This window comes from Apteryx mantelli, chromosome 27 (assembly GCF_036417845.1).
Source record: "Apteryx mantelli isolate bAptMan1 chromosome 27, bAptMan1.hap1, whole genome shotgun sequence".
NCBI classification, from domain to species: domain Eukaryota; kingdom Metazoa; phylum Chordata; class Aves; order Apterygiformes; family Apterygidae; genus Apteryx; species Apteryx mantelli.
Window position 1 is genome coordinate 2,345,479 of NC_090004.1, and position 279,533 is coordinate 2,625,011.

The 279,533-nt window shown below is 51.4% G+C and overlaps 7 protein-coding genes, 1 long non-coding RNA gene and 4 other non-coding genes across 24 annotated transcripts; 11 read left to right on the plus strand and 1 right to left on the minus strand.

Moving 5' to 3' along the window:
- The first annotated feature begins 18,269 nt into the window (after positions 1–18,269).
- LOC106484210 (cAMP-dependent protein kinase inhibitor beta-like) lies at positions 18,270–19,100 on the plus strand. Its single transcript, XM_013942360.2, has 2 exons — positions 18,270–18,429; positions 18,648–19,100. Exons 1-2 carry the CDS (start codon positions 18,285–18,287, stop codon positions 18,728–18,730), a joined length of 228 nt encoding a protein of 75 aa, XP_013797814.1. The 5' UTR covers positions 18,270–18,284; the 3' UTR covers positions 18,731–19,100.
- A 4,789-nt stretch (positions 19,101–23,889) lies between these two features.
- On the plus strand, positions 23,890–28,830 carry FABP3 (fatty acid binding protein 3). Its single transcript, XM_067311368.1, has 4 exons — positions 23,890–24,051; positions 25,035–25,207; positions 28,347–28,448; positions 28,542–28,830. The coding sequence occupies exons 1-4, from the start codon at positions 23,979–23,981 to the stop codon at positions 28,593–28,595; spliced, it is 402 nt and encodes a 133-aa protein (XP_067167469.1). The 5' UTR covers positions 23,890–23,978; the 3' UTR covers positions 28,596–28,830.
- Positions 28,831–30,290: 1,460 nt separating this feature from the next.
- On the minus strand, positions 30,291–47,513 carry ZCCHC17 (zinc finger CCHC-type containing 17). Of its 4 annotated transcripts, none has more exons than XM_013942361.2 (7): positions 47,327–47,513; positions 46,903–46,960; positions 45,169–45,269; positions 43,460–43,551; positions 42,581–42,681; positions 41,121–41,269; positions 30,291–31,378 (listed from the first exon to the last, which is right to left on the minus strand). In XM_013942361.2, the coding sequence occupies exons 1-7, from the start codon at positions 47,366–47,368 to the stop codon at positions 31,199–31,201; spliced, it is 723 nt and encodes a 240-aa protein (XP_013797815.2). In that variant the 5' UTR covers positions 47,369–47,513; the 3' UTR covers positions 30,291–31,198. The 4 variants fall into 4 exon arrangements, with proteins under 4 accessions (XP_013797815.2, XP_067167811.1, XP_067167809.1 ...); XM_067311709.1 differs by having other exon boundaries at positions 31,202–34,480; XM_067311710.1 differs by lacking the exons at positions 46,903–46,960; positions 47,327–47,513 and adding an exon at positions 46,230–46,338.
- Positions 47,514–48,171: 658 nt separating this feature from the next.
- Positions 48,172–59,744, plus strand: SNRNP40 (small nuclear ribonucleoprotein U5 subunit 40). Its single transcript, XM_067311462.1, has 10 exons — positions 48,172–48,410; positions 48,551–48,680; positions 49,300–49,393; positions 50,188–50,353; positions 50,997–51,119; positions 52,183–52,303; positions 53,086–53,168; positions 53,595–53,656; positions 57,032–57,135; positions 59,122–59,744. The coding sequence occupies exons 1-10, from the start codon at positions 48,195–48,197 to the stop codon at positions 59,169–59,171; spliced, it is 1,149 nt and encodes a 382-aa protein (XP_067167563.1). The 5' UTR covers positions 48,172–48,194; the 3' UTR covers positions 59,172–59,744.
- Positions 59,745–60,675: 931 nt separating this feature from the next.
- LOC136994308 (uncharacterized) lies at positions 60,676–68,540 on the plus strand. Its single transcript, XR_010886459.1, has 3 exons — positions 60,676–60,862; positions 60,963–61,057; positions 68,418–68,540. It is a non-coding gene; the product is annotated as an uncharacterized lncRNA (long non-coding RNA).
- Positions 68,541–70,276: 1,736 nt separating this feature from the next.
- NKAIN1 (sodium/potassium transporting ATPase interacting 1) lies at positions 70,277–93,518 on the plus strand. The gene is made up of 8 exons (XM_067311416.1): positions 70,277–70,372; positions 70,507–70,739; positions 86,844–86,981; positions 87,554–87,634; positions 88,349–88,549; positions 89,522–89,582; positions 91,972–92,053; positions 92,608–93,518. The coding sequence occupies exons 2-8, from the start codon at positions 70,686–70,688 to the stop codon at positions 92,615–92,617; spliced, it is 627 nt and encodes a 208-aa protein (XP_067167517.1). The 5' UTR covers positions 70,277–70,372; positions 70,507–70,685; the 3' UTR covers positions 92,618–93,518.
- A 19,741-nt stretch (positions 93,519–113,259) lies between these two features.
- Positions 113,260–190,240, plus strand: PUM1 (pumilio RNA binding family member 1). 10 transcript variants are annotated; one of them, XM_067311597.1, is made up of 22 exons: positions 113,260–113,344; positions 117,952–118,325; positions 133,859–133,927; positions 143,930–144,038; positions 146,785–146,963; positions 148,887–149,053; positions 149,992–150,262; positions 156,044–156,137; positions 157,548–157,664; positions 163,323–163,474; positions 167,349–167,487; positions 169,056–169,199; positions 169,914–170,210; positions 172,383–172,619; positions 177,569–177,836; positions 178,413–178,542; positions 179,481–179,615; positions 181,066–181,203; positions 182,904–183,029; positions 184,023–184,144; positions 185,604–185,796; positions 188,398–190,240. In XM_067311597.1, the coding sequence occupies exons 2-22, from the start codon at positions 117,963–117,965 to the stop codon at positions 188,527–188,529; spliced, it is 3,582 nt and encodes a 1,193-aa protein (XP_067167698.1). In that variant the 5' UTR covers positions 113,260–113,344; positions 117,952–117,962; the 3' UTR covers positions 188,530–190,240. The 10 variants fall into 10 exon arrangements, with proteins under 10 accessions (XP_067167698.1, XP_067167700.1, XP_067167704.1 ...); XM_067311599.1 differs by having other exon boundaries at positions 179,481–179,609; XM_067311603.1 differs by having other exon boundaries at positions 169,995–170,210.
- Positions 156,370–156,455, plus strand: LOC136994332 (small nucleolar RNA SNORD103/SNORD85). The gene has a single exon (XR_010886476.1). It is a non-coding gene; the product is annotated as a small nucleolar RNA SNORD103/SNORD85 (small nucleolar RNA).
- LOC136994331 (small nucleolar RNA SNORD103/SNORD85) lies at positions 160,977–161,062 on the plus strand. The gene has a single exon (XR_010886475.1). It is a non-coding gene; the product is annotated as a small nucleolar RNA SNORD103/SNORD85 (small nucleolar RNA).
- LOC136994333 (small nucleolar RNA SNORD103/SNORD85) lies at positions 169,299–169,385 on the plus strand. The gene has a single exon (XR_010886477.1). It is a non-coding gene; the product is annotated as a small nucleolar RNA SNORD103/SNORD85 (small nucleolar RNA).
- On the plus strand, positions 186,141–186,226 carry LOC136994330 (small nucleolar RNA SNORD103/SNORD85). Its single transcript, XR_010886474.1, has one exon. It is a non-coding gene; the product is annotated as a small nucleolar RNA SNORD103/SNORD85 (small nucleolar RNA).
- Positions 190,241–196,039: 5,799 nt separating the features above from the next.
- Positions 196,040–230,000, plus strand: SDC3 (syndecan 3). Its single transcript, XM_067311428.1, has 5 exons — positions 196,040–196,332; positions 225,261–225,378; positions 225,671–226,248; positions 228,094–228,364; positions 229,149–230,000. Exons 1-5 carry the CDS (start codon positions 196,237–196,239, stop codon positions 229,313–229,315), a joined length of 1,230 nt encoding a protein of 409 aa, XP_067167529.1. The 5' UTR covers positions 196,040–196,236; the 3' UTR covers positions 229,316–230,000.
- Positions 230,001–279,533: the final 49,533 nt, after the last annotated feature.

Below are 279,533 nucleotides of genomic sequence, written 5' to 3' on the forward strand. Positions count from 1 at the left end.
GGAGGCCCTGGGCCACCGCGGTGGATCCCGTGTGCTCGCGGGCACGGAGGGGCTGGTGGCCACCCAGGGCACCGCTGCTGCCAGCAGAGCCCGAGCAAAATGGGGCTGGAGAGGTGGGAAACTCAGGACATGGTTGTCTCCTGAGGGAGCTTGGGGGCAGCCTGGGTTTATTGGGGGGGGGGGGAGGAAACTTTGCGGCAGGCTACGGCTCTGGTGGTGAGCGGGGCGGTTGCGGTGCTCCGGCCCCAGGTACGGGCAGCAGTGGGGCTGCGCAGGGCTCGAGGGCAGGGGCAGGTGCTGGCTGAGCCCCCCGAGGCTGGGCCAGCGCAGGGTGGTGGCCCTGGGTGTCCCTCAAGGGCTGGGCAGGGTTTGTGCCTGTCCCACCTGGGTGGCAGGTGGCCGCGGGCGGGCGTCTCGGGGGCGAGCCGTGGTCAGGGAGCTGAGCGAGGTTCTTCCAACCTGGCCCTCGCTGCTCCCGGGAATGGTTGTAAATGCTTCAGGCGCGGAGCGGCTGCTTTGGATCAACCCCCCCCCCCAGCAGCACCTCGGGGGCCTCAGACTCTGTCCCATCCTGGCACCCGTTCCCCCTGCCCCATCACCTCCTAGCCATCCTTGTCCCTGGCAGGTCCTGGGGACACTCTGCCCCTTCCACCCTTGACCCAAGCCCTCTCCTCATCTCAGCTACCCCCAAACCCCTCCGATCCCCCCTGACTCCAGCCCAGCCCTCCACTTCCCAGGTGGGAGCAGATCCCCTCAGCTCAGCAGCTCGGGGCCGGGGTATTTCGGGATGGGCAAGCCGGGGGATCCCAGACACCCTGTGCAGCTATAGCCGAGGGAGAGCCAGCTCGGGGCTGAGCGCTGCTCCCCGTGCAGGATGCGGACTCTCCTCACGTCTTGCCCCTCGGGAACTGAGGCACCCTCTCAGGAAGGTCTCGAAGATCTCCCCAAGGATAAGCACCTCCTTGCTGCCTTCAGGGCATTATTTTGGCAAGTTGTCTGCCAGATGCTTTGGATCAGATATCTTTGGTCCCCAGAGCTAGCTCCTGTCCCCTGGCTCTGTGGCAGTGCCGCCGAGGGGGTAGCAAAGGCAGGAGAGATGTGCAGGATGACGGCTTTGGCTGTCCCGTGCTCACACGGAGCAGCAACAGCTTGGTGACCTTGGCACCGTCTGCCAAGAGACACCTAGAGCCCTTGCTCGCGTTTGGGGCCAAGCTTGCCCCTTGCTCCCGGGATGTGCCCCTTGCAGGGCTGGCCAGGAGGGATGGGAGTTCAAACAGATGGGAAATGTCCCTCCCGCTGGCTCCACCCTTTATCTGCCCAGCCACATCTTGCCCCTACAAGCGGGACTTTTTGGAAGGGAAAGGTTGTGGCAGAGTCAGGCTCTGCTCCCCTTTTTGAATGTGAGGAGCAGCAATTTTTCTCCTTCTTTTGGGTTGCTCGGAGGCCGTGCTCCAGCCCTCAGCCGGGGGCTGCGCAGCATCAGGACTATCTGCAAACCGTTTCCCCTGTGCACCGAAATGCAGCTGCCTCTGGGGGTAGAGTGGTGGCTGTTTAACAGCCCTTCTGCCCAGGAGGGGACCATAGGGCCCACGGGTGCCGTTGTGTGAGAAGGGGATGATGCAGAGCTGGGAAGAGGCTTGGTAATGCCTGCTGGAACAGGAGCCCTCCGAAGGGTCTAAGCTAGACAAGGGGATTTCTGCAGCTCTAAAAGCGCTGCCTTTCCATGCTCCTCCTCTGCTCCTGCCAGATGTGCTGGGGGCCACTGAGATGTAGACGCGAGCGGCTTGTGCAGATTCTTGCTAACCCCATCGCAGGGCCTGGTGGTTACCAATGGGGCTGTGCCGGTGTCCCTGAAGGCAGATGGTGAATGGTGCGCTGGCGGGAAGAGGGGGAGGCGGAGGAGGTGTCTGGGACTTTCTGGGAGAGCACTGGGCTGAGAGGGATGCTCGGTGGAGGGGTGGGAGGCAGCAGCAGTCACAGCTTTCCTCTCGAAGGCTTTACCTTGCATATCTCCAGCTCTGTGAGCCGGGCTCCTCGGGCCAGAAGAAGGCAAAAAGGGGCCTGATGGGCTGGGTGCTGCAAAATCACTCCCCATGGCGGTAAGCCGGATGGGGGAAACCCATCTGCCCAGATGCACATCCCCGACTTTGGGAGCCAAAGCACCCCGGTGGCTCTGAGTCTGAGGTCGCATCCATCCTCCAAGTGAGCCCAGCTCCACGCCGGTGACAGAGCACAGAGTCTGGCCCTTGAATTTGGCTCCAGGTTAAGCCAGCAAAGCTCTGGCACCCACCCCTGAACTGGCCTTGCATCCCCCTGTGGAAGATGTGATGGGTTTGGCCCAGCAAGCTGCTAGTGGTGCAGGCAGGGCTGCAGGATGGAGAGGTCTGGAGCTGCCCAAGGGAAAGTGCTCGTGGGTTGTCCAGGGAGAAGAGCCTCAGTGGAGACCTCACGTCTGCAAGCAGCAACAGGGCCACAGCTCTGGGGGAGCACCAGTGGCACCACAGGCAGAAGGACTGAATGGACAGGGTTTGCTTGTAGGGTCTTGCCAACAAATCCATGGTGGAAAGAGCAAAGAAATAGCCAGGGGTAGCATCAAAACCCATCCAGGATTTCCCCCGAGCCCCTGACCCTGCTCCGCAATGCTCTGCTGCCAGGAGGGAATGGCAGCAGAGCCTCGGGCTCCCATGGCGCCTTGGCACCCGAGGGTCCCTGCGTGCTGCAGGGACGTGGACACCGAGAAGGATGTTCTCTGGTGCAGTCAGGAGAAGGACGGGTGTTTCACAGTCCTGCTCTAACCTTGGCGCCTTGATCTGTGTGTCCCTCTGACAGGTGGTTTGAGCTCCTTGCTCAGCCAAGGCACGACGGATGCGGCTCTGCTCTGTCCCTGCCGTCAGCTCAGGGCCGTGGATTTCAAATCATGCGAGAGCTGCCTTTGATCCCGGTGCGGCTGCACAGGTTTCCTCCCTCCTCGGCTTTCTTTCCCGTCCCTGCCAGCTCTTTGGGGGCCAGGCGAGCATTGCTGGGTGGCGGGGAAGGCTGTGTGACGGCTGCCTGCAGACCTGTCTCATGTGTCGGGGAATCCCAGAGATGCTCACAGCATCCGTGCGGGAGGAAACATCTGGAGGCTTAGACCGCCTCCATGCAATGCCTCACTCTCTCTTCCTTGCTCATGGCTGCCCGGGAATGCAGATCAGTCCCTCCCGTGGGGCACGCTGCCTGGGGAGCTTGGCATACACAGGAGACCCTGGAAAATTTCCACTTCCCTGCCTAGATGAGGAACAGTTGCATTGGGAAGGAGGAAATCTGCTGGCTGCCAAGGGCCTGGGTGGGAAGCGCAATCCACGGTGTCGGCACGCCGTGCTCGTGAGGGGCTCCCTGGGGAGCCAGAGATACCAGCTGCAGGCACGTGGCCCGGGAAGCCGTCAGCTGCCTCTGCTTCCCCAAATGAATTAGCCGGGCATCTGCACATGCTCTGCTACTTGGGCACAGCAAAGGTGCCTTCCTCCAAACGGGGTGTCACCGGGGCTGGTGGGGCAGGGAATTGCCCCTGCGGTGGGGTCCCGGGGTGCGAGAGGAGGTGTTGGAGGTGGGGTCTTGCTGGGCGCAGGGAGGGGTGTAGCCAGGGCAAGGAGATGAGGCCAGTTCGGGGATCAGTGGTGCTGGAGAGGGGTGAGGTTGCTGGAACGTGGGGTCAGAAGCGGAGGGACTTGCCCCAGGTCCCACAGAGATTATAGGCGCCGGGTAGGACTGAGCCTCCCTCCCCCGCGAGGCTGACGGCTGCTCCGAACCCCTGCCGCTGCCCCAGGCAACCCCACCGCCCTCTCCAACACACCGGCTGGACAGAGCATCTCATTGCTCCCATCACCCTGCAGGCTGAGCTCGCCTCCTGGGCACAGCCAGTCCCACGCAGGGTCCCACGCAGGGAGAAAGGGTCTGGCCAGGAGCCCAAGTGTCTTTGAGGGGAAGAGCAGTGTCCCCCTGGATTTGTGCTGGCCACAGCCATCTGCAAGAGTCCCTGGCCAGGTAGGGCAAAAAAAGCAAGAGCAGGCTGGCCCAGGTGCTGGAGCAGAAGATGGAGAAAGAGGTCTTTGCGCTGGGAGAAGCTGAGTGAGAGGCTCCCGTTGTGCACGGCAGAGTCCGGGGGCATCTGGAAGCGTTTCAAAAATGCCTGGAGCCTCGGTGTCACCCAGCCCACGGTGCTCCCAGCACTGCATGGCCTGGCATTTGCTTCGTGGCATCCAGCTGGCACCCTGCGCCCCCGCAGATCTCCAGGAGCTGCATCTCGAGCCTCTGCGCTGAACCAACCCATGGCTCGTGTTGTAGCATCCTCACCAGCTCTCGGGTTTCCCCTGCCATAAATCCCTGCACCACTGTGCTCGCCCAAGGGCTTTGAGCCTCCGGTTCGGCAGGAAGGTACGAGGCCATCTCCATCGCGAATCGGGGCCCTTGGCTCTAGCCCAGGAGCGCTCAGCCCAGAGCAGCTGCTGAAGAGCCATTTGGCAAGGAGAGAGCCTGAAACTGCTAAAGAATGGAACCGATTTAGATGTGGGTGACACGTTTATTATGTAAAATTATAGTTTGTGCAGTCATCAGAGCAGCTAACTAAAGGTTACAGTGGGAGCTGTATTACTGAGGGCTCAATCATCGTAATTACCTCCCATTAGATCACCTTCTTTGCAACTGAGACACGTCGTAAGGGAAGCTACTATTTACCTCCAGTTGCTACCGGAGCAAACACAGATTTACCCAGTGTGCGGGATCCCTCTTTCTGTGTGACTGTGGGGGCTGGGAGAGGGTGTCTGTCTGTGGCTGATGCGTCCCCATGGGAAAGGGGATGGTGTGTTCGTGCACATCTGTGTCACCGTGTGTTTGTCCCACCTTTGTCAAGGCAGAGGACCCGAATGCAGGCGTGAAAGTTGATCCCAATGGTCTAAGGTATTGGATGAAACAGAGCCGTGGCTATAGGAAGAATACGCTTGGCTAGAGGTAGAGCAGGGCCAAAGTCACCCGTGCCAGGGCTGGAGGGAGTGGGAAGAGCAGCAGGTAGAGCTGTGTTTGGTCCTGGGTCCCGGCTGCTGTGTCTGGACTGTCCACCAGGACCGAGCAGAGGTCAGTGAGAGGAAGGAAGAGCTGGCGAGAGCCTGCAGGTTATGTCTGTGCAGGGACAGAGCCCAGCACCGCATCCAGCATCTCCTCCGCGATGGAGGGATGAACAGTGAGAGGATGCTGGTGCTGGTGAGAGCTGCATGACCCACGCCAGGGCTGGCTGCACAGCAGAGCCTGGAGATGTGATGGGTGGTGGTTCCATGCATCACTTGGGAAGAGCTGGCAGTCCTCTGGGCCAGGACTGAGTCGTTCTCCTTGTCTGCCCAAGAGAAGGTCTCCAGAGAGGCTGTCTGAGGGACGAGGGGCTCTGGGTGCTGCAGGGCTCCCCGGCCCAGCCAGCGTAAGGGGTGAGGGCTGCCGGGCTGCTGGGCTTGGCCCTCGCACGGGGTGTGTGCTCCAGGAGCTGGGAACATCACCCAGAGTCCCTACTCCCTGGGACAAACCAGACTGCTGCCAGCAGTTAGAGGGAATTAGCTGATGGGTTTAGAGGCAGGGCTGCTTTCAAGCTCTGAAAGAGGTCACAGCCCACAGACTGGGAAATGCCAGGCTGTCCCATGAAGGGCTGGAGCAGCCTCTAGCTCTTCCTAAGGTGCTATGAGGACATACCCAGCTCTTGCTTTTGCATGGGCTGTTTTCAGAGTCAAGTCCTCGGGAGTTGTGGGCATAGGGACACCTCTCCCCAGGTCCAAGGTGATCTTCCACCCCAGCGAGTTGAGGGTTTTCTCAGCCCTGCCCCGGTGGGAGCATGAAGGTCTGCGCCAAAAGCTGGGGCACCGTTCACATCATGCTCATGCCTGAGCCACGGGGAAAGGCTAAACTCCCCTGAGCATCGCTCACATAGCACCTAGTCTGGCTGTTTCTTTGCACCATTTCTTTGTACACGGGGACACGGGTGCCGGCTTTGCACGAGGGTGCACAGTGCTGCGCCTTGCACCGTTTCCTTTAGGCATTTCTGTGCTTAAACTGACGTGCAGATGGCTGTAAATGCATTAGTGGGGTCTCCCACTCCTGATCTGGTGCTGAACGTGTGCTCCTGCACGGTGGGGTGTGCGCGTGTCATTTGAGCGATCGTATTCCTTGCTCTCGCTCGCGGTGCCTTCGTTCATTTAGAGCTGCTGAGAGCGGCGAGGTTGGCAGCAGGCCTTGGCGCACGCAGACGTAGCTGCGACCTCTCCCTTCCCAGCCCCGCAAAGTGTGAGCTCTGCGCAGGAGCTGGCAACGCTGCTTCACTTTGCCAGGCCTAATGATCTGTCATTTTCCCACAATAAATAGCAATTACCAGAATATTGCTGGTGACTTTTTGGGTGCTTTCAGTTTGTGTAATGCCTTCTAGCTCTAATTAGCAGACAGGCTGGCAGGCTGCTCTCTGGCCGCAGCGGAAGGAGAGGAGCAGTTTGCTGTCAGAGGGCTGTTCCTGCTTTGTCCAACCTGTATTTTAAGATCCCAAGAGGTGGAGCTGCTGGCTGTTTTCTCGGGGATGCCATGTTGCAAACCCAGCTCCCTCCCTGCTAGGACTGGCTCTCCTGAAGTCCTGCCTGTGTCGGTAGAGGGACCGCAGACCTCCTGGCAATCATGTTGGCTGCAAACATGGGCCCTGCTCTAGATAACAGTAGAAGCCAGAGGTGTTTGAGCTGAGAGTTATTAGCAGAAAGGGAAGCAAATTTTCCTCTCTCTATTTCCTGGAGGGTAATTGGGAATATAGTGGAGATAAGCAAGGTCTGAAAGCAATGACGCATGCTGAGCTGGGAGCTCCCAGCTTCAGGAATACTGAGGAAAGAGCCCGGGATATGGTTATTCCCAAGAGGAGGCTCTGCACAGACTTTCTCTCCAGGCATGCTGCGAGCCTAATGCATGCCGGGATTCCCGTCCCACCACGCGGTGGCCCTGCTATGCCAACGCGATCAATACAGCCCAAGGTTATGAAACTCCTTCGTTCATGTGCTTGGATTTTGGGAGCTTTCTGCAGCAGGAGAGGCTGTGCAGAGGATGCTGGCTGACTGCAGTCCTGTGGAGGGAGCATGGGACATGCCGGCGTGCTGCGGGATGCGGGAGCTGTTGAAGGGAAGACGTGCCTACGGTTCCCCATCAGACCCCCGGCATGGAGCTTTGCTGCTTAGCTCACGTCCTTGTGCCGGTGCCTGCCTCAGCCCGCTGAGCTTTTAGTGCTTTTCAAAGTCTTAGTAAGAGCAATTCAGGCATTTCTGAGAGTGAAATTAGGACAATCTACATGGCTTCGCTCATTCGTTTTTTCCCAATTCTTTCTGGACAGTGCTCGCACCCTCATTCTCTCAGACAATGATTGACAGCTTCCATGGGAGATGGGAAAAGATGCCTCCATTTTATCAATTTATGAACTTCTAGGAAATCTTGGCTTGCAGATGCTCAGCAGGGATGTGGTAGGATTAGGCTGATTAGGGTCCTCCAGAGCATCTGTCTGCACCAGTGTGGTCCAGCCTCAGTCTGCCGGGCCCAAAAAGGACTTTCTCTGCAGTCGATGCCCTTTGGGGAGACCACACCAAGAACAGTGAGACCATTTCCCCTCCACTCTACATGATCCCTTCTGGTACCCAGGCAGCACCAGCAAGGAGAGCCCAACCATTTCAGAGGAAGAAGAGCTGGAGAGGATGGACAACCTGGGGTGAGAACGGGGGGAAGAGTTGAGGTTAGGAGCTCAGAGGTGCCTAGCATGGAGAAGGGAAGATGCTCTCAGGTGTTCAGGCTGGGGCAGAAGATGATGCCTTTGGTGGCCATTGGAGCGTGACCCTCAAAGGGGGCCAGTGCATGGGGGTGATGCACCTCCTCCCAGCACCCCAGGTGCAACTGATGTGGGCACCATAGCTATCCACACTCTGGTGCAGTCAGAAATCGCTGATGAGCACCTCACAGCATGGGACATCTCTACAACCCCATGTCTCAGCTCTCTGATAAGTGGGGTGATATGTGGTTGTGGAGCGGGACAGCAGCTGCCCCTCAGACAAGACACGATCCCACAGGATGTGCTCCATGGCTGTGCTAACGTGTTGGTACAGCACGGCTAAATCCACGTTGCCCTGACAACCTTGCTCTCATTTCCAAACTTTTCAGGGCTTGCCTTGGCAGCACTGAGGGTTTTTATTAACGAGCTTTTGGGCCTGCAGTTACTTCGCCATTCCTGTAGTATCAGACGACTGTGCCAGCGTCCCTACGCTGCCCCCGGTAATTTGGGGCAGGATGGTGAGTGTGGTCGAGGTCTGGAGGTAGGTGGAACATCTCTGTCTCACAAAGGCATCTGAATTCATATGGGCAGCGTTTAGGTTTGCCCTTCAGACGCTTGGAGAAACTTTGAGTTTGGATGTCGGTGAGTGCGTGAGCAGATCTCACTGTTACCCTACAACAGAACTTGCTCTGATTTGTGTTTTTAGCATTATAAGCAAAAGTGACAGTTTATACAAATAGCTTGAAATCCTGTCTGGAGAGACTCAGATTGGATTTTTCCTGGCTTTAATGAGGGTATTAAACATAGCTGAACTTTGCTGTCATCTCTGATAGCAAAGATCCCGCGACCGGGATTCATGGAGCAATAGCACATTGTTCATTTATCCGAGTAACTTTATCATGCGGCCTACAGATTTCAGCAAAAAGTCGCCTCTTGTACTTGTCTCCTTGTTGGGATCCAAGACTCATGATGATTAACATAATTAGTCTCCCACTTCAGAGTCCTTCATTTACACTGTTTGCCTTGAACTGGTACTTGGACACAAATATTTAACAACCCTTCAGCTGGAAGCTGGGTTATGTCCCTCCCTGAAATAAGATGCATTGCCTGTTGCAGTCCCAATGAAGGGAATCTTTTTACATTTGCTCCAGGGTGGCATTGACTAGGAGACGTCTCAGGTTATTGTGTGAAAAATAAATTTGTAATTCTCGCAGTTGGGGAGAAAATTGTAAAAATGTAACCTCCTAAACCATTCAAAAAGGAAGCAGTTGACAAATAAAGGAAGGCAACAGGGATCTAGAGAAGATGGAAATGAAGAAGAGACTTCAGTGAATTGGTGGAGGAGACCTCTTGGGAAATAAGCCTAAGGAGGGGTGAAAAAGTTGTTTCAGTGCATGGTGCCCTGACCAGGCACAAGGCCTCCAACCTGCAGGAGGAACAAGCGGTATTGGGAGTGACCAGCTTGGCTGAGTCACGAGTTCTCCCCAGCTTCAAGCACAGGAAGGAAACGCAGAGAAAGCAGGTCACACTACTAGGATGAATATGAGATCGCAGGGGCATGATGAAAGGCTAAAGCGCAAAGCAGGACACAACTGGAAGGGGCTTAGAGAGTAACAAGAATTACTGATGTAAATGTCTTAGCATGAAGAAGGAAGATCCACTGCTCAGCAATGAGAGGAAGCCGGGACAGATGATGGAGGTCCATGTGTTTGGTGCCTTTTGTGCAATGGTATTTGCTGAAAAGTGTATTGCATTCAGGTGGCGAACGTCATGGATAAGATCATGGGCTAGAAACTGGGGAGAAGGCCAGTTACGGGCACTTGGACAAGATGGACCTTCTCAAACTGGGCCAACATTGTCAGGGCAGTAGTGATTAGAGCAGAATATCTGTAGCAAGCAGATGAGATACCTGGCACAGCTGGGCCTCGTCTTTAAAAAGAGGGGGGAAGTCATGCCAGTGATTTGGGGACCTATCAGTGTAACCTCAATTTCCAAAAACCTGCTAGAACAATTACTCAAGCCTTTGGCGAGGAACTGAGAAGAACATGTGGCGATGAGGAACAGCAATGAGAACAGAAGAAAATGGGGGGGAAAGGGATTTTGAAACTTTGATAAGAGCGGGTTCCCATCAAGTGTCTGCAGCAGGGCTGGAGGAATCGGGGCCGATGGGCAGAGGAGACTCCCCTGCCAGGCTAGCCTATCCCATAAAAATCCCATATCCTGCCTGAGAGCAGCAGTGTCAAAACTGAGTGTTTTTAACAGGGAAAAGTCTGGAAACACGGTATTGTAGGGAAAAAAGTGCTGGTTCACAGGCTGGAAAGCTTTCGTTTAAACATCTTGCACTGAGCAAACCGCTGTGAGTCCGAGGTGGGGCTGTGCCAGGCTCTGCCCCTCCAGCTGCTCTGGCCCGAGCCCTGGGCACTGCAGGGCTCCTGCGCTGGGGACCCCCTGCCCACAGTCCTCTCTTCAACCGGAGCTGCCGAAGACATCCTCAGCCTGATGCCCCATCTCCAGTGAACACCACCGACCCTCCCCAGCCCCTCGAGAAACCCCCGTGAGCAGATGAACTCCCTTGTGTGCCTGCTCCTTGCTGGCCGCGGCGGTGCTGTCCACGATGCTGTCCATCTCTCCTGCTCTGGCACTGGATCTCAGGGTCTCCCTTTGGTCAGCAGCTGATTTCCAGCCCAGCATTGCTTCCAAGAGGGATTTTCATCCTGAGGTGACTGAGATGGGATTTTTCTGTGCTCTGGACTTGAAGCACAAACATTTCAGTACCCTCCCACGAGTTCGTGGATCTGTTTTGTTTTGCTTTTCCATGTTAGATATTTATGTACCAAAAAATAGCCCTGGGGCCTTTTTGCTTCTTGTTTTCTTCTCCTGGGAGCTGGAGAACGCCAAGCTGTGACACTGTTTATTCACATCCTTTTTCCCTGCCTTGCTTCTGGGAGCCGTTTATGGGTTGATGACAGTGGGAGCTGATAAATCCCACTTTTCTGCGACAGCGGTGCCTGGGTTAATGTCTCTGGAGCTGCTCCTGGGCACAGATTTGCTCAGTCATTGGTAGCGCTGTTTCTGCAATGGGCTGGGAGCACTGCCTGCATCACGGGCTCGCTGGAGAAAGCGGCATTTTGTAGATCCTCGAAACATCCCTGTGGGTATGCAGCCCAGTCAGGGAGAGAGCAGAGGGATAGGTCCAGAGCTGGGATTCAGACCGTGGCTCTTCGCTTTGGAGCCGTTCTAGAGAGCCATGGGAAAACATGCCAGAATACCTCCGCAAAAAGCCAGGACCAAATCTGCTGTCTCCATGGGAAATCTCTCAGCTCTCCAGATTTTATCCTGTGTTTAATTATTGCCATCTGCTATTCCAGTCTCCAGGGGCTGTTTGGTCTGTTTGGTGACTGTTGGTCTCCGGTTAAATCAGCCCCACTGTTTTTTCCTTGAGTGTGGACTCCCTGCCTATCTTCCTGGCTTCCTTGATGCTCTCATCCCCGTCTGGTATGGGGCGGCTGTTCTCTTCCTTGCTTGCAACGCTTATTTGCATTCAACTTCACGGTTATGCCTTGCTAAATCCCTTCCATTTTTAATCGTGTTCATTGTCTCATAATAACATCAACATTTTTCCAGACTGGTGTTGTCAGTGGAGTTTTGGAGGGCTCACGATGGGCTGCAGCATTTCCCAGCCTTTCTTCAGAGGGACATGGCACAGGTTTTTTAGCAGAGAAAGTCCTTTTCCAAGGTGTTTCTCTGTCATTTGACTTAAATGAGCATGAAGAATCATCCTAACAAAGAAATCCAAGAACGTTCAACAACCCAGACCCAGACTTCCAGATTAGTTAATGACACACTATCCACTTAGAAATTAAAAAAGAAAATCCACGGGCCTATGATTAAATGAATCCCTCTTAAGGGCAAAAACATGTTAAGCATGTACAGCTATCTCTGCTATGTCTCCACTGTCATAAATACACTGGAGCATTTAAGTTTTATTTGCCCCGCAGGGGGAATCCTGTCAAACAGCAGTGGGAGGTGCACGTGCAGCAGCCGGGCTCGGGTTTGCCAGTTCTCATTATTTTACCGTGAGTTTTATGATCCTTGGTGCAACTCGTAAAACGCCAGCTCCTGGACTGAAGCGATTACAAGAGAATCTCTGCGTTCATCTAAAAAATAATAGCACTTCCTCCTTGGTGGCTTCAGAGCAAAGCTGGAAAATGTGACATCTGTGGGTTAAGAATGCAAGAAATGTCCTGCTGGGTCAGCACGAAGCTCCGTCCAGTCCAGGTGCTGTCTCTGGCCACAGCGGTGGGAGATGCTATTTTGGGAGAGCGCGTGAGTGTGGCTGCTTTCTGCTCCTCTTGCCTCCCCCAGCAAGCCCAGCTGCGTTAGAGATACGGGGGACATCCCTGCCTTAGGATGTGTTTGAGGACCTGCTGTCCATGAGCGCGTCTAATCCCTTCCCGAACCTGCCAACGCCGTCTGTCTCCGCGGCCTCACGTGATAGCCAGCCCCTGCGCTCCGGTCCCCGCTGGGTCGAGAAGTGCTTTCTGCTGTCTTACCCTGATCTGCCAGCTCCAGCAGGCCCCTCCTGCCCTGGTGCTGTGGGATTTGGTGACTAACAAACAGCTCTGCCGTCGTGATTTTGTAAACCTCAGACGTGTCCCCTTCAGCCGTCACCTCTCTGAGCTGAAATCTCAGCCTTTTTACTCTCTTTTGGGGAGGCAGCTGCTCCATCCCCTGGATGGTTGCTGTTACCTCTCTTCATAGCTGTGTCCTTCAAACCACAGTGCAGATGACTAATCATTATCAACCCAGCAGGCAAAGAGACAGAGCTCCAAACTCCTGGTTTTTAGACGCTGTGATTTGTTCACAGTCAGCTTTTGAGGGTGCGGGGATGATTGTTTCCAAGATGAGAAAAACAAAGCGGAATAGGGACATCTTGAATGTGCAAAGTAAAATTCGAACAGCAAAATACCATTTTGTTGTACAGATGGCGTGGGGGCTTCAGCAGAGAAGCAGGCTGGGTCCCAGAGCCAGGAGCACCTCGCGGTCTGGCCAGTCCCACCTTGCTCCTGGCAGCCAGGTCTCGCCCACGCAGTCACCATCCCTTGGCCGGGACTGTGCCTGGGGCTGTACGGCCAGTTCAGCACCTTCCTTCTTTCCTCCAGGACTTTTAGAGCTGAGAGATCAGATCAAAGCAATGCTAAACCTTGGTAGCCCCATGCCAGAGAAAAGACTGAAAGCACCAAACGGTGCACATGCCCTCCATCCTCCCCAACGCCCCATCCCCACAAGAAGGGATGGCTGTCCCCAGCCCAAAGCCCTCCCAAAACCTTTGGACGTTCGCCTCCCGTTAATGGCAGAGTGGTGATTACGGTGGAGCTGGGAACGGGCTCATCATTGCAAAGCGCCTGCGCGTTCGCTACGAAGCATTTGCGCAAAGGTTGTTTTGACGTCTCCTCTCTTGAACCCCGGCAGCCTGTATTAAACTGGACCCAGATGTGACCGGTGAGCGTTGCCTCTCCCTGGCCCTGGTGATGTCTAATCCCAGACCGAGTGCCCAGGCAGCCCAGGAATCAGGGCACGCCGGGTTTGGGGTTGTGATGGGCACCGGCATATTTGACATCATCCTCTCTGGCAAACCCTCTCGGTCCTGGGGCTGGGAGGAGAAAGTCTCTTTTTTTAGTTTCGTCTAGTGATCACTTTGCATCTTGTTTGCCGTCCTTCAGCTAGACATTCACCTTCATCTCTTATGCAGAGAAGGCTTTAATTGCCAGTCGCCGCTGCCAGATTGTCTCCTGGCATTGCTGAGCAGATAAAGCGAGGAGAAATTAGACATTCAGATCCATCATCGTGCGTGTCATGCGGGGAAGTGTCGGAGGAGCCGTGCCCAGTCCTCCTCGAGAGGCTCCCTGCTCTCAGCCAGATTCAGCAGGAAAATGGGACAGATCGCAGCCAGCTCTGGGCATCGGGTTCCCCCAGGGAGCCTGGAAGCGCCGACTCAAAGCGTCTTGGCGTGAAACTCGGAGCTTTCCCTGCGCTTGCACCACACTGGCCATCTCCCAGCCCAGAGCAAAGCAGCCTCAGCACGCGCCCGCGATTCTCGTCTCCATGGCGTGAGAGCCCTGGAGCTCAGCGGCACGACGGGGCTGCCCCCGTTGCCTCCAGCCCACAGACCTGCAGCACGTTTGTGCTCTGTGCTTGGCTGCTGTGCCATGCCGGTGGCTCCGGCATCTCCCTGCAGAGCTGCTTGGAGCCATGCAGGAGCATGCAGTCCTCCTGCAAAAAGAAGAAGCTGGGGTCCAGCAGCGGGAACCTGCATTGGGATCCTGCAGGCATTTCCTGACATCCATGCAAGCCCTATCCCTGCACGGGAGCCGGCTGCACCCCGGGCAGCCTGGGAGCACCCCAGGGTGGCAGCACGGCCACCCGGAGCCTTACGCCCACTCGGAAAGACAGAGCGATGCTGCGCGGTCGCTGGGTGCTGGAGAATGGGAATCGAACCCTGGAGGGACCGTCCAGGCAGAGGCCGCATCGGCGCTGGGCTTGGGTGACCGTCCCTCCCAAGCACGTTCCCCATGAGGCCGGTGGGAATTGCTCAGCAGAGAGCTTCCAGCCCCGAGCGTACGCCTGCAATGAGTCGTTTACTTGCAAATACTCCTTCCCTAAGCCAAGTCGGAGGAAGCCAGGCCCGGAGGTGCAAAGGTTGCCGTAGGGAGTGTTGCTACAAGATCATTACTAGATTTAACGGTGGCTGCCCGTGGTGGCAAGGACGGCTGATAGCTATTTACGGTGCTGGGCGGGCTGGGGTGGCCGTTGTGCGCTGATAAAAACCAGCGCGACCTAGTCTGGGATGACGGCACCAGGCTAGGGCGAGCCAGGCTGGCTCCTCTCCAGGGGCACCTGCCCAGCCCCAGCCCCGCGGGAGGTCCGCAGTGGGGACACGAGGGTTTGCAAACCAGGTCTGAGCCGGGGATGTCGTCAAGGGGTTTTGGGAGAGACGAGGTGCTGCCCCAAACCCTGCCCTTTGCAACAGGGGCTGCGGCAATTGCCGTGGCTGGTGATGATTCGTTTTTCGAGGAGAAACGCCTTGCAGACAGAGGCGGCGTTGGCCACCAGGTCCCCGGTGGCCAGTCCCATGTCCTGGCCCGATCTCCTCCACCACCTGCTGAGCATCTTCCACTGCAGCCCACCTCACAGTGGGATTAAAGCCTATTTCTGCCCTACCCTCCTATATCCCCGTTAGAGGTATTGAAGTGTGAGCCAAGGGCCCCAGGACCTTCCGCGTGACTCCCGAAGCCTGGTTAGATAGAGACTTACCGGAAAGTGTCCCTGCTTAGAGAGCCTGGAAATCCCCGCTCGCTCGCTCGGTGGAGGCAGCAGCCTTTGCTCCAGGCCACCTCTCTCGGGGTTTAGGCAATGTTATTTGCTCAGGGATTGGTTCAACTTGCTGCCTGCAGGGCCAAGAGGAAGCCGAGCCGCCCTGCAGGTGCAGGGGATTGGCACCTTGGACCTCCCTCCCCAGAGAAAATGCAGCCTGGGGACATGGGCGCCTCTCCCAGCCGTGGGAGGACGTGGGGCGAGGTGGGCGTTTCATCTGCACCACGTCCCACGCAAACAGGCTCCTGCTCCCAGCGGTGCTGTGGCCCCAAGCATAGGGAGATGCCTTGGTCGCAGTGAACCAGCTGCTGTCCTAGGGACCCAGGAGCGCCCAGGGACCTGCTGTTGTGGCACCCCGGCGGCTATTGGGACGGCGCTGGAGGCAGGAGCTGGCCCAAAGGCAGGAGGAGAGGTCGCATCCCTTCCGCAGCCCGGGTCCGTGCCCTGCACGGCTTTGCAGCGCCTGCGGGTGCTGCAGCCGGCGCTGCAAGGCACCCGCATGGGGTGTCACCTCTGCCCGCACCCTGACCACCCCGTCCCCAACATCCCTGGGTGCCTTTAGAGATGAAGGACACGGGCAGGGTCCAGCCTGCTCTTGAAGGGATTTTATTGCGTGTTTCTCCAGCGCCTGAGCCAGCGGGAGCTGCCAGCGCTGCCGGCGGAGGCAGGCTTTGATCCAGCCCTGCAGGGCTCCTGTCTCACAGTCTTCGGGCTGTGCAGAGAGAGAGAGAGGGAATGTTTTCGTGTGTGTGTGTGTGTGTGTGTGTGTACGCTCACATCACCCTGTGGGTCCTAGCACGTGAGCACCGGCTCCATCCCAGGCCGGAGCAGCAGGGCTGCCATGCCCGGATGGTTCCCACCAGCAGAGCACGCCGAGCCACGGGGGTGTTTAATGCAAGGTAAAAGGCACGAACTCGGTGGGCAGCGGCTCCCCAGCGTCTTCGCAGCTTGCGCCGCCGCCGCTCGCAGCGCCTTGACCTTGCACGCCCAAGCCGCCCTTTCGTGCCTCAGTTTCCCCGCACCAAAAGAGCCCTGGGGATTTTTCCAGCCACCCGCCGGGCGGCTCAGCGCTCTCCTCCGCGTCAGAGCGCCCCGCGAGGCCCCGGCGGGTCCTGCCGTACGCGGGGCGGTCACCCCGTGACTCACGTCCCGGGTTAATCATTCATTTCTCCTCCTCACGCACCTGCCTGAGCCGGGGTCACTTTTCCTCCCGCCAGGCCCGAGGTTCGGCGGCTCCCGACGGCCCAACGCCGCCGCCCGCCAAGGACTCGGGGACCTTGGCTCGCCCCGTCCCTGGGAAAACGAGGCACCGGGGCGGCCCCGAGGGAAACGCCGGTGAGTTTATCCCCCTCCGCGGTGGAGAAGGCTCCGTGGGCTCCCTTAGAGCCGCCCGGGCACACACGGGATGTCCTTTCCGAGCATCGCCGCTGGCGTCCCGCCCGGAGGGGCTCTGGGATTGCAGCTTTGCAGGAGGCCAAGCGTGCAGCGCCACTTTCCATCCTGTGCCCGGATCCGTCCCGGCGAGGTGCAATCCTGCTCCGACCCCGCGGCTCCCAACCCAGGCGTCTCCCCCGCTTCCTCGCCGGGAAAGCTCGCTGCTGTTCCGTGCCGCGTTACGATGCGTTTGTTAGTGATTGGCTTTGATTAATTTAATCAGGTTTAGGGAGCAACAAAAGTCTTTCTAATTAATGCGGGCCAGCGGTATATCGGGTGAGCCAGCTGGGGACGTCACCTCCCCGCTCGGTGTCCCCACGCCGGCCAGCTCGGCGAGGCAAGGAGGGAGGCAAGGGGGGGGGTTATCCGGCGGGATGGGCTCAGCCGCACCGTGCCCCGCATCCCTGGACTGACACGTCCCCGCTCCAGCTCCAGCTCCAGGGAAACTCATAGGAAAAGCCGAAATATTTTATCAGGCGCTGAGCAAATACGTCCCCGAAGGCACATCCGGGGAGAGTCCGTGCAGCGACGTGCACCGGGGCCGGCCCCAAGGGGTGAGACTCCCAGGAGCCGTTCTCGCCCCGGCGAGGAGCAAATGCGTCATTCGCCCCAGTTCCCATCCGGCAGCGACGGGGAACGGACCCGGAGACGCGCAGGTCCTGCCGGCTGCAGGCAGGTCCACGCCCTTGCGGTGTCCTGACGGATCCGAGCATCCTCGCCGGCTCCCCGGCTCCTTCCCCGGGGCTCTGCTGGGGCAGTGGGGATGGAGCCAGTCCTGCCGCTCCGGAGGAAGCGTGGTGGCACCGCAGTGCTCGGAGCTGTACGTCCGCAGCGGCAATCTGGAGGCGGCGTGGGGCTGGTCGAGGGTCGGGCTCGCACCGGCAGCTGGGTCCACAGGGCTGCCGTGGGCACGAGCTGGTCTCCAAGACCCATCTCCATCCCCGTCCTCCATCCACCCCTTCGTGCCGGCGGGGAGCTCCCCGTTCCCTTCCATGACATCCCATTGGCACCAGACCTAGGAGCCGTCACCGCTGCACCCGGGCAGCCCCGGCGCGGGACTGACCCTCCGCTCTGCCCTCCCCCAGGCCGTGGCTGAAGGGTGACCCGAAGGGGACGCAGCCCAGCGCCCCGGCTCTCCCGCAATCCCTCGCCGGCCGGGAGACACCCAGAGCAGGGAACGCGACGCCAGGCAGCGGCGCCAGGCTCCAAGCAGCGTGGAGACACAGCACCCGGCCAGGCTGGAGGGCACCCGGTAAGGCTGCTCCTCGCCCCACGCTCGGCATGGGGGGGATCCCTAGGAGCGGGACCCTCTGTCCTCCGGGATGCTGCACCCCTGGTGCCCTTCCTGATGCCTCTGGAGCCACCAGCCACGCTCGGGGCAGCCTGGTGCAGCCAGGTGCCGGTGCCAGCAGAGGTGGCCTCCACCTCCGACACCGCGTTTGCAACCGGGACCAGCTGGAGATCCTGCACTCCTGGGGTGGCCAAAGGGCTTTTCCACCTCTCTTGGCTTTGGGATCCTCTGTCCCTTGTCCCAGGCTGGCTTTGCCCCATTCCCAGGGCATCCGGAGGCAGGGCTGGCTGCCTGCCCCTAAGCAGAGCCTGCCCCCCCCCCCCGTTGGGGCGCCGGGGGCGGCAGGGGCTGACGGGGAGGTGGCCCTGTCGCTCCAGGGTTAGCATGACGGAGGTGGAGCCCGTGCTGGACTTCGCGTCCTCCGGGAGGACCGGCCGCCGCAACGCCCTGCCCGACATCCTGGGCTCGCCGGCCGGCGTCAGCCCCTCCGACCTGCCCCTCAAGCTCGCCGAGATGTCCCTCAACGCAGGTAGGCGATGGGCAGCGGGGCCGGCACTGCTCCAGGGCACCGCGCGATGGGAACGGGGAGCTCTGCCCGTCACCCCGTGGGGACCGACGCTATGGGCTGGGTCCTCATAGCAGCGGGGGTCCCGGGGACGAGGATGACTACGGTGTTTGGGGAGGTGGGTGGCCAGCCAACGGAAAGGTCTCGGCGTCACCTCACCCCCCCTCCTCGTCTCTCCGCAGACAGGTCCCAGGACATGCAGTCGCCGTCCGCAGAGGTGCCCCCTCCGCAGCCCCAAAGCCCAGAGCTGAAGGACACGTCCTAACCCCCCGCCACCGTCGCGATGCACTTCTGGCCAGCAGGGCAAGGGGACACTGTGGAGCATCAGGCGAGCTTTACCGGCGTGGCCTGGAGTTGGCTGGGTTTTCCTTGGTGCTGTGCAGCACGGACATCTCCTGTCCCCTGGAGGAGCGGAGCGAGGAGGGACCTGCGGTGACGAAGCGGGACTTCCCCAAAGACGGGGAGCTTTGCCCTGCGGGAGGAACCATTTCTTCCGCGGCGTCGCCAGAACCCAACGGCAGGATTTTGCTCCGGGGGGGTGGAATTTTCTTGGCTTCGTAGCAGCGGCGCCAAGCAGAGCTGAGGCGCCCGGTGCTACCACGAGGAGCGTGAAGAGCAGCCCATGGGTATTTTTATCTCAGCGTGTTGGTCACTGTGATGTTTCGGGTACCGTGTCCGTGTCCTGTCCTTTCTCCAGTGGATGATCCCGTATCCTTTTCAGGCCTTGGGGGCAGCACGAACGTCCCCCGTGCTGGGTCTGAACCATCCCACCGAGCCGTTGACGCACAAAACAAGTCCATGTCCTGCCCCGCAGTCGTGGGACTGCGCGATCCTTGGGGTCCGAGAGGGAAACCAGCCTCCGCCGAGCCCCATCCCCGCTTTGCCAGAGGGACGAGGGAAGGGGCCGAGTCCCGCAGCAGCCAGCTCTTGGCCGAGGGTTCAGGCCACGGCCGCGAGTGGAGCACCCCAGGGTGGCACCTGCCCCTTTCACCGGGGCTGGGGTGCTGGGCAGCGGGACCCCCCCCAAAGCCACCTCGCCAGCCCGGGCACCCCTCCATAAGGAGCTGTTTCTGCCGCGGAGGCGATGCTGGCGATTTTGGAGGACGCAACCAGGGTGATGCTGCTTTGGACACCCCGGTGTGTCTCCCTCTGCCAGGGCCACCCACAGCACCCATGCTGGCCCCAGTGCAGGAGCCTTGGGTCCCCCCCGCACCCGCCTCCCCAGGGAAAATCCGGAGAGAGGAAACCAGCAGCAAATGAAGCAGCTGGACCCTCCAACGCGTTGCCTGGATCCTGCCCGGGCCACGGCTTGGGGTCCCAGGTCGGATTTTGCCGGCGAGGTGTCTGCAGATCCAACTGTTCCTGCTTCGGGAGCCTGGAGCTGGGCAGAGCGGAAGCACGCTGTGCCGGCCCCGGGACTGTGACAGGACGGTCAACCTATAGCTGTCGCTGTGGGACCAGCAAATAAATCCCAAATCCGGTCCCGCTGGTCTCCAGCAGCATCTCCGGGACAGTCCCATGCCGCTCCGGCCTCGGTTCCTCCGGGGTAGTGCCTGGATCTGAGCGAGCCGTGAGGGGCCGCGCTTGGACCCATCATGCCAGCATCAGCACCTGCACCCAGGGTGTCTCGGGACCCTGCACCTCCCTGGGAGCCTAAATCTGCATTAAATTCCCACGGGGAACGGCTTTGCTTTCCCAGCCCTCCGGAAGCCTCCACCAAGGATCCCGGCTTGCCCATCCCTTAATGTGGAAACCAGCCCCGTCCGGGGTGTAGGGTTGTGCAGTGTGTCCGTGTGGGTGTGCACGGCTGTGCATCCATGCATGGGCACCTGTGTGCATGGGCACCCATGGATGAGGGTGTCTGTGTCCATGGGTGTTCATGAGCATGGGCACCCGTGTGCATGGACACCCACGTGCATGGGCACCCATATATGCGGGTGTTGGTGCCCATGGGTGTTAGTGTGCCTGGGTGACCACGTGCATGGATGACCACATGCATGGATGACCACATGCATGGATGACCACGTGCCCCATCCCCGTCCCGTGACACCGAGAGGGTCGGAGCGCGCAGTGTTACGAGAGCCCTAAGCATCTTGGGGCGTGGGGGGGTGTCCGGTCCAGCACCTTGGGGACATTTTTGGGTAATAAATTGTGAGTATTTTCCTGTGCACCCTGCTCTGCGCGAAGTGTCACCTGGGGTCGGGGAAGGTCCCAGCTCCTCGAGGGCAGCGCTCGCAGGGTGGCCCGGTCCCACCAGCACCATCTCAGCCACCTCGGCCCCCTGGGCCCCAGGGTGCCAGGACCGAGCCGGAGCAGGGCCAGCTCCGGGCACGGAGGGAGCGGAGCGTGGCCCAGCAGGAAGGTCACGGCCCTGCTTTGGGACTGGGGAAACCAGCTCGGCACCTCGCTCAGCACCACGGCTGTGCCTTCCGGAGGAGCCTGAACTTGAGCTCCCGGCTATTTTTGGGCGTCTGCAATGACACCTCGGGGCCAGGGAGAGGGTGTCGCTGGGTCTCTCCTGGACCTGTTTCACCTTGACCCTGGAGGCCCACAGGAGAAAGGTCCCGTGGTCCAGGGCAAGTGCTCCCGCGTGTGACAACCTTCTCCAAGGAGGCGAGGAGAACCGATGCCTCCACCCCGGCTGCTGAAGAGCCAAGGACTGAAACGGGGCACCCGACCCCTCCACCCAAGGGTGGCAGCAACCCACCACGGGCCCGGCCACCCCCCCCCCCGTTAGCGCGGCTCCGCAAACGAGGGGCGACCACACGTCCTTTCCACCCCCACGGGCGAGGGCAACCCCGGGGTGTGCCGGTGGCGGTGGTGGGCGCGACGCGGGGACCGTGCCGGAGGATCCAGGTGCCCAGTGGGTCAGGGGCCACCGTATGGCGATGCCTCAGCTGTTTCCCGCGGGCGCCGGGCCCACCGGGAGCGGCGCCGCTGCAACAAGAGCCCGAAGCGGAGGAAAGGTTAGGAGCGGGCGGACGCGCAGCTGACGGCACCCACCAGCTGCTCTTTCACCCAGGCTCCCCCGGCGCCGGGGCACCCTGCCCGTGGGCGCCCGGCGGGTGCTGCCGCGGGGCTAAGTCCGGACGGAGCGGCTTCGGCTGCCGGCCGTTCTGCCGAATCAGCGTCTCCTCGTCGTTCCCCCCCCCAACGCGTTAAAGAGTAACAGCAGGGAAGGGGCATCGCCGTCCTCACCCCCACCAGGGCATCTCCTCCCCAAACCCCAAGCGCGGGGAGGGGTGAGGAGGTCCCCCAAAAGCTCTTGCCCCCCCCAAAAACCCCAGGGTCCCCATGAGCCAAGCTTGCAGGAAGATGCATGCGGGGGTCTCCTGGGCTGAAGGACCTTCTGGCCCAACATCTTCCATCGCTGGCGCTGCCACCCCTCTGCTCTGCCACTTCCCCGGTCCGTACCAGAGATTTTGTTGTCCAAATCGGTGCTGGTGAGAGGTGCTGAGGGGCTGCGCAGGATCTGGGAGAGCCCCGGGAAGCCCCCAGGGGCACCAGGGGCAGAAGGAGGCAGCACACGTTGAGCATGTTTGGGTGAGCAGCGGCCAGGGCTGGCCTGGGCCACCCTGTGGGTGCAAAGACAAGCAGGGGAGAGGCGCCGGGGAAGGGGGACGGGAGGAAGGGGTTACATGTGCTGTCACACACGCATCTCCCAGGGTCACGCAGCCCGCGTGACAGCAGCCCCTCGTGCCCCGAATGTCGCCCCGAGCAGCCGCTGCCCTGCATGCCCCACTGCCACCGCAGCGACATGGACCGTGCTGCACATGGCCAGGACCATGCGTGTCCCTGCACATGTGGCCAGGATCACATGTGTCCCTGCACACACATGCTGCACACAGCCAGGATCATGTGTGTCCCTGCACACGTGACCAGGATCACGTGTGTCCCTGCACACACATGTGCTGCACACAGCTAGGTCCATGCGTGTCCCTGCACACGTGGCCAGGATCACGTGTGTCCCTGCACACACATGCCACACACGGCCAGGATCATGCATGTCCCTGCACACATGGCCGAGATCACGTGTGTCCCTGCACACACATGCTGCACACAGCCAGGTCCATGCGTGTCCCTGCACACGTGGCCAGGATCACGTGTGTCCCTGCACAGACACACTGCACACAGCCAGGACCATGCATGTCCCTGCACACATGGCCAGGATCACGTGTGTCCCTGCACACACATGCTGCACATGGCCAGGACCATGAATGTCCCTGCACACATGGCCAGGATCACGTGTGTCCCTGCACACACATGCTGCACACAGCCAGGATCATGCATGTCCCTGCACACATGGCCAGGATCACGTGTGTCCCTGCACACACATGCTGCACATGGCCAGGACCATGAATGTCCCTGCACACATGGCCAGGATCACGTGTGTCCCTGCACACACATGCTGCACACAGCCAGGATCATGCGTGTCCCTGCACACGTGGCCAGGATCACGTGTGTCCCTGCACACACATGCTGCACACGGCCAGGATCATGCGTGTCCCTGCACACGTGGCCAGGATCACATGTGTCCCTGCACACACATGCTGCACACAGCCAGGATCATGTGTGTCCCTGCACACACATGCTGCCCATGGCCAGGACCACGTGTGTCCCTGCACACATGGCTGAGATCACGTGTGTCCCTGCACACATGTGCTGCACACAGCCAGGATCATGTGTGTCCCTGCACACGTGGCCAGGATCACGTGTGTCCCTGCACACACATGCTGCACATGGCCAGGACCATGCATGTCCCTGCACACGTGGCCAGGATCACGTGTGTCCCTGCACACACACATGCTGCACACGGCCAGGATCATGCGTGTCCCTGCACACATGGCCAGGATCACGCGTGTCCCTGCACACACACATGCTGCACACAGCCAGGACCATGCATGTCCCTGCACACGTGGCCAGGATCATGTGTGTCCCTGCACACGTGGCCAGGATCACGTGTGTCCCTGCACACACATGCTGCACATGGCCAGGACCATGCATGTCCCTGCACACGTGGCCAGGATCACGTGTGTCCCTGCACACACACATGCTGCACACGGCCAGGATCATGCGTGTCCCTGCACACATGGCCAGGATCACGCGTGTCCCTGCACACAGCCAGGATCATGCATGTCCCTGCACATGTGGCCAGGATCACACGTGTCCCTGCACACACACGCTGCACATGGCCGCGATCACGTGTGTCCCCGCACACACACACACACACCCCCCGAGCAGAGGGGCGACTGCACGCGCCCCCCCAACACAAAGCGGGGCCGGGATCACACGCGTCGCCCCGCGCCCACGCCGTGCCTCAGTTTCCCCCCGCGGGCGGCGCCGCGCTGCGCCCAGCCGAGCCGCCCGCGCAGCGTTGCGCGGCGCAGCGCGGGGCTCCGCCGCCGCTGTCATGTGACGGCGCCGGTATTTAAGGAGGCGGCGGGGCCCGGCGCAGCCCCGTGGCTCGGCGGCGCGGTGCCCGGTTCGCTCCCGTTCCTGCTTCCCCGCTCACCATGGTCGAAGCCTTCGTCGGCACCTGGAAGCTGGTGGATTCGGCCAATTTCGATGAATACATGAAGGCGCTGGGTGAGCGCGGCGCTGCGCGGGGGGGGAACCGGCGGCCGCGGCCCCCGCAACGTGCTCGGCGCCGCCGGGAGCGCGCCCCGGGCGCTGTTAAGCTCCTTTTTTTTTATTATATATATTTTTTCCCCTTTTTTCCCCTTTATATTTCACCTCCCGAGCAGCCAGGCTCGCACAAAGGGCTTTTAGCGCTGCGGCGCCTGCACGCTGGGAGGAGGAGGAGGAGGGGGAGGAAGGGGGGGGGGGGCTGCCTCCCTTTTTAATGGGTTTAAAGAAAAAGGGGAGGGGGAAAAAAACAAAATAGGCTTTGCACGGCCTGGGCTTGCGGCGGGCAGGGGCGATGCGGGGGCACCGCGGGGCGCGGAGCGGCGCGCTGCGGCTCCGCATCGCTGCGCGGCGGCACCCGCATCGCCACGGCCGCGGTGGGTTGGGGAAGGGGTCTGTCCACGGCCCCGGCTCCCTGTCCCGCTGCTCCCCCCGGGAGGGATGTGCGTCTCCCGGCGTTCCCAGGAGCTGGTGGGTGGGAACAGCTTTTTTTCCCCCATTTTGGACCAAGGATGGTAGGGTGGAGGCAGAGGACTGCGGCGCTGGAAGGAGTGAGTGGATGCAGTGCTGCTGCTCTTCTCCATCCTTCATCCCTCCTCCTTGCCCCACATCATCCAGCCTGGTCCTTGGCACCGGCTGCGGCTCCCCTGAGCGGCCCCGGGGTGGTACGGAGGGCAGGGGACACCCCCTTGGCTCCCACTCTGCCCCAAAAGCTGATTCATGGCTGGAGGATGGTGTTTCTGGATGCAGGATCAGGCCCTGAGCGATCCCCCAGAGCTGCGCACCCAACCGCCCTCCAGCCCCCACGGAGACCGGCGGGACACAGGGCAGCTGCAGGGAGGGAGGAAGGGCTGGGGGCTGCCCATGGGCAGGGGTGATGATGGGGACGGGCGCTCTCCGGCCCCTCGGCACAACCTCACTACCCCCCCCTTGCCCCCCTACAGGTGTGGGCTTTGCCACGAGGCAGGTGGCAGGCCTCACCAAACCCACCACCATCATCGAGGTGGACGGCGACAAGGTCACCGTGAAGACCCAGAGCACCTTCAAGAACACAGAGATCAGCTTCAAGCTGGGCGAGGAGTTTGACGAGACCACCGCCGACGACAGGCACGTCAAGGTGAGCCAAGCCAGCGGGCCGGGAGCCCCCTGGGGACCAGGGGCGGTCAAGGTGCCAAGCATCAGCATTTGGAGAAGCTCTCCAGGGTCCCTCGGAGAGCACCTGCCCTCCACCAAACACCCTTTTATCAGGGCATGGCCACGTCCTTGCAGTAGTTCAAGGCTTGAATCCTCCAGCTCTGGGTCTGTCTCCTTCTCTCCATCCCCTTTTCTTTGAAACTGAAAAAAACTCCTTGCCCTCAGGGCCTGGTGCTCTGCCCTCGCCTCTCTCTGCAAACCATCCCTTCCCCCCCGATTTGCAGCCAGGCTTTGCAGAAAAGCTGTCACAAGGTGTTGGAGTTGCTGTAACAGCCCCAGGGGATGTACAAGCCAGGGAAGTTGGGCTGTCCGGGGCCCAGAGCTGCTGGGAAGGTTGTGCAAGAGCAAAAACACACAACCACCCACTGCCCGGCCCAGAATAGACACTTGCTCAAGAGAAACAGGGGATGGGGCCGCGTGAAGGCAGATCTTGCCCGGCTTCATGGTTTGCGAGGCATCCCAGCAGGGAAAGGGTCACAAGAACTGGGTTTTGAGCCCGTTTGCTCAAGGAACACATTTCGGGCAGCTTTGGCTGGGCAGATCTGTCCCCTTTGTACAGGGTGAGCAAAGAGGGATGGAGCAGCTCAGACACCCCGCTGGGCCGATTCCGATTTAATTCAGGGCAGAGGTAGGAGAAAAAACACCCTCTTCAGGAAAGACTCGAGTTTCTGCTCGGTTACTTTCCAGAGCCGCCCTCTTCCTTGGCCGTTTGCTGGGGGCGAAGAGCCAAGTTGGACTATTCCTCCCATGCAAGCGAGGGAAGGAGGGGAGATGTGTTGGCAGGGTGAAAGAGGTCAAGAATGGAGTTAAACCTCCTTTTTTTTGGCCTCTTTCCCCCCTGCAGAGACACTTCCCCTCGCAGGAACGATCCTCCCCCCCCCCCCGGGCTTTTTCCTAGCAAAGATGTTTTTGCAGAGAACTTTCCCCTCCTGGCCCTGCGCGGCCGCAGGGTCCCACGCTCCGTTAAACACGCTCGGCACGTGGGAGCCGGCGTCCCCGTCCCCCCAGCCTGGTGCGGATGGGGTGGTTGTGTTGCAAAATGAACCTGGGGCTTGTTGGACCTGTGGTGGAGCAGGTCTCCCCACAACCTCGTTGTCCATGGAAGGGTTGTTGAGTGCAGGGAAAGGTCCAGGATCTGCTGGGATGGAGGCAGGAGGGGGTGGCTGTCCCCACCCGGCACAGGGAGCCACAGCCCAAGGGCTGGGTGCTTTCGCCGGGTGAGGGCACCCAGCCTTCGGCAGAGCCAGGATCGGAGCTGCCGCGGTGGCCAAAGAGCGGCCGGGCTGAAGCAAGGGACGAGCGCGAGCGAGGTGGCAGTGCCAAGCAGACCTGTGGCAGCGTGTCCCTGTCCTCCATCCCGCTGCGGCTGGAGCAGCCCCCACTGCTTCTCCTCTCGCTCGGGGAGCTATTTCCATGTGCGACTCCGGCTGGTTATAGGCTCCGGCCACGGCTGGTGCTGGGCTCGTGCTGGGTGCTGCCCGCCCCATCTCGTGACAGCGCTTGAGCGTGGCTGGACGGCTCAGGCTGGTGGAAACTATGTTAAAACCACCTTGGCATCGCGTGTGCAGCGGGGACGGGTGAAGGGCGCCGAGCGGCTCCTCGCGGGCCAGGGACGTGCCCTTCAAGTGCCCCTTGGCAGGCAGCCAGGGAGGGCAAAGGAGAGGAAGGAGAGCGGGTGCAGGCTGGGGTGGAGGGAGAGGCTGTGGAGCCAAGGCAGATGGGGCAGCGGGGTCTGATGTGCTGTGGGGGGCACCTGGGCCGTGGGGAGACCTGAGCTATGGGGCATCAAGGCTGCATGGGCACCTGAGCTGTGCAGGGACCTGAGCCAGGAGGCACCCAAGCCATGGGGCAGCCCAAATTAGGGGGAGACCTGTGCTGTGGGGGCATCTGAGCAGGCGTGGGGATGAGCCTTAGGAAGACCCAAGCTGAAGGGGTCTATGAGCTGTGGGAGACCTGAGCTGGAGGGACACCTGAGCAACATGGGGTTCCCAGCCGTGGAGGTACCTGGGCCATAGGTAAACCCAAGTTATGGGGAGACCTGCACTGTGGAGGCATCTGAGCCAGGGTAGGAAATGAGCCTTAGGAAGACCCAAACCGTGGGGGTGTCTGAGCCATAGGAGACCCAGGCTGGGGGGACACCCCAGCCACGTGGGCACCTGAACCATGCAGGGACCTGAGCTGAGGGAGCACCAAGCCATAGGGAGACCTAAGCCATGGGGAAACCCAAGTTATGGGGAGTCCTGTGCCATGGAGGCATCTGAGATGGGGGGGAAATGAGCCTTAGGAAGACCCAGACCATGGGGGGGCTACCCGAGCCCTGGAGGCTCCAGGAGACTCTGCTTCCCGCACCGACCTGGGCACGTGGAGGGCGAGCTTTGCTCCAGCCTTGGGTGCTGGGGAGAGTTTGGGACAGGGAGAGACGCCGCAGGGGCTGGGGGCAGCTGGGGACCGAAATCCTTTGGGGGAACAACGGGGGGGAAATAGCATCCTGGGGGCCAGGAACCTGGTTTGGCGGGACGGGGGGGGGGGCCGGGGCAGCCGCGCCGCCTGTCCTCGCGCGACCCCGGGCTCCGCCGCTGGGCCGAAGCCAGTTGTCACGCTAACCTTGGGCCTGAGTCAACAGCGGGGCCGCGCAAACAGCAGGCCGGGCCGGGCCGGGCGCGCGGCGGCCCCTTTCCCCGCTCGGCCCCCTCCAAAAGCCCCCCGCGGGGCCGTGATTCGGGGCGCTCCGATACCTTGCACTGCCTATTCGGTCCCTGCCGGCAGCAGGCAGCGCAGGCAGCAGGCAGCCCCGGAGCGGGATGAGGCCCCGGGAAGGGCTGGTGGCACCGGTCCAGGGCCAGCGGAGGGCAAGGTCACCGTGGCCGTGCCCACGGCCGGGTTATTGGGACCCGCGGCTCCCCGGCCAAGGCGGTTTTGGCCGCGGTTTTGGTTTTGGGCGGGAAGGATTCCCGGGAAGCGCTGGCACTTTCCGAGGCGATGCCGCTCAGTGGGCAGAGCCGGAAACGGAGGCCGGAGCCTCTTCGCCCTCGTGACGGCAAGTTCCGATCTCTTCCCCGCAGTCCGTGGTCAAGCTGGAGGGAGGCAAACTCGTCCACACGCAGCAGTGGGAAGGGAAGGAGACATCGCTAGCGCGGGAGCTGAAGGATGGGAAGTTAATCCTGGTAAGCGGATGGAAAGGCGTTTTCGAGCCGCGGCGAGGGGCCGTCACCCCCTAACCACCCGGCTTCGGTTTATTTATTTTTTTTTGCCCCCAGACGCTCACCATGGGCAGCGTGGTCTCCACCCGGACCTACGAGAGGGCGACATAGAGGTCCCCCCCCGGCTCCTCCCTCCGTCTTCCTCCTCCGGCGGCAGCTTGTAGGCGACTCACATTGACGTCGGAGCCCTCCGAACCCCGCCGCCGCCCTGATCGCCGCTGTCTCGCGGGGGCGGTTGGGGTTCGGGTTGTCGTTTCGGTTGTGTTGGTTTTGGTTTTTTGGTTTTTTGTTTTTTTAAATAACGGAAGAACCCGTGTGGGAAAATAATAAAGCCACTGTTGTTACAGCTCTGCGAGTGGTTTGCTTGGAAAAAGGCTCTTTGACACATGCGTGGTGGTGGTGGTGGGGATCCTGTCCCAGCCTGGGCTTTAGGAGCCTGGAAAATGCTGTGGGATTTGGGCTAGTTCATTACATCGCTCCCGTGTCCCTCCCGACCGCATCGGAGATGCTCTCTGCTCTTCTGGCTTGGTGCTAGATGGGATCCGTCTGCTGAGGAGGGGGGCTCCGGGGAGGGGAGAGCTGAGAAAGGGGTGTCCATAGGCTGCCCGTGGGCTCGGCATGCCAAACGCTCCGGCCTCATGGGGACGTCACTCACGGGAGAGAGCGAAACCACACACGTGCTGATTCCGGGATGGCAGCACAGCTCCCTATGGGTTTTCTAGCCCCAAATGGATTTTTCTGGCCCAGTTTGGCCACTATCGCTCCGTGGATTCAGAGTCTCTGCTAGTCCACCTATCAACCTCAGCAGGATGCAGCCACAGCAGGGGCAGATGGACACTCAGCTTGTTTGGGGTTTTTTCAGGGGGGGGATATTAGTTTACTACAGTGGCAGCTCGGCTATAAATCATTCAGCGTACAAGCACACACCATTCCAGCAACAGTAATTTTTCCACCGCAAATCCAGACCGGCGCTCTCTGCCAAAGCATCATCTGATGTTACGCCTGATGGCAAAGAAGCCAAGAAACCAAGGTCAAGTGCACGTCGCATCCAGGTTTGGGAAAGGGGCCTGCCTGAAGGGAGACTCTGCCCTGGGGAGGTGGTGGAGTTCAATCTGGGGCTCGAATCTGCCCCGCTCAGCCTGGGAGAGGCCCAATCCTGCCACGATGGGCTCATACTGGGGTGAGGAGCACTGGAAGTTGCCCACTTTCACTGAAGGACGGGGCCATGGGCCAGCCTGCTTCTAGAGGGTGGTTGAAGCCTCCTACCCCCTTAGCAGTGAGAAAAGCCACAGCTGTGATGAGCATGCAAACAGTCACTCTCGCTTCCCTTTAGAGGCAGTGGCCATACAAGTGACTCAGCCAGCCCGTTTTTAAACATCTCCTCGAAGAGGGGATGAATTGCTCCCCCCAGATTTCCTCTGTGGTCACCAGGGTCTACAGTGACTAGCCTAGATATGAACTGCAGCACAGGACTGCTTGAGCCTCTGTGCTTCCTTCCTCAGAGACCTTTGAGTCTAATTAAAAGATTTATACTTCAGTCGTTATTTCACCTTGTTACCAAAACACACCGTAAGCTTTGCCTTCTGCTCCAGCAGGCTTCTTTTAGGGGTCACCTCAGCAGCTCCACACCCCAGGAACCCTCTAGAAAGCAACCAGGGCTCCTACACAAGCGTCTTCTCCTCCCTGTCCTAAGCAGACTTTCAAAAAGCCCCCATGCAAGCCGCGTCCCCTCTCATGCAGGTACGCCTTGGTTTTACTGCCTGAGATGAAGTGCAGAGCGCACAGAAGGGAAAATGCAGTACAAAGTTCAATGGAGATTTGATAAATTTATTTTCCATCATTTACAAAGCCAGCAAACACACCACGCAATGTTTACTTAAAGTATGTCCGCTCACTGAGTCGCTTCTGGGTCTCCCGCTCCAAATGCTTGCAGACAAAATGAATGAAATGGAGGGAGGGTTTCTAGACCACAGCCAAATGGCTCCACGCTGTCACCATGAATGAAGCCCCTCCAGCATGGAGGCAGTTATAATACTGCCTTATGCTGGGAAAGGAAACAGGCAACGGCACAGATATCGGCTGTCCTTTCTCGGAGCTGTTCCGAGATGACAGTATTGGGCTGCGATTCAGTTACCGCATAGTTACGCTGATCCGACAAACCACGTGCGGAGCAAAAGCCTGAGCTGCAGAGCGGTGACCGGCGAGCGCAGAGCTGCAAGGAAGGCAGAGCCTCGCTGCAGGGTCCGGCGACAACTCCCCCCACCCCGAGCTCTCGGCAGGGATTGGTAGGAGGAAGCACGGCCAGGCAGCAGAGCTCCACCTTTTACAGGCAACGGGATCCAGGGGCGGATGTCATGCATGCTCCTTACAGCGGGGCCACCACTGTCCAAAGGAGCCGCCGCGCAGCGCCGGCAGCTTACCCAGCGAAACACGAGGCTACAGGATGGGAGAGGTGCTGATGAACGGGTGGAATTAGCCTGTTTTTTTTTTTCCCAGGCACACCCACTGGCCTTGGTGGGAGAAAATGGCAGCCCATGGCTAAGGTGATAGTGGACAACTAGTATCAAAGTCAAAATCTCAAACACCACAGGCTGAGCATTAGTTTTTAAGAAGGAAATGCCTTGTCCTTGAAGGAATGCACTGATTCAGTTCTGCTCTCCCAAGCAGTATTTTCCAGGGATTCGCAACGTCGGTACCCCTTCGCGTCTGCTCCCTCACTCCTTGTGCTTTTTCTTATGCTTCTTTTTCTTCTTCTTCTTCTGAGCCTTGCTGGCTTTCCCTGAATGTTTGGCCTTCTTGCTGGCTGGCTGAGCCCCATCGCTGTCGGAGTCAGAGCTGTCAGAATCAGACTCGGAGGACTGCTTACTCTTGTGTTTCTTTTTCTTCTTCTTCTCCTATCGAATGAAAAGAAATAAAGCCCTGCACATTGGAAAACTGTCACTTCCGCTCACCCGGGCAGCGAGCCGCTCTCCGTAACAGGTGCCTTTAAAGCTGCGACACAGAGCTGAGCCTGTTCTCCGACGTGGACCATACACACAGCTCCTGCCCCAGCTACTCGGGGCTTAACTAGCTGCGTTAGACCCCAACCGCACGAGGCCCAGTGTAACAGAGTGGAGGTGGTGAGGATCCAAGCCTCAAAACTGCTACTCACCATCACCATAAGAGAGTCCTTGCAATCCCTCCAGAGTCAGGGCTTTCTCAGTTAGTTAACGTTATTACCTTTAATAGATGTTGGCAGGATGAGGCCTTTTGCCAACAAAACGGGTTTCTAAAATAGCCGGTTGGAAGTCAGTATCGCCTCCCCTGGCTCCCCCAGAACATCAGCACACAGAGCCTCAGGAAATTAATGCTAATGCAATGGAGCACTACTGACAGTGCACCCTTCTCCTTGCAGGAAAGCCCAAGCCCAGCCAAAATCCCAGAAATTGCCGGCCAGGGAAACGCTCTAGGAGTCTAAAACGTCACCGTTACGTACCTTAGGTCTACTGAGAGAGGCGAGTTGACTCTGCTCTGCTAGGCCCCGCTCACCTCCCAGCACGGAAAGGCAACGGGTTCTTACCACACCACGGCCCCCAGCGCAGCCGTGATGGGCTGCATCTGACACCAGCGCTCCCACCACAAAGGCCTAAACCTACTTCTTCAAATTCGAAGCTTCTCTCGACCTTCTCTGGAGGGGAGCTGGCACGGGGAACGTGCCCTTTAGCGAGCAATAACCGTGCTCTCTTTGCACGGCCTCCAAACAAACCATATATCCTCCTGCTCTTGCGGCTTCCCACCATTTCTGCACCACACACAGGCAGAAGCCACGGGAATTAAGGAGCTCTCCGTACGTTATTTCTGCGAAGCCCTGAGGCAAAAGCTACAGGGTTCAAGAGGGACCTGACATTTACATGTAGAATAAAAATAGCTGGTGTTGGAATAAATATTGTAAGAACTCCGAAAGGGATCTAAACCCTCAATTCTGCGGCATCATACAATAACTACAAAGCACAGGTTACCCTAAAATCAGTACTGCAGCGCGCCTTCCCCCGAAATCGTGTCAGGCGGACAATCCCAAAGCAGACAGGCTATCTGATGACACAGCATAGCAATTTGTCTATATTTAAATAGACTGCGGTATTGAGGGAGAGGATCCGATTTGCCTGTGCAGGCAGCATGCTCGCTTCCACTCGCAAAAGCAGTGGAATGCTCCAACTCTAGGATTTTAAATTAAACAGGAGAACAAGTGGATCGAAGGCACCAGCTGGCTTGGCTTGCTTTTGCAGAGAATAAGCAAACGTGAGCCTGATGCCAGTTCAACTCGCCTTTCTAGTTCCCCGACTACCCACAAAATTATTATGCTAACCAACTCTTGGAACAAGACATAAGGTTTGGGGGGGTATATTTTAGGAAGAGACTTTGAAAAAAAGAAAGATCTTCCCGAAAAAAAAAATGAGATGCTGTTCTCCAACACCCACAAGATCCCAGAAAGGAAGTGAAAACAGCATTCAGATGAGTAGGCCCATAAACACTAAGTGATTTTAATATTTTATAAAGCACATCAAGACTGTTAAGAGCAGTAAGGGTCCCGGCTTTCCGTTCAAGCCCAGCAACACTAACCTCTAAGAAGACACCACTGATTTCTTCCACAGTCACATCAACATTAAAACCAGACCTTCCTGTGCAAGCAGGTATCGTGAGTTTTCATTATAGTTCAAGGACATAAAAAGGACATAGGAAAGAAGCAAAACAGGGTTTCCGGAAGCGGAGATGGGCCAGTAAGACAAACCAAACCAGCGCAGTTGCCCACGACAGGCTTAGACCCCACCAGCAAGGAATGTAACCCAGCAAGCCAATCTTGCCGCTTTGACTAAACCATATGCTGGCATTTTTACTTAAAGTGAGCTACACATTCCTGAAGGATATATATGTGTTAACTGCTCTGGAATTGGTACACTTGTAAGACTGGGCACAACCCTTCTGCAACTTGCTGCAAAACAGCGTCCTATTCTCCTCCGTAATTTAACTACGCAGCCAGGTCCTAATAATACGTGTACTAATATTAAGTGTACTACATTAGGATTTTTCCCAGTTGTAGCTGAGCTCTTTTCCCCCCTCCTCACACTCTATCTTTTACTGGATGCATTTCATTTAGTCTGATGTCACCCTGCTACAGTAACAGATGCCGCATTCCTCGTGCGCTGCCTAAGCCCAGGAATCCCCCTCCCGCTACGTGTGAAACTAAAGCTTGGGTTTGTAAAACCACTCCCCGCAGTTCAGCGGTGGAGACGGCACCGCTAGGACCATAACTGGGAATGAAGGCAAACTCGTGAATACGGGTTCAAAGCGGAGTGCAAACAAGGAGCCGTGACCGCTGGCCTAGCTGGGCACTGCCTCCCATGTTCACCACCTCCAGAGGGGTAAGCTCTCCGTTCGGCAACTGTAATGAGTTTGCTGAGCCTGTGCCAGCGGGTGGGAGAAGCCCAGGGTGTTCATTCAGCGTGGCACCGGCCCGGGCGAAGGAGTCTCGGTGAGCCAGACAAACAGCCATGTTCCCCCTCCGCCCCCAATTTAAACAGGCTGAAAGATGGCTTGCTCAGAGCACAGGTGTGCAGAGGCTTTAGGGAGCACCACAGTCGGAGATGGACAACAGTCTAACGGCTAACACCTTCAGTGTTTGTCATCTAAAACATCATTTACGTTCTTCCGCGTAATGGGAGAAGTCTTGGAGTCCCCGAGCCAACAGCTCAGCTTATTATCTTTGCCGAGAGGGTCCCCAGTGACCTCAAGGCCACCCTTGGGCTCGCAGAGTTTTACCGGAACAGCCTTGCCGTAAATCACCCCTGCCTTGGCAGGGCTGCTAGCGCCGTGCCCTCATTTTGCGAAGAGCCAGAAAGGAGCAGCAAGCCCAAAGGCTCAGCTGCGCAAGCCGCAGGACTTCAGACAAAACGAGTCCTCAGGGAGGCCTCTCTCCTTGATTGGCTGCCGTACGTCCACAGCCCAACCTAGAAGAACAACTAAGCCAGGGAGAGAAAACAAATGCATGATTACACAAGGGGAACAATAGCGAGCGGCAGTAGACGTGCAAGAAATACCTGTACAAAAATGAGAACGACCCATTTGGGAAAGTATTTCCACCTGTTGCAACACAGCCAGACGCACAGCACAGGGCTGTGCATGGGAGCCAGTCAGGTGTGAATCCGGCACTGACAATTTTGAGGGCCACGCTGAGTCACCTCACCTCCCTCGGATGCCTGCGGGTGCTGCCCGAGGCTTGCTCCACACCCACCCTACCCAGGGTAAAAAGAAAAAAAAGCAACCACCACCCTGGCTGATAATTGCTTGGAAAGCGTCCACAGAAAGAAAACTCACTTTGCACAAGGAAGCGCAAAAAAACGCAGCGTGTGCAGATTCACCCACCGCGCTGCAAGCTAAGACACTAGCACTTATCTGTAAGCAAGGGAAGCCAGAAGCAGCTGCTGAACACAGTATGAAAAAGGAGGCAAAGAGGGAAAAAATCCCCTGCAATAACCCACTTTACACCCTGACTCGGCTTTGTCTGCTGTAGGCTTCAAGGTGCTTTTAGCCCAAGCAGCTCACCAAGGCAGGTGAGAACATTAAGTCCATGCTCTAATTTAGGCAGGCATCGATAGGGAGGGCACAGGGTATTTCACCGAGTTGCTGACAGCGCTCCAACACCTCCCTTAAGCTTCCGCCGAAAGGCAAATTCTCACAAAATTGCTCTGGAAAAAGCAGTGCTTCAATGGCGAGAGCACAGAACAACCTCTGCGTACGCCTGGGTAAGAACAGAGCACGAGGGCACAGGAATTCAGATACGTCTTTGCGAGACGCTCGAGCTAAGCGAGGATTAGCTGAACGTGAACAAAGCTACAGCAAGGATACGGACATGCACAAAGAGAAGGCTGGATTCTCCTAGCTCTTCCCCCAGGAGACAGTTCTTCCATTAGCTTCAGCCGCTTTCAGGACAAGTTCCGTTTCTATATGAAGATTAATATACGGGCTTACGGGAAGCCAAGCTGAGTCGGGAGAGTTTCATTTAAAAAGACACGTTCTCCCGCAGCAGTAGGGCCATAAGAGGTTCAGCTAAAGGCATCAATTTAGCATGGACTGTGTGTCATCGCACCAGATACGGGCTATCAATTAAGGGCACAGAAGAAAGGCAACTAGTAGCTTGTTTAATGTGAAACAGAGCAACTCTTTTAGGGAGATGGAATAGCAAAGATAAAACGCAAGGCTTGGAGCTGCGCATCTAGCAAAGAATCCTCCCGGACTTCAGGGGAGAGGGTGGAGGATTTAGTTTACTCTACACCCAGCAGATCTTCGGCAGGTATCAGTTTTTGTAGCTCCATAATAGCGCTATGATAATCTATGTCTTTCAAGATTTGCCAAAGTCTAGGTTTTTCTGCGAGACGACACTAAAGTCATCACAAAATCCCTTATCCACAGATTAAGGGTAGAACCAAGTCACAACAGTCTTTGGAAAACGATGATGGTAAAGAGTTAAATCTTTTAGAGAAAAGGATGCAGCAAGGAGAATTTTCTCAAGCTTTTCCAGTCTGTGCACATGGTGAGAAAGTTTGACGAGACCTTGTAACAGAGTTTCATTCCAGAGCTTGGGAAACTTCTCAGTGTGTGAAGGCTAAAGACAAGACAGGATGTCACATCAGTGCCTTCAGGACGACAGGGGAAATAAAAGTGCACATGTGGACTTTGCGCTGGCTAAAAAAAAAATCACAGTCTCCTTTTTCAGACCGTCCTATTTTAACAGCCAAAGCATTCAAACCAGCACAGAACAAGTACTTCCAGCCTGTTAACGCAAATACCGCGGCAAAAGCACACGACTGGGCAGCGCTGGACGTTGGCAAACAGTCTAGACTGCAAACACTGCAGGGAGCAAAGCAGTTACAGGAGAGTTCAACATTTTCTACAGCACGAGACAGCGGGGCTCCGAAACCATTCCGTACAAGCAATATCTTTCTGTTAGGCTGCCAATTCCTTTAAAAACCCAACATCCTGATACCGAATGATAAGCACTAAACTGCCTTCCTGTGCCCTGCTGGTTACTAACCACACGGAACTGATTCCAGAGCTTGCCGCTATTGCACAAGAGGGGAGCGTTTCTCCGGTTTACGCATCAGAGACGACAGTGCCAAAAGTAAAGGCCCAATTTTCGCCCTCAGCTACAGCAGCAAAGCCTTGCCGCGCCCTAGCTGCAAATTGGCCTCCAGAATTGATCCCCAATGACAGATGAAGCTCAGGCTAAGCTCAGCTCTGTTCTAAAGCCACACCCAGGCGTTTGCCCAGTGTTGCAAACACTGTGCTTGTATAAACATTACGATTTTGTCCAGACTCCAAATGTAAAGATGCTCAGAGAAAGCCAAGAATTATGGAGATTTGGATGTTACGGTTCTTTATACATCTTGTCCAACTCACGCAGAAATTATAATTCTAGAAAATGGAACCAACTTATACATTAGAGACTTCAAGACAAGACTTGTGTTGGGAAGCTAGAGCCGGCTAAAAGAGCTGACTTTCACATTATCGTAGCTTTTCTGAAAAGGCTGGTGCTAGGAGTCGACCATACTAGCACACCAGGTTCTGTTTCCTCTTCTTCGTAAAGAAGAGCTGCTTGGGGCTGTGTTTTGAGAATGTTGCAACAGTTCATTCCCTCTAAAGGTATTTGATTTTGAGATAAGAGGGGAGTGTCCAGAAGTCACCAAGAAGTTTAAATATTCTTTCACCAAACCCTCTGTGGAGTTATGGTCTCGTTCTGAGAATTTGTGTCTGCCCTTGTGAAAAATCAGAATGGATTTCCAGGATTTCTGCATCTCCAAAAAAGGTGTCAGTATACCTGCTAGGTTTTTATTCTTAAAATAAAGGGAACTTTTACCATGCCAGCCTAATTCCAAACAAGATTTATCATGTAAATCCCAGGATATCATTCTATCCCTTGTTTAAGAACTAGTTAGAATTAATCTGATGAGAAGAATCCAGCATATGGCCATTTATGTAAATATAGCAAAGTTTAGAAAAGCAGAGAAGAGGACAAAAAGAGAACAGCATACGTGTGAAGAGAGTGAACATGGCTGCGCTATGCCTTAAGCTAATGCTATTTAGGAACTAGTAAAACAAGTAGCAGGCTAGGAATTAGGATGGACTAAGGCTTGATGAACTACAGGTCACTGAACAAACAACGATTTAAGGTGTGGTTTTAAGCGAGGAGACAACATATGCAGTAAGACTTCAAGGAAGTCTTTCACACGACAAGAGAAACAGCTGCAAACCGCAGAAAAGCGATCGCAGGTCACATTTATCAGGCAACTCCAATGACCTTCACAAAACTACACCAGGGATAAATTAATCAATGTATCTGAGCAGAAGATGGCACAGCCACGCAGGATGCAAACGCAAGGGGGTTGAGAACAGAAGACCTTTTCCTGAAAGACAGACGAGGAGAAGAATCAGGAGGGTTTATTTTTTCTCAGCACGCCTCCCTCCTACACAAGCTCAGTACAGGCTCACTGCAGTGTTCCCATAGGAGTTCCTTCACCCTGTGACCCAAGGAGAATAAAAGCGAAAGGGATGCAGTGACACGCTTGAGCAGCTGTCAGAGACTCTTCAGATGCTCTCTGGTACTTCCGTATAGCGCTGTGACAGCTTCTCCAAGTTATTTATGTTCTCAGGGTCGACAGGAGACAGGACAATGCCCTCACGTTACTAAGATGGTGATCTGTAACCAGGAAAACTTGTGCCCAAAGTCACACCAGAAGACTAAGCCAGTACAGAGAGCTGAAGTCTTCAGCTGTCTTTTCTCCAGTAGATGCTGCAGGGCTCAGGCAGGAGAAAAGTGAAAACACCGAGTTCCTCAGTTCCATCTTGGTCATGATTCAGGTGGTCTAAAAACCATCTGTGGGTCTGAAGTTAATAACAGAAGGACCACTTTTTCTGGAGAGTCTTACAAGTTGTGATAAGAGCAGCAAACCAGTTAAACCAGGAAGGATCTAATGCTAGCTCTGGGAACCATATTGCCAGCTATATAGCGACTCTGGGCATAAACTACTGATGATGGCGACCATGGGAAAGGCGAGCAGAGAATATAGGGGGTGAGGACCCCAGAGTATCTCTGTAAGGAGAGGAGTCTCTGGGGAGAGCACCAGGAGGACTGCAACGAAGCATCAGATCAGGGAAAGAAAATACTGATGTGCGAACCTTCCTGGCTGTTCATTTACTGCTCTGTCATTAAATGGATGTTTGGTAGATAGGGAACTGCTACGTATTCGTTTAAAAATTGCAAGCTCTACTTTTACGCTACAAACACTGGATAGGACCCAGTCAGCAAAGCAATTGTTACTAGGTTGATTGAGCTATTTCGATTTTGTGTAAATCCCCCTGGGGCTCCAGGCAAGCAGGGAAGCACATGGTGGCTCCCAGACAAGATCACAGCAGGCACCCGAGACAACAAGGAAGCTATTCATTTTGAGGATCCCACATCCTGTCTCCAAAAAGCTCAAAGTTTTATTTTCCAGCACTGGAAAACATCTGAAAACCTTTGATCTCCTCCTTGAGGAGGGAGGAGATCAAAGGAACAAGCAACATTTAAAGGAAGGCTGTTAATCCACAGACAAAAAAAATAGTAACAAATTCAGGAAGGTGACCCACATATCCTGTAGTCTCAGCAGGGCAAGACTCCACAGGGAATCCGTACCCTCAGTGGACAGGCATTGACAAGATAAAGGAATATTTGTGCACCTCTTTAGTATAATTCTTCCCAGCACCATTTAAGTAACAGTTACTTCCACCGTAAAGCAAAGCGAATCTTTACCAGATAAGCCACCCTCACTCCTAGAGGGAAGAGAACCAAAGGCAAGAGAAGTCAGGCCTGCTGAGGTATTGCCAACAGCCTGGTCTCACACCTCTCCACAGTAAGACACAAGGCCGATGTTTTAAGTCGGGAAAGGCGAGAATCGCAGTTAGCCTGGGATCCAAGAGATCACTCGGTTCAGTTGCCTGCTTCCAGGACCAGAACAAAAAGACGAGTGTGTGTATTTTGTCTGCAGAGTGCTGCTCTTACGCTGCCATACAAGTCCAAGATATTCCTTGGACAAGAGCCTGTTTTGGGGGGAAGCAGAGCACACCTCTCGGGACGGAACCAGGTACCAGGATCTACAGTCAGAGAGATCAAGTTCCCACTACTGGATGAGCTATTCTGAGCTTTACTGGGCAAACAAGAACTGCAGATTAGGAATCAAATTAAAGTCAACATAATTTTGTACTGACTCTTGGGCAGAAATGGGTAAGCCACAGGGCAGAGGCAAACACAAGGAAAGTCACTATACACTTGACTTTTCTGCTCTGGTGCAGCCACCATCTACAATCCCCCAAACAGCACCTCTCCTCCCAGATAAGAACATACCCAAGCTCCAAAAAAACACCTTACCAATGAAAAACACAACTGGAGGTGAGACTTTGGTTCCCAGTATCGCTCTGGGTTGATTTAAATGCGGGCTGCCATCAAAACAGAGGGACTTGTCCTTTCCCCGTACCCGCTGTTTGCGCTCTCCTGTACTAGCGCTAGCGCTCACGCAGCCCCCCAGCAATCCAGCGGGGACTAAGCCCTCAGAAGTCAGTTCCCACCACGCAAATGCTAACGCTGTTGCTGGGCCTCTCTCGCAACAAGGAAACAAAACTACGGCCAGACCATCCCTCGCTACCTCTGCCAAAGTTTTCCCTCTCTTCAGCCTGTCCTGCTTCTAGACGTTAGAAACCCCACCACCCTCCCTGCCTGTTGCCACTCTCCAGGGATACAGTTAGACCAAAGGGCCGGTGGCAGGGGAGAAGGCTTTGGAAGCATAATGGCAAGCTGGACTCAGGCTGTGAAAGGGTTGATGGAACAGTTTATTTACTTAAGTCTAGAACTGGAAGACGCATTTCTGCGTAAGCAGCCCGACCACCAGACACTTCTGCTTTGGATTCAAGTCCCACCTGCTTTCTATACCCGTTGTGCTGTTCCAGCACACTCTTGAAGCCAGAGTTCAAACACTGGACAAAAAAGGTCTCTTATCTCTCGAAAAGTTCATGTGGACAGAGACTACTTTAGAGCCTAGAAATGCAATAAGCTCCTTGTGCAAACACAACCTATGATTTTACCCTGGCATGTGCAGATAAGCCTAGTTCACATCACACAGGCTGGGTCAGGACACCTGCCGCGTCAAGGCAGCAGTGGGCATTTAGTTCAGATTAAAGACAGGTGAATGGAAAACAGCTGTGAAAGAAGAGGGGAGACAAAGTTATCAGCATGAGTCACAGAAATTCAGAAAACTTAAGTAGGGCCTCACAAAGGCCAAGAAAAAAAATCCCTTTTCCTCACTGCAGGGCCTGACAGGGCTGTGCATTATGGTACAAAACCGCCCCAGAGATAGTTTAAAAAAAAAGAATAAAAGCAGAAAGTAAGAACTACTAAACCATCTGCAGAAGAGATTCCTGTTTTGCCTCAGAACCTGCACAAACAGAGCCACTTTCTTTCTCAGCCCCAAAAGGGCTACTTGTACCCACCTTGCTGTACTAAATCACAGACGTAACTCTACCGAACAGCACGTGTGGCCCACTTTTCTAGGCTAGCAAAAGTGCACCTTGTACCTTTTTTCTTTTTTTTGAAGAATCATCAGCCAGACTGGTCTTTTTATCTTTTTCATATTCTGCTGTCGCTGCCTCTTCTTCCTCCTCTTCCGGAATCAGGCTATATTTGGTACCTCCAGGCTGCATGAAGCACTCCTTGGCAAAATGACCTGCAAAACAGCGTTCAAAGTAGCGACCCAGACCTTTTTTAAAACTGCATTTCAGATAAAGTGCTGACGACAACCTTTTTATTATTAGTCACACTATGAGACTCTACACTGCACTTTTTCCCCCCCCCCCCTAGCATTCCAACTAGTTTTACAGGACCAGATTATACAAGCCAGCGGAGCAAGTGCAACACAAGTCATTCCGGAAAGATTAATCAGGCAAAACTAAGCCACTCTTGTCTCAACAGGGAAATTAGTAGAGACATGTCTGGGCAATGGCTTAAGCAGCACAAAACAGTGGATGGGAAAGGGAGTCAATTGGTGCGATAGACATCTGTAAATGAGACCAAAGCCACAAACACATGGGAAATCAGCTCAATCAGGTTCTACTCTGCAAACATCAAAGCCGATCTATTAACAGTTGTAGTGGAAACTGCACTTAGATAGCATCTGCCTGGCTTTTATGAGTAGACATCATCATTAAGAAGTAGACTGCAAATACCTAGAATTTAGTTTAAAGTTTTGGGGGTTCTTCAAAATAGTATTTTAAGATAGTTATCTACCACTGCAGAGAACCATGTTAGCATTTAGAACAGCTGCTTTTAAAACAGTCTTCATTAACCTTCTCTAGATTAGTATTAACTCCAGCAAAACCACTACTCCGGGGCCAAATAATATAAGACAATAAGCAAGGTGCAGTAAAAATTCCACATACAAAAAAACTTTACTAACTTACACTAGAGCAACTTGCAGCTGGTCAGCAAAACTTACTAGAAAAGGCATCAGTTAAGCCAACTCTCCATTTCTATACTAGGCAAAACAAAAGTCTCACCAGGTAAAAAAGCTTGTTTTCAGCTCTAAGAGAGCTGCTCGCAAGCTAACAGTGTTCCTAACAACTAACCAGCAAAGTAATTCCCATTGACCTTTCTTGCCATAATTAAGCGATTTAGCTGAAGCTGATGTTTATGTCTTAAAATGGAAAACTGGATTAAGAGCTCAGCTGTAAGACGCATCGAAACAGACACAGGAAGAAAAGAACTGTGCTCAGTAGAATGGTTCCTTAGAGAAAGTTCAAACGGATGTGATTTTAAGAAACAAATCTTAATAGAAGGAGCTCATTTAAGTCTTTCCTTGACAAAAGAAAAGCGATGGAAAATGCAGTTGTCCTTTAAAAGACATTTGGAAGTAAAATTCAATCCCTGTACAGGGAGACACAATCACAAGGCAGGCATCACCACAGTCATATCTACAGGCCACAATCTAGCTCGAACAAAGGTTAGATCAAAAGATCAAAAGAAGCCTACGTGACTATACCTTTGCAACCGCATTTCTTGCACACAGTGTTCAAGACAGCTTCAAGAGTGATCTTCTGACTAGTGTAGTCTCTGAATGTACGTTTCTTCCTCTCATCCTGACTGGAAAGAGAAGAAGAGTTCAATCATCAATCCATCTTCACCATTAAATCCATATACTTACATGGAACACAGTCTAAATACAAGGGGTTTTTTAAGTATTGCTCTAAAAGCATCCCTTAGTCAGCTAAACCAAGGAATGGAGCTGACCAACTACTCATTAGAATAATGTTAACGTTGTTAACACACATTATATGGCTTCTTCTATCTCTGAGCTCCACTGAACGCTCTCCAAACAAAGCAGGCAAAGATAAGAAGCTGCAGTTTCTTCCTTTATACTAACATCTGCATTATGTAGGTAAATAAATACACACTCCTACTTGCCCAGGATAAACACAAACAAATTTTACTTGACCTGCAAGAGATATCCCAAGAAAAGACACATAAGGAAGTTCTGACAGGTCTGAGCATGTTAAGGAGAATATTTGATTTCACTGTACGTGAAAACGAGATGAATCCACAGCTAGAATGAACAGTCCTTCCACCACAAAGCACGAGGCCATCAAAAAATGCAAGAACTAAGATCCTGCCAGGCTGCAAAGGGCTGGAATTTCCTGCAGCTCTCCCTCCACCAGCTCCTGCCAGCCTTTAATCAGCATAACCAAGAGAGTACCTTGTCACGCCTTCAGTCACCAGTCCGTCTCCAAGGGGTTCAGCAAGGAGCACCCCTCATCCTCCAAAAGAGGGAGGACCTGAAGAATTATTACGGTAGAAAGGCCAGGAATGAAAGGCAGTAACAACCTGTCTGATCTGTTATACTCTGCTCAGTAGATTTACCTACTCAAGGGAAACATTGTTCGGATCCAGGTCTTTTCCCGTTCCTTGGTTAACGACCTTCATGGAGAGGGAAAGTTTCAGTTTGTCGTCCTTCATCTGAAAGAGAAAGGTATGGAGCAAGAAGAGGAAGTGACAGTGACTTTAACTAATACAATCTGCCAGGTCGCCCATAGAGAAGGAAAACAATTGTCAGCACTGAAAGGAACTACTAAAGCCAGGATACTATGTGAAAATGATTTTGTTCTATTATATTTTATCTATATTTACATTTCAGAGTATTCTAGTTAATAAAATAGAGTATGTTAAGCAGCTACCTCAGAAATAAGACAACAAGATCAAACTATAGGTCCATTCAGATTAACATTCTGCATTTAATATAAGCAAACCAAAATGCTGTACAAGAAAGGGTACGTTTAGGAACTTTGCTATAATTCTCAAGTAATCCACCCATAAGGGAGTTTCCCCTGGGCCTTTAGCAGATTTGCATCCTGAAAAATAAGACTTTATATCCCCTTTCGCATTTCTAACCTCTTAAAAGGTTAGAAGCTTTCTAAGTATCTGTATCAGGGGCTTACTCTTTTCTGAATCCCAATAAGCTCGATTGCCACATTTTGACTTTAGAAGCAAGAGCAAAGGTTACGACTTTAAGTCTTTCTTACAACCTTCCGTATTCTCCCTAATGCTACTATCTGTTCTGTTTTGCCTTCTTGTGAAATCCATGCACTTGCTTGCAAGCAGACTAACAATGAACGCTTCTACTGTCCACCTCTCCAGCATGCTTCTGCCCTTCGCCTCTGAAGCGGAGAAGCCAGGAACCCAAAAAACTACGTTTCAGATAAAGAAAACAGTAGCTTAATAAAGACATTTTTACAAAGTTAAAAAAAAAGAAAAGGCCACACCACAGATCACCACAAAGGATCTTTTTTTATGTCAACCCTACTATTATCGATCAATAAAACCTGAAACATGTAAAGCAATTATGACAAAATCCTCTCATCTCTAGAAGGCAGCAGGTTTCAAACTACATGCATTTGAAAAAGAATTAAAAAAAAAAAAACACACAAAAAACACCTTCCCACCCTTCTTCCCTAAAAACATAGTCTATTTTCGTTGTTTCAATGGCTCAAAGCAAGAGACTTTGTTCCAAGGAATCTTTAAATACAGAAGATAGACCTAGCATCACATCTTTTGTGCACCAAAAAGCAATATAATGAAGGGTAGAAAATAAAATATGCCCCTCTCGAGAGAAAAAAAAAAACAGAGTATTTTCTCTTGGGCAAAATTCACTGCCAAAGATCTTTCCTTGAAAATAAAAGACTCGGCTCCTAAGAATGGACCTGTCTCTCAACTGTCAACAGACTCTGCTTATATTGGCTCTCATCTTGGGATCTTCTCAAATCGCTCATCTGGCCACCAATCACACAGTTACGGGGGTGTGAGCTGCAAACAGGTATATAGGAAAAGAAAGGAAAGTGTTTCGTTGCTTTTAAGCCCAAAGCTTTTATGAATTGCATTGTGGCAAGTCACAGAAGGTCACTTTCCAAAGTCTCACGCGAAGGTGAGCAGAATTCATCTGTTTGTAAAATAGAACATATAATACACTTGATAAAGCAACCAGAACACACTGCTCCTGCATACCTAATAGTTCTTAGTTTACCGGTTTTGCAGTATACTTTATTTACACAGTGTTAAAGAAACAAGAATTAACGTTACCTCTTTTCCAATGAGTTTCACCCATACTTTGTCTCCAACATCTACTATTTCCGAGGGCTTATCCACACGGCAGGATGACATGTGAGTCTTATGAACAAGGCCTGGTCATATTTTTGGCAGAGAAGAAAGGGAAGAAAAAAAGAAGTCTCTACTGAATGTCAGTTTTGTCCTCTAGGAGTCAGAGGGCACATGCTAAGAGGCTTCCCGAAGCAAAACTAAGCATCTAGTTTCCCAAACATTAGGCAGATGAGAATCAGTTGGTTTAATCAATCAGGTTTGTTTCCAAACATCTAAAAGCTCATCAACATTTGCTCCAAATTTACTCTATGCTGTTAGGAAGTATGGGCGACGCACAGCAGAACAACAGATGTCAGAAGAGACAGAGGAAGCTACGAGAAAAGCACAGTTCTCCCCAAATATATATAGTTGCGTATTCCCCCTTCCCACCACCGTCACTACAGAAACGATCCTGAAGTTTTCTGTGTGAATCAAATGCAAGCAAAACTGTGGGATCCGATCAAGCCGCAGGCAACAGGGAGATAGCATTCTCACAGCCTCCAGACTGGATTCATCGGTCCAAATTTTCATTTGTACCCGGATACCCCCGGGGCTGGATGATTCAGCACCATGTGCAATGAGCTGGTGCCCATTACTGCCCATTGAGGCAGCTCCGGAAATGGAAACTGGACTTTCCATATTTAAGATCTTAAGTCACAGCTTGTCAGAGAAGCAGGCCCTGACGCAGCGTCTTTGTACTCAAAATAGCAGGTGCCCGCATGGAAGAAACTTTCATTTTAGCAGGCATTAACACCTCTCTATTCCTGTCAGTCCTCCAAAACCAACACAAGCACCGGAGAATAAGAAGTACATTTCACGCATCAGCAGCGCAATACTTTGCCGCCAATGTCAAAACCATTAAAAAACCAGGCTGACCTGATCTTCTGTCGTGTTTGCAAGGTCATACAGCCAGAAAAAAATATATATATATTTTTTTCAAACTTACACAAATGACATACGCAGGCTACAGGATTATACAAGGAAGGTTAAATACGGAAACACACCTTGATGTCTAGGCTCATATTTCAGGGCATGTTTGCATCTCAAAGAGACACCCTTCCAGCAGTCACACTTCCATCCAAAAACTTGTATTAGAACTGGCACTAAAGTAAGTGTGCACTTCAAGATGAGAGTGGAGAGGTGGTTATTTGTATGCATATAAGCACTTAACAGAACATCCAGCTTTAATTGCCTCTTTTGTAAGACTAGTTTTGTTTTACTGTGCAGGTTTCCCACAACTATAAACAAAACTAAATCAGTTCTTCTGCTTTATTTTTATTTGAAGCCCACTTCAGTCATCTTTATTCAATTTGCAAACTAGTCAGAAATAAGTTGGTCAAATTACATATCTTTAGGAATTTTCCGTAGTTTGTCTATACCTTAAAATGATTCTCTAAGATGTCCTAAAGTTACCAAAAATTCACACTTGTAATCTTCTGAGTCTTTTTTGTATTAATGCAAATGTAGCGCTATGCTTTAAGTCATTTGTGAGAACCTGTATTTCTTTTTCTAATTTAACAACACTTTTTCTGAGCTAGCTGATAAATCAGATAGGGAAAGAGAAGGAGAAGTTCTAGTATTTTTCTAAAAGTTGCCAAATCTTTTGTTCTGGGGATGGATGCAGGGCCTAAACAAGTTAGCATGAAACTAAGCGTGAACAAACTAAGAGAAACAAACCTTGTTTCCTGCAGCCTGGGATTTTTATAAATGCCCCATATTCTGTTACGGTAGCAACCTGTGAAGAAAATGGATACAATATCTGAAAAGAGCCTTGGTAAAAGTCCTGTTTTCAAACCACCAGTTAAAATATGCACACACAAAAAGAGAAAGCTAAATGGTTCTCATATTTTCCTTCAGTTTTAGATTTCAGGGCTGGTGAGAAACAACACTCCTTGATAACTCTAGAGCAAGAGTGGCCAGCCAACCACACACACACACATATATGTGCACACACATACACATGTATCTACATAAATGAGCAATGTAGCTGACAGTTTCCCAAACCACCACTGAACTAACCAATCGTTTAAACGAAATGAAACAAGCCACGTTTCAAACGCTCCCCAGCATTTTGGCTGTGAGCCGCAGCCCCATGGCACACCTCTCCTTGGAAGACAGCGTAGAGCTCAGGCAGCGGCTCCATCACCTCAGACCTCACAGGACGCACTCGAGAAAGTCTCTGGGAGCAACCCACAACGCTCCTCTGTCACCTCCTGGCCGACTCTGGTTGAACTCATTGCCCGTCACTGCGCTATGGAGTAACCCGCTTTGTAACCCGAGTTCAGAGTGATACCTTAAAGAGATACATTTAATTAGCACTTTAAACTACCTCCTGCGACCGGGCCGATTAATAAAACACAATCTTTAATACATTTTGAATTAGGCTACAACGCGACACTGACTCCTCGCGCAGGGTCGCACCGGCTGCCGGAGGCTCCGGGCCGCGGGGCGGCTCGGCGGCGGCCCGCACCGCTGCGGCAGGCGCCGGCCGCGGTCCCAAACGGCACCGGCCCAGCCGGGCCTGACCCGGACGGAGAAGTCCAGCCTCGCCGCGATGCCCCGGCCAAACTGGCACCCAAGCGAGCGAACGACCTGCCGTCGCCACCACCGCTACTCACCCACACAGGGCGCCGCCGCCATTTTGCTCCCTCCCGCTTCCCCCTCTCCCCGAGGCAACGCGCCGCTCCACCAACCGCCGCGCGCGGTGGTCGCAGGCGACACCGCACTAACCAATCATATTTACCTATATTGGCCCTCTCTCTCCTTCCCGCCTCCTCCGGCGCCATCGACCAATCAGCGCGCAAAACGCACTGCCGCGCTGCCTCTGCTCTCCTTTCGTCACCCGTGCGCCGGAAGTAGATCACAGAGTGCGCCGATCCGGGAACTCTCCGCCAATCAGCGCGGGAGGACTCGGCGGGGCCGCCCAATGGGGGCGCGGGGGCGGGACAGGCGGGCGCGCGGCGGCGGCGATGATCGAGCAGCACAAGCGGAAGGTCCCGGGCGGCGGCCCCGGCCCGGGTCCCGCTCCGGGTCCCGGCCCCGCTCCGGGCGCCGCCCCGGGCCCCGACCTCCCGCTCGTGCCCACGGCGGCCAAGCGGCCCCGCCACGACGTCCCAGGGGCGCCGGGCGGCGGTGGCAGTGGCGGCGGCGGGGGGCAGCCGCCGCCGGGGGCCCTGCTGCAGGCGGTACGGGCGGGCTGAGTGGAAATGGCGGAGGGGCCGGGGGCCGGAGGGGGAAATGGCGGAGCGGGGAGGTGCCGGGGGTGCCCTGTCCCGCTGCCGCGGTGCTGCTCCCCTCACGCACCTCTCTCGTTGCCTCCCCGCAGGGCCCGCCGCGATGCTCTTCCCTGCAGGCCCCCATCATGCTGCTGTCGGGGCACGAAGGCGAAGTGTACTGCTGCAAGTTCCACCCCAACGGCAACACCCTCGCCTCTGCCGGCTTCGACAGGCTCATCCGTGAGTACCGGCGGTGCCCGGCGCCAGGCTCCGCTTCCCCAACAAGCGCGGAGCTGGACCGAGGCTCGTGGGGCTGCGGGCAGCCGCCCCGCGCCCCTTCGCTTAGGCCGCCCTTGGTTCCGTTTCAAAAATCTGCTTGCTGAGTCCCGAGCGTAAAGCGCGTAGGTGCTTCGCCGGGTGGCGAACAGGAAACGTCTTCAGGCTCCTCGGGCAGGTTGCTGTCCAGCTAGCGTAGGTCCTTCCTTGGATGGGGTCGGTAACGTGCCTTACTTGTCACAGTTCTGTGTTCCCACATCCCTTGTGCAGGTTGTTACAGATCGGTGTTTGCACCAGTCTTTGGAAATACGTTTTTTTAAGGTTTTCAGCTTGCTGTGGTGGGTTGGTCTGACCACCTGTTTTTCATAATAAATTCAGCTGGATCTGAAACCCTAAATCACTTCAAAACACCCATCTCTGATTTCTGGGGCTCGCCTGGCTCACTTGCTGTGTGACCTGGATTTGAGGAGATGGTGGCTACTGTAAATAGCTCATTTTGAAGAATTCCTGGAGAATCAAGCTATCCGCAGCAAGTGCATGTTTACGTCATTCATTTATTTATTCCTCTGTTTCTTTTCTCTAGTGCTGTGGAATGTCTATGGGGACTGTGATAATTATGCCACCCTGAAGGGACACAGTGGAGCAGTTATGGAGTTGCACTATAACACAGATGGCAGGTAAATGTCATGAAGTCGTTTTTCTGCCTCGCTCCTTGCTGTTTCTGAACAAGGTCTACAGATGGTTTTGGGAGAGGGGCAGCATCTGTTGCGCACTTCAGCCGTGCTGCGTTATCACATGGATCATGGGCAGCATTTTGCAGTTTTCAGGGGAAAGTGTTTGCTGCTGGCCAGCTGGAGCCCTTCAGAGCTCCTCCTATTTGTTGTCCCTGCTCCGTTAACCCCTGCTTCGTTAATGGTACTTAAGAGGAGCGCTTGTACTTTGGTTTTCCCAGGAAAGGAGTGGGCCTGCTTGAGACTAAGGAAGAGATATGGAGCCACTTGTGACCCACGAGTTCCCTTGATTTCAATCTTGAGGAACATGGGAAAGTCTGAATTGGCCGTGTGGGAGATGCTGGTTGGTTGGGGAGTGAAAGACAACAAGTGAGATATTTCTTAATTTGGAAAGCTGTTCCACTACTACATCTTAACCAGGATTGCTACAGAGGGTTCTTTATCCTGTGTTTTCATCCCAAATACTGTTCGAGGGGGTGGAAAACTAATATATACTGATCAAGAAATGGGTTTTAATAGGAGTAGCTCCACTGTGATTGCTCCGCTGTGAGTCAGCCTGTGCTGAAACACCAGAATTGTCTTTGCTCCAGCCTTTGCATACTGGGCATAGTTCTTCTCAATGGCATATTCCTGTTTTAAATTTCAAGCTTTGATCTCGGTACTTGGGAGTAAAAAAAAAAAAAATAGAATGGGAGAAATGTCTCTGAAATGGAGAACTTCACGGCTGTTCTTCTCCACAGCATGCTCTTCTCGGCATCCACAGATAAAACAGTGGCTGTGTGGGATAGTGAGACGGGAGAGAGAGTGAAGAGGCTGAAGGGCCATACGTCATTCGTTAACTCCTGTTACCCAGCAAGGCGAGGACCTCAGCTTGTCTGTACGGGCAGCGATGATGGGACGGTGAAGGTCAGTATATTGTATAAGGAGATAGTCTAGAACGAAAATAAGATGGGATCTTTGAAAGAATTTTTTGTTCTTCCCAATTAAGTGTCTTATAGTTTCATTATCTGACAACTTTAATTCTAGAAATACCATTTGATACCTCTTTTCCTTTTGTGATTCTTTGCGTATGCGTTAAGTAGATTCAGTGGGAATACCGTATTGGAGCAGCCCAAACAAGCCATTGACTCTTTAAAGAAGGGCTGTCTTCTTTCTACGTAACAGTGTGCTTGTCTGTGGTGCGTTGTAATCAATATAGATCTAACGCAAAATAAATCAAGTTCTACTGAAGTTTGCTTTTTCCCCTGGAAAGCATAAACAAAACACGAGGAAGGCAAAAGGTACTGAAATCTTTTACTCTGGCTCCTTCTTGCCCCATCCCCCATTCTTTTCAAATTAAAAAAGTCCGGTGTTCCAGGTCAGGAATATATATAAATATATATATTATACATATAGCATATTTCTACTATTATTTTTGTAGACAGCTCTTGAGATCTAAAAGAGTGAATTTCAGTAGAGCAGTCTGAGATCCTGCAAAGTGTTTGCAACTTTCTCTAATTTTATTGTTAAATGTCTGTTTGTAACTTTTAAAATTGCCGTGTCTTTTCAGCTGTGGGATATCAGGAAAAAAGCTGCTGTCCAAACCTTTCAGAACACTTACCAGGTCTTGGCTGTGACTTTCAATGACACCAGTGATCAGATCATATCGGGGGGCATTGACAATGACATTAAGGTAGGACGATTGTTTCCTCATGCCTCTGTTCTGGCTTGACACACCTTTTCCATCCCATCAGATTTTGATTGTAGCAGTGTGCAAGGTACAGCAAGGGTCTGGGAAAAACATGGAAGTCTGTGGGTTAACTTTACGGTCGCAATAGCTGTGCAGACCCACTGTGTCCAACCTCCCTGTTGGCACAGGCCTCGTAAACTATTAGGGAGTTGTTCTGAGGCTGTTTGCCGTGTGACTGGCTGACCTTCCTGGGCGTGCGTGCCAGCGCTTCCGTCACACGGTGCAGGCGAAGGCCGTCCTCTGAGAAGTGATGTGGTATTCCAGCTCTTCTGGCAGACTCTCCGTCCCAGAGGCAGATAGGGCCGTGTATGAAGCAGCATAAAAAAGATCGGTGACACGTTCACGCTCATTGGCCTTTACTGCAGTCTGCTCTTATAATTTATTTTGTCTCTTGGTACCGTGGGAAGCCTTTGTTTAAGAGCAAGCTCAGTGTTTCCTTCGGTTCCCGAATGAGATTCTCCGGATAGCTATATGGCTCAGTAGGTCCTGTTGTCTTTTTAGGCTCAGGCTCCAGGCTTACCTAGGCGTGGGGAACGTGTACTTGTCAGAGAGCCCTCACTAGGCGTTGCACTGAAACGGCATCTTTTCTGATTGCCCCTCGAAAGTCAGTAACTGTCTGGGAAAGGACAGCATGAAATTTGGGGGATTTGACTACCGCTTGTCTGTGCCGTTGCGTTAGGCAGTGGAATTGGAGAACTGGGGGAGCTATAGCGGGATAGAAAGCGGCTCCTGCGCACATGGGGCTGCTGGCATTTAACTCCTTGCTGCTACTGTGGTTTGACATGCTAGGTAAGAAGTCTTTTAAAGGGTAAATCCTGTTTTTCGTATCACGCATCTAAAACTCTAGCCTTACAGTTTAGCTGTTCAAATCCCACCCCACTGAAATAGAAAGCTGATTCCATCAAATGAGTGGTCGGTGCCTGCATGAAATAATTTGAAATCAGCAGTTCCAATGGTCTTCATTGTCTTTCTGTTAAGCCACAATTTTGTGTCTGCTGTCTAAAAGGTGTGGGACCTTCGCCAGAACAAGCTCACTTACACCATGAGAGGACACGCGGACTCCGTGACAGGCCTCAGTCTGAGTTCGGAAGGCTCTTACCTGCTCTCTAATGCAATGGACAACACAGGTACATCCTGCATAAAGTAAAAGTGCAGCCGTACAGGCAGCTTTCCGGCACTGCTTTCTCAGGCTAGCCATCGGATAGCTTTGTGTGGCATTTTGGAAAGAACAGCTCAAATCGTTCTACACAGAAGACCAAAAAAGTCAGACATGGGACAGGCTGAAGGGAGTTTGGCTCCGGAGATAAAGCTGGGATTGTTGTCGTCATGACGGTGACAGTTGCGTTCTTTGCAGAGAGGGAGCAGCTATATCAGGAGGGCTTGTCACGTCTCCCAAAGGGCAGCGAGGACACGTGCCACAGCCCAAGTTATTTGTGCAGACAGTTGAGTGTGATCTTGGTTTGGCTTTTGTCAGGGTGCTTCGGCTGTTTCCCCTCAGCAGGGAATGACAGCGCTGTTTCCAAACTGCTCGTCTTCTGTGTGTGGGTGCTCAGTGAAGCTGATCTAATTAGAAGTGTGATCATGAAGTGTCTTAGAATAACGCAGATGCTCACATAAGGGGATGGTGGCTTATTTGTGCAATAGTTATATTTTGTTTTCCCCTTCCTGTTGGCGGGAACAGTGTCTTGGTGTAACTCTAAATTCTTGCATTTGACCTTTCACATCAAAGCTTTTTGCAAAGGGAACGTGAGCTGCTGGTTTCCTTTCGCTTCTGGGGAAACCTAGTCATGAAAAGAACAAAGAACGTGATCAAGTCTGATCGTGGCAAAAATAATGTTTCCAGAAACTGACCTTGCACCCACGACTCAGTGATCTTCAGCTAATTACTGTTAGTTCTGCTCTGTTGCAGTTCGTATCTGGGATGTGCGTCCGTTTGCCCCTAAAGAGAGATGTGTGAAGATATTCCAGGGGAATGTGCATAATTTTGAAAAGGTGAGTGTACTACAGGATAAAAACATTATTGTTTCTTTAAATGCTGCCGTCTATTGACTTGCCTGTGAATAGTTTTTTAAATTCAAGTATAAACCAGAAAAGCTTTAATAAGGACTCAAAGAAAGATTAATGCACAAAGTGGGATTCCAATTAAAGCTGCAGTAACAAGATTTCTTTGCTCGGTTCAGCTATAATTAGCTGTAAATTAAGTATTTTCTACATTTACTATCTACTTTGTGTAAAATAACAAGGCACTGGATGTTTCCAGTGATAAAATAAAATCTACAATTACCATCTCATCTTCCAAAGGGAGATCATTAAAGTGGTGCTCATGATATTTGAGGTCTCATGGTGATTTTATTTTGAGTAGAAGGGAAAACTCAATCTTATTTTGGAAATAGAACTGTGCACATTCTTTTATTTTAGAATCTCCTGAGATGTTCTTGGTCCCCAGATGGGAGTAAAATAGCAGGGGGATCAGCAGACAGGTGAGTTATCACTGTTACCTTCAATCCCAAACCATTTTGCAGGTGTTCCTTAGTCCACACCTATGAAACCAATGGAGTTGGAGTATCTCAGAAATTAATGTGAAGAGAGTTGTGCTTAGAGGTGTGAAGACCTGAACAACCCCCGCGGTTTGCTGTGACCGTTGTCTGCACTTGATTATAACAGTGACGTGTTCATATTGACTTTGTGTCCAAGGGAGAGCACCACACAGTTACAAAACCTTCTCGTTACTATCAAAGGCTGGCTAAAGTTCCACGTTACTGCTTGTGTTCAATCACTGGATCCAGTAGTAGGAGAAGCAGATGATGGGAGCATACTTGGGAGTTGACTAGGTCTCTTAAAATATTACCAGCAGGCTCTTGTGAAACTCTTCTGGAAGCAGCGAGTCTGCTGAACTGGTGCATAGTGTTGTGATTATACTGATAAGGACCACAAATATCAGTTAAATTGCTGTGTGGTGGCTAGCAGGAAGAGCCAGTGGTGTTCCAAGGATCATTCTTGATCCTTATTTTCATTAATGAGTGTGAAGAAATAAAGATCTGGCTAAATTAGCATTTATGGGGCTTTTAAATGAGAAATTCTATAAACTAAGGCAACCAAGGAGTAAAGCGGGTAGCAGGAGGAAGCCTGCGGAGGGTCCATGCCAGGCACTGAAGGTCACTGTGAAGGATACCAACCCCACTGGGACGAATTCCAATGTGCTCTCAGTGACATCGAGACAGGAATTCCTGCAGGCCAGAGTCCAAGGCATGGAGCAGTAGTAATCAGCAAATTAATGAGTTTCTGATAGCGGATAGGGAGAACGTTAACTCCTATGTCCTCCTATATAGTGGGCCAGCTGTCACATCGAGTGCCTGAGCCGTGACTCCTTTTTCCAGTCCTGCTGGCTAATAACAGCATTGCACGCGGGTGACGGAATAGCTGTTCTTTGTTAATGTACCGATGCCGTGGCAGATCCCAGAGCAAGCAACCTGATATAGCGAAGTGTGGCGTGAAATATTAGGCCATTAGGTTAGTTCTGCAGGTGCTGGGGTAGCTCTGCAGTCTGACGGCGGCTTTGTTGTGAAATGCGTTGGTGAAGCGCGTGCAGCCGGGTCCCAGGGTGGGTTAGATAAAGCCACGCAGAAATATTTCTACTGCTATCTCAGAGCTTTTAAGAATTTTTTTGAGAAGGACTCTCTGATGGGAAAGCAAAGCAAGATTAAATGTTCCCCTTCTCTGAGTAAAAAATAGCTCCCCAGTGAGAATTCACTTCTGCATTATGTGGAACATTTTGTGTGTGTGTCTGTGTCTGTGTTGGAGGGACAATTATGTGAGTAATTGTTTTGCTTTTGATCCCTTCAGAGGTGGTTATAGTTAAAAGAAGTACTTAAAGTGCTCTCCTGCTTTGCAGTGCCAAAAGAAAAAAACAACAGCAGAGTCCTTTGAGAAAGGATTTGCTACAGTTCTTGCTTACTAAGGTGAAATAGCTGTACTTGAAAAAATGCTGCTCTAAAGAACATTCACAACTTAGGCTGCGCGCTTTATATGTTTCAAGAAAATAATTCGAAGAATACCGCTAGCCTGAAAAGGAATGCGCCTAACGAAGCAGATCTGCCCCGTATTCGTATCCGGAGTCTTTCCTAACTAGCCAAGAAACGTTAGCAGTGAATCTTCAGTGCTGTTTGGGGGAAAAGCAGCTCAATTCCAGTCCAGCTAAGCGAAAAGCGTAATTGCAGAAGCAGATCTTGTTCTCTGTCAGCTCTGCAAAGCCCTGTCAAATGGAAACGGACAGGTGAAACCGAGGAACTTTTTGGTAGCATTGCATAAGCCCGAAACGCCTTGGTATTCAGAGCTTGGGGTGTTTGCAGGACTGATGAAAGGTGTGTTTATCTCGAGCACGTTTGAGTTTGTGAGGATTAGACGTGGCACTGCGTAGTGGCGTTTATAGAGTCCTTGCTTTGGAGGACTGTGATGTTGTACGTGGCTTTTGCGTGTGTTTTACGTGTTGCCTGGTTGTCCCTTCCGCCCTCACCCTTTTGCAGTGTCCCCTTTAAATAGCTTTAGTGACGCCTCTCGAGCTTGAGGGCCGTGCAGCTGCTTTTCGCGCTGAACCTGGCCAATTATTGCACTGCCGCTTTCTTTTTTCTGCCCACTGACAGATTCGGTTCTAGATGCCAGTCACCTACCTAAAGAGCAAAGCAAGAAGGCAGTATGAGTGTAACCCAAAATTGGCAGCTTTCCCGAGCCACTGATTTTTTTTTTTTTTTTTTTGGAAGAGATGTGAACCTTGTAACAAGTGACATTTTATGCGGCGAAGCCGTTATGTTTGGAAGGGAAGTCGTGCGGGTGGGATACAGCGTTGAATTCCCCGATTTGTAACAAGTTGCTCAGAGCTCTTCTCGTTCTGATTTACGAAGAACCACTCCTACGAAAGCTCCTTATAGCTGAGGTCAAAGCACCACGTCGTTTTCTCGTGGGACTTGTGCGGTAACTGAGCAGGTGGCTGCTGCGCCATACGGACAGCAGTCGATGCCCGCAGCGGACAGTGTTTATGCGGGGAGACGGTCTGCGTTCTTGGGCACTGCGTGAGTTGCAGAAAGGTGGTTTTTCCCCCCTCTCTGAGACTGTTCGTAAAAAAAAAGCTGCACTGTGCATGATGCCAGCAGTTTATTTCTGACCTATTACCTGAAAAATTCCGGTGTCTTTTGCGCTATCCTTCAGCCAAGGTGAAGCACTCTGGCAGGACCCAGGAGCGGTGTGAGCCCACGGTGAGGAGAGAGACCTGGAAGAGATTAATCGAAGGGCTTGATGCAAATTGATCAGCCCCTAATAAATGCCGAGATGTGAATCATGACTTTAATGGCATAGCAGGAAGAAATCCATATATAACTGTTTTGGGCTGTGAGGAATTACACTATAGCAGGTAGCAGCATACAGTCTCCTCCTCACCGCTTGCCTGCCAGCCTGAACTGAGAGCAACCTCTGGGCTCGCAGGCAGGTATTTGTGAGGACGAGGACAGTCCTTTCCGTTCCTGATGCTACTTTTGTCCCTTACCCACTTTACTGCTGCTACGTTGAGGGTCCTTGTGGCCTCATGTTTTCAAATCTGTCTTCGTGCAATGATGGATGAAATGGGGCTGTCCTGCCGTGACGGTGGCAAGGCTTTAAACACGGAGTTGGCACGTCAGCCCCTACCTGCTCAGACCTTTGGTCTTTTGAATTCAGCAGTGCTGCATTTTACTCCTTGTTTACCCGTGCTCACAGCTGCAGTTACTACAGTGTGGGTGGTGAACCGTTGCAGAAAGAAGCCGTCGGTTTGGGAGGCAGCTGCTTTCCCTTTTGAAGTGCTTGCTCTCATACCAACTGTCTTATAGGTTTGTCTACGTGTGGGACACCACATCCAGGAGGATCTTGTACAAGCTGCCAGGCCACGCCGGCTCCGTCAATGAACTGGCTTTCCACCCGGAGGAACCCATTAGTAAGTCCTACCCAGCTCAAGTCAGCTGGGGAAATAGTTTCGGGGCTGGCGTGACTGCTCCTTCCTCCAGACAGCAGCCCAAAATCTGCCTGTGGCCCAGAGCCCTGGGTATCAGAAGGAGATTTGTGGGGAAGGGAATCCGTTGCTCCACTGCGCACTGGGATTGGGCCCTGGGCCCCTGGGCTGAGTGAGGGAGCTCTGCTTCGGCCCGGATGGAGACCTGGGTGACACCAGCTGTACATCAGCAGCGCGGCTGCTGGTCCTGTGGTGATCTGGACTGTTTGTGAGCTACAGGTGACCACGAGCTATTGCTTGGCTGCTGTTGTCAGGACTTGAGGAGAGACTTCCCAAAAGCTGTGGAAAAAGGGTTTGGGGTACCTGGGTTGGACAGGAGCAGTATAACTGTACATTCAGTGATCACGTGAGGACAGTTATAGTAGCCTAGGAGTGTGTCTCCAACCCAGGGTATCTAACTTACCCTAGAAGCTCTAGGTAGCAAACGTGGCTGTTTGAATACAGTCTTTCTCAGAATGGTTGAGGTTGGAAGGGACCTCTGGAGATCATCTAGTCCAACCCCCCTGCTCAAGCAGGGTCACCTAGAGCACGTTGCACAGGATTGCATCCAGGTGGGTTTTGAATATCTCCAGAGAAGGAGACTCGACATCCTCTCTGGGAAACCTGTTCCAGTGCTTTTAGTCCCCATTCTAGAGATGTCCTACTCCAGGGTGGAATCCGTGGCACCAGGTATCGGTGGGTGAGAAGCCACTCTTGGTGGCTTTTTCAGAACCATTTTAAGCGCAGTGCGTCAGCGGAGACCAGGCTTCAGATTGGTTTTCTTGACATGGTCTGTAGCACAGGCAGGTCGGTAGGATACTGTTTGTTTCTATGGAAACACTCGCACCATCGGCCAGGTCACCCCACTGCTTTGGCCAAAAAATTGACACAAGTCAACCCTGAAGTGAAGCCAAGAGCTCAGCGGTGCTGAGGATGACAGTCTCTGCAGCAGTCAGGGGGTGGGAATTCAGGGCAGTGAATTATGGGTTTGTTCCTTGGTTATTCATTGCTCTGTCTTAGGATCGGAGGCTGCACCGAAGGAGCAGAGCAATCTTTCGTCTTTGGTTCGGGGCGGATTGTTCGTAATTGTGTTCTGCTGAGCTCCTCTTTGTGAATCAATCACTCCTCTTAAAATAAGAATTAAAAAGCCTACCCACTCGTTGCGTGTGAGTTATGCAGTTGATTTCTATTAACATCGACGGATGCTAATCTCGCAAATTGCTCCACCCCCTCCAAAACACTCATCTGCATGGAACGGTGCACGGAAAGCTAAAATGTGGCAAGGTTACACACATCAGTCTGTAAGCTTTATGCAAAAATGCCCCCAAATCTCTCATGGACTTGAATGAAATAGTTGTCAGCGTGAAGAACAACGCTTCTGTGTTGGGACTGTCGTTCTTTTGACGCTTGTGCGTTGAATCCGCTGAACAGCCTTCTCTGAATTAAGGTGGTTCGGTGCCTTGTTACGTTTGACTGCCGGCTGCGTTTTGCCTCTGTTATGGTAAAGAGCGACAGCCCGGAGAGGCTTTCTTGGAGAGCCTGTGCCCTCTAGCGGCCTGCAGTCCCGCTGGCGGTGCCCAATTTGCAATCCGAACGCTCCTTGCAAAGCAAATAACGCTTCGGGATGTTTGAGTGCGCTAACGGCATGTTTATATGCCTCTCTTTACCATTTTAACGCTTAGGTATTACAGTAGGTACGCTTTTATGCCCGTCTTGGGATAGGGGAATGGCAGCCAGGACGTGCAGCGTGTGATTAGGTGTCAAACTAGTAATTCCGTGCAGTGTTTTGTGGGGAGCAAATCAAATTTAGCTCTATAGATAACGTACAACAAGTGAAAAGAGTAGTTAAATCCAAATGGGGTATCGTTACTGGTGATCTCCAACTGTTCCGTTTAATTTTCTTATTTCTCCCTTCCTCTTTCTTTCCCGCAGTACTCTCTGCATCCAGTGACAAAAGACTGTATATGGGGGAGATCCAGTGAAGCCGAAAAGAAGATGGCTTGATTTACGCCCTCAAAACCTTTGGTTTACAGAAATAGGATTAACTGGCTTCTAACTGATGCCAGCCCCTTCTCGCTCTTGTGGTAATGGGAAAACGTTGCGGCAGCTTGATTAAACAAGGAGCGTTCTCTGCAGGCTGTAACGTCTGCGTGGTCTTGCCGTGCAGCTTGCTTTTTTGTTGTTTTTTTGTCTCCTTTGGGGAAGAAAGAAGAAAAATTTGGATTCGGAGAGATTTTGGTTTCGGCTGTACAAGAGCCTACGGAACCCTTATGCCGCTAACTTGAAATTTGTAAAATTCGTTTAAATTCGATATGTGGCTTGTACATTCCCTGCCCGGTTTCTCTTGATTGTTTTTATACGGTCGAAAATGAAATAGACAGTTTTTTACAAGAACTGTGTGGACGGGATTTATTGTTCTGTTTGACTTTTCTATTGTGCGATATTAAATCAAGGCCCTCACTCATCCATAATCCAAGGGAAACCATACACTTTAACTTCAGAAGAGCAGCTTTATTTTTTATTCATGGCAATAAAAATGACCACCCTGGAAATAATTATTTGGCTACTGCTGAATCTTATTTTCTTGTTTGGAGTAAAATCCAGACTTCTGTTATAAATAAATGTAAAGGGAGCGAGTTTTCTGTGATAAGCGCAGTATATATAATGCTCAGCAGTGGAGGAACCAAACTGGTTGCACCTCCCCTTCCTCAAATCAGGCTGTCTTGGCAGGGGTAGTGGCTGGGTCGTAGGCGATGGTGCTAGATGGTAGCAGGCCTTCAAGCAGATTAGATACATATCAGCGTGGTGGGCATCAACACTTGCTATTGTGGGAAGTAATTTCCTTTCCAGCCATCCAAGTTCCTTCCCAACTGGCTTGTCCCCACCCTTCCCAAGCCAGATCCGTGTCCCACGTAGTTCTGTACATATCCAAATCCATGCTTGGCCTTCCGTCCTGAACCTCCGTGGCCTGTGGCAGCACGAGTCTCGCCGACTTCAATACCCCGGGGGTGAGCGTGCTGGGAGGACGCAAGGTTACAGGACGCTCGTGCCCTGCCTCGGCCTCTGTCGGAGGGGTTTCTGGGGGACGCGTCTGCCAGACCTTGCCCTACAGTCGCTGACTCCCTGCCTGGTTGACTTGGTTTGCTGCGTCCCGGTACCCGAAACCGCAGCAACGCATTGTGCTTGTAATATATTCAAGGGGTTTAAGCCAGAAGGGAGCTGTTTGCGCCGACCTGTACGGCCAAGGCCGAAACCGGCACCAAGCCCTTAACTTCTGGCCGAGCCACGGCTGGTCTTTGCGAGAACATGCAGCGGAGGGAGGTGCCCCCGTGCTGCAGGTAATTGTGTGTGTTGTTAATTAACTTGCTGTGAAGAGTACGTGCTGTATTTCTACTCTGAATGTGTCTGGCCTCAGCTTCCAGCCGTTAGATTTTTTTCATCCTTTTTCCCTCTGTTTTTCTGTTTGCTGCCTCCGCTCAGGTTGTACCAGCTTTTTCTCACCTCTTGCGGCTTCCTGCCCTGCTCCGGAGGAGGTTGTCTGAGGGCTGCGATTCAGGTGGGATGATGAGGTGTGGACACACCATGCTCCCAGCCCAGCAGTACCATGCTGTAGGGCTGTCCTGGACAGTTCTTGGCAAGCATTTGACCAGGAGGAATCTGCTCCAGCCACCAGGTATTTAAGAGCTGGAAAATCAGCGCTGTTTGTGCAGCGGAAAGGGAAGAAACACAAAGCCTCTTTCTTTTTGTGTTTCTTCTCCCCACTTTCCTTGCAGCGGGAGGAGATGAGCCAGCACTCTTGGGGACACAACATACTGATCAGCTTTTAAGGAGGAAGGGAAATGTGGCCGCATGTTCCCCAGGAGGAGAGGTGAGCATCTCCCCAGGCCGAGGGCAACACGTGGACTGGGGTGTGTGACATTTGCCCCCTGTCATTGGAACCATTGCTGTTCCAGTGCTGCGTCCTTAGGTCAGCAGATGGCTTCAGCCGGGGCTGCAGAGCCTCGCTTGCTCTTGTGTTGCTCTTAAAGCCTTCGGGGTTGGAGCAGAGCTGGTCTCAGCTCCTGGATCCTAGATCATTGCCAGGTGACTTTGGGGCAAGGCAGAGGTGCGCTGGAGAGTGTGGCTGGGTTTAATTCTCTGAAAACTCAACTCGAACAGTGCCTCGTTTGCTGACTCTCCTAATTAGCTGGGTTAAAGTGTTCAAGCATCAGGTTTGTAGGTCTGGACTGTGCAGAGCTCCAGGTTCAAACCCAGAAAGGATCAGCTTCACGCCTGCTCTTGAGATACCCAACTGGGTCCCGTTTTGCTCCGTTGCCATCGTTCTCCCTGACTCCCAGCAGTTGACCTTGAAAACCCAGATCCGTTCTGGCCTGGACCCCGAGCGCTGCTGCAACCTGGGGCTCTGCACTAGTCCCTCTAATCTCTGCAAAGCTGCTGCTGCCCTTCCTCATCCTCCACTGTCCTCGACGGCAGCGGTCCCTCCCCACGGGGGACACCACGTTGTGTCTGAAGTCAGCGGTGCTAGCAAGGGATGGGCAGGATGGCGATGAAGACAAGGGAGGACGCGTCACCGGATCCTTCACAGCGAGCGGACGTATCCAAACGCAAACGAGCCACCCTTCAGCAGGAGAGGCAGGCAGAGAGAGCTGGAGGCAGCGGGAAGATTTATTTTTAACTCTGCAGCGTATTAAATAACAGGCCCTGAAACGCATGTAAATTAGAGCTGGGACTCCAGCCGGCAGCGCCGCGATTTGGGCCAGACCTCCCCGGAGCCGCGGCTGCTCCCCTTCGCTCGGGGAGCGCTGCTGCGCCTGGGTCCTCTCTCGGCAGAGCTGCCCGGCAAGAAGGATGGTTTAGCGTTTAATAACCCCTATTACAAGCTTCAAGGGATTATCGTTTGCTTTAAATATATGCCCAAGTGCCGAAGGGGAAGAGAGACTCGGAGCTAAGAGCTGCGTCGTCTCCAGGCCTAGCCGGCAGTTACAAGAAAATAAACCTGCCGTTTTCTGAATCAGGTTTGTTTAAAACAAAAAAAGAAGCCAGGATGATGAAAGGGAGGAACAAGATGGGAATCGAAGGGCGTTTCGGAGCTGGAGGTTGGCGAGCGGCGCGGGGTGCCAGGTGGGAACAGCCCGGAGAGCTGCCAGCGTCTGCTGCGATGCTCTCAAAAGCCGGGCTCACCCCGTCGTTCGGGATGCGACCTCGTACCGGAGCGCTCGGATGCGGCCGGCTGCCTACATCCGCCTCCGGGATGAAGCATCCTGCCGAAGCACCGGCAGCAAAAAGGAAGAGGGAATAGGAAAATAGAGGCTGTTCCTAAAGTTACCGGGCGGCAGTCCCGCGGCTCGCCTCCGGCCGACGTGCCCGTGGGTGCAGCTCGGCGGGTGTCGCGGCACCCCTGGGCCCGAAGCCCCCCCTCGCCGGGTGCCCTTGCAAGCGGGCTGCCTCGGCGCTCGTTCCCGATGAAGAGACCGTAACAGGCGAACGACGGACGCGAGCCGAATGCGCCTTATTAAAGGCTTATTAAAGTCTCTCCGACGAGGGCTGCAGGATAATTAACTCAGTGGCAGCGGCGGCTGTGGTTCCCGCGCCAGGAGCTCGGCGCCCTGGGGTCCGGCATCCCGGCCGGGAGCACGGCGAGCATGGGAGCGGGACCCAAATTCCCCCATGTGCTCCGGGCTGGACACGGGGTCCGGTGTCCCTTCCGAGGGATCTGCGAAGCCAGCGGGGACCTGGGCGTCACCCCTCCGGCCCCAGGACGCCCGCTCCGTGACATCGGCGCAGATCTTGGCCGAACAGCGACCCAGATGGGGGGAAGCGATCCAGGTTAAGACCGAATCCCCAAGGCCGCCCGGGGAGCGGGCGATGTGCAAGTGCAAGAGCAGGGTGAGCGCCGGGGCAGGACAGCAGCGAACTGTCCTGACGCCTAATCCGGGCGCTGAGCAAACTGTTTCCTTAAACAGGTTCCTTCCTCCAAGGGAGGTAGTTGCTCGAGAGAGAAATCCAGCCTGGGATCTAGAGAAACAGCTTTGTGCCCAGCCTGTCCCCAGCAGATGCTCCTGTCCCGGCGGGATGCTCCCGGACAGCTCGGCCCCCGCATGGAGCTGTCCCGGGTTTCAGGTCCCCCAAATCTGTGCTGGAGCTGTGCCGTGCTGGAAGTGCACGTGAGGCAGGACGAGTCGGGATTAATGATTCTCTGACACATGCTTTCTCCTTGGCCTTGGTTGCATCACTTAACCACGCGGCGTTTCCCCCGCCACAAAGGTTTCTCCTGCTATGGGGCAGCTGCAGCCCCGTGATTCACCAGGCAGCGAAACGACACCTAAATCCCTCGTGTTGGTGGGGACGGTTTTGTCCTCGGCATCACGCAGCCCTTAAATCCCAGTGGCACCCCGAAGCCCACCCATGTCCCATCCCCCAGGTTGCCACCAGCCCACGGCAGCATCCGCAGGAGGACGGGTGGCTTTGGGCCCATCATCACCTGGGCAGGTATTGGGAGGCCCCGAGGCCACCCCACGGGGCTGGGGACGGGGACGGAGGGTCGGCGCCTCTTGGGACGGAGCAGCAGCACGTGCACAGGAGGAAAAAAGCCGGCGAACGTGTTTTGCGCCCCGCTGCCGCCTCTCCCGTCCCCCCCAGCTTCCTCTCCGATTCCTGCCCCATCCTTCCACGAGAGCTTTTCACACCTTTTCCGACAACTGCTCGGCAGCTAATAATGAATTTTGATAGTTAACAATAAGCGGGTGATAATTTCTAAAAGAATGGAAAACAATTATTTGCTCTGTTGGGGGATTAGACGACATTTAGGCTCTATTTAATGGCAAACTAATTAAATTACATGAGAAAGCGAATGGAATCTTTTCTCGTTAATTATGAATTTGCGAGCTACAAAGGCTAAACGATGATGGATTCCGTAATCTGCGGTGCTTTCAGCCATCCACCGCGATAAGATGACAACTGAGCAAGAACGGAGCAAGTGCATTTTAATTTCTGTATCGATTCAATAACAGCCGGCTGCACAGCGATCCATTAACGGTGATCCGCAGGAACTGACGTTGACTGACAGGCCGGCGGCTAATTATATTAAAAAGCGGGGAAGCATTGTTCGAGCGGATGCGTGTTATTCCTGGAGGAGGTGAGGGCAACCGTGCGCTGCGCCTGAACATCCGTTAGCTTTCCCAGACTCGCGCAAAAAAGGGTTGAGGTTGGAAGGCACCTCTGGAGATCATCTAGTCTTGCTCAAGCAGGGTCACCTACAGCACGTTGTCCAGGATCGTGTCCAGGCGGCTTTGGAACATCTCCAAGGATGGAGACTCCACGACCTCCCTTGGCAACCTCTTCCAGTGCTCAGTCACCCTCACAGTGAAGGAGTCTTTCCTTCCATTCGGAGGCAACTCCCTGCATTTCCGTTTGTGCCCCTTGACTCTCCTGTCACTGGGCACCACTGAGAAGAGTCTGGCCCCATCCTCTTGACACCCTCTCTCCACAGACTTAGAGACATCGATAAGATGCCCCCTCCACCTTCTCTTCTCCAGGCTGAGCAGTCCCAGCTCTCTCAGCCTCTCCTCGTACAAGAGAGGCTCCAGGCCCTTCCTCATCTTGGTAGGCCTCCGCTGGACTCCCTCCAGTAGCTCCATGTCTCTCTTGCACTGGGGAGCCCAGAACTGCGCACAGGACTCCAGATGTGGCCTCAGCAGCGCCGAGGAGAGGGCAAGGCTCAGCTGCCTCCGCCTGCTGGCACTGCTCTTCCTTGGATAGCCTTGGCCGCCTTGGCCACGAGGGCACCTTGCTGGCTCATGGTCAACTTGTTGTGCAGCGGGACTCCCAGGTGCTTGTGCGCAGAGCTGCTTTCCAGCAGGTCAGCTGCCAGCGTGTCCTGCTGCGTGGGCTTATTCCTTCCTAGGCGCAGGCCTCTGCACTTGCCTTTCTTGAACTTCATGAGAGCTTCCTCTCTGCCCGTGTCTCCAGCCTGTCGAGGTCCCTCCGAATGGCAGCGCAGCCCTCCGGTGCATCAGCCACCCTGCCACTTTGCTGTCATCCGCAGGAAACCTGCTGGGGAGACGCTCTGCCTCCTCCTGCAGGTCACGGAGGAATAAGTTGAACAGGATTGGACCCAGTCTTGACCCCTGAGGGACACTGCTAGCTACAGGTCTCCAGCTAGACTTTGCACCACTGATCGCATTTTGACCCGGCTCGTCCCTCCTGCCTGGCCAGGCTGGATGCTCTGCTCGAGCCGATGCAACGCCCGCGTCCCCCGGGTGCCCGACCCGTGGGATTTGGGGCTGCTCCCAGGCGTCACGAGGACAGATTGCCCTGGGGTCCGGGCTGGCATCCGCCACCCCCAGCCTGAGCTTTGGGCTCGCCGTCACCGAGCGCGTGCCGAAATCCCGGAGGACGGACTGCACCCGTGACCCGTTCCCCCGCCTTGACCTTGCAGGGCTGCTCCGCTGCTCTGACCTCCAACTAATTAGCAGCTCGTTAACATGGATCTTGGAGAGCTGCGTCCCTTGGGAAAGCAGAGCTGTGCAGAACATGGCACGAACTCGAGCTGCCCATCAGATTTTATCCGGACTAAATAGCCTCAAACTATCCAGGGGAAAAAATATATCTATATTGACAGCTGCAAACCCAGGGATTGGGTTCAAGCAGGACACGGATCTCCTCGCCGCAGCGGAGATGCCCTCGGCTCAGCGCGGTTCCCAACGGAGAAGAACGGGGCGATGCCCCAGGCTCTGCTGTCGTTGCACGTGGGACAAGTCCTGCTTTTCGGGGAGCTCGGCCATCGACGGCCATCCCGGCCCCCGGCCCCGAAAGGGTCACCCAATTACCCGGCCGGTTTAATTGCTTTGATATCTTCTCGCCGTCGCCCTAGCCCAGATAGGTGGTTGCCCTTCCAAGATTTGCTTGCCGATAGAGATGCCAAAACCATCGGCAGGAAGGAAAGGAGGAAGGAAAAAAGGGAAAAAAAAGAAAATCAAAGCAAAGTCTCGAGGAAAGGGCAGCCTGCAGCTGTGCAATGTGATGCTCCTTCCCCAAAAGGCTCATTTCAAAGGCAACGTGATGGATCTCCAGGAAAACCCCACACTGGTCTTATCCCTTGGGTGTATTATATATATATATTTTTTTTTTTTTTTTGGTTAGCCTAAACCTACTTTTTTCCTCCTTTTGGCTTTCTCAAGGCAGCCAACAGCGATGCCGAACCGGCTTGCCCCCAGGCAGGCATTTTCTCCCCCGCAAAACAGCAAACGTTTGCTCTGATTTAGGGCCATCTGGGTTGTGGGTGATGCTGTGGCTCTTCCCGGATGGGATCTTCTGACCCAGTTTGGAAATGCCAAACAACTTGCATGCCGGCCGCAAAGCACCTGGGGCCCAGGGGGGAAGGGTCTTTCCTGAAAAAAAAAAAAAAAGAAAAAACGGATAAAGCAAAACCTGCCGGTGTTTTCCTTCGATTTCTCTTTGCTCCAGATTTTTGGGGCGGGGAAAAAAAAAAAGTTAAAAAACAAACCCTATGTTGGTTGTCTTGAACTAAGAATAGACATTCTTGGGTAAAAATATCCATTTAGTAAAAAATTCAACATTTTTTTGCGTTCTGTTTAGCTCTCTAGCAGATAAAATTTCCCTCTAGCATAAGGGCCGGGGAGGATGAGTCAAACTGTGGCTGAAAACATCCACGGCTGGTTGAAGAGGACAACTTTGGGCCTGGGCAATCCCCAAAGCAACCTGCCCCCGGCTCCTTGCGCCCCACCAGCGTCCCGGGGAGCCGAGGATGCGGCCGGGTCGGCTCCAGCCTCGCCGCCGGCACCTGCAGTGACCGGGGTGCCAAGACGGAGAGCGCCAATGCCGTGGGAACCTCCGGCCGGTGGCACCAGCAGGTCGTGGTGGGATCTCAGGGACATCCCAGCTGCTGGTCCCAAAGCCCTTGGGAGTAATACGCTGGGAAACGGCCCGGGAAAGGGACCCGGCAGGGCTGCCGGCAGGAGCAGGGAGCCGGTGGGATGGCCGGGAGCACCAGCAGCTCCGGTCCCGTGGTGCTCGTGGGTGGTTTGCAAAGCCGGCCCGTTCCCAGCTCCTAAAAATACCGCGCAGTGCATCCTCCGCATCCCGCCTTCGTGCCGGCGGCTCCCTGTGGCTGCACACCTCCCTGGGCCCGAAAAGCCGCTTCCAGAGAGACCCCCTCCGGCGCTGGCAATTCCCTCCTCGGCCCGGAGCCGCCGTCGGACCTTTCCTCGTGCGCCTGACGCATCCGAGCATCAGCAAAACGGAGGCGGCTCAACCCCGTGGGGAAACTTCTCCTTTTCAATCACCAGAGGTCACTAACCGAGCTGCGCAGCATCGCGCCTGCCCGCAGGATCTGGCCCATCCTGGGCCCTGCCTCCATCTCCTGGCCGAGCCGAGGCACCCCGAAGCCACCGGCCGGCCGAGCATCCCACACCCGGCACCGTGGTACCCACGGGAACGGGATGCCTCCCACCGCCTCCGCGGCAAGCCGGCTCCGTCGGGCGATGGAGCAGAGCAGCCGGCCTGTTCCCGAGCCAAGGGCTTTGCGACATGGCCACGGAGCTGCTCCTGTCTCCTTCCCGCTCACTATCCTTTAAGAAATCCGGAGAAATAAATTAAAAAAGGGGGAATATCAATCAGTATGCAGTCTCGGGCGGAAAGGCAAAGGTCGCCCAGGCTCATAAGCGGTTCTTTCCCTGCCGGTTGCTATTTTCCCAGTCCTCAGCCGTGCTCCCTGCGTGATCTTTCGGGAACCACCGTGCCGTGACACCCGGATTTGCCTGCGAAGGGGCAGCTCGCACCCCGGGCGCCTGCTGCCCCGGGAAACTCAGCTGCTCACAGCGAGCGCTGCAAACGCTCCCGTAAAAGTTTATCGCAGAGCTTCCAAATAAATATATATATATTTTTTTTCGATGTCGGCCTGACGGAGCAGGCGCTGCAAACAAAGCAGCCCCGTGCGCCAGCGGGGTGGGCTGCGGCCGCCGGGCTCGGCGGGCACGGGGACCAGCCCACATCCCTGGTGAGCGGCGTCGTTACCACCTGGAAAAAAAAAAACCAAAAACGGAGGCCGATATGAAAAGCGAACGGCTTCTCCGCGAAACGACGCGGCTCGGGCGCATCGAAGCGCTCATCTCCACAGCTTCCTCCCCTCCCCGCGAATGCATAATGCATTAATTTCCTCCCGATATCCCCTCCGTAATTTGCGCATCGTCCGTTTGCTTCCTCCTCAGACGAAACGCCGAGGGCCGCGGGATCCGGAAGGGTCGGGAACGGAGCAAGCGGCAAAGCGCCCGGCCCTTTCCCACCCGCTCACGAATAAAGTTGTCCGCTCGCCTCCTAGCGAAGCGGCTCGACACGGTGTATTGACCTTTTTAATCGAAAAATTGATTCCTTGCAAAACTGTGCCTGGTCGAGAGCCGGGCAGAGCCTCGGCGCCATCGTACCGGTTTTATCGCCTTCGTTATTTGGCATCGGCGTGCTTTGCCGGGCTTTGTTTTATACTGGGACCTCCCGCGCCCTTACGCTGACGGCTCGGGCTGCACGGACTTCTCCGGCGATTGCCAAAGACACGTGGAGGGGAGGTGGGGGCCTGATCCTTTTCGACCCGCAGGAGGGGTTTAAAACATCCCCTAGCTCCGTTTGCATCCAGCCCCCCTGGCTCCCTTGCTTGAGAGCTCTCTGCTCTGCGATGCCCTTGAATTTTTGCGGCGTGGTTCTCGCATTCGCGGCAGGCGAGCGTTTTCTGCCAACCCTGTCCTTTGGCCATGCACAGGCCTTCCAAAACACGCCTGGGGGTAAGCAACAGCTCCCTGCGTGGGCTGGGGGAGAAATTGCTACCGCGGGAAAGGAAGGAAAAGCTCCCGGGGTGGTAGGTGCCGTAGGCTGGTCCCGGCAGCGCACGAGGATGCGTGATCTGGCTGTGCCCTTGCGAACTTGGAGGGCCAGGTTAGGCTACGGCCAGACCAACCCACGCGCAAATGCCTCTGTAAGGCTCTGGCCCGGCGCAGGGTTGCTCCGGTGCCGACGTGCCTGCAGGGCTGGTTTAGTAGGTGCTTTGTTGAAAAAAATCAGGGCTGAGGTTTAAGAAAATACAGAACTGAGAAGCGGCGAACTGTTCCCAAGTCTTGCCGCTTCTGGGTGACATATAAAGAGGAGGTTTCTAAAGCACTGGATGGATGGAAAAGCTCCATCCCAGCTATTCCTCGGCGGATTTGCGCTCTCCAATCCCCCAGAAGCTGTGCTCTGAACAGAGGACAAAGGCGAGCAGCAGGGGCGGTGGGTAGGGCCTGTACCCTGCCAGCCCCGTCTGCACCTGTCTCTTGCCCAGATCTGCTGGATTTGGGCTGCCTGAGCCCTGTGGGAGGAGACACGCAAAGCCAGACAGCTGGCCGCTGTCTTGGCTCTTTGGCCAGCAGTCGCCCCCAGCCCTGGGGAGCCACGTGTACCGTGGCTGAAGACCAGAGCGCTGCAGGGGGATCGCCTGGGCTTTCCTCCCAACGCTAAGCCGGTGTGTCCTTCCTGCCTGCCCAGGCGCCTGGCTCCCTGCCCTGGCACTGCCACCCCAGGCTGCTCCTGGGGGCAGGTGGCTATGAGGTCCCTGTGCCTTGGGTCCAGCCAGCATCCACAGTCTGCAAAGGCTGCAGGGCCGGAGGCGGGGGGAGGAGGCAGCAGCTCACCAGCCCTTTGTACTTGAAAATCGCTGGGATTTAACCCTGCAGGTCCCCTCCCCATCCTCCCCAGCCCAACCTGGCTTCGGGGGACAAAAAAGAAAAAAAATGAAAAAATAAAAAAAAAAAAGAAAGAGAAAAAACACGCTGCAAATAGAAAAAAAAAAAGATAATACTAGAAAGCAGCGCGCCGAGGAGCCGCGTCTGCAGCGGGTCCCCCCCCCCCCCGCGGGCGGCTGCGGCGCGGGGGCCCCGGCGCCCGGAAGCCGCGAAGGGCCTGAGAGCGGCGCGCCGCGCCCGGCCGCGCCGCCCCCCGCCCGGCTGCGGGGCTCGGCGGGGCCGCGGCGAGAGCGCGGCGCGCCTTGTTCCGGCGGCGGCGGCCAGACCCCACCCGCCGCCGCCGCCGCCGCCGCCGCCCCGCCCGCCCCCGGGGCGCGGAGCGCGGCTGTGCGGGAGAGACAATAGAGGCGCCGGGCGGGCGGCGCGCAAAACTGCGCGCCCCGGGCATGGGCGGCGAGGTGCGAGCGGCCGCGGGGGGCCGGCGCCGGCCGATGGGGCCGTAACGGGCTCGGGGGAGGGAGGCGGGCTCGGGGGGGGGGAGGGGGCGATGCCCCCGCCTGAGCGCAGCCTTGCTTGTGTGCTAACCCGGCAGGATGCGGGAGACGGCAGCGCTGCCGGGGAGAAAGTAGCCGCGCTGGCCGGCGCCTGGAGAACGGGACATGTTGCCGGTGGCCTCCTGATGCTCCGCGAGCGGTGTTTCGGCTGGTGAAAGCTGGAGGAAGGCGCCGCGCCGCCACGGTGGGGGAAATCCGCGGCTCCGGCTGCGAAACCATGGGGAGATGCAATGGGAGATGTACGCTGGTTGGATTCTGCTGCCTGCAGCTGGTAAGGCGAGGGGCCGTGCGCTCATCAGCATGCCGGGCTGTGCTTTGTGCGAAACCTTCCCTGCCGCTATTCCCCACTCCGTCTCGGCGGTGACCTTGCTGGCGGACCGGCCTGGGGATGCTTGAATGCGACCCCCCTTCCCCCCCCCAAAAAAAAAAAGGAGCAAAGAGAAAAGAAATGTGACCCTCCTCCCCTGCCTCCATCCAGTGCTCGCTGGAGTTGCAGAAGGAGAGATGGATTTGAAACAGTTCCCCGTGTTGTCGGTGCCGGGGGATCTTTCTCGAGCAGGTGTGAGCTTTGTTTCCAACTGCAATCTCTGCCCTCGAAGTTAGCTCTTGGCGGGGGAGCTGCAGATCCTGCAGCGGGTGGCTCGAAAGGTGTTTCTCGGGGTGCGGGTACCTCTAAGACGGGCTGCCCGAGACACGGCAATAGCGAAACTTAAAACCGCAGCCAGCACTTTGCAAACTCTCCTGCCTTCTAAAGGGGCCGGTGTGCCTGCGGGTTGGGGAAGCTCGCGTGCTTGGGGGAAGCGAAAATGGGCAGGGAAGCGAAAATCGGCAGGTTTCGTTTTAATCGGGTTGTTGATATTTGCGATAATTACGTGTCACGCTTTTCACCGCGCGCGAATCAATCTTCATCAGGCCGGCGACAGAGGGCCCGGTGAAGGGAGCAGGTGGGGTGCTCGGGGGGGTCTCTGATAAAACCAGAGCCAAGGAGGTTGTAATTAATTATCAAGGCGCTTCCCCGGACGGGTGGTTTGTTAACAGAGGAACCCAACGGCGAAGAGGCGCCTTCCAAGCTGGCTTGCCACCAGGGCTCTTCGCTGACTACCGGGGACTCGTGGTGGCAAGGAAAACGGGGGGGAATTGCCGAAATGCTGGCTGCTCAGCCTGCGATGTCCCTGTGGATCGCAAGGAGAAGGGAGGTTGACAGGGTTCCCGCAATCGCGGTGGCGGCAGCCGCTCCACTCGGAGCTGTGTTGATAAAGGCGGTGATGTATGTGATTGATACTGGCTCGGTATCTGCTCTTGCAGAGAGGTTTGGAGACGATGGTGGCGTCCTGCTGTCAAGCAGTTGCTTCCCAGGTTTAATATCGTCGATCTTCTTATCCTTCCAGACGGCAGTGGCTGTAGAGTCCTTCGTATCTTTTTAAAACATGGGGGAACGTCTTTCCCGAGGGTTGTGGGAAGCTTTGAAGCAAATCGTCTAGCAGGGGAAGGGAGAAGCGGTGCCAGCGCGGGGCTGCCCCGCGGGCTGCACGCTTTTGCCTCGCGCCGTCGCCTGGAGCCGCTCGTCGGAGCCGACCTTGCTCGTGGTGGCCCCGGCTGAAGCCCTGCCACGTCCAGCAGGAATCGCCTTTGCTGGCTCGTGCCTGGAAACTTCCCCTCCTTGCTCCGGTTCGCTCTGTAAAGGTTCGCTTTGCAATTATTCCAAAATGATGGGTATTTTCCTTGCGTAGCGGGAGTTTCCTGGCTTTCGGTCACTTTTTTTTCACCGCTCAGCTCCCAAGCAGCCTTGCTGGCGTCCGTTCTGGAGGGAAACGTTCCAGGTCTGTAGAGGGAGAAGGTTTCAGCCTGTTTGTTTCATTATTGGGGCGAACTCCTAGGGTTGGTAGAGCAGCTCCTGGGGCTACACGGAGAAACTTTGCCATACAGGCTCAGGCCAGGCTTTCTCCTGGAAGCTCTTGCTACGTGCGTCCTACTGCTGCTGCGGTGAAGATGGACGTCTCTGGAGGCTCGGCTCAGAAATTGTCCCTTAGCGGCTTTTCCACGAGACCCCCCCTGGGCAACGCCTGGGAGGCCCATCCTGTAACGCCGGCTTGGCAAAGCGTCCGCCGCGGTCTACGGGCGCAACCGGCTCCCCGCGGCAGGGCTCAGGACGCGATGAGAGATGAGTCAAGGGCAGCAGGTCTCCGTGGTCCCTGCTGCGATGGGGAAACAGAGGGCTGAGCTCCATCAGGGTCTCCCAGCCCGCTCCCGCCGTCCTCCCCTCACCCTTCTCTTCCAAATCCGCCCTCTGAGGTCAGTTGGGCAGGCTCCGGAGCACGTGTGTGTGCTGGCTGGAGTTTCCGGAGGCAACGTTGGCTGGCAGCCTCCATGCCACCTGGCGAGACTCATTACCGGCTCCGCGCTGCCAGAAGGTAGCAGCTTGCATCCTGATGAACTTATGGAGGTGCCCTGGGAGCTGGAGCGGGGCCGCGGCCGTGGGGCCGGGCAGGGGCAAGGTCTCGCAGCAGAGCCAAGAGCTGGTCCCCTCATGGGAGAAGGGGCGCCGCGAGTCATCACGAACGCTCCCCGGCATGGAAATGGGCACAGCGATGGAGGAACCCAAGGGTCCCACCTGGTTGCCCATGCGTGGATGGAGCGACCTTGCTGTGGCACATCCAGCTGCCGGCCAGCGGGCTCGGAGGAGGAGAAAGGTGCCGTCCTGGGGGTCCGGGAGCACCTAGGTATCACCCTGCCCATCCGGGCACCGGCAGCTCGACCTCGAGGTGCCGGGACAGCGAGGACTACGAGTCCCATCAGCATGTCCTGCTGCAAACACGTGGCCATGGAAGTGACTCCGCCGGACGGGTGGCGGCAAGTCCGCGAAACCCCTTGGCTTTTCCACCGGCGCCGACCCAGCTGCCGGGGCAAGCGGGTGCCTGCGGGAACGTCGGGGCTGGCTGGGCACCGCTCGCTCCCCCTGGATGCCGTCGGGAGCCGGAGCGGGAGGTTGCTGGGTGCCCGTGGATGGTCACCCGGCCGCCGGGTTGCAACACTCAGCGTGCCGGGAATAAGAACGGGAGACGGGAGAGGACTGACTTCTCGAGGCCGCCGGACTCCGGCGTTGGCTCCGGGGACGGCAGGGAAAAGGTGGATTTTGCTGCTTCATGATTGCTTATTAAACTGGCCTTTCTCTGGGAAGCCTGTTGTTGTCAGGAGAATTTATGTTTTCTTTGTGGGAAGGTGAAAGCCGCTAAGCCGGAGGGGGATGAAAAACGAACCTGCTGCCGGTGCCAGCAGGCGCCCGGAGGCGTGGAGTTGAGGAGCGCTTGTTCACTCTGAAGGCTAGTGGTGTCGGTTGCAGAGCACCTCGCTGCGGGGGGGCAGGCGCAGTGCTGCTGGATACCCGAATCCCGTCAGAGGCAGCGAAATGGGACGTCAGGATGTGACCTGCCAGGCGCAGAGGCCCTGCAGGATCCAGCCGGGTGCGGGATGTTGTCCAGGATACGACCTGATGCCGCTCATTCCCGCAGTGGGAACTAGAGGACGGGGGAACTTTTGGCTGCTCCGACAGCAGCTCCGGCCCCGAGTCGAGCACCTCCAACACCCGCGGGAATTTTTCATCCCGGCGCAATTCCCATCGGCTCAAGGCCAGCCGGGGCCGGTGCTGAGCCCCCGGCCACCTTCCCGCCGGCACGGGACCGGGAGCCCGGCTCGAACTCTCCATGTGGCTTTTCAATTACACAATTAAATGCCCAATTAGGTATAATTACCCGCGCTCCGAAGCCGCGACTGCCGGTAATGGGCATGTAATCTGCTGCAGTCACTGCTCGCCGCCGCTCCCTAATGATTACGGAAAGCCGTCGCATTTGCATGGTTGCCATGGAAATCGGATTTCGGGGATCCGCCGAGGGGTCCGCCAGCACCCCGCAGCCGGCACGCCGGGATGCTCCGGAGCCCGGCACGCGGCTTTTGAGCACGGCGGGTGTTACGGGAGCCCCAGGGCGGGTGCCGAAAGTCCCGACCCGAGCAACCGCCCGGACAGACGGACACGCGCATGCATCCTCCCATATATACATCTATAAGCATCCTCTGGCGTATATATCCATATGCATATGCGCGTTTGAATTATTCATGTGAAGAGCGTCGGCTGCCGGCGCTCCAGGCTCGGCGGGGTAGGAGGAGCGTTACGGGGCTCAATTAAAGCCGCTCTTGGCGCTCGGGGATTTTTTTAATATTCGCATCGCTCGTCGGCAGCGTTAAAGCGACCGGCTGCGACTCTCCCTAAATCCTTCATAACGAAGCCGGGAGCGATTCGGAGGGCTGGAAAAAATGTCCTCGAGGGCCAAGCGCGGGGCAAAACGCCTGGAGCGAGGTAGAAAGCCGGGGGCAGCTGGGCTCGATGCCAGCACCGCTCCGGCCGGGCACGAGGGGCTCGGCAAAGGCGGAAAGACGGGAAAAGAGTCTCATCCAGCGGAGCTCGGGCTGGTTTCTCCATGAGCTCACAAATCCGGCCGGGAAAAGTGACGGAGCTGACCGAATCGGTGCCGATAAGCAATTTGCTTTAGTCCCGCGCGGCTTTGGCTTAGGGGAAAATATTAATAATAATAATATTAATGAGCGCAGCGAAAAATCCACGCGGCCCCGAGGAGGCGGCTGTAGCTCGGCTCAGCGTTAGCGCCGGCGGAGATTTAGCCGGCCGGCGGCTTGCGAGGAGGGCTGGCTCCTCGCGGCGGCATGGGAAAAGGAAGGAAGATCGCCGCCGGGAAGCGGGGCCATCGGCCGGCCAAGGGGGGGAAAAAGCCCTGATGCCTCCCTCCTTCCCAGCCCGAAGCGCTTCACGGAAAGATTGGAAAGACGGCGCCGGGTTATTTATCGGCCCGGCCCGGCGGCGTTCGCACGCGCTTGCATCGCCGCGGAGCGAAGCGGCGGCTCCGAGCCAGTGGATCGATAAACGTCTTGGCCTGGATCCTCTATGTTTTATTTATTCGCAAACTCCGGACTCGGCCTCTTGACGAGCTCCTGGGAGGCAGATAATTACTGCCGAAGGCGAGCGCCCGAGGGGCGACTCCAGAGGCCGAGCCTAATTGGCGTAATTTGGGCTGAGAAACCTTTTTGCCAGCCGAGAGCGGAGGTGCCGAAGAGGAGCTTCGCTGCCCGGGCGAGATGTTTCGCGAGTGCAAACGTCTCGAAGAGCCGGGAGCCGGCGGGAAGGGGGGGATTTGGGGGCTGGCGACGGAGGGGGCGGCAGGGCCTGGGGCTGATCCCGGCTCTGGGAGGGCAGCGGGATGTAGGAGGCAGCACACGGAGGTGTCCGCCTGCGTTCGGCTGGGCCAGAGGGGCTCCTCGGCCGGCTCCGTGCTCCGTGCCTCAGTTTTCCCATCTGGGAAATGGGGAGAGCTGCTCTCCTCCAGCTCAGCTCTGCCTGCTTGGACACCAATATATTCATTTTTCCCCCCAACAATTTACGTGGAGGTGTCAGCTCTTCTTTCCCACGTTTCTCTGGGGAGTGGGAGGATCGCAGTGATTGAGAAGGGAGAAGGATTTGGGCTGAGACAGCTCAAACTCCACCGTGCCGAAATTCAAGCGTTCGGCATCTGCGGAGCGGCCGACAGCGAACCCGCGTCCCGTCCATCGGGGCCACCCCGAGCCTCCACAGCCAGGTCCATGCTGGGAATCAAAGCAAGCCCAGGAGATGCTGTCAGGAAGGATTAGGTCAACTCATACGTTGCCTCCAACCATGGAGAAATCAAGCCAATGTCGCCCTGAGCTGGGATGGGCGAGATGGAGACGGAAAATGGTGCGGAGGCTGCAGCAAGCCCTGGGTGATGCCCGTGGGATGATGCCGAGCACGGCCAGCGCTGGGTACCGGGAGGATGCTGGGCACCAGGAGGATGCTGGGCACGGCATCTCCCGGGGGAGATGTATTTGGGGAGGAAAAACCCAGCCTGAGCGCCGCGGGGAGCTCGGAGCAGGCAGGACGGCTCAGGATGGGGCCACTGGAAGGGTTTCTCCCCCCCCGCCCCGCACACACACACTTCGGAGCGACTCTTCATTTCAATTTTCAAAATACATGTGTAACAGCCTGGAAAAATTGGAAAGGCAAAGTTGGCGCCGAGCAGCCTGATCGTATTTAAGCAGGACGTTAAAGCCCCGACTGGTTTATTAATAATATTAATAACTGCCCACGTGCCATTGGCCGGGAAATTCCACATGTTTTGGCTTCTCCACGCTGGGGCAGGCGATGATCCGGCGGGAACCGCCAAAGTGGGCAGCTCTCGGCACGGCCGGTCACCACGCCAGGTGACCCTGGTCCCCGCCGGGGACAAGCCGGCAGCTGCCGGAGGGGCTGCGTTGGGCTGCTCTCCCTCGCCGGCGGGCAGCTCAGGCTCGCAGGGGCTAAGTGACATGACCAAGGCCACGTGGCGATGCTCCCAGCCGTCCCCAGCAAGGAGACGCCGGAACACGGCAGAAAGCCGTACGGAGAGGCAGGACTATCCGCCGTGCCTGCACGTATCGCCCGCGGCGGAGCCAGGCGCTGAGCTCCCGACCCGGCGATCCCTTGCCCAGGGATGCTGGAAGCGGCCAGGGATGACCCGCCCGTGGCACGCGCATTGCCTGCTGATCCCGCGAGCGATACGGAGCGCTGGACACAGGACAACATACCGGGAGCCCAGGAAAGGGAGTAAAATACAACAGGAGACGTGCCGGGTGTGAGGATCTCTCTGCCGGAGCCGGGAGCAGCGGCGCTGAGCTCAGGCATCAGCCCACGCAGCACCCCGGGGCCACCCCAATATGCTCCGCACCAGCGTACAGCACCCTAATCCCGGCACGGAGGATCAGCCGGTCCCGTTTTACAGAGCCCCGCTTAGCCGGGGCAGCACCCTGGCTCAGCGCCCCGACTCCCACGCTCCAGGACACCCCGCTTTGGAAAGGCTCCGGGGGGTTTGGAGGCGGACAACCCTGTGGACCAGCTCTTCCCCCAAAACCTTGGTGCCTTCTTCGGCTCCCAAATTAGCAGCGGGGCGTTTGGGGGAGCTACGCGTTTGGGGACCGGCTGCGGGCGCCTGCTGCTCGGCTCTGCAACCGGCCTGCTCCGAGGAGCGGGATCCTACGGGAAACAGCCGGATGCTGGCATCAGGCCAAGGCCTGGCCGGGTGTCCCAGCACCCTCATCACCCCCATTGCCCAAAGCGGGGCCTCATCCGGAGCAAACCGCGCAGGGGGACACGACCAACCTGCCCGGGTCCGAGCCGTGCCGCCGTGCGCAGGGGACACAAACCGAGGCAGGACGGGGACGCTCACATCCGCGCCAAGCTCGGATGCCATAATTGCCTTAATTAGGGCTAATTAACACTCTCAGCCACTCCGGGCTCTTCCCACCGTCAGATCGACGCGACAACCTTCTCCTTTCGCTCCTGCACCTGGCCGGACCCTCCCTGCCGGCAGCATCGCAGCAAACAGGGCTGCCCGGGGAGCGGGGACGCGGGGGAAACCAGTATAAATCAGTGCAGCCCAGTCGCCTGGGGCTGATGCTCTTCCAGGCTGCTGGTGTTGCAGGACGTGGAGGTGGTTGCAGGACGTGGAGGTATCTCACTGCTTCTGGAGTTTAGCTGCTGGGGGACAGCGTGCGATGAAGCCTTGTACACGCGCTGCTCCTCGCAGGCTGGGCATCGCTCGCTCCTCGTGGCAGCGGTGGGGAAAGGAGCTGTTGGCTGCAGGTATTTCTCCTCCTGGAGGGTTTCTCCTGGTGTTTAGCCAGGCATGCGTGTTGGGAAGGGTTCCTCCATGTCCAGGGCTTGGGTGGCCGAAGTGTCTTGTTGTTTGCTCTGTTATTTTTTCTATTTTTTTCCCTCTTCTTTCTTTTTTTTCCTTTTCTTTTGTTGTTTTTTTGCTGGGAGATCTAAGCAGGAAAGACCTTGGTGGAAGGGGATGTGGGAAACCCCTTGGCTCTGCCCCAGGGTTGTTCCAGCACATGAGAAATGCAGGTGTCTTGTGGCTGATGGCTGTGGGGATGCAACTCCCACCCCGGAGGGTCCTGGGGTGCTGAGGGTGGGAGCAGAGGACGCTTTCAGCTGCGTCCCTATGTGCTTGCAGGGCAGGGGCTGCCTCCGGCCGAGCATTTGGCCATGGTCCTGCTCTTGGCTTTGGTCTCCGGAGGTGCTGAGATCCCACAACACCTGTGGATAATGGGTGCTTGGTGTCACGGAGGTGCTGGGCATCACCAGGCACCTCTTCTCCCCGGGGGCTGGAGACGGGGGGGCTTCCAGCCTGTTCCTGGAGCGTCTCCGATCCGCGTCCTTGTTAATCTCTTGTGTCTCACCCCCACACGCGTCCTCCCCTCCTCGTTCACGGGAATAAATAGCCAGGGAGCGGAGGCGTGGGGAGAGCTGGGTCTCGGTGCCTTGAACCGCATCCACTGGCGGGGGACCCAGCACCCCATCCCGTGGGACCACCGGGTGCAGCGCTGGGTTGGGCAGGCGGCTTTGCCGCAAATCCTTTCCGGCGGGCGGGTGCCTGCGTGATTGGGAGAGGAGAGCTGGATGCGCAAGCTGGTGCTCGCCGGACCCTGGCGGAAGCGTTTCGGTGACCCCGTGGCCATATCCCCGTCTCGCTTGGGGGGACCTGACACCCAAGGGAGCAGGCTCCGGCGTCCCATCCCCAGGACGGCAGCGGGATGCACCATCCCGAGCTGTCCCCGGAGCTGCTCTTGCCCCTGCGCTTTGCCCTGCTGCAAGGCCAAAGGGATGGGTGGCCGGATGCCCCCGGTGGGCTGAAATTTGGGGAAACTCCTGGGAAATCCTTGCTGGCCCAGGAGAGCTGGCTGCCAACCCAAGCTTGCAGTGGCAGCCGAGCCTTCCTCTTCCTCGGGTCCCCACTCCTGGGCAGCGGCGGGATGGGAGGCTGCCGTGACTTGGTGGCTTCCTGGCAGCAGCTCGTGGCCACCTCGGAGCCCGGCTCGCAGCAAAGCTCCCCTGGTCGCCGATCACGGGGTGAAATCGGGTTCCTTCTCCTTAAGCCTTTCTCCGGGGGGACCTCGTGGGACCTTATTCCTGTTTCACCCGGAGGTGTAGGGATGAAGCCGCCCGGGGCTGTCCAAGGAGGACAGGGTGGCATCCAAGGGATGGTTAATCACGTGCAGGACCAGCACCATCCCCTGGGAAGCTCCATCGTGTCTCTGACTTGGTGACTCCGAGCAAGGATTTAATTTGGTTGCAGCGGCTCGTTACTGTTACGAGCTGCTCGATAAATCCCGATTGATTAGAAAAGGCCGATTTTGGGGGTGCATGGTGCAAGACTCGGGCGGATTCGGGATGCCCCAACACGGGCTGGTGCTGGAGCAGCCTCCAGAAAGGCACCCGTGCCGCAAGCACCCGCGGCGCCGGAGGGGGAAAGAGGGGATCGCATTTCGGGAAACCCCCTTGCCTTCTCGCCCCGGCTGCGTTGTTGGCACCAAACGAGCCCTAACGAGGGGCATCGCCGCTGCTCGGAGCCCTCATCTGTCCCTGTGTCCGTCCTGATGGGACCTGTGGGCTCGGGGAGGGTCCCACGCTGTCCCCCTGTAGCGATGCATCTCCCGTTCGGGGCCGGCCGGTGTTGGGACAGCTCCCGGCCTCCGAGCTCCCCATCCACCACCCCACGGATCCACAGAGCCGAGGGATTCATCAAAAGCGAACGGGAAAAAATCCCGATCCGGTCACCCGCACAGCCGGGAGGGATCGGAGCCTCCGTCGGGGTCGTTTCCCGCTCGCGGAGCGGCGGCGTATCGCACCGGCCTAATGCGGTGGGTGCGGAAGGAGAAATAACCGATTAATAAAAGCAATTTTTATGGCTGTTTAAGGAGGCTCTAACGAGCTCCCGCCCGCCGCCGCCGCTAATCGCGGCGTTTAATAACGTGCCGGCGGTCACGGCGAGCTCCCATAGAGGGAAGACGGGATGCCGGCCGCTCGGATCGCCACTGAGCGATGGCACCTAGAGGGAAATAACCGAGGAAGAGCGGGAATCGCCTCTTCTCGTCCATCCCTGCAGGAGCAGCATCCTTCCTTCCAGCCCGAGGAGCCCGCGGGTGCTGGGGGCGGCGCGGGAAATGGCCAGATCCCGCGGGCAGGATGGGACCGTGCCTTTCGGTTCCTGGGGGAAAAGCCCCCAAAAGGGGATCCCTAAATTCAGGCTTTGCCGGTAAAATGTGGCCAGCGCCGGGGAGGAATCCAGTGCTGCCGGGGCCAGGAGGCTCCCTGGCAATGTGCGGTGTTGGACAAGCACGATCTCCTGCCCGGAGCTTAAAAAAGGGGGGGAAAAAGGAGGAAAAAAAAAGTAGGGTGCCTACCCTAGGTGATCCATGGAAAGAGGTGATTTATGGAGCCAAAAAGCAATTACCTGGGCTGGAGTTTGGCCAGAAACCCAGGGCTGATTTAAGGCAAAGTCCCTGCTGGGCTCGTTACCGAGTTGCTAAATAATCGTAATTAACGCTAACGCCGTCCTTTCTCCTTAAAAACACCCCCGGAAAGCGTCGCGTGCGGCCCCGCAGCTCTCGCCGGCTGACGGTGGCTTGGGTTTAACACGCGCCCGGAGCCCATAACGACCGTCGCGCCGTGTCTTAAGCGGGTCGGGATAGAGGTTTGGAAAAACGAGGGAAAGCAGCCAGGGAATTGCTGCTGGAGGGATGCGGGGGGTCATTAGAGGGAATTGGCTGGTGGGGCCGGATCCCAAAGGTGCCTGGCTCCTTGTTGCCTTCCTGGCACCCGCGGGTGTCCCGAGCGTCTTCTCCATGAGAACGGACCCTGCAGGGCCTGGGATGAGGGATGCATCCAATGCACGTCTGTGCTGGGGTCCGTGTTGGCTTCTTCCATGATGACTTCCCGAAGGCGGCTGCAGGTCCCTCCGTGGGCATTTCGGGAATGGGCTGTGACTCGGAGGAGCTGCTCGACCTGCTCCCAAAGCAGCTGGGACCGGGGCCGGAGCAGATGGGAATTGCGAACCTGGAAGCAACATGGAAAGACTGGGATTGTCCCTTGGGATCTGCCTGAACAGGAGGAGATGTGACCGTGGCCCTGGGTGAGGAGGGGGGATGCCGAGGACAAGAAATAGGAAAAAGAAGGCTGTTTTCCCATGGGAAAAGGGGGAGGCGTGCGCCTTGGAGATGGATAACTGCTGTCGGATGGTGCCGACAGATCCGAACTTGCTCTTTTGGCTTCCCTTGGCAATGCGGGAGGGCAGGACGCACGCTCTGTGTCTCCCAAGGAAGCTGAAATTACAGGGAAAAGAGAAGCCGAGGGGAGCAGCAGGGCAGAGAGCAGAAAACATCCCGGGTTAAAACCTCCCGGTGCTGGGATGCAGTGAGCTCCAGGGGCTGCCGTCACTGCTGCCCGGTGTCATCGAGGCCGACGGCTCGGTGGCCAAGGACGGGTTGGGACACCTGGGTTCCCTCCCTTGCCGGGGACGGGAGGAAGAGGAGGGAGCAGCATCGGCGTCCTGGGTTTTTTCCAGGTCGAGAGGTGGGATCGACCCTTCCCCGCAGGGATCCCCATGTGGAGTGGCTGCTCCTAGAGCCTGCGGCTCTTTGCAAGAGATTTTTTGCAGGTTTTCTAGGAAAAAGCAAGAGACGATTTGGGGAAGGGATGGACCGCGTGGATCCTGCCCATTGCAAAGGACGGGATGCAACGGGATGGAGCAGGTGGCAATATTGGCCGAATTGGCAACGAATCCGGAATGCTTAGGTGGGGAAAGGTAGCGGTGCCCCGCGTGGGGTCCGCTCGCCCCGGAGGGGCAGGACGGGGGGGGAAAAACCCTTTGGAGTGGATGGATGGATGGACGGAGCTGCTCAGCAGGGAGGGTTTTGCAGCTGGGTAGCGCTTTTCCCTTTTCCGACATCGCCGCTCCTGGGGAATCACCTTGATTCAACGGAAACCTGCCGGGGGTTTATCGCACAAATTCCCTTTTTCCCCCACCACGGGGATGCGGGAGCATCGCCTCCCCCTCGGATGCAGCTCAGCCCCGTCGCTAAAACCCACATTTGGGAGCCGGCCGGGCTCGGGCTCGACTCCGGCGGTGCCGGCGGATTAATTCTTTGCGCCCCCGTCTCGTTAGCGCGACTGTTACCAGGCAGATTCCTCCTCGCCCGGTTTTCTTTGCAGCCGTGGGAGGAGGGACTGCCGGTTGCCATAGGGATACGGTTGGCTTTAATCAGTATTTCTTTCCTGGGAGAATTGATTAGGAAAGGTGTCACTAAAGAAGCCGGTAAATTGGATTTTTTTTCCTCCTTTCTTTCTTTTTCTCCCCCCCTTCCCTCTATCGGATTACATGAACGGCGGCTTTGAGTCGCTCGCCAGGATCCGGGGGAAATTACCTCTCGCTCCGCGCCGATGTCGGACCGAAGAACTTAACCGGGAGCATTAGCATGGAAATTGCCTTTCGGCTTAATCCTCCTCCAAACGGCTCCTTTTAACGGGAAGCCCGAAGCGCCGCCGGGGGCTTCACAAGCCGCTTCCTTCGCCGAGGGCGGGATTCGAACCCGCGGCCCGGGCGACACCCGCCGCCTGCTCCCCCGTCCCCGCCGCTGCAGGGGTTTTGCCCAAATGCCACGAAACCGAGCGGTTTTTGAGCAAAACCGAGGTTGTTTTCCCCCTTGCAAGGATGCTCAGGGGTGGCTAAGGCGCCTGGAAGGGTTTCCAGGCCGGTGCCGGAGGGTTTGCAGCTGGGACTGAGTCCCAATTTCCCTGTTTTTGGGGGGGATTCGCTAGGTCTGGATTAATTTTCAGCCTCCGAGTGTCTATGCTGCTAATGGGCTTTCTGCTGCGAGGCTTCAGCTTAATCCCGTGGCTAATTGAGGCGCTTGATTAATCACGATTTCGGTTGCCCGCGAGCCCTGGCCGGGTTTCTCGGTGCAGCCGGGCCCCCCCCCCTCCCCGTGCCTCAGTTTCCCCAGTGGAGGCAAGGATGGGTGCGCGCCCCCGTGTGCCTCGGTTTCCCCATCCGCAGGGCGAGTCCATACCGGGTGCCTGGCTGGGAGATCCCTGTTCATTAGGGACCCCCCTGCTGGCTCCGTGTGCCTTCGAGTGGGGAAACTGAGGCACGTTTTTTAGCCCCGTGCCTCAGTTTCCCCTCTGCATCCGTGGGCGCTCGGTCCTGTTCCCACGGAGCTGCTGTGTGATTAAATCCTTTAAAAAAAGCCCGTGATACCACTGGCACGGAGACCCCAAACAGAGCCATCGCTGCCGTTGCACCAAACCGATGTGGTTTTTTTCCGGGTGCGTTGCCCGCTGCGATGAAATGGCCGGAGGTTTCCAAGTTTAAACAACTCACTCACGGACGGGGGGGGAATTTGAAATGCTGACGGTCGCTGAAGAGAAATAATTTAAAATTCACCCCAGGGCAGAGATTCCCTTGCTGTGGGAGCCCTTCGAGGCGCCGCGGGACCTGGTGGCCGGAACATCCTTTCCGGGGACTGGCTGGCGTTTCGAAGCTGCCCTGCTTGGGAATCGGTGCTGAGCGGGACGCGAGCCAAATCCGGATGGGTTTTGGGCCGCGGGCGGCTCGGGCAGTGGGCAAAGCGGCGCTCGGCCCGCTGGCGGTCTTGCACCGTGCTTGTGTAAGGTTGGGGTCTCGCTTTCCGTTTAAAGCATTTCCCGTGTATTTTGGGATCCCGGAGGGCCCAGCCAGTTCTTTGGGAGGCCGTTTAATGGAAAAGTGGGTGCTGGAGGGAAGGCAGCTTTGCCAGGGCTGCTCCGCCGCTGCTTTCCCTGGATAAATTCCCGTTGTGGATTTTCTTTTTTTTTTTTGCTGTTGCTTCCCATGGGAAAATTGCTTTTAATGCCTGTCCCGGCAGGGGGGAGCAGCACTGGGTTTGCATCCTGGCGGTTGCTCCGTTGTAGCAAGGCGTAAATCAGGATTAAGCCTGTCGTTCCCAGCGGGGTGGCGGGAGCATCCGTCTCGCCGTTGGCGGCGCCCGCAGGTTTTGGCATCTCCTGCCTGCGCGATCCCGGATGGATGCAGCCTGGCTGGGGACACAGGGGACCTGGGGCAGCGAGTTGGGGTCCCGGCCGTGGGGTGCTTGAGCAGTGCTGGGAGCCCGGGTCCGCTCCGACTGCCTGCCCGTCCTCCCGCTGGTGCCATCCCTCGCTGTGCCTCAGTTTCCCTTCTCCAAGGGGGGGCAATAGCCACCTCGGAGGAGGTTTCATCTTCCTCCCGTGGCGCTTTCTCCCCCCCGGGGCTGATCGGGGACCCCTGGGTGGCAGCGGGAGCAGGCACCCGGGTGCAGGTGGAGCGAGGGAGCCCGGCTGGGCCCGTGTCCGGCCTCGCACCCCTGGGTGCTCCCGGGGCGCAGCGTCTAGACGGCTGCCGCTCGCCATTCCCATGGTGATGCAGGCGGATGTGGCAGCTGGGGGAAATTAAATAAATAACGGGGGGAAAAGGGGAAGGGGAAGGCAGCGAGCCCCATCCTGAAGGAGCTGGGCTGCAGGGCAAGGCGCAGCCGGGCTCCCGCGGCTCCTTGGCTGGGGCCTCATCCTGCGCGGCCCGTGATGCTTTCTTGCCTCCTGGGACCGGGGTGCTGGTTCCCTTCGTTTCTTTTCGCCCTCCACTTCGAGTCGGCAGCAGGGGGGGAAGCTCGTTTCCGAGCCGCTGAAACGCAGCCCCGGGGCGCTGCAAAATCGCAGCCCCGTTTGCACCTCGCTAATGGGCAATTCGCTCGCTGGCGCTTCATTTAAGCGGCAGCCGATTTCCCCGAGCGGCAAATTTCCCCCCCCCCCGATGCTGCCGGGTACGGATAAAACGCCTCCGAAGGCTCCTCTTCACATCGATCGCCCTCCGTCCCGACAGCGTGAAGGCGATCGCGGTGCAAAAACCCACCAAAGTGGCGTTAAATTGCCTTAAAAAGCAGCGCCGGAGCGATGGCCGAGCCGGGATTCGAACCTGCGACCCGGCGCCGCGGCGGAGACGGGCCGCTGCCGTCGCTGCCGTTCCCTGGGGGCTGCCCCCTCCCCGCCCGCCGCGGTTGGGACCCCCGCGGGATGGTGACTTGGGCCGTGGGCCTCATCCAGCCCTTGACCTTCCCGGAGGGTCTTGCAGCCGCCTGCCAGACGCTTGAGCTTTATCCGCTTTAATCCCCCCCCCTTTGCAAAACGGGGCGATTCCCGGGATTTTGGGGGGGGGGGAGGCAGCGGGGATATTTGGGGAGCGGTGGGGAGATGCCGCCGGGCTCCGAACGGCGCCGCACCCGCGGGGTCTTGCTGCACCTTTGGGGGTTTGAGCCAGTTTGGGCACCCGGAGGGTCCGTCGCTGCTGGCAGAGGTCGAGGATGGGGGGGGGAAAAAGGGGGATTTTTGCCCACCCCCGTTGCCAAAATCACCCTTTTTCTGCCGGTTTTTCCCCCCTTCCCGGAGGACGTTTTGCGGCTCGGCTCGAAAGCGCCGTTTCGAGGCGGGTGGAATCTGCCGTCGCGCTCGGCGGCGTTTTAACAAAGCCGCGTGGGCAGCGAGGGGCAGATTTTCCTTCCGCTATTTCCCAGAGGAGTGGGGAGAAGGGGGAAAAAAAAAAAAGCAACCGTTTCCATTGGAGAAAAGGCGATGTTTTCCACCCAAAGAGCCCGTGCTGCCCAAACGATGGAAAAAAAAAAAGTCCTGCCGACCCCCCCCCCCCAGCCCGGCACCGCCTCCGGGAGGGCCTGAGGAGATATATATATATATATATATATATATAAAAAAGATATATATAGATATATATAAGATATATATAGATATAAAATATATATATTTTTCCCCCCTAAAATTTGATTTTTTGGCACATTGAACACGCAGTTCCTGCTCTGGCATCCCGGCGTGCGGCGCCCCCCCCCCCCCCCAAAAAAAATCCATTTTTAGGGGGCAGGTTTTTTTCTTTCCCCAAAACCTCGGGCAGCCCCGGCGCCGCTTCCATGGGGGGGGGGGGATTAAAACAAACCCGGTGGCGGCTAATTAGCGGGGCTCGGCTAATTGCTGCCGGAGGGGGAAACTCGGGGGCAGGTCGGTGAAACCCGGGCGTGTTTAATTAGGAGGCAGCGCGCCGCCTCGCCGAGCTGCGGGTTTGTCCGGATCAGCGGCGCCTCGGATGCAGCAGGGGGTGGAAAAGCCGGGCTTTAACTGGGGCCGGGAAATTTGGGGAATGGGGGGTTTTTGCGAGCCGAGTTTTGGCGGTGGGAGGTGGTGGATGCGCTGTCGCTCTTTAGTTCCCACGCGCGGCCGTTTGGGGACGAAAGGGGGAAACTGAGGCAGCGAAGCGGCTGCTCGCAGGCGCAAAACCCACCTTAAGCTCCAGCCCGGAATTAAGAATAAGAAGGCGGGAGCCGAAAGCGAGGGGCTGGGGTTTTTTTTTCTCGTTTTGGGGGGGTGGCTGAGGCTCCGCTCCATGTCCCCGTGTCCCCGCAGGTCGCGGCGCTGCAGCGGCAGGTCTTTGATTTCCTGGGCTACCAGTGGGCTCCCATCCTGGCCAATTTTTTACACATCCTGGCCGTCATCCTGGGCATCTTCGGCACCGTGCAGTACAGATCCAAATACCTCATCGTGGTAGGTAGCCGGGGCCTTCTGTCTGTCTGTCTGTCTGTCTGTCCATCTGTCCCCGCGGGGGGTGCCTGAGCGGCCGGCCAGCCTGTCTTCATGTCAGTCGGTCCATCTGTCCATCTCCACGGGGGGGGGGTCCCTGGGTGGCCGGCTGGCAGTCCGTCTGTCCGTCTGTCCATCCCTGCGGGGGGTGCCTGAGTGGCTGGCTGGCGGGCTGTCTGTCTGTCCCCGTGGGGGGGGTGCCTGGGTGGCCGGTGGGTGGTCTGTCTGTCCATCCCTGTTGGGGTGTCCCTGGGTGGCCAGCCAGCAGTCTATCTTCCCGGCCGGCCGTCTCCGCAGGGGTTGCCCAAGCAGCCAGCTGGCAGTCCGTCTGTCCGTCCATCCATCCCCCGGGGGGGGGGTCCCTGGGCGGCCAGCCAGCGGTGCATCTGTCTGTCCCTCTGGGGGGGGGGGTCCCTGGGCGGCTGGCTGGCGGTCGGTCCATCCATCCCCACGGGAGGGGGTCCCTGGGTGGCTGTGGCTGTCCGTCCGTCCCTGCGGGGGGCCTGAGTGGGGCTCGCTCTCCCCCCCCCCGGCAGTACGCGGTGTGGCTGGTGCTGTGGGTCGGCTGGAACGCCTTCATCATCTGCTTCTACCTGGAGGTCGGGCGCCTGTCGCAGGTGAGGCCGCGTCCGGGCACCGTCCTCTTCTCCTGCCTCTTCTCCTGCCTCTTCTCCTGCCTCTTCTCCTGCCTCCCCTGCCCTCTGCCTCCCTCACTTGCTCTCTTCCTTCCCTCTTGCCTTCTTCCTCCTCCTCCTCGCCTTCCTTTGCTCTCTTCCTTCCTTGTTACCTTTTCCTCTCCCTCTCCCTGCTTTCATCCTTCTTCCCTTCCTCCCTTTTTTGCTTCCTTTCTCCCTGCTTTCTCCCTCCCTTCTTCCCTTCCTCCCTTTTTTGCTTCCTTTCTCCCTGCTTTCTCCCTCCCTTCTTCCCTTCCTCCCTTTTTTGCTTCCTTTCTCCCTGCTTTCTCCCTCCCTTCTTCCCTTCCTCCCTTTTTTGCTTCCTTTCTCCCTGCTTTCTCCCTCCCTTCTTCTCTTCTTCTCGTCTGCCTTCCTCCCTCCTTCTTCTTCCTCACCGCTCCGGGGGGTGCTGGGGCGCCCCATGGCACCCACGGGCCCCTTCGCACAGGCGGCTGCACTAGACCATTGGGGTGACGCTTGGGAAGCCCCTCTAATTCCCGCTGGGATGAGCAGGAGGGGTCGGAGCCCCCCGGATGCCACCGGGGGAGGGGGGGGGAGGTTCCCAGCTCCATCCCCGGTATCTCACGGGGCTTCGTGGGCCGGGAGGCGTCGGGGGACGCCGCTGCCGCCGCCACCGGCCCCTGGCCCGCGCCGCAGGAGCGCGACTTCGTCATGACCTTCAACACGTCGCTGCACCGCTCGTGGTGGATGGAGAACGGGCCGGGCTGCCTGGTGACGCCGGTGCTGAGCGCCCGGCCGCCGCCGCCGCACGACCACCACGTCGTCGCCGTCACCGGCTGCCTGCTCGACTACCAGTACATCGAGGTGGTGAGCAGCGCCGCGCAGATATTCCTGGCGGTAAGGAGGCGCCGGGGACGGGGACGGGACGGGTGCGCTGGGTGCGGGGTGCCGTCGGGGACCCCCCCGTCCCCGTCCCCAGCGCTCGGCGTCGGCCCCTGCGGCGCCGGTGGCTCGGTGGGGACGTCGGCGTCCTCCCCTCCGCCGCCCCGCCAGGGCCCGGCGTGGCCGAAAGAATCGTTTTCCGAGATTTATTGTTATTATTTATTGTTATTTACTGTTTTATTGTTATTTACTATTTTATTATTTGAATTATCGTTTATTTATTATTAATTATTATCTATTATCATTACTTACTATTTTGTTACTTACTATTTTGTTACTTACTATTTTGTTACTTACTATTTTGTTACTTACTATTTTGTTACTTACTATTTTGTTACTTACTATTTTATTGTTGTTATTATCATGTATTTATTAATAATTATTTATTATCTATTATTATTTACTATTTTATTACTATTATTTATCTATTATTTTTATTATCATTTATTTATTATTAATCACTTATTAGCCACTATCATTATCTATTTTTTTATTATTATTATTTATCATTATCTATTATAAGTAATAATAATAAACAAATAAAATATAATAGTAGTAAGAATAATTCTTATTACTATTTATTTTTATTTTATTATTTTGATATTTATTACTTTTTATTACTGTTATTATTATTTTTATTATTTTTATTACCATTATTACTATTAGTGTTATTACTATTTCTATTATTTTTATTACCATCATTACTATTATTTCCCCCAACTGCAGTGTTCCCCTTTACCCAGCACCCGGCGGAGGCGCGTTGGGCCCCGGGGGGGGTCTCGGAGAGGGTGGGAAAACCAGCGCTAGGAAGCGATGCTTCGCCCCGTGCCGCGGGCCGGCAGCTCCGAGGCGGGAAAGCTCCGGGGCCGCGCGGTGCCGGTGCCGCCGGCGCTGAGCCCTCGGCTCCGGGACGCTTGTGTCTTGCAGCTCTTCGGCTTCGTCTACGCCTGCTACGTCAGCAAGGTGTTCCTGGAGGAGGAGGACAGCTGTAAGTGCCGCCTTCCCGAAAAAACCCGGCACAAGGCGCTTCCTGCCCCGCGTCCCCCGGTGTCGGGGCCTGGGAGGGACGGGGTGGCCGCGGGGGCGCCCGCAAAAGGCGCCGGGACGCTGCGTCCGCAGCGGGCGCCGGGATGCTGCAGTGGTGCCGGGATGCTGCAGCTGCTGGGATGCTGCAGCGGCACCGGGATGCCGCGTTGGCGGCGGGCGCTGGGATGCTGGGATGCTGCATCCACAGCGGGCGCTGGGATGCTGTGGGCGCTGGGATGCTGCGGCTGCTGGGATGCTGCAGCGGCACCGGGATGCTGCATCCATGGAGGGCACCAGGATGCTGCGGGTGCCGGGATGCTGCAGCGGCGCTGGGATGCTGTGTTGGCAGCGGGCACCGGGATGCCGGGATGCTGCGGGTGCTGGGATGCACCATGCTGCTCGACCGGGACAACAGGGACCCACCAGGCTGAATCCGGCCCCCGGGAAAAGGGGGGAGGGTGGAAACGTCACCTTCTCCTGCCGCCCATCCCTACGGACTAAGCCGTGTCGGGGCGCTCGTCCCCATCCGGGCAGCGCCGCATTTCCTCCCCGGCGGTGGCGGAGGAGGGGGGATTTCAGCGCTGCGGGTTAATTTTTAGGCGATGGATATTTACGCCCGAATGGGAGTGCACATCGCTGCGAACGGCCGCGCAAAAACCCGCGGAGCCCCTTGACCAGGCGCGTGCGGCTCCAGCCAGCCGCGGCGGCGCTCCTCTGCCGATAATTAATCGGAGCCAGCTGGCAGCCTCCGCCGGCCAAAGGGAGGGAGCGATGCTGCTACAGCCGGCCAATATATCAGGCAGCGAGGGATGCTCGGCAGCAGGCTCCAGCTGCCCGCGTGGCCTGGCGGGAGCTCTTGGGCGGCGGGCACCGGGATGCAGCGGCAGGCGCCGGGATGCTGCAGCGGCTGCGGGCGCTGGGATGCAGCAGGCCCTGGGATGCTGCAGCAGCTGTGGGTACCCAGATGCTGTGGGTGTCCAGATGCTGCGGGCGCCAGGATGCTGTATCCACGGCGGATGCCAGGATGTGGCAGGCGCCGGGATGCTGCAGTGGTGGCGGGTGCTGGGATGTCGTGTCTGCAGCAGGCTCCGGGATGCAGCGGGCGCCAGGATGCTGCAGGTGCCGGGATGCTGCAGTGGATGTGGGCACCGGGATGCTGCAGCGGCTGTGGGCACTGGGATGCGGTGGGTGCCGGGATGCTGCTGCGGGTGCCGGGATGCCGCAGGTGCTGGGATGCCGCATCAGCAGTGGGTGCTGGTGACCTGCTCCATCTCCCATCCCCAACGGTCTTCAAGGCTTAAGAGCACGGATAATCTTTGGGCCGGCGCACGCTCCCACATCCCTGCTTCCCTGCCCGGCAGCAGGGATGGAGGGCATTTGACCTGCTCGGATGCCGCAGGGGCAAAGCTTGGCACGAGCCTCCCATCGCGCCGCCGGGGCCCAAAGGCACGAAGTGCTGCGGAAAACGGGATGCTGCCGCTCGCGACAACCCGCTTGCGTATACGGGGAGCGGGCACGGGGGCTTCTCCGCCGCCGCTGCCGCCTTGGAAGCGCATTTGCATTCCAGGCGGTGCCGGGCGCTCAAACAAAACTCAGGCATTCGATACACTTTTAATATTAATGCGGCCGCAGCCGGGCTTCGAATGCATCTTTTTAATGGAATATCTTATTAGAGTTGGAAACGGATGGATGCCGTCAAAACCGGGAGCGGGCGGCGCGTTGAGTCGGGAAGACAAATAGGCTCGGAGAGCAGGTTCTCCCACCTCCCCTCCTCGTGTTCGCCCCGATTTCCCAGGCAATTGTGCGCTAATCCACGTGAATCGCTGCTTCTTGGCGATTAATATATTTATTTCCGGGAGCTCGGTCGCGCTGCGGCTCCCGTAGCGCCTCGAAACGCCGGTTTGGCCGCATGGGGCACCGTCCCCCCCGTTGCGCCGGCCGCGGGGTCGTGGCGAGAGCCCGGAGGCCTTCGGAGCCGATTCCTGCCCCCTATTCCAGCAGGAAAAAATGAAGCGGCAAAGCCGAAAGCAGTTACGGGCCTGAAAAAATGGAGATGATCCTTCCTCCGTGCTCCCAGACGGAGCGACAGCCCCGCTGCTGAGCGGGGAATTCCCGCGGCGGCTCCTGCCCCGCTGTGCAGCCTCCTGCCGCCGTCATTCCCGCCCGGCATCGTGCAGTCCCGACCCCCCTTTCCCAGCGCCGCGGATCGAAGGATCGGCTTCAACCCGGTCGAAAAAGTCGCCATCCCCGGGCGCCTTGCTCGGACGGGGGCTGCGGGGCGGCCGCGTTCCCGGCTCCGGTGTGCTGGTGACTCACTTCCCTGCTCCCCCTCTCCCAAAATCTCTCCGCAGTCGACTTCATCGGCGGCTTTGACTCCTACGGCTACCAGGCGCCGCAGAAGACGTCGCACTTGCAGCTGCAGCCCTTGTACACGTGAGTGCGGCCGGGGGGGGGGGGCAGAGAAGCCCCAACTCGTTACAGGAATGACCGGCGGCAGCACCGCCCGCGCGCGTCCCCGTCTCCCGAGGTTTTCCAATCCCTCGCAGGCGGGTTTAAACCCCTCGCGGCCCGGTGTGGGGCGGGATGCTCCGGGTTTGCGGATGGATGAATCCGGGGGGGAAACCCCCCGGCAAAGCGAGCGGGCGCCTCTATAGGTGCACGCCGATGCACGCCCGCGGATGTGCACGTATATGCAGGAGCAGCGCGCGGGCGACGGAGCAAAAGCAGCTGTTCCAAGCATTTTTATTACTATTATTAGTATTATTAATTATTATTAATTTGAAGAAAGGAGCGGCTCTTGCTGGCTTGCGTTGCCTGTCGGGGTTTCGGGCTTGGCGCCTGCTGCTTCCTTACGTTTTGGGTGGCACAACGTGGTCGGAGGGATCGGGATTCCCGGCAGCGGTCGCCCATGGGTGCTCGTCCCCCCCCCCCCGGCGGGCTGGGTGCTGCCGGGTGCCAACGCCGCGTCTCCGCTTTGCTTCCCCCAGGTCCGGGTAACCTCCCCGCGGGAGCCTCCTCCGCCCTCGCCGGAGCCAAGCGATCCCGCGGAGACGGACACGGCCCGAGGACCGCCCGGAGCCGGCGCCCGGGGTCGTCCTCGCTTCCTCGCCTGCTTTTCCCGGACCGTCCAGGCACAGCGGCGAAAGACCCCGCGTTCCCCCCGCCGGAGCCCCCCGAAAGCCGAGCGGAGCGAGTCCGAGGGCTCCCGGATGTCACCGGCACCTCCCGGATGTCACCGGCACCTCCAGGACTGCTGAGCCATCTCCGAGCATCCTTCCCGGACAAGCTGGGCGCGAAGGGAGGAAAAACCTCCGGAGCGCCGAGGTTCCCGCGCTCGGGGGACGCTGGTTCCCGTGCCGGGGCGACACCGGTTCCCGTGGGATTTTGGCGCGGGACGAGCGCCCGTCTCGCCCCCGGGAGGGGGGTAGGATGGCGAGCGCCCCGTTTTCTTCCATTTGTCCTGTCCCCCCCCCATCGTGTTTTTAATTTGAGCAGCGCCTCCCTCTCCGGGCGGATAGTCGGAGAGCGTCGGCACTCGGGACGGTCGGAAACCGGGGGGGGCTCTCGCTCCTCGACAGCAGCTCCACCATCTCCCGCAGGACGAAACGCTGCCGAGGACCCGGCTCCGGCTGCCGGCGGCCGCTCCGCAGGCGATTCGCCATCCCGGGAAACGCCGCCGCCGTCACCTCCTTCGGGCTCAAATCCCACCGGCGCAGGGAGCCCGAGGAGCCGTCTTTTCCCCGCGGGCAGCTCTTGCCGTTTCCGCCGCCCTCCCGGTTTCGGGAAGGGGGGGTGGGAGCCGCCGGCTGCCGTGTGGATGCTTGGATTTGGCAATAGTGACGCTGCTTTCTACGCCGCCCCTTTGCGGCCCTTTTAATTAATATAACGAATGTTTTTATCGGAAGTGCCTGAGCCAGAGGTTTGTCCGGCACCGGGGTTGCTTCCCGGCTCGGCTGCTCCGAGCCCCATTCCCGCGGGTTCCCATCCGGCTCCTCCCGGCCTCCTGCTCCGCTTCGGCTGCCGCGAGCCGTCAGCCCACCCGAGCGCTCGTTTCTCTCCCTAAAAGCTGCCGGATGGATGGACGGATGGATGGGCCGGGAGCTTTTCCAGCGTTGCCATTCCCGCGCTGTCCGCAGGGTCTTTCCGAAGCCCAAAGCAACCGCGGGTGGGGGGATCTGACGGGGTGGGGGGGGGGTTGCGAAGCCCTGGCTTCCCAGCTAAAATCCCCGGCTTTCCGGTGAAAATTCCCACTTTTCCAGTTAAAATCGCCAGCTTTCCAGCTACCGGCCCCAGCGGCTCCCTGCCTCGTGGCTGCTTCCCTGTGCTCCACGACCGTAGCGTTGAGCCGCCCTTTCCCGGAGCCGGTGGCGTTGGTTTGTGGCAGTGAATCCATCCTGTCTGAAACCACCCCCGCATTTGGCCATCCCAGGAAAAAAAATGGGAAGAGATGATTTCTGACGGTAGGAAAGGCTCGGAGGGGGGACGCAGGACGCTCCGCAAGGTGTCAGGTCTCGTTCCCGCGGCCGGGTTTCCGTCGCAAGCCATCTCCACTCGGGAAGGCACGGGAATCAGGAGCCTTGGGAATAACGTGGAGACAAAATTTAACAAAATGCTCCAGGTCGCTCTCCTACGCTTTTTCTTTCTCCTTTTTTTTTTTTTCCCCCTTTCCCACCCTCCTGATCCCGTGGATCTGGCGCCGGCTGCTCCCGGCCGCTGCTGCCAGCCTGGGGGCAGCGCAGGGTCGCAGCCAGTTTGCACCGAGCGGCTCTTCGGGCCTGGGGTCCTTTTGCACCCAGCCGTGACTTTTTTTTTCCTTCTTCTTTTTTTTTTCCTTCTTTTTTTTCCATTTTTTTGCTTTTTTCTCTTTTTTTTTCCCTAAAGTGCCCAAGGGCAAAATTTAGAAAGGAAAAGCTGCCCCAGCCCCTGGCCCACCCCGCCGGCGCTGCTCGACAGCAGCGCAAATGCTGCGACATCCTGAGCATAAAAATCGTCGTCTTCTCCGAGTCAATGCAGATCCGGACACAGGACGGAAAACCGGAGCGGATGCCTGGGCGCGAAGGCGGCTGGGATTCACGGCTCAGGCAGGGATGGAGGGGTCGGCGGGAGCAAGCCGGACCGGGGCAGCCCCATCCCCGCTGCTGCCTCCCCGTCCCGGGGACACCTCGAGGTGGAAACGTGCCAGGCAATAATTTTGAGCCCTTTTTCCCCCTTTTTCCCAAGGAAAAAGAATTAAAAATAAAACTTTGCGGGATGCAGGAGCCCCCTCCATCCCAGGGAGTGACACTGCCATCCCCGTGTCCCCTCCCTGCGTGAGGCCGCCAAGCCGAGGGGACGGCACCAGCCCCGGTGGCCTTTTGGCTGCGCTTCTGCCGGATTTATTATTATTGGGATTATTATTATGATTTTCCTTTTCCTCCTCCCGGTTCCCAAGGCGGCTGCCGTTTGGGATCCAGCGCGGCGGTGTTTTCCTGCGCTCAAAGCCCGGCTCAAGCTTAGAGTCCCGCGGCGGCGCCGAGCCTCCGAAGAGCAGCGGGGCCGCGCTGCCGCCCTCCCACTCGGCTCGGCCTCGGCTCCGCGACCTTCTCCTTATTTTTTCCGTTTCGGCTTGGGGTTTTTTTTGCCTTTTTTCCCCCCCTCTGCCGCTTAGGAAAACGCCACCAGCGCTCATTCCTGAATGGAAGGGCTCTTCGACGCGGCGCCGCCGCCTTTTCCTACCTTATAAGCGCTTCTTTGCCGGCAGATCCGCTGCCTCCAGCCTCCCCTGCGGCCGGAGGGACCCTAAGGAGCCGCTCGCCGGCCGTAAAGACGGAGACGCCTCCGCTTCGTCGCGAGCATCCTGGATTAATCCTATAAATAATCTTAGCAAAGCCGGTGGGAAAAGGAGCCCCCCGGGGCCGAAACCCGGCTCGGCGGCGTCGGAGGGTTCAGTAAAGCCGGGAGGAGGGTGTCCCTGGCACCCCCGCCTCCGCTTTCCCGTCCCTCCGAAGGAAATCCGAGCGCGCTGGCCGGCTCCGGCTGCAGGTTTAAGGCCGGAGGCGAGGGAATTCGGCTAAACCCCGGGATGGCGGAGCACCGCTCGGCTCGCGCTGGCCGTCTCCTTTCGGCGGGCTGCCGCTTCCGCAGGTGTTTTCGTTTGAATCCATCTGGATTAAAATTAGCTGCTCTGATTTATTTTATTTTATTTTATTTTATTTTATTTTTATCTATTTATCTATTTATTTTGGAAGAAAGGCGGTGCTTTCTGCTCCCAAAAGCGACCTCGGCTTTCATTTTTTCCTCCCCTTCGCTGCCTTTTCCCGAGGAGGGAGGAATGGAAGAAGGAAGGGGGAGATGCCCTCTGCTTACCACGTTATTTTTTCCCCCCTCTTTTTTTTTGTTTTTTATCCCAAAAAAAAAAATCACACGAAGCCTTACCGGCGACTCCAGCTCTGCCTTTCGTTTACAAGTTTTCCATTAAAAAGACGCCGGGGATTCGAGGAGCTCCGCAAGGCAAAAGGTGGGAGGGGGATTCTCCAGCAGCTAAGCAGGGTTGGGAGCGCTGGGTACGGCGGAAAACTGCCAGGAAAACACTTCCCCCCCCACCAACGGCAGGTAAATTCGGGGAATTAGGGATGGTTTGGCAAAGCCTGATTGAACAAGAGCTATCCAACACCTTCTCCGGTGTGGAAAACGGAGGGAAGGGGGGATATTTGGCGGGGGGAGGAGGGATGCAGGGATGGATGCGCGTCGCTACGGCGACGGCGAGGCCAATCGGGCCCCGGGGAGCGGGCGAGAAGCGGGTCAGCATCCGCGGCGCCGGCATCACCTCCGCGCCAACGCGGAGGGGAAGAACCCCGTCAGCAAGGACGTGCCCTTCCCGGGAGCACCCCCGGATCAGCCCCGGCCCGGCGGATCGGAAGCGACGGCTACGGGCAGAGCCCTAATACGGAGCAACGCTTGAGTTATTAAAGCATTTTTTTAATTATAGGCATCAGGGCTGGCGGAGGGGATGGGGTTATTATCCCGTATTCCGGGTTATTATCCCGTATTTGCAGTCATAAAAATTCCCTGTCCGTTAGCCGTTATATATTCGACGGCTCTCAGAGAACGCTGCCGGCTGCAAGACGTGATTATAAGGAGCCGGGAGACGTTATCGCTCTCTGCAGAATTACCCGGTCAGGAGAAATAAAAACACACCGCGGACATGGATTTGCCGGGTAATTATCGTGGCGGGAATTAATCGGAAAGTGGCTTGGGACGATGCATCCCAGGGAGCTCTCGCCGTGCCGCCAGAGCCGGCTGGGGCTGCTGCTCTGCCGGGTTTCCCGGGGCTGCACGGAGCTTGGTCTTTTAAAGGGTTTGGGGGTTTCTTTTCCCTCCCTTGCCGGAAAACACGGAGAGGACCGTCATGTCGGTTGGGTGGTGGGCAGAAAACTTGCAGGTTGGCGCCTGGATATTTTTTATTTCGCTCTTGGCATCGTTTTGGCACAAAGCTGGAAAAATCTGGGTTCCCTCCGCCGAGCGGCGGTTCAAAAAACGAGCAGGAATGGAGAGAAGCGGGGATGGAGAGAAGAGCGGGGATGGAGAGAAGAAGGAGACCACCAAGAAGAGGCCGGGGTGGGTTTTTCGGCCTTTCTGCTCCGCTATGGACATTTCAAGGGATTTTAGGCAATCGCATCCCGGGTGTCCTCGCTCCCATGCCCTTCCCAGGGCTGGAGGTCTGGATGCGGCTCAGGATCCCCAGGAAAGGGGCAGCATCAGCGTTTTGCCCCCGTCCTCTCCCGGCTTTCAGCCCGTTGCAGCTCGCCACCTTCCTGAGCCGGTTTCTTTGCATCTAACGGCCTCGGGTGGATTTTTTCCTGCAGAAGCTGCTCCGGTTTCCCCACGGACCTGCGCATCCATGCATCTCTTCCCGGCCACGTTTGGTTGCACCGGTTCACGCCGTGCCGAGCATCCGCAGAAAGCTGCCACGGTTGGTGGCCCCGGAGATGCTTTTCGGCTATTGCAGCCTGCCCGGGCGAGCTCCAAAATATCCCAGCGTGTCGCCGGGGAAAAAAATAAATCAAATGGTCCCAAATGCTGGATCCTGCCGGTTTGGCTCTGGACAGCGCAGCCCGGCGGCACCGAGGCGCTGGGCGTCCTGGCGGCTTCGGCAGCTCTTGGCATCACCGCTGTCCCCTGGGCAGGGTTTTATTGGTCTCCTGCCTCGAGTCCGGCTTTGTTTCCAGGGGTTTTTCCTTTGTTCCCGAAAGGCAAAAAAAAAAATAAGGTAGTAAAAAAAAGAAAGCGTGAAACCGTACGGGGGGGGGGGGTTTAAGGTATTATAACAAGTCAGATTTTTATGCATTTTGACGAAGAAGCCAAAAAAAAGAAAGCAAAAAGCTTCCGTGAAAACCTTCCTGCAACCCGAGCGCTAGGGAAAAGGCGCCGGGCGAGCGGCTTTGCGCCCCACGCTCCGCGTCTGCTCTCGGCGGAGCCTCCGAGGAGGCGGAAAGGGCAGAAACGGGCTTTGCGGGTGCTAAAACCGCGTTTTGTCGGGGCTGCAGGTTGGGGGGGAGGTGGGTGCATCAGCCCCCCCCCCCCCCGACGCCGTCCCAGCCTCGGCCCGCGGCGGTTCGGCGGCCGGCACGAAACCCGGATTGAAGCTGCTATCGATCGAGAAACCGCACCAATAGGGAAAACTGCCCAAATCCATAGCTCTAATATTCGGGCTGTTCAATTCAAGCTTTGCTTTCTGGAAGCTCAAAGGATCCCGGAGAGCAGGACGGGTCTCCCGCTCCGAGCTGGGAAGCGGTGGCCGGCGGCATGGGAATGGGGCCGCTCTTGCAGCGGCACCCCGGCAAATTCCCCATCCCGCAGCCCGCAAAGGTGGTAAAACACAATACTGGGAAAAACCAATGTTATTGGATGCGCTCACAGGTTTGTATTTTTTTTTTCCCAGTGGCTAAAAGCGCATTTTCCCGACGTGCCGTTTTCAGACGCGGCACGTATCGACTTGCTGTCATCCGTCAGGTAACGAGGCGCGTTCGAATCCGGATAAATGTGTCCATTACGTCGGAACACGCGCTGAGCAGCAGCGACGGCAAAGTCACGATCGATCCCGGCGGCGTTTGGGAAATGTCTTCCCGCAGTCCGCAAAGAGACGGGCTGGTCCCAAACCCGGAGCTGGACCTTGCCGGCTGCAAGGGGGTCGGGGACCTCGGGCGTTTCGGGCAGCGGCTCCACGATTGCCAACGATGCAAACGGAGGCAAACGGGGAAAAACACGCGGCTGCCCTGAAAGCGGGGGGAAAACACGTTCCCGGCGGAGAAGCGAGCGCCTGCCTTTCACTGGGCTAAGCCGCTCCGTCCTTCCCAACAGCTGCAAATAGGAGACTAATATAAAAGGTCTTTAAAACTCACCCATTTTCACGGGAAAGGGCAACAGGAGGAGCGCAGGAAAACGGGAGGCGCAGAGGGCTTTGCGCACCTCTGGATGCAGGTGGAGACCGGCTCGGTAGCAACGGAGACCTGCAGGTGTTCAAAGCAGGAGAACATCAAGGCCGAGCCACCTCCCTTCTCGCAGGCCCGGGTTTTGGGGATGCTCCACCTCGGCAGCTGATTTTGGGCAGCCAGACCGAGGCAGGCAGCAAGGTGACGCTGCCCCGAGGATGCGGTCCCCGCTTTTCCCGCCGGGCAGCGGCTCTTCCAGGCCACAAAGTCACCCAGACGCCCCGTGATTTCCAGGGAGCAATGCTGGAAATCTCCGTTTGCCCCGCGTAGGCATCGCAGATGCTCTGAACGTCTCGTGTCCGGGTGGAAACCTCGCTCAGCACGTGATGTTAAGTGCCATAAGGCCAGTGATGCTCCCGAGCTGATTAGCCAAGCCCGTAATTGCATTTGGGATGCGGAAGTGGGCGACGACGGTGCCCGAGCGGCAGGAGAAGGGCTTTCGGGCTGCAGAAGCACTTCAGTATTGCCTGAAATTCTGGTTATTTAGTAAAAATAAAAATTAAAAAAAACCTCGTCCCAGCACTTCTATCGGCTCCCTTTTTTCCGTCCCCGCAGCAATATCCTTTCCATCCATTCTTCCAGGTGCATTTCAGCACTGGTGGGGTGTTTCCCGTCAAAATGGCTTTTGCAAATATAGGAATCCAGGGCCCTGCTGACCAAACAGGGTGATTTTAAAAGGGAAGCGACGGCTCAAAAAAAAGGCCATCAGAGCTGGGCATCCGGGTTTCCTGCTGGGACCGAAAACCCGTAAGGTGAACGATTTTGCAGGGGGATTTCACGGCAAGGTGGGAAAAGCCGTTGCGGCTGAGGACCGTGTGAGCAGGAAGGAAGAAGGAAGCATCCGCTCGCGGCAGCAGATGGGAAACGCGGGGCAAGACCGAAGCCGGCCGCCTTTCCCGAGGTGCCCTGGTTCTGCTGGACGCTGTCACACGGAAACGGAAGGAGGAGCAGGAGCGAGGCCGGTGGGACGAGGTGATCGAATGGCGACAACGATGCTTTTATGCCTGGAGGGAAGCGTTTCTCCGAGGTTGGTTTTTTTTTTTTGAGGGGGTGGTAAATTGATAAAGAAACACAACCCAGTTGCTCTTTTTTCCCTGCTTTGAGTCACTCTCCACCATGGAGCTGGACGGTTCTTGGATGGCCCTGCCATAGGGTCCCCGAGGGATGCCCCCAAGCGCGGCCGAGCGGCACGGCTCCGGCAAGCCTGCCAGCCCGGATCGGCTCGAATGTGCTGCCTGCCTCGTTGGGGCTTTCTCCTCTTGCGTCGGGCACGGGTGCAATTTTTGGCTCTGGATATGCAACATCCTGCGCAGGGACTAAGCCGCCGTGACAGTATCCCTGCAGCTTGCAGCAGGAGCCGGCTTCTCCTGAAAGCCGCTGGATGTGTCTATACGGACCCACAGCACCGTTGCCAGCTCCGAACCGGCTGGCTCGTAGCTCCGGAGCCGGCACCTGCAAGGGGCCAAGGCCGGGATGGAGCGTGCCAGGCATCAGCTCCGTAGCTGAAACGGCACGGGGAAAGCCAAGGCGAGGTGGGAGAAGGGAGGGCTGAGCTGGCAAAGGATTCGGCAGCCTGACTCCTGGCAGCAGCAGCAGCTGGTGCAGGACGTCGGCAATCCTCTTCCTCACCCCGTGACTCCGTTCCCGCGTCTCTAGGCCGAGACCCATTTCCCGCCCGTCCCTGCGGACAGCGGGATGCTCCCGGGGCTCTCTCGCCGCCCCGCAGCAGCACCGTGGTGGGCAGAGGGTGCTGCCCCGGCCAGCAGGCAGGAGACGGGGCATCCGAGCCGGGCGGAGGGCGAAGGCGGCTGGCGGGGCAGGAAAGGCTCCATTTCGTTCCCGAAAGCAGAGCCCATGCCAGCCATGTTACGCCGTTCCCCGTAACTTGTCTCCCTGCCCTGTTGCCATGGGATTTCCAGGGTTGTTCCTGGCACCGGCGCCTCTCGTTCCGTGCGCTGGGAGCAGAAGGCAAGAGACTGTGCCCAACACATGGCGCTCGCGCTCTTGCTGCGGTTTAGCTACGTCTCCGGAGGTCTTCTCCATCCCCGCGGCGGAGCCGCTTCCCTGAACAACCCTTGTGGGCTCCTACCTGCTCCCGCCACGCAGCCGGCAGGGCAGAGTTTGCAGGCCAGCTCATGAGAAGGTTGCCCAGACCGCTGTCCTCCTTGCTCCAGCTGTCCCCACCACGCGTGACATCTGGGGAGACCTCCGTCGCGCTGGCAAGGAAAGCGCATGAGAAACGTTTCCGAGATGGTAGCTCCAGCCGCTCGCACGGATGCACGTGCCCTCATCGCCGCAGCCCCGGCACCCCGACGTGAATCCAGAGCGAGTCCAAGGAGTCACAGGCAAGGGCGGTGCAGAAACGGGGAATATTGGGCGAACGATCGGCTGGGGATGGCCGAACGGTTTTCCTGCCTCCTCCGACTTTTCGGAGCCGTATCCAGCTCGCCTCTTGCTGGGCTCTCAATCTCTGGGCTTCACCTTACAGCTGCCTCGTCTGCCTCGTCCTGGCGAGATAATACCGCGATCTCCTCCAAGAAATGTGACTCAGCGGTAGATGGCCAATTCCAGACCTTGGGAAACGACAGGTTTTCTGGCACGTCAGCTGGCAGGACAGACAGGCCACATTCTCCTTCAGTCTCACACGTCCAACCAATGAAAGAAAATGCTTTAATTTGCACTAGCTCGCAGCTGCCCTTACGGCTCACAGGGGAACGGCCTCGGAAGCGGAGATACCAGGAGCTAGGAGCGAGGGTAGATCTGGGCCTGCATCTGGGAAACGAAGATGAAACCACGAGCGCTTGGTCAGGAGCTGGCAGCTTTCCGGCAAACCCCAGGCCTGCCTCCGTGCGGAACGCGCTGAGTCTTGCCACCCTCGGCTCCAGCGGCGCTCGGAGGCTTCGCTGGCACAGCCGCCGGTGGCAAAATCACCCCTCGGCCCGCTCCCGACCGGCCGGCGGAGCGGGGTCGACGCGGTCTGCACGGCCACCTCCGGGAAGAGCCCAATTCGCCGGGTGCTCCGGAGCCGCGGCCAGCAGGCGGGGGGAGCAGCTGCCCCGCGTTACAGGCAGAGCCGCAAGAGCCGCTCGGCTCCCTTCGGCAACTGGGAAGTCGAAATAAAAAGCAGCCTCCACCCAGCGCCTGGGTGCGTATCAGTGTCCAAATCAAAGGTGCGTGTGGGCGGAGGGATGATGTGGAGCCCGGCTTTGCAAAAGGTCTCTGTCTGGGCAAGAGGAGCAAAGGGAGGAGGCAGCGAGGGAGCCCCAGGCAGTCTCATGCATCGGAAACGGGGCTGCAGGGAGTTTGGAGGGGTCGGAGCATGGTTCGGATCTGCAAGCAGAGATGTTCTGGCTACCCGAGCCCTCGTGTGTTTGGGCTCCCTGTAAGTAAACAGGGTTGGGCCAAGCACCCCTGGTTTATCTTCACCCCTTCTGCTAACCAAACCTTTCCGTAGCACCTTGAATTTTAGCTAAATTGCTCAGCTTATGAGATTAAAAAAAATAATCTTGCATTTCAAGCATCAGACCTTCCTTTCTGTCTTTCCTTCATGCCAAACCCTCCTTCCAGCTCCCACAAGAAGGGACACGGGGGTCCCACAGGCTCATCCCCCCCCCCGTCGCACAGCCCCGAGCGGTTGCTGGGGCAGAGCCAGACGGGACACTAACTGGGCCACGGGTGCCGTGGGAAAAGCTAGTCTGCGAACCTGTAATTAAAGACTGGATCACAAAGCGTGTGCCTAAGGGGGCTGGATGAAGGTTGCACAGGCAAATTGAAAGCTGGTCTTTCCTAAATTTGAGTGTGTGAGGTTTGCAGCTGTGATGATGTTCTTCTAATTGTATCAATCTTTTTTTTTTCTTTCTTAACTGGGAAAATACTGGAAATGCACCTGGAAAATGCAAAATGTAGCATGCTGTGCCGTGGGAGGAGACCCCAGCAGGTCCTCTCTGAGGACCAGTGCAGAGGTAAGACTGAACAGGATAATTCAAGCCCCAAGAAACAAAGTCTGGAAAAGCTATGAGCAAATGAAAAACGGGGCTTCACCAGGACTGGCAAAGATTTCCGGGCGACCAAGTCTAGCTCCAGCTACCGCCACACGATCACAGCTCACCCCCTGGCTCCCAGCTGAGCATTGGTGCCCTGCAACTTCAACCCTGCCTCTAAGTGCACAGCCCACACGTTTCCATGCTGGGTGGTTTATATCTACTACCCTTGTGCCAGCAGTGGCCTTCATGATAAATCGATCTTCTCCCTGTGGTGAAAGGATCAGGCGGCCTCAATACGAGGCCGTGCTCCAGCCCGGTTCAGCTCAGGAAACGTACCAAAGAGAGTAAGTCGGAGCGTCCCTTCTCCGCGTCTTCCAGCGCCGGGGAGCAGTTGATGAAATGCAAATGGCAAATGCTGAGCTGATGGAAGGAAATTGCTCACCACAAAACGTAATCAGTCTACGGGACTTCTTGCAATAAGAAGTCATTCAGGCTGAGAATGTAGCAAGCTTCCAAAGGGCTTAGTCATGTAATTGCCTGTCGAGAATATCCAGAGTTGATATATTTAATGATAACAAACAATCTGGAAAGCTTAATCAGCCTCCTGCTTCAGAGCTCAAATGATTAGAAACGGGGATGAGACATTGTGTGGGGGAAGATTTCCCCGTCTTCCAAGAAGGGGCTTCTCACGAGCGTTCACCAAGCAGCTGGTGCTGGTTCCTACCAGCGAAAGGAGACAGGGGACCGTCAGGCAGATCCTGGCTGCCTAACACTCACGAGATGCCACCCGGGGGCAAGAAATGTCCCTAAGCAGCATTTCCCCACCTCAGTGACAGGGGAGCAATCGCAGAGGGATCCCATGTCTGGTTCTGCTCCTGGTGGCCGTGAGGCAGGGAGGTGAGGTAAGAGCAAGGTGATCTGGTTGGACCATCCATACGTATAATCTATAATTCTTCCCCCGTGGATTCCCCAGCAAGGCCCTGGCTTTGGCTGGCCTAGGACACGTTTGGAGAGACAGCTACTTTGGATGTGATGCCCTGAGCAGTGGCAAGTCTCCACTGCGACTTGGCAAGCGCAGGCTGAGTACGGCACTGAAATCTGCCTTTCCAGACAGTTATCAACCAAGCCTCGGACAGGAACCCAAGCTCAGCAGGGACGCTGCTGCCAACTGCATTTCCCACCTGCCGTTGGGACTGCGGTCAACAAAACTGCTCCAGTATCCCCACAAGGTGCAGTTCTGCCTGCAAGCAAAGGTCTTGGCAAGGAACGGCTGTTTATATCTCAAGCATTCTTTTTTTTATCCATCAGCATCTATTTGGGCTCCTGTTTTCTCCACAGCTCTGGTGTCTGGGCTCTACATGGTTCAGTAGCTCGTTAAACAGGCTAATGAAAATGTAGGAGCATGGAGCATGGCTTCGTCCCTCAGGCTCTGGCTTGGCAGTGACCAGCAGATGTTTTGGAGCAGCAGCAGGGATCCCCCACTGTGCTCAACCCCCCGACTCCCACCCAGTCCTTGCTGCAGTGACACCTCTCAGCAGTGAGGTCCAGCGGGGAAAATCCATGTGGCACAAAACCCAAGGATTTCCTTTATTTTCTGGTTTATAGTAGTTATAGGTTGTTTCTGTTGCCACTTTTTTCATTTTGTTTTAGTTTTCTCAGTTACTTTCTCATGCATAGACTATAATAACATGGTTATAGGGGGATCAGATTCACAGTGTGGTGCCCCAGGGATCCTTTTTCCAACAACACTTGGCCCCACATGCCTCGGAGAAAGGTGCTAGTGACCTTGCAATAAGCGTTCCTAGATATCTGTTCCCTGGGAAAATTTCTTCCTAACCATGTAAGAATGGGAGGAAGCCCTGCTGACCCATATGTGTCTTTCCATCCCTCTCTTCCCTGGATTTAACACGTGGGACATCTCTGCTTCTCCAGGCAATGAACACTTTTGTTGCCTGCCTCTGGCTGTCTTTTCTTCTGCTGTACCTTTGTGAGAGGTGGCAAGCTGGACTGAGGACAACAGTTCAGGCGGAGACATTAGAGGGACGTGGATGAAGGCATCGGCACACTTTAGATGTTATTTTCTAACCATGGTCCACGTGTCAAGGCTTTGTGAGCTTCCTTGCTGCCAGCACAGAGAAAATAGCTGTGATTTGTCGGCAGTGACCCTCAAGAGTTTTTCCCGAGTAGCTCGGTTGTTGTGTCTAGACCCACAATCAGGGACTCTGCACAGCCCTGAGCGCAGCGCGAGTCCTTCCTGCAGACTGGCAGGAGTTGCTTGAAAATTTAACTTTTAGGTGCGTATTTTTTTGCAAGAAAAAGTGATTTTTCAGCCAGAATGCAACTTCCAGACTTGACTGCTGTCAGGTAGTTCTCACTGAAATAAAGGAAGCCAGAATTTCTTTCAGCTTTCAGTAAGCGCAAAATTTCACCAGCCACTTTTAGACATTTGGTTGCTGACTCCTGAAAACGTCTGCGCTCAGTTTCTCAGCAAGAGCGTGGAAACCTGTAGGCGAAAAGTGTTGGTGAAAAACGGCATTTCATCTGATCGCTGAAAGTTGTTGCAGAAACTAAATGACATTTCCCGTATTGGTCTGCTTATGACAGGTCCAGTCGCGAAAGCGTTCGTGTATACACCCTGCATCCGAGCGTGTGTGGGAATGGGCCCTTACGGCGGCATTTCCAGGAATGGGGAGGGCCGTTTCTCGAAGCCGAGAGGCGGTTATTGCTGTCTTAGAAGCCGGCGTGCTGCAAACACGACAAGATCCCTCTGCTGCTGGATGCCTGCGGCTTCCTGCGGGGAAACAGGTCTTTCCTGCTGACCACAATTTAGGTCTCCGGCTGTCTTCGCAAAGTAGCTGATGGAGCGATCAACGTGTCAGCATGCAGCCTGCCTTCATGAACGAGTAGTAGAGCTGCCCAACTGCAGGGCTGATTATTACTTTTTGTCTCAAGGCAACCGAGTTGGATGAAGCGCTGTCGCCGTAATGTAGCTGAAGGATGTAGCTGGCTCTTAAAGCCTTCTGGTCAAGCTTGCACGTTTTGAAAGCATCCCGTATGAAGTTCTCAGCAGCTTTTGGCTTGGTTTAGAGAGAAAAAAAAAAAAAAAAAAGTAATTCAAGGGAATATTTTTCTGCGGCCAATAAAATATTGCTGCTCCACAGAAGAATTTTGCAGTTGGGAGTAAAACACTCTTTTTCTCTAATCTGGCTTTTAATTTTGGAAACCATAAAGTTGCACTTTAGTCTTTGAAATAAAAGCACCCAGTGGACCTGCTCCTGTTTCCCCGAGGTTGAGTAAGGCGAGGTCTGTCTGGGCAAGGGAAAGCAGCTGGGCTGCTAGGCCAGGCCCCAGGGCCGCTCGTCTGTGATTTATGGGGTCACCGAGTCTTTTATTTTCTTTTCCAGCTAGATTGTGTCCTCTGCGTGTGTTTGGTATATCGAGCTGTGGGAGGCTCTGCTCCTAGGAGCATGAATCACAGGAGTGCTGGGTTTATTTTCTCTTAGACTGTGATGTTGCCTCACAGATGAGACACCTGTTGTGCTGGGCATTGTACCACAAGGAATAGAGAGTCCAGATGCATATGGAGGACCTGGATTTGGACATGTAACTTTGATGTTTAATGAAGAGTGCAGTTGACTGAGGTCCCTTCTGTAGTCAATGGTGGGAGAAAGACACTTCTGGCAAATAATTTGGAAGTTAGGGTGGCGTGAACCACCATCTGGAGGTGCCTTTTTCTCTTCTTGGACTGAAGATGAAGCCCAGGATAACTGTGATGCCAGGACCGTGCCCCCATCACGTGGCAAGCCAGGGCCAGGGAAGCTATTCTGCATGGCCAGATGGAGAGCGAATGGCAAAACACAGAACGGAAAGAAATTTCCACCTCCCAGGCCCAAGACCCTGGGCAGTGCTGGTAAGAAACCGGATTTTGTTTCCTAGTTGTATTCACCTGTGTCTGACACGTGCAGCAACGCGCCGCTGATGAGCAAGGACCCCCGTGGGCGTCCCAGCTCTGGGCGAGGCACACTGAGTCTGAAGATTCCTGAGGGTTTTTCCCGAGGAGATGGAAGTTGTTTCCTCCGCTCGGCCGATGTAGAAACTGAGGCACCGAGCCGGGAAGCGACGCGCCACGGGCGCAAGATCAGCAGGCAAATTAGAGGCAGGGTCAGAAAGAGAAGGCAGGGCTCTGCGCGGGGCTGCAAATGAGGAACAGCCCGGCTGAAGACAGCGATGTCGCAGCGTTACAGAAGACATTCGGCAACTCAGGGCTGCACAGATCAGGTTTCCAAAGCCGGCCCTCAACCCCGGGCACACGCTGTTATAGTCTTAGGTCAAAGCTGAGCCCACACCCTTCAGCCCGGGTAGTCTGGGCCTTCTTCTAAAGGACACTGTTGCTCCTCACGCTCTCAGCATTGAAAGAGTGTAGGCCGACAAGCTGGCTGAGAAAATCAGGTCAAACATAAATGCCTGGCAACCTTATCCCAAACCGCAAGCCTGCCAGCCCCTCCAGTCAGCTACTATTAAAGAGCCCGAGTGTTAAGTTCAGCGGTTCTCACTCTTTCTCTCCAGAAAAATGCTACTACAGCCTTTGATCGCGTCCCAGAATTGTTTCTCTGCTCGGAAGGCTGGAGGTTAGTCTAAACAAGCCGGCTGCAACCAAGGCCTTTAGATCTGAGAAGCTGTCCTGCTCCAGGAGACAGAACCGTCTGGGAGGGAAAAAAAAGAAGGAATAACCGTGTTGCAGGCAGGCAGCTCTGTTCCCACGTGGGAACTGGCAGGGTGCCCACGTGCCCTCCCTGGGGTCCGGGCAGGGCCTGCCCGGGGTCCACGCTTACCTCTGCTGTCTCCCCCAGACCCTGCCTTTTTGCACATCCCGTGGTGAGGTGACCCCATCGGCACGGTGTTAAGGTCACGTTGCCCGCACTCGCTTTTCCTCTCATTCCGTCCATCCTTCTGGACTCTAAAGTCTCCGGAGCAGCACGTTTTCCCCAGGGCTTGAACGGCGTCTATCACATTAGGGTTGCTGGGGGAGACGAGGTGCGTTTCCATAAGCCTTGTAATGCAATAAGTCTCTTTATTCCCCTTTCTACTTGTACTATGGCCCCCGGTGCATAAGTTTGAGCCATTCCCGTGTGTACAGCAGCAGGGAAGCGTTCGGTAAGTTAATAAAAAAGGTTGTTGTAAGGGAGGGTCGCGTTTCCCCCCCCCCCGTCCTTCTGCCCAAGGCACCCCCAGACTGTGCTCCCTATACTCCCGCCCGCTGCTCCCCTGGGAAGGGCGAGCATCAGCGGGGAGGAGCGGCCGACTTCCCGCACGGGTCTGACGGCTCGATGCCTCATGCAGCTGGCAGGGTTTCGTGGCCCGTGGGTGGCTGCAGGAACCCTGGCCTTTCCCTTGGCCCCGCTTTATTCCTGGAAGCCTTTGCTGCCGTGCTGCCATTCGTGCACTCCAGCAAACCACAAACAATAAAAAGAATCGCTGCGCTCTCCTGCAGCGCAAGCGAGTACAGGGGCAGGACGGGGCGACGCTCTTCCAGACGATTCGGTCCCTGCTGCAGGAGCTCGAGGGCCTGGGCGAATCTCCACTGAAGTCAGTGGGGAACTTTCCGTTGATTGCAACAAGCTTTGGATCGGGCCTGGAGCTCAGGCACGGTCCGAAGGGCAGGAGAAAGGATGGGAGTGGTGGGAAGGGAGAAGAACAGGCTGCTAGAAGGATTGAGATGCTGGAAGTTCAACTCGAACTCAGGCCCCCAGTCCTCTAGCCAAGGGGCCGTGAGCCCCCATGTGTCATTTCCCCACACTTTCTTCCTAAACCAAATAAACTCGTTCCTGGCATAAGCGGGTTTTAACCACTAATACTTCATCCACCGAAAGACTCCTTCCCTCCCCCTCTCATTATACCGGTATAAATGTAATTATCCTAGGTATAATTAACACGAAGCACGTTTCTAGTGTCAGCAAGCCATTAGCTGTGGGCTGGGTGTGCACTGCAGCCTCCCGTGATAGAGCTGTTATCTCTGCCTTGCGCTGGACGGTCAGCGCTTCTCGAGGATCTCTGCGCTCCCAGCAGCACGATAGCCTCAGGCCACAAAGCCACATCAGCGAGGCGTTGCCCCGAGGTTGCCCAACTTTGCTCACGCAGCGCCCCGGAGACGGCCAGCAGAAGCGGGTACGGTCCCCAAAGCCCTCCTTCCCCCCAGACTGTGCAGTGAGGACAGCTAAACCGCGTGTGACGCAGGTCCCCTGACCTGTCGCACTTAACAGCCCAAAACATTAATGATGCAAAAATCGCTGCTGCTGTGTTGTAGCGTATCAGCCCGTGACGTGCCGGTTCAGGAGCTGCTACAGAAGCTCGGCCGTCCTTTGCAGGGACGCTCGGATTTATTAGCTCCAGTGCCAAAATGACACAGTTTTACTATTCGTGTCTCCCTTTGCCATGAGGTTGGGCTCGCTCGCGCTGGCGTCGTTTTGGGGGCATTGCACCATGGCGCGGCAGAAGTGAATTTAGACCTTTTACCAGCAGGAAGCTTAAGTACTGATAGGGGTTCGCTGCCCAGCTGTTTCTGATGGGCTGACTCATGTCACTGAGGAGGTTTTTGTGTAACAGGAGAGCGCAGCTCGGCAGAATTAGCTGCATCCTCGTTAGGAACGCTTGCCAGAGTAACATGCTGATGTTCCTATTCTGGCGAAGGGCTCGGAGAGCCCTGGGGCAGCCAGGTCTCGCTAACAGGAGCTACTTGTTCCACAGGCTCCATGTTGGCAGCACTTCTTAGGATGCTGAGGAACTATCAGGGGTTCGTATCGGCAGGGCGCACAGAGCTCTGTTAAAAGCATTACGCATCTATATGGGAGAAGTGCTCGTGCAGCGGACGTGGCTTAACCCAGCAGAGCTGTGCCAAGTTTAATACAGCCCTCCTCTTCGGTTTTGTCCTGCGCCAGGTCAAATAAGCCACATCGGCACCGGCAGAGCAACGCTTTGGAGGATATTTAAGGCTCTGCTTTAAATCCAGCATCTTAGCAAAAGCCTTTGCTAACAGCTGTTAATCCCAAAGGTCCCTCGTCGTGCCCAGCCTGGGGTACCTAGCAGCTCCCGGGCTGCAGCTGCAAGCTGGATTTCCCACGGGCTTTGGAAGGTGGATTGGGCCAGGCCTAGATTCTCCCAGGAGCACTCACCCAGTGCTCAGCTGCTGTAAGCTCTGTAACAGCACGCAAGGTGCACGCCGCAGAGCCAAAACGGCTTGGAAGAGGGAGCACGGCGGCAGCGCGCTTAGATATCCATCACTCCCTGCAGTCATCTGATGAGGAGATGGATACAAGCTACCCAGCTGGATCCAGTCCTGCTAATGGTTAATTATTACGATAAACTGGGCTTGAGCTAACTTCTTGCACCTAAAACCACACCTGCTCGATCGGACCACAAAAAACTCAGGCTTTTGGGACCCAAATCTCTCGCTCGGATCTCTCTGCAGCTGGAGGGACACGGTCACGTTGCAAAGCCTTTCCAAACCCCGTAATCTTTACGACGCGCTGTTTGTTTGCTTACTTCGCGCATGTGAGGGCATGCCCTGCGCCGTTTCCCTGCGCGGGCAGTTTCCTCTTGTTTGTGTGGTTCGCTAGCCCGGCGACCAGGGAGAGAAAACATCATTTGAAAGTGTCGGGTGCCTTTGTAAAACCTCTCCAGAAATATAAGAGGAATATCGAGGCTTGGGAGGGCGTGTGAAATTCGTGCTGGGAGGTTTCAGACGAGCTGTGCCTTTAACATGGACGTGTTATCGCAAAAACTACTGATCCCAGAGTACAGTGCTTTGTTTTAATGTCCAGAGTGCAAACCCGGCTGGAGAGGGAGCGATGCACACTGGGTTGTGTAGTTTAAGCTCTCCTGGTTTTGCAGACACAGGGGAGACGGGGGGCACAGGGGGAAAAAAATCCAGGAGGTGTGTGTGGCCGCTATTGCCGGGCTTATAAATACACAGATTGCGAATGTTTGGCTCTATGCATTATAGAGGATACACTTACGTCTATACGCTTGCTTCTCTGTACTTCCAGTTCGGATTTTTGTCTCCTTTGAGTTTATATGAGAAGACCCTTCACAAACTAAGTATTTGCCGTTTCCTACTGGCAGGGTTGAAAAATGGGGTGCTTGCGGCGATGGGGCTGGCAGCTTCCAGCTTGGCACTGAGCACAACGGAGCCGTGATCCCACGTGGGGGGTCTGGAGGTGTTGGAAGGGCAAAAAACATAGCCCTGGAGCCCTGGGAATAAACAGAATGTTTATGTCCACAGTTCAGAGCGTGGTTACACCGGTGCCAGGGAAAGGGAACGGAGTACGGTTTGTGCTTTAGCCTATCTCACCTGTCCAAGTTTGGGGAAAGATGATGTTTAATGATTAAAGCACCTGACTAGGAGCTGGAGCGATCTGGATTCTCTGATCGTCCTCGCTGCTGATCCCAAACCAAACTCGGCGTGTACATAACTTTCCCCTTGGGAAAAACTAAAAGTGTTGGACCCAATTAATATTATTGCATTAGTAATTGTTTTCATGACTGTAGTTATTTTGTAATAGAAATAATGAATGGCTACAACTGGCAAGGAATTGCATTAACAGTGATAATGACTGTGATAACCCTAATAAAATGTTATATTATCATGAAGCACGGGAGCCTCAGTCAAGGCGGGGGCCTTGTTTGCTTGCTATCGGAAAGTTAGTACTTGAACTAAGCTTACGATCTAGGTGTTCGCGGTAGTGAAACGAAGCAAACACAAACGTCTCCGCAGAACCGGGGCCTGGCTGAGAAACGCCGTCGGCAAAGAGACTCGGAGATCGCTGAAAAGAGGAAATCACAGGTTTTGTAACGCGAGGACACCACTGCAACGCGGTTCGCGAGGAAGCAACCCGACAGCCCGGGGCGAAGCTCGCGGTGCCCCGCTGCCAACGCTGGCCCCCGTTTTCAGGCCGTGGCTGGACCCCGATCGCCCGCCCGCCACGGCACCAGGCGGGTCGTGGGGCGCTGCCCTGGGGCGAGGGGGGGGTCCCCACGGGGCCTCGGGGCGCTCTGGTCCCCGAGCGCCATCCAAAACTGCCCGGGGTGGGAAAAGTAATTACGGAAAAGGGGATGTGGCCTGGGGGGCTGGCAGGCGTGGGGGGTGGCTGCCAGCAGCATGTGGGGCGCGGAGGGGGCAACGAGGGCGGCATGTGGGGCACGAGGGGGTGACGGGGGGCGACGAGGTGGCGTGTGGGGCGCGAGGGGGGCGATGAGGCGGCACGTGGGGCACGAGGGGGTGACGGGGGGCGACGAGGCGGCGTGTGGGGCGCGAGGGGGGCGATGAGGCGGCACGTGGGGCACGAGGGGGTGACGGGGAGCGACGAGGCGGCGTGTGGGGCGCGAGGGGGGCGATGAGGCGGCACGTGGGGCACGAAGGGGTGACGGGGGGTGACAAGGTGGCGTGTGGGGCACGAGGGGGCGCGTGGGACTGGGGGGGGCGACGGGGGGCGATGAGGGCGGCGTGTGGGGCACGAGGCGGCAACGGGGGGCGACGAGGTGGCGTGTGGGGCATGGAGGGGCGACAGGGGGCAACAAGGGCAGCGTGTGGGGCACAAGGGGGTGACGGGGGGCAACGAGGCAGCGTGTGGGGCTGGGGGGGGCGACGGGGTGATGAGGCGGCGTGTGGGGCGCGGGGGGGTGACGGGGCAACAAGGGCGGCATGTGGGGCACGAGGGGGTGAGGGGGGCGACGAGGCGGCATGTGGGGCATGGGGGGGTGACGGGGGGCGACGAGGCAGCACGTGGGGCGCGGGGGGGTTACAGGGGGCAACAAGGGCAGCGTGTGGGGCACGAGGGGGCGAGGATGGCGACGAGGCGTCGTGGGGGGCAACAGGGGACACCGAGGGTGGATGTGGCGCTGGCCGTGTGCAGATTTGGGGGGAAAGGGGGGAAAGCGGAGGGGGGCGGGAAGGGGTGCGAGGGCCTGGCGGGGGGGGGGGGCCTCCGCCCAGGCCGCCGCGGGCCCCCGGCCTGCCTCTGCCCCGCCGCGTGCCGGTGGGGGCCGCCGCCGCCGCCGCCGCCCCCGAGGCCGGGAGAGGCCGGGAGGATCCGGGCGCCGCGGCCGGGCCGCCCCTCCGCCGCCGCGGGCCGGGCCGGCCTCGCCTTCCCGGCATGCAGCGCGCCGCCCCAGTCCCCAGTGGGCCGCCATGTTGTCGGAGTGAAAGGCCGGGGGAGAGGCAGGCGGCGAGCGGCCTGGGGGGGGCTGAGATCCATCTTCATCCTACCGCTCCGCCCGTGAGTATCGGCACCGGAGCGGGCCCGCGGCGCGCCGCGCACCTCAGCGGAGCCGCCGGTGGGGCCATATTGGTGGCGGGGGGCGGCGGAGCGGCGCCAGGCCGCCCCGAAGGCGAGCGGCGGCGGGGCGCTGCGCCGGGCTCTCTCTCGCTCGCCGCCTTGTCCGTGTTTGGGAGCCGCGGCCGGGCCCCTTTGTTAGCGGGGGCGGCGCGGCCCCCCCCCCCCCGCTCCCCTCCGTGGGCAGCCGCCCCCCACGGGCGCGGCGCGATGCCCGGTCGCGGCGGGGGGAGGTGGTTGTTGTGGGGCCGGCGGAGGGGAGGGGGGGGCGGCCATCCCGGCCGGGCGGGCCCACGGGGGCGGTGGCACCCCGGCCCCTTCCCCCCCCCCCCCCAAACCTTCGCTGCCCGGGCCCGGTTCCAACGGGGGGGCGGCGGCGCAGGCCCCGGCTCCGGCCCCTCCCCGGGGGGCCCCGGCCGCGGGGCAGGGCAGGGCCGCGGCCCCTCTTTGTTGCCCGGGGGGGGGGGGGCCGGGCCGCGGCGCTGCGGGCGAGCGGGGCAGGCGGGTTTCCTCCGCCGAGCTTGGGGGGGCCGGAGGGGGGGTCCCCTTCTGTGGCGGCCGGGGGAGGCTCGGTGGCCCCAGCCGAGGAGAAGGACGGCACCTTTCAAACGAAGCGAAAACGCAGACAATACTTTCGGATGTGCTGTGTGATCCTGGGGTTTATTTTATCTTTTATTTTATTTTCCCTCTCCCGTTTTGTTTTCGCCTAATACCCATGTTTGGCCATTTTTAATTAAACGCTTAAGGCAGCAGCCCGTCTTTTGCCCCAGACTGAGAAACACTTGGTGGGTTTTTTTTTTGTTTGTTTTTTGTCAATGTTTAATAACTTTGTTCTGAGCAGAGATTTTTATTAGATAGATCATGAGTAAGGAATTTCCTTTATGAAGAGTGAGGGAGGTGGGGTAAGGGGGGGGTGTCGAATTTATCTTACGGGGTTTTAATGCTGGTTTAAGCGTTTCAGTCGGTTATCAATTTACCCACTTCCTGCTGCGTCTCCCTAGGTCTTAAGGAAAACACAAGCTTTAACGCTAAAAGTTCTCGTAGGCCACACACCTCTTGAACAATGGGGAGGCAGCTTTAATTTCCACGCGAACTTTCCAAAAAAACAGCCCTGTCCTAGCTCATGATGTAACTTTCTTAACTCAGCATCTTGCGCCGGCTTAATTTTTTAATCGCCTGTAATTTTTTAGAGGAGCCTTCTTGAATCAGAGCGATGAACTTGGAAACACATAGCTGCGCTCTATGCAGATTATAGCCCTCTTATTAAGCGACGTTGCTGCTTGTGCTTAAAACGCCCGTAGTGGTAGCTCCAAAGTTTTGCTGGTTGTGGAGAGTCCCATAATCTAAACTATTTAGCTTGTAACGATAACACAGAACGGCTTATTTACGCGTTATATTTTTGTCGAGGGGAAAGGAAAACTCTCGGTTTCAAATGGCTTGCAGCAGCATTCTCTGAGAATGTCTAAATAGAAGCCTTTGTTTGTAAATGTGTAGCTCTTCACGGGGAAACTGTTTACATCAGAAAGGTTTATTACATGTTTTTACTAAGAGTTTGGGAATAAAGAGTCCTAGTAGCCATTAGATGTTTGCAGCAGTACGACTTGCAGCTGCTGGTTAGTTAATGAATGTGTGTTGTGTAGGTGACTTAACATATTTCTGATGCTCTGTGCGCTTTGAATGACAGTATTCAGCTGTCTGCTACATTTAACATGGCATTTCTATAAAAACACGGCTTGGCACTAAACTTGAACTACCCATAATTCTCTTTTCCCCTTTGCTCCCTTTCAAAATGTCTCCTTTGCCAAGTTTTCTCGTCTTGTTTAGGGCTGCCTCGTCTGCATTAGGCGAAAGAGGAAGCTTCTCGGAGCGTGAGGCAGTTGTGCAGAACTTAAGAGTATCTTTACTGGATCTTGACTGAGATTTTCTAGGGTCTCAGAAAAAAACAGTTTCCTCTCTTGCTTTGCTGAGACCTGAGGGTTGAAAACTTCAGTTATTTCTTTCTTTCTTTGAAGGTATGTGTGTTTTATCCACGTGCATATGTGGACTAGGCCGAAATGCATTCTTCCTAAAGGCTCAATTGTAAATGAGTAGGTTCCTCCCACGTTTCACATTCTTGTTTTCAAAGCCTTAATTTCTCCATGTTTGGAAAAAAACACTTTTACTACTCTTCTGCTGTGCTGTTTGTTCTAGGTATTAAAATACTTCCATTAGAGCACTAAAGCTCTACGTACAGTTTAAAAAAGAAATGAATTTGCCCTGGTGGGTGCAGGGGCATGGCAGACCACTGCGTTTTGAGGAAGGAAAATAATGTAGGGGTTATTGCTGCGAAGACTTGCACGTGTAACTTTGTACGTTGTGATGTTTTCATTGAAGTCTCTAGGGCTATTCATTATATATAAAGTTAAATATTTGAAAGGTTTTGCAGAATCAGAATCATAGTATCTTTTTTTATATATATATATATATATATATATTTTTTTTTAAAGATTGCCCCGAAATATTTTGTCACCTCTGTTGATAGAGACCATTCAGATTTAACTGTCTGTAACTAATAATTACACCTCTTGCACCTGAATTTCTTACCAGTAATTACTTTATTTTCTGATTTTGTTTGTTTGTTTTCTTGTGGTGTAGGGGAGCTTTATTTGCTCATTTCACTGTAGTGAAAGACTTTGTTTATAATGTTTATTACTGAGAAACTAAAGGAAAAATGCCAGTAAATCAGTGCATTGTGTTGTTAAAAAAAAAAAAAGAAAAATAGCGATGGCTTAGTGATACCAGGCATTGTTATACTGTTTTAATAAGTATTTGAGAAGTGTGGTAGTGATTTCCAGGCTTTCTTAAAGACAGTAGGGTTTGAATGAGCAGAGTTGTCTTAAATGGTGTATGTATTTAAGCTGTGGAGTTCTCTGAGCGTATAAAATGCCTTGCAGAGTTACTTGTTTACGTGGCCATGGAGGTGAGGAGGGAGGTGACAAATGCATGTTGTAGATGTAATAAAAAAAAAATCATTGCACTTTTTTTTATCCATTTTCTGAAATAGGAATACTATTCTCGATTAGTGGGACTAGCTTGAATAATTTTGATCAAAGATAAGACTTGCATTATTTTTTTTTTTGTCATCTTTCTCTCCGCTGTCACAAAATTGTTCTTGGAAGTTGCTTGTAGTATTTGACTGTTGTTCAAAATTGCTATGATGAACAGAGAGGAAACAGAGCCTCCTTTCAGGCCCTTCAGAGCTACTTTCAGGAGCAGGGCCAAGGTTTACAGCAGTCAAGGTACAATAGTAAAAGCGCTCTCCTGCTTGTATGCAGAGGTGGTAGCAGTCTCTAAGGGCCCAACTCTGCCCCTAATTTCATCCTTGAAACTAGCTGTGATTTTGTGGGCTTGCACTTAGGTAACTGAAGCTGGCAATGTTTGTTTTTTTCAAAGAAAAAAAACAAAAGAAAAAAATTCTGGCTATAACATGCCTTGAAATACCAATTCAGTTTTGATGTGCTCTCTGCGTTGTGTGAGCATTACATAACCGGGGAGAACACTCTTCTGTTCACATGTGCAATGTTTTCATTGCTTTCAGGAGCAGAAGATAAGTCGTCCTGTACAAAATGAAAACAAACTTGTATGCTTCTGTGCTGCTGGGATGCTATCAAAATATCCTGGGGGATAATAAATTAATATGTCACTGTCAGCTCAATCTGCCTGTTGTCCTGTGTGCAGATAATTTGGGGTATGTGCAAATAATTTAGGATATTTGTCAGTATTGGACAATTTCTACAGCTAGTTCAGCTTTTCCCTTGTACCGTCGACAGCTGAACTGACCCTGCTGGCTGCTCCGGCTCTGGAAGGTTCTGCCGCTATGCTGGGCACTAGGAGGTTAGCTGGTCTTTCTCTGGGGAGTCTCGTATCAAACATGTAGGTATATCTCACCATCTCACAACCAAAGGCAGCTCCTGAGTTTGCAGGGCAGAGCAGATTATATTCGGGACCTGATGAACCATCTCTGTTAGAAATCCAGGGTTTCACGTTTGCATTTGAAAAAGTAGTTGGCTTCATATTTTGCCTTACTGAATGAACACATCCTACTACAGTGGGACCTGGGGACTGATTGAAGATCCGCACCGTAATTTGTCAGTTGTAAACTGATGTGGTAATTTCAGTCGCGCCGTGTCCTGCGGAGTTTCTTTTCTAGCAATTTTTTGTGGCAGCGCTCTAGTTTTGTCCAGCATAGAGCATTTTCGTTGCACAAGTTGGTGGTCTGATTCCAGCATGATAGGCACCTTATGTGAATCTTGCGTATGCTGATAGCACTGGGTAGCACAAAATGTGGAGTTTTGGCTAATGTGCATTTGTATACTTTAGTTGATAGCTAGCAAAGCAAACAGCTATGCTATAAGGAGTCAGATTTGGCATCTCGATGTTTCCCTGTTAGTTCTATGGTGGGTGTCTTATTTAATTCTTAAAATTGAAGCTCTGTGGATTTAATGCTTTCTTTTCCTTTTCTCTCTCTCTCTCTTTCTCTCTGTCTCTTCCCTCTCCCCATCCCCCTGTAGGTGTTGGTGGAATGAGCGTTGCGTGTGTTTTGAAGAGAAAAGCAGTGCTCTGGCAGGACTCGTTCAGCCCCCACCTGAAACAGCACACTCAAGATACAGCTAATCCCAACATGCCTGTTGTACTGACATCTGGAACAGGGTCCCAGGCTCAGCAACAGCCAGCTGCAAATCAAGCGCTTGCAGCAGGGACGCACTCCAGTCCTGTTCCTGGATCCATAGGAGTTGCAGGCCGCTCCCAGGACGACGCTATGGTGGATTACTTCTTTCAGAGGCAGCATGGTGAGCAGCTTGGGGGAGGAGGAAGTGGTGGAGGCGGCTATAATAACAGCAAACATCGCTGGCCTACTGGGGATAACATTCATGCAGAACATCAGGTAAAAAAAAGTTAAATGTTTCCAAACCGAACACGTGAACAAATCGAGCTTACCATAGATGCTTTTAGTGAAACTTTTTTTAAAGCTTAAGCTGGTTATTGTACCATTAGAATGGCAACAGTCATACTTCTCTTCTCTGTTTTTTTCCTTTTCAGGATTGCTGTGCCTTGCTAGCTATAAACTGAAATGTTTTTGCTCTTGAGGGTGTTGAAATCCCAATCCGCTCTCTGTGACAGTAGAACGCATCTGTTTGCAAAATTTATCATTGCCCTTATTGATTTTTGTATGTGTGAACCAGCTCAGCAGTGACTGCTGCAGCTTTTTTCAAATCTGTTGCTGTAGTTAAATAATTCTTATGTAATGTTATTACAAAACTGCTTTAAAAGCCAATGCATGTAGGTTGAGCTTTCAGCATTCCCAATACTGAAAAACACAGTTCTGGAAGTTGCTTGCAATGTGTGTTACTCTGCTTTTTGTTTTGTTTTGTGTTTTTTGTTATAGTTGGGGGTGGCAGTACTATTAATGTGTTTAGCTGGATGGAGAAGACAGTGTTAAGAACATCATGAAACAGTACTAGAAGCAGAAGTAACTTTTTTCAGTCACTTAATATTTCACTTAATATTACTAAAAGAGCAGTGGGCCAAAACATGCCTTACTAGTAGTGTTTACTAGCTAGATATCTCTCCAGTAGTTTCATTGTTGGATGTACTGCGAATTAAATGAGTACGTGACTCACTCTAGCTTTCTGAGTGTGACCTGTAAGTAACTCTTCAAATATAGTAATGAGCTAAGGAAACTTGCTTCTTCTATTAAGAGAGGCTTGGGAACAAAATTTAGTTGTAAGCACATTTTAAAGACGAATGATTCCCACAAATCTTTTCAGAGCAGCAGACACAAAGCTTTTGTAACCCTTAGGCCTCCAGTTTTTAAAAGAAAAATGAGCAAGTCCTTGTTTCCCCCCCTGCGCCTCTCCAGGGGGTGTGTTGTCATCTGGACCATTTAAAAGCAAACATTGCAGGGAATTTTGCAACCTCACTGAAATCGGTATGTACATCAACAAGGAAGTAAACCCAAGTGCCCTGTTAATTTCTGTTCCACGTGAAAAACAGTATAAAATACTGTACTATGAAGTAAGCAGCCCAAAGAATACTGTAGTATTTTTCCCTTCTGTGGAAACAAAATATTTAGTTAAATTATGATTTTTAAAGGAAATAATGCATTGAAGTAAGATACAGTTTTTTTTTAACTGCTTAAGCTTTCAGTCATTAAATGTAAAGCTTGTTTTAAGAACTGTAGATGGGAGGGGTTTTAATATGCTTTAAGTCATGTAAGAAACAGTAAGCAAAAATTTCTTACTGAATGGCTTCATTTTTTAGATTTTTGAAAATTCTCATGCAGTCGAACATGGAAACGTTTAGACAAGGACAGCTGTTGTTTGGATATTTTGTGTAAAGATGACTTCATAAATTGAACTCCATGTCATAAAATTCTTAATCCTCTTTTCCTCCAACTCATGCTTTTCACTTCCTTTCTCTGAAAATCCCTAAAAGCAAAGACAACAAAATATATTGGTGGTGGTGGGGGGGAAAAATCCTGCAGTCATTAAAAATTGCACTAGTATTTTATTTTTATTTTCTTTTATTTTTTTACTGCATTTTTTTTAATAACCTGTAAGCTTAGAAAGCGTCACTTGAAAGAAATGATCCTACCTATTTCAAAGACTTGGCTTGATGTCAGATATGTTGCTTTACCTCCTCTTAATTTTTGTTAGAAAGTTGTTCAACGATATAACAGTAGTAATTGTACCACTTGTTTGAAAAACTGGTTAGCTTATACCATTTTGAATGAATTTAAAGTAATGTAGGTGCTCTTTCGAGGCAGAACACTTCTAAGATGATTGTGTGAACAAAATATACCTACAAGATGAGGCTCATAATGTTGCGTATGATGCTTTCTGGGTTTTCCTGTTATGTGACCTGAAGCTTACGAAAAACCCACCGTAATATAATTAAAGTTAGAACCTTATCTGTTCTATTTCCTAATGGTTTTTATGTCCCTGAAATGTATTTGTCATACACATCTGGTGTTTTACGTTCGGTATCCATCTTGAAACCAGTCTTCATATCTAATTTCATCAAATTCAACACTGTGGGATGGGACGGTGACCCTTTTCTCTGTCTTATTTTGGGCTGTATAGCACAGTGATTGCTAGGCAGTTACAATTATGTATTTATTGTTTCAGCCTTTCTCTTCAGCCTTTTTTCTCTGTGATGCTCTGTGAGTGCCTCAGAGTTTTACTCATGGGAAACAGAACATGGGATTTTCATAATAGTCAATCCTTTTGACTTTTTGGCCACCTTTGCATCTGCTTGTTAAATTACGAATTCCTGGGAGCGAGCAATAGTCTTCTGCATACAGAAATCATTGAGTTCAGTTTGGGCTTAACTGGAGTAGAACTGAATTTGTCCTGCAAGAGTAGAAGAAATGCAAGGAAGCGCTGGGACTTGCAGAAAGTTGGGGCATGATGATGGATGACTTAAGTGTCAATTTGTTGTGCATAGTGGTACACTTGTGCTGCTGAACTTTTTCATTTAAACTGTCAAAGGTAAGGCAGTGAGGGCCCCTCTTCTTGCCTAAAAACTGTCTAGGAAAATCAGTAGCTAAAAGATAATGGAAAGTCAGAAAAATTAATTATAGGGTATTGTAGGTTAATGTCTGCCTAGAGCTTAGAAGGTCATAATTAAAGGTAGAGGGTGTGGGGGTTTTGTTTTGTTTTGTTTTTTAATTGTTGAATCCTAGTTTCTTCTGTGTTGTGTATGTGGACAGCCATCTATCTCTGTCTGTGTTGCTGATAATACTCCTGTGATTTTTCCAAATGATAGCGTCTCATCATGTGTTATTGAAGGCTTACGAGTGTTATGAGTCAGAATTTATTTACAGTGTATCCTTGCTTTTCATTTTTTGATTGCACTTGCTGTTTCTCCTTGTCATTTGTTCCTCCTCTGACTAGCAGCTTTAAGAATTGAGCTGTGAATAGCTTTAATAGGGGCGACTTAAAAAAAAAAGCGTTTCTGGCCCCAAGGAAGTAGATGGTGTCCTCTTGTTGTAAGCAGGAGGTTTCAGGATGAGAGGAAAAATGCCTGCTCTTTTTATATTTTACTTAAAAAATTTTCCCCTTACTTTATCCCCTACTCCAAAAGGGGGGGGGGAAATATACACACACACACACACACACACACACACACACACACACACACACAAAAGAATTAAAGATGCTGCAGCCTTTTTTTCATATGTAGGTATCAAAGATGCACGGCCCATCAAAATGGCCTATATTCAGAATTCCTCTTTGGTCTCTTGCAGACACCGCAGTCATGATGAAAACAGACTCTCCCTTCTAGATTAAAATCTCTGAACTTCTAAACAAACTTCAAGAATGTCTGCAGCTGCAAACATTTTATCATCAAACTTTAAATGGAGGACACTTCTATCAGCCAGGTCTTTGCTTGCAAAACGTAGTAGTCTCTTGTTATCCGCAAAAGGCAGCAGCAGCATTAGGTGGAGCGCCAGCGTTCACCAGTAATTTCACGGTTCAAACTGAAGAGGTTTGGACTGTGGTTCTTTTGTGATGCCCCAGTTACTCTTCAGGCTATTAGGATAGACTGTTATGCCAGCTGCATTAGGGTGTGTTAATGCATGTTATCCTGTAGAAAATGGGTTGAGATCAGCAACTCACTTCACAAAGGTTAGTAAAGAGTTTTAAGATGACTTCTGATGACTAATGGCCTAGGTTGGATTTGACTTGGTGATGAAAGATGGCGTATCTCATTACAAATCCAAACAGCCACCTACTACTAGTGAGGGGAATGAAAAGACGGTTGAGATAGACAGCTGGAAGAACTTATCAATGCTTAACAGGTTTTTAGGAAAACTGTTTGGGTTTTCTTGGATGAGGGACTCATGGGATTGTGTGGCTTTCACATGCACGTGTGTTCTTGAACTTCAGTCAAGAGAGTTTCTCTAGTGGTGGTCCATTCTGAATTACATTACATGGATATACTTCAGACTCCATCTGAATTGCAGTTAGAGTGATATGGGAGTTGCTCGGTAGAGGCAAATGATTTTAGGAATTTATTTTCTTTGAGAGCATGTTTAATTAATTTGAGACAATGGAGTTCTGCGGGGATTGTCTTTTTGAATGTGGGGAATTTTTCACATACAGTTGGTGAAGAATAGTGAAAGCAACAGGGCTGGAATTGTGTTGTATACTCGGTTTTGCCCTTTGGTGATGTGACCAGACAAAATATTAAATGAGAACTTATATATAAGGGGGCATAGAAGATTACTCTCCTGGCAGCTGCCCTTCTAAAGCACCGCTGCTCAAACCATACTACTTGATGCTGTGTAAATGTCTGGGTTTGATTCTTCTGTTGGCAGGCACCATGACCGAGGTTTGCCTTAAAGTCGTGTTAAGGTTCTCCAAAATGATCCTGGAAGCTAAGCAAGCAGAAGCCCTCATGTTTTTCTGAAGTTGAAATCCTGTTAGAGAGACATTTAATGCTTTAGGAGAGATTTATGTGCCTGTCTATGGCAGGTATGTGGTGTGTGAGGGCTACAGTGGTCCAAATAATCTGGTTGTCTGTGCTACAGCTGAAGGCACGGGGAGAGTCCTTGAAGGACATGTCCCATGCAATATAATGTATGCCTCTGTTCTCGAAGGACATTCTGATGCATGTTTCATTAAATCTGTTGAATTTTCATGGGTACTTCAGTGTGTCGCAGCGTACTAGCTGGGGCTTTCCTTACGTTAGCAGTGCAATGGCTGTACAAACTTGATATCCAGATAATTAGGAATGTAATTACTTGCCAGAATGAAATGTCTAGCTTGGCTAATTTGTTTTGTAGGGTTTTCTCTGTAGTAAATGGGAGAAGGGATATCTTGGAGGAGGGGATTCAGAACACTTAATTAACGTTTCTGGTGTGCATTGCCCTTTGAAAATTCCTCTTGGGATGGAGGGAGCATGGATAGATTGGTTAAGTTAGATGTTGAAAGTTGAGTGTTGGAAAATCCTTGTCTTGTATAGAAAACCCCTGAAATCTTCTGGAAGTCAATGTAAGGATTTGCTGACTCTCAGTCTGTAGGTCTTGCTATCCCTGACAGTCAACTGCCAGATACTTAACTCTAGTTCAGATTGCACAAATAATCTGGTGTGCTAGCTTTGGGATTTCTTCATGGTTTACTGTATTTTTGTAGTCTTCTTCCTTTTGTGATGTTTGCTCAGGAAGTGAAAAACATTTTCACATCATTGAATTTGAAAATTTCAATGCTTAAATAATATTTTAAGTATTCCAGTTAGTGTATTGGGCTCATGTGTGTGTTTTGAACAGAACTTTAGAGCATAGCTTCCCTATATGTTTATCTTTGAGAAGACCACAGTGTTTAAAACTGTTGCTTTCAAATTGACATGCTTGTTTTGATTTCTTTGGACCTTGTCTCTCACTGAGTGTGGATGGGGCTAGCAACCTAAGGAAAAAGGGGTTTGTAAAAAATAAATAAATAAAAATAAAAATAAAAAAACAAAAAACCTCAGTCCTCTTATGGAAAAGTTGCATTTCTCAAAACTGGGTGCACCTACTTGCTTTCTTCCTCCCCTTCTCTCCAACTTTGGTTTCCCCTTATTGGCTCTTCTGTGGTTTCCTGAATATCTCTGAGCTGGTGTGACGTATCTGTGTTTCTCTAAAACAGGTTATGACGCTCTTTCTTTTGTAAATGGGTGCCTTCTCTTGAAGAGAAACTCTACATCAGGTGCAGGCCGTATAATCCAGCCACAGCCAGGTTGTAGACTTGCACAATGAATTTCCATTGCCCCTACTCCAAGCCGCTATTAATTCTTACAGAAACATCCTTTCCGTTGAAAAACAGAAAAAACTTGCTGAACAGAAGTCGCCTGAACAAAGCGCTGTTCCAGGGTGTTGAATTTGGCGATGTCTGTGGCTCTGAAAATTGGCACGGACCGAGTACAGGTATACGCTGAGGCGATTTTAAAGCTGTCGTCTTTGAACGAGGATCCTGCGGGTGGGTCGTGAACAAACTTGCCTTTGTTTGCGGGTGCCATGTGATGCCGTGCTCCCTCTGGTCAAGTGATCTGCTCCAAGATATTGTGTTACTCCTCTTCCTTTGTTAAGGGTAACTTCTGTTCTAGCGCAGTTGTTTTGAACAGGAGCTACCTGGCTGCTTTGCTGATCCTGTACGGAAGCTGTGCAGACCCAGATCCTGTGCTGGGGTGACACGCTGGTGAGGACTCAGCTGTTATTAAACCCCCCAAATTAGTCTTTCACCCTGCTGCCAACAGTCCCTGTGGCAAGGAGCCGCTTGCATCCGTTTCTGACAAAAGTACTGAGATGAGGCATTGCTGTGTTGCTTGTTTACACCGTTTTCCTGTGAATTTAAACCTTAGAAGGTCAATGTAGGGGTGGAAGGGAAAGGAAAAGCCTCAGACCTTCCAGAGGTCCATCGAGCCCCGTTGCCGATTCTTTATCATAGTGGAGCCCTGACTGCTTGCGCAAAAGCAGTGACCCAAACACGCCTCTGGAAAGCAGAAGATGGTTTTCACCATTATTACCAGCTCCAGTGGGGCAAAGTTAAGGTTACTTTTTCTGTAATCTAGTATTCTGGAGATTTGTGCCCCAACAGTATGTGCCTGAGACACCACAGGGTAACCTAAATTCCACATTAATGAAGCGCTTTCCTCAGTGAATAAAATCTGAGGAAAAACATAATTAGCTAACTAAGCCGAGCCATTCTGAAAGGCTGCCTTTCTTGCATTTATTTCTGTACCCTGAATCATTAATCATCTTGGCTAAATGCCATGTAAAGCATTAGCCAATCTGCAATTTCAATAGCTTTTTGCCTCGAATGCTAATGGTAGTAGCAATTCTAATGATGAATCCTTTACTACAAAAATAGTAGTTAAACCACCTAATCCTGTCTAATACTTGTGACTTCACATTCTTTCTTTACTGACTATTGTTATAGGAGAGGACTAAAAATAGTGCCGCAATCAGTTGATGGAACGACGTATTTTAACCCTAGATGTAGTTGTCGGTGGCAAGCCTGTTGTTGATAGCATGTGGTGCTTTTCTTATAGTCAGCTGGTAAATACATATTTTTTTTTCCCCCGGATGCTATATATATATGCGTGTGCGTGCACGCACGCAGAGTAGATCTCTTAAATAATGTGCGATGTGAGCTGTTCAGACAAGACAAACAGTCAATCTCCCACAGCCTAGTGAGAGGCATTTGTTTCCATCTGAAATTTGTAAACCTTTGGCGGTAGTTAATTTAAAAGGCTTTAACAGCTTGTAAGTATATAAATCATGTGCCACAAAGTATTTAAGCTGTTCAGCCATTTGAAGCTCTCTCTCCTCTGCCCCCCTTGTAAAGAATGCCTTATTCAGGCAGCAGTCTGACTGAATTTTTTTGATGTTTTTTGTCCTTGCTGTCTCAATACTGTTGTTTTTGTAGTAATGTTGACCTTTTTTGAGGAATGTTTTACTAGAAAATAAAGATTTTTTTTTTCTCCCCCTGTTACAAATTGAGCAAGACCTAAAATGTGCAAGCCTAACGGATAGAAACGTTACAGCAAGACACTTGCACTCTGCAGCGATTGCTGTGGAAAAAGCATCTGAGGTTTTAAAAAAAAAAAAAAAAAAATTCCAAGAAATAATCACATTCTTAAATAAACAAATGCTGTTAATCTTAGGAGCTGAGCAATTTGAATACTTTATCTATCTTGACAAGTGTAACAGTAACACTATTTTCTACATTACTCTGTAGGAGTAGAAAAGCGGAATAAATGGTAAGTCTCATCAGAAGAAGATGTTATTTCTGCAGCTTCAAAACGTGTGCTGAAGCGACTGTAAGGTTAAACAGGACTTCACCGCGATTGATGCGTTGCTGCCATTTGACTCTAGTGAGGCCAGAGGTTCACCGGGGGTTGCAGCCCTGATGAGCCATCCACCTTTTTGGCTCAGATCTTGTAAGCTGTCTACGTGTGTTAACCCATCAAGCTTGTGCAAGAGCTTACGGTTGTTGGAGGGCTCCCTCCAGGCTCCCCGAGAGTATAACCAGCTCAGCGGAGCGAAGAACGAACGTTTCCCTTGGATTTGCGATCCCAGAGCCCTGCTCTTGTCTTCTGATGGAAGATGATTCTGGGTGAAGCACTCAGAAGTTCCTTCCATAGAATCTGTGGGATACAGTGGAGTTTGCTTGCTTGGCCAGCAGGTCTGAAGACTACAGTCGACCCTGTAATTTACTGTAGATCAAAGAAATTTTGAAAGCAGCCATTTACGTGTTCCAGCTGAACTGAATCCTGTCTTTGCAGTGCCCATCCTACCTCAGTTTTTTAGATAATGGTGTCCTGGGGATTTTGCCTCCTAGTCAGAAATAGTGGGGAAGAGGGGTATTGGGAAAGTAAACACTGTAATTTAAGGGAGGGGAGTATAGGGGAATAGATAGATCCTGGCAGAAGAAAGTGGTAGGGAAGGAGAAAGGGAGCCTTTGAAATAGGTCCAGAGGGGTTACATGGGAAGCAACTTTTGGGAAAGGGGAATGGAGAAACTGAAGTGTTGAGGCCTGCAGAAGCAGCCTTCTGGTTAACTGTGGTTACCCTGTTTAACATAACCGCCTTAATAGCAAAAGATAGGTTAAACACTCCGCAGTCGTTATTAATAAGTGCAGATATTTGATCTGTTTAACGTTGTCCTGCATCAAGAAAACCTCATGCAAAGCCTCAAGCTTCATGGCATGCTTGTAGAGACAATTCTGTTAGATGATCAGCTCGAATAGTCTGGGTATTTTTCAGGGAGAAAGCTTCCATCTCCCCAACGGAATTTCTGGGGGGTTTTTTTGCCTATAGTTTTGTTATTGTTTAATTCAACCTCGCCTCCCTCTTATTAGGAAGCATCACTTGCATGAGGAGGGGAAGAAAAATTCCATAGAGTTTGCTGTGACTCTCCATTGTGATTAAGGGTGAAATTTAGACTTTGATGGTTTTGCTGCTTGTCCGTCTAGATGAATCGTAAGTTCTAGGTAAATGAGGTTTCTTTAATATATAAGGCCAGCGTACAATCCCCTGAGTTACCTGAGGATCATGAAATGAGATACAGTATTACACTTTGAATTTATAAGTAAAGGTCATATTAAGATTCTGTAGCACCCATATTTGCTTAATATAAGCTGCAGTGTTAACACTGACTGGTTATTGACATTAATATTTACTTAAAATTACAATTCGGGTACTTAGCTAGCAGTTACCAGTTTTGAAAAAAAAAACCTTGAATTATTCCGAGATACAAAATCTGGTATTGGGAATACAAAAAGTAAATATCCTGTTGCTTTCGTGTTAATTTGGTATGTCCTTCAACCTCTTGTTTAGTAATCATAAAAGCAGTTCAGCGCCCCATATCCTGGTCATTTGAGTGTAGAAATGCTCTTGACAAGTGCCGTTTAGCCCCGTGGGCTTCGTTTTTTGCTAGGTTAAAATTTAACCGCAGTTTTTAAGCACCCAGCAGTGCAGTGTGTCCGTATCGGTTGCTTCGTTTTGGGGTGCATTTATATTGCCTTTTTTTTCTGTGGGCATGCTGGTATTCAGATTGTTTTTGCAGGTTTACTTGCTGTGCCTTTCCTGGGTTTCTAGCATTGTGGACTTCTGACGTGTTTTGGGATCGCTTGTTTGAATCATAACGAGAGAGGTTTCATCCTGCTCTCTTGAACCTTCTGTAAGTTGTACCCTCCGTGCTCCTCCTCCGTCACTTGTGTTTTTTCTCCCAATGAAGTTTGGGGTAATTGCCTGAATTAGCTTTGCTGTTCCATCAGATACATCTTCCAGAATTTTAAATACTAGCTCTAAGACAGCTGTGACAGAGTGTGTTTCTGGGAGCCCTCGGAGACGGGGAAGAGTCATTTGTCTGTGTTTGTGGTGCTGTGGTTAAGCAGAAGGTCAGCACCAATTGGCGGAGCGTAGGTGATCTTTAGCTGGGATTGCTGCTTTCTTGTTTTTTACCCCCAAAACCCCACCATGCGTGATTGACCTGTGTAAGATGTCTACCTGACACAAATGAGCTGCATGGGGGTCGGAAAATCCACAGCGAATACAATTAATGTCGAAGGTTGCCGAGCAGCTCTTTTGCCACACAGGAGGGTGAGTTTTGAAAGCGGCCGTTGACCTAGAGATAAATTGGCTGGCGTCGTCCAAATCTGCGGTAGGTAATAGTCAAAAGTGTTCTGTGTTGTGTCTCGTCCTCTCTGAAGTAGGATGTAGCTATATACTCTGTTGAACCTTGGAAAGGCCTGGATTTCTCTGCAGCATGGATGAGGCCAAGGGTTTTTATTCAGGAGACTGAATCAAAGTTCCTTGCTTTATGGTGTGTTCTTAAAGCAAAGGTGGGAATTGGTTAACAGGGCTTCTGAGAGACTGAACCGACTTGAGCCTGTGCAAGGCGAAGCAACCCGGTGGTGGTTCTGTTTCAGTTTCTTAGCGTTGCTTGGGGTCAGCGTGCTGGGCAAGTAGGTTTTGGGGTATGTGCTTTCACTGTGGAGGCAGGAAGCTGCTTATGAGTCAGTGAAGTGGCTTTAAGCTGAAGTGTGTTACAGTGACATATATTTGTACATTCTGGCATGTAGACATTACTCTTTTTGAATGTAATACTCATTAAGTTTGAGATTTGCCTAATTCCTGAGTGCATATACGGAGTCATGGGAAGGCGAGGAACGTTCTTGTGCAATGAAATTGCCTTGTAATTCTCTTTTGGTAGCAGTATTATTGATGTACAGAGCTGATGGGCCTTTATTTTGGGGAGTGGGCTTCAAAGAGGAGCTTGCTGGGTTTTCTACATTATCCAAAAGGAAGAGTATTTTGTAGAAGAAGGTAGGAAGAGCTGTTCTGTGTAACGTGTAAGGATATGCACTTTGCTTTGCATTTAATTCTGCAGAGTTGGAGGATCTGGACAAGGCTGAAATGGAGGTGCAGCTGAGGAGTGCTGCTGGCTCAGAGCAGAAGTCAGTTTTTGTCAAATCACTTATTAAGCAATTTGACTACAGCTGCCCTGTCTTCGTATGATTCCTAGTGTTTCTCAAGATCACCCCTTCCTCCGAGGAACCAGGTTATCATGTGCTATCCAGATGTCAGGGCATCGCTTCCTTGTGTAGCCAGTTTGTCTTGGCATTGCCTTCTGGATTTCTTTCAGAATTCTGGTTCAGCGGTGAACCAGATTTTATGGTAATCAAACCTCATCCACATTAGTGCTCATCCGTGGATAAGTTCTTTTTCCTTTGTGGAGCTCCTTGTTTGTAGTGTTGACCATGGTGGATCTGCTTCATGAATCCTTATTTGTTCCAGGGCAATGACAGTTAACAGGAATAGATTCCAATGAAGTGGAAGGCTATTGATACATTTGTTTAATCACCACGTCAGAATATTATCTGCCTTTTGGAACACTAAGGTGTGTAAAAAGATAGGCCTTTGGTTTTAAATTCTGCTGTCCCTTTGAAAGGGAAATGAAGGAACCCTGTGATATTTGTGCACATCATCACCTAAGAAGATGAAGGTGAAGAGGTATTGCTATTTAGTATTGTGAAAGGGGGGAACTGAGAAGAAACCCTTTTGAGTACAGTCTTTTGAAAAGGGAATAATAAACTAGTCTGTACTGCAAACATAGATAAAATGGTGAGTGGAGATAAAGGAGCTATGTGACTGAGAGGAAAGGCCTCAAAATTGGTGATATCTAGAGTCTGAGCATACAGTGCCCAAAAGTCAGGCGCAAAGACTTGATTCAGAAAATATTCTTGTCTGTATTTTTGTCTGGATTTATGAAAGGGGATGAGTGGGAGTAAGACTTGGATATCTCTAATGAATTATTTGTTTTGTTACCTGACCTGTGATAGCAGGTAGAGGAGTAGGTGCATTGTTTTTTGCTTTTGACAGTGACTGGGGCAAAGCATATTTGGGAAGGAGATGTAGGCAGCCCGTTTCCACTGTGTATCATTTAACAAGGGAAGCTAGGGTGGTCATTTGCAATCTAAAAATGTTTGAAGAAATGCTTCCTTCAGGTCCTTTAAGAGGAGAGAAAATAAGTGCTCAATTAGGTATACAACTAAGCCAGGTATAAAACAGCTGGAGTGCACTTAGCTGTTATATTTATGCTGCTTTTTGGCCTTTACCACTCTTCTTATCTAGGTCTCTGCGCCGACTCTGGAGTAATAAACTATCGGGGCGTTATTTGCTTGAAGACAAATGTGCTTCTTGACTTTGCAAATGGATAAATGTCCAACACCGAAGGGAGCCACATACGCTTACTGGACAGTAGCACTTAAATGGAACCCGAATTGCTAAATCGTTGTGGTTTCTGGTGGAAGTTCACAAGCTTGCGCTGAAGGCTTTGGCAGTATTGGAGATAATGGCGTTGTTAATAGTTACACCAGTTCTCCTCTCTCCACTAATAAGTCGGGCCAGCATGGGAGCTTGGCTTCACACCTGGATGTAAATCAGATATTTGCACTGCTGTAAGTGGTTTAAGTAAATGATAACATGTTTTTCTACTCCAGACAAACCCTTGAACAAGATATCTGGGCAAATGTGCTTGCATCTCATGTCAACAAATAAAATACGTGTTTTCTAGCATTTAAAAAAAGAATTATGTTCGTAGAGTAAGGATGACCTTGAAATGTACCTAAGTATCAAAAAAGGGGGTGGGTGAGATTGAGGAGAGGAATGGCGTTCTTATTTAGAAACTGTCTACGTGTTCTGAACTGTATTTTCCTCAAGGATGTTTGTGCAACTGAAGATAGAAGGGGGGTTTGGATTGGCAACATGTAATTGCTAGGGTTAGGATCTGACCAAAACAAAACAAAGACTTTTAATAGTCTCATGATTTATGCTAGAAATGTAATGATTGTCTCTTTCTTACAGCTTTGTTTTGAGGCTCCCACAGCACAACATCCCCCTTTGGGAGTAGATTTGTTTGGATCAAGTTGGGGGGAAAAAGGAACTAAGTCGCCTCTGCTTCTCCACTACAACATTGTACACCCTGGATCAAGGCCCTTGTGGCTGCATCTCTGGGTTGCTGGGACATTGCTTTGGTAGTAATGGGAATGAACATCACCTGCTGAACCTCTTTGTTCAGCCTCTCTGTTCCTCAGATGTTTCATTTAAATAATAATTTGCTACTGTTCGGCTTGCGTGGCTTAGAACGGCTGGGTGTCGTAGCGCCTTCCACGAGCTCGGCTTAAAATGCTTCACAGAAGCGCTCGGTCTTGTTAACCTCTAACTCAGCTGGGAGGACTGGGACCCATGGGCTATGTTAGCTGGCAGATCAGCGAAGAAGTTGACAGCAGAGCAGAGTCTTTGTCGTTGTCCTGTGCTGTAGCTGCTGCGAAGTGCTCTTCTGGCTTTGCTGTGCGTCATCTTCACCGCTGTGATATGGGCCACAGCAGAAGGCGACAGGAGGGAGGGCAAAACTGTCAATAATTTTGAGCTGAGGTTTGGTAATAAGAGGATGCCTTCCTTAAACTGTGGTGCCCTGTGACTAACTGTTTGACCATTGAGGATTTGCATATTCCATAAATACACGATATTATTAAATTATATAGTATGTATCATTAATGCACCTTTGCACAGTTGTGTTGTCGCAGAACAGTAGAAGCATTTAGGTTGGAGGGGACTTCTGGAGGTCATCTATGGTGCTTTCTTTATATTCTTGGATGAGGTGCATTGAATCTTGTCTTTAAATAGAAATAAAGCATAATCATAAAGTCTTGGCTCAGTTCTGCTGGAAATAGTGGCAGGAGTATCACAAGCTGGGGTGAGGTTTAAGGTCAGCGAACATGCTATAACTGCTCGGAGCACTGGTCATTCGCAAGAGGGTGCACAAGCATCCAAACCATCAGCATCGTTATTGCCTTTTTGTGATAGAAAGCATCCAGATCATCTGCTGTAGTCTTCCGTGGTGACGTGACTAAACATTGTGTTTATTAGTCTTCAGCATCCTAAAAACAGCCCGTGTGAGGGAATGCAGTGAATAGGATGAGTGGATTACTCATAAATGTCATGTAAACTATTACGGCTGGTCTAGAAGAGACGGGTTTCAGATCTGGCGGGTTGCTCAGGGTTTACTAAACCTGGGGTGGGAGGCTGTAGTATTGCTTATGTGCCGTCCTAAGTGTTTGTGGCTGTTGTCATAAGCACCACTTAAATACAGGTGTATTATCTGAAGAGGGCAATAATTTAGTTTGAATCATAGCGTTATGGTGGTACTTCGTGCTTTGTCTTCAAGTCTGTAGGTTTTTTTTCTCTGCTCCTACACGTGTGCTTAGGGTCTATAGGGAATTGCCTGGGTAAGATTTGGGAATGAAAATCAGAAAGCCTGTTCTTTTGCATTTTCGACATGATTTCTTTAGCTAACAATTTTAAATTGCTGCTTTTTTTTTTTAATTTTAATTGAATCTGCTTTCATCAAATCATGATCCAAAGCAGAAGCAGAAAATTACATAATTGCTCGAGTAAACATATAGCTGCAGAAATGACCTCGGTAACATGTTAATGGAAAGATTGGTTGTTCCATGGCAAAGAAGTGCATTCGTGTAAGTGCTTAACCGGTAAAACTCCTCTTAGGGAAAATAAGTATGGATCCATTTTTGCAATTGTATCATTACAGGTTTCTCACTTGAAGTGGTTCCCCAACTTTTTGTTGGCATTTTGTCTTTTTTTCCTTCCCCCTGCCTTTACTTTGATAGCTTTCTGCACGTATGGCTTCTCTGGCATGCCGTGTCCTCTCATCTTCCCCCAAATCCATGTACTGCAACCCCCAGCAAACCTGGACCTGAAGCCCCGGTAGCTGTACTGTTTTGCACCCTGATGATACCTTTTGTGCCTTTGAGTTGCCAGCTTGAGACTCCGGGTATAGCAGCTAAAATTGGCAACTGAATTTAAGACGTTGTTTGCTCTCTTTCTCTTTGTCCCTTGCCCCTGGCTTCAAATGACTTTTTTTTTTTTTTTCCTTTTCATTTAATTTGCTTTTTGTTCCCACCATTGTCTCTCTTCCAGTTTCTCTTTCATGTCAGTGTAAGCTAAATATAAATCTGTTTTATACAAGAGTTATTTGACTTGGCCTGAAAGGAAATGATCCTGACTTATTGCTTATGTATTGACTCCTTCATCACCTGAAATTAATACAGCTCAACGTGAAATATGAATCTTTGCAATAAACTTAGCGAAGGAAGTTGCATCAGACTGTGTGGCTTAAATAACTGCTTATTTTGCCTTTTTTTGCGCATGTATAAAAATTAACACGGCGTAAGTTTTAGCTTCTGGGAGTCTTAAAGGTAAGTCGCGTCGTGGAGCCCCATTGCCTTGTTGTATGCTGTGATTTAGAATATAGCTCTCTGTTTGTATCAGAAAAATTGGTATAAACTGTGATTATCTTAAAAAGAAATGCAAGCCACTGATGATGTATTTTTCTCACCCATTTATAAATAGGTGCGTTCTATGGATGAACTGAATCATGATTTTCAAGCGCTTGCTCTGGAAGGAAGGGCTATGGGCGAGGTAAGAGAATGACCTATGGGGGGGGAAAAAAATGTGTGTTTTGGGGGGAGGAGGGAAGAGGGTTTTCTTTTTTTTTTTAGCCTGGTAGAGTGGTTTTGACCTCGAACATTCTCCATTATGACTGTGAGGTGTGTGTGTGTGCGTGTGTGTGTGTGTGAACAAAATAAAAACCTGTCAGGCTGGAATCCGTCTTAGTGGGAGGAACAGCTAAGCCCTCCACCTGTTCTATCAGCAAACAGTAAAATGGTGGCTGTAAAAGAACAGTTAGAAATACATCCTGTGACAAGTGTTACCATACTTGTAGCCTGTTTATTTTGGGATACGGTGACCTGAGACTCCGTAATACTGTGGGTTTAGTTGTGTGCCATTTTCTGCTGCCCGGTTTTGACTCCTGGCCGCCACTGGGCTGTTGTCATAAAGCGCAGAACTATGTTTAATGTTTAAATTAGCTCAGCACCCTCACCTAGGGCTGCAGAAGCCTTAAGTGTGTCTGGACAGGTCAAAGACTGAGCGGAAGGAGTTGTGCAGTAACAAGTTCTCTAGTTCTTACTGGTTTTCTATAATGTTGGAGTTATTTTAATCACCCAGTGAAGTAAGAAAGCAGCAGATTAGGGGAAGATGACTGTTGCTTTAAATTGCAAAGAGGAAGTTATCTAGATAACTTGACTATTTAGGGCATCTTGGAAGAACAGCAAGTCAATTTGTTTGACTGCAGAAGGTACCTGAAAGCTGGGTGTAAATGCTTCTTTTCTTTGCCTCGTTTCCTTTTCATTTAGCCAGTCCCATATTCTATTTAGCCTGAATATAGAAGAATAGAGATGAGAAAAACTTGTGTTGTAGAAGGATATTAAAGTGCGGCAGGTCAGCCGCTAGTTCGATGCACGTCTGTTGTTTTGGAGAGGCTTCCTGTCTGTGTTGCTGTCTGTCAAGTTCAGAGCAGTTTATATTCTCCATCTTTAGTCTGTCTTATCTTTGTTGTGGAGCTTATGAATCAGGTTTAAAAAAAAAAAAAAATCTCTAGAACACTTCAGAAATGATCAGTTTGGAGAAAATGTAAAACCAGGATTAATGTGTGGGGTGATTCGCATGTGGGTGCCCTCTTTCAGGTGAAAATCTCATGGAGTTCATTGAGCCTTGCAGTGTCTCTCTCCCCTCCCTCCCTCCTTCCTTCTCTGCAAGGCCGTAATACCAAGTTGCAGTTTAATTTGATGGTAGTTGATAGGAAAATCTCTACTTTTCTAGGTTACATTAACGTACATTGAGAGTATTGACTTAAGAGTAAAAGAAAATGATTTTCAAAGGAGAAAGCATGACATTAAAAATCTGTCTGAAGCTGCTAAAAACCGGCTGATGTGCCTCCATGTGATATGAAACATGTCAGAGGACTGATGGGGGTGTGAATGTTCTTTGAATATATATATATATATATATATATATATATATATATATATGTATGTATATGTATATATATGTATGTATGTATTCTTCAACGTATCACTTGGGTAAGATGTTTGTTTTCAGGCATAAAGTATACAGGCTCCCTGAGACAGTTAAGAGTAAGTACAGCACTCTATTTAATGTGACATTAGCTTATGTTAATTTAAATGCCTAAAGGCATCCCTAAATATATTGATATTTACCAGCTCTTTGTTTACTTAGTGATTTACTTATTTATTTTTGGAGGATGTGAGGTTTACTTCGCTGAAATTTCCAAATGACGACCTATCTTTTATTTACTTATTTTAATCTTGCAACCGTGATGTAGGAATCTTGGAGATGCATCCTTTTGTCATTGTGCTCGTCCGCATATTGGAGCAAGCATGTTTTTCCAGGAGAGATGATGCTCCATCCTTTTCTTTGTCTAAGCTAAGACAATATTTGTTGTTTCTCTTGCCTTTTTTTTTTCTTTTCCTCAGTCACCATGGAATTTCCTTTTATTATCCACTGAGTTTTCTGTGCTAGATATCTCTGCATTTCCTGAGATGCTTCAATATCCTTGGTAAAACGTGCATCTGGCTGGGCCAACTAAAAGAGCTGTGTAAACGGAGATCAATGCAGGATACGTGTATTGGCTTTCAAGACTATGCTTTTTTTAACCAAAGACTCCGGCGTTGTGCAGCATGTCCTATCTCTTTGTTGCTTAGACATTATTGTAGTAAAGCATTGATGTGTTTTAGATTTTTTTTCTGTTGGATATGAAGGAGAACTCATCCTGAAAAGAATTTTAAGTCTGACGTAGGAGAAGAGGAAATTTGGTTTGAGTTTCTTGGGTTTTTTTTGTTTTGTTTTGTTTTGTTTTAAACTCTTGAGCCTTACCTGCAGGAAGTGTTAATAATCTCAAACATTGAGTTGTTATGAAAAACCCTGGAGGAGAAGGATGAGAAGTGTGTTTATTTCTTACGTTTGGGAAAGCAAAGAATTTAGCGTATCTTTTTATCTTGCATTTTTTTGTAGGGTCTTTTCCTCGGTGAGCAATATTACAGAATCACACAGAATGGTTGAGGTTGGAAGGGACCTCTGGAGATCATCTAGTCCAACCCCCCTGCTCAAGCAGGGTCACCTACAGCACGTTGCACAGGATTGCGTCCAGGCGGGTTTTGAGTATCTCCAGAGAAGGAGACTCCACAACCTCTCTGGGCAACCTCTTCCAGTGCTCTGTCACCCTCACAGTGAAGAAGTTTTTCCTCATGTTCAGATGGAATTGTCTGTGTTTCAGTTTGTGCCCATTGCCTCGTGTCCTCTCGCTCGGCACCGCTGAAAAGAGTCTGGTCCCATCCTCTTGACACCCTCCCTTCAGATACTTGTACACATTGATAAGATCTCCTCTCAGCCTTCTCTTCTCCAGGCTAAACAGGCCCAGCTCTCTCAGCCTTTCCTCATAAGAGAGATGTTCCAGTCCCCTAATCATCTTTGTAGCCCTTCGCTGGACTTGCTCCAGTAGTGCCACATCCGTCTTGTCCTGGGGAGCCCAGAACTGGATGCAGTACTCCAGATGTGACCTCACCAGGGCTGAGGAGAGGGGCAGGATCACCTCCCTCAACCTGCTGGCAACACTCTTCCTGATGCACCCCAGGATACCATTGGCCTTCTTGGCCACAAGGGCACATTGCTGCCTCATGCTTAACTTGGTGTCCACCAGCACTCCCAGGTCCTTCTCCACAGAGCTGCTTTCCAGCAGGTCAACCCCCAACCTGTACTGCTGCATGGGGTTATTCCTCCCCAGGTGCAGGACCCTGCACTTGCCTTTGTTGAACTTCATGACGTTCCTCTCCGCCCACCTCTCCAGCCTGTCCAGGTCTCTCTGAATGGCAGCACAGCCCTCCGGTGTATCGGCCACTCCTCCCAGTTTTGTATCGTCAGCAAACTTGCTGAGGGTGCACTCTGTGCCTTCATCCAGGTCATTGATGAAGAAGTTGAACAAGACTGGACCCAGTCCTGACCCCTGGGGGACACCGCTAGCTACAGGCCTCCAACTAGACTCTGTGCCACTGATCACAACTCTCTGAGCTCTGCCATTCAGCCAGTTCTCAATCCACCTCACTGTCCACTCATCTAACCCACACTTCCTGAGCTTGTCTGTGAGGATTGTGGGAGACAGTGTCATCCTAATTGTGGCAGTTTAAGGAGTTTGTGCATCTGAAGACATCAGAGCTTACTTTTAAAGGGGGCTTGTCAAGCAATTTAATGTCTTATCTGAATTTTGACAGCAGGATAGATAATAACTTTTGATTCATGTTGAGCAGGTAGCCTAATCTGAGGAAATGAAGAATAGTTTCAAAACCCACCGCTTTCATCTGCATTATGGTCCTTTCAGTCTTTAAAATCCCATCCTCCCCCCTACTGCAGCCAACCTTGTGCCCCCCTAAATTTCTCTATGAATCCAAGTGCAAGACTTTCATAAGTATGAGACAGAAAAGAAAAGCAGCAGAGTAGCCTTTTGCCCTGTTCTAAAATGGAGAAGATTTGGAACATCGTAGTGGACGTGGTCATTAGCACTGAAAGTAGCCTTCTAAAAGGCTCATCTGTTCTTCCCCCTTTTCAGCGCTTTGTCCAGTTTATTTTAGTTGCAATAAAGGAAAAACATCGTGAAGCCTTACTTAAAAACCGCCTAAGTGTAACGAAATCTTCACTACTTCTGTATCAAACTTCCCTTCTCACCAGATGTTGAACTGGAAAGTCACGAAGAAAGATGATGAGTAGCAGCTAGTAAAGGAAGAAGAAAAACTGCAGAGAATGACCATAGATCAGAGTATGCGCCCATGCTTGTTGTGTTGTGGTCTGAGGTCTTTGATCACACAACAGTGATACTTATCTGAGACTTAACATGAGCTATGTAAGTTATTTTTCATCTCAGTTCTTCAAGACAGTGGAGGTAGATACCTGCTTTTCTTCACTTGGATCCCTCTTATCTGGAGCTTTGAAGTGTTAAGTGTTCATGCAGCATCTTTTTGGTCTACTGGCCAGTGCAGAGAGACCGTAAGGTATTACTTGTCTTTGTCATCAGTGTCCTACAGGCACTTTGAACTGCTGCGACGTTCGTGATTTGGTAGTAGGTTACGCTATGAGATAAACCTGTATCTAGAATAAAAGAGCAGCTGGGTGAGTCGCTAGCTGCAGCTTAATCCAAGGAGGGTGGGGGGAGCATGGGATCAGAAGAACATTAGGTGACTGGTGGGTTCATAACTTCAAAAAAGCTGGACCGAAAACTTTGAAGTATGAATATCTAGGATAACAGTGACTCTCCTCCTACTCTTGAGAAGACAGGCTAGTAATAAATATTTTCCATTTTCATCTGACAGGCGTTTAATTATTGTGCTCTGCGCCGCCGTCCGCCAGGTTTGAGTGCTGGCGTTTAGTGTATCTCGCTTCAGGCAAACGAAGTAATTGCTACAACTGCCGCGGTTCGTTGTAGCAGATCTCTTAAACAGCAGTGGCCAAAGTGATATAACGGTCCACCGTGTCCCTGCGTATGTCCTCCTGATGCGATTGGTTGGGTCCTAGATAAGATCCTGCTTCTCCAGCAACCAGCGTGTTTTTGTGTGTTTTATTTCTTTCCCCTTAAGCAGAGTGGTTGTCAAAGTGTGCCTGGGCATTCTTTTATCTGGTTTAAAAATCAAAAATAAGACAAAAACAACCCAAAAAGCATGACTTTCCTTTCCCCGCTAACGATGACTTTAGCGCATTCGCACAGACGAATGATTCATCGGCAGCTGGGCTGGGGAGCATTGAAAGATTTGAATGATGTCCCTGTCTAGTTTCCTTTCTTTAGGTAGCTAGCGCTAGCGGCCGCGGGAGCGCTGGGGTAGTGTTTGTGAAGGACGACGGCCATCTGTGCCTGGGGGCAAGCGACTGAGCGAGAATCCAAGGAGGAACATGCAGGCCGGCGCCGGCTGCTGCGGAAAGGCAGCTCGAGTCTATGGGTTCAATGAAACGCTCTTAAACTACCTAACGGCTTGCCGTCTCGCTAAGGGGGGGTGTCTTCTGCCTTCCCCGTCGTACCATCCTGCCCTTTTCTCAATGCTATATCTTGTGTTCATCAAACCCTCCTGTGTGCCGGTTTAACTCCGCGATCCGGCAGAAAGCTGCCGGGTTTGGCGACGGGAGAGCAAAGCCCTTCCTTTCGGCTTTCCCGTTGGCGCAGCTGCCTGGGGAGTCCCAGCTCGAACTGCCCGCTCTGTACCGTGTCCTGCTATCTTGTTTTTTTACGGCAATGTTTTTTCGAGGAGATGACATCTCCGTGTTTGCAAACCTGCGGAGCTTGCCTGAATATAACCTGCGAATGCAGGCTCTGCTTTCTTACCTACGTTGCCACGGTTAAACCTGGTTCTCCCACGGCTGTGCTGCGGCACAGATGGCTGCTTTTGTCTTAATATTTGCCTTGTCTAAAGGCAACTGGTTTACTTAATTTGTCTAATTTGTAATCCCGTCTCAGCGGGATCTGTGCGCGCTGCCTCTTTACTTGTTGATTGGAGAATTGCTTTTGGGGAGATGTAAAGTCCCCCTTACCCCACCCCCCACCCCACTAAATTGATTATTGGCCTAACTCTGTTAAGCCCTCAGAAAAAGAGGGCTTAGAAGGATTATTTTCAAACTAGATGGGGTCAATTTTTAATAAAGACAAAGAACAAATAAACTAGTAACCTACTGCGTTTTCTTTCCTAATTTCCGACCTGAAGAACTGGGTGCTTTTTCACTTAAAATAAGTGTGTGGGTGGGTTTTTCTCTTCCCCCTTCCCCTCCATTGCAATGACAGCCCTTACCGAGGAAAAATTCTTTATCTTGGAGGCATCTCTATAACTTAGTACAAGATGTTTACTGCTTCCTTTGCTAAACCTCTAGCTTTGGTCAGAGCAGTACTAGTCGGACAGAACAAGGACCTCCGTTGCCCAACTGCTAAAATTGTCTTGGTTTTTTTTCCCCCCTCCCTTGTAAATACATCTAGAATCAGTATGGAAATTCAGCTTCATTATTCTGATATTCTGTGTTTTTGTTTATTTTTTCCCCCAACAGTCCAGTGTGAAATCTTAATTTTTATCTTCAGGGGAAAAAAAGCTAAAACTACAGGGGGCAACATTGAAGTTGTGTGTTTGGTAGAAGCATCTGCTGGTGGAAGAGAGAAAGAAAGAGTTTTTTTTTTTTTTCCTTTTTTTCCAGTGCTTGTCTGCAAATTCACTGCAAATTTATAAGCAGGTGGCCAGGTGCAGTTCTTCAGGATCAAGTGGCTAAGCGCATGCGTTTTGACCCTTAAAAAAAGGGGTTGGCGGTTGGTGAGACAGTAAGACGTTGCTCTTCCTAAAGAGGGACTTTAAGGGGGGAACCGCGCTCTGACGCTGGGATATAGCAAGTGCAAATGCCTTCACCTGGTATTGCCACCGAAGGCCACGAATGGGTAAACCATGGCCGTACTAAAAATGCAAAGTTCTGCTGGAGCTACTGGATTGGAAATCTGTTGCAAGTTTTAAAAAAACCCTTAGAAACAACAACAAAAAAATCTCGTTCTGTTGTCATTGTTTATATTGCCTGAGAAACCAGATATTTTAAAGTACCGAAGCCAAGAAAGGAGACTGAACTTTGTTACTTGCAGCAGACTTTCTTCGGAAAAATAACTACTGAGACTTTGGCTGTGTTTGGTCCAGATTTTTGGATTGCTTTAAAAAATGTCGCGAACGGATATTGCTCTGGGCGCCCTCGCCAGACGGTTGTTGGGCTGCCCGCCCGCAGATGCCGTTTCCTCTTCCATTTGTATTACATGCGATTTCTTGACCAAGTTTAAAACTGCCTTTTACGTTACATTAGAAATAAATTTCTTAGAGCTGTACAGCTCTGGATTGCTTTCATGTGTATATGGGGAAAACTTATTAACATTTTGGAAACTCGAGAGCTTGTGGAAGGAGCTCAGTTTCCTTGTAAACTAAAGGATGATCTTTCTTTGCGTAGAGAATATTCTGCACGTTTTTTTTTTTTTTCCCTGACTCCTTTCTGCAAGCCCGTGGTCTCATCTTTTATTTCTGAGATGTGACTAGTAACAGATTGCAGCCTTTCACACTTTTAGGTATTGCTATAGGAAATAAGAAGCGTTTAGCTGCAGCTAAAGTCTGGGTCAACTGGTTCCTATCGCTTTCTTCTTAAAAATTCCCTGATACTGAATGAGGAAGACAGTAGTTGTGGTTGGTGGGATGATGAAAAGACATTTATGAAATACGGCCATGGCAGAAGCTTAAAGAAAACTTTAAACACCCCTGATGTGTGTTAGTGTTTTCTAATATGCATACGTACAGCCTTGGCTGTTCCAATTCCTTAATGTGATCCCGTGGTGCAGGCGGAGGAATCGGTTGATCTGTGCAAGTTTCACTGCTTTTGCCGTTCGACTATTAAGAAAACCATGGGCTTCCACTGGGTTTCCGATGCAACACCAAATCCTAAAGTCCTCAGCAAATCTGTAGAAGAGTGAGTGATTTGCTGGTGCCTTGTGATGTTTCTTCTGCTTGCTGCAAACAGGGAGCAGAAAGAGAAAACTTTCCGTTTTCCGCTTTGGGCTGAGCATTAAAACAGCAATATCTCTTATACGTTATGATTTGATCGTACGGGAATGTTAGTTCGGCCTCTGTAGATTGCGATTGCTTCTTTTTTATCCTCGGATGTGTACGTATAGACAATATACAGGTGTGCAGGTAAACGCTCCCTGTGACAGCTCTTGCTCGAGGCGAGCGGTAAGCAGAAGCAACGCTGTCAGGAGCTGGGAGCAGGTCTCTGCTGCCTTAAAATTTTCACATGTATATATCATATAGCTTGACTGAGAGCAACATGAGCAACAATGCTTCTCTGCTCAGTTCTGTTCATTAGTTCATTTGTTTGCTCTCCATTCTGCGTCTGTGCAAGCTTTTCCAAAGGGATCACGTTAGGCTTTTTTTCCCCCCCCTTTTTCTTTAATCAGCTCCTCTGTTTAAGTCCTGAATTGATCTTATTCTCAACTAATTTGACTGCAAAAAGCAAGATTGCTTTTAAATGTTAGGCAACAGCATCATTGCCTGATTGTTAGTTAAATAACTGCACGTAATTGCTCTCTTCTCTGTAGCAGTTCTGCAGGATTTAGAAGGAATTTTGCTTTTCGTGGGCTGGGTAAAATCGGTGTCGCTTTCGTTACAATATCTGTCTTCTGCGTAATCCGTTGTCCCTGGTTAGCCAAACCTGCGAACCTTGGATTTATCGGCAGACGTGCAGACCTGCTTTAGGGTGAGTTTCTAAATAAACAGATCTTCCTCAAGTTAAAAAAAACCAAACAGATAGCGAGTGCCCCTTCTTGGATTGTCTTTCCTCAAACCGTAATGCGGTGAAAGCTGTGAGCTCTTATAAATCGTTTATGCTTGCTTCCCCTTCATCCGGCTGTCTTAAGTGTTTACCCTGTTATGCTGTAGCCTTAAATTTGCACCTCTGCTGAGGGCTTATACAGTTACCAACACGTATAATATATAGGAGGCATTGACCGATCTGAGGATTCCTGTTGGGCTATGGCAATTTCATATAGACTTACATGAGTGCTTGTTAATCTCCCGCTTCCTTTAGTTTTATTCCAAAGTCATCCGGCAAGGCTCATTTCTTTCGCTACCTGCTATGAATGCCCTGTTGTCTCTTGCCTGAATTACGCTGCATCTCATTCAGCCTGAAGATAAATTTGAAGACTCTACGCTTCACATGTAAGGCACTTGAGCGGGGCTCGCAATTCCCCTCGCCGTACGTATAGATGCTACGCATTTTCAAAACACACCCGCTAAATAGGGCGCGTTGTTCTTCTTGCCGTCTTCTGAACCTTCGGCGCGATCTTCCTTGAATTCGTTCAAGCCAAGGGGGGCTTTCGGTCTCCTTCCCAGCAAGTGCGTAACCTTCTCCTCCTGGTCTAGGAGGACCAACGCATGCATGGCAGGTGCAGTGGCCCAGAACTGCTCGCTCTTGTTAGTGTTTACAAATAACCTCCAAAGCCTTGAGAGCACTCGGCAGTCGTTAAATAAGCGAGAAGTAAGAGCTCTTGGCACCTCTGAGGTCTCCCGTCCCTACCAGGATCGGAGCTTCAGGACTCGTACGTGAGAATTTGTTGGAATCGCTGGGCGGTTTATGGGCGTCTTCCCAACCCAGGTGCAAATCGGCATCATGACGATACAATATTTTGATCGGAACGGTTTTTTTTCTGCTGAATCCTTTCCTTGCGAGCAGCTCTCGTGTTTAGAGGCTGGCGAATGTGGAGTGCGTGTGTGCGCTTGCGTGTGTGCGTTGGTAAAGCGTTTGAGACCGGAAGAGGATTGCTGAGACTGAATTACTGTCACAGTTGCTTTATGGCTGTCATCCTAAGAGTATATAAATATTTTGATTAAAAGCATGTATCAGCTTGTGTTTAATGATTGCTTCATGTACGGAAGGGAGATGCTTATGGTTTATGTTTGCATTTTATACTTATTTTAATCATGCTTTGTTTTTTTGTGTTTTGTTGTGTTTTTGTTTTAATTGCAGCAGCTGTTGCCGGGTAAAAAGTTTTGGGAATCTGACGATTCCAGCAAAGATGGACCAAAAGGGATATTTCTGGGAGATCAGTGGAGAGACAGTGCTTGGGGAACATCAGGTAGCTCAATTATTTACTTAATTTGGGTGGGATTGAACATGGAAATATGCAACTCATCTGCTCAAAAATGCTGACCAGTTTGTATGACACAGTTTTTAAAAGATTTTAAAACCATCTGTTTTACATAATAGAAAACTTTAAAAGCCCACTTTGCTCTGTCATAGTGTTAAGATATCCATAATTATGAAAAGACTGTCTGATGTGAACTTGTGTTTATCTGCTTAAAATTTTTAGATTGCCATTAAAATTTAAATTTAAACTTTCTGATGTGTTTTCTGCCTTTGGTTGATTTTTTTTTTTTTTTTTTAAGTTAGAAAAAAGCTGTTAAACGAGGTTAGTGAAAAAGAAGCAATTTTTGTGAATACTTAACTGACCAAAGCCTAACAACATCCAGTTAAAAAAAAAAAAAAAGTGGCTTGAATGCCATGGTGTTTCAGATTAGTAGTGCTAAAGTTGTCTGCCAAGAATTTAATTCTTGGATCAGAAAACTTCCCTTATTTTGAACTTAAAGGGAGAGTATTCAGGTTTGTTTTAGTTAAATGGCAAAAAAATCATGTGCCTGTGCCGGGTGTGAAATGCTAACCCTTTACTCTTGATTTCCTCTGTTGTTTTTTTTATATGCACCGAATATACTCCCTAGATGCTGCTGAGTGTCTTGTGCAGTTTCCAAACAACTTCACAGAGCTATAGCTCCAGGGAAGATGTGATTTAGAGCAACTTTGCTGTTTTTCTGCCGGAAAAAACCACTTCCTTGGGATGAAAGTATTTGGGGCAGAAAGACTGGATTCTAGAGGAAATTATGTGATGAGAGTACTTTTTTACTCTTGTTTAAGTTTCAAAATGGCTATTTTTGTTGTTGTTATTGCTTTTATTTTCTTTTATTTTTTGAAAATGGGAGATAGCTGCTCCAGATCCGATTAGCAGAATCTTGGCTGTGATCCCCAGTCTCTGAAGACTCGGTTCTGGGGACGTTTAGGGGAGTTACTGCCTCCGGCTGTCTGACTTGCCTGTCCGCAGTGGATCTCCGTAGCAGCACGTGCATCCAGTCCTCAACCACAACAGTTCGTGCCTGATTGTACTAATATCAACTGAAGTTGAGGGTGGATTAAAGGGCCGTGCCGGACTCTAAGCAGCAATAGTTGAGTGAGACTTTCCCCTTTGCTGCCTCTGTTGTCAGGCTGGTTACATCCACTAGACGAGCAGGGTAGACGTCCGGGGGAGGTAACCTCCTACGCCGACTGATCACAGACCTCCATGAGTCAAAGCCCTCGGTCTCATCTCTTCCTTTGTTTATTTTTCAATTAATCCGTGCACCTTGCAGCCTTTATTCCTGGGCCGTGCCCTGCACTGCTGCCTGTGAGTCAGGGAAGTAATAGTTTCCCCTTTTGCTCATCTCAAAGGAAGAGAAGAGTCATGGTCTGAGCAGTTGTTCATGGTCACTTCCACAGAGAAGGGGACCTTGGAGGAGGTGGGGTGCAGAGGTGTCCTTGGCCGGAAGACTCTTTTGTTCCATGAACAGCAGAACTAAGGAAGCTTGGTTTTCTGTAAGATACCTTTCACTCCGTCCGTTTTCCCACTTGTCCATGTCCACCAACGTATGCGCTACAGTCCTCCGTAGCTTTGTTTCTTCATTGCTATAGCTTGAAGCTGTAGTTTGGAAGTATTTAAAGCCAGCGCTGCTAAAAGCAGCAGTCCTGTCTCATGCAAGCCACTCATTTCTTCCTCTGCTAATGGTACAAGTAGTTATGCAGCGGTGCAATGAAATCTTCTGGGGAATTGATTTGGATTAAAACAAGCTTTTTTCTGGGATGAAGCTAACCAAGGAGAGTTTCCCCCATCCACTTCACTTTGCGGCCACACAGATGTTTGTGCTGGCTTGAGGGAGAAGGCAGGAAAATGTGGCTAGGAGCAATGACAGAACGGAACTAATTCTCTTGATGGGTTATGCCTGCTTTAAAATATTTGGAAACTATAGGATCAGTATCATTCCATGTCCCTTCCCCCATCCCCTGGCAAATACTATATCTTCTGCCTATTATTTTTGACTTGCTGGCTAGTTTGAATGGGCAGAGGCTGAGTGCTTCCTCCCTTTCCTAAGTGGGGACACAAGGTCACCTTCTCCCACACAGCCAGTAGTTTTTGCAGAGCTTACAAGGCCTCGGAGGGACCCATCCTTGGTCAGTTTGGGTTGAATTTGCAAACAAATTCATGCTTTAGAGGGGATAAAGGGATGGAACTGGTGCAAGGGGTGAGGAAGACAGAATGAAGTTCTCATAAACTTCTTTTTCTTGAGGAAATAGCAGCAAAGAGAAACTGTGATTGTGACATATGAATGTGTTAATTCATATGACCAAGGAAATGAGTGTAGGGTGGCGTAACCTTATGGCGATGTTTTAAATGACAGTTGCAGTTGAAATTGAGACTGCCTGTTTTTCACCGTACTAAAAACAAATTCTAGTTTTTCCCTTTTAATAAAGCTCTTCTATTAATTGCAGCATTTATTTAGAGACTTAAATTTCTGAAATCTAATTTCTGTATTTTTCAGTGTTTGAATGTAGTTATCACTTCCAGCTTTACAGGTTCTAGTATTTCACAAGCGAGAGAGTCAGCCTTCTTCTAATGGACATCATCAGTCAAAAAGCTGGTGCTCATTAGTACAATTAAGACAATAGAGTATGTATGTAATGACTCGCCTCCCTTTAATAGTTGGATCTACTTATAAGAATTAAACATGTTTTTGTTCCAGATCACTCTGTTTCCCAGCCTATTATGGTTCAGAGAAGACCTGGTCAGGGCTTTCATGTGAATAGTGAAGTCAACTCGGTGCTTTCACCACGGTCAGAGAGTGGAGGACTCGGAGTTAGCATGGTGGAGTATGTGTTGAGCTCATCTCCTGGAGATTCCTGCCTAAGGAAAGGAGGATTTGTAAGTGTGCCTGATTGTGAAATTTGAGTTCCCGTTATGTTGTTTTCTCCATTTACTGCTTGTTGTTGTTTGTTTGTTCTAATCCCTTCCTAAAGACATATTTCCTGTTCATTTTGTTTGCTCTTAGTTTAGTTCTCTTTGCTTAAACGGGTAGGTTAGTGGTTTTAGCGGTTGTTTTTGAGCAGGGGATGCAGTATGGGCGATGGGTATCGATATGAAGGTAGCCGACGTTCCCTGATGCTGAGGACGAGCATACGTGCGGTAATACCATCTTAAACTTGTGGTTGGAAATGTATGCAAATATACGTGTAGCTGATGCTGTGGTTTTCGAATGAGCACGTGGATGCTCTGTTGCTAGCCAAGAACAAAAAGCTCCATACAGCGATGCTAGAAACGTAGTGTAGTTGCAAGTGCCACTCCAGTATGGGAATGCTTTCAAGGGCATGTTGTTTCCCGTGGAGAAAGGGCATCGTGAGTCACCGTGCTTCATGGGGTGGGGAAAGGAGCACAGTAACTGCTGCCTCAGATCTAAGGATGTGGCAAGAAAGCGGCATAACCCAAGTCCTGCCCCCGTAGCGGCAAGAAAGCCTACATCTCAGCTCTGCCCGATAGCCGAGTGGTGTCTAGTAAGCGTTGCAAAGCGTAGAAGTGAAGAAGGTTTGTTACTGTTAACCTGCTGCACTCATCTCTTTGGGGAGCCCATTTGTGGTTTCCCTCATCCATCCTCTTGGTTTTGTCCATCATTAGTGGGTACCTAATAATTTTGCTGAACCCTTGAGCCCAAGGATGATGATTTTTGGAAGCTGAACAGTCAGAGTAAGGAGACAATTTGTCACCCAGTTTTGGGGCTAGAGACATGTCTCCTTTATAGCGTTAATGGTCAGGAGGTCACTTCTGAAACTGAGGGTCTCGTTTGCGAATACTGCGTTGTGTGGATGAGAATCGGACTCAGAACTTGTATTTATAGCTGGCATTTCCAACTCTGCTCTCTGATATTAATCAACTACTTTATTTAAGAAGAAACATCAGATGATGATTGTTTAAAAACAATCTTCTGTTCTAAATATGAAAAGAAAATTACCCCGAATGAGAAGAATAGAGAAATGTTATAGTTGATACAGGGTTCAAATGCCCTGTCATGTGCGAAGTACTTCTCTCTCAGTTACAGTGGAAGATGGCGTTTGAACGTCTGTCTTCGTGACGGCACCAAAGCTATCTATGATAGATAGGTTTACATTTTCCTTGCCGTTTCGTATCATGCATTACGTTGGTTTTCTCTCCCTTTTGTTGTTCAGAACCCTGCCCCTGGCATCAACAGCCTTTGTTCTCCTCCCAAGTGAAATAAAATGCAAACATTTAAGGGTAGACATGCTTCAGATGTAATACCAGTGATGGCATGAACCTGCGATTAAGTTAGCGATTGACTCGAGTGCTCGTAAATATGCTGTACCTTGGAGTTCGCTGTGCGAGTCACAGTAACGTCCAACTGCAGCGAGGTTGCTGACGCGCTAGTTGAGTTGCATAGCCCTTCTGTCCATAATGTTGTATTTAGAAGCTGCTGAAATAATTCTGAAGTGCTGAAGTCCCATTTAGAAAGAGGACTTGGATAGCGGTTTTTTGGTTTTAATTGTCTCAGGCTTTGGGTGGGGGTTTAGAGCTGACAGAGTCAGACCTTGATTTACTAAAAGTAAGAAACGGAATAGATGATAAAACCTCTTTTGGAAGAAAACGAAAACTAAATTCCTTTCTTTGTTCGACTGTGGTTGACTATTTGGCTTTTTTATATTATTATTTGTTATAACTAATGTTTGGAAGTGACTTATTTCATTACGACATGTTTCTTTGATTTGCTACCAGCTCTGGGAAAGAAAGTAAAATCGATCTGAAAGCTAAGCTTATTAAAATAATGTCTTTTTTGCCTAGGGGCCAAGGGATGCGGAGAATGATGAGAATGACAAAGGGGATAAGAAAAATAAGGGCACGTTTGATGGCGATAAATTAGGAGATCTGAAGGAGGAGGGGGATGTGATGGATAAAACAAATGGTTTGCCTGTGCAGAATGGGATCGACGCGGATGTCAAAGATTTCAGGTATGTGCATCGTTAGGTATTAATTAATTAGCGTCGCACTTAAGATTTTCTGTGCTGTGATAAACAGTAGTGGAAGAGCCTTTATTGGCCCATTGAAACAGTGTTGCAGGGACACCACATTATACCCAGGGAAACGCTGTAGGAAGGCGGAGGAAAGCTGATAGCTCTAGCCTCTCTGTGCAGACCTAGTTTTGGGTGATGTATTTTTGTTTTATTTACATGCCTATTTTTAATCACCTTGCGTGGGATCCCTGTGGAAATACCTACTGAAGACGTTGATCTGGCTTACGTACTAGTCTAAATTATAGTTGGGTTTTTGGACTTTTTTTTTTTTCCATGTAGTTCTCAAGAAATTACAGCCTGCTGAAATTTTTGCTAGCCTACCTACTTGTTGTGCCTTGTTGTGTTGACGTATAGCAAAACCGTAAAAGCAAAACGAATGTGCTGTGAGACACATACTGATGGCCCTCAAATTGAGATGAGCCATTCCTCACTTCAGTGCTTATGTTAGGTAATTAGGAAACCGTGACAGCTACTTTAGCAAAGTTTCAAGTGAGATGCGGTGCCGGAGGACTAAATTGTTAATAGTTACTGTATAGGTTTATGGAAAATAATTCTGGCAGTTTTGAAATCCTGTCCTGTCATGGCTGACTCTTTCCTCACTTGAGAAGAGAGAAGTTGAATTTGATTTTATGTTATACCATAACGAGTTGGGGGGGTGTTGGTTGGTTTTGTGTGCTTTTTAAATTATTATTCATACGTTGTTTTGAAGAATTCATTTAGGGAAGTAGGTCAGACCCTCCATTTTTGTTTTTTCTGTATAACAGCTTCTACAAGCAACTCCAGCCAGTATGGGTACCTGTTGCTATTAGTTGATGCTGTCTGCCGTTGCGTTAAATAAATATGCTTACTGATCAGTCTCCCTTATTTCTGTGCAGCCGTACACCTGGCAATTGCCAGAACTCTGCTAGTGAAGTGGATCTTCTGGGTCCCAACCAGAACGGATCGGAGGGCTTAGCCCAGCTGGCGAGTACTAATGGTGCCAAGCCCGTGGAGGATTTCTCCAACATGGAGTCCCAGAGTGTCCCTCTGGATCCCATGGAGCACGTTGGCATGGAGCCTCTTCAGTTTGATTATTCGGGCACTCAAGTACCTGTGGACTCGGCTGCAGCGACCGTGGGGCTCTTTGACTACAATTCCCAGCAGCAGGTAGAGTATTTGTGCTCGCTCCTGCCCGCCTCGCTGCGGTTCCTCTAGCAGGGTCGACGTGGGGTTAGCATGAGATCAGGCTCCCGTCTCGGTGGCCGATTGGGGCAGGTGTCCTGCTAGTGAGCTTGACGCGGAAGATCTGCTTAATGTGGCAATCTGAAGAGCAGCCTGAAGGACCTGTAATGACAGCAGTGCTGCACAGAAAAGTGCAGTTGATTAATCAGGGTTAACTTTCAGGTAAGTTTGCATTGGAAAAGCGCTTTTAATTAGTAAAAAAAAACAACTAAGCAAAAAACCCTCAAGCCCTAAAAGTGGCTTAAAGGTTGGAGTACTGTTAGGCGTAGGTGTTGCAGGCCTGGTTGGGGATCTCTGCAGTGCTGAATCGGAGTAAACCTGACGGAGTATGAATGAAAAATGAGTCTCAGCTGGCTTACTCTTACTTGTGTGGTTTAAAACCTATTGAGGTCAGAGTCCGACACTCTGAAACTTTATCTCACCCCAGCGGGGTTGTTTGACCTTTTCTCCCACACAAGCAGCCCAAACTACTCGTCCCAGACAAGTAAAGCAAGTCTTTGCTTTATTCTTTGGCCTCCCTTGAATGCTGGGCCAAGAGCCAAGGATCAACTCTTAATCTACTCCTGTTCCTTCTAGTTTGGGTGACAATCATAAACTTTTATTGCTTTCCTTTTGTTAGTGTTCTATCCGTCAGAGAAGAATAAAGTCTTTTGTTTTGGCTGATTGGGGGAGTATATAATTATTCCTGGGTTTCCTGAAATGTCCAATCTTTTTAGCAAAATAGCCTGACTGGGAAAGACTATTGCCATGTTTATACTAAAGGCCTTCTTTTGGATAGCGCTCAGAGTCTTAAAAGCAATGTAAATATCTGTGCTGTAGCTTCGTTGGTTGTTTTATTATGTAGCATGTTTGGGAGGTTAACGATGGAAAATAATTTTAACGGTTAAGCTAAATAGCTGCTGCGTAGTTCAAAAAGGAAAAAAAAACCCAGCTATTTTCAAGTCTTTGTCTTACTGTGTGGTGGTGTAAAACCTTGAATGCAAGAATTACTTCAGGTTTTTTAAACAATGAAATTTGTGTATGTTTAAAAACCGATATGTTAGAGCTAACTAAGTTAATTGCTTTTTAAAGAACCCTTGGGTTTAGGAAAGTAACTGCGGAAATGTGGAGTCTCCTTTGCATTTTGTCTGTCAATGTTTTCTATTTAAATTAAGGCTCGCTTACGAGTCAGAGTAGCTCTTATTTTTTTTTTCCTGCCACTTACAAATTGGCAGAAGATTAGACTTACAGATTGGGCACCTCCTGTACCTACCTCGTGGCAATAAAAATTCTGGAAGCGAGGCCTACCTGGAAAGTTCGCTTTCAGAAGCGGATTGTCGTACGGCTTTCTAATTCCTGGCTCCGTGCGGCTCTGCAGGCGTGCTTAATTTTCCTTTGTAGGAGGTGGCGGGTAATATTCCTGCAGAGCTGATGTAATCTGCACGTAATCGTGCTTCAAACTTTCTTCTGGGTTATCTGTGAAGCTGCAGTTCTCTCCCGTTCCTTTAAACTGCGAGTTGCGGTGGGATTGCAGGAGTCCTGGCACGCTTCATGCGGCTCCACGTCCCCTGACTGCGGCTGGTACGCTCGGCCCCCGATTGAGGTAATGCTGAGAATAAGCAGACCAGGATCTGTTGCGTAGGGATTTATTTTATTTAATTCCTTTTATTTCATTTATTTTAAAGTTTCGGCTTTGTTGCAATAGCTACTTACGCCGACAGTAAACTCAAATGAGGGGTTTTGGTGAACCTAAGCGCTGTGTTTGAGATTAGGGATTCACTCTCTCTGCTGCCAAATGTAATTTCGCGACGTGTGTTTGTATAAATGCAGTGCACCTCGGCTCAAAGGAAAGACCCGTTTCCTTAATACGTTATATCCAGCCAGGGTTTTCTCGGTGTTCACTGCCTGCCAGTTATAGCTTATATGAAAGAAATCTGACTTTTGAAAGTACAGTTTTCCCAATCAGTTACTTTGAGAAGGAAATATATCTTGAACAAAACTAAGGGGTTTTTTTTGTTTTATTTTTGTAAAAGTGTCTTTCTCGGACCGCTGGAAGGCATCATATACTTTGAAGGGATTACAGGCAAGTACAGCTGAAAGCAATATTAAGAAGGGAAGGTCTTAGCCACCTGTAATCTGATTAGAGATGTCAGATGTTTATGCTGCAGAAGAAACTGGATTGCAGAAACCTAATTTTACAGTGTTTCCATAACTGCATAATAGATGTTATGGTTTCTTGGAATTCCCTCTACGGCTCCACTATAGGTTGTAAATGATACTTTGCGCATATACCTGTGTGTGAGAGAAAGAAAAACTCCTTTTTGAAATGTAGGACAATACTACTGAATTTCTCCTAAACTACGTTACTTGGTTGCATCTTTTTCACCATTCGTGGGTGTGATCCTGTATAAATGTGATTGAACTTCAGCCTCACCCTGTAAATTCAAGTTAATGCTCCTTCTGAAGAGATTTCTTTTCATTCTTCCACTTACAAGAGAGCGCAATTTAACACTGGTATGAAGTTTAACCTTTATTTAATGCGCGATAGGCTTCCAAATAAGTTGACAAAACGCTTTTAATGGGGTTTTTACTTTCTGCTTGTCTGTATTTCTTGGAATATAGGTCGCTGCTGTCAGCAGATGGAGACAGTGCACTGAGGCCTTAATAACGCTCCTTAAATATGTAGGGTTGACGATTCCCAGAGCCTGCCTGGCATACGAGCTTATCTGGCGAAGTAAAGCCTGAAATTCGGCTCGGTGTTAGTTGGCTCCCCCTCCTTTTGTACGCTCCAAAAAATCTACAGTTGCAAAACGTTTTAGCCACTTGCACTGAGTATCTTCTGGGCAAACTCATTCTGGAGTCTCGGTTTATTGGCTTGTGGAAAGTGTCTTTTAGGGCAGCCGGAGGGAGAGGTCGCTCATTGAGTCGGTGCCTAAAATATCAACATTTATCTGCCCTTCCTTTGGAAGGGAAAACCCCTGCTTAGAGACTTGAGAGGAGGTCGCCTGCAGACGGAAGGAATCTGGCCCTTCCTCGGTGTAAACGGCTGCGTGTTTTATCCTTGCAGGCGGTTTTAATGAAATTCGAGAATATTGACTGTGGAAGTAATCGTAATGCAGTTGGAGCGAAGTCTTTAGGTTTCTTTCCATTTGCAGGGGAGGACTTCAGGGTGCAGATGTAGATGCTTGTGCTGATTTTTCTTTAGCAGATGAAAGGGCTCTGGCCAACCGCTGTGCTCCTTCTTGCTCTTCTTTCTTCTCTTCTGCCTCCCTAAGATCATAAAACGCGAGCCTTTAACCTCAAACTAATGGGTGTTAGACTCTGTGACACGGATAATGTCGGGTTTCAAGATGATTATGGCTGTTTTTCTATCAAAACTCTCCTGGCCCATAGCAGATTTGGAGAATCTTTGGGAAGTCCCTCTTGAAGAGCAGACACGGAAATGTCACCTCTCGAGATTCCCGCTGTGTTGACGTGCTGATCGCACCGTTACCCACGCTCGCTGTGCTTCATACCTGCTGCAACGGCGTTTTCAGACTTCTTTACAAGCCAAACGGGTCACCTTGAGCCTGTTCCATTACAACTTGTTATATCAGCTGTGATTTTAAGAAAGGAGCATCCTTTCCATCTCCTGCCTCGAGTCTTTGGGTAAACTCCGGTGGCTGTTGACAGAAGCTATTTGCAGAGCTTCTTGGGCACTGTGGCTCGATTTCAGCAAAAGAAAAATGCAAAGCTTGGGTTTTTTGGGGGGGGTTTGTTTTGTTTTTTTGGTTTTTTTTGCTAGTACCTCTATTTTAAAAAAGGATCACTGAGATGCAGTTGGGAAGCACGGAAGTCGTCACGCACGTGAACTGAGCAGAAGAAAAGGTATCTGCAGGGGAGTTTGGTGCTTTTTCTGCCCTTAAGACAGACAACGAATCTAGCAGTTTCCTCTGCTACTTACCTTAGCAGACCACAATTTAGCAGACTGGAAAAACCGATCCCGCAGTGCAAAAGAATATGAAAACTAAAGGTTTGGGGGAAGTGTTTGCAGCTGAAAAAAGCACAAATATTTGATCACTGCATTCAATAGAAAAATAGACAGCAAGAACGAGGGTGGCTGTTCTAGAGGTGTCTACACCCAGCAATGGAGCAGGGGGTTGTTTTTGTTGTGTTACTGTCATTCATGCTTGTTGGATAAGCAGAGGGCCCCCAGCATCTTAAAGGGTTAACTATCTTTGGGGAAAACAGATAGTTATGACTGTATTTTTAGCACTTGCAAGATCAGCAATTCGTCTTCTAACTATTGAGTTTCTGGATCTCAGATCTGATGCTGAACTCCTACGTGTTGTTTCTCCTCTCAAACCTCTAAAAAGAGAAGAAAATAGATGATGTGGGCTGTCTCCTCTCTTTTTTTCATGTTCGCTATTTAAACAGCGCCGTTGCTCATCCTGCTCTTAGGAGAACCAAGTCCAATTTTTACCTATAAGAAAACACATTTTCGAAATGTGCTTCTTATTGACGGTTGTAAGCTTCTGCCCCAAACATGGGCAGAGTTAATATTGCTTCTTCTGACACCTGAAGTAGCTCGGTTGTCCTCTCCTTGACCTGAAAGAGGACGGTGCTAATGGATGTGGAAATTGTGGAGCATTCAAGCCCTTGCTTTTCAAGTGAATAAAGAGAGAAAACATTTATCGCAGCAGTTCACGTGGTGGTTCACACTTTGAAAATAATCACTTTTAAAAGTAAGCAGGGTTGCTTGGGGAGATTTTTGAAGCAGCTACTCAGCATCTATATTCTTAAATGTTTTAATGGAGCTGAATGAAGATCCGCTAAGGTTTTGATTCAGAGAGCAAGTTTCGTCTGCTTACAAGCATCTCGTCTAGGTCAGGAAGGTAGGAAATAAGCTTAGTAGGGATCTAGCTGAATGGAAAAAAATCTAAGTAAAAATACTCCTTCTTTAAAGACTAATGTAATTTTCTTTTCCTTGTTGAAAGTGACTGTTCTCAATAATATTGCACATGACTCCCAAAGATTATAGTGAGCCGTAAGCTGGGCAAACGTATCTATGCTTTGGATGACTTAACCAAAAAGTCCCAGGGTCTGGTTTTTGTCTGCGGTCAAAGAAGAATTTACGCTCCTTCCCCGGATTTGCAGAGATGATATTGGAGACGAAAGGCAACCGGGTAAAGAAAGCGTTGTCTTGGGCTTCATAACCTCCTGAGGCTGGAGGATTTCTGAAGCTCTCTCAAGAGTATCGTCTCTCCCGTTCCTAGTTTTACAGTCTGCCTGCGGTCTCGCTTGCCGTTTCAGAGCATCTGTGAAAATAGCACTGGTCGCCTGGGGACTTAACTGCGTTTTAATGTCCCTAGTGTTGTTCAAGACCTGCAAGTGGTTGCGTGAGCTACCGGTGATCCACAGGCTGCAGTTAAAGGATGTATTTGAGGAGGAATTGGGAAAAAGGGTTTTCGGGCTTTGCGTAATGGCAGAAGAGTGCTTTGGGGTTTGGAAGGAAAACCCTGGCTGTGGTTTAGCTCTACTTTAAAGATCATTTTTCAGGTGGATTAACACGAGCAATTGATTTCAAAAGGGCTCTTTCTGATGTCCTTTTGAGATTTTTCCCTTTAAAGGGGAGTGTCTGTAGTTGCGAAAATACGTCTAGGGTAAAGGAATTGCTTTAAAAGGGAGTAGGAGAATGCTTTTCTGATGCACGAGTAAAAAACCATATTTGTTCTTTTGTCCCTTTAGTTGTTCCAAAGACCGAACGCCCTCGCTGTTCAGCAGCTAACAGCAGCGCAGCAGCAGCAGTATGCGTTGGCAGCTGCCCATCAGCCTCACATAGGTAAGTCTTGCGCTTAATGAATTACATTTTATTAGCCTTCTTCATTTAGTCCTCAGAATATCTTGGGAAACGGCAGGGGAAAAAAAGGATTGCTAGACTTCAGAGAATCCTAACTGTGTTTTTGCAACCGGTGAGTAATCGACACGCAAGTGGAAGTATACTGTTTGAAGATTTGCTTGAAAAATCCTGGAGATATCTTGTTGCACGCTTTAAAAGCTGTAGAGCATTCGTGTCTGGCAGGAATGACACTCTTGCCCTGGCTGAGAATGCTGTTCAGTAATGAGAACGTTTAGAAGTACTTGCTTGCTCTGAGTCAGACGTGAATTAGGGTAAGTAGCACAGTGAAGTGAGGGGAAAATGCCCAGTTCGGTGTACGCCTGAGTATATTTCCTGTGGTTCGGCTTTAAAATTCATTTTTTAAATCATAACTATAGAATTTTAGGCTTCCTTGGGTCTGACTCTAACTTAAAGGTATAATTTGTGCTAACACATGGTTCATATTATTGAAACAGTATGGATTAACTGGGAAGAATGCCCTTAATCTCATGCAGAGAAAAACAGGAGAACTGTAGAAAGGCTACTTGTGGGTGATGAGAGTAAAAATAATGTATTGTCTCGGGGTTAAAAGTCTTTAGAAAAATCAGCAAATTAAACAGTAGTTCTTCCTACCTAGAAATCCGGTATAAACTTATTGGAGCTTTTTCAGCTCTGTGCAGTGGACTTACATGTTTATTGGAGTTCAGGGATAGACCCAGATTAAAATTCCAAAGCTTTTTAACTTACCTTTTCTCTCCTCCTCTTTCCTTCCCCTCTCCCTCCCCCTCGGCCCCGGTAATTTCTCTGATTAAAATGCTTCTTTGCAGAGGAAGATAATGCCTACGCGGCGGTGATAGTAGTCGCTCTAAGTGACTGCAGTGTTATCCAGACATACCCGAGCTGCTTTCAAACTAATTAATTGGAGTATACGGGAACTCAGAGTGTAGGGTAAATTGGTTCTTGATTAACTTGCTATAGGAAAAAAAAAATACAGAAGAATAATAAGCAATTAGCTAAGATTAATACCAAGCTGGTGTTAATAGCCCCCTAAACTGTAAGGGTGTATCTGCACTGCAGAGATACCCGAGCAGGTCTAGTCTGTTTTGCCACTTCCGCCTTCCGTATGGGACACTGCGTCTTTGGAATTGGATTTCATTTCTCCAAATCACATCCTCCATAGGCTGTTGTAATAAGACTCTGGGAAACATAATGACTGCTCGCTACCTATAGAAAACAACCTGTAAAAACCTTGGCAACACTAAAGCAACCCGAGCGTTTGCGTGCCAATCTGTTCAGTCGGTGGGTTTTCCAGCCAGATTATTGCAGATGTTTTGGTAGGGCTGCAGTTCTAGTCAAGTTTGTTTTTACTGACAGGTATGTTTTCAGCAGGTTTAGCTCCTGCTGCCTTTGTACCCAATCCGTATATCATCAGCGCCGCTCCACCAGGAACGGATCCGTATGCAGCCGGACTTGCAGCAGCTGCAACCTTAGGTGAGACGCTTTCAGTTGTCTGTGCATTCGGTGCCATTTCTGTACCTAAACTGTTCTTAAGTCTGCGCTGATCGGGGCTATGAAATATTAGTACATTATAAGTTTTATGGAGAGATAATAGTATATCAGTGTAGTGCTGAAGCAGAATTTGTCTTGAAAACCCTGTTTTCTCTGGATTAAATATGATAATTATTGTGTAACCCTTGTTAAGGGTCCTTTTTCTGTTGAGGACAAAAACTAAAGCAAATGTGAAAAGCAAAACTTCTACAAACAAATGTTGTTACATGTTTTGTTTTTTTTCTTGTGGCTGACGATAGTAAAAAAATACCTTTGAAAATACACTACTTAGAATGGTGTCGGATGTGTTTTCCTGCCAGGAAAGTTATGTCTTGTTGCTGTTTAGCTTGATTTACTGCAGTGTATCCAGCAAATGATACCTTTCCCATTTGCTAGGTGTCTCTTAAGAATTTATGCTCTTTAGGCTCTCTGGGTAAAAACATCCAGTATCTGCTGTGAAGCTTATACTGTGAATATGTCGTTTTCCAGATGGCAGAGCCAAGATGGTGGTTCTTGTCTTCATGTAAGAACCTTCTCCCAAACGTTCTTGTCTTAGTTTCCAAATTCTTTCCGACTGTCACAGCCAAAATTATTGTATCTTGAGATGACAGCTCAGTGAAACAGCTTATCAGACAGTGTGAAGAACACACTGCGTGCTGAACTTTTGCTGCATATGTCATAAAGTTCTGGCCTAAGCAGCGAAAACAAAAGAAAAATGTACTTGGGGAAGTTTATACCCATGCTTCGCTTCACTTGAGCCACCTGGAGGTGTCTTCTCCATTTTAAATAGCATCTGTTTCGTTCGGAGTAGTGGTGGGTTTTGGTGGAGGCTCTGCTGTGCTGCCACGTTCCGCTTACATGCCTAGCTTGTCTACTTAACGCAAACCTTTTCAGCTATGGTGTAGCTTGAACCAAATCTAAACCATAAAGCTTGGGCAGAGTACTATGTTCAGCACACCCGCTCAAACAGTGTTGTAGGTTTGGTACGTGACTTTTTGTCGCGTTTAACAGCTGTTACATAACCATTGCTTAGCCTTTAAGCTTTGAGGCCAGTCCGAGGTCAAGCTCTGAAATGGGATTGCAGCAACTGTTATCAGGTTGTATGAGATATTTCTAATGGACCATATAAAAGTACGTTAAGAATCGAGATAATTGTAAGATGTGGGCTTTGGAATTTTTTGGCTGTCACGAGTTTGTATGCTGATTGCCTTATAAAAATGAAAGGTAAGCGTAGGTAACAACATGTTGTTGGCAAGCAAATGGGGCAGTGATTAAATGGAAGAAAGCCAAGAGCTCGACTGCAAGGATGTTTCCAATAGTCCCTGAGTCAATAAACGATCATGTGATGATGAGTGTGAAGCGGTGAATGATCACCTTGATACTTCTGAAGTTGGCGCTCATTCTGTAAGTATTACACTGAAGTGTAGTGGAGCAGGAGGTTGGTGTCTTGATTTTGTAGAAAGACCACGTGTAACTGCTGCCAGATTTCTGAGAAGCAGTGAACATCATCTGGACCACTCTTTTTTCCTTTTCCGTTTCCTTTTCCTTAGCGGTGTTGAAGCTGCAATTGCCTGAGTCTCTGATTGAGGCCTTATAAATTCAAACTAGGTAATACACACCCCAGAATACCTAAAGCCGCTCAAAACTCATGCATCGGAATCCGTGCTTGCATAATTTTTAATCCTTATAACTCTTAAAAAGAAATGGTGTGTAATCCACTGCAGTGTAGTTATAGTGTTACAGCTCTGGGCAACGTGAGCTACTTCATCAGTCTTGTTGGGTTTTGGACTGTAAAAGCTAAAAACGGCAATATAACAACTTTCACTTCTAGTTGGTGTTTCTTTTAGCAAAGAAATTTTTTCTGTCTAGGCTCAAACGATTTGGAAAGTCTTTTCTGGGTAATAAGAATGAGTGATACGCTGGAGGGGTGTGGAACTACTTTAGCTATTTAGAGTTATGCACGAACTCCATCAACAGAGGGCCTCCCTGGTTTGTACGGGAGTGTTACGCTGGGAGGACTTGCAGGAGAAGTTAATGGGATGGAAGAAATGAAGTTAGAGTTCTTGCTGGTTTATTGTTCGCTGTCCCTCTTAGAAAGCATGGGAATGTGCATATTTGATGGCTAAGATAATTCTGCCAGTTAAGATTGGGCCGCTTTTTTGTGATTATGAGACCATCAGCCTCCTGATAATACTTTTGGAAAGAAAAGAGTATTAGTGTTTTAAAGAATAGCAAATTTGAATACAGAGGGAAGGGCTTCATAGACTTAGGAAGAATACGCATGTGTGTTTGAACTGTGGGGAAGCTACTGCTGTCTCTAAGGAGATGTTGCCTTTTGTAAGACAAGTTGGGCAATGCCGATTCCCTCTGAGATGATATGCTGTAGGCAGAGGAGTTTCTGTCCTTCGTAGGAAAGTGGATGCTGGAATAATCTGGACAGAGGAGAAACGCAGTGCTCCTAAATTAAAGGTAGAATCTGTTTGGTTATGTTTGCATTACGCTTCTCAAAGCTTGGGTTGCTTTGAAGCCTTATGCACTCTGTGCTGATCCGTGTCCCGTGCAGAGCCAGCTCGGAGCTGGAAGCGGGCATGGTTGCATGCACATCCCGCCTCGGACTGGGGTGTCGGGGAGCACGTGCAGCTGCCTCTTGCCCAGCTGGCTTGGGCGCAGTGTCGCGCAAACCTGCCTTCTCCTCTCCTGATCTGTGCTGGCCCCAGAAACACGTGGGGCTGCTCCGGAGCCACAGAGTTCAGCTGTTTCCCACCGACTCCTGCAAAAGACCCCAGTTCGTGGATGTCTGTGGTTGCAATACAGTTAGTTCTGAAACGATCAGCTCACAAATCGAGAGTATTCCGTTAAATCTGCTGTTTGCAACCTTGCGTTTTTCTGACACGGGACTCCCATGTTGGGACGCTGTTTACCCTGGTGGTGACCGAGTCCTAGTCCTTGGCAAGAAGCCTGGCGCCTTTGGTGCCATTTCTGCAGAGAACAGATACGGCTTCTGGTTAAAGAGGGTTGAGTGTGAAGGCTGAGATTAAAAGGGAGGATTTTGCTATGAACACACTTGCAGATGGGTTTGCTAATGGTTCTTGACTGCTTGTTGTGGGTGTCTGTGGCCAGCGTGCGATGGAGTAGTGGGAATATTTGATTCCAGAATGGCTTTTACTTCTCCTGTGAGTGCGTGTAGCTTTAATAAGCCTAAAAGCAAGGGTAGTATCTCTGGAAATAAAGAAACATTCGGTCTGTTTGTGTAGGTCTGGCAATGATGACCTGCTTGCCCTCGCTGAGAACACCGTTCGATAATGAGAGCCTCAGCGTGTGCTCAGATGAGCTGAGCCAGGCTTGAAAAGAAGGATGTGGAGCTCTTTTAAGCGCAGCTGCCTGCAAACTTCAAAGACTTTCATCTCATCTTTTTTTTTTTTTTTTTATTTAAAAACACTTAAGGCTTTTGCACATCTGATGAGCAGTCTCTAGCTAGGAACAAGCCATCTAGATATGCTTGCTTGATAATTAGAACAGCGATTAAAAGCAGCTCGGAGGGATACCCAAATTTGGCCCAGATAAAGGATATTGTGGCAATTTCCCCAGTAGCCTAAGGGCAAATGCCGACCGGTTATTTGCCTGAAACGGAGCAGCTGACTGCTTTTCTACTGAGTGCAGAAGCCTCCTAGCAGTTGGTGTCTGATCTCCGTGGACTGAGTATAAGCAGGTAACGATCCACTTGATTAGCTGCGTGTCCGTAACTATTTAAGTCGAGAAGGGCAGGATCATTGTGGGACTGATTCATCTTCTGCAGGTTGGGCTGGGTGGGGTTTTTTTTTAACTGTAGTTACCACTGCTCATAAAATCCCAGGTAGTAAGGTGTAAAACAAGTGGATGCTACTCGAAGACGTGTCTGAATGAGAAAGACGAGTTGCTTTTTTCTGGTAGGCTGTACACAGTACACAGTAAATCTGGCAGGGACGGATTTCGTAGCCGAGCTTCGGTGCGAGATACAAATCTGTCCGTTCGTTAAACCCTAAATTGAGGGAAATTGCAATGATTAAAACAACCCACAGAACGAGAATAACCGTGTCACATTCGCAATGAACTGTGAATGTAAAATTTGAAATGAAATATGAAATGAATGTTTCAAAATGTTGCTGGATTTCACCAGCTTGCAGTCTCGATCGTAGGAGCAGTCGTTCCTACAGGAGAGATCCAGACTGTTGTGCAGCGCGTTGCTTCTGCGTTGCTTTTGCATTATGTAGCAGTTCTATTTGAGACAAGTATATGTTATTTTAAAATAAGTACTTATGGGATTTTTTTTCCCCCTTTGTTATACCCAAGCTACAGTCAGCAGTGTCTTTTTGTGTCTCCCTTTTTACTGTCACCCCCCCATTTTTCTTGGAGTAGTTTAAGCCTCTTGAGGCAAACGTTCATATTCTTCATGTGTCTTAAGCTTGTTCTCCTTGCAGTGTCTTCCTGAATCGAAGGACATAATTAATAGAAATTCTTAACTGATTTGGTTAGAACTCAAATGCTGTTTCTCTTAAAATAGAAGCTATTTTTACTCTGTAAGAGAACGTGTGGTTCAAATTTGCTAAATACTTGTTTGTTCTACAGTCTCAAATGCGAATGTGGGACTCTACCTTAAGCAGACTCTCAAGCTATCAGTTACTCGTTCTGTGGGGAAGGAGGCTGTACAACCCTTGGGATAGGGGATGTATTTCAAAAGCTAAGGAAATAGGACTTCTTTGGAAAGGTCAGCAGAAAAGTAAGATACGGAGCAGACATATTAAAAATACTACTGGTTTTGCATACATTATTTGTTGGGAAGAACTGCACCATTCAGTGCAGAGCACTCGGTGGTTCTTCTGTTTACGCCGATCTTCCCTGGCGAGAATTATTTAAGGATATAGGCTGCTTTCGGCTATCGCCAAACAAGTGTGCAAGTGTCCTGAGACTTGATATAACGCACAATGAAGCTGCAAAAGTTATACTTGCCCTGTTGCTCTCCATTTCCCCCCCCCCCCCTTAAATATAACCAGCAATTTGGGGAGGAGGGAATATGAGAAGATGCATGATTGCATGGGCTCTTTTCTGGGGGGTCGCAAATGCAAAGCAGGACCGAGTGGCTAGCAAAATACATCTTACACGTTCGAGAATTGGTGCTGTCCATCCACAAAGAGTTTTCTTTGTTGCCTGGAGAGCTAAATGGTAGATGTTATGGAGCCGTGAGTGTCAGCTGAGAGTAGAAGCAGCTTGTATCTCTGCTGTGCTTAAATGAGTTTCTTTCTCCAAACTTTTACTTAGAGATAATATATAAAAATAAGGGCTCAACAATAGAAACATGAAATTTCAGCAGGATCAAGAGTAGCAGAATTTGACCTCATCTGATAAGGTAATAACAAGGAAAAGATGAAACTTCAGGTCTGATTTGTAAGCTGTTTTCACACGCGTAACACAAATGGCACGATCCTGTTGTGATTTGCAAAGGATTTAAAGCAGGTCGCCTTAAAACAGGATTTGTTAAACACGGTGCACGAGTATATTTGGTGACCGTTTGCTGTGTAACGGTTGTCACTGCGGAAGTTTACTGAATCCCCTTTGGCATTTTAGGCCCGGCAGTTGTCCCGCACCAGTACTATGGAGTTACTCCGTGGGGAGTTTATCCGGCCAGTCTTTTCCAACAGCAAGCTGCAGCCGCCGCTGCCGCCACTAACTCGGCAAATCAGCAGACCACTCAGCAGACCCAGCAGGGACAGCAGCAGGTAAGTGGCAAAATGCTTTGCACGTAAAGCCATTTACGGAGGAGATGGTTTTGAAGAGTGGCGGTTTCGAACGGCCGCTTCTGACGCTCGGTTGCAAGCGACACAAAGGTCCTTTGGCCTTTTGCGGAAAAGGGAGAAGAGCTGGTTTTTGTGCGCTCCGTCTACGTGTCGTCGCGTAGTTGGAGCGTGTTGCATGATACGCTTGGGACGGTGAGCTCTTCGCTCCGGTATTGACCTTAATTTGGCAGCAAGGATGCAGCGGATGGGAGGCAGCTCCTGTGTTCTTGCTGCTCCTGACTCGGATAACCCATTTTGGAAGCTACCACCAGAACAGTTGAATAGGAAGATCTCTTTTGATAGGCACAAAAACGTGTGGAAAGCTGTCGCTGATAAATCAAAGGCAGCTTTAGGACAGGTTTGCTTGTTTCCTGCTGAAAATAAGGATAGAAATAATGCAGAATGAGCTTGTTAAAGAGGAGAAACTGTGTGAAAAGTAGAATTAGAAACAATTCACGTTAACTTTTTAAAACCTGCAAGCTTGTGGATCTGTATTGCAATCTTGTTTAAATGTGCCTAACTAAAAAGACAGACACAGAATTTGCTGCATTTGGGATAGTTAAGACCAAAGAGGTATATATGTCAGTCAAAAAAAAAAGCAAAAAGCACAGTAAGTAAAGCGGCATGCGGAGTTTATAGACAAGCGTGTGATCATACTTCATATAAAATGAATGACCTAAACGGTTTATAAAAATGATGAGCTATGAAGTTGTCATGTTGGCAAAAACCTCCTCTTGGTGCAGTAGTGGAAATCACCATCTTATTACCTGGTTTCGTTATCTGTCACTGTATTTTGAAGGCTATGGAGACTATGAAAATGCGTATAAAATCCTAATTGTCAGTAAATAGCATGTTCTCATCTTTAGGGTGCTATTCAATATACGACACTCTTTAACACCAGTCTTCACCCACTCACCCGCCCACCCAAAAAAGGGGAGTCAAAACAACAGCTACAAGAATTAGCTTGGCATCCATGCGAGGACTTTGGGACAAAAGATGGGTGCAAAAAGAAGACAAAATAAATCTGCTGTTTCTAGAAGATCAACTGTGCAGCTGCTTTGCTTTAACCTACCCCAGAAAGAAGAGAATTTGACACCTAAAAGAAAATTGATGCAGCTTTTCATCTGAGCCACTGCTTCCCCTTTAAGTGTGTTAGAGATGAAGGCTCAGACTAAGCATTTACTTACATGGTATCTGCTTTTTTACAAAAAAAAAAAACAAACCAAAACAAACCAAAGCAATGAAGGGATCACTGGGAGGTGACTGAGGGGAAATTTCTCCTTACGTACTCCTGGAAATCCTGTGCTCGGTGGGGTTTGCCCCCTCTTAGTCCATTGGCAGTGACAAAATATTGGATTACGTAGCTCGTTCTTTTACTCTTTCGTGGGAAGTTGTGCATCTTCTGATGAATCACAGGGCAGTTTCTTGTTCAGCGTGTCTATACTTGGAAAATTCTGAAAGCATTTAACCTAGTTAAATTACTGACTTTGGTTAAAATAAGCATTTTGAGAGTCTGGTATTTAGTCATAGTTGCGCCTCTTCGACGCAAATGACACAAATGCGAATTTAGTAACTTACTGCAGGAGAAAGCGGAATTGAGAGACAAGAATTAACACGGAACAATAAGCGTTTTCCTTTGCCATAATGAAAAGCTGTCTTAAACCTTTTATAAGGTTGTGTGGCAGCGTGAATTGCTAGCTTGTTATTTAAATCAGCATTAAAAAAAAAAAAATCCAGATTTTCAGACTGCATTGATATTGAGAGTGAATTATTGGTGCTAAACACATAATGAAGTTAAATGCTAAAAGGGTTAGAGGTACCTAGGCAGCCTTGTTTTGCTTCTCGTTCCCATTGCAGCCGTGGTGAGATCTACGCCGCCTTTCTTCTTCCAGAGCTCAGGAAGGCCTGGAAGCCAAGAACTGGACACGGGTTTCCATTAGCGGCTCTCCTGAACAGCCCCAGTTAGGTTGTTTAGGAGAGGACTGGTGCTTGGGGGAAAAAAAAAAAGAAGGAAAATGCCTTAATGATACTGCTGAGCAGCCAGAAGCACCTTCTTCACCTTAACACGAAGCGTTCCTTTCTGGTCCTTGTGCTTCTGAGACATCAGGCCTTGTGGCAGGTAGTAATTGGCAGGTGAATTTATTACCTGCTGCCCGGAGAACCGCTAAAGCCAAAAAAAAAAGAGAGCAAAAACCCAATGTTTTGTATTGTTGTAAGGCCTTTTCAGATAATGAAAGCAATGATGTTTGACACCGGTGATTCTGGAGCGCTGATCAGAAGGAGAACGCTTTGCTCCCTGGCAGAGTTAATGGTCAGACCACCCCACCTGGCAGGTCACTGGCAGGAGCGTGGTGAACGGCCCTTCTGCGCGTGCACCCAGGTAAAGCGGGCTTAAGCGTGTGACACGCGTTTGCTCTGGGCTTTGCCGTTCCTCCTGGGAGCCTCTCCCCTGCGAGTCAGGTATGTGCTAAAAGAGCTTCCGCCCAGGCTCTTAAAATAAAAAAAAATACCAATCATCTGTAGGCTTTATAGCGTTTTTTCATTACTTTCATAGCCATAAAGCAGGCACGAGAGAGGTGCCCCCCCGTGCGTGCTTAATGCAAACCTTTCTCCTGTAAGATGATAAAGGATACATTTTTTGGATTAAATTTTTCTAAGAAGTGCTGAGGCAAATGTTTTGGAAATCGAGAGCGATGATTCTGGACAGTTGATTTGTGACGCTTCAGACATCTTAAGAGGGGTGGTAGATTCATTTAAAAAAAAAAAAAAAAAGCCACCGGTTCCCTTCTTGCAGCCTGTCGTCCGTCACGGATGTTCTCTGCAGCACCCTCGCGCCGTGCACGCTTGCCGGCAGCTGCGGCTTGCGACCCTGCCTAGGCTGCCAATAAGTTAAGAGTTCGCGTTCCAGCTGTGGCAGAGAGAGCTAACTCTGCGATATATATTTAAATCTGCTAATATCTTCAATATCCTCTCCCAGTCCGTCAGCGCGCGGTCATTTTCTTTTCCCTTTTATTCGCTTTATTGGGTGACGCATACGATTCTACTGACTCGTTGCGATAATACGCGCTGAGCGCCGAAAGCCGGCGTTCGTTTTTGTAATAAGCCGACCTCGCAAGCGAGCGCCGACTCTTCCATCGCTGCTTGGAGTTAAAGGCTTTTGCAGACAAAGCCCGGCTCAGGCAATTACAGGAAAGGTCAGTTTGCCGTCTTCCCTCTTGCGAGCAAATGTGCTTAACCTGCGAGAGCTGCGTATAAAAGACGTCACCTCATGTGACCTTTTGTCATTATTTCCAGTGAGTCAGTGTCATGTCACTGGGCCACCGCTTCATATGTGGGCTGGCAGGTTGGAAAAACCCATGCTACTCTGTGTCACCAGCCCGCAGAGCCCAAGTCAAGCGTTTTCATACTTCTGCTCGAGTGGGCTTTCAATGACGCTTTGGCAGCAGAGACCAAACGTTACCTGTAATGGGACAGATGACTTGCAAACCCTTCTAACAAAGGACGATTCTTGAAAGCATGTCAAGATGTGAAGAAGGCCAGAAGATGAAACTCTTCCAGAGTATGCTCGGTGAACTTGAGTGGGGAGGTGTTATTTGTATTGGGTCTTCTGCTTTTATCCACACTAGCAGTGTCAAGGCTTGTGGCCGAGAAAGCCGTTCCGAGTAAAAGGGAGAGATCGTCACTTACTAGTTGTGACGTAGCTGCAGTTGCGTACCAAAAACTGCTCAACTAGCCTGCTGCTGAGGTTCCTGGAAGTGTCTGGTTATTGTGGTTTACACCTAGGTCTCAAACACATTGATGTTCTTGTCTTCTTCAGGTCCTACGCGGAGGAGCCAGTCAGCGTCCGTTGACCCCAAATCAGAACCAGCAGGGACAGCAGACTGATCCTCTGGTGGCCGCTGCCGCCGTCAACTCTGCCCTCGCCTTTGGGCAAGGGCTGGCAGCGGGGATGCCAGGTAGGGACCCTGAACGAGCAGTGACTTCTCCGGAGCCCGGGGAACGTCAAGAAAACCTTATCACGAGTCTCCGCTTGCTGTCGCATTTGCCTGCCGTTCAGCAGCGTTTGGTTTTTATGACTGTATTTCTCGTTTTTAACCTGCGTACACACAAGGAATTTTGAAGGGGCTGTTGGGTGTGCACATACCTGTCTGCGCAGCGTTTAAATTAAACAGGGTTCGGATCCCTGTGTTATCACCCATATATCACTATACTGGGGCGTTAGTCTTTATCTTACTCCAAAGAATTGATGGCTTCCCTTGAAATGTGCTTTCAGGTGTTTCTGTGGATCATGATGGCTTATGTGATCTTTATTTTAAGACCTCTGGGATGCCTTAGTCCCATTGATTAACCGTCTCTCCATCCCTACGAGGTGCTTGACTTTAACAGAGTAAGAATTTCCCCTCCACAGCTTCCTCCAAGCAGGTGGTTTTAAAAAAAAAAAGAAAAGAAAAACAAAAAAAAAACCCCACAGGGTTTAGTATAATTTCGAATTCGTCAAGAGAGGAGCTGCTGTATCAATCCTAGCTGTAGTCCCCGAGGCTGTGTGGTACCGATGCTTTTGACACACGATGCACAGAATATTATTGTAATTGCAAAGCGCAAAGAAGAGTATTTTATTTTTTGGATAATGGGCAGGAATGTCCCGTTGGTCCCAGGGAAGAGTGCCTGATTATTTCGGCCTCAGGTCTCCTCGCTGGCAGTGTCACGTGTCCCTTAAAGGTTTTGTTATGGCTTAAAAAGAATGTTACTGCATTTAGCTACCAAGTGAATGGTAACATGCGTGTTATTAAGTAATTTGTAGTTTTACTTAATCCCGCATGATTGAGGTTTTGGGGGGTTATATTTCCATAGCAAGTATTCATGGAGAACAGTCTCCTCTGCGTGACCCCACTGTGGAAAACATCTTTTCTTTTTGCTGCCAGTTGTTTTTAGCTGTCAAGTTGCATCGTTAGGTGCCTAAACGATAGCTCTATATTACTGAAATTCTGATGCTCTGTGCATCACCAGCATAAAAAAAAAATTGAGAATATTTTAATAGAAATGCATACCTTTAAAAATACGTACCTTTAAGTTCTCTATCTTGTTTCTTTGTGTGTGCACACTGCACCGCTTCAACGTACAGCGGCAGAGTTAGAAGTGCAGCGTGTTTCACGCACGTGTGAAAGGCACCAGTGCACCCTATACCTCTAGGGGAAAGGAAATAGTATTACAGCATTTTAAGATGTTTTATATGTGTATAACTGTATTCACGCTAAGGACAATGCCAGTATAATCGGTTCAGGGGAAAAGCATCACTTCTCTTACTGAAAGCTTTATTAGTGTAAAAATGTAGGTATGAAGGTCATGAACTGTTAATACAGAAGGGTTTTTTTGCTTCATGAGAAGCAGAACTCTTGTCGTCTTTTCTTTTTTTCCTTTTCTGGTTTTCCTTTAAAAATCATATTCCTTTTGAGATGATTGATCTGCATGTGTGTTGTGTGCCGCCTTATAACCTCAGCCGTGCACCTCTGATTTCCCTCTTCAGGTTATCCAGTGCTGGCTCCTGCCGCTTACTACGACCAAACGGGTGCTCTCGTTGTGAACGCCGGGGCGAGGAACGGCCTGGGGGCCCCCGTGCGTCTGGTGGCCCCCGCTCCCGTCATCATCAGCTCCTCCGCGGCACAGGCAGGTGAGTCCTCCTCCTCCAGCCGGGAGACCCGGCTCCGTCCGTGGCGTGGCAGATGCCGCTGGCCTGCGGATCATGGAGCCGTGGTCCTCCGCGCTCGGCTGGCGATGATGACACACTTGCCCTCACTGAGATCCCAAGCAGGGGTCGTTGCTGAGAACTTTCTCTGTACTCGTGGGCTGAGCCTCAAGAAAAGCCTGAGAAGTGGTGTGGAATAGACTAGGTTACTTTGCAAAGTTTTTGCCTTTTTTTTTTACTTTAGAGCTGACCGAAAAGCAAAAGTGCTCGATTTTGATGTTCTGATGAAACCCACACCTGCGGGGTGGCTTTCATGTGTTAATGGGTAATTTTGATTATTTCAAAACTTGTCTTAATTGGATATTGTTACGTCTGTAGTCGTATTGATTTGAATCTTAGCTCTTAGGAGGAATGGAACTTATTTTTTTCCCCCTCTTGGAGCTGCCACGCTCCAGCAATACAAACAGCAGCAGTAATAACTTGGCGTTGCTGGTGTTCAGTGGGTCTGCCCAAGCCTTGCGGCGCGTAGGTAACAAGCCAAGAGACTTTGCTGATTTTATGAGTAGGGGAATTTTTCATCCCGAGAGCCAAAAAGAAAATCTATAGTGTATATAAAAGGAACCCGCTAGGTTTCAACCTCCAAAATGGATACGAAAATGGATTTTTTCAGCCTCTGCTTCCGATTACTTCTTCCTACAGCGGTTGCGGCGGCTGCGGCTTCGGCCAACGGTGCAGCCGGCGGCCTGGCGGGAACAACAAACGGACCATTTCGCCCTCTAGGAACTCAGCAGCCTCAGCCCCAGCCCCAGCAGCAGCCCACCAACAACCTGGCATCCAGCTCCTTCTACGGCAACAACTCGCTCAGCAGCAATTCCCAGAGCAGCTCGCTCTTTTCTCAGGGCTCTGCCCAGCCTGCCAACACTTCCCTGGGATTCGGAAGCAGCAGCTCGCTCGGTGCCACGCTGGGCTCGGCGCTGGGAGGTTTTGGAACGGCAGGTACGAGTTGGTGGCTTCTGCCCGGGGGAGAGGGAGAGGTGGTGATAGCCGTCTGAGGCGAGATGGAAGTCTTCCTTGAGGGGCCGTTTTGGCTTTAAAAACCTGCAGTGCTTTCTGATGAAACGTCTTTTAGTGGATGATATATTAAAGGTAACAAAGTAACCAACTTGGTTTTAGACACTTTAGGTGTGTTATCAGACAGCCCCTTGTTGCCGCAAATTCATCTGTGTGAGTTGATGGCGCTGAGGGATAATGGAGAACACAAACGTTCTAAAAAATCAGGTTCTCGAAATGGGCAATTGAATTCGCCTCTTCTAAAAAGTCTTTTGAGAACATAAAATCGACAGAATTGTACCACAAGCCGAACTTCATTTCAACTCTAAATTTACAGATCCGTAGATCTATTTTTTTTTTAATGGCTGCTTCAGTTTTATAGATGGTCCAACCACTTAACGGGTAGAAGGAGCTGGCTGCCCTACCAAGTTCCCATGCCGCATCAGCTGCTCCTTACCAACCAGCCACGTCAGGCACTTGCCCAGAATAGGTGGAAGCTTATACCTTTTTCACGAGGTGCTAAACTTTGGATTTCCTCCCCTTTACTTGCATACGCTTGATGGAGACGCTGAACTATCAAGGCTTCGGTTCCCGAGCGGTAACCGCCTGCGTGCTAACTCTAACCTCAGAGTAATGCCTAAGCGACTTTATCATCCAAAGTGGTTTTCATGCATTACTCTGAGAATTGTTTATGTCATAAGCAAAACAAGTCACTTTGTTTGCAAGAAAAATTATATACATGGTTTATTTTGATTTATTTGTTAGGCTGTTGGAGACAAAGATTTTTCAGAATAAAATTAAACCAGAAAGATGTGGGTTGGGTTTTTTTTTTCCTCTTTTTTTTTTTTTTTGTTTGAAGTAGAGCAATTGTTTTAATTACTGTTTAGTCTTAGAGGTAGTAATTATATCCTGAACTTCCCTGCTTTCATCAGTCTGAAGGGCAAGTTAAAACATGCCTTTTGAACCTGGTCTGTCAGAAAAGACTGATAGATTTACTATCACTGGATCAAATCACAAGTTTTTCAATAAGTTATTCTAAATATTTTTCTGAAACCCAGCCTGAGAATTCGAACCATCTTGGACTCTGGTAAATGCAGCGTTTGCTTCTTTCTTTTCAGTTTATTCAACTCATTGGATTCAATGACTAGTTTGCTCAAAGCTGAGATGCACAAACTTGTTTTCCCCCAATCCGTGAATAAAAATGTGAGGCTGTTGCTTCTAGAGCTTGGTGTGCAGATATGAAAAATGCCTAGTTCATTACAGGCAACAATTCCACTATTTATCAAATAAGATTTAATGCAAAATTGATTTTTTTTCCCCCCCTTAAGTACACAGTGCATTTAAGGAGGTTTTATTTGCCTTGCAAGAAAACTCTTAGGAAAAAAAAAAAAGATGGTTTTGTGTGTGTTAAATTGAATTCTGATTCTCATCTCAGTAATGCTTGATGCAAATAGGAGTAAAGAAGAAATGACTCCTCAGCTGTTTTCTAACATAATGAAAGGTGAGAACAAGATTCTAAGTAAATGTGCACTAAGCTATACATCCTCTTAAGTAAACATGAGCAGATAAAAATCTCGCGTTGGGTTTGTTTTATCTCTGGTCAAAGAATAAAAGTGAGGCACAGCTTGAAAGGAGATCTAATATCTTCTGTTAAACTAAGTGAGGTGCTTAGGGGAAAAAGAGCTTTGAAGTGTACAACCCCTCTTCTGAAGATTCAAAAGCAAAAAGCGGATGTGCCCCAAAGCCAAAATGTTCACTGTCATTTCTCATTCTACCGCTTCCCTCACATACATTGTATCTTCTTGATCTTTCTGCTTTTAGCTATTTTGGGGCTGTATTTATTGATGTGTTCTACTGGTGTGAAAACTGCCAAAGTACAAGTGCAAAGTCAGGATTAAAGCCGATTATTTAAATTGAGGATTTCTGCTTGATCATTAATAACATGATTTTAATGATTGCATCGCACTTGGGCACATGCGTTACTTTTAGGATAGCAACAGCCTGGCGCAGTACGGTTGTACGTAGGTGCTGACGCGCTGCTGTCCGTTTTGAACGTATCTTCGGTTGTCCCAGGCGGCTTGTTCACATCGCTCCGTTTTCTTCTCTTCCCCTTTTCAGTTGCTAACTCCAACACTGGCAGCGGCTCTCGCCGGGACTCCCTTACAGGGAGCAGTGACCTGTACAAGAGGACATCCAGCAGTTTGACACCTATAGGACACAGTTTTTATAATGGCCTCGGGTTTTCCTCCTCTCCTGGACCTGTTGGAATGCCTCTGCCCAGTCAAGGACCCGGCCACTCTCAGACTCCACCACCTTCCTTATCTTCACATGGCTCGTCTTCGAGTTTAAACCTGGGTAAGAGCCTCTGCTCTTGGGTAGGTGAGATATGTGCAGGCTGGTTGCTGTTCAGAGCTCTTATTCCTGGGCAGTTTTCAAAATTACATTTTTTAAAAGTAAACCCACAAATCTTTGCCTTATCAAAAGCACATGAGTGCCTGGGAGTAAAAGCTACATCTTCCATAAGAAATTATAATTGGGACAGAGCTTCTACGTAGCATAAAATACATTTTAAAAATAAATAAAGCATATATTAAATAATAAAGCAGTGCTCTTCTGAAATACCTGAAGTATTCATTTTCAGGCCAAATGAACAAACAAAATGGGTTATTCCTTACATTTGCACAAAATAATTCAGTATTTGCTCTAAACATTACTTGATCTTGGTTCTGTCAAGTATCTGTGTGCATATAACAAAACGTTTGGTTATCAGAGCACTTCTCTTGCATAGCATTTGATGCATAAGACCACGTCTGCATATTTGTCATGTTTATTAAACACATGTAAATTTGATGCTGGCTAAAGGTTAAGATAGAATGGTGATAAATACAAATTTTCAGCTCAAGTTTAGATTTAACATCTTTCCTTGTTCTGAGGTTGAATAGAATTGGAAGGGTTTTTAGCTTTATTTATGCAGTTGTACAGTCCTTATGCTGACAGTTAAATAGCTACGATAAATTAACGCTGACGACTAACCAGATTCAAAATCTGGCACTAGAAGAAGTCTGTTGCCCCTGCAGGCAAACGAAAGAGGATGAATCTTAAAAACTGGATCAGAGAAAGGTTAATCTGTTGGAGAACAAACACTGGTAAGAAAGCAGAGATACCATTTACATAAATGGACTGTGCCCCAAAGCAGTTAGCATGGGCCTTCCCATTTTGACAAACTATTCCTCTCCCCGTAGCCAGCTTCTCGCAGTGGCTGACCTTGTGCTCAGCAGTTTGGTGAGAGAAATCTCTTAGAAATATCTCTGTGTTTGTGTGGTTTTCATCTTAGGGCGTGTACAAGGTCATTTAATTTTTTTCCCCTAGTTTATTTTTCATCTGTAATGTAAGACAAGTTACAGTGTTAAATGAAGTCAGTGTTTCCTTTGGTTAGAAGATAAATTTTAGGACTCCAAAAAGAGCCGAGGCATCGTTTTTTCTGCATATGAAGCATGAGGCTGCCTCCTTTCTCTGTTTCTGAGCTCGATATCAAAAGTAGTTTGTGCTGAAGAGGGCGAGAAGAATTTTTAAATATCTAAAAATTAAAAGACAAATGGGAACACCCAAACTGGTTGCTTTCAAAGGAAAAATTAGAGCAGTCGGCTTTCAAACCGGGTGCTGTTACTGGAGGGGAGACAACGTGGAGGACTTCTTCAAGTAATTTGATTTCAGGAACCCAGGATGACAGATGAAGTTGACTGAATCTGATTTGCAATCAGCAAATCCATGGTTAAATGCTGCATGAGTAAGGCTTCGACTTTGTCGCGTTTCACAGATGTGGAAGTCGTTCTTCTGTTGGTTTTGGGTGCTGTGCGAAACAGGGAAAGATTCAGCTCCTGCCTGCTCTTTTGACTTTCTGAAAACTCATAGCTATGAAAAATGGTGTGTATTTATCAAGTTAGGTTTTTTCCTGGTGTTGTAAAGTGACTTTGTGAAATATCTGGGCAATTGCAAGTACCTGAAATAACACGCAAGCAGTTCTTGCAAAAAGAACTACTGGAGGAGGAAGGCTTAGCTAAATACCGTGCTTTCAGCTCAAAAGTGTCTACAACAGATGCAACTTTGCATAGACAAGATAAAACACCTGTAGGTAGGCATGCACTTTTGGGTCAAAAAGTGAAAACTGTCCAGGGAGCTGGAAACCGGTCAGCTGTGACCAACTGGGAGGGCATTCCAGGAGCTGCTGGCTCCCGCCTGTCCCGGCCTCCGTGCCAAGCCTTCCCGAGGGACAAAGGACAGCCCAGTCTGCTGTGCCTGCTTTCTTGGAGAGCTGTCTTTTCATCTTTTTATTTTCCCTCCGTCTCCTGTTTCTCATACCAGGACCTTCTGCATCTCAGGGCAACTTGGAGACCCTAGGAAATTCCACTGGAAACTTGCCTAAGTGCTTTGTTTTCAGACAGCAGCTTTTGTGTTCCCTCCCCTGTTTTTCTCTTCTTTCTTTCCTTTTTTTTTCTGACTTCTTGACTCATCCTTTTGTTGTCCTCTTTTCCCTGAATTCCATAATTCTTTCAGATTAATATCTGTCTCAAAGTGTCCCGGCAAGCGTGGAGAAGATGATTTACCATTTCAAAATGGGAGACGCTCAGTCGTTACAGCCACAGTGCGAGTCTGAATAACTTTTCTGCTTTGGAGGCACCAGGGTAAAGAGTCTGTGCTCTTCGTGCTCCCCAGAAGTACATTTCTCTTTATATATCCCAGATGCTTTTAAACAAATACAGTCGTCCTCTTTCAGCCAGTGTACCGTTTGGCGATCCATGCTACATCTGTCACTTCTATATGACCTGCCCCGTACCAGTTAGCGTTGCTGCAACGTACTGTACTGGTGTTTGCTGTCATGTGCGTGGAGCGAAATGCTGAGCACGGGCAGCTTGGCGTTAGCGTGCCTGGATGTCTCCAAAGAGTTGGCAGACCCACTTTTGAGGTTTGTTCTGGGTGAGGACACAGGAGAAACTAAAGTGCCACACCAACATCTTCCAGGAGTCCCATTGCTTCTTTGGGATATTTGCCCCTTTATCTTATCTTAGTGCCTCCAAGAGGTTCAGCAATGCGTCTTCCAACCTCTGCGTACTGCTCCTGAACCAGAAGCTGTTTTATCGTAGCAATCGGTAAGATCACATTGAAGCCTCCTTCAGCAACAGCGACTGGCAAATAGACCTTGCGCTCCCAGTTGCGCACTGGCACGAAGCGGCTGAGGTCCTCCAAGGTTTCTGGCATTCGGTGGTTGACAGATGGGTTCCAGAAGTCGCTCGCTTTATTTAGGAAACGTGTCCCCCCCGCTGTGGTCTCTAATTCTCAGAACAGCACTGAACGCTATGAAGAGATCTGCAGTCAGCATCTCCGTCAGAGGGAAGAGGGACGGACAGAAAACTTGAGTAATTCACGGTTCATTTTGAATCTCCAGAAAGATGAAAAGATTTTGGTCTGAAACCTCTGATAAAGAGGACTTCCTCTGTACACGCTGTCCTTCCCGTCCTAACTAAGAGATGAGGCAGAGGTCATGCAGTATAAGGGCTAAACCCTTTCCTTTTATAGCCGCTCACAGGAGATGATAAGGAAATGCTGTTTTTCACTTTAGTGAGGTAGTGCTACCATTCTCAGCTGCTGCAGGCTTTCACAAAAGAAATGGTAATTCTGGTCCCTTTGAATGCAATAGGGAACGGCAGTGCACCACTGCTTAGCTTGCTCTCTCCGGTGTCTTCTGCCTGAGAGGTGATTTACCGTTCCCTTGAAAATCCTGAGCCTTTCGGGAATAAGGAATATCACTCGGTCACTTCTCAGACTTCTTACTTGATCCAGAAGTCAGGTAGAGGAAAATAATGTCTCACCGTTGGCGAGGCAGCACAAGAAGAAGGTATTTGAGCAGGAAGCTGCCAAGTCACTTTCCACTAGAGAAAGTGGAGGTTTGGCACTGACTCGGAAGAAGCTGGAACAGCCTTGCCCAGCTCAGAGACGGGGAACAGAATTAGGCTCTTACCAGTTACTTAATTCTCATTTATTTCCTGCAAGGAAGCTTCCTGAGGCATTGCTGGCAGAGAAGTCTAGTTCACACTGGTCCTTTTTTTTTTTTTTTTTTTTTTTTTTAATTTATTTATTTGGACACTGTCATTTGCATGTCTGCCAGGTGAAGATCTGCTACCCTTACAGACAGACCTACAGACGTGTGCCTTGAAGGTCTCCCCTCTCCTCCTTCGCAAAGACTGCTTGCTGTGTTCCCCCTGCCACCACGTGCTTTGCCCTTACGGCCTCTCGGGGGCTGTTCGGATGGCGGCTTCCCTGTTGATCAGAATATTTTTCTTAGGAGGGCTCTGTCCTGCTCACGTAAAACCGTGCTCAGCAAGGCAGTTTGCAATATATGACCAGTAGAGGGATCCCGAGCCCTGCGAGAGGAGGAAAGCACTCTGCAATACTGCTGAAGCTCTGCGAGGCGACAAGGCGGAGCGAGCCTGGGAAGAGAACAAATTGCGGAAATTACAGGCGAGAAAACGACGTTTTCAGTGTTAAGTTGGTTACTGTTGGCACCTGCAATTTCCTAACTAAATGAAGAATCGTTACCTATTCTCTGCTGTTACACCGCTTTACTCAGTGGCTGTCTTAACGTAGATGAAAGTCTTTAGGGCATTTGTGAAAGCACAGGACTTCTTGATGTATTTATTTATTGGGTTTTATTTGATGTTATTCAGGCTTTTCTTTGTGACATCTGTCTGTACCTAACAGAATAGAGAGTGACTTTTTAAATCTCAAATTGTTTTACTTGTTTCTTGCCACCTTTCTGTTGCCTAATTTCTTCTTGCTTCCCATCATGCCCGTCACCTCTTTGGTCTCTTTGAAACTAGTCTTTCGGCAACAGGACAGGTGAAAAAAAAAATGAGGATAGGGATAAGGTAATTATGAAACAATAAGCTAGCAAAAAATCCAGGCAGAGGAATTGACGTATTTGTCTGTTTTAGACGCTTTCCGCACAGAGCCAGGAACAGAAGTTGTTACAGCCTGTTCTTTGCTGAAATCGGTATCTCATCCTCGCTTAATACAACGGTGCCACATTAAGGAACTATGCTTGAATGTGTCCCCACCTAAATTATTTCTGGGGCAGTTCATCTAGCTTGTTTGGAAGCACCTGCTAGCTGAACCACATCCATTTAGGGTAAAAAAAGGAGTAATTTAGAAGTAAAATGGCCTGCACGGGTCGTGCACATCATTGTGTAAATTAATCCTCAACCCCTTTCCTTTATCGTTTGAAACGCTCTCGTTTTTCCGACTTGCAGGAGGGCTCACAAATGGGAGCGGCCGTTACATCTCTGCTGCTCCTGGAGCTGAAGCCAAGTACCGCAGCGCAAGCAGTGCCTCCAGCCTCTTCAGCCCCAGCAGTACGCTGTTCCCTTCATCTCGCTTGCGCTATGGGATGTCTGATGTTATGCCCTCTGGCCGAAGCAGGCTGCTGGAAGACTTTCGCAATAACCGGTACCCTAATTTACAGCTGAGGGAAATTGCTGGGCACATCATGGAGTTCTCCCAAGACCAGCATGGATCCAGGTGGGATTAAAAACCCTCGTACAGTGGGAAGCTTTTGAGACAGCTGCTCTTTGATTTAGCTTAGTTTGCAGTTCGTATCGCAAATCCTGAAGCAAAGAGGCAGAATGGAGAAAAGGAGGTGTGAGAAAGACATTAAGCCAAACTGTAGCACTCTGACCCTACTTTTTATAGACCATACGCTATCAAAATTTGTCCCCAAAAGTTTCCTCTCTGAAGAGCAACTTTCTTTCCTCATAATTCGCCTGCTAGTCCCACTGGCATAGCTTAACTCTTTTATTTTAAGAAGCTGTGTGGACGTGAGACCTTGCTGTATTCCTCTATTGAGATTTGCTTTGCTTGGAACGAGGAGATTTTGGGCTACTGACCAGTGACACAGCTGTAGACCTCATGACTCACCACCCAAGGTTTCAAATAGCTATGACACATGGGAACACCCAAACCTGTTTGCGGAGGAAACTATGTTTTAAGGAGGAGGTTTTGTAAGAACTCGGTGTATGAGGCTTTTGAATGGACTTGTGATAACAAATGTGGTGAGGGTGTATGTGCCAGTGGCATCACACCAACCCTATTTTTCAGGTTTATTCAGCTGAAACTGGAGCGTGCTACCCCAGCAGAACGTCAGCTCGTGTTCAACGAGATCCTCCAGGCAGCTTATCAATTGATGGTTGATGTATTTGGAAACTATGTCATCCAGAAGTTCTTTGAGGTAAGTCTTCATTCCTCAGGTGTCCACTGTCCTGAGGTATTGGGTTGGCTCGAATGAAACTCCTAATAAACCCTGCTGTTTGGCTGAAAGGATGGATATCTGACAACACCGATGGTCATCTTCTCCCCACATATGGCTGCACTGTCCCTGCTAGGGTAACTGAGGTGTGGGGCTTGTGAAAATTGTTCTGAAGAGCAAACCTTTGCCTTGAGATGCAAAAAGCGTAGGAATGGAAAGCAATATATCCAGGAGGTATAGATCCATGCAAAAGACTTCAATTCCTGTTTCTAAGGATGCTGTGCTGAACTGTCCGTACTCACCTATTTAGGAGCAAAACAAATTTTGCCAGCCAACAGCATCCATTGGAAGAAGCACGCCTTTTCACAAAAGGAGGCAAACTGGGATTCTGAGATATATTTATTTATTTAGGACTGCTGCAAATTCCAACCGAGTAGAGTACCCGTAGTTTCTCAAAATCTACAAATCAGTGTTGTCAGGTTCCTCCATTGCCGATTTTAGAGGTTCATGAGGAAAAATGGTTGAGTAGGCTCCCATTTCCCCTTCTGAAGAGCGGTCGGTTCCTTCTACACCAAGCTGTTGGTGATTCTTTTATCCAGTGATTTTTATAGCAACTGTGTCAAGGGTTTTACTGCGTTAGAGAACTGGTGCACATCACTCCAGTGGTTGCAACACCTTTGACTCTTCCCTTTTTTTTGCATGTATCAGGCATATCTGCCAAAACAGACATCTTGCTTGTGCCTGTTCAGATCCATTTAGGATTTTTTGTTTTGCTTTTTCAGTAGATACGGTACCGTGACTGGGCTGTTGAAGTCTCTCATTGAACACTTCAGCGTTGGGTGGCTTGGGAGGGCTGTTAGGACGCTTGGCCCCCCCGCGAGGGTTTTGTGCTTGTAGTGATTGGTTTTTCATCTTTCCAGTTTGGCAGCCTGGAGCAAAAATTAGCCTTGGCGGAACGTATCCGCGGGCACGTTCTGTCCCTGGCGTTGCAGATGTACGGGTGCAGGGTGATCCAGAAGGCCCTGGAGTTCATTCCCCCAGACCAGCAGGTAATTGTAAGTTTCAATTTTAACTTTCTTCTTGATGTTGAACGTTCCTCGCTGTTTGGTGCCATGAACTGCAAGCTCTTGTTCCTCTTTATATTGTTTGTGGCTGGTTTTCCATTGATTTGGTTTATGGTATGTTTTTTTTTTTTTATGTTTAATGTGCATGACAAGTACATGATGCTGTTTGCAAGATCTCATTGTCATCGTGTGGTTCCACTTAATGATGTTGGTTCTCCGTTGATTCCCCGACATCAGATTACGTGGTTTGGCTGGTGGGGAAACTGGTAGTGAATTAGAAGATGGTGATGATGATGATGATTTTAATTCCTTTAAGTAAGCAGTTGCAGAGTTTTGCCTTCAGTATTCTCCAAGATGTGACTGCTTGGGTATATGGGTCAGTATTCTCCTTCCAACAGTCAGACATATGAGCAGCTCCCAGCTCCTGTCAAGCCAGGCCAGGTGTTGGATCCATGCGGGAAATAACCCGAATTCGACTTGAAGCTCATTAATAAAGCAGTTCCTCTAGGATTTCCTTAACAGGGAATTGAGATGAAAAATCTGCTCTGCACACCAGCTAGCAAAAGTGTTAGGAATCATAATACAAGAATCTCAAATTAGGTTATAGAATTGAAAAAGATGAAACGGGCTTTAGCAATGCGCGTTCCCTTTGGGTCGAGCCTGAGCTAAGCTATTGCCTTAGCACAGCCCTGTGTTTCAACAGTGGCAAGTCACGGCCCAAACCGTGGCGCTGCTGGTCTGGGTATTTAGTAACGTGTCCTTCCAGAATGGTATTTTGGGGTACTCTGTGCTCTTAAAATACCTGTTTATTTTGGATTGGATGCAAAACTGAAGCCTTCCGATTTTGTAGTGTTGCTGAATAATCAAGATTCTTCAATTCTGCCTTTCCCAGTTGTGAAGGTTTTAACCTGCCTGTGTGTTACACTAATCGTATGTAAATCTCATTAACTTTGCTTCCTTAATTATCATGCAAAATTGCCTTACCTTCTTCAATTGCTAGCAAGTTCTTATCCCAGTGGTGACTCCATTTCAGTGATGTATGAGTCAAAAAATAAAAATAGTAGTTTGAAGTTTGGATATTTTAGATTTTCTTTCTTTTTGAGAGGGAGAGTGAGGGCTGCGCCCTGAGGTTAAATGCGTTGTGCATTGCTAAGAATTCAATACTTACCTTTAAGAGGATGCTCATGTTTGAGATGAGCCTTCCATCTTCACTTAATAATAGCATTTTTCTGGGTGCTTTCTGTAGCACAGCAGGCTTCGTAGTGCAATCTCGACACTCAACCACTGGACCACTTCCACTGGGATTACTAAAATACATCCGGGCATCCTTCCTACCTTTCATGTTCTTTGTCGTGATTAGCAGCGAATGTTTGGCACGGACGTTTGTCAACTGTGAATCCTGGTGGTGCTTTCTGTTTGTCTTTCTCTCCCCCCCCAATAGAATGAGATGGTACGGGAGTTAGATGGCCACGTCCTGAAGTGTGTGAAAGACCAGAACGGTAATCACGTGGTGCAGAAGTGTATTGAGTGCGTGCAGCCTCAGTCCCTGCAGTTTATCATTGATGCATTTAAGGGACAGGTAAGTTCTTAAGCTATTGACTCATTATTTGTATTCTTAAATGTTGCTTTGAATAGCGCTTTAGTAGCCATAACTCATTCATAACTTTGGAGTTCTAAATTTTCGCAAGCACGAGTTGAAAGATTTGGGCAAAAATGGGAGCCTGGAAACTCTTTGGTCATGGCTCTGTTGCAGTTCTCGTGCGGGTGTAGTACAGTAAAGCAGCCTGACAGAAAATCTGTTTTCCTGCCACATCTAATATTTTTGACTGATGGGGAGGGGCTGGAAACGAGTCTCTTGTTCATCCGTCTTCCCAGTAAAGGCGGTGAGCAGAGTTTTGGGATGGGTAGAGTAAATTTTCATTATGATACTTTTTGTGAGGGTGGTTTAGAAGACTTATTTCCCAAGGGTCCCAAACCGAGGGAAAAAACACGAGTTTCATCTAGGAAAGGGCAGTTACTTGTGCTTCATTCTCACTTTTTTTTTTTTTTTAATTATCCTCTCACAAACTGATGTCTTGGATATTGATTTAATTGTGTAGCCGCCTTTATTCTTGTTGTAGTTGGCCTGTCTTCCATTACAGAAGAACTGTTTTGGGTGTTTCCAGCTTCACCTTAATCGGCTTTGGAGGAGGGCTTTGAAGCATTGAGGGTTTTGCCGCAGAGGTGCCAGGAGGGCCTGGGGTGGTTAGAGCAGGAACGAGGAGGCTTTATGAGTTTGGCCGCTCCTGGAACAGCTGTGAAAGTGTGGACTTGCTGGGTTGTGTCAAAACAAGCAGGATCCTAGCTGGAAACTTGCTCAGCAAATTGCTGGTTGGAGTTTGGCTGTGGGACCATCCGTGAGGGAGTCGGGCAAGGCAGCGGTTCAGCTGGGAACTTGGTTGATGGCCTTGACATTTATCTTTGCTCCCAGTTGCACCTGAACTTTCATAGGAAGGATGAAACTAGCCACCCAAAGAGTGTTTTTCTGCAGTTAGTTGCACGCGAAGTCCTGTTTTCCTGCACGTTTAATTCAAAACAGTCATTAAAAATTTTAGACTGTCATTTAGCTTCGGTGCTTGAGTTTGCTATTTTTGTTTATTTTAAGCAACCAAATAGGACTTTTTGCTTTAGGTGGTAAACTGCACAGTAATAACAGGAACACGACGCCTTGCTCATTTACCGACAGATTTGATTTTACCCTTTGGAGAAGAGAAAGAAGGTTCTCTGTTTTCACTTCCCTAACCTCGGTGAAAGCTTTTAAATCCAAATAGTTGAGGAGAATCCCTTGTTGAACATATATTTCTTTTTAACCGTTGTGTTTCATGCTATTTCTTGAGTAGCTTTAACTACACAACTGGCAAACAGTATGTGGGATTTATACTTCTGAAACAGTGTTTTAACACAGCTTCTAATAATGCTCGGCTCTTCCGATGTTCTTATTAATCGAGTCACGTTACCGTTTGTTTTCCTGTTTTATGAATGGAGGAGCTGAAGCACAGATAGGGACGTGATGTGCCTGCGATCACCCAGCGCTCCTGTGGCAGAGAGGAGCAGATGTTTCCGTTTCAGTTTATGCTGTCTAGAGCCGCAGTGCTGCGAGCAAAGAGTTCTGGGCTTGGCATTACCTCCCGTGCCCGAGAAATATCGCCATGTGTTCGGTTAATTCGAAAAGGTTACTGGGATTCGCAGAGACTAACAGATGCTTCGCTGCCTGTGCTTGCCTGTCTTTGTTGAACGCAGGTTTTTGCGTTGTCTACCCATCCGTATGGCTGTCGCGTGATTCAGAGGATCCTAGAGCACTGTCTTCCTGAGCAGACTCTTCCCATCTTGGAGGAGCTTCACCAACACACCGAGCAGCTTGTTCAGGTAAGAGCGGGGAGGAGGAGTGCGGTTGCTGTGAGGTGTTTCTTGGTTACTGCTTTGCATCAGGAAGGCTCCCCGCAGCCTAACGGGGACCCCAGCTATGGGGCTGCTGGGCTCGTGTGAACATGGGAGCTCAGTTTCTGAGGAAGAATGGGAAGGAACATGGCAGACAAAAAATACGTGGTCAGTAATAGTTTTGGCTACGTCCAGAAGGCATCAAAGTCATGGTTACTTCCCTTATGAAAAGTATCTAAGTATCGAGTGGGTACGTGTCCAAATGCTTCACTCCAGAAGCTGCAGTGCAAGCAGGATTCTAAGGGATTTGATGCAAAGAGGTGATTACTTTTAGGAAAAAGAAAGTGCTTAGTAATTGGGGTTCTTAAAAATGTATTGTTTTTATGCGTACCTCCTTCCTGCCTGCCTTCCCTCTTCTTTGCAGTCCTTCTGAAAACTTGTGTTTCTAGGATTCTGCTGTTCGGGCACGATGAATATAATACCAGGTGAACCCTGTCCTGTATACTCATGTGTTAAGCACATGGAAAGTGAGAAGAGGTTGGGCATGAAAATGCTTTTGGTATTATGAAGTGAAAAAATATACATCTTGTGGTCTAAATATCTGCATATTTGGAATATGAACATGCATATGGACAATCTCCCATAGCTAGAACTGTGCCTTAGCCCTCTGCTATGTGTTTTGTTATTTTAGACCTTGGAGAAACCAAAGAAACTTGAAATAAGCAGTGTATTGACATTGAATGTTCAAGCACATTGTTTTGAGTTTTGTATTTGGTACAAAGCTGTAGTATTTTGCCTCCTGGTAGAATTCTAGAATGCACATTTTTGTAGAAGTAGAAAGTATTTACATGATTTAAGCAGTAGATATTTTAATTAGTGTCTAGTCTAAGTTTGTAAGTCTTGATGCACATTGGGAACTAGTTTGATACTAATGGTTCCTGTCCACATTTTGTCACACACTTCTGCTGTCTCTCAAAACAGGATCAGTATGGGAACTATGTTATCCAGCATGTACTAGAACATGGTCGGCCTGAGGATAAGAGCAAGATTGTAGCAGAAATTAGAGGCAACGTGCTCGTGTTGAGTCAACATAAATTTGCTAGGTATGAATTTGTTCCTTAAAGTCTCCACGCCCTGTGGGAGCATGGACACATGCTAGCGTTGCAGAAGAGTTTAGGGGTGGGGTTGTAGGTAGGTGAAAGGAGGTGACAGTATAACTCTTTATTTAACAGCAGGATGCTATTTATAACTGCTTAAAAACTGAGATGAGTGACTGGCAAAGGTAAGTTTTCCTTGTAATGAAGAAGGGTGAAAATGTCAAAGAGTAGTTCTAATCCAAATTCCTGAACTTGACCAAGAGTTATTTTCCAAGTGGAGGCTATCCCTTGGATAACAACATGCTGTAGAGCATTTCACCAGCTCTAGAAGGCCGTGTCAAGCCAGAGGGAAGCTTGAGAAATGAATGTAGTAACAATTCTTCTTCATTCCATTTTTCATAGAGGAATCTGCACTTTCCAAATGCTAAGTCTTGCAGTCCTTTTTGAGATAAATGTATAATGACAACCCGTTAGGGAAGCTGGAACAGTCTGAGGTTGTTACTCCAGATGCTACAGAGCTAGATATGGCTAGAAGTAAAATCCGGGTACCTTAATGGGTAGAGAGGAAGAAAAAATTAAGTAATACTTCTCACATTTCTAAATTCCTTTTGTGTACGTTTCTAGTCACTTGAATATGTAGGCTGAGCTCTTTAAAAGCTAAATATTCCCCCCTTCTTGCGAATGGTAAAAGAGGGCTTTTGAATACTTACAGATGCAAGCGAAGTGCAGCACGAACAAGAACTGGAAGAATGTGGTCCTAATGCTGTTATTTTGGATTCTTCCTCCCTGACTGGTCTTGCTCTTTGTTTTAACCTTCTTTCCAGATGGAGTGTTAATTAGTGTAGGATGTCCCCTGAGCCGAGTGCTAGTTGTGGCAAATCGCTTGGTGATTTTTATGATTCAGTCAGGGGTGCAGAAGATCAGGCTGGCAAAACTCTCCTTCCTCTTTCACGTATCCTATTTAACTTGGATCTCCAGAGAGCAGAGACTAGTGATCTCATGTGTTCAGGAATTTTGGAAGTTCTTTGCCTTTGCTAAGCGCTTCTGTTCCTGAATTGCGTTTCCCTGTTGTTCTAACCTTGGACCTCCATTCCCATTGAGCTCCTGTACTGAGAAAAGCCAAACCAAGAGCAGCTCGTATGCTTCTGCGGTGGGCATGGTGTGAGAACAGACATTGCTCTGCAGTACGGTGTCACTATAGAAATGCACAAATAAATTTGGGTGAAATAAAACCTGAACTGATCCAAATTCCCCCTCAAATCCCTGATCTGAAAATGTGCGCTGCGTGTATGTCCATGGTCCTTGGACTGCTCTTCTGTTTCGCACTGCTGAATGTCCATGCCAGCACATATGTCATTCCCAAATGGTCTGCCCTTGTTAGAAACATAAGGAGAGCGACTTGGGCTTGAACGAAAAGCTCGCTAGGACTGTTGTATGCTCACAGGTTGTCCTTTTATTTTTACAGCAACGTTGTGGAGAAATGCGTTACTCATGCCTCCCGTACGGAGCGTGCCATGTTGATCGATGAGGTGTGCACTATGAATGATGGCCCTCACAGTGCCTTATACACCATGATGAAAGATCAGTACGCCAACTACGTGGTACAGAAGATGATCGATGTGGCAGAACCAGCTCAGCGGAAGATTGTCATGCACAAGGTAAGCAGCTGCTGCGAGTTGATAAGGATATGGGGCTTGTGCTTTAAAAAGCGTTGTTGCCACACTGGTTGGGGAGAGAAACCAAGGCCGAGAGAACTGGCCTCGCTGTTAGAAGTTCCTAGCAACGGAGTTATTTCAAAATTGCAGGAAAGCAGTAGCTGAAATATAAAAACGTGAAATAACGAGGTTCCATTTGCTCTTAAAATTAGTTGGTTGCTTCCAGCAATCTTTTCTGACCTAGTAACCTAGTTCTGTGCTCGTGGCACAGTGAACAATAAAATCGTGAAGATTTTTGGCTGTAGTAGCGCCATCGGTTTGGTGCCTTGCGAGGTGCCTTTCGAAGGTCTGGCAATGATGATGCACTTGCCCTCACTGAGAACGTTGTTCGCTAATGAGAGCTGTTTTCTGTACTCAGCAGAGCTGAGCCAGACTCTTGGAAACACCCGAAGCCCTAACGCAGAGCTGCTGGTTGCATTTCTGAGGGCAGGCAGCACTGCCTGTCACTTCATGGCCCAGCTTTACGGTCCTGTCCAAGTCAGGACAAGTCAGGTTAGCTGTTAGGGTACGTTATGTTGATGGGGCACGTACATTATTCCTAACAAACAGCATGAATGCAGTTGAAACAGTCCTCAGGCAGTGACGTTAATTCTATTTTAGGTTTAGGAATCGCTCAGAGAAGCTCTTTTAAACCAAAATCTGTATTAATCCCAAATAAATTATTACAAAAAATAATCAACAGGGTGTGCAAAGGGATAGATGCAGCTGAACTGTAGCAGAATGACCTGTAGCTTTGCTAATCTTTTGCTATATCTAGACCTATAGATGTATAAAATCTATACAAATGATCTTTGCTGACATGTTCTTGTTGCTGTCAAGCAAAGTCTTTTGAGTAAAATGCTAATTAGGTTATCAGTGGGGTTGTCAAAAATAGAACTAGGATGACAGCTAAATAAGTCTGGCTAAATATGATGATTTTAACTATGTTGTCAAGCTGAATGGAAGCCTGGGAAGATTGAGTGTGTTGACTGTTGCTTTTGGATTGTAAAAATTTGCTACGAGTACAAACAAGCAGTTTTTACTGCGTTATTGTTAACGACAGCACCTTTTATATTTTTTTAAAAAAAGTAATTAGCCATTCAGTTTGGTCCGTAAAAATTTTGTCTTGGGAATGAAGACAAAGAAAGAACGAACTGCTGGACCTGGCATACTTTTCTTTTCCCTAATCTCAAAGTAGCAGTCGGACCTTCTTGGGAACGGGATGTAGGCAGGGCCAAGGCATAAATTTATGACTTTTTTTTCGAGATGGATTCTTGAACAAGAACTGAGCGGCTGAGTGATGAAGTAGGATGAACTAGGGGTGGTTTTCCCGTGAGAGTTTTACGGTCAGTCCTGACATAGGCAAGTAATGATGATACATGTACCCCTGGAGCAGGGGAGGAGAAGGGAGTGCTGTACATTATGTTTGGGATACTTTCTCATCCTGTCTCCGGCTTCTACTTCAGAGTTAAAATTCTATCGTAATTGCATTATTGAAGGAACTTGCTCGCGGTGTGGGATATTTCTCATACAGTAATGAAAATGAATCGCCCTTATATCTCATACTTTCTGCAACTGTCCAGCAGAACTTTGGCACCATAGTGGTATTACTCCAGGTAAAACAGTAGGTTTTTTTTTTTTTAATGTGTGGCTACTCTTCCAATAAGCATGGCTTTACTCCTGTAACAGTAATTATAGCGGAGTTGAAAGCGACTTTTATTCTGAAACAGTGCGGCCACATGAAGCTCGCTTCCACAGACCTCATCTCTGTTTAGAAAAGCTACTTTAATTGTCAGGTTTAAAAATTAAACTGTTGCTTGGCTTTCCGGGTGCCTGTTTCAAATATACTACTGAAATTCACGTTGGGAACTCTTTCAGTCTTTAAAGTACAGCTTGGAAGGAGGTGAAAGACCCTGCTGTGAATGCACGGTGCTAGCGGGCGTGGGTTTTTTTCAGTGCTGCTCGAGTTCAGTAAAAGCCACTCAATCACAGAATGGTTGAGGTTGGAAGGCGCCTCTGGAGATCATCTAGTCCAACCCCTCCGCTCAGGCAGGGTCACCTACAGCACTCGACCGCACTTCTGGTGCTTTTTCCGCATTAGCTGTCGGCTCGTTTGCCCCAGAGGGTGTGCGGAGGAGAGGGCAGAGCATCGGTGCGCCCTTGGGAAGCTGGAGCACCAAGGGCTCGTGCCTTTACAGCCTCCTCCATTTGGACCAAGCCTTGTCATCACCCGCACCCTCGGATCAAACCGAATTGCTGACGCCAGTAAGTGGCTGAAGAAGGTGCCACCTGCTTGACCAGAAGTCCCTTTTGGTGTTAACCTAAAAATAACATCAGTGAGTTATGGGATGTTAATTTGATTCACAGTAATTGAGGTGATTTACAGCAAATGGCGCTTTAGTATCTCAAGCGTTTTCTGGTCTTCGCGTGTGATGCTGGTGGCCTCAACCTGAGTGGTGGCACCTTGACCGTGCAAGTACACCGAGCTCGCTCAGCGTTGATGCGACTGCGGTTCTGCTCGCCAAGCTTCAATTCCTCTTCCTTTCTTTTTCCCCCCTCTCTTAGATCCGGCCTCACATTGCCACCCTGCGCAAATACACCTACGGCAAACACATTTTGGCCAAGCTGGAGAAATACTACATGAAGAACGGGGTTGACCTAGGGCCCATTTGTGGACCACCGAATGGCATCATTTGAGACGGTGAACTGCAGAGAAACTCGCCGGCCGTCAGGCATTTACAACCAGCAACCGACAATATTCCAATATACAGTTAGAAAATGTTTTATGGTTGCTAAACTACTAAAAAAAAACAGAAAAAAGCCTTTGTAAATTTCTTTAATTTTATTATGCATAACATGTACTAATTATTTTTTTTAATTAACTAATTGCCCTGCTGTTTTACTGGTGTATAGAATACTTGTACATAGGTATCAAATGTACATGGAAGGCCACATTTTTGTTCACTGTTGTATCTATATTCCAAATGTGGAAACTTTCGGGGTGGTTGGTTTGAAGAAAAAAAAAAAACAACAAAAACCACGTTTTTAATTCATCTGCCTCGCAGGCAACTCTTTTTGCAAATACCTGGTTTTTCTCCTTTTAGTCAAAAGTCAGCAAGAAGCTTGAATTTTAGTTAAATGGCACAAAAGACGCATTGAACGCCGTTTATAAAATATAAAACCGAAAAAATTCAACTTGCTAAAGCTTCAGTTTAAAAAAAAAGATTAAGTTTTTGAAACTTTTTAATTGCTTTTTTTTTGTTTTTGTTTTTTTTTTTTTTTTGAGTATAACCATGCTAAAGGGAGGTAGCTTAGCGGTCGTTTTGGGAAGAAAAGACATACACACCCAGGAAGTTTTTAAAGCGAGGGGGTGGGGGGGGGCGGGTGTATTTGTTTACTGCCTACTCGGTTTGTTCTGTTAACATTGAAAGACGAAATTTGATTATTTAGCATGAGGAAAAAAAAAAATCCGACTCGGCTTTGGTCTTGCTTCTATAAATATATAGTGTATACTTGGTGTAGACTTTACATATATAAAAATTTGTAGTATTTTCTTGTTTTGATGTCTGATCTGTATCTATAATGTACCCTAGTAGTGGAACATACTTCTGACTGTACAATTGTACATTTGTAAACCTCTGTAATGTAAATGTGGAGAAGTTTGAATCGACATAAACCCGTTTTTTGGTAAGAAAAAAAAAAGAATTAGCAAAACCTGTGCATTTCAGTGTATATTCACACCTTTTATGGTCGTAGCATATAGTGTTGTATATTGTAAATTGTAATTTCAACCAGAAGTAAATTTTTTCTTTTGAAGGAAATGTTCTCTTTATACAGCCTAGTTAATGTTTAAAGGAAAAAAAAAAATGCTTGGTTTTATTTGTCACCTAGTTGAACGGTAGCGATCCTTTCTAAATGTTATACAAAATGATTCAGTTCAAAATAGTGTTTTTTTGAATCTTAAAAAAAAGTAATGTTTTGCTTATTTTGTGACAGTAAGAGGAAAAAGAAAAAAAAAAAAAAACCACAGTGCAAAAGTACAGAATCCCCCCTAGTTTTCCTTACAATCAGAGTCCCCCTTTCACCTTGTAAAGTGTGAATCGCCTTTCCCTTTTTTGTACAGAAGATGAACTGTATTTTGCATTTTGTCTACTTGTAAGTGAATGTAACATACTGTCAATTTTTCCTTGTTTGAATATAGAATTGTAACACTACACGGTGTACATTTACAGAGCCTTGTGTATATTTCCAATGAACTTTTTTGCAAGCACACTTGTAACCATATGTGTATAATTAACAAACCTGTGTATGCTTATGCCTGGGCGACTATTTTTTGTAACTCTTGTGTAGATTGTCTCTAAACAACGTGTGATCTTTATTTTGAAAAATACAGAACTTTGGAATCTGGCTCCCGTCGCTTTCTTTGGCAAGACGGGTCCCGCCGGGAAACCTGCTCCCTGCTTTTTTGGCCTCCTTTCTTTAGGAGCAGCCTCGCCGCATCGCACCACGCGTCCTGCTGTCCCGTTCGAAGATCTGCAGAGAAGTATAAAAGCGGAGCAACCGCGTATCGATACTTTGCGGTGTTGCTGTCCGTCTTCCTTGCGTCTGGGACCTACTGGCCTGCAGATGCTACGTGCTTAATAGCCCTTGGGCTTTTTGTTTCGTCCTTTGAGCTTGCCTAAACCTTTCTTGAGCCCATACAAACTTCAGGCACCCACACCATCTGTCCTGTGGCAGTAAGCTGGAGATGAACAACGTGCGAGAAGTACCACCGCCTGCTCGTAAAGTGTCTCCTGCTCGTTTTAAGTACTGCGGCTCTTGCCGAGAGAGGCGGTGAATCATTTTCCCTGGTTACCTTTCGTGCGCTGCTCATGGTTTCCTGCGCTTCCCTCTTCCTCTGCTTGTGCCCTTTTTGCAGTCTGGGATTCTCAGTCGGTTGAACTGATTGCTGTACGGAAGCTGTTCATATCTCTTCCACTTCTTCAGGTTTTGGGATGGGGGGAGAAAGGGTCACGGCAGCGGACTTGGAGCTGCACCCTGCATTCAGGGTGTGGATGCATCAGGGTTTAGAGGGGCTTGATGATGCTTTCTGGGCGTTGAGAATTACTATAAAAGCAACAGAGAACATTGCTCTTCTGACTGCAGCTGAACATGGAGCTGAGGTTTCCATGGAAACTTTTGGGGGTCCCAAGATCTCGTTCCCGAGAGGTAACGTTCAGCCCGGAGCCCAGCTCCGGGTGCACGGTTAGGTCCTTCTTCTGCACCTGCAGTGCTTCACCCCCCTCTACACCAAGTTCATCCTCCAGCCACTGTCCAGTCGCTAAATGTTAGGAGGCTTGAATGCAACTTTGCCTTTGTGTTTATTCCCCTAATTGAGTGTGGCAAGGAAGCTTTGGCTCCTTGCTTTTCATTCCCGTTGCCAGACCTCTTCCAAACACATTGACCAGCCTGACCTTAACGCAGATGCCTGCAGGACTCTATTTGTGACCCCTGCTCAGGGGCAAGATGGGCCTCTTCTTCCTACCAGTTCTTCTTCGTTTACCAGTTGAAGGGATCTTCCCTGTTATTCTGTTGCAGTTCAAGGGCTTTTGGTTTTAAAGATGCGTTTCTGAAGAACATTATCGAAACCATTTTGGAAATCCAGGTAGCTCATGCCAATCTAAGCACTTGGGCGAAGACAGTGTTGTGTAATAAATTGATGGAGGGGGGGGAAAAACCTCACATTTTACAGGAAACCATTTTTTAGGTTAGTGCATTAAAACGTTTAGGATTTTGGAGCATAGCGGGGTGCTGCTTGTTTGCACGCAAAATGATTGTTTTTATACGACGATACTCCTAAAGATGCCAACTTTCACAGATTAGCCGTCACCCTAAAAAGCAGCTATGTCAAAATCCAAGTGCCTATGAAAAGTCCACTGTATTTGCTGAGATCTAAGGGCTTGTCTGTAAGGTTTTTTTACCCATGATCACACACCATCGCCTTCTGGTCTAGAGGGTCTCTGCTCTGGCGTGTGTGTCAGATTGCTGCTGCTTCCCGCGCTGCCGCTTTCTCCTTCACACCCATCGCCAGAAGACACCGTCCACGCGAACCAGCGGCGTTTTTAATCAGTTTTCACACCCGTTGTTGTTAAATTTATCTTGGAGAGCCGACTCGGGATTCCTGACGCCTTTTTTCCCCGGCTTTCCGGCAAGCCGGTGCGTCTGTGCTATAAGCACGGCGGTCGCGCCGAGCCGAGGCGCCTGCTGGAGTTCACGGCAGGGTTGGAGCAGCGCGCAGGTACCGTGGCCCCTGAGACTTCGCAGCTCTCGCAAGTGTTTTCAGAGCTGATTGCAGAAGTAGCACGTGGCCCCCAGCTGGTCTCAGAAAGGGGGAAAAAGGCTGAGGAGATGATGAAAAAGCTGGGTCAAAAAGCCTCCAGGTGAGGGGGTGGTCGCAGGTGGCACCTGAGCATGGACTTGCTTGGTGCTGCACCCATCCCACCTATTTCCAGCAGCTGTAGCTATCTGACACTTCATTTCAGCTGTGGTAGTTAAGCCTCTCAACTAAGCACCAGGATGGTATTGCTGTTGTCTGCAGATTTGGGGCAGAACATGATGAAAGCAATGTTGGTTTGTTTGTTTGTTTTTTAATTTAATTTTACTTATAATTGGAAATGTGTCTCAGGTGAGAGGTTTGAGAGTGGGTAGCTCTGCTAAGGACAGCTCTGATCTGCAGCCTGGGCCCAGGATCAGGGTTTTGTTTGTGGGCATGACATTCTCAGCCAAACATCTGCTCTCCCTGGTGTTATCCCCACCACTGTGATCCCTGGGGGTGTGAGGTCACTGATTCCCAAGTGTTTCCCAAATGCTTTTGACCTTGACCCTTCTCTCCAGGCCGTGGTTAAACCCTGCTGCCTGTGCACCCCTTCACCCAGAAGATCTGATCCCACAGGCAGGTGTGTGATCCACCACGCTGGCCATGATCTGTCGTCGGCTGCAATCTACCACGCTGACCATGGTCTACCGTTAGCCATGATCTACCATTAGCCGTGATCCACCATTAATCATGATCTGTCATTAGCTGCGATCTACCACTCTGGCCATGATCCATCATTACCCGTGGTCCACCACGCTAGCCATCATTAGCTATGATCCACTATGTTAGCCATGATCCATAAGTAGATATGATCCATGTGTCTGTCCTGACCTGATGGGTCAAGAGGACCTGCTGCCAGGGGGGCTGCAGGAGGGGTTGGAAAGGGCCCCGTAGTGGCTGGGCAGTGGCTCTCCTCTCCTGTGGACCCTCCAAGGGGGACACCAGTGGCTCGGGCAGGAAGGGCCCTGCTCCACACACCACTGCATGTCCTGCTCCTCGCATGCATCTCTGTCCATCCAGCCACAGTGAGGAGCTACCTCTTAGGTGGCCAAACCCAGGTGCCTCTCGCTGGGGACCTCCAGGGATTTCAGCCTTCTCGAACACGTTTCCAGGCTCAGTCCCAGGGATGAATCGAGCCCATTGCGTGCCCAGCGTGAGTCTGCTCCCTTTCCTGCTCCTCCGTGGGGCACTGCCCAGCTTGAGGGGGGACGATGGGGGTCACCGAGGCTTTGGCGAAGGGATGAAGGCCCTTGGGGAGCGGATGGATGCCACCAGCCCGGCTGGAGCTGCAGGGGTGGCCTCGGCCACAGCGGGGCGGTGCAGCCTCAGGAACGTGGCAGGGTCACGGTGCTCCTTGTCGTCACGGTCACATCGCCCAGGGTCCTGCCTGAGGCTGGGGACACCAGAGGGGGGACACCCAACCACGGCTGGGCGCTGCCGTGCACCTCTCGCAGGGGGACGTGGAGCTGCCAACACCGGCGTCACCCGTTACGTCCTTGCTGTCACCACGGGGGTCCTTCACCCCCATGAGCACGCAGCTCCCATCCTCCAGTGGGGACAAGGGACCGCGAGTGCTCGGGAGCAGATCCCGGAGCGGGACATCTCCTCTGCTCACCCCGGGCAGAGACCAGCGACCAGAGGGACCTTTTTTTTCTTTCCCCCTGTTAATTACCGTGCAATTAAAACGGAAGAAGTGACAGCGGTGCCCCGGAGGACAGGGCCCGGTTGCTGATCTGAGGACAGACGGAGCATTTCCTTACTTCACGTGACATTTGTTGGTGCAGAAGTGTCACTGACTCTGTGTGATGCATGGGGAAACTGAGGCAGCCCTGTAGCTTGTGTACAGCCACGTGGGGCAACAGCAAGTCTTAGGAAGAGCATCTGGGAGCTCTGCCACCCGCTCGCGATGTTTCGCACCCGAGTTTTTCCCAGATGACCCCCAAAAGATGATTTTTTTTGTGCAATTTGCCATTTGCTCTTGGTTGTTCCCTGGTGGCCTGGAAGATCCCAGCTGCAACACAGCCGTGGGCAGAGGATCGTTGATCACCACCCCGCGGCACCATCCCAGCTTGTTCCAGGCCGAGTGCAGCATTTCCGTAGCTCAGCTCCGTGCTGGACACCTGAAGACGGGGCTGGTCTACACGGGGGACTAAACCTTGGCCTGAAATGCAGCCCGAGAGCATCAGGCTCCACGTTGGCCCAGTCCTTGCAAGGCAGCAGCTCCCATGGACCTGGGACATGCTTGAGCCCCACCGGCTGCGTGTGCCAGCATGGGGATGCCACCCCGATGTGGACATCTGCCAATGCGGCCAGGACCCAGCACCATTTCCCAGGCCCGGACGCCCATCCCAACGTGAGGAACGGGGTCCAGCTGCTCATGGAAGAGGGTGACCATCACAGGGGTGCAAACCTCCCGCTCACATGTTGCCCACCACTCAGGGCTGCAGGCAAGACGGGGACCTTGGATGGAGCCCAAGGGAACCTGTGATGGCTCCAGCTCCCTTGGTTGGGGCTTTTTGCACAGTGATGTCCCCTGAGAACCTGTGAGCTGTCATCTCCCCGCCAAGCTCCAGCTCCCGCTGCCAAAGGGATGCGTCTCCGAACGGGGCTTCGGATGCGGACACAACGCCAGGCTTTGCCTTCAGCCGGCTTTTTCTTTTCTGTGATAATCCGAGCGTATTTTTAGGCGTTTCGCAGAAAGCGTGTGAAAGCCGTTAGAAGGAATTAGGTGTGTAAGAGAAACAACTCATTTATATCCCTTCCCTTCTGTTCCCAGCTTATCCCATAATTACCGCCTCCCGGACCCGTCGGGACCGAATTAACGTCTCCCATGGGTGCGAGGAGCCACCCCAGGCTGCCCAGCAGCGCGGGAACCTCGTGCCCAATCCCGCTGCCGAGGGGGACGGCTGTATCCGCTGTTACGCTCCGGTTCGAGCGGGGAAACTGAGGCACGGCGCTCTCCGGGCTGGGAATCCTGGCAGTCGGCTCTGCCCGAGGTTCCCCACGTGGCTCCGGGCAGCTTCCCGACGCCTTTTCCCCACGCGTAAATCAAAGCTGTCGCTCACTGTCGGCCACGTCCAAGAGGAAGGTCCTCCGGGCCCGGGGGGAGGCGAGGTGCCAGGGAACGGGGTGGGGGTGGGGGTGCCCCCATCTTTCCATAGGTGCCTCCTTCATCTGCCCCAGGTCCTTCTGCATCTACCCCGGGTCCCCCCCATCTGCCCCTGGGTTCCTGCCGTCTGCCCCGGGTCCCCCTGTCCCAGGTCCCCTTGTCCATTTGCCCCAGTTCCCCCCCCCCATCTGCCCCAGGTGCCTCCTTCGTCTGCCCCAGCCCTCCCTGTTTGCCCCCGGTCCCCTCTTATCTGCCCCTGGGTCCTCCCCCCACTTGCCCCTGTCCTATCCCATCTGCCCCAGGTGCCCCCCATCTTCCCCTAGGTCTCTCTTTCTGCCCCAGGTCCCTCTGCATCTACCCCGGCCCCCCCCATTTGCCCCTGGGTTCTTGCTATCTGCCCCAAGTCCCCCCTCCAACTGCCCCGGGTCCCTTCGTCCATTTGCCCCACGTCCCCCCCATCTATCTACCCCTGGGCCCCCCCCATTTGCCCCGGGTCCGTGTCCCCCCCCCCCCCACCGAGTCCCCGGCCGAGGGCGCCGCCGGGCGGCGGGCGCAGCCCTCGGTAGGGGGAGCGCGGCGGCCGCGGCCGGCTGCTTCCTCCCGCCTCCTCCTCCTCCTCCTCCTCCTCCTCCTCCTCCTGCTGCCGCCGCCGCCGCTGCTCCTCCCGCGGCGCACGGGGCGGGCCGGCAGCGGCCGCTTCCTGCGGGGGCCGGGCCCAGGCAGCCGGGGGAGGCACGGCCGCTCCGGCCAGCAGCGACACCGCCGCGCTCCGCCGCCGCCGCCGCCGCCGCCTCCCCGCCGCTTCCCGCGGGCGGCGGCAACAAAGGGCCCTTCCTCCCCCTCCTCCTCCTCCTCTTCCTCCTCCTCCTCCTCCGCCGCCGCCGCCGCCGCCCTCCCGCTCGCCGCCGCCGCCGCTCCGAGCCGTCCTTGCGGCAGGAAGATGCCCGCGGAGGTGTCGCCGCCGGCGCCCCGGGGGCTGCGGCGCCTCGCGGTGCTGCTGCTGCTGCTGCTGGGGCTGCGCGCCCGCGCCGCGCTGGTGAGCGGGCGAGGGGGCAACGGGAACGGGAATGGGAATGGGAACGGGAACGGGAACGGGGCCGCGCGGGGGGTCGGCACCGTGCGGGGCGTCGGGGCCGCACCGGGACCGGCACCGTGCAGCCGGTCGGGTTGCGTCGGGGTGAGACCCTCCCCGGGGACCGGCACCCTGCGGAGATGGGGGGGGGGTCAGGGCGGCCCCGTGCCCCGGGGACCCGCACCGCTCCCGGGACCGGCACCGTGCTGGGAGGGACCGGGCCTTGGGGCCAGCACCTCGCTCGCCGTTGACCCTTGGCACCCGGCTCTGGGACCCGGCACCCAGCTCCCGGGGGGGGGGGGCTTTGGCACCCGGCCCGCTGCCCTGCACCAGCCCCTCCATCCCCGGAGCCCCCGTCTGCCCCGAAAGCCGCAGCGGCAGCGCGGTGACTGTCCCCGCGGGGCGTCTCTGCCCCCCGGGCCGCTCCTCTCCGCCGCCTCTCCCCGAGCGGGAGCCGGTGGCGGAGCCGGGAGCGGGCGCCCAGCCGGGGCCGGGTCCCCTCCGCCGCCTGCCGGCGCCGGTGCCGCGGGGCGAGGCCGGGATGCCGGGAGCCCCGCCGGGATGCGCGGGGAGGGGGCTGCGGCTCGATGCCCTTTGAAGGTCATAGGGAAGCAGGGCTTGAAAATAACCCCGCGGGGGAGGGGAGAGAGAGGGAGAGGGGGGAAAAGCCTGCTCCTGGCCCGCTTTTCCCCCTTTTTGGTGGCCAAAGTAAGTTGCCGGTGTTTCGTTCCCGCGGGGGCTGCTGCAGCGCCCGGCTTTGCCCCAGCGTTTCCCAGCCCAGGGCTCTTCCCGGGAGGATTTTCCCCTGCCCGGCTCACGGGCGATGGTTTTGTCGCCGGCACGAGGACGGGCTCGACGCCGTGGCCGCTTCCAAAACCGCTTCTCCGTGCCCACAGCCCGCTTCCCAAAAACTCCCCGGAGCAGCCAGCCAGCTGCTTCCCGGCTCCTGCCCAGCGCCGCGTGCCCTGATGAAACGAGGCGGTCGCGGGAACGCCGAAGGGTGGCGGGTGGCGTCGTGGGGACATCGGCCAACGCTTTCCGCGAAGGCTCCTCGTGCGAGCGAGCGTAATTCCCGAGCGGAGCCATGCAGTGCTTTTCTTTCCCCCCCATCGGCCTCGGCTCGGGGCTCTCGCTCCCGGGAGCGATTCGGCACGGCAGGGCTGCGCTCTCCCCCCTCGCTTTCTCCTCTCCCTTTAAGAGCAAAACTCCCAGGGCCTGGCTGCTCGCCAGCACCTGACCGGGTGTATTAAATAACAGAAACCTCTTTCCCCGTCCTCCGGGGTTTCTGCTAACGTTTCCAGGCACCGCGGGCTCCGATCCTGCTTTTTCTCTCTGGCTCCGTAAATAAGACCCTGCCACCGGGCGCATTTGCCGGGCGGCGGGTGCGCACCAGCATCCGGCGGATATTCAGGGCATATTTCTGCGCTTTGGTGGTTGTTCGCCTCCGAAGGGATGGATGCGACCGTCGTGTTTTCCGAAGGGGCTTCCGGGGGGGTCTTGCAAATGCGACGTGGGATTTATCGGCCCCGTGTCCGCCGGCACCGTGGGGCGTCGAGCAGCGCTTCCTAAAGCCGGACGTCGCGGGCTGCCGTCCGGCGGCAGGGCCCGGCCGAGCTACGGCCTCGGCGCCTGCCGAGGACCACCCGTGCCAGCCGCTCCCCCAAAACGCTCCTCTCCCCTTCCTCCCCGCCGGAGGATTTTCCCTGCTGGAAGCAGCCATTTGCTGCCATTTGCCGAGGATAACGAGGCAGCAAGGGCAGCGTCTCGCCTTTGCCCGGGCCTCAGCAGATCGGAAAGTGCCAGTTCCGGACGGCGCATCCCGCCTGGGTGCCGCATCGATCCGTTGCGGGGCGTCGTGTGCATTGGGGACCCCCCCGAGGGTCCCCGGTTGTGCGGGTGCCGCCGGCGGGGGGAGGACGCTGCACCCGCGCTGCACCCTGCTCTTTGCGCCCGTCGCGCGGCGGTGGCGGTGGCACCCGTGGGGGGGGGGGGGGGACGCGTGGGTGGCCTCGCACAAAGCCGCAGTGTGCTGCCTCGCGGCGCTGGGCCGGCGGAGCCCTGGGGCACCCGAGGGTGCCGGCAGGCAGGCGGGGGGGGGCTCCCGGGGGTGCAACGGGCAGCGCTGGCATTGCTCCGTGGATGCAGCCTGTTGCACGGGTGCAGTTGAAGCCCGTTTCCTCCCTCCGCTTGTTCGCATGGCGGGGAAGAGTCGCCTTCGGGATGCAATTCCCGGCGGAGGGGCCCGTGTGCATCCCGGGAGCCGTGCGCCGTGTCCGGATTCCCATCTGCGCTTGCATGCCGTGGTGCTCGGCTGCCACCGTTTGGGGTGCAAAACTCCTTCGTCCCTGCGCATACAGCACCCAAATGCAGGATCCCGGTGCTCCGGGAGCCGCGCGCGGGCGAAAGCAGAGTTGGGAAGGGCGGCTCCATCCCAGCATCCGAGCAGGGTCCAACGAGGGTTTTGCCGGGCCCGAACAGCCCTTCGCAGCCGTGCAGGGGGTTGCTGATGCCCCGGTTCACCTCTGCGCCGGGGGAACGGCATTGCTCTTCCCAGATGGATGGGCTTTTCCTCGAAAAGCATCAGTAAAAAATGGGATTAATACAATTAACATCGGGGAGCGCCGCTAAATCACTCCCGTCGGCATCAATGTCACCCAGCTAAAGAGGGAGTTTGGGGCTCCGTGACGTGTCTCCCTATATCCCCCCCCTCTGGCTCCCTTTTGGAGGAGGAAGCGCCGGAGAAAGTGTTTCCAGAGCGTTTGCAAACGCTAACGAGTCTCCGGGGCCCAGCGGCTCCCTTTGATCTTGGGTCCTCTGCGCCCTGGGTGCTCGCTGGTCCAGCACCCATGGGGGGGGGGGGGGGCTCGGGCCAGGTCCCCTGAACCCTTCCGGGGGGAGCAGGAAGGGGATCTGCATCTCCGGCCCTGGGGCAGGGGAAAGGACGGGACTTGGTGTCCTTCCAGGATGCCCCGATGAATAAGCAGAGGCTTCGGCTTTGCCAAGGATCTGCCGCCGCGTCCCGGGGGGAAGCGATTCCCCCTTTCGGCGTGCGGGAGGACGCGGTTTGCTGCGCTGGCTTGAGGGTGCTCGGGCCACCGGGATGCTTCGTCTGTCCCCCCCCCCCGGTGCAACTCCCCCCTCCCGGTGCAACCACCCCCCCCAGTGCAACACCCTCCTGTGCAACCTCCCTGTGCCACCCCCCCCCCCAATGCAAACCCTGGTGCAACACCCCCCCCGTGCAACCACCCCCCCCCAGCAACACCTTCCTGTGCAATGCCCCCCCATGCGATCTCTCCGTGCAATCTCCCCGTGACGCCCCCCCCCCACCCATGCAACCCCCCCTGTGCAACCTCCCGCGTGCAACCGCCCCCTGGTGCAACTTCCGCCCGTGCAACACCCTCCCGTGCAACCCCCCCCCTGTGCAAAGCCCCCCCCCCCGTGTAACCCCCCTGTGCAGCCCCTGGTGCAACTCCTCCCCCGTGCAAACCCTGGTGCAATTCCCCCCCCCCCCGTGCGACACCCCCCTGTGCAACCTCCCTGTGCAATGCCCCCCCTCCCATGCAACCCCCCTGTGCAAACCCTGGTGCAACTTCCCCCCCCCCGTGCAACTCCCCCGTGCCACCCCCCACCATGCAACCCCCTGGTGCACCCCCCCCCGTGCAGCCCCCCCCCCGTGCAGCCCCCCCCCCGTGCAACTCCCCCCCGTGCAACTCCCCCCCGTGCAACCTCCCCCGTGCAACCTCCCCCGTGCAACCTCCCCCGTGCAACCCCTGCTGCAATACCCACCCCCCCGGGCAACGCCTCCCCCCCCACGCAACCCCCCCGTGCAGCCCCTGGTGCAAATCCCCCCCTGTGCATCCCCCCTGTGCTCCCCCCCCCCCCGGGCAACCGTCCCCATTCGACCCCCCCCCCGTGCACGGCGTTGCGCGGTGCCGCCCGGGGCTCTGCGGGGGGGCGGCCGCTCGCTGCCGCCGTTGGAGCGGGACGGGACGGGCAGGGAGGAGGCAGCGCCGGGAGGAGGCAGCGCCGGGAGCCGCTTCCCCTGGCCGAAACCGGAGGCGGCTGCAAGGATCCCAAAACAGGGACGAAACCGGAGCGGGAGGGATGCGACCCCGGCCCGAAGGGTGGTTTGGGGTTTTTATTTTTGTTTTTCTTCCTTTTTTTTGTTTTAATTTTGGCCAAGAAATTCTTCTTCGCCGCCGGGATGCCCCGTCCCTGCCAAGCCGCCGGCAGCTCCGTGCCGTCGTCCCCCGGCCGCCTCCCGCTCTCCCGCTCGGAGCACGAGGCTCCCGAGCCCCCGCCGAGCCCTGGCTCCGGCCCAGCGGGAAAACCCCCCCCCCCGGAGCTGCCAGGTGCTTGTCGACGAAGCGGGATGAGTTTGCGGAGGCCGCACTGCCGCAGAGAGGTTCCTGTTTTTGGAGCGGCGCTTGGAGCCGGAGCGTCCGGCACACGGAGTTGCTTAAATAATGCAGGGAAGAAACGTGCGGGTCGTCTCTGCCTGCATCCCGCATTCCTTGGCCCCTCCGACTCCGGTTGCTCCGGCTCTGGCTGCTCCAGCCCCTCTGACTCCAGCTGCTCCGGCTCCGGCAGCAGAAGCCACTGGCCGAGTCGAGAGGGAAGGGAGGAGGCGAAGCCTTTGCAGCCGCTGAAAATCGTCAGGGAAATGTCCATCCTGGTTAAAATAGCAAGAGCAATTAGGAAAGGGAAAAAAAAAACAAAAAGAAAAAGAGCAATTTGGGAAGGGAAAAAAAAAAATCCAACCCCAAACAGGTTTCGGGCGTTGTCCCGGCACGCTGCCCAAGTTTTTTCGGAGCGCTTCCCGTGCCCGGCCGGCAGCGCAGGCGCCCTTCTCTCCGTGCCGCCGCCTCTCCCTCTTTACCTTGCAAACCCCAAATCCCGGCTCTCCCTGTGGGCAAGAGGGCAAAAAGGGGCTTTGCCAGGATGCTCCGGCTCCCGTGGAGGCGGGAGAGGGCGATGCCTGGAAAGCCGTTTTTTTTCTGCAGCCAGAGGTCTGGCTGAAGCACGGGAAAATGCTTCCTTGAGGAAAGAGCCGGCCGTGAAGACGGGTTTCGTCTCGAAAACGGTGTTTCGAGCTAATATATAACAGTATCTCACCTTTTCTAATATGCATTTTTGCTAAATTGGTCCTGGCAAACGCGACGGCCCCCGCGCTCCTCTCCCTGTGCCGTTTTCCTGCTGCCGGCGAGCCGTCGGTGTCCGGATGCGCCGGGGCGTTTGCCCACCTGGAATTAAATTTGTGCCGCTTTAGTTTTCCCCCTCGTTCGAGAGCTTTTCGTTGGCTCGGGAAAGGAGCGGCAGGGCTCGAGGGAACGGGGAGCCGGGGTCCTGCTGGGACGTTTGGGTGCTGCTTCCATCCGGGAGGGGTTTTACTCCTCAGTCCTGCGGGATGAGTGTCCTGGGTGCTGGAGACCGTGGTGGCCTTGGGCAGCCTCGGGGACGTGGAGATGGAGCTCATTTTTCTCCTATTGGTGTATCCTGTTGGGTCAGGGAGCAGGAGACTGCCATCACCACGCAGGGACACTGGTGCCCATCACCATGCAGAGATGCTGGTGTCCATCATGCACATGGATGCTGGTGTCCATCATGCACATGGATGCTGGTGCCCATCACCGTGCATGGATGCTGGTGCCCATCACCGCGCAGGGACACTGGTGTCCATCATGCACATGGATGCTGGTGCCTGTCACTGTGCAGGGATGCTGGTGTCCATCATGCACGTGGATGCTGGTGCCCATCACCGCGCAGGGACGCTGGTGTCCATCACGCACAGGGATGCTGGTGCCTTTGATAGGACTCCAACCACCCTGCCTCCGAAGAAAGAGGTTCCTCTTCTCTCTTCCCTTCTCAATCCTCTCCGGCCCTGGTGTAGAGCAGAGCGAGGCAGAACATTTCCCTCTCTCCTCCTCTCTCTTCCTCTTGCCCTGGCAGCAGCCGGGCGCTAAAGCAAACTGCTCAAGATGAGAAGAAGGCCTCAAAGAAGGGATGCGGTGAAACATCCCCCTCTTGCATCTGCTGTTTGCTTCCCGCCTGCACCCAGGGGCTGCACCCGAGAGCTGGCTGCCGTGGATTTTTCTCTACAGTAACACGCTTATCTCCAACGGCAGATATCGGAAGGCCTGAATAGCTCCCAGGGAATGAGGAGAAGCGCGCCGGGAAGGGATCTTTCCACCCGAAGGCTAAAGGAGCGGGAAGCTCCTTCCTGCCTGGATATTCACTGAGGGTTGCCCAGGCCAGCGGAAACAACACGGTGTTGAAATAACCATCGGCATTTCTCCCTCCGGGGGATTCCTGGTGCCGTTCCCAATTCCGACGTGCAGGTGAATGCCGCTTAAATGCCTGGAAGTGGGAAGATGCGCGGCGGCAATGGATCACGCGTTTTTTCTTAACGGCAAAAGCTATGTTTGTGCGGAAACCCGTCGGTTTCTTAGGTCCTTAAGGGAAGGAGCATCCCGGAGGCGCTGCTGGAAGCTCGTTGCTTTACGCTCGGAGGTGCAAAAAGGCTTAGAAAACTGGGAAAAGCGCAGAGCGTGCGCGGGGGCCCCTGCACCACACGATCCGTCTTCCCGGAGCCTCACGGACTCCGCGTCGTCCCAAGGCAGCGAGCAGCAGCTCCCATTGCACCAGAGCCGGGAGACCGGAAAACTCTGGGAGCCCACGGCTCTCGGCGCCCAGGCGGCTGCCGGCTGGGATGCAATTGCCGCTTTCGGCAGCGTTTGCGGTTGGCTTTTTCCTCCGGACGCTGCGCAAGGGCTCTTCCTGCGGCTCGTCCATCCCGCCGGCTCCGTGGGGCTGCGGGAAAGCAGGTCGCGGCGGGACCGGCTGCGTCCTACGTATGGAAATCGGGTCTGTTTACGGGCGTTTTGGGATGGGGCGTCCCTGAGCATCCCGGGTTTTGTGCAACATGGCGGAGCGGAGCTGGGGCACATTGCAAGCCGAGCAAATATATATATATTTGGCATTATATATATATACATATATATATATATATTTGGCACCAAAAAAGCCCAAAGGGGCATTAAAAACCGCCACGTGCCGGGGGATCTGCTCACGTCCGCCGGCCCGTCCGGGCGCTGCCGCCTTTCCCTAGCTGCCTGGCTGCTTCCCGCCTGCCTCTCCATCCTTAGGGCAGAGGACCAGGCTGCATCGGCAGCCGGACGTGGTTGCTTGGGCCCGGGAAGCCCGAGGAAGAGGAGGGTCTGAGGAAGGCCGCGCGCCTTTGAATGATGCTGCCGAGGTGCCGGTGCCTCGTGCGCCCTCACGCCGGACCCCAGCGCCGTCCCGGCCGCCGCCCTGGGAACCCGGCTTCCAACCTGCCTCTTTTTCCTTAATTAACGGGAAGCGCCCAGGTGGCGAATAACAGCGGCGGGCGACCCGTGTTTTTGCAGGCGCTGCATCGCGTTTCGGAGCTGGAGCATGGAGATTCCCAGTGCCGCGAACCTTTCGGAGCCGCAATTAGGGAGAGAAAGCTGGGGAATTTGGAAGCTGGGCGTATAAACGCTGCGTCCCCCCGCCGGGATGCCGACCACGCTGTCGGCTCCGCGCAAGCCGGCTACTGAAGCCTCCGGGAAGGGCAGAGGGTTTAAAGCCGCTCCGGGAAAAACGCCCGCTCTTGCCACCCGCTTCTCAGCCGGCCGCGGTGCCGGCGGGAAATTCCCAGCGCTGGCCAGGTGCCCAGAAACCCTTTAAACTCCCAGGCTGGGAAAAGCAGCCGGCCGCTTCCCGCACGCTGCAATCCTCGGGATGCTCCATGCGTTTCTCATCTTCCCGCGTCGCGGGCTCGACGGCAGGGATTTTTGGGCACGAGCTCAGGGAAAACCCCAGCCCTTCCGCAGACCTTTTTGCACGTGCGAAAGCAGGCGGATTTTCCCGGCGTTGCCCGCTGGCCACCGGGCCGCCTCCGCCTCCGGCAGGGCTAGGGATGGAGCTGCTTCCCGCTCCCGCTTCGGCTTGCGGAGGGCGGAAAAAGCACCGCTTTGCTCCGGCGAGCGCTGCTCCCCCGTTGCAAGCCGCTTGCAGCGTTGCAATAGCCGTCGCTCGCCCCCGCCGCTGCGCGGGCGCCTCCGCGGTGTAATTTTAGCCCCTAATCCGCCTCCGGTAAATCCTCCGTTTGCTGCGCGCCGTAAAATCCGGCAAATGCAAAGGGCCGAGGTTTTACGCTGCCCTCCCCCAGCGTGGGCGATCTGCCCGGCCGGGGCTGCCGTAATCCCCTGCCCGCTCGCGGCGCTAATCCTCCCGCCGGCCCTCGCTGGACCGGGCGGTGTGAGCCCGACGGGCCGCGAGCGGAGATGCGGGAATTATCCCGCAGGCGGCTCCTCGCCGTGATTCCCGCGGGAGCCAGGAGCGCAGCCGCCCTGCCAGGACTTGGCGGGTGATTATTCTATTCCTATTCCTATTTCTATTCCTATTCCTGTTCCTATTTCTATTCCTATTCTGTCCTATCCTATTTCTGTTCCTATCCTGTTCCTATCCTGTTCCTATCCTGTTCCTATCCTATCCTATCCTATCCTATCCTATCCTATCCTATCCTATTCTATTCTATTCTATTCTATTCCTATTCCTATTCCTATTCCTATTCCTATTTTATTCTATCCTGTTCCTGTTCTATTCTACTTCTATTCCTATTCCTATTCCTATTCTATTCCTATTCTATTCCTATTCTATTCTATTCTATTCTATTCTATTCTATTCTATTCTATTCTATTCTATTCTACTTCTATTCCTATTCCTATTCCTATTCCTATTCCTATCCTGTTCCTGTTCTATTCCTATTCCTATTCCTATTCCTATTCCTATTCCTATTCCTATCCTATCCTATCCTATCCTATTCCTATTCCTATCCTATTCCTATCCTATTCCTATCCTGTTCCTATCCTATTCCTATTCCTATCCTATTCCTATCCTATTCCTATCCTATCCTATCCTATCCTATTCCTATTCCTATTCCTATTCCTATTCCTATTCCTATTCCTATTCCTATTCCATTCCATTTTTATTTGTTTTTATTTGTTTATTTTTCTTCCCGTAACGGGCTCAACTGCTGCTTTTTGGATAGTCCCGGCACGGCACCAGGCTCCAGTGGCCCATCTCCGCCTCGCGCCAGGAAGCTGAAGGAGGACAGAGATGCTCTGGGTGCTGTGCAGCAGCCGGATGATCCCTTTGGGGCGGGGACATCCCGGTGGGACCACGCGCTTGGCTTTGCCCTTCCGGCAGCAACGTCGCACATCCAAACGGGCTCCCCAGCGCCGAGCTGTGCCCGCATCCTCCACTCTTCCCACCCGCGGCGAAACGGCCAGAGGGGGCCCAGGCGTCCTGCGTCCCCCAGGTCCCGTTTGGGCTGCGGGCGCCAAGCTCTGCCCGGCCGGGGTCCCCATAGCAATATTCGCTAATGAGCTTGGGAGGAGGGGAGCAAATATCTCCAAGGGGGGAAGATGAAGGTGGTGAAGATGAAGTCCTTGGGTCTGGCCTCCTTGGTGGGATGCAAAAAGCATGCAAAGCATCCGGGCGGCCCGGAGGGAGGCGAAGTGATTTGACCGAGGCGATAAGGGAAAGAAGTGGCGGAGAAAAGGGGCTCGCAGCTGCTTTCGCGCCGTCCTGCCCGGCCCTACGCACCGCGTCGTCTTCCGGCGCTCGGCCTCAAATCGCTGGCGCTCGGCCAGCTGGAGAAGGTGGAGAAGAGCAAAGGTCCTCCGGCATCTGCTGGGAGGATGCTGGACCTGGACATCCCTCCTCTCGCTGAGCCTCGGTGCTTCTATCCGTTGAGCAGCGGAGGATGGTTTTCTTCTTCTGTCCCAAGGTGTTTTGGGATGGGCAGGATGGAAATACCCAGGAAAGGGGCTGTGAGGAGGGTGTTTGAGGCAGGTCTCGCTCGCTGATGGAGCAAGGTGGAAGCTGGGTTAGAAAAGCCAGCGAAGACCTGGATTGAGGCGTCTGAAAGAGAGGGAGGATTTGTGTTTTTGTGAGTTTTTTCCCCTCTTCTGCCACCGGTTTAACATCCCTTCCGGGCTTCCGTGCGGGATTGTGGTCTGCCGGGCTGTCGATCCGGCACGTCGTTTCAAGCAGCAGTTGCGTTTGCTTCCAGAGGAATAAATAATGATTGAATACCGGCTCCAAAGAGCGCGGCCTCCAGGATCGCTCCGTGCGGTCCCCGCTGCTTCACCGCAGCCATTCATTCCCCGGAAGAATTAAATCCCTGCTGGGATTACGCCAACACCACGTGCGACCCCCGGGAAACGGGCGATGGGGACGCATGGAGCTGGGGGCACGTTCGGTGCGCGTCCACCTTGGCGGTCCTCGCCGGCTTTGATCCTGCTTTTGGCACGGGATGGATAGTCGGGCATCGGCCTGGGGCTCTGCTGCCTGCTCTGCTGCCAGCGCGGGGCCGCGTGACGGTGTCCCGAGGCGGCTCGGGAATCTTTCCCCCCCCCTTCCTGCAAAACTTGGCTTTGCAACAAGTGATGGGGAGAGCGGGGTCCCCCAAGACGGTCCCGTCCTTGCCCTGCGGGGCCACCAGCCCGCGATGTGGTGGCCCTTTCCACGTTGTCCCACACTGGAAGTTAAAACGGGGGGGGGGGGGGGGGAATCTGCCGCCCCGTGCCGTGACGCTCAGCCAGTGGATTCGGACCTCGGCGTCGCTCTCCGCGCGATTCCCGCGGTGTCTCCCGCAGCGCCAAGCCCCGTGCCGGCACCGGAGCCGCCGGGCAGATGGGTGCCAGCTCCTCTGCAAGGCGACACAGCGGGTGCAGCCCGGCGAGCAGGCGCTGCCGGAATGCAACTCCCTAATCCCAAAGTTTTGGGGCCGGAGTTGCTTCCCGGGAGGTTTTGCCCGATGGACGCTGGGGTTTTTCATCCTGCTGGCGCAGTGCCGAAACGCCACCATCCCCTTTGCTCTATGAGCCACGACTATCGCTGGAAAAGGGCATGAAAAGGGCAAAAATATGTAATCCCTGTTCCCGACGTGGGGATGGATACAGCTCAAACGTGGAGCTGGGATTCTGTTTTTCCATCGGCAAAAGCTTTGCTTGTTCATAACGCTTAAAACCCTCCGCTTTTTCTTTCACTAGTAAAATGAGCCCTGCGGGGATGGCAGCGGTTCTCCGGTGATCCGAAGGCCCCGGTAACCAGATCTGGGAACCTCTTAGGTCGAGGCTCTGGTCTTGGATCGCTTGGAGACGCTTTCACCTGGAAACCTGAGCTTTGCCGGCACCGTGCAGAGCTGAAGGGTTTCCAAACCGCCGGGAACCGTGGTGGCGGTGGCAGTGCGCTGCGTGTCCTGCATCGCTCCAGGCTCCCGCGAGCCGTTTGTCCGGAGCCGGAGGGTTATTTGGGGCCGTTTCTTACCACGGCTCCTGCTTTTCCCGCGCCCTCGCTCCTGCTTGCACCGAGCGGGCGCAACTTTCCCACGCTCCTGCCGCCGCGGCAGCGTTTCACCAAACGCCCCGGCTGCTCCATGCCGGGGGAAAAAAAAGGGAATTTATTGCACTTTTGATGCATTTTTATTTTTTATTTTAGTTTTTCATTGGACGCGAAGCTCGCTAGATTGCTTGACTCCGTGTCCTCCAGCCGCCGGGAGGGGAGAGGGCCAGCGCAGCCGCCGAGCTGCTGGCGGCCGGCACCATCTGGAGCGAGCTCGCTTCCCTTTCCAGGCGAAAAACCCCGGCAGATAAAATTCAGGGCAGGTGAATATAGGGTAACGGCCCTTCGAGCGCCGACTAGACGCGGGGAAAAACCTCCGCGAAAGCGCCAGGCTCCCGCAGCGGAGCAATTTTTTTCCCACGCTTCCTTTGCAGCTCCGGCACCTGGTTGCTATGTGTCTAATCGCCCGTTGATCTATTTTTAAGGTGCAAAAAAAACCCACAAAACACCCAAAAACCCCTCTGGAATTTAAGTGTCGATCCAGGAACAGTTGGCATTTGTGCGCCTTTAAAGCGCCGCTCCGTTAACTCTCTCGGCGCCTCCGGAAAGCGGGTGCGTTCCTCACTGCGAAGGAGAAATGCGGTGGATTTGCACGGACGAGAAGGTCCTTTGCTCCCGGAGCTGCGTCCGTGTGTCCGCTGCCGGGATCCTCTGAGTTCCCGCGAGCGAAGGGCTTGGCAGACGCCATCCGTGCAACCCGGGGAGCCCGGAGTGTCTGCTGGATGATGCTTTTTCCCCGGCGTCGTCGGCGCCGGGCGCGCGGCGGTGGCTTTTCTCACGGCCCCCAGGGGGGACAAGGGCTGCCAGGCCACGGAGAAGGAGGTCGTGGTCCTTTGGGGGCCATGGAAATCCCTGGATTGGCGGGATTTGCCGGGCGCCAGGCCACGGAGCTGCGCCGGGAACAGGTTTCGGTGCCAGGTCCGTGACCCACTTAGCGCGGGAACGAATCGGGCTGCGAGCGCTGCGCTCCCATCGCCCCATCTGGGGCGGAAAAGGGGGGAAAACTCCAAAAGCTCCATCTTTGAGCCCGGGAGAGTAAATGTTTTCTCCGCGCAGCAGCGTCGGGCTGTATTCCGCCCAGGGCTTTCGGAGGCGGCGGAAGCGGGTCGCTCTTGGCTGCGAAACCCCTCCGGCGTTTGCAGCCGGTTTCACTGCGCCGCGAGGCTATTGGAGCCGCGGAGACCCGGTTATTAAGGACGGCGTGGAAAAACATAGGGAAAACCACCTGGAAATACCTTGCTGGTGCAAACGAGGAGAGGCGCGGAGCAAGGCTTGCATCCACCCGCCGCGGGGTGACCTGGAGCCTCTTATCCCTCCGATTTATTGAGTTTTGTGCTTTTAGCTTTGAGGATAAACTATGCAAACCTATGTGTTGTTGTTTTTTTCCGGCAAAAGGTGCTGGAAATGCTCCTTTTTTTCCACTTCTCTCTCCGCTGCCCTTGAGAGGGGAGAGTTGCAACAACCTCCGGTCTCCAAGGAGCCTGAAATCAGAGAGTTCACGGAAAGGCTGATAGCAAAAACGCGGCAGGCGAAACGCCCTCGCGCTCGGAGCCGGCGGGCGGCCGGATCAAAGGAGCGGCGGAGGCCGGAGCCGCATCGCCCGGCTGCCCGGCTCGGCTCGCTCGGCTTTCCAGCCGCCCGCCTTTCCCGGACCCGGCCTTTGCATTTGGCAGCGCAGCGGGTTCCCTGGCTTAGGAGGGAAGATCCGGCGTTTCCCGCTGGCAGGCGCCTCTTGTTTCCTCCTCCCAGCTTGCAAACACCGTCTCCGACTGTTTGTGTCTGCGTGGGGATTTCTTTTTTCCTTGCTTTCCCTCACTCGGGAACCGACGCAGCATCCCAGTCGCAACCCCCGGCGTGGCTGCCAGCATTCCCGAGCGAACCCGCCGGCTCGCTCTCTGCCTGAATTCCAAGCGTGCCGAGTCGATCCCAACAGAAATGAGTTGGGAAGGACGCCCAGCGACGGGCGCCACCTCCTAGGCTGGGTCCGGATGTCCAAACCTGCCCTCGGATGGGATCCTGTCCTCGCTCCGTGCACGAGCCTGGGGATGCTCCCAGCAGCTCCGGCTGCTACAGCAACGCTTAAAATTCCCAACCCCACCGCAAGTTTATTTTTTTAACCTCTCTTTAACGTGTCGGTGGCCCCTGGAATCATTCAAGCACCTTCATTTATTTAGTTATTTTTAAATATCCGCTGTAACAGCAATCGCGTTCCGTGCGCGGGATCGCTGGGAGCAGCGACGGCCCCGTCCCTGCTCCCCCCTGTTTTGCATCCCGGCCCCATCGCTCTCCTTCCTCGTAGGCACCGGGGCCACGGGGGGAAACCAGGGAGGGGGGGGATTTAGGGTGCTGCCGTCGTAGGCGAACGGCCAGGTGGGACCAGACCTCGGGGTCCCTCCTCCTCGTTCGGGGCCGGGACGCGGAGGGATGCTCACCCGGACCAAGACGCTGCCTGTTCGTCGCCAGCATCCCGGGATTGCCGCCGCCACCGGAACCGCGGGGTATAGGAGCAAAAAAAAAACCCCAAAAACCTGATGTTTCGGCTCAGGCCGCGCCGCTTTGGAGGAGCTGCTGAGCCGAAGCTGCCTGGCCGACGGCGAGACCGCGACACCGCGGCCGGGATGAAAAGCAGGGAGCGGTGGGAGAAAAACGGGAGCGCTGCCTTAGGCAAGCGGAGCATCCACCGCTTTTACAATAGGGAAACCGAGGCACGTCCCTGTTTGCACCCCGGGAAGACATTTCGGAAGGCCGTGGAGGAGCGAGCCCGGCGGCGGAGGGCTGCCCGGAGAGCTGCTTCTCGGCTCCAGCATCCCGGCCACATCTGCCCAGATGTGCAGGGCAGGGCTCGCGCTCCCCGCGCGCCGGCGCGGCCGAGGTTAGGGGGGGAAACGGCGCCTGCCGAGTCCTGTCGGCTGCTCCATGAAGCTGTTTCGTGCTTCGCCGTCGTCCCTCCGTTAACCCCCCCTGCCCCGGGGGGGGGCTCGCGGTCCCCCCCTATTCCTCAAGTGGGGAAACTGAGGCACGCGGTGACTCGCCAGCATTGCTGCCCCTTGGCGTCAGGACTTCTCCTCCAGGCCCTGAAGCGGAGGAGATGCCGGCAGCAAGCTCTCCCGGCGCCCAGGTGGTGCTGGGGACCCCGCGGGGAGATCAGCACCGGCTGCCTTCATCCCTGTTTTTTGCAAACGCCCTTTCTCCCGGCTCCGTTTCGGGAAGGGGCGAGCCGGGGCGAAGGCTTTTTTGTTCTCGCGTCGGGTTTCGGAGGCTCGGCTCGCGCTGGCGATGAGGAGGCGCCATGGGCAGAGTCTCCTCCTCTTCCTCCTTCCCTCCAGCGCGCGGCCCCGGCCGCGGGCCAGCTGCCATAAATCACCATCCGGCGGCTCTCGCCTTGCGGCCGGAGTTGGTTAAACCGCTTCCCGCCGCCTTTCCCGGGAGACGGAGAGCTTCCGCGCTTCGGCTTCTCGTGCGGGACCAAAACCGGGGGGGGGGGGCAATGGCCCCTGCTGCAATGCCAAACCGGCCCGTTCGGGCGAGCAAAGGGGGCTTCAAGTGTCCCTCCGGGAGCCGCTGCATCCGACCTACGGGACGGGCAACGCCGACGTCCCGATGCCGACGAGGTCACGTTCATTAGCTCCCTGCTCCGCGGGGCCGTCGGGGATGCTCGTGGCGGCTCGGCGCTGGCTCCGTGGCCTCTGTACGGAGCCGGGCACTGTCTCTTCCCCCAGGTTGGGTAACGTGAGGCTTCCCGGGAGCCGTCCGCGCGGCTCGGTCTCGCCGGCGGAGCCGGAAGGACGGCAGCGAGGGTGGGAATCGCGAAGCGTGCCGATTAGCAAGGTGCTGCTAGCGAGCGCGCTGGCGATGCGTTTAGCAGATACAGCGGCGATCCCCGAGCCAAGCGTTTAAGGAGAGGCAGGGGGATGGGGGGGAAAAATATATATAGTCCTATTTTCTGGCTCCTCGGAGAGTCGGTGCTTGGCTCGGCGAGCAGAGCTCTGCAACGCGCCTTCGCGGAAGGTGAGAAAAGCTCGAGCGAGTCTTGCGTGCTAAGCTGCAATGGGATTACGGAGCAGAGCGGATTAAATCCATTCTGCAACGAGTGGGGAGGTTCCCACCGGCATTGGCGGCTCGCTTGCCTCGGCGCAAGCCATCCGGAGCCCCGGGAAAGGAGCGGCGCGAGGCCCTGTCGCCTGCTTGGCTGCAGGGAAGGGGAGCCGAGACCAAAATGCGCCTCTTAACGCCCAAAAAAGGGATTTTAGCTGCCCGGCCCTGTGCTTTGCTCCGAGAAATGCCACCTGGGGAGTCCCAAAACTGCATCCGTGTTTGCACGTGCGTGGATCTACGTATCCGGCAGTCGGCTCACTGCACACGCTCGTGGACCTGCGCGCGCATCTCCTTCCCGCGTGCCGGTTGCACTCGAGGCAGCTCAGTCCTTTGCAACGATATTCCAGCATCCTCCGGACGCTTGCTTCGCTCCTCGCTGAGCCCCGACGTTTTCATCGCGCCCGCACGTGGCCTCGCTGAGGCCGCCCGTGGGCGACGCAGGTGCGTAACAGAGCGGCGCCGGCGCAGCGTCTACCCTGGCGCCTGCGTGCCGGGTTTTCCCTCTGTGCCCATTCGGGAAGACGCGGCTTAGCCCCAGGACACGGTGCCTGCTGGCGGCGGAGGCCGTTCCGGGTGCGGGAGACCTCGGTGCCGGCGGCATTGCGGGCGGCTGCGGTTCGCCTTGCGTGGGGCTGAGGTTGTGGGGCTGCCGGGTATCCCTGCCTCCCCCCCATCCCCGGGAGAGGAGCGTGGGATTTTCTGAGGGCTGCCCACGTTGCCGAGGCGACGCGCGCTCCCATGGTCCCGCGGGAATTAACGAGCCTGGAGTGAGCAGTAAATCCTCAGAGCGGAAAAGAAATCGGACTGGACAGGTAGAGCAAGGGAGCACGGGGAAGGAGGAGTGGGAGGAGAGCGCGGTGGGAAGAAAGGTTGGGAAGAGAGGGGGAAGCAAAAGCGGGAACGAACGAGGTGGGGGACGAAAGGATGAGCCAGGAGGAAAGCGGGGTAGAGCAAGAAGCAGTGATGGAGGGGAGTTGTCCTGCTGAAAAAGGGGGAATCGGGGCAGGGAGCCCCGCGGGAGAGACAGAGCGCGGAGGGAAGGATGCACGAGACGTTTGGGAGGGAGGAGGCGGAGGCGGCCAGCGCGGGAGATGCTCCCCGTGCATCGCATCTCCCTGCATCCCTGCCACTGCTCCGGAGGGTTTTATGGACCAGGGAGAGCTGAGGGTGCTGGGGCAGGGTCTCAGCTCAGCCGCCCTCGTCCTCCGAAAATGCTCCTTTGCCGACGTTCTTGTGGGATCTGCCTGGAGGGACAGTGATGCCGGAGCAGTGTGGACTGAGCGTCCCGTCCCATCGGCTTGATCCGCCCATCCCTTCCTTGTGTCCGTTCCTCCCCCCGAATCAGCAGCTTTGCAGGTTGCTCTGGGTCCGGCTGGGTGTAGGAGGACCAAGGGCCGAGTCTCCTCGTGCCGTAGATTCGGCATTTCGGGATATTGCTCTGGGTGGCGGCACGGGGCTCTTGCTGGTGCTGGCTATCACCGGGGGGTTTCCAAAGCACGGCTCCCGCTTGGCATCTTCCATAGGCCGGCGCCTCCAGGGCTCGGTGGGAAACTCCCTGCCCAGCTCCTGTTTAATGCCGATAACATCCTCATGGAAAAAGCAGCCGGGCTAATTAATTAGCGCCGGGTAACTCCGCGCCGTGGGGCGCTGCGAGCCGGCGTTGATACGGGAGCGGGCAGGAGGAGAAAATCCCGGCGCTCCCCGTGGATGCTCAGCGCTCGGGGCGGCCGACCCGCCGGCAGGAACGCTGGGAAGAAACTGCACCGCCAGCCTGATGCCATCTCTGCCCGAGAGCCTTGCTGGGCTCGTTTGTATCTTTATTTTGCACACAGCAGGAGGTGGTTACTTGGGTTTTTTATTTTATTTTAATATTTTCCTCCGTCTCCCCGGAGGTAGAAAGCGGAGCGTGTCTGGAGATGGGGTGTCATCACCAATTTATGTCGGGAAGCTTGCTATTTCTCACGGCAGCCTCGGCTCGGGGATATTTATTGCGTGGTGGGGTAAGAGCTGGCACTAATCCGGTGAAGAACCGGGATTAAAAAATAACAACGGAGACGGGCAATCCCGAGGAGGAAAAGATGATGCTCTCGGAAGAGGCGGGGAGCCTGGGTATGGGCAAATATTTGCACCGATCTTCCTGCAGCTGGTGCCTCCGAGTCCGGGAAACCCATGATCCCATCCCGGCTGGAGCAGCGGGATCTGCCCGTGTCTCAGCTACCCGCAACATCTCCCTGTGCTGCTCAGTTAGAGCCGCGGCTCTCGCCGCTCGTTATATTCCGGGAGCGGTAATTAAACGCCCGCACGTGGCCGAGCGGAGGTTTCCGGGAGCGCTCATGCCCGGCTGGGCTCCTCCGGTGCTTCGCCTGCGTCGGAGGGATCGATCCAAAGGCGGAATAATTGCTGCTGCTCAGTAAACGTTAATGATTATTTTACTTGCATAAAATAACTGGCCTATTAAATCAAAATGCACTGGGGTTCAGGCAGCTGCTATTCCGGGCATTAATTAATTTGGGAAAGAATGAAGTTGCAAAAAAAAAATAAAATAAAATAATTGGCCGCCGCGGAGCGAGCTCGGTCGAGCAAGTTGCGTCTCTGCCGGTCCAAGCGTTGCCCCCCGCGGTCCCCTACACCGGCCGAGCCGTGGGGATGCCAAGGGGCATCCACAATCCTCTGCCCGGAGCAGCCCATCCCTGGGAGCGCAGGCCCTCGCGCTGGAACGACTTTCGGGAACGGCTTTCCGACAGATTTATTTTTAACGCTCAGACTGGGATTCAAACATAGAAATCGAGCAATTTTGTAGTGGAAAAAAGAACCGTGAAGTCTTTAGTTTTGGGAGCAATGAGTGTTTTTGCTCTGACTTGATGTTTAAGTTAATATTATTTCAATAATATTAACTCACCAACTCGTAGTGTCTCCGAATCACTTGTTGGAATGAGTTATTAAGTTTTCAGTCCATATATAAAACACCAACAAGGTGCTTTCAAGGCCTGATTAATTGAAAATATCCTGTGGAAAGTATCAGAGAAATAATCATCACTTTTCCTGCAATACCTTCTCTTTTTAATGCATTTTCCCAGGGAAAATGGGTTTCAATCACTGAAAAATTGCTCAGCCGGGCCGGGAAGCGCTGCGTCCTTTTGAGCTCATCTGAACAATGCTGGATTTGGCATCTCATGGGGGAAAGCAAAGCCCAAGGAGAGGAAAGGTTTAGCTTTCCGATGTCGCGGTGGGGGACGGAGATCCCTGGCTCCCGGGAAGCTGCCCATGGCCGGCAGCTCACGACCCATCGTCTCTGTTTGCTTTGCTCCGGCCTTCCGCAGTGAAAGCAGAAAATTTGGGCTTCCCAAAGCTGCCGCTGTGTCCAAGTGCGAACCTTGAGCAATGCCAAGACCCTGATGCGAATCCCTGTTAGGGACCAAGGGATGGGACATGGCTGGCCTCTTCTCCAGGCTGCCTTTGCGCTGGTTAAATCCTCCTCTTCCCGCTTTAGTTGATGGCCAGAAGGGATGCGGAACCGGCTGCTCCTGTGGGCCAATGCTTTCCGCGTCCCTTCCCCATCCTCACGCGGTGCCCGTGTCCCCACCACCTTCGTGGTGGGGCGAGGGGGCAGCCGGGGTCGGCCCTGCGCCTCGGGCTGGCTGGGGCGAGGGGTGCTGGCGCCCAAGGATTGATGGTGCCCCTGCTCCAGGCCAACTCCGCATGGGGGCACGCATGGTCCTGACCAATCCCAGGTGGGGACATGGACTCCTGGCCAATCCTGAGTGGGGATGCATATGGTCCCAACCTATCCTAGGTGGGGTCGTGGACTCCTGATGAATCCCGAGTGGGGACAGACAGTCCTGACCAACCCCAGGTGGGGACATGGACTCCTGACCAATCCTAGGGAGAGACACGTGCGGTCCCAACCAATCCCAGGTGGTGTCATGGACCCCTGACCAATCCTGGGTGGGGATGTATATGGTCCCAACTAATCCCAGGTGGGGACATGGTCTCCTGACCAATCTCAGGTGGGCACATGGACTCCTGACCAATTCTGGAGGGAGATGCACACGTTTCCAACCAATCCCAGAAGGGGACGTGGACTCCTGCCCAATCCCAGGTGGAGACCACGTGTGGTCCCACCCAATCCCTGCAGTCCCTTCTGGCCAATCCCGTTGAGCCCCGCCCCCTCCATGGGGTACATAAGCTGGGCTGTGCCCTGGGCTCGCCGTTGGCCGTGGTGCGGTGGGACATGACGCTGCTGGCTCTCCTCTCTCCTCCGCCGTTGGGAGCGGGGCCGACGCCGGGGTGAAACGCGCCCAGCTCCATCCCCAGCTGCCTTCGAAACCACCAACTTCCCGTTGTTTTCGTGTCTCTCCTAATTCCTTCGGGGAAGTCCATCCCCAGCCAGGAGGGCTAGAAACATGCTTTAAGGAATGAGCATGCCCAAAAGGGAAGAATGCTGTGTTTCGGGGCGACGCCAGCAATGGGGGCGTTAAATCAACCCCCCGATATAACGAGAGGTGGCGTCTCTGCCGGCTGCAAGGGTTTATCATGCGCCCCACGTAGCTGAGGAGGTGGATGGAGCTGGGTTGGGTTCCTATGGGGGCTGTTCCCTAGGGTGCATTTTGGGGTGCACTTTGGGGTGCTACTTCGTGCTGGCAACGGGGGCATCGTGGAGACCTGCAGCTCTGGGTAGGTGGTAGAGGAAGGTCCCCTTCCTTAGCAGACCCACGGAAGCTGGTGCATCGCTCCTGCCACGCGCCCGAGCCACATCTCCGAGCGCCGGAGGGCAACCAAAGCCCGGCCGCGGCGCCCGGAGACGTGCCGGAGGGAATCTCTTGACATCGGAGCGCTGCGTTGGCATGGAGGAGGCGGTTTCCATGGCAACCGTTGCCATGCCGGTGGCTACTGGAAGACGACGGCCTCAGCATCGAGGCGAGATTCGGCAGCCTCCCTCCCCAGGTTTAGAGTTGGATGGATTTATACGGCTCCCTTCCTCCCAGCGTGCAAGCCGTGCGCTCAGCAGTGAGGATCTCTTTTGCAACAGCAGCAGATTTTGGGTCCGGTGAAGCATTCGGAGCAAGTGTTGCTTGGGTTGGTGCTTCCCCTGGATGCTTATTGCAAAAGAGTTTTGCAAAGGGGGAATGGCTCTGCAAAAGCTCTGCCACGGGGCGGGAACGCCCCCGAAGAAATGCACCCACCCCGATCCTGTCTGTCCGCTCTGCCCCTCCTTCAAGAGGTTCATAGCTCATGTGGAAGCAATGCGGAGCTGCTCCGGCCATCGCCGTCATCACACTGTGGGTGGGGAGGTCGTGGGGGTGGGGCGAGGAGAGGAAAAAGGGTGAGATGTGCACATAAGGTTGCCCAGGCCCCAGGGAATTTAGGAGGAATCAGCCCAACAGGTCCTGGTCCCCTAGGAAATGTCCAAATTTGTAGAGAGACCTGTAGGATTTTCTGAGGAGCATGTTCCTGCCACGCACGGAGTTGGCTGGCGGGTGGCTCCTCTCTGCCTCGGTTTCTCCATCTGTTAAGCAGGGTAGTGATACCCAGCTCCTCCGGTACACATTGCGAGCTGCTCACGGTGGGGCTGAGTGTTGGTGGGACCATCTTCCAGAACCTCACGTTTTTTCATCTGTAAAACGGTGTCACCCTCTTGGATGAGGGGAGGAGGAGGGACGGGGCGTCCTTCATCCTGGGAGCGGATGATGGAGAGGAGCTGAAGCAGCTTTAATCTCCATGCTCAGCTCTGATGGTGCCTGAGCTCCTGCTCGCTTTCCAAAGCTCTTAGCGCAGGCTTTGGGTGTGATTTGCGCTGCTGTCTGGCGGGCGCCTTGGCTGCGTTTCCCGGCCAGTGCAGCCAAGTCCCGGCGGAGAGGCACCAAAGGGGACAGCACGCAGCAGGGCCGGTGTCATCGCGGCGCTGATCTTGCTGAGCCTGGCGAGTGGCTGGAGGAGCAATAATGTCCTTTGGAGTCGTGTGGGACTTTTTTCTTCTCTGTTCTTGATGTCACATTAGAAACTGGCCAAGTCACCTCCAGAGCTGAGCTCTGGATACGGAGACATCTAAATCCCTTGGATCTGGCACTTATTTTAGCCCATTTAGGAGGTTGGAGGAACTTTGATCAAAGTTTGACTTTCTGTCCCAGCCCTATATGGACCGCTTTGCTTCAGGGCTTGCTTTTGCAGCAGTAGACACGAGACCTTTTTGGATAGAGCTGGTGACGGGGGGCAGGGTGGTGTCAGGATCAGCTGGGAGAGCCCGGATCCTGGTCCATGGAAGCAGCCCGCTCATCGGCTGAGCCACGGCCACGTGGCACGAGCGGTTCCCTTTCTGCGGGACGGTCCCCGAGCGTGGCCCAGCAGAGAGCTGGCACCTCGCAGGGCACATTTAAACCTTTACGACTCTCGCTCGCTGTCTGCGGACTTGCTAGACGGTGCCGCAGGCCTGCCGGCTGCAACCCCCGGAGACCAGCTGCCGTCTTGGGCACGGGTCCCTCCTGCAGCTTTGTGTTGACCCCTGGTTTAATTTGCCTAATGAAGCCCGTCCTTGGGAAAGCAGGGCTGAGCTGGTTAGTGCAACCCCCCTGCCAAGAGACGTGAGCTGGGAAGTTGCAATCACGTGCCTGGGAGCTGCTGTCCCTTGGCTCGGGCGGCTCTAGCTGGCTAATCGGTGGCCCTTCGCCTCCCACTGCATGCAGGGCCAGGCAGGGGGTCTGGGAGGGGGCGTTTGGGATGGGACAGTTGGGCTTGGAGGTGACTGGAGGCAGCCCAAGTTGCAGGTGGCACCTCGGCAGGGTTGTTGCACCTGGACCTTCTCTGCTGCAGAGCCAGCAGCCCAGGACGATCCTGCTGATGGTGCCCTCCAACCTTGCTTTGACCACGGGGAGCTGCTGGCTCGGGGCTGAAGGCTGGGGTGATGTTTCTGACTCGGCGCTGAGGACGAGCCACCCAGCTGCTTTCCTGGGCACGGCTGCGTCTTCGCTGAGCTTCGGGGGAGATGCGGGCTGCGATGGACAGGGAGGGAGCCGCAGACGGGGGGATTGGAGCGCCGTCCTACGTGATTCGCAGCCGGGCTGGGAAAAAATCACTGTTCCTCTCTGCTTACTCTCCCAGCTGCACGCGGCGGGTGGAAATTCCTCCTCTTTGGCTGGCGGGGGGAGGCTGGAGGCTGTGTGCGACTGCAGGGCTTGCTGTGTGCCGAGTATTAACAATCTAAGCGGCAGTAAATCCAAATAAACACCGACTGCTCCCGAGATTTATTGCATGAGCCTGACCTAATACCGGCAGGGCTGCAGCTGGGCCGCGGAGGGGCAGCTTGGGCCGGGAGGCGGTTTATGTAAGCGGCTCGGGAAAGGGAACCAAAGGGGGCTTTCGGGAACGGCCGCGTCCCCTACACACGCCCTGGGCATCCCGACAGCCCTGAGATGTGTTCGGGAGCCGGGATTTAACACCAGGTCGATGCCATCCTAGGATGCTGGAGAGGGGCAAGGGGCTGTCCAGCATCTGCTGCTGCCTGCCTTGTTTCTCCTGGCACGGGCGCTGGGCTCCGGCCAAGGTTCCCCCTGGCCACCATCGAATGCAGGAAACAAGGCATGGAGCCAGCCCAGGAATCTTTGGTCCTGTGCACGGGGACGCTGGAAATGGGATCCCAGTGCTGGTGCTGTGGCCAGAGCCCAGCTCCTGTCCCTGGTAACCCATTGCATGAGTGCTCGTGGTCCCCCACCTTCGCCCTCGGATGAGGTCAGCTCCCTCTGGCCTCGCCGTGCTGCCCAGCAGTCATCTTCCACCGCGTGAGCTTATAATGCAGTAAATATTATCAGCAGCTCCCCCCCTTGCATGTAGGAGCTGCTTCATGTGCAACGTCAGGAGACTCGCGGGGAAGCGAGAGGAGAGAAACTCTCCGCTGTCCCGGTTAAGTCCTGTTTCGCCTCTCCTGAGCAGCTGGAATCCTTCATCTTCCAGTGCGGGTGGCTGCGGGCCACGAATATTTTAGTGCAATTGCACCGCGGTGCCTGGAAGCTGGGACTGTCATGCAAGAGTTGTTATTACATGCGCTGAGCTGGCCAGGCAGCAGCCAGAGCTGGGCTGCTGGCAGGCTGCCCGGTGCCGAGGGCTGCTCTAGTCGCTGGTTAAACTCCACTGATCACGGCAGATCCTCTCGAATCCACTTAGGGCAAACCCTGGCTGAGAGCATCTCTGCTCTACCGCGTAGAAGGGGCAAGCCGGGGCCGACGCTTTGGCCTGCGGCCGGGCGTTTAGCTGCCCCCCGCCGCCTCATGGCTCCCGCGTGAGATCCTGGGCAGACGTCCAGTCCCTGCCGCAAACTGCCTCTTGCACACGGAGGGCGTCAGGGTGGAAAAATCAGCCGTCCCGCCAAGCGTCCCGTTTTACCGCTGCGAAGTTGGGCTTGCTTCAGTTGGCAGCTCTGGGAGCTGGACCCCCGCGGGGCTGCGGCGTGGATCCCGCTCCCTCTCCCCGGAGAAGGCAATGACGCTTGCAAAATGCAGGTGGTGCAGCTGGAGGAAGGATCCCTCCCTCTGCTCGCTGCAGGCAGATACAAGGACCAGGGCGAGGACGAAGGGTTCCCGGCTCCGAATCTGCGCATCGTGCTGGGAATGCCCGGGATTTTGGGGCCAGAGCATTGAGAGGTAGCAAAGCTGCCTGCCTCCAACGCCTGCATCTCGGGGCACCTTGCAGAAATCACCGGTGCCTCCGAGCCCTCCAGGGAGCTGCACACCGCGATTGCTTTTCACCAGGGAGCCCCAGGAGGATGCTGGAGCCGGGGCCTGGCGACGTCGCGCTCCCTCCCTGCCCGTGCTCCCATGCGCTGGGCAGAGCGACGCTGGGCTCGTGTGCTGTCTCAGCAAAATATCGGAGGGTTTATTCTCACGAGACGGTCTCATTTTTGCGGCTGGGGCTGGGCAAGTTTCACAGCAACCATGCTGGCCATTGCCTTGGGGAATGGGGAGAGTCACTGCCTGTACTGGCTCGGCACGGATGTGACTTGCTCCAAGCGCAGAGAGGCTGCGGAGTGAATTAATTTTTTTCCTTTCTTCTTTCCCATCCGTCCTTCTTGCTCTTCAGCGAGCCTTTTAGGAAAGGTGTGTATGGGGGGGTCGAATGGGTGAGCCGGGGAGCCTCAGCAAGCGGGACGATGACAGTCACCGGGGAGCTGTTAGGGACGTGAAAAGGATGCTGGTGACTGAAGGCGACTGCGGAGCGTGGGGGAGAGCCGGCTGCTGCCACTGCCGATCCGTCACGTGCAAACCCCTCGGGGTGAGGGCTAGGCTCGTCCGGCACAACATGAGCCCAGCTCCCAAAGACGCTGAGTGCTTTTACTTCCCCCTGACTATGGAGAAGCTCAGCCAGAGAGAGGAGATGGTGGCGGGTCTTGTCCTGTGCTAGGGAGCCACGTAAGACTGCAGCATCCCTTCACGTTGCATCCGAGGGGCCTGAGCCCTTTGGTGCAGAGTTTGCAGGAAGGACCTGATCCAGGGGGGTGCTCAGAGCCTCAGGGTGCTGCTGGCTCAAGGAGATGCGAGGGCTCAGGCTCCTGTCCTGGCTCTGACGACACAGCGGTCCTCTCTGCCACTGCTGTGGGCTACGCGGTGATCCCAAAACGGTGTCCAGGGTGCTTCTGCCCCCCAAAGCTCTGCTCCTCACCCTCGTGCCAGGCCAGGGCTCCGGGTGCTTCAACTTGACCCACCACCTTTGAACCCTGGTTCCTCTGCCCCCCGGTGCTGCCTGAGCTGGGTTTGCTGCAGGCCGAGGATGTGGGGCGTGGACTACGCTCTTCACGGTCGCCTGCTAAAATAAGAGGCCTTCAGAAGGTGCCGCGCTGGTGCCCAGCCCTTGGAGACCGCAGCTGTCCACCGTCACTGCCACTTAACCCTGCTGCTGCTGGCCAGCAAGGCAAAAGCGAGGGGGTCCCTGATTCAGGGACTGAACTGGGATGGGCAAAGGGGTTTGGGTGCTTGGCCTCGCCTACATAACCCGTGTTGCTACAGAATTTTCTTTAATTTGACATTCACACGTGCCCCGTTTGCTCAGTTGATGTTTGCTTGCGGCAGTGGGATGGGAGCACGTTGGAGGCGCTGGTTTGCTCTTGCTGGATCATTTCAGTCCATTCCCCTGGCAAAACAGATCGAGGGCACACACCGGCTTTTCCGAGACTCTCCCCCTTGCAGGGTGGAGGCTGGTGTGCTGTGGGGTGGCTGTGCCCTTCCTGGAATGAGCTCTCGCTATTTTGCTTCCTGGTCCAAGCACAAGCAGCCAGGGAGCTGGAGCTGCCCCGTCTGCTTCCAATTTAAGGCAGAAATGAGCTCAATGGAGCTGGGCCATGTGGTTCCCATTACGGTGAGGTTTTGCAGGTCAATCAGGCAGAATTTGACCTTTGGGGAACTTGCTGGGCTAGCTGGCAGGGCTGAGAGGTGGTCCCCCAAGCTGCAGGGTGCCCGTGCTAGGGCTTCCTCATTTATTTGTGAGCCTTTAACAATTTTGATATAAAAAAACCATACTGCTGAAGGTCTGAGACGAAGTGAAAGTCTTAGTCTTCATTTATTTAAAAAAAAAACTCAGAAAAGAAGGAAAAAGCAAGTTTCTGGGCATCTGTGCTTTCTTTGGAAAGCTTTGAAATCTGACCATGTTCTACCCCCAAATCAAAAGGCAAAAAAAAAAGCAGTTCCAAATGTTCCTTTTTCCCCCTGCCCAAACCTTGTAATTTTTCTTCCCTTCTCATCATTTCTGGTGGCCTGGCTCGCAATTTACAGACGCTCATGGGTGGTAATGCAGGCCCCACTGCACCCCCAAGGCCCTGCTGCCCTGTGTCTGCAGCAGATCAGCGTTCAAAACGCGTTGAACCAGCCCCTGCACGTCCCCCTTGCTCTCCCTGGTCCTCTGCCTTCCCTGCCATAGTGGCAGAGACAGAGATGTCCTGCATGGGCCATCTCAGTGGTTGAGCTCCATAGCTTGGATCCATGCTCTGATCTTCACCTGAGCACCCAGTGTGCAGGAAGGGTGGGTTCATTCTTCTTGCAGGGTCACAAGCTGGTCTGCAGGTGAGCCATGACTTAGTTAACAAAATAATTTGCACTGGGTCTTTGATGTATTGCTTTTTTCCCCCTCTTTTTACCGTCTCCTCTTCAGGACTTGGAGCTTACTCCTTCATAGATCTGAGCAAAAGATTTTACAAGGTCATTTGGCAGCACTGAGCTCATTTCTCATTTCTCTTGTAACCCATTGATGAGGCCTTGATTTCCAACCGCTCCGATTCCCCGTGCACAAAACCACAACAGCCGCTGTGCTGGTTGTGGAGAGGCTACATGCAAAGCCGGCACTGCCTGGGTCAATTCGGCAACGTGTGCTTGGCAGTGGTCAGGTTGGGCTGTGCAACTGCACAAAACCATCTCCCAACCCCTTCCTTCGGCTGCACTTTTCCATGCTCAGTGCAGGTCAGGGCTTCGGGGGCTGGTATTGCACTTTGTGTTTTAACTGGTCCATCAGTGCTTGAGCTTGTTGGCAGAGATCAGAGCAGCAGAGAAACCAGAGACAGGAACGACCGAGGGGGTCATTTTGCCCGTCATATCAGGGCCATCAAAGTGGTGCCTGGCCCTGAGCGACAGCTGGGCTGGGAAGCTGTGCTCCCTTTGCACGGGGTGGGCTGAGAGGCTCCAAGCTCTCCTGGCACCGGCTTTGCTGCCCTGGGGACTGACGGCAGAAAAGGGAGACCTATAATATACACTGTGGAGCCTGGGACTGGATATTGTGTGCTGCCCCTTGTCCGCTTGTGCTAACGTAACAGCCGTTAGCTGGCACCGGGGAGATTCCTGAGCAATGAGGAGACCACATTCCTGTCCTTGCCAGGCAAGCTCTTGCCTTGTAGGACATGTCCCCCTCGCCCCAGCTTCTTCTCTTCTGCCTGCGGTCTCCCTCCCATCTTTTTTGGCTTCCTCATCCCTCCAGCCTGGTGTTTCCAAGCCCCATTGCCATGGACAGCAAAGCTCAGCCTTACGCCAGAGCAGGGTTCAACACTACAAGGGGCTGCAGCAATTTCCGGTTCCCTGAGGATTAATTTCAGCGGATAACAGCCTTCCTCTACGAAGCTGCTGGCGACTGTATATTTGAAACTCCAGAATGGTGCATTATCTTTGGGGCAAAGGCTGAGTCTTCCTGTAGGTTTGGAAAGTGCACAGCACGTTGGAGACCGGTAGGATATAAATAGTGGCTGATGATAAGGGAGAGCAGTGCTATCGCTTGAGATAAAGGAGTAGATCTAGCCAGAAAAGCTTAGCAGCATTTTCAGAAGAGACAGACACTTAAAAGCCCAGCTCCCCTTAACCTTCACAAGAGATTTTTGTCCCCAGGATAGTTTTCAAGCTGCCACCACAAGCATATGACACAGGTGGCACATCTGCAGCACCCCAGTGACTGTAGAGGGAGGTAGGGTTTGGCTAGCAAACAGCTCCTTGATGCAGGCACCAGAGCAGCAATCTCAGCCTTCGGTCCCTCTAGGAAATGTTTTCCCATCTCAGGGACTGAGGTGGACTTCTCTGCCCAGCAGCTCAGAGCAACCCATGGGGCAGCGTGTCTGTTTTTCTCCCTGCTGTGGGCTGACAGGCTCCAAAGTGGGGCAAGGGAAAGGGATGCGAGGGCAAAACTTGGGTAAAGTCCCAAGTTTCAATGTCACAGGACCTTCTGACATTCCAAAGCTCCTTTTGTTCCAGTCTGGTATAGAAACCAAGAAACCTGAAGTACTTGTCAAGATGTAAGATGCCCTAATAGGTGAAGGAGACCATTCTGCCCCATTATTTTGTTTTTAAGCACTAACCTGGCATGTAACATTTTGAAACATCTTATACTGTCTTCTAGATCAAAGCCTCCTTGTTTGGTTTGTAATGAAGTGTCAAACTGTGTCTTTATAGCACAACCGGGAGATGCTTTGATCTGCAAACCAAGATGTTTGTGAGTCCTCCTAGCAAGGGCTCTTCAAGTTTTAAAAACAGTATAGAACAGTGGAATATTTTAAGTCTAAAATTATTTCACATTATGACTTTCCAAGTTATGGCAGCTGATACTATATGCTACTATCACACGTATGCCAGGAATAACGTGAAAATCATCTAAAATAAAATGAGTTGGAGAACTGAAACAAAAATGCTTCTAACAACATTTTCCAAAACAGCTCAGGAGCACTGGCTGTGTTTCCAGCTCGCTGGGCTTTGCTTTCACTCATCCCAGCCCATTTAACCCTGCTGATCATCCCACGAGGACTGTCCTAGGGGTGTCAGAGGTAGAGCGAGACCTGACCTCCCTTTGGGCTTCCCAGTGGCCGTGTCATGGTCGATATGCAGCTCCTTATGCGACTCTCCTCTGCTTGGTTGCAGGCCCAGCGCTGGCGCAATGAGAACTATGAGAGGCCTGTGGACCTGGAAGGTTCTGGGGATGACGATCCCTTTGGGGATGATGAAATGGATGATGTCTACTCAGGCTCTGGCTCGGGGTGTAAGTAGCTGTAAGGCTCCCAGGGAAGGGGCAGGGGGTGCTGGACCTGGAGAGCGTGGCCATGGGTTTTGCTGAGATGGAGAAGGGTTTTCCAGGGGAACAGCGGAAGGGGAGAATTGCACCTTACCCACCTCTAGAGGAGCAGCCTTCCTGCCCTCTCCTAGCCAAAAGCAAAAACTGTCCCAAAGGGTTGGGCTCCCTGAGCGACTGCGTTGCCCATTTTAGTGCCTGGCATGGATCTCAGCCCTGGACGGCAGCAACTTCACCCTTTGCTCTTCTCCCTCCCTTACAGATTTTGAGCAGGAGTCAGGACTCGAAACAGCAGTGAGCCTCACCACGGACATGTCCATCACGCTCCCCACCACCGCAGCCCTGCTGCCCGTCACCTTGGTGCAGCCCGTGGCAACCCCCTTTGAAATGCTCCCTGCAGAGGACACCACCCCTGAGCAGATGACCAGCATCTTGTATATCCCCAGGATGACAGAGGCACCAGTGATCCCCAGTTGGAAAGCAACCACAACCAGTACCACTGCCAGAGACTCCCCCAGTACCACGACAACGACCACCACCACAACTGCTGCCAGCACCACTGCCGTGCCCACCGCCAAGCCCACCACCGTCCGGAGGTTCCTGCCCCCCTTTGTCACCAAGGCAGCCACCACCCGGCCCACCACCCTAGAGACGCCCACCACCTCCGTCCTTGAGACCAGCACAGCAACAGAGCTGGTCACATCGCGGCTTTCCCCCTCCAGCACAGCCAAGCCCAGGTCCCTGCCAAAACCAAGCACCTCCAGGACTGCAGACCTCACGGAAAAAAGCACTGTGTTGCCATCCAGTCCTGCCACGCTGCCGCCCACAGAAGCCCCCCAGGTAGGAGGCAGGAGCCTTTCCAGCCTGCTAAAGACCTTGTGAGCCACATTTGAAGCCAAGTGACGGTGATGGGAAGGCTCTGGGGTAAATCAGAGTGAGATGAAGCCAGGTTGGGCTTTTCCCAGCTCTGTGAAGAGCTGAATGCTTGGGGAGCTGGAAGAAGGAGATTAAATGGTGGGGGAATCTGGCAAGCAGCTCGAGATGGGGCAGAGCATGGTGCGGGGCAGCCCCTGCCCCTCTCGCTGCCCGGAGAACTGCTCTGTCCCTACAGACCTGCACGGATACCTGGGCAGCTCAGTGTGGGAGGGAGATGGGGCTGGCACGAACATCTAGGGGGCTGCCACGCATGCTTGGTGCCCCCAGCTCTGCCTTGCCTTGCACCGCTCCTCCACGGCTTCCCCAGGCCAGGGGTTGAAGAGCAGAGCTGGGACTACCCAGCCGGCGCAGCAGCCCCCGCATTTTGCAGGGGGAAGGGGGGCTACCTCTGTGGGTGTTTTTCTGAGCTCATTGTACTGTTTGCCAACTCGCAGCCAAGCAATGAGAGGCCCAGACGCTCCACAATTATGTATTGATGGTGCATTTCCTGCCCGCTGGGCGTCCTAAGCAGGGGGATTTAATCCACTGATACATCGCTCATTCAGAGCCCTTAAGGGGCCCTTTGAAAACCACTTTGACTGAAAGGTGGAGTGATTTGTCTAAACTAGTCTCTCTTTTTTTGTGTACATACATATATGTATATAGCTCTGGGCTCTCGCTGACCTTCAATTAATCTCTGTCACAAAAGGATGGGAAAAGCGAGCTTGTGGCAAACCAGTGAGCCATGCCCTTGTGCCAGGAGCAGCTTGACATGGAGAGGGCCCATGCGTAGCAAGGGAAGGCAGCTGGGCTGGTTGCCCGCCCCGGGGTCAGTGCAATGAGCTTTTTGCTCATTCTGATTTGTAACACGAGGACCGGAGGGGTTGCAGAGGAAGGCATTTGTCCCGTGGAGGAGGGTTCCCAGCGAAAACTTTGCTCAAGGATGCTCAGTCCAAATAGCTCAGCACACAGGCTCGTAGTGGATCAGGCTGCTGGGAGAGGGTGACATGTCAGATGGGATTTATCCCTGAGGGAATCCTCAGGTGCAGGGATGTGCAGGAGGCAATAAATAGGTCAGGGTTGGGCTGGAGAGGAGCAGAGGGTCTCCGTGGGCCTCCGTAGGACCCACGTTTGCTCTGTGCTCTGAGCTCACCGCCTTGCCAAGGGCAGCTCAGCTGGAGACCCCAGCATGGAGTTGGGCAGGCAACATAGCCTGGGGGAGAGGGACCCATCTTCCAGCTCCTGCTCTGTGTATGAGGCAGCAACCATAAGAGCAGACTGATGGGAGGAAGAGAGAGGGAAGGGAACTTCTTGGGACAGGGCTTGGGGAGCTCATTCGATGGCATCCAATCCTTAAACTTGTTAATATCCGCAGTACAAACCATTGTACCCCTTCAGGCCTAGCAAGGAGGCATCTGTGAAATGTTTCAGCAGGCTCCTGGTCTACCCTGGGGGGCAGAAAGCCCAAAAGGAGTTCTACGACATGGAAATCTCTTAAAGTTATGAAATAGAAAGCTACAGGGAGCTGGCAAGAATTTATGTATCTTGAGGGTATGTGGGACAGGGACAGACGAGAACTGTCCAGCTCAGCTAAGGTGGCCTGGGCTTGGCATCCATGAAGATGTGGGGTTGTGTTGATCTTTGCAATATAGCCGGACATTTCAGTGACACAGGGAATGGACACCCCGACATTATCCCCCATGTTCCCTGCTGATAGGGTCACCTCATCAGTAGTATAGCAATGTCCTTCCTCCTTGTCCTGTTTCCCAGATGGAGCCGGGAGAGGTGTCGACAGTGCTCGACAATGAGCTGGAAGTCCCGGTCAGCGGCGGCCCCAGCGGGGACTTTGAAATCCGGGAGGAGGAAGACACGACTCGTCCCGAGCTCAATAACGAGGTGATGGCCGCAGTGACGCCTCCATCAGGGCCCGGGCTGGGCAGGAACGCCGAGCCCGGGCTCATAGACAATACGATAGACTCTGGCAACTCCGCCGCTCAGCTCCCGCAGAAAAACATCCTGGAGAGGAAAGAAGTGTTGATAGGTGAGACTGGAGACCGTTGGCTTGTGGGGGAAGAGTTGGGGTGTGTAGGGAGGAGACAGAGACCCAGGCTGTCTGTAACCCAGGAGAGAGGCTAGTCTTTGGCAGGGCCCCAGCATGGTTTTGAGCCTGGCACAAATTCATGCTTGCCTGCCAAAATTAACTGTGCTCCGGATGCTGGAGACAGGGCAGAGGTGTCCCACCACCAGCTAAAAGGAGCTGGAGGTGATGGCGTGGCTTGGCTGCCCTTCTTCTCATGGGCTTCAGTTGAGCGTGGCAGATCCTGGCACATACCCCCTGCCTCTTGGCATGAATTTACTGCCTGTGCAAAGACCAGCACAGGGCACAGACCTCTGTCTCTGGGGCTGGGCTACTTGGACCCAGTTTTTGGCCCCCACCATGTAGATTGTGAAGTAGATGCCTTTGGGTCCGACTCATCCTTCTGCCATGAGACAGTTGTCGCTCTGCTGCCAGCTTGCTTTCAGCGTCAATGTATTTGGGAGGGTTTTCAAAACTCATGTGATTGCATTAGGCCCTCACCTTCAGTTTTGGTTTTCTTGAGCATCGATGTTGAGACAAAGGTTGCTCAGAAACTTGTGAAGCTCAGAAATGAGCTGGAATCCGAGGAGATTCCCCCAGATTGTTATCTGAAATGAAACTTGGAGGTTTGAGGACAGTCCACAGGGGGACGGGGGTTTGGGGTGGCCACTCCATGCATGGATCCAGGGGTGCGTGCTGCCTCGCCGGCCACCTCGCTGACAGCTCTGCCTTGTGCTCTGTGTTGCAGCGGTGATTGTGGGCGGCGTGGTGGGAGCCCTCTTTGCTGCCTTCCTGGTCATGCTGCTCATCTACCGGATGAAGAAGAAGGATGAGGGGAGCTACACGCTGGAGGAGCCAAAGCAGGCGAACGTGACGTACCAGAAGCCCGACAAGCAGGAGGAGTTCTACGCGTAGAGACGAGAGCCCGCCGTGCCTCGTGCTCCCTCCCTTCCCGCCTCAAACTCTCTCTCCTTCTCTACTACATCCAATCTCTCTTTTTCTCTTTCCTGGATCAGACTGTGAATTTAAAAAGAAAAAAACAACAAAAACAAAAAGAACAAAACCACAACAGCTAAAAGAGGAAGCAGATCTCTGATGTGAGAAAATCAATAGTCCAGAGCACCACCAAGTTTAGACCAAGTACCGCTAACCTTTCTCCAGCGGAAGGGACGGGGCGAGGAGCAAATGGCCAATGCAACTGTGCCTCTGGGACCGCTCTGACAAGTGCACACATGGGTGGTCATTTTGCTGACGGCGGCTGGAGTTCACTGGGATTTACCAACCGACACAACGGATGCTGGGATCCGGATACCTGTTACCAGCCTTGGAGTGCAGGGGGGTTGGTTTGGATTTATCTTTCTTTTTCTTTTTTTTCCCCCTTTGGAAAGGAGGGAGGTTTCTTTCTCTCTCTTTTTTTTAATGTTTATTTTTGGATGGGGTTGGTTGCTTTGCAGGAATTGCCTTGCTCCCTGCTTCTATTTGGAAAAAAGGATGCAACTGTCAAGTACATTTTGAACCTTGAAAAAGCACAAGGGGCTGGAATACCTGATGCCCCGGGGTTTGCTCTCGGAGTGGGGGAAAATAAATAAGTATGTACATGGCCAGTATGCTGGAAATGATCTTTTCAATCACCTCTTCGGAGAGTTCATGGAGCAGCAAGAAGCCCCGTTTTGTATCTCGTGCTGCTCCCTTCCTGCCACCACCTCCCTTCACCGCATCGCTGCGCACACCCAGAGACCTGAAATCTATAGAAACTGCGTGTCGTCGGCTGGTGAGGGGTTTGCTTGAAAAGGGACCTTGCTTTTGCTGGGTTTTCACTGTGACCAATAAACCCCAGCTTGCACAGTATGACCAACATCATGGGTTTGCAAATGGAGCCGGGACATTGCTTGGTGGGGAATTGGCAGGGGAATGAAATGGAAACTGGAAGGCTAAATCCTCTCCCGGGTTCCTCCAAACGGGCTCGTGGCTCGCAAAGCTCAGCAAGCCACGATACGCAGCAGTAATAAAAGAATTGAAAAGCGAGGAGGCGATACCCTCTCGTCTCCCATGCCAGGGTCGGGGACCGGGTCGTGCCAGGAGATGGGCAACCCAAGATGTTGTGAAAGGCTAGGCAGAGAGGGGGCTTTGCGGAGGGCGGCCCGCGGCCGGTTCGACTGCTGGGTCTCTCCTTTGTGAAGCCCACGATTGATGTGTTTCTATGACAGTCTTTTGTTGTTCTTTAAATTCCGATATAAACCATCTGGGCACGTGCTGTCACCTCCCGTTGACTTCCAAAGGGCTGCCGATCGGTTCCGCCATGCCCGGGAGCCAGCGAGAAAAAGATCCCGGGAGCAATCGCCAACCCATCTAAAGGGTTTTCCCCTCTGAGGCTACGTAATGCTCAAAGCAGCCGGGCCTGATCCAGAGCCCAGCTGCGGCTTCTAGAAAGACTATGTTTTGCATTTGGAGTGAGCCCTCTGCGCAGAAAAGTCGATTGGATATTTTAATTAGTTGGCTTTTAATTAGCTGAAGCGCTGTTTGCGGTGCAGTCGAGGATCTTTGTTTTAATGATGGTTGTGATCTTGACGGTGTCCTGTGGAGACCTTGACTTTGCTCTTACAGCAATTTAAACAGGAAAAAAAAAAAAAGTAAAAAAATCAGTTGCTATCACTCTGTTGCATCGTGAATTAACCTGTACAGAGACAGTGACACTTTGTCCCCCTCAAGGTGTTAGTGGATATAGAGATTTATGACCCTGACGGAGGCTACAAAACAGCAGAGCTTGGTTTTATGTTAGGAATTGAGAGGCCAAACACATATATTTTATATATATATAATATATAAATATATACACACACACACACACACCCAGAGACACTCACATACATACAGAGTTTATATATATAAATATATATATGTATGTATGTATGTATGTGTGTATATATATATATATATATATATAATGAAACCCCTGTAAATTTTCATTGCACTGCATATGATGGCTGGACAGGACTTTGTGATTGTAAAGATTTGAGTTTTCTGAGGTTTAGACCCTAACCACTGTGCTTCATCACCTCGGAGGACGAGCTCTTTTTACTTCCCAGTGGGGAACAGAGCACCTCCGCACCAGCCAGCTCATTAAACCGCAGTCCCGCTTTTAGAGACATGCAAGCGTCAAGGTCATCATTGGCTTGGGTCTTCTAATGTGGAGTTGGCCATCCTGTTGGGTCCCTCGGAGGGTGATGCTGAGAAGCACACGGTGTCTTGTGCGTGTGTGCGTGCGTGTGTTTGTACCCCTTGTCGGCCCCATCCCGGCATCACGTGCACCAGCGTGAGGATGCTGGGAAGGGGGAGCCGCACGTCTGCGGGAGCCTGGTGGCACCGTGGCTCCGGAGAGAGACCGAAAGGGCCAGCTTCTCTGAACTGCTTCCAAAGGAGCCTTGCGGTTTTGATGCCTTTATTTTTTCAGTGTCCCGTTGAGCAAACACAAAGGGCATTAGCGATCGGTGAGCTGGCAGAACTCAAGCCTCTTTAAGATACTGTGAGTCACAGTATCTTACCAAGAGAGCAAATATCACCCAAACTTGCTATCTTTTTGAGAAACATGGACTTACTCTTTCGAGTGTACATTAAAAAAAAACAACCTCCCAGCTTAATCTTTTAAATGCTGCTTTTCTTAGCTGCTTCCATAATCTTCTTCATTCCGTTTTTTCCCTTAAGAGTCTGAAGTTCTCTAATACAATTTTTTACTCACTCAAGCTTAACCTGAGTTTGCTCAGCTGGTGTTAAATTGTAATCCTGGCACTTAAATCCGTTACAGTTTCGGAAGTGAGGACCGATTTGAAGTGGGAGGGTGAGAGCAGGCTGGGCGGTGCTTTGTCTTACAGCGGTTAAAAGTAAGAGACGGCCACGTGCAAAAAAGGCAAAGTCAATTAAACCAGCAATCAGAATCGAGCAATGTCTTAATTCATTGTACAGTCTGCTGCTTCCATGCACTTTCCTTATTGCTCTCGCCCTGGAGAGCGGCTGTGAACTCAACGAGACTCTCTTTTGGGTTGGAGCACATTTTTTTCTTGGTTTTAAATAAGGACATAAATCACGAAGAAGCCTTTCTTGTCATCTCAGCTCCCCAGGAGCATCAGGCTAGTTGTCCAAGTCGATGCTTGGGAGGAAAAAAGCTGCTTCCTGATGTCTGACCTTGGGCCGCCTGCCTTCCTTGCAGGGTAGGAGGTGGTGGGACGTGGCTAAGCCCAGGCCGTGGCTTCTCTCTGCCTTTGGTGGCATCTTCTGGACCCAAAAGCAGAGCCTGCCCAGGGGTCCCTGCCTGTGGGCTGCGGCTGCCACAGCTGTTTGGCCCCAGAGCATAGACGGGAAGCGAGAAGAGAAAACCAGCAGGTGGAGGATGTCGGCATCTTTTCTCAGCTGTTGGTTTGGCTGCAGAGCAGTTTTTTAGGAAAATCAACAGGCAGGTTGAGTGTCTCCCCGCTCCAACCCCTCGCAGAGGACCGGCGCATTTGGACGTGGGGAGCTGTGTTGCTCCCTCGCAGCTGGCACAGCGGCCAGATGTGCTGCTCCTTCCAGCTGTGCTCTTCTTGCATGACCCTCCTAGGGACCAGGGCAGCCACGTGGGCAAGAGGAGGGGGTCTTCTCTTGCCTTTCAGTGTCCTTTCCGCATGCTTTTGTGTGTGTGTGTGTGTGTGTGTGTGTGTGTGTGTGTGTGTGTGTGATACGCTGGAGCTGAAGAGCGAGTCTTTGTAGTGCCAGTTCCCCAATTTTAGGACAGTTGCATAAAAGACAACACCGTTTCCCTTCCCAGCTGAGTTATTTTTTTGGCCAATCTCTCTCCCGCAGTGATTTGTAGCAGCTGGCGCCTCGGAGTAACTGCTCTCTCCTGGACCCCATAAAAAGGCAGGAGGCAGCAGAAGGGGGTTCAAAGGAGAATGAGGACCAGGGCATACGTTGGGGAGCCCAAGTTCTCCACCGTAACGTAAGGGCACGCGTGGCCCAGCAACAAGGGCTTCGGGATGAGGACCGAAATGATCCAGTTCTCAATGTTTCTCCCCGCGCACCTTGGCTTGACGATCTCGGCGGGTGCCCTCAGGGCGTACGACACCATCAGACCTGCTGATATTTTGGCCTTGCAGCACGTCGGTGTCGGCGAGCGAGTTCCAGTTCTGCGTCTAAACTCTTGCTGGACAACCTCAGAAAACAAACAGAAAAAAAAAAAACCACGTATAATCTCACCTGTGCCTCAGTTTCTCAGTGTGGTCGGGGAACCAGGACACCTGGTGCCGCAACCCCGGGACGTCCGGCTTGTCCCTTTCCTCCCAAATCCTTTGGATTTTGGCCCCTTCCGAAAAAAACAAAAAGAAGCGGCAGGAGCGCCCGACCGCTGGCGCAAAGCGTGAGCCGCCACCACGGAGGCTTTCCCCGGAGAAAGCCCCTTCGTTGAAAAACGAGAAGGCACGCGTCCCCCTCTTCTTTTTATTATTATGAGAAATGCTCAGTGTCCGCAGTGCTCTTCGAGGCTTCCCGAAAAAGCTTGGGCAGCGCCTAAAGTGCCGCTGAGTTTTCGGCGCCGAGACGACTATTAGAAGCGCTTGCGTCTTGTTAGGCAGCGTTAGGCAGGATGCCGCGGGGACGGCAGGGATGTGTGTGGCGTGCGTGTATGTATGTATATATATGTGTATGTAATTAATATATATGTATATATGTATATACGTGTGCGCGTGCAGAGGGCACGTGCGCGCACAGCTTCAATGCAACCTGTGGACCTAAGGAGGAGGGAGGGCTGGATCTGGCGGCCAGCTCCACGCGTTTGGGAGGGTTTAATCCTGCAGCCTTCGGGCTGGGTGCCGAGCCCAGCAGCCGCTGTCCCGTCCCGCTCACCCACGCACGTCCAGCACCGTGTCCGACGCTCTATAGACAGCCTCAGTGTGGAGTGAACCGAGTTTTTCATTTTTTCTTCTTTTTTTTTTTTTTTAATTTGGGGAAAAGTCACCCTAGGAGACGCCCGTGTGATGCCCAGATTTTTTTTTTCTTTCTGTCCCCCCCAACATCCAGACGACTGATTCAATGCATTTCCAAAGACCTCAAGTACCAGTGATTTTAGGTGCATCAACTACCCGTGTTTTGGGTCCCCCTCCCTCAACCCCCGGTCTAAGTCATAAATGTACAGTCGACAATCAAACCAGACAGAAATGCTGACTTTAGAAAAATATATATCCACTGCAGTTTGATAGAACTACTTTTTAAAACCACGTGCTTATCTCGCACTAATGTTCGCCACCATGTCTCCAGGATAAGTCGTCACCCATTGGTTCTTCTGTAAATAAACATGAAACATTCTTGTATAAATTAAACAAAAAAAAGAAAAAGAAAAAAAAAAACAACAAAAAATCCATTGATATATGTCCAGAAAAATATCCCTTTCCAGAAGATTTAAATAATTCAGAGAAAAAGAAAAAAAAACCAACAACAAGTGAACCCCACTTCACTTTCTTTTCTTTGGAGCTGATTTAAATTCCCAATAGGAGGAGGAAAAATCTTTAACAGTAGAAGAAATTACGAGTGTTTTACCTTTCAGTGAATATGGGAGGGGAAAAAAAATGCATGTAAATATTTTTAACAGGAAACATATCTTAAACAGAACTTTTTTTTGTATGTACATAACTCTTCTAGAGTTTAGTACTTAAATTGCTTCATAGTGTCTGTTAAAAACAAAAATAAAATAAAATAAAATGTTTGTTAACTGTTTTTGTTCTTACTCAATGGCCAAAACTTTAAAAATAATGAAAAAGACTATAAAAAATAATCTTTGCCAATGGATCTAGCACTGTAATGGTACTGTCTATTTTTTTTAATTATTTCTGTGCTGTGCCCATTTATAAAAGGAAAAAAAATAAAGTCATTTAAACATTGATTGCCGAGGGCTTTACTTGGTTTTGTTGTTGTTTTTTTTTTGCTGCCTAGGTGTGAAGGGCCTTGGGGCCCCTTACTCAGCTGCCGGGCGTTAATTTGGGAACCTGCCTGCAGGGAAGTGGAGGCAGCTGGAGCTGCCTCCAGACCCTCCTCTCCAGCCTGGCTCTGCTCATGGTGGTGTCTTGGGTTGGTCCTCACCCCGTGATGCATCTGACTGTGCTTCACACCACGGTGGAGGAGATGCCTGTGTGCTCATTAAGTGAATATCGAATGGCTTGAGAGCATGTTCACGCTGGCATGTGTGGCCAAGCCCAATGCCAGGAGCAGCTGAATGTGGACCTCTCCCGCCGAGCATGGAGATGGGCAGCAACCTCCCTTGCTGGATTCAGGTCCTGCTCTTGCAGCTCTTGCTTCCAAAGCGGTCTCTGGAAGTTGTCACTGGTGAGAGATTTGGCAGCCATGCTGTTGGCCTCTGCAAGGAGCTACTTGGACATATTTAAATGACTCATGCATTACAAGGGCCAGACCTCCATGGATGCTCTCCTAAACATAGCGAATGCTGGAGAAGAACAGTTTCCATGGCCTCATAGGATCTTGAAGGTCACCCGCATCCAAAGGCAAGTGCAGTTTCTCTCAGGACATTTGCCAGCAGCGTTGACCCCAGCCCTGCCGGTTGGACATGCTCTGTGTTATGTGCCGGGGCCGTTCTTCCCGGCTCCGTACCCCCTCGCCTGCATAGCTGTGTCCGGCCCTGGTCGTGCCGCACTGCTGGCATGAATTTCAGTGAATGCTGGCATGAATTTCAGTGAATGTCTCTTTGCTTCAGTCTGGGGTATGTTGTTTTGAAATGTTCCTATTTTTTTATTACCAGTCTGGGCCCTGCTTTCCTTATAAATCTCTAGTGAAGGTTCCCACGCTCCATCACAAAGTGCTTCAGCCAGTAAGGGCAAAATGCTGCACTGTATAAACCAATATCCAGCCCTAAGCAATGGTCACAGGCTGCTATTTTGGATAAACCCCTTCCTAGCTCTGGGGGAGAGACAGATCAGAAGTGCCCTGCTGGACTGCGGCGGCCAATGGAGACCTGAATCACCTCCCTTTTTATCCCTGCCACCGCGTCGGCTCTCAGAACTAGGCAGGTCCTGAGCATCCTCTAGGCACGGTCCAGCCTCAGCACCCATGAGTGACTCCCCGCAACAGCTCTCGGTGTCACGTTGCCTACATAAACATCTCAGGCTCACCAGGGCCACCCGTTCAGGTTTTCAAACTGTCCCCAGACCCAGTAAAAGCAGCAGCAATAATGATTTCGCTATGTTGGCGGTCGGACTACCCGTACGCTTGGCAGCAGCAGCCGGCCAGCTGCCGTTACAGGCTAAGTGAATAACTGCTTACAGTGAGGTGTTGGTATTCAGGCTGAGGGCTTGAAACAGGCTCTAATTATATCCCCTTCCCAATTTCTTGGGCCTTTTCCCATCGACTGTTATGGAAACGTTTCCTTCCCACAGCACCCGCCCAGACCCCCACGATGTGGTGGTAACGTTAGAGGAAAATCGGAGTGTGCGGAAAGCAATGTGCTGCAGGGCAAAGGCAGGCTGCAGGGGGATGAAAATAACCCCAAAAGGCTCTGGCGTGTTTTTGCAGTGTCTGCCAAAAGGGCTCACTCTGACTCACTCATCATAAGTCTCTGTGACACGAGTAGAACGTCCAACAATAATAACATAGCTGAGACTTCATCTTGTAAATTAACAGTCCAAAAGCACTAGTGCCCTCTTGGTGCAGAGGCCTTTGGGACAATCACACAAGACTAACGGTGACACAGTTGAATATCTAGGGCTGAATACCTAGTGGAGACACAAATAGGAAAATATTCAGATAGCAACCTTGAGAACTGAACTGGGAGAACATGGAGGGGAACATCATTGTCACCACTGTGATGGGTGAATAGTCCCCAAAGCCTTCAAGGGTGCTTTCAGTGCTTGGGACAGGTCCTTGAGCCCAAACTCTAAAGAGATGTATTGCAAAAGATACCCGCTTTAGTGGTACAACACCGTTTTCACTAGGTCTCCAGTCTAACCTAAAGCTTGGATAGAGGAGAGCTGGGTTGATATACAGTGACACTAGTCCTTGAAATTGTGATATGAGTGAATGACCCTAAAGCAATAACAACCACTACCCTAGCTGAAATACAGTAATTCCTTCTAGTCAGCTTTAAGATATTTCACAAAGCAATGAAATGACTTGTTTTAGTCCCAAAGGGCTTCAGGCAGAGTGGGAAAACGTGTTCCTCAGCCTTCAAAAGGACGGATTAAATAGCAGCAGTCCAAAGAGTTAGCATTGGGTTTGGCTTTTTAGGCACTTTGAGGACATGGGCTCTTGTGATTAGCTTGCCCCATGTCTGGAAAAAACCAGCTCTGGAAAAGGAATTGAAACATCTGGGATTATTTATCTTGAAGATGAGAGCAATTTAGGGAAGACTCTTCACAGCTCTTCCCACGCTCAGCCCAGGGGACGCACAGAGAAGCTGGACGGCAGCAAGTTCAAACCTGCCGCCAAGGTTGGTGATGGGAACCTCAGCCCCAAGATCTCACCAAATCTTCACAGAAAAGGCCAGATAGAGGCAAGAAGCTAAATCAGGACCTAAGGAATGAACAAGTCACAAAGCACTGAGGTGAGATAGATGTTTTACAGCTGCCTGGGCCTGAGACTGAGCCACCTTGAGGCATTAGCAGCTCCCTTTGAGGACCTGTGAAGGCACTTCCAAAAAGGTAGGAATGGAAGAACCAGGGTGCTTTAAATTTCCCTATTTTCTTTAATAACCTCCCCCCCCCTCAAAAAAAAAAAGATGAAATAATCACACTACTCCTAAATGACACCCTGAGGAAAACAAGAACATCGGTCTTGACTGACTTGTCAAGAACTGATGTGCCAAGTTGATCTAATGTCCTTTTCTGACCGGGGAACTTGCTCTGTGAATAGACTTGTCGGTGTCACACACGTTCAGGCCAGTGAGGTTTTGTCACAGTCTCATAGGGAAGCCTTGTCTCCATGCAGCTATTGTAGGATGGGTGAAAGACTGGTTTGTAAGAGTACCTAGGGAGTGGTTATCAGCGGTTCACTGTCAAAATGGATGGATGGATTGAGTGGGCATCCGGACAGGGTCTCTCCTGAGGGCAAGTTTATTCGATATTTTCATTAACAGTTGAATGATGGCATAACAAGGATGATTATTAAATTTGCAGATAATACCTCGCTGCAAGGGACTGTGAGTACCTTGGAGGACAGGACTTGAATTCCAGATGATGTTAACAAATTGGAGAGATTGCATGAGAAAAATCCCCCTGGTGATCAGTGGCGAGATAGGTACCAACAGAGGATAATTCAATCTGATCTATCCAAGCATCCAACACAGCCACCTTGTTAGGGTAATTTGTCCTGCCTATTTTTCTGCTGACTCTAGCAGGGGTCTAGAGGTTTACTTCAAAGTAGTTTAACGTAGTCTAGCTCTCCAGCCCAGTGAGAGACCATCTGGCATCTGACGCCCAAAGCCACTCTGCTGGTGGCTCTTGCTTTCCGATGTGCCTGCAAGCCTGGAAACAGGCCCAGGGCTCCTGAGCACTGGCACTTCACCAGGTTTCAGCCTTCCACCTGCTTAAACTCCCTTGTTTTTTAAGTTGAACTTGTTTTTTTTATTCCCCATGTGTGCCATGGAGATGCACATCTCTGCTGAGACAATATTTCAAAGGCATGAGAGAATCAGCTGCTAGGTCCCTGGTTGCTTTCTGAGGACATGGGCACTGCTGGATGTCACATATAGATGTCCTGACAGCCACCACCACCTGTGACAGCTCCCCCAGGATGCCCAAACATTTCAGGAAATTTAAGTGCTATAGACAGGGCTTGCCAGGGGCTTGTGTGCTATTTGGGGATCTGCTACATGAGCCATTGGGATGTTCTGGAAGGGGAGTGAAAAAGGGTGGGACGCCCACCTTCTCCTGGGATTTGCAGCTGGAAACCGCCTGTGGGAGGTAGGCAGTGTTGCCAGGTTAACCTCTCCTCAGGAAAAAAAGGAGGAGAGGCAAAAACCTGCTCCATGCCCATGAGGTTGGGGGCTGTCCTGGGGATGGGCAGGGAGACAGAGAGGTGAGGGCATTGCCTTATGCCTTGAGTTCAGCATCGAATGTCCCGGAGAGGAGCAAGTGCTATTTTCCTAATGTCAGGGGTCTCCTCCATGATGGGCTGTCTTTGGTGAACCCTGGTCTCCTCCCTCCTTGGAGAGGGAAACTGGTGCCCAGAGACCATGAGTGCATCTAAACATTTAGGATTTAAGAATTAGGCCAGCAGGACACTGTCCGAATGCCTTCATGGCTTTAGCCTGGGCTTTCAAACTGCATGTTGCATGACCCCAGCACTAGTTGCATTTCCGTGGCAATAAAAATCTATTAGATTCTCAGCCGGTTACAAAACTGTCCTGAGCTTTTCTGCATACTCCAAATAAACGGTATTTACCAACTGCTTGGACTAATGCTGAGTTATTGCTCCCAAGGCAGCTTTGCTCAAGGCAATAACGGGTTGCCCTGCCTCACATACCAGAGAGCACCCAGGGAACAGCAACCAGGCAGCTAACTTGGTCATGATTTATTCAGCCAGGCAGAGCTGCTGGGACGTGACGACAGCCAGAGGGGCAAGCCTGGGCCTTCGCTTCCCCTCTTGCAGCAGATTGGAAAGGGCAGAAGCAGCAGGCCATTTGGCAAAGGGTTTGGCTGATCAACGGATGGATTCAGGAGCAGGGAGGAAGCAACTGCAGCAGTGGGATGTGGTGATGGACCTCGGATTGAGCTGCACTCACCCACGCGCACACGTCCAGAGCCTCCAGCCTCTGCCTCCGTCTCAGTGCACGGACATGGTGGTTCGTCTCCTGTTTTCCTTTCCCCCATCTCCCCAGCCTCCCTCCCACCGCGTTCCTGCTCTGTCCCCTCCCAGCACCCCGACAGGCCTGATCCCGTCTGCACAAAATCCTATTTCACACCCCTGTGCATTGCTGTAAATAACCACCCGTGGTGCAGACAGCGGGAGCCCTCTGCACAGCTCCGTGAGCAGACAGGCCGAGCCACACAAGACTGTGGCGGCTGCAAGAGTCCTCACTCGCATCTTTTCCTATTTCCTATGAGGTCCCTCCCACCCAGTTCACCTCTGGTGCTGAACAAACCCCACGCACCCAAGTATCCTCCTTGTTTTTTTCCCCCTTTCTAGCTCCCGGACTCTTTCCCTGCTTTCCATAGGCAGGAAGTTCTTTGGGGGGGGGGGGAGCAAAATAAAAATCCAGCAGAGAATAGCCGGATAAAACACCTTGTCCTGGTCGGCAAGATGGGACTGCCTGATGGGAATGATGGATATCTGGGCACAGCGGATGCTGGTGGCTCCAGAACGCCGCCTTGGAGTATTTTTGGTCTATTGTATGGGATTCAAGGCAAAGAGCAGCCTATTCCTGCTCCGTGTGACATCATTTCCTGAGCATCAGCAGATGTTAATAGTTGTCCAATACAGCAGTCAAACCTTTGCCATTATTTCCCTCCTTTAAGATGATCCGCATCTGTGGCCATAAATGAACCTGTGGGATTTGTTTGTGTGTCCCTCACCTTTTCCCAGGCTTACTTGGATGCATTTCCCACCCACTGCAAATCAGGCACTGTTTTTCCTAAGGCTGCAGGCGTCCTGTGATGGGTGGGCAGGGCAGTTTGCCCTGTGTCCTAAATCTGTGAGGACAGAGAAATCCCTAGTGTGATATTTCCTCCTATAGAAAGGTTGAGAAAATCAACATTTGCCTAGGACCTCTGGAGCCTGGACAGTCGGCGCCTTGATTTGCATTCAATGTGAAATTCTGCGACTCAGCAATCTGTGATCAGTCTAACAAGGAACAAAGCCAATTAAAAATAATAGGGGTCCTGTGATACTGCCTTTAAAAAAAATAGCAAAAAGGTTAAATCAATTGAAATGTTCCATTTAGATAAAATCCAAACATTCCAAACTGATTCTGCCTTTCTCATTATTTTTTGTGATCCTCTCTTATCAACGCTAAGCCATTGGAAATGGAGAGTTGGAGCAGCTGGTTCTGATAAGACCTGAACCAAATTTCATCACTGTCAATGGGTTCTAGAGGAAAATGTGAGCAGCCCTGTTCCTCCCACCACAGAGAACATCTCCTGCCTCGACCATGGGATTTCTCTCTGAATTGGCCCATGGAGTTGCAGGAAGCCTCTTCTGTCTTCCACAACTTGGATTTTGGGGAAGGGCTTGTGTCAGAGGTAGAAATCACCCAGTTATAGCACAGGCAATGGCTGAGGAGCTCTCCTGAATGTCTGACCAAGGTCAGCTTATCTGGCAAGAGAAATTGCTGGGCAGTTTTGTTTGCTTCTTGCTATAGAAACCATTGGCGTTTTGTTACAAAATCAAAAAAGGAGTTGCAGAGGTTTGGAAATATTTGAGGGGGCTGTTAGCTGAGTCCCCAGATTCCACTTGGCCTTTGTGCACCGTCCTGCTGGAGCACGTCTCCTAGCACATGTTCCAGCCTTTCCCCTTTAAAATCAGGCCAGGAGCTCATTTAACAAACGTGGGAGATGGCCTCTCTATGCAAATTATCCATAAGGATGCAAATTTTTGCATTAAACAGTTTAGCAGGAAATTTACCACATAGGGTCAGACATTTCTTGCAAGCAATGATGTTATTGCCTTGCTTTTTATGCCTTTCATTTGCCTTTCACGAGGCGGGTACGTCTGAGATTGGCTCCCTTTCCTGCAAACCTGGGCGGTGACGGCTGCACAAAGCACCCTTGGGCGACATCCCCTGGGAATGTGCGGTGACAGAGGTGTTCCCACCATCTCACTGCCGGCGGAAAGGCAATCCGAGGCTTAGGGGTGGCAGGAGGGGGGATCCTCCACCACCACTGCGTCTGCAAAAGTCTACTGGAGTCGCCTGGGTGAGGGGTTACAGGAGGAGACGGCTCTGATTTGGACTTAACGAAGCTCAGTGAAATGTGTTTTTTCTTTCATTCCTTCACCTGTTTCCTACAAACGTCTTTGGCTCTGTTGTCTATTTTTAGATGCAAGGAATTAATACCTTTATTTGCATTTTACTTTAACTTGGCCTGAGTTAAGAGTGATTTTGAGGTAATTGGATAATGACAAGGCTTTCATCACCCAGGGCTGTGGCAAGTCTCCGCACCTGGGTCACGGGAGAGGCTATAAAAAGCGCCCTGGCTCCCAGAGGTGTTCTCCAGGTAACAGGGCAGGGGAAAGCAAGGAGGAGGGACTGTGGGAAGTCAGGCAGCTTTCTGGCAAGCACTTCATGCACTGGGCAGCATGCTGCAACCAAGAGCGTTGCTGGAGCTTGGGGCAGGCTTTTTAGTGAGAATTGCAATGGGGTCTTTTTAGCTGTGCGATAGGGAAACTGAGTCACAGGCAGTGATTTCTCTTCTATCTCTTTTCTAAAAACTTCTCTAATGGCATCAGCTAGGCATGCAGCTGGGAACAGCAATGGTTTCTTATGCTGCTCTCCAAACTAGAGCTGATTCTCTCTCTTTTTTTTTTCCTTCTTTCTTATAGCTAAATAAATTATATCCACTGGAATGTGGAGGAAAGGGTCTTCTTTGAACAGTGCCCTGTCTGAGACCCTTCCACACAGGTGCAGTACAAGGGTTTCCATAAAATCAGCTGAGTGAAAGATAATTAAAGCAACAGTGCAGCTCTTAGCCAGAAACTGTGTCTCTGTCTTCCCTCCTCCTGGGTGATATTAGGAAGCTGCTAGCAGGGAACAGGCAGAAAGAACTTAACTTTTCCTTTGAGCAATTATAATCAGAGAGATTCAGGGTGCCTGAAGAGTGTTGGGTCAGTTTTCTGCCTTACTTCTTTGGAGAGAGGAAGTCTCCACTTGTGGCCCCAGGGCTGTAGGGCTCTGGCTGGAAACTCGGATGTGGGGACATTTCAGCAGTAGAAAAGGGCTGGAGCTGAGGGAGCCCACAAAGAGTCTCTGACAAGCTTCAGACCTCCTGTAATTCAAACTAGTTCAGCTCATGAAGAGGGGAGAAAAAAAAGAAGTAAATACCCTAAACTCAAAGCCTAGGAGCAGAGACCTCAAAGCTGTTCCTGCCAAGAGCTTCAGCTGTTTTAGTCTGCAAGCAGCTGGCCTGGAGGAGCAGAAAGATAAACTGAAGTGGCTTGACTTGGTTGCTCAGTGCATACCAGGAAGAACATGGTATGCCTGTGTTAGAAGCAGCTAAAATCTCTTTTCTCACATTTACGTGTGGCTACGTTGCTGCTGTTCTGCACTTACCTGCCCTCAAGGAAAGTTTCCTCCCAGATGCAAATGGTAAGGAGTTAACTCGTGCCCAGGTCTTGTGTCCAGTCTGGGGTTCGGGTTGTGTTTTGAATACATATGGTTATACTCCTGGGGGGTTCCCTTCGTAATATCCCACCACCTTTTGAATCCAGAATGACTCAAGGCAATGAGTTCAGCAGCTCAAGTCCCTGAAAAAGCTATAAAAGTGGGCAGGTTTTCAGACACTTCAGGCCTGTGTGTTGTGCAGGAAGAGCAGTGCCCTGGGAAGAGAGTTCTCTGAACCTAGATGTTAAAAGAAAGTCTCTAGGGGTTGTTGTGAGCAGCTGCAGGATGGTTTAGGTAGAAGGAGCACTGCATGTTGATGGGCATGTGCACATACAGGTGCATGCACGTAGACCCTGATCCTGTCCAGCGCGAGATGCTGATACACACAGGCATGTGCTCTGTGTCGTCCTGCTTTACCAGGTAAGATTTCTGACCCCAACCTTTCCATCTTACCTGGCTTTCTGCATCAGCTCTAAAGAAATTGTATTCATGTCCTCAAACTTCTCTGTATGCTGTTGCTGTCTCCCCCTCTCCTAAAAGATAATACAGACTGTACATACTGTTTGGGCAGGAAATTTAATAAATATGGAAATCCTGGGCTGTTATATTTCTGTAGACATCTGAAGAGCCCCCTCTTCCTCCTCCCAGTTCCCCCAGTGAGCGCATGCACTCACCCTGGAGCATAGCATGGAGCAGGGATATAACAAGATCATCTCTCCTCATGGGATGTTTTTGCCATCTGGAACTGCAGTCCCACAAGCTGGAGTAGACCCTAGTGCCAAACATAATGTCAGCATTTAATAATTGTAATAAATTAATAATAGCCTCATTAATGATTTTGCATTATTTCTGTCTCCTCAAGAGCTCCCGGAGGCACTGAATAAGCCACTGAAACATTTTATACTGTGAATTCAAAGAAGCACAAATGTTTCGGGGGCCAAGAGGATGGGGGCTCCTTTCCAAGCCTGTGTGCTGAGGAGCTGCAGTCCTGTGTCATAACGCCGGGAGAGCTGCTACAGCTACAGCCTGGGCACGCTGCAGCCAAAGATCCCGGTGGTGTTGGAGGGGACTCTGCCATGTGAAGCAGAGAAACACACCTCATGACGTGTAGATCTGTGCTAATACCCAAAACAGCAAGCTAGAAATTACCAGTTGAATTGTTTTCGATGGGGAAAGGAGGGGAAACCTTTCCTTTTCCAGACTTGTGGTGTTTTATTTGCCTTTTTATGTGTATCCTGTGACACAATATGCCCTGGCAAGGACGGCTGGGTTGTGTGAAGCATCATGCAGCATGGGAGCGGGTACCCATGGGGCCGGTGTTGCTGGGGAATGAGGGGAGTTACAGACCCTCGGCTTCCCACCCTCACCTCCTCAGACTCGTTGATGTTTGTTGAATGTCCCTTCGGTTTGGTTTGTTGAGAGGTGGAGGTGGGATTTGTTGCCTCTAAAAGCCATCTAAGAGTTAGGCACCCGGCTAAGCCAGTCCAAGTCCCATCTGAGGCCAGTGAAGAGATCAGCTCCTCTGAAGGGGGATTCGTCCATCCTTCAGTGGGTGTTAGCATCTCTCTCTGCCCTGAGGGAGACTCAGAGTAGCTTGGGCCACTCACCTCTGGGGCAGACACAAGAGACACGAGCCAAAAACCCATCTCTGTGTGCAATTCTGATCGCTTGTGTTTTTGCCAAGACAAAATGAAACTAGCAGAGGAGCCAAGAAAGGTTCTTGGGACTTTTGGGGAACTTGGAGCATGTTTTTTGAGAGGAGACCACAGGGCCTGTGTTTAACCCTGCAAACAGAGTCTGAGAAGGAAGAAGGTTGCTTTTGCTAATGACACCAAGCAGGTTAACACGAGGGAGGGAGAAGAGCTATTTAAGCTAGATGACAAGTATTAGAGGAAGAAGTGGATATAAACTGGGAGGCTCTGTTTGTGCGGCAAGAAACACTCTAAGACGTGAGAAGTTTTCCTTGTCCTGGAATGGGACTAACCATCTCCATATTGAATCTTCATGTTCCTTGCAAATCTGAAGAAAAGCAATCCAGTCCAGCTCAGCTGAAAGATTTTGCTTTGATAATTCTGAAATGGCTCAAATCATAGCAATTCCTTTTAAAAAAATGTGGTATGACAATTAGTTTGCATTACAAAATGATTTATCATCTTAAAATGGGAAGTCAATCTCTTGTCATCTTTGAAAATGACAAACTGCACCATTTCAACTATTTTGAAGAAATGACTCTAAAATATTCACATTAAGAAAGTCAGTGAAGTAGATCTTTCCTTTAAAAAGTATTGGTTGTGTTATGTTAAATATTAATTGTGTGATGAAAATGAAATCTGATTTTTGATGTCTGTGGTGAAGAAGGCAAGACATCATAAGTTTGAATTGCAGCAAGTGAGATCTGGGTCATCCATGAATAGTCATATCCTAGAGGCAGGGAGAGGAAGCAGGACCTGGATTGTCTAGAGAGGTTGTGGGATCGTCATCACTGGTCCCTGCCAGGGGGAGGAGAAGGCTTTAGCCGTTTGGGGACTTTTCATGATTCCTTCTGGTTTGAATTTCCCCATCTCTACAGCTTTTGTGTAGGAAACCTGCTATCACGCACCTCAGTCAAAGCTGTGGCCTGTCTTGAGATGAAGGGGAAAGTGGAGATTGCCAGCAAGCAGCTGCTCCCCAAACTTCTCTGAAACACCTCAAATTTCATCTTGTTCTGCTAATTCTGTGCTAGGTGAATGACCCCCAGAGCAAGGAAGGGAGCTGAGGTGTCCGGGGAGCCTTTGCCTTTGCAGCCAAGGGGGATGATTCCCAATAAACCAGCCCCTGGATCAGATGGCGAAAGCAACTGATGGATAGCCAAGAGGCTGCTTGATTTTTTGCTATTTAACACATTAAAAATAAAGCCAAAGGTTCCTTTCAGGCCACTCTGTCCCTTTAAAAGCAGCGGACATTGCCATGCCTCCATCAGCCTGCGAGAAGACAAGCAGATGGTGCTGCAAAAAGGGGAAGGAAAGCTTTTAGCATCTTTCATGATGTCTCACCAGGCACTCAACAGCGACAATTACTGAGCAGGTAATGAAGACAGAGCAGAAATACTGATTTGCTGCTTGTGGAGAACAAAAGAAATAGCTGGGGTTTTTTTTTTCCCCCTCTGTAGATCAGGGCAAACAAACAGCTTCTTTAATAATGAAATCTGCCTTGATGTGCCTGAGATAGGATGTCTCCTGCTGGGAGGAGGTGGTCAGCTGATAACAGGCAGTTTTTCTTTATCACCAGCCCCAAACGGCAAAGATTATCTCCCATGGCAAATATACTTGAGGCTGCCAGATCAAATGTTTAATAAAGAGATCTAGGCAGGAATGAAAAATGTGTTTAGTGTTTCTCCCTCCTCATCGCCATAGTTTGCACGTCTCAGAGCCCCGTGAATCTCTCCTGGACTGTGCTGGGATGTGACACTACCCTTTCTGGGGAGCTAAGGACGTGACTGATCAGGAATGCAACTGCAAAGGTGTCTGGAATTGGAAAGGGAGTGTCAGTCTCAGCAAATTTGATTTTTTCGCCAGAGGTTCACATCATTATCTAAGCAATTTTTGTTTGCTAAAATGCGAATTATCCCCCTGAGCCTGGGTAGTCAGGAAGTAATGTTATACACTATTTATAGCACTGAGTCCAGAGAAGCCACTGAGAGAGCTGGGAAATGAACTTGCTCAGCCATAGCATAACGCTACAGGTGCAAGACCTGCCAGGCCTGGAAGAACAGTGTCTGAGGTCTTTCGCCGAGCTCCTTTCCAGATGGGTTAGGAACATGGAGAAGAGGAAAATCATGCCACCGCTTTGCACACCAGTTTTCCTGAGCCCTGTATTCAGTGAGCAGAGAGAGAGATTCATGGTCAGGTGCTCAGTAAGGCTTTGCACCTCCTCTCCGCTGCAGATTGTGAGAATGGGGGGGAGCCAAAAGCTGAGGTTGTTTCAAGAGGAGTGAGAAAATGCTGGATTCTCTCTACATTTGAAAGAGCTTTAAAGGAGCAGCAAAAGAAAAGCTTGGGGTCTTGTGCCTGGCTTTGGCAGGAGCCTGCTGCTCAAGGCCACTTTGGACATCTCCAGAAGACTGCAGACGACTCTTTCTTTGTTGAAGCCCTGGCTCTTCCACTTGGAGATGAAACTGGCAGTGAAAGTTTAACTGAAGGGATATATCGTGGCTGGCAGAGCAGAGGGGAGCGTTACAGGAGGTGAGATGCTGAGGTTTCAGGCTGGCCAGAGAGGAGAGTAATTTAGTGGGAGGTGACACATACAAGCTTCTGGCTGGCAGAGAAGAGGGTAATTTAGTGGAAGTTGATCCCTTGAGGTTTTTGCTGGACAGAGAAGAGAAAAAGGAGAAGACTCATGGGCTGGTTCTTTTTAGTTTCAGGCTTCATAGTAAGTTCCTTTTTTTAACTTCAGGGCTGTCTTTCCCAGATGGCTCTTTCACTTGCTATTTCAGATGCCTGATTAAAGAGTAGCTTTTTGAGGATGCTGAATGGCTCCAGGGTATGGGAAGAGGGAACAGAGACTTTCTCTAACCTATGGAGCTGGTGGTCCCTTTGGCGGTATGTCAGAAAGCACTGCCAGCTTGCGATCCTCTTCCCTGGGGGTCTGCTGCCATTTCATAAAAACCCACCAGTGAAACTGGTGTCAGCAAAGAGGCTGGGCTGGATTGTTTGATCACTATAGCCTTATCTTCTTCTCATAGAAAAGGTCATCTCTGGGTACCCCTCCCCGTCTCTGGGTCTGATGCTCCGTTCTGCTCCACGGAAGTGAGAATTTCAGCTGCTCCAGGTGGCTCAGACCACTTTAGCCTTATTTTCCAACAGCAGGACAGACGAAGACTTCCACTTGCCTAGAAAGCACTGTCTTACAGATTGATCCTCTGGTCTAACCAGATAAGGGGAGATTTCCTTGTAGCTGAGACATTTAAAGTGTTTTCCTCCTGTGTGAATAGTCTGGAGTCTATGAAGGGCTGAGTCTATATGGCAGCTTTCCCTCAGAATTGTCTTATGACCTATTTCTGCAAAACTTGTAGAGAAATGCTACCCTTGAGACCTCTTATGATTTTTCAAATAGGCTTGAAGTCAGCCTGTGGGTTTACAAGTTACCTGGGACAAATAGAAGCAATAGGAGCATCTAACGTGACCATGCGCCTGCTTCCAGGGGTGAGGAAAATTCAATTGATGCTCTGGTCTTCCGGTTCTCATGTCCCAGACACAGTTCAAGACATGCACGGATGACACTTTTGGTCTGATTCCAACAAGCCCGTGTCCAGCTGGTGTTTATGGCGCTGCTTGAAAGACACTCAAGGACAACCTTTATTTCCCTCCTCCCCCAGGGGAGTACCATAGCCGAGATGTCTCCAGACCGCTATATAGCTCAGCCCAGGCCATGGCTGGTGCTCTCAGCTCTAACACTGGGCTCTGGAGATTTGAGAGCTTGCTGCCCCTGGCTCTTTGCCTGGCCCCACTCCTGTCCTCTGGTATTGCGTGCGTCCTGGGGAAGACGCTTCCATTTTCGATGGCTACAGTTAGGGGAGATGAAACCTACCTATTCCTACAGTGCCTAGTATAAGAGGGTCCTAATTTCTTGAGAGGTTTCAAGATACTGCTGTCATATTGCTAATGTTTAGATTAGATCCCTGTTTTCCTAAGTAGCAGTATCCCTCAAACTTCATGTCAGAACATCCCACCAATGTCTGTTTTCTCAGCAATTTTTCCTACTTCATCAGAGAGCTCCTGTCTATTTATATACATCTCCTCTACACCTAATAACCACAAGAATAACTAATAGGAAGTGCTCGAAGCATGTCTTAATTAGTCTGACATTAACAGGCTCCAATGTCTTTAGTTAATTGATAGTTTTTAACACGATTGAATCTCGGAGAAAATGAGTGAGGGATTCATCTGCCTTCATCAGAAGCTGAACAAACTCTGCTCATATCTCTCTTGGGGCAAGGGTATTTGACACAACAGTATTTGATTGGATGGAGAGGAACCAGGCCTCTAAGAGCAGGTGAAGGAGCACCCTGAACTGCCCCCAGCTAGTCTGCATTAGGTGTGACTAAATGCAAGAGATATTATTTATGTTCAGCTAATGGCTAGAGGCTCTCCAGAGCAGAGCTAGCATCTACATTAAAGCAGTCATAGTCTCCAGAGGCAAGGCATGTAACACAGCAGGGATGTGACTCATCCACATTACTTTTAGCCTTTTTTACCTAATTATTGGTCTTCTCTGTCTTTGTTGTTCCTTGCAAGTGCTGAAGTACCCAGTGGAGATGGATACATGGAGCTCCAGAGCTCCTAGGGCTTGATCAAGTCCTTGCTGGAGGTAATGAGAACATATTGAGTCCAGCAAAGGCTGGAGGGGGGGACCTGCTCTCACAGACATGTTCTGGCAGAGCAATTTGTATCTACTTCAGTCATCTGTGCTAGTCAAATGTGGCAGGAGTGGTTTCCGTAGGCAGCTGGCATCACCAGGGATTGTGGAAGTGGCAGAACACAGTTACAGCGCAGGATAAGCAATCTCAGCTGGGCTAAAGATTTAATCTTCAGCATTCCTGCTCTGAGGGTGGTGGATCCAGTAAACTCACAGGGGGTTGCTGAAAGCAAGATACCCAGCTGGATGTGCCATTGCCCTGACCCGGTACCCTCACTTCTCTGTCCTTGCACTGTTTTCATGATGACAGTACATCAGTGTAAAGTGGACTGTGCCAAACGACCCTGCAACTATGTTCAGGGGTCCCAGTTCTGCAAACTACCTTTTTAGCTTGTGCAAGGTTGGTGTAGCAGCTTGTCTGACGCTTTTGAGAACGTGTTTCCTTGGCATGTGCAGTCCAGTACGCTCCCCCTCCTTCCTGTGGCTCCAAGGAGCAGGCAGCAAAGAGAGACCCCACTATTTGAAGCAAACCTCAAAGCTTAGCAGCGCAGCTGCAAAGCAACTGCTGTGCCACCAAACCCTTTTCACTGAATAAAAGGCCCACAAGGAACATCTCAGGCCTATTTGCTTTGGATTTATAACGACATCTCAGCAAGCTAACCTGGCTTTTGAAAAAACTTCCCCAGTGTTGGAGGCTGCAGAGCAGGGGAAGGGGAGAGGATAAAAACATGTTAAATGAAACCCTGGGGGGATGACTCCAGATTTGAGCCCTCATAAAATGCAACTGGTTTTTCAAAACATGCAGAGCCAGATTATTGTGATAGCAAATAGGAGATGAGGGGAATCAGCCAAGTGGAATTGTCTTAATGGGCACTAGAAAGGAAACTGCTGTGTAAATGTTGTAAAAAACATTAACAAGACGGACGCTGCTGTTTTGACAAGCCGCACACGTAAAAATCAGAACAACTCTTTGCAGCACCTGGTTTGCAGCACCAAAGATCAGTGGGCTTTTGTGGTTTAATCTCTGTTACATCCCACTAATATGAGGAGGTGTTCCTACCCCTGCGTGCTACTGGATAGCAGTGGGCGCCCGGAGGACAAATGACTTGCGCAGGATCCTCTGGATTAGGCTGGAGTCAGGAATAGAATTCAGCCGGATCAGTGGCTATCCTTGCTTTAACCGTAAGGAACCCCTTCCACCATTCATTATTCCTTGATGATCTATGTAATCAATCCAAGATCAATGATATCATTTCCATGATGTCACAATCATTACTTTGATTTAATAGCAAATAGGAAATATCTTTCATTCTTGCCTTAATTTGAAGTGCCAAGATTATTAGAGCAACTCCCAAGCCAACAAGAGAAATATTTTCACTGGTAAATAAATTAAAACAAGTTGCTCCATAGGTGGTGGGCATTGTGAAACTTGATTTCCTTTTCTTTTCCTTTGGGTCCTGTGCCTAGAGAAGTGCAAGTTCTCACCAAAACTTCTCCTGAATTGGGGACAGCCCTAGGAGCACTTTCTAGGGTAGGCTCACTGGTGCTTGACACCCCAGCTAAATTCATTCTACAACTGTCCAGTCAGACATCAACAGGATCTCTTCTCCCAGCCGCCTATTTTCACACAGTTTGTTGCATTGTAATACGTTTGAAACTTCTCCCACTTTATGAAATTTGCCTGAAACTGATTGAGAGGTTCAAAAGCTACCAGGAGGAATGACAAGCCAATTACATTTTCCTAATTGAATTGGCCAAAATATAGGACACTCTGCCAAACCCTCCCCATCAATATTGAAATATTGAAATATTTCCAACCAAGTATCCGTTCAACTGAGGAGTGAAATCTAATAGAAGCATCACTCTGGCGAACGCCAGGGACCTCAGCATTCGCTCTTGCCTGTGACAGCCAAGGAGTGGAGCTAATAGGAGAAGCTGCCAGGCAGAGAAGCTTGTGGTTACACATCTGCAGGGACTTTGTTAGGGTCTGGAAGACCTGTGCTCCTTGACGGCCCTTCTGTGTGATCTGTCCCCAGAGGGATTTAGAGCTTCATGTCCCTCCTCAGTAGGTGCCTAACCTGGTGTGTAGCTAAGATTTTCATCCACAGTGTCCCCTAGATGCTGAGTTCCTGCCAGTGAACATAAGGCTCATCACACACCTTTCTCTGGCAGAGAGCCTGAAACAGCGGCCTTGCGCTCCATGTGCTTTCAAGAGCGTTTGAAGGGAGCGTACCGCACTCTCCAAAGTGCTGGTGTATCACCGTGCTTCCCAGGGCTGTGAAAGAAAGCCTAAATTGGACACTGCAATGCTGCGCACAAGCCCCCTTTCACCCAGGTGTCCAGCAGGTCTCCAGCGTGGCCAGGAGATGACCTTGCCGTGCTGAGTTTGATCCCCACTCCCTGCACGAGTAGTTTTACAGCCTGTTCGTGGATGTTGAGCCCTCTGTTTTCCCATCTACAACAGGACCTTCCGCAGCAGGACAGTTAACACTTGGGGCTCAGATGCTGTGGTGGAAGATCCCAGAAAACAGCCTTCACCAGATACTGGCTGCAACCAGAGCTGGAAATTTCTTGTCGGCAGCAAGGCAGTCGGAAGAGGTCAGCAGACAGAGGTGCATATGTATCTGTGTCCTGTTTCTCCCAAGCTGCTGCATCCCCTGATTGATCCTCCAGCCTTCCCTCTGGTTTCACACAAGCACCACGGCTGCTGCAAGAAGAAAAATCATATTTCTAACAGCTCTACTGGCACCCTTTGGGTTTTCAAGTACGATGCTTTGATCGACACCTTACACATATGGGCTCTTTGCCAGTCTGATGAGAACCGAGGAGATAGTAATGAAATTCCTTTTGTAATTTTTGTCAAGGCACAAAACCAGCGAGCCTGTGTAAATCAGTGAAGCCCTTCGTGTTCTCTGTCTTGATGGAAACATCAGCGGGGAGACACTTGGTGCTAAATCGTCTGCTAGCTGGCAGATATCCAGTCCAGAAAGCTCAACGAGGGTAATGGGGACTGTGGTAGGGCAGCTGCTGGAAGGAGGCTATTCCTCCAGACTTGAGGGCCAGATCCAGCCATGCGGTGGTTCTGATGGGGCACAGAAAGCATCTTCTCCTGGAGAAGAAAAGAGCCATGCAGGTAAATTCATACCTGCTGGGCTCTTTGGGCTGACAGGACCAGAAAATGAGGCCCCAGGTGCTGAACCCTGACAGGAATTACTATTTATATTTATATATATAAGTATGTATACGTGTGTGTGTGTGTGTGTGTATATATATATATATGCATATAAAAGGCAGAGAAAGAGGTGGGGAATAGGGTTTGAGGGAGACTCAGGACCCTGAAAATGGTTCATAAAGAGGTTGTTGCCTTGCTTTTAGGGAGCTGAGGTGACTGTTCAGATACTGCTGGGCTTTCCCAGAGCTGTAAACTTAACTTCCCCTGGTTCTCTCAGCACCCTAGTCTTGTTTGTTGCATTATTTAGGTCTCCTTGCTAGGATTTAAAACTTCTTGTTAGCCTGGTGAAAAATGTACTTAGTTAGCAACATCTATCCTGCCTGGATCCATTTCAGGTAGTATGTCTAGCAGTGATAGATGCAGAGACCTGGAAGGCTTTTCTCCTCCCTCTCTCCAGCCCCAGCCTTGCATATTCCCTGCTACAGGATGCTGTTCCAGAGACTTTATTTATTTACCTTCGAGAGGCTGTGCATCTTCTCCTGCTGAAATCCCGCCAGGTTTATGAGCCATCTAGTACCTCTGTGCTTGGCTGTTTGGTGATTGAGTGGGCCATTCTGAGACGCTGATTTCCTTTGAAATGGAAGGGAATTAGGTGGGTGGACACGTTGTGAGGGCATCTGTGAAGTTCCCATCATTTGAGCTGATGCTGTTGAGTCAAGAGGACCAGATTCACTGGCCCACTTGATAACTAAGATCCCTCAGCACCAGTTCCCCCAGTCTGTGTGATCTGGGGGCAGTTAGCTCTGCTTTTTTCTCTTGTGACTTCATGGTGCCTGTTTGTGCTCAGGTCTGATCCGTCATTTGGCAGTTCCAGGCTTGGTGGAAAATGTTGCAATATCTGATACTCTTTCAGGCCAAACTGGATTTCAGAGCTGAAAAAAGTGAACAGCTATAGCTGGAGAATTAAAGGCTGCTGGGCGACTATTCATAAGCCCTCAATGCCGTGCTAGGAAGCAACATGTGGCACTAAGGAATTGACCTAGTCCTCCTGGAGTCCCTAGGAGGAGGCAGTAAATCTTGGTTTCTGTGTCAATTCACTCTATTAGACAGATGATGCCTTTGGGGGGTGGTGGCATGAATTCTGGAGAGGAAATTTAAGTAGCTTGAAAATCTGCATCTTTCCAGGCTTCCTGCTAATGCACTGTGACCTTTCCTGAGTGCACCACACTTCACCGATAACCTGGTAGGCTTCCTGTGCTTGCTCTCCCTGTTCTCCTAAGTCTTTACCTTTTCCACCTTACACTGAAGAACAACTGTGAAGAGAGCTTACAAAACAGAAGTGGCTTCTGCTACAGCCACAAAGTCCCCTTGATTGGAGTAGGAGTCAGTTAAGGTTTGGGGACACATGGAGAAGGTCCGCGCTCTTCCACGTTGGGGCTGGTCGGCTGGGATTTCTACCTGCATCCAGAAAGCCATTGAAGACTTTGTGAAGGCTTTGCCTGGAGCAAAGCCTGAGTGTGTGTTTGGGACTCTTCGCTTTAAAGATCTGTTTCACTGCAGTTTGTTTCAATAGACTATGCTACCGCAGTAAACAGCTTGCCCTTATGGCTCCTAAATTGAACATTCTCTTCCTCCTCCCCATCATACAGGAAAGCAGGGCTAAGCTTTGTGTAAACTGCTGCTCTCCAGATCCCTTTGAACGCTGTCAGATCCCTGTTGTTCTGTGTGAGCAGAGCAGGTTTCAATATCCATGAGGCTAACCAGGCACTTAAAAAAAAATCCTAAACCACAAACATCTGGGTGAGTTCTTGAAAAAAGGAGTCTCTCCCTTTATTTTTTTTTTTCAAACAAAATTGCCCCCACCAACACAACAAAAAAAGCTTTCAAGTCTCTTCAGACACGTGTCTGAGATTTCCGCCTTTGCCAGAGGATGCTTTGCGTAGGGTGCATTGTGTCGATTTGTGCTCATTTCAGATGTTTCCAAAACAACAGATGCTTGTAAAACAAGAGCAAATAAAGCGAGAAGGGGCCGATCCTACTTTGACATAAACTAACTTGCAAGGCTATAGACTCTCCTGGCTGGTCTGCTTCACGCAGAGGTAGTAGTAAAGGCTCTGCCCACTTGAATGGCACAGCGCTGGGCTTCAGGCTATGTTGGGCGAAAGCTGAATTTAACCCACTGTAACAAGTGCATTCTGGCACAGCCTTGGAATAAAGACACTCAAAATGAGATGCATCATCTAGAGATTTGGCTTCGGGACCTGACGTTCAGCCCTGCCACCCATGTGCACTTCCTCTTACTGCTGGCTGGGATCCTGGAAAATACATATCTTTGAACATCAGGCCTCTAAACTGCATTTTTGCATGTAAAGCCTTGGAAAAGGCTTTGCTTTGGGGTCTGCTCCTGTAATCTCAACGGAGCTGGCTGCCAGCTTCTCAGAGTCGCTCTGCACTTCTATACATATTGGAATCAGATTGGCAGCTGAACCACAGCCCAGGTGCAATTTCCCTTCCCTTTCCTTCCCTTCCCCAGACACGCTGTATAGATTTAGCTAATGGAGTGCACTTTGCAAGCACCCTGTGAAGGAGGACACTGAAAATGGGAGAAGATGCACATGACTCCAGGATCCTGCTGTGCCTTGTCTCCCTCCTAGCAATTCGCCCTCGCACATCCTTCTCTGGTCAACAAGAAAAAATTGCAGCAACAAAGCCGTCGTTTTGAACAGTCGATGTTTCTCCTCCTCCCCCAGCACCATGCTCGTTCTCCGGGGCACTAACGAGGGAGGGCTCGTTTACATAACGGGGTGTTTTGTACAAAGTTGGAGAGGCCCAGTGGGAGGCTTCCCTGAAGCCCCAGCCTCTCTGAGGGATGGTATAAAAGGGATTCGGGTTGGAGCAAGTGGACACAGGGCTTTGGGCAGGGGGTAGATGAAGGTTGCAATGGCTGGAGCTCGAGGAACAATCTGTCCCTGGGTGTTGGAAGGAAGATAAATAAGGGGGAGCTCAGGAGATGGGGGTTTCTCATGGGTAACCCTCGCAGCGCGCAGGGGAGGGATGGGACAGAAGTGGAGAAATGCAGCACGGCGTAAAATACGTGATGGGGAGGAGGGGTATCTCGCCTAATGATTGAAAGGGACCCCAAACATCCTGACCCCTGGTTCGCAGCTCTCTTTAGCAAGTTTCTGCACCTCCCACTTCGGAAGGGATCAATCAGTTTTGGGCCCCTTTTGCACAGGGACTGAAGGAAGAAGTCAGAGCTCGGCTGAGGCCCCAAGGGTTAACCGACCCCACAGGGAGCTCCTCTGTTGGCAGATGAAAGAGCCTCCTCTGCCTGCGTCCCGGCCGCCATGGCCATGTGCTCTGTGGTGGCTCCATTGTATTCGCTGCACAATGAGAGCACTGTGGAGGCCGGGAAACCCCCAGCACGTCCTTGACCAGAGACCGTCACGCTGACAAGGGGGTTTCGGATGCATCCGGGCGCATGAAAGGGGGAGTCACGCAAGGGAGATGATGTCTCCATTTGAAGTATCTGGCAGGGCAAACACTGATCTATGTGGGCTCAGGCGTGTTTTCAGCTGGTGGGCGGGTGGGTGAACATTTTTTTCAAGGACTTTGTCTTTCAAACACAGCCCGGCTCTTTTCAGATGCTGCGGCCAGCTTTTGATGCCGGGCCTCATCAGAGTGTGTTGCCCAGCTGGAGCTGTGAACAGCTCAACGTTTGCGGATGCGGATAAGAGGAAGCGACTTGCTCCAGCTGGGGTGGCGGGTCTGTGGCAGAGGCAGGACTAATAGCTCTGATTCTCCCTCCTGGATTGACACTGCTATAAAATGGTCTCTTCCTCTGTGGATGGGAGAATAAAAGAAAAAGAGTGCTGTCAGAAAAGCTCAGTTTGCCAGAACTCTGCCATCCGGATCATGGGCAGTGACACCTGATGGTTTCACCAACGCCAAGCTGATGGAAAGTGCCTGTTATACACAGTCCCCATGCTGTGATTGACAGCCTTTTCAGTTATCATTGCATATGCAAATCCTTGCAATGTGATTTTCAAAAGCTCTGAGCATTTGCTAACTCCTGTCACACAGGGCTATGTACTGAGTTGCTGTGAATTTACACTCATGTAATTGAGAACAGGATTTGGCTTGCTGTCAGTACATCATGGGGTTGTTAAGAATAGGATGTGGCATTCCTGTAGCCACTGCATTTGGAACAAATTGTATTTTTAATACTAAAAAGTGGTTACTTAGCACCAACGACTGATCACAAAGAAATCTATAGAACCATGGATTATACTGGGTGGGTAGTGGCAGCATCCCCCACCCCTGCTTTGTGGTGCTCTCTAGTAGTCCCTACGGTGACTCTGTTTTTAATTGTTTATCATTTTGCCAAGTGTTTCATATTTGACTTGAAATGTCCCAGGCTCAGTTTCTTCTTTAGGTTCAATATCAGTGGAAAAGTGCAGGAAAAGCAGCTCAACAGCAAGGCTTAACATGGGGCAGGACATCGTGCTGACCTTCTATTTTTCAGCTTTAAAAAACAAACACAAAGAAACCCAGTGTCTTGTGCACAGGTAATCTGGAGGTCAAGAAGGTGCCTTTTGTTGCACCTTGGAAAACATCTCCAGACAGTCAAGGTAGTGTCTGATTAGGGTTGGCAGAATGTGGTGAAGGCTCTGAATGTTCCTGCACTGTGACTATGCTGCTGTTCAGTGTAACTCAAAATATGATGCAGCTCTTAGGCAATCACTATTTTTTGAGCTTTTGCCTTCTGGACAGGACCCTTTGGGGTTGTTTTTTTGTGAGGCCTCGAGTAAGCCTAGCATTTGGTTTTCCAGTTACCATCGGTGCCAGGGCTGCATTATCTCCTGATTTCCTTCTCAGAGAAGGTGCCGAGGGGAGACATCAACATGCACGTTCATCCAGACACACTTCTGAGATATGTGGCTGGAACTGGAGCTGGAATTGTTCCTGATTGCATGGTTAAGGTTGATTTAGTCTAGTTCCTAATTGCATGGTTTAGTCATCGCCTTTGCGATCGCATGTCCCTGTAACAAGCAGACTGCCGCAAAGCTGTTTGCTCAACCCATCAACTGCCGGCTGTCAGCACATGAAGGAGTAGAAGTCCCACATTGCAGTTTGACAAAAAGCAGGGGAAAAGCCTCAAAGCTATATACCCAAATAATATTCGTTTTGCTTTGGATCCCGTTGTGCAAGCTGCTGCAAGGACATAGGCTGAGTCTGCTCCCGTGGTAAAGCACACATTTTTCAGGCCGTGGTTCAACAAAACTTTTAAAAACATGCTTAATTTCAGGCTGTGTGTGTAATCCCCCTGAAATCAATGGGAGTTAAGCATTCGCTTAAATGCTTCACTGAGCTGGACCCTAAGCAGACAAGCCAGACAGAGGGATGAAGGGGAAATTTTGATTTTCTCCTGGGAGTGGCAGCAATGAGAATCCATCTCTTTGAATCACTACCTTGCTGCTTCTGTCATGCTAGATGGGATCCTTCTTCTCTCGTGCACGCTACCATTAGCCTGGGGTACCGCCTTAATCAGTCAGCTATGACTGGGGAGGAGAATAAAACCTCGGAGGCTCACAGCTCTTTTAGGGTGCCTGCTGCAGCTGTAGGCATGTGCGTATCTGCACACGCATACAGATGTCATTTAAAGGAGAGCAGCAGGTTACAATGGATGGGAATGCAAGCAGGAAATCCTCTTCCACCGAACACATCTGGCCTTTTTCCAGATACCGTGTCATCGCTTTTCGTGTATGTTAAAAAAGCTGACCTTCTGCTGCCTTTGCTTGCAGCGAGTTTAAATTACTTAAGACTTTTTTCCAGATGCTGTTTTCTTAAATTACTTACTGAGAAAGCCTAAGTCAATCTACATATTAAACATACCGGAGATTGGAGTCCCAGGCAATGTAGCTCATGACAGTCCTAGGAAACCAAATCTCTCTCCCTGTGAGCCTAAACTCCCCCTTCTCCTTTTCCTTTAGCTTAAGGCGATAAAACTTTGAAGATGTAATCTAGGCATTATCTGCCTTTTTGGATAATGTTCAACAGTAATTTTAGTGTCATCTTTATCTCAAAAATGGTTGCTGTAAATTCAGCTGTTTCCTTCCCAGAGGCTTGTTTGGTATTTAGGTATTAAAACATCTTTCCCTGTGTGTATCTTCTGGTGGGTCAGATTTTTTCTGTTGTCGTTGGGGTTTATTCTCATATTTGTTCTCTACCTTACTTCTACTTTCTTCTCTTTAACATTGTTTGGCTTTTATTATATTGAGTCTATTCTGACTATGAAAGGATTTTTCCATTCAAAAGATCTCAAAGCATCTTCCAAAGATAGACCTAGAAGCCACTCCTGCTTCCCCACCAGTGCCCTTGAGATGCCTGTGCTGCTGGTAGGGTACAAGGCAGTTGAATATCCTCTCTCAGGCAATGACACAAACTTTCAAAGAGTCCCCTCAGGATAGATATCACTGGATATTACCCCTCATCCCAGCCTCTTTCCTCCTGTTTTAGGTTCATCATAATTTTGGTGTGCCTTTCAGAGTTTAGATGTCAGGACAGAAACATCAGTAGCCAGGTTTACTTTACTCAGCTTAAAAAGAAATTTGAAATCCGGGTCAGTTCATATTTCCCCCATCTAGTTCATTTTCTGTGGGGAAAATGAACTGTTCCCTCCCTCCTTTTTTTTTCCTCCTGATAAATCCTTTAGCATTAGTATGCAGTCTCAAATATATATTACCTCCCTTCTCCTGGAGACAGAACCTGCTTCCAATAAAACTTCCCCTGAGACGCTGGATCTGGCTTTAGCTTTCCTGATTAAATGGGCTATGGATTTAATTTGACAAGAGAGGGAACTGATTTAGCAGATAAAGTATCTTGTTCAAAAAGTGATGTGTCTATTCCAGCCCGATCTCTATCGGGTTCCCCCTTGTCATGTATGGCTGGAGCCTACCATGAAATATCACCTTTTGCTATGTTACCTTTATTTCAGTCTCTCTCCTTTCCCCATATTTTTGATCAGATCAGTCCAAAGCTGTGTGATTTTGTAGGCAAAATGGCATGTGTTTCTGTGGGCTATAGACAGGCTGAAGGATGCTCTGCAAAGTGACAGGGAACCCCCACTTAATCAAAACGCAGAAGCTCCTCTCACAGAGCTGAAGGGACGTGGATCTACCCAGGATCAGCGTAGCAGAGATTTATGTGTACCTCTCACTTGCCAGCATGGTTCTGCTAGGATGTGATATTGCCTTTTCCCTTCTGCTGTGACTGTGTCCGCATGGCTTGAGGTCATCCTATGATTCAACCCGGATCATGTGCGCCCGAGGGAAGGCCAGGAGGGTCCTTGCCTCCATGGAGGTCACAGCAGGGTTTGAGGACAGGGTGGGAAACACCCAGAAGTGGGCTCATGCTGTTGACAGCATTTCCAAAGATCAAATATCCTCCAAAGCGAAGTTTGGGGGCCCTTGTCCTTGTCACTGGGGTGTTTCAAGAAGGATGGGTTTAAAAGAGGTTGCTCAGAGGGATGTAGTGCTTTGCTGCGGGAGGTGCAGGATTTGAATAAGAACGCGTCCCACTTAGCTCCCTCACCAGGGGTTATTGGAGCTGGAATCAGCACTAAAGGGCAGCCGGCCGTGGGATGCTAAAGCAAGGAGTGTTAACAGGGAGGGTTTATATGGAGTTCCCAATAAAATCCACTGATCTGCTAATGGCACCATTTGCGTAACTGTGGTGTCAGCAAGCTGTGTGTTATTGCATCCTCTTTAAAAGAGGCTCTTTTCCAGCATCTGAAGTACTGACAGCCTTGGCAGTGGCAGGTGTGGGACAGACCCCGATCCCACCCACAGCATCTCGCCCCATCTCAGCTTTATCGCTGGCGCAGGCTGACGCACTCCTCCGTGTCATGAAACCAAGGCATCAGCAAATATTGCCAACGAGGGTTGATGACCCAGACAGAATCCCTTCATGTGTGAGCGTGTCTAAAACCAAGCCAAGGAGTGGTTCTCCTGTTAGCGCTGACTGGCGTCTGGTGCTTGTAACTCGTATATAGGTCACCAGTTTTGAAATAGCGTGGAAGTCAGGCACTCGCATCCCCAGTGTGCTGTGCAGAGCATTATCTGTCTGCATGCAGGAGATCTGGCTAGGAGTATGCTGGATCCTAAAGGAAGAGCTGGTGTAAGCCAAATTCATTCTGATTGTTGGTGCCCATAAGAAAATGGTTGTAACTTTTGGGGGAGATCAAGACCTTTAAATGCACATGTCAGAGCCACTGTAGATTGCTACTTTCTGGGTCTCTAAATGCTTCCTACAATTGTTGTGAGAAATCCCTAGGGATGTCTCTTGTGTGTTTATAGGAGGGGTGGCACATATATACTGCCACTGCATGGCTCCCACCTACGTGCTATTTATTACCATGTTAGCTGAGTGCTGTACAGCATCCACCAGTCTCTTTCTCCAGATGGACTTTTGGGGGGAATGGAAGGACGATAGGTGTTTGTGGCCAGTTCATCCCACAGACAACACATGACCACTTGAAGGATTACCCAGCTCTTTTCAACACTAAGTTACAATCTTGGAAGGACTGGGGTGGAAGATTTATGTAAAGTTCTATCCCTTCTTGGAATGACCAATCCCTTTGCCTGGGTATTACCTGAAAGTAGTTGATGTAAGTGCTCAATATGAGTATCTCCTCTTCTGATCATCTTTCCTCAGCTACTCCTTCAGTGGGAGAGGTCTTCTCTTCTAGAGCTATTCTCACAGGCTTTTGGTCTTTGGGTTTATAAGATTTCTTACCAACTGTGGCAAAACATTTCTCCTGTCCCTGCTGATGATGAGGGAACCATCAAATTCCTGGTCATGTCACAGGTAATAGCTACTTTTTTGATTAAGAACCATCTCAGCAAGCAGAACTTTGCTGGAGGAGACATTGCTCAAGAAGATGCATTAGTGCACCTGAGCAATTTTTTGCAAGACTAGCAGAGACACATTGTCCTTTTGTCCGGCCTGCTGTAATTTAGCTGCTGGTTATACTGTAACATGGTAAAGACACAAAGTGGCAATATTAACCCTTCAATCTTAATAGCTGCTTTAAAGAAAACATTTTGGAAAACCATAGTTGCACAATAGAAATTCTTGGAAGGAAAAGCTATTTGCCATAGGTGAAGGCAAATTTCATAAAATATATCCATAAATATCTGATTTCCTCATCACCAGCTGCAGGGATAGCATGGTGGATATTATGATATACACTCTCCCTGATCCCATGCTACTTTAGTCTTGGGGAGTCTGTTCAGTCACGTCCCATTCTGTTGTTAAAAGATTTAGACATTAAGACCAGTGTGTATCTTTGTGATATACAGTCTGTTTCCCTTGCATCACACAGGCCATTGAGTTGGTATAAGGAAACACCTTCTTGGCTTAAGGACTCTATCTAATAAATAAATGCACTGGAAGATGGACATAAGTTAAGATGTAGTTATTGCAGTTTATATATTGTTCTTATGGAAGATGCTAGTTTGCCCACTTTGTACAGGCAGATGAATTAAGGCTTAGGTCTGGTAAACCAGGGGTGGGATCCGTCTTACCATAGCTAGACGTCTCTGTCTGATCCAGACATCTAGATACTTTATACAGTTTATGGAGAGAAATAGTGGACTCCAGAGTGGGGTCCATCTTAAACTAAAGTAGACTTCAGCAATAGCCCAGCTGAAATAATCCATAAAGTTTTCTGAAAGTGTGAGCCCAGAATAACTAGTACTGAGGTGGATCTACCTTAGAGACTTGAGCCTGCTACTGACTTTGTGCGTGGCTTTTGGTTAGTTCCTCCCTCTTTCTGGTCTTCTGTTTCCTCTGCTACAGTTTGGTCTTGTCTCATTAGGATGCTAAACTCTTCTCAGCTGGATAGCCTTGCATCTAAGCTCAGTAGCGTCATTTGGCTGGGACATCTCACAGCTACCTTAGTAACACCAACGTGTTACTGAAATGCTGTGAGGTGAGGAAGCAGCAGATGAATTTGTCAAAAGAGAGGAACAGGAACAAGAATATCTTGTGTCCTGAGTCAGTGGAAACTGTTAGTGTCTCTGAAAATGCCTGTCTGACAGTCAAGGGCTCCGGTGAAGGAAAAGGTGAGTCTTCTGGCTGCTGAAGAGAAGCCTGCATATGCATGAGAGTTACTGTATAGAAAGTGCTAACAATGGCAACCATAGAAACCACAGACTGGAGAAGACTGGGGCAAGAGGTGATACAGAAGAAGAGAACATGTGGGATCCTTGCAGCTGTACACAGGCACATGCCTGCTTGAGCAGCTTTTTGCCTCCAAGAGAGAGCTGATAAAAAGTCTCTTTAATGACCATTATCACCAACCTTTCTTAATTGCATCCTTCTGGGAGCGTTTTTCAACAGCATCATTAGCAGTGTAAGCTTCATGAGTCATTAACATTGCCACAAAGAAGTGGTTTGCATGAAGTTACTACAGTCACCTCCCTCCCCAAATAATATCTTTAACGTCCATCAAAGTTGATTGAAAAACTCCCAGACATTGCACTGAGCTTTGCATCTGGTTTGATTTATGAAGCATGGAGAACTGCTGAGCCTGGACTATGGCAAGCAACAGCACAAGCTATGGAGGAAAGTGTATGTGTGTGTGTGCGTATACATGTGTGAATGTGCACTTCTGTGTTTTTGCAGACAATGAGTCTGGTGCTCCTTCCTACACCCAAGCCTTTCACTTTTACATTGTCTCCCATCTCACTGTGACACCATCTTCAGAGTCAATTTGCTTCTGTTTCCATCCTGTCTTTGAAAGAAATATCACATGCTGCTGCAAAGAGTGAATTAAGAGAGGGCAGAAGCATGCAACCCACCCCCACTCCAGCCAGGGCTGCCATAGTCCCCATAGCCTGCATTAATAGCTGCAGAGCCTGGGCTGAGCAATGCAGAAGAAGCCAACATGATAGATTGGAGCAATTACTGGAGGCCTTTTGTTCTCTGTCGTGTCTGACTTCCTCTTTACAAATGCAGTACTTCCTACTTGTTTCAAATGCTGTTTATCAATTGAGAAGCTTCAGTAAATAATGACCAGTCCCTGTAAACAGAAGAATAAATGAGAGTCGTGCCTCAGTGATGACTCCCAGACATCTCCCTGTAATGGAAGGAGAGGATAGCAGCCAGCCAGACCTGCAGGGGCCATCATTCATGCTTCCCTGGGGGAGTGGCTTAGATCAAGGGATCGGTTTCTCTGTAGTTTGTCTCCTCTTAGATTTGTAGCCCCTCAGGCTGTTAGTCCATCTCATCTGGCTTCCTGGAGACTGTAAGTCCATCTCATCTGGCTTTCTGGTATGACGAAAATGTCTCCCCACTCTTCCATTGCATGGAACAATGCAATTAGTATTTTGGCTAAAGCATCTTTTCTTTGTTCAGTCACAGGATCCAGCCTCCACCAGCCTCTTAAGGTCATGCTGTTGAGACCATGAAAGACACAGTGGTTCAGAGTAAGACATTTCTCTCTTTTTCTTTGTATTTCTGTGTCTGCTGGCCTAGTGTTCAGCCAGCTAAGAACTGCAGTGTGAGTGTTGCTCTCCCCTTATGACCAGCATTACGGATGCTACTTTCCAAACCGAGCACCCTACTTTCAGACATAGCAGAATGTCTTCCTTGCTCTTGAACATCTGCTTATGTGTGAAAGCAGCCCAGAGCCAGGTCAGCTCTTTCACAGTCCTCACAGTTCAGGAGGAGCCCACTTGAAGGGACAGTGGCATCTGTGCAGGAGATGATACCCATGGGGAGCTGTGCCAATTGCACTATCAGATGAAGTGTAAGATGGGGCTCCTATTTCCATGTGATTGTGTCAGAAACCTTTTGTTTTATAACAGACTTTTCTTCAGAGAAGCTCCAAAATTGCTGTCTGAGCATATCCTCAGCATGTGTAAATCAATGAAGCATTAGCGAAAGTTGATGGAGCATCATTAGTTTATGCCAGCTGAAGTTCTGGCTTCATTTATCCATTGAGTTTGTAATGTTCTTTACCCAGTGGGACAATGGAATTGGCTCAGCAAGCAAGCGAAACAGCATCAGGTTTGATAATGTTCCACAGGATGCCCTGACACACTGTTAAGTGAAAGGACTGGTGGTGTGGAGTATGCTCATCTGATCTCATTTCACATCAAAAGAGGACGCTGCTGATGAGTGTCTCTGAACACTTTGGGCAGTGATGGCTCTCTCTGCAGGATCCTGGAGCTGTTCCTTGCAGAGCACTGAAAGAGTAAAGGAACTTCTGATCTTCTACAGGTTCTTGCTGCCCTTTTCTTTCTCTTATGTTTTGGTGCATGTGTTCCTTTCAAACGGGTCGATCAAGACAGCTCCCAGTGTATGCATGAGAGCTCCCATCATGAAGGAAAAGGGCACATGTGAGAGACACCACAGGTCTCTTTCTGTGACACATTATATTTGTGGCTTTTGGTATTTTGCTGCAGGCCTTATATTAGCTGTGGGGTGTTAGGAAGAGCTCTAAAGCCTGTGGATGTGCTGACTAGACCCTCTTTGAATCCTCTGGATTTACCATGTCTTTTGTGATTACTGGTCATGGGAGGGAGTTGTATGGTCCTTTCCAGTTCTAGTTCCTATGTCTGGGAGTTTTATTGGAGATCTTTGGGAATTTGTGTACCCTTTATAAATTCACTGTGTCTATTACTTTGGCTTGCAGCGTGAAGTCTCATAATAATACATCTCCTTGGTGGTACATACTGCCTAAGCATTGGCCTTCAGGCTAGCTCCAGGATGAATGGGCTAGCTGGATATCCCAACAAGGAACAGCAGCAAAAAGAGAGGTGCTGGCTCAAATCTGAACTTCTCCGCTACACGCACTATGGACACAGTTGTTTTAAGTCCCTTGACCCTGAAAACTTGACCTTACCTTGAACACACCTACCCAAGGCTGGGCAGACATAATTTGTGAGGCCATTAGGAAGCTGTGTAGGGCCAGACTGTTCCAGGCTTGAAGAAGACAAGCCCTCTCCTACTTTGGAGCAGCCTCATCTGGTTCACTGAGGATCATGTTATTCACTATGGGCACAGGTGGCTCTTTCTACTTCTCTGTTCCTCCATGACCCAGTTTGACCTGTGTCTATCTTTAAAGCATGTGGAAGGCACCATCAACAGAGAAGTCCCTGGGATCCCTGCTTGAAAAGCAGTAAGGCAATGCAAAGCCAGGCTGTGAGGAGTGTTTTTGTCACTCATATAAAGGACAAATATTGCATGCTGTTTTTTTCGTGTTGCATTTGGTGTGTGAATTTATGCAGGTGAGAGATAGCAGGCTGTTAACTTGGGAGACTACAGTCCCCAATTTGTTCAGAGGGCAGGCACAGCACAGATGCTATCATCTTTCAGATACACCTCTATGGGGATGCCTGAGAAATGAGATGGAGGCGAGGTCATTTATGTGCCAGAATTGCTACTTATATGTAATAGGCACTATGCTCATTGCTGTATTGTTACCTCGGTGCTTTGCTGACTGTCTTTTGTATGCACTCAATGCCTTTCATCTTTTATTTAGACTGTGTCAACCTGCTGTTCTATTTTTATACAGCACCTATCATCAGGGAGACAGGCCAAAATGATCCATCAGTTTTTTCCCTGGTGGGATTTAGCCCTTTCCATCCTCACCCTGATCTTCCTGCAGTCTCCCTTCACCCCCAGGACATGCACTTTTTTTTAAGGTTTTCTCTAAACTAGGATCAGAACTGTGATTTTAGAAGTTACTTAGTTTGCTTTAATTAACACTTTCTTCATGAATTTCAAGACATGACAAAATTAATTTAGTTATCCTGACTGAGGTTTTTTGGCAATGCCAGGTTATATACAGGGATATATAACCCCTAAACCTCTATTTTTGGAATGCAATCTTGGACAGGCCTTGGAGAGAGCAGATCTGATTGACTAGTACGATCCAACATTGTGCCAGAAATCCTGGTCTAGACCGTGGTCAGCAGAGCCCTGCCCCACAGCAGAGCAGTCCCTCCAGGAGTGACTGTGATGATGGACATGTGTCTAAAGTTACTGCCTGAGATTGCCACCTCCTTTTTACCTGCATAGAGCAGAGGGGAGCCCAAGGATACCTGCAAAATATGCAGTCATGAGGCTAAAATGAATACCAAGGAGTTCCTTTCCCGACTTGACATTCCTGCAGCCCTTCCTCACGTGTGCATAGTCCTGTGCCACAGAGGGGTGGGTGGATGGAGGGGACACTCTTGGCTACTCTCTCTGTCTGCCCACTCCTGCTTGGCCCTGAGAGAGGCTTGAGAAAGGAGATGTGAAGCCAGAATATCTCCCAGACCTGAGGGATGGAGAGGCTGAGGACATTTGTCTGCCAGGAAATGGGCAGGGTGGCCTGATAATGCACCCCAGGCACACTGTTATTTTCTTAGAAAAGCAAAAAATGAATGTAGCCAGCAGGGCAAGGTGCAACAGCTGCCTCCAGAGCAATGCTGGCTATTCCCTCAGCAATGTTCACTGCATCCACTTCTTCCTTTTCTGCAGCTGATGAGCAAGCTCATTTACTCTGCTTGGTTTTAACACTTATTAACCAAGTGTGCCTGGTGGCTCAGCAGAAAAGGGTCCAAGGCAGGTGGAGCCCATCAAGGTGTGAGGATATTGGGTTACCAGGTGACTCTGGCTGCTAGCTTTGCCTTGAGAGGGTGGATGGAGTTTGCTGCATTTGCTGCAGATCCATTCTTTTCCCCCTGTCCTGCTTTCCCAGGTAAGAAGAGGCTTTTGTCTCACCAAATTATTTCTTGAACCCTCCTGTTCCAGAGAGGCTGACCTTTTTGTGGCTGCTGAATCACTGCATGCCCTACCAACAGCCCCCAAACTTGTTGAGAGTAACATGGTGTTGTGTTGTTCTCCTTCTCCTCCCCTGCTCCCTGGGGGGAAAATCACAGTTAGTTTCCAGTGTCTCCAGCTGCTGAACCTTATTTTGTATTGCAGTAAGAAATGCACATGATATAGCACACTAATGTGATGGATGTGGCTTGTTACTGGCTCCGTGGTGAAACCAAACCAGTCATCATCCATGGGCCATTGGGATGGGAATGGATTTAGAGTGACCCAAACCCAGAATTACCCTGGAGGAATTTCAGACCTGTAGGTTTTGTAAGGGCAGCTGAATCCTGGATCTGGCTGGGAAAAGCTGCCTCCCTGCTCATGATGTGCTTATTCTGCCTGTGTTTCCCTCAGTGTGTGGCTGCTATCTCCCCTGCACCCCACCTGGGAAGTCCTTCTTGTTTCCCAAGACTGGCAGACTGATGGTTTGATGTGCGACGTTCAGCCCCAGGAAGGGTAGACCATCTGGTGAGGTGTGTGTCCCACTGAGCCATTCCTCAAACAGCAACCCACCACCCAGTTACATTCCTTTCCTGGGATCTTTTTATTTGGTAAAACATTCATATAGAAAATCCAGTGTTCCCACCAGCCCATTAGTACAATTGTTTCTGCCTGTGTCAAAACTTCCTGACATCCATGCAAAAAGATGCAAATGGTGGCTGGGGAACCTGGGACCGCCTAGGAAGCAAGGTGTAACTGGGAGATGAAGTTCTAAGAGATGTGGCTTTATTTGTCTTCAGCAGAGCAGACAGAAAAAGTGATAAGGTTCAGACCAAAGTCTTCAGCCCCAGTGTAGATAAAAACAAACCAGGTCTTCTCACGTTCTCTAATGCACATGCCTTTCCTTACTATCAGTGTGAAACCAGCTTCTAGCCTGCCAGGGGATGATTAGCAGGTTAATTATCTAAGTCATCATCTGTTTTCACACCTCTCTTTTTTTGCTTGCTAGTTCTCATTTTCCCCCAGGGAAGATCACTCTCCACAGATCTGGCTTTGAGGATCTTCCACCTCAAACTGTCCCTGGATGTGAGCTCTGATATTGGCATCCCAACCCTTTGAGAGCCCTAGCTGGGGTGGCAGCTAGGCAGCCTGAGGGTTTGCAGTTCACCCAGAGCAATGCAATGCCTGGCTCTAGCCAGAGCAGTCAAAGATAAAAATAAAAAGGGTTCAATCTGTAGCAGTAATAAATAAGTATAATCCATAAATGGTGTTTGCTTGTTCTAGCCTCCTTTCTACCCTGCCCCCCAAATCCCATGTGAACATTTAGCTATCAGGCCCGTGGTTAGATGCATTTGTGTCTCTGCTAACATGGGAGGACAGGAATTCTCTGGGTGGTTTAGCAAGCTCCTTGGGATCACGTCATCTGTTTTCTAAGATGGCAGTTGGTGCTACCCAAGGGGACAGGAGCCGAGGAAGGAACAGGTCAGTCTTTCTTTTCTGCCCCATGCTGAACCCTAGCTTGAAGTGATGGTCTATGGGACATCACTTTGAATATGAGGATTTGGTTAATCCCTTCATCTTTCTTTCTTTCTTTCTTTCTTTCTTTCTTCATTTCCATTCTCTTTAATTCATTAATCTCTAAGCAGGCTTTTCCTGTTTACAGCCTCTCTGAGACACTTGCAAATGATATATCATGAGGAATATTAATTGCACATGTAGCTTGTTCCATTCATAATGCTCATCTCATAGTGAGCATCACCTAGAGTCCACTCATGACATATTAATAACATAGATGACAGACTTGACATTTAGAGCACTCTTTCTAAATGACTTCTCCCACTCCCAAGCCTGCCCGTACTGGTTCAGGGGAGAATACGCTGTCACATATAGCTTTCTGATGGAGAGGGTAATACATTTAATAGATATCATAAAACTATACTGGGTATAAGTATCAATCTTTGAATCTATTGTGACTGCAGATATGTAGATTAGATGTCTGTATAAAATGTTGATATATCAACACATCTGTCCTCATTTGCATCAATTGCATTATTTAGGATGAAGGTGTGTTCTCAAATTATATTGGTGATGTCTGCTTGGATTTATGGAGCAGCTGCTGATGTATCGAGTCTTATCTGCCTGTTGTAGAGTGAACAATCCACACAGGCTTTGTTTTAGCCCCAGAGTATATCCAGATATCCGGAAAATATTGAAGATTAGCCATTATCAAGAGTTCAGAAATGTCACTCTGCTCAAAATCCACTGGGGAATTTAATCACAGAGACGATGATGGGTAGGAGTGTATTAAGAGGAAAGCAATAGAAAAGGATATAAGGGTTGAAAAGACTGATTTATGGGAAAAGATAAAGGGAAATCAATGTAGTGGGAGAACTTTCTCAGGCTCTGGTGCTTAGACAGGCCCCAGGATTTCTCAGCTTTGCCTTGGAGTAACGTAGTGATGAATCAAAGCCATGGCCCATAGCTCTGGGTGGAGGGGAGCTGTGAAATTTTTTAGCAAAGGGAAAGGGGAAGTACAGACGGGAATGGTACAAATGTTCTGGGAAATTCCCACTGGAGATAGTCCCAGTCCTCTGGTGTTGCAGTGGCAATGAGTGCTGCGATTGCTCTTGTAGTTAAAATGACACAGTCTAGAGGTGTCAAGGAGGGTTGCAACAGGCTGGTGATGCTGTTCCGATTTCTGGATTCACCCAGAGCCTTGAGAGCTGCAGCAGCAGCTCCTGCCGAAATGTGGGAGGCCAATGACCTGAAGGTCGTTCATGGAGCCACGTATGGCAGCATGCCGTGCTCTCCTGCTAGTCAAACTTGTGATGAGAGGAATATGTGATGGTCTTCTAGAAGTTTTAGGGTAGGAAATTCCAAAGAATTTGGGACCTGCTGAGCAAGATGTGGAAAGTGGAGGAAGTGCCCTGGTTAGAGCTTTAAGCCTGGCTTTCATGCCAGCCACAGCACCCATAGGACATCAAAGACTTGGGCTGGGAGGAAAAAAACAGAGGTCCAAGCAATCCCCAGTGCCAGGGGCAGTTAGTGGGGCTGGTCCTCCTGGGTCCAAGGGCTCCTCCAGAGCCCCCTGTGCTGCCCATGGGATGGTGTTTGCTCCCTGCTGGCAGGCTGTGTCTGTGCCTGCTTCTCTCACCTGGGAACTGCTCACTAGCACCCTCCTGCTTTTCTCCAAGCCCTTCCCGGAGCCAGCGCTGTATCCATGGCAATCAGGGATTTCCTAATTGTGGCTTTATTGCACTTCATGGTCAGCGAGAACTTTCTGAAGAAGCAGGGCTGCAAGGGAAGCTTGGATTTTCCTGCCTGGAAAGCCACAAGTCCTTGACACAAGAATGCAAGGAGAAACCCTCGTTATTAGCAGCCCTTTAACATTTCTGATTCTGCCTGGGAGACAGGTCTCAGGTCTACATGTGAAAAACGGGCACCCACACAAGATGCTAGAGGACTGCCCTGCACACACAGAAGAAAAGAATGTTGTAGCACTTAAAATACCACCAGGAACTGCAAAAAATGGCAACAGTGATTTTCTTCTGTAAATAGTAACGTAACCACACCTCAGTAGACTAAATTAATCATAAGAAGTAGCATAAACAGGCATTTTATGGAACAGTTAGCTGTGACCAAAGGAGAAGGATATTTGGGGCATTTCTGAAGGGTATTCTCTTTTTGAATGTCAGAGGTTATTAGGTGAAGAAGGCTAGCATAAAGTGCACTAGGCTCTGGATAATATGCTCTATTTACCATGCTTTTTTTGCTGCTGTTTCCTAGCTTTTAGCCTCTGATGAATTAAGCGATGGGGTTTAGATGGCAGAAGCTGCAGGCTCTGTTCTGGTCTGTATTTACATGGTGCCTTGGGAAAACCATTTTAGTTCCTTTGTGGTTTTAGTTTCTTCATCTCTATCCTCCTCCCTCCTTTCACATACACCTTAGCAATGGATATAGCGCCACCCCCCCCCCCCAAAAAAAAATTAATTAGTATTTGCAGAGGGCTTTGAGATCTTTAAATCGAGGTGAGAATGCAGAGTAGTATGACAAAAACTAGCTGTAGCGTTGTTCAGCTAGACTGGAACGACCTTCCCAGCATATGGAAAATAGTTTCTCCTCTGACTGTAAGCGACTGTGCCCAGTACTTACCTGCTTTACTTGTTTGAAGTGTCAGATTCTTTCTTTACGGTATAAACAGGTAGCTCCTTAGAAAATGTTGTCTATAATAATAGCAAGAAGAAACTGCCTTATTTTTTTGAAAACTAAAGCGGAATATGGTCAAAATAAAAGTACAATCTGTATTGATTCCTGCATCTTCAGTATGACATAGTCTATCACATTACGGCACGGTAGGAGTAGAAGCTAACGTGTCATATTGTATTCTATCACCATTAACATGGAGTGGCATGTCATATTATGTATTGTCGCTAAGGTCATGTCATTGAACGCTGGAAACATAAGAAGAATCACAAACAAATAAAACAAAATTTGGGGAAAATTTCCCTTTAAAAATAAAATATAAAATTTCCTTAAATAATTCAATTTTGTTTATGCAAGAATTGCTATCGAAGCTGATACAAATTCCTGAAAAACTGCTTCCTTATTCAGTTATTTCCTACTCTGAGATTTTTGACAATACTGTTCAGACCATCGCGATGGAGAAGGAACGTTGTGAGATGTCACAGAGCCAGTTAGCTGTTGTGATGCTGGTTACGGCTGTCTTGCCACAAAACTCTACAGGAGACCAGGCAATGCAGACTTTGCTCGGATGTTGCTTGAGGAGATGTGTGCTGTTCTCTCTGGCTGTACACCTCCGCCTGATGTAGAACCTGGGTAGAGAGATACATCCAGGTAAAACCTGCAGGCCTCGTCTCCACTCTGATTTCCCAGCACGGCAGCTAACTCTATCAGTTATCTTGGGATGTCATCTCGCCTTTGAGGGAAGGAGGACACACAGTCTTACAATACCAAACTGATATAACCTGTTGCTTGCCTATTGCAGAGTTTTTGCCCTTTTCTGGTGTCGAGGCTTATTCATGGCTTTACGTGACTGATCCAACACACGGAGGTGTTCGCTGCCCCTTTTGTAAGATGTCTGGAAAGGGGGACTCGGGCTGGATCAGGGCTAGAGAAGGGTTTCTAGGGTGATCAGGGAAGGGGAGGCTCCAAAAAAGAGCAAAAAAGCAGGGAAAGGCTATTCATAAAGGCTACTTTAGCTAAAGCAGGCTCATCTCATTAAACTCTGCCCAGTCAATGAAAAGAGAAGGACTCCTTCAGCAGTTGATTCAGAAGAACCTAAAGTGTCTCCTCCAAATTTCCCTGCAGAAAAGCCCCTTCTCTCCCTCCCATCTACAGAGGAGCCATGGGGGGACCTTCCTGCTGTGGCACTTCCCCCAGGATCTCGTTTTGGTCTGCCCGGCAAAAGGCAGGCATGGGAGTGGATATGATCGCTCTCCATGAGCGGAGCAGCATGGAGACATGCTGTGCAGTGAGGAGAACCAAGGGACAGGGCTGGCGTGTGACCAAATAGTTACAAAATGGCCATCAATAAACCGAGTCCGGAAATTAGAAGGTCTTAAAGCACAACGAAGCAAAGTCCTGGAACAGGTTCCAGCAGGGATAGTGGAGGCAAGAAGCCTATGTAGCTTAAAATGGAGCTTTATGAATAGCTTTTATTATGTGGCTGCCAGCAATAGCAAGGGCTGAATTGATGGCCGGGAAAGTTCTTTTTAAGGCATTTTGATCTTTGCTCCCCGCTTTGCATACTCCCAGGACTTTTCTTAAGGTGACCTTCAAAGGATATCTTTTAGAAAGCGAATTCTGTCATGCAGCGATTTCTCTGGGATGGATAAAGAAACTTGGAAAGATTTTAAAGTATTTGCGTTAGTTTATGCTTGAATGTTGCTTTAGAAAGATCAGGAAAGTTGAGTCTAGTTTTGCTGGAAGCCCTGCTGGCCTTCTAATGCATCTATTGGGAGAATTTCTTTAACGTCTGGACTCCACTAGTGAGTTCATTGCTCGGAGAATTTTAGGTAGACAGCACCTGGTAAAATAATAAAAAATACTCTGTGAAACTAGCTAGCCTTTTTCTTATATTATAACGAAAAGTCTTTTTTTTTCCTATGTAGTTACCTTATTTAAGCAACTCTTTTATAATACCTTTATCTCTTTTAAATTTATTTATTTTTTCTCCTTTCAGTAATCTTTACCCTCTAGCTACTTTTGTAAAAGATGAGTTCTTCCTAACCTTGTCTGGTCACCAGTTTATGAAACTCAAATCAGTGACTAATTATGTGGATAATCGAGGAATAATGAATATTAATAATCAAGAATATGTTTACATAAGGATGCGTATTATGCCAGACTCTTTAGTCTGTACTGCGGCTGTCACACAAACATAAGAATATACACATAGCCATCATGCAATTAATCATGCACGTCCTTGTGTTAGGATGGCTAGTAATACATACTTAAGGATCTATTGTAGCTCATAGCTTTATGAGAAGGAAGGTTGTTTTCTGTGTTATGTCAGGCTGTGAACCAAATTCCCATGGTGCTTCAGCGCTGATGTCAAAGTAAACTCTGTTTAACCTCTGGATTGTGAAAGATGCCAAATGCAGTATAGTTAGGAATTTGTTTGTAAGGCTGATGCGCCGGACACAGGTGATACGCGTATTCTGTGCCAGCACTAATTTGGCATCAAAACTGCGATGCCCTTGTTCATTAAATGTTAGAGTGTACTGCAAGACGGGGCAAAACGGATTATCCCATTGATTCCTAGCAAGCACGTTCCCCATAGCCAGGCAGGTTAGAGCAAGCTGCCTTTGAGCTCTGTTCAGCTTCTCAAGTTCTTCGTCAGAAATGAAATAAGAACCGATAAGCAGCACTTTGCAGCCTTTCAGCAGAGGTATGGCATGTTCCTGTAGTGTTTTTTTTCTTGCTAGGAGCAAGGGATCAGAAACCAAGAACTTGGAAATCTGGGTTGGCCTTATGGGCATCAGGGCTGCAGCTGAGTCACAGCACACAGGGCTGGCAATATGCACTTTCTATCTAAATATTTATGTTTATATAAGCAAGGCAGCAACAAGCAACATAAAGCACTTAATGGGTTTATTGATTTTGATAAATAAACTTGGTCATCCCTATCAGAAAGGATTAGCAACTAATCCTTTCTCCTTCACCTTGGGGGGAGTTCAGGCATATTTATTACGGAGTGGGAACCTTTCTGCACCATCTCGGGGGATCATTACAACAATCCTACGAAAGGACAGCTCTCTCTGCCCAGCCACCAACATAGCTGTGGCAGAGTCCACCCCGTGTGGGACAAGGAAAGCTGCAATTTCTCAAAGTAAACAAGGCCCCAGGGCAATTTTTGTAGCACCCAGTTGATTTCATCCTTATTAAACTCACCAGGACTTCTCCACAAGCCTGAGGCTGGCACACTCCCCACCTCCTTGCTGGGCAGTCAGCATTTCTGTGGCCTTTCCTCACTGCGTTCAGCAATCTCCCCATGCCCAAACAACAAATTCAAAGACCAGGCTCCAAACGGAGCATTGCTGCCCTCCAGCAAACTGGCCTTTAGCAGGTTCTGCATGTGCACGCAGAAGGATGTGCGTATGCAGAAGAGCTTCTGCACTGCCTAAGCCTGGATCATGAGGGTGCCCTCACACGTGCAGCAGTTGATTGGAGACAGGTAGAATTTGGGTGCCTGGGGCTCTGGACAGCAGTGGATGAAAGGCTGCAAGAAGGGCAGGCAGGTGGTTAGCTCTAGGATGAACTGTCTGCCTAGAGCAGGTGGGAATCTCTGCAATCCACTTGGGCTTTGTGATGCTGAGCCTTATATCTGATTCAACGAACCATTAAGAGGGGAATTTGCTTTTGTTCCTGGACTGTTCTTTTTATCTTCGAGAGAGACAATAGAGGGTTTTTTTAATAATAATTTAAGAGCTCAGTGAACACGGATAGAGCAACAATAGCTGGTGGCAAATAAAAGAGCACTTGACATATGATATGGATGAAGGTTGTTGGCTATAGGAAGCTATACATTGAGCACAATAAACGAGGATGATTATGTATTATCCAGCTTAGCGTCTGCTTATTCTCTTTTCTAGAGGGTGACTTAAGATGAAATCCCGGCTCTGCTGAACAAAGTTGTGGTTTTACCTTTGATTTCAATGGGGCCAGTTTCCACCTCCTGAAATTGAAATAGAAGTTATTGTAGTCGGAAAAGGAGGGAACAGTCACTAAGAGAGAAGGCAGGACAAGAGGGATGAGAGGTGAAGGTGCCTGGGGAGAAGCATCCTGGAAAAGGAGAGTCACAAGCTGAGACAGAGAAGCTGTCAGGGTAGGAGACTCCAGCCAAATGATTTCTTGCAGAGATCTGTACATGTAGTCTGGGGAAAGCCTTGCTATTGGTTTTAGGAGGAAGCTTTCAAAAGGAGAGCCGGACTGAGTCAAAAAAGGTGAGGGTCAACCTTCCCTGCACAAGGAGAGTGTCTAGGAGAAGACAATAGCTGGTTAACAGTGGTGTCCTGAGAAAAGCTTGGATAGGGTAGTTTGGGACAGAAGGGATGAACATGAGTGTTCTGTGCTCATCTGGCAGTCAAAATATAGTGATATCTCATCTTGAGGGAAAAATCTAGGAAACTGTATGGTCAGTGACTGGTCTGTAGTCTACCAGGTTGCAGAAGGTCACAGCCACAATCTAACCTGCTTCAGGTTAAATGGATTACTGCACATTTAGGTCTGTTTCTTCTCTGTCTCACACCACTCCTTTGAAAGCCTCTGGGAGCCAGAAAGTTGCTCAAGGCCTGTTGTTGGAAAAGTGATGTACTTTCTGGGCACGAAATGGTTAAAGGGCAGCCTAGAAATCAACACAAATGCGTCAGAAGGTTTTTTTTCCTTTTTTTTTTTTTCCTGTTCGTCAATCAAAGAATCTGGTGTAATTGGTCTTTAGCAGGATGATTTATTCACAGTGTTTTAATGTGACCTAAATCCAATCTTGCTCATCATCAGCAACCATTGTTCTTGGCGCTCGTTTTAATCAGATGTCTCACTAATCCAAACTGATTGTCTAGTGGCCTTTACGCATGCCGAGATGGGGCTCTTCAGAGCAAGGAAAAACTCCAGGAAAAGTCATTTGGTTTGCAATCATCTTGAGCTAGACCCTCTGTGCTGTGTACTTCTTGGCTCTAGGACACCCCTGTTGACAGCTGTTCCCAGCCCAGGCTCTCTTTCGTTTTTGTGCAGCTTCTATTTGACTAGGATCCAGAGTCATTTTTTTCTCCCCTTGAATTCATGAGTAATCTAAAAGCCACCAGGACTTACCAGCAGCACTAAGCAGGGATTTGTCTTCCCTCTGCTAGCCATTGAAGTTGGGGTTTCATCCAGGGTCCTCTCACTGAGAGATGTGAAAAACTGTTCTAGCTATTTCAGACGTGTTTGGGGATGGAGGAGGTGTCCTTCTGAAGTGCACTGGGTGCATTTTTGCATTTTGTGGGATGTGCAGGGCTTGGCTTGGGCAATGGCTTTTCCTACATGTGTCCTCGAGACTGCGGTAGTGGAGAACACGGGTCCTCAGCCATGCCACAGCTGGGGTTCCTCTGGCTAGATTCAGATTTTGCGTAACTCTGACTTTTGAGGTAACTTGCATTAAAACAAGCCCCTTAGCAGCCTGGTGCTGCGTCTCTGTGCCAGGAGTGCTTGTCTTTGCTCTGCCTCGGCAGAACTACTGCTACGTCTTTTGCTTCTTTTGCAGTTGGAGAATCACGTGTAAAAATGAAGGACTTTGTGGGGGTCGGGGGGAAGCAGCCCGTCTTTCAACCTGAAAAACAACTTCCCATCCAGTCTTTTTCCCTGTCTAGCTGAAAATGTGGCCTTAACAGCTCTGTGCTGGAGTTCGTCTTTCTGGGCAATGAGATGACAAACGCTTGCCTAGTGGGGAGGCTGCAAGTTTCAGTGAGCTGGAGTCCGTGAAGGATTTTGAGCTCTCCGCATGCCAGAAAAGTGCAGCATCTTACCAGTAAATGACTTTTTCCAGGTTTAGGAGGGGGGAACATTTTGCATAACTGCTTCAGCTGATCCTGACGAGAAAAAGACACAAACACAGAGGTAAATTGCTCTTCCCCCATAGGGCGAGAGCAGTTCCTTCAAACTGCGTGAGCTAAAGGAACAGAGTTATGCTTGTGATGCAAATAAAAAATAATAGTGGATCGTATGTGACACCCAGGAGGCAGCAATACAGCTCGTGTTTGAATGATGTGATTTGGGTTGCTTTTTAATCCTTGCTCATCTCTAATGGGGAAACCTGAAATCATCCTGCCAGTGGGACTGAGGAAGCCAGCTCACCACTGCAGCCACAGATTGCGTTGTGTCAGGAGGAGATTAAGGGGAAAAAACCCACAGCAAAAGTCTCTTATTTTTCCAGTTTCATCACAGTGGTGGCTTTTCTTAACAGTACAGCTAGACTTAGAGAGAACCCATGGCAGGTTTATTTTACTGCTTGGCTCTCTCCTGTCCTTTGACCTTTCAGCACTGGGCCTTCACGGGTGATGTCCCAGGGGTCTTCCCTTCCAGGTTCCAGTGGCCAATGAGCTTGTTCTGGTCATGGGAGAACTCCCTTCCAGGGGACTTCGCCACCTCATGAGCAAGGTGGCTCTGACTTGCCTTTTCAAATCCAAGGATGTTCTGTGAGGGAGCAAAGCAGAAATACAGGAGTTAGAGTGGTAAATGCTGACCAGCAGATCCCTGGTATCATCGGGAGCTCTGCATCCTTCCAGCCTCCCCAGCCCCACAATGTCTGAGTGGTGTGAAGTTAAGGGAATCTTCCATTAGCCTCAATGCGATTCAGATGAGTCCAGAAGAAAGGGGAGCAGAAGCCCCATGCTGCAGCAAGCAGAGCACTTCCCAATGTCTGCCAGGGCCTTGCTGGTTGTGTCATCCTGACATCTTCTCTTGTGCTTGCAGCTAGCAAGCAGCATGAAGGCGTTTCTTCACCAGTCGGGTAGTTGCTGAGAGGCAAGAAGAGGTTGTGCTGTAAGAAATTAGTGTGACAGAACTCACTGTGAAACCTTAAGGAAAGCAAAGGTAATTTTTATTCTGAACAAAATTAATTTCATTCACTGCCACTCTTGCACCTGCACACTCCCCAGTGCCAAGGCACGTGCGTCTAAAGGGTCTGGCCGGGGTCACCTGTGTGGGACATGGAGGACAAGCCATGCTGGCTGTCAGGACTGCACTGCATCTTCTGGGTTTCTCTTGGCTGGTGATGACAAACTGTTTTTTTGGGCAGGTCTTTAAGACTCCCTTTAGGAAGCAGTTGTTATGGGGGGATTATTATGGTAAACTCTGCACAGGGAATGGCTACCCAGGGTCTAACTTGACCCCGCCTCACGTTGCCTCAAATTCCAAGTAAGTATGTGAGATTCAGGGTCCTCTGGATGCTCAAGTACCTTCCCTGGGACAGGGTG

Excerpts from the sequence above, each read along its gene's own strand:
- SNRNP40 (XM_067311462.1), top strand. The coding sequence starts at position 48,195 with ATGATCGAGCAGCACAAGCGGAAGGTCCCGGGCGGCGGCCCCGGCCCG. Across the intron at positions 48,411-48,550 it reads CGGGGGCCCTGCTGCAGGCG|GGCCCGCCGCGATGCTCTTC; the intron begins GTACGGGCGGGC and ends GCCTCCCCGCAG. Across the intron at positions 51,120-52,182 it reads GCATTGACAATGACATTAAG|GTGTGGGACCTTCGCCAGAA; the intron begins GTAGGACGATTG and ends GCTGTCTAAAAG.
- ZCCHC17 (XM_013942361.2), bottom strand. The coding sequence starts at position 47,368 with ATGGAGCCGCTGCCTGAGCTCTACGCTGTCTTCCAAGGAGAG. Across the intron at positions 45,270-46,902 it reads CCCAGGCTGCAGGAAACAAG|GCCTTGTTCATAAGACTCAC; the intron begins GTTTGTTTCTCT and ends AAATATGACCAG. Across the intron at positions 41,270-42,580 it reads CAAGAAATGCGGTTGCAAAG|GTCATTTTGCCAAGGAGTGC; the intron begins GTATAGTCACGT and ends GCTGTTTTGCAG.
- SDC3 (XM_067311428.1), top strand. The coding sequence starts at position 196,237 with ATGCCCGCGGAGGTGTCGCCGCCGGCGCCCCGGGGGCTGCGGCGCCTC. Across the intron at positions 196,333-225,260 it reads TGCGCGCCCGCGCCGCGCTG|GCCCAGCGCTGGCGCAATGA; the intron begins GTGAGCGGGCGA and ends GCTTGGTTGCAG. Across the intron at positions 225,379-225,670 it reads CTCAGGCTCTGGCTCGGGGT|ATTTTGAGCAGGAGTCAGGA; the intron begins GTAAGTAGCTGT and ends CCTCCCTTACAG.
- FABP3 (XM_067311368.1), top strand. The coding sequence starts at position 23,979 with ATGGTCGAAGCCTTCGTCGGCACCTGGAAGCTGGTGGATTCGGCCAAT. Across the intron at positions 24,052-25,034 it reads TGAATACATGAAGGCGCTGG|GTGTGGGCTTTGCCACGAGG; the intron begins GTGAGCGCGGCG and ends GCCCCCCTACAG. Across the intron at positions 25,208-28,346 it reads CCGACGACAGGCACGTCAAG|TCCGTGGTCAAGCTGGAGGG; the intron begins GTGAGCCAAGCC and ends TCTTCCCCGCAG.
- LOC106484210 (XM_013942360.2), top strand. The coding sequence starts at position 18,285 with ATGACGGAGGTGGAGCCCGTGCTGGACTTCGCGTCCTCCGGGAGGACC. Across the intron at positions 18,430-18,647 it reads CGAGATGTCCCTCAACGCAG|ACAGGTCCCAGGACATGCAG; the intron begins GTAGGCGATGGG and ends GTCTCTCCGCAG.
- PUM1 (XM_067311597.1), top strand. The coding sequence starts at position 117,963 with ATGAGCGTTGCGTGTGTTTTGAAGAGAAAAGCAGTGCTCTGGCAGGAC. Across the intron at positions 118,326-133,858 it reads ACATTCATGCAGAACATCAG|GTGCGTTCTATGGATGAACT; the intron begins GTAAAAAAAAGT and ends ATTTATAAATAG. Across the intron at positions 156,138-157,547 it reads TGCCCATCAGCCTCACATAG|GTATGTTTTCAGCAGGTTTA; the intron begins GTAAGTCTTGCG and ends TTTTACTGACAG.
- NKAIN1 (XM_067311416.1), top strand. The coding sequence starts at position 70,686 with ATGGGGAGATGCAATGGGAGATGTACGCTGGTTGGATTCTGCTGCCTG. Across the intron at positions 87,635-88,348 it reads AGGTCGGGCGCCTGTCGCAG|GAGCGCGACTTCGTCATGAC; the intron begins GTGAGGCCGCGT and ends CCCGCGCCGCAG. Across the intron at positions 88,550-89,521 it reads CCGCGCAGATATTCCTGGCG|CTCTTCGGCTTCGTCTACGC; the intron begins GTAAGGAGGCGC and ends TGTGTCTTGCAG.